Here is a 288,358-nt window from a genome sequence, read left to right as displayed (position 1 = left end):
ACAGACTATCACAATACTACATACTGAGATTCAGTGAACAGGTGTGTATGAGCTCCATCCTTGATGAAAACAACTAGAAAATAACTTCCTTATTTAATTGATAACTTATCAGTAAGGCTTTAAAATTTCAGCAGTTTTTGTTTCAGAGGAAATCAAGAAGAATTTCTGGGAATTATTTAGAAAAAAACACAGACAATAAGCTTTCCCCTGTTGTTTTTTCCCCCTACTGTTTTGATTACATAGTCAAAGAAGAATAATTTAATGAGATATTGATTTTTCTTACATTTCTGATGTAATTCCTTCTCATTTCTTTCTCCAATAAGATGGTTGCGCTCCTCTTGGAGAAGTTTGTGTATAGTAGCTCATCGAAAAGATTACACTTGGTTGGTGGTCAGTGTTAGGTGGGGAGAGCAGAAGGTAGAAAGAGGAAGGCAAAGAAGAAGTAACATAAGAAAAATGAGAAAGATTCCCAAGTCTGAGTAAGGAACAGAATTAGATGAAGCAAAATACAGGTATCTTGTAGCCCATCAAAGACAGCGATAAGGAAGTCAGTCTCAGGACCAAAGGAAATGGCTACATGCATAATCCAGGTGAGCTAGACTCTGGTCCCAGGATTCAGAAAGTCTGTAAAGACATCTATGCCAGAATAATGGAAACAGAGTTGCTGAATTGTGTGAGACCACAGGGTTTAGAGAGTAAGGATATTATCAGTGAGATACACTAAATATGAAAGAGCTCTTGCCTTGCTTATTAGTAATCACACCCTCATGAACTCTTATGTAATCCCAAGGTATGAGAGTGCTTCAGCCTCTACCCCGACTAATAAAGGACTATGGCATTACCTAAGCACTTGGGTTTGGCAAGTAAGACTCAGGATGTCTTCACATGTTTATATGATCATAAATTAGCTTTCCAGATTTTTTCTTATTATTTCTTATGTTTCATTGATTGGTAAACACCTCAGATAGTCACCATGGTTCTGTTGAAACCCAGATTTCTTCTTGCTCATACTTTATCAACCAGTTTTCTACAATTTTAAGAGTTCCAATTCCAATACACACACACACACACACACACACACACACACACACACAGCCTCTACAGCTTTTGTCCTAATGAGACTGCACATGGACTATGTGGATTCATTTCCCTTCAAAGTAATGGAAGCTGACAATTATAGGCCAGTTTATGTATTTGCAGTGGTGCACTGTCAACAACTTTAAAGTCAGTGCAGGGCCTACAAAGGATTTCTTCCTTGTACTAGCACTTCCTTGTTTAAGAAACCAAAAAAAAATCATTTTTATAACATTAATAGTATTACTCTCTTTAAAAGATTTATTTATTTGAAAGTGAGAGAGTAAGGAGGGAGAGGAATAGAGGGAGAGAGAGAGAATCTCAAGCAGACTTCCCACCAAGTGGGGAGCTGGAAGCTGGGCTCGATATCACCTCCTTGAGATCATGACCCTGAGATCATGACCTGAGCCAAAATCAAGAGTTGGACTCCTAACTAACTGAGCCGCCAGCCCCCACAGTGTTGCTACTTTCAAAAAGAATCTCTTGGTAGAGTATAGTAGACACACAGAAGTCAGAGGAGGATACTTAAAGCATACCACTATGGAAAACCATTAATTCACAAAGACAGTGAAAGAGAAAGAGAAAAATAGGGAACTACAAAACAACCAGAAAGCAATAAAATAGCATTAAGTCCTTTTCTATCAATTATTACTTTAAATGCAAATGGATTAAATTCTCCTATCAAAAGGCAGAGAGTGACGGAATGGATACAAAAACAAGACTCAGTTGTGTGCTGCCTACCAGAGACTCACTTCAGTTTAAGAACACACAGGTTTAAAGTGAAGTGGGGAGAGGAGATAGTCCATGAAATGGAAACCAAAAGAGAGCAGGGGTAGCTATCCTTGCATCAGACAAAATCAACCTAACAAATTATAATTAAAAGAAAAATTATACAGTGAGTTCAGAGAGTTGATCAATAGTACAAAGCACAAATAATAAAATTAAATGTATTCATCTTAGAAGAGTAAGTAAAGTTCATATATGGAAGGATTATTGGTAGATTTTTATAAGAAAAATGTGCCTTTGTAAGTTATTTCTTAATGCAATGAAAGGTAACTAATCATTTACCCACCGACCTATTTTCAGTATTGAAAAAATTCCCCCTTTAATATATCAATGTATAATGAAAAGACAGCAAAGAGAGAGAGTGTGAGGACACAGGTTCCACAGTCAGCCAAATCTCTGGGGCTGAATTACCCCGTGGCCATTTACTAGCCATAAGTCACTGGGCAAATTGCCTTCCTCTGTAATTCTCTTTCTTCATCTGTAAAGTGGAATAACAATGGTATCTCCCTCATCATGTGAGCATTAAGCAACTTAACATATGTAATTCAAGGAGAATGACTGGCACATAGGAAACCCACATAAACACAAGCTGTTATTATTTTGAATGATTTGTTGGCACTGCAGGAACTACACCTGTGACGTGCTTTACTTAGGGTGCAACATAGATGAAAGAAATACTAGGCAATATTACACCCATTACAGGGCAGACTCCCAGGTCCTTCTCTTCCTCCAGAGTAATAGAATTATTTGCTTACATGGCTCCTAGACATTTTCAAGTTTCAGCTTCCCAGTTGCTTCCCAGCTTTGTGTTGATTAACCACCATCAACCTACCCTACCCTAACACATTCATTTGCAGTTCTGGGTACTGTGGCCTAGCATATTTAGAATTGTTAATGTATTAACCATAGTAATTCACAGTATGTTATTTCTTTATTTGTAAGCCACTCTTCTATAACAGTGGAGCATATACTCAGTGATAAGTTGTCACTTATTCTTACTGCTCATTTTCTAAATAAATGTGTTTATAATAAAGACTTTAAAAAAGAAAAGAAAAAAGTAACCTTAGAAAGTCAATGTAAAAAATTAAAAAAAAAAAAAAAAAAGAAAGTCAATGTAAAATGAGGCTGTGATCCTGTGTCAGTGTCAGAATGGATGATCTTGACCCTTGGATTCCAGATGGATTGTTAAAAAAAAAAAAAAAAACCCTGCCAATTATTCTCTAATTTCATACTGTGCACTCCATCTGTTAGCTCACTTGCTTTGGTTAGGGGTTGCTTGTCTGGCTTATTTTCTACCACTTTATAGAGATAAAACTCAACTGACATATACACATATCATGTGTAAGCATATGTATTTAGAATGTATTTTAGAAGAATTCAAGGACTGATTATAAGGAAGGAAAATAAGTCATTTAAAAAATAAAATATTATTAAAATCTAACTTACCAAGTCAAGGAAATATTAAACAATAACAACAACAACAACAACAAAAACAACCAGACTGACCAACCAGAGCTAAATTTTTGGAGGAGATATTTAGTGCTTATTTATTAATTTAACATCTAGGTTAGAATTCACATCCAGAGCATTAATGCATTTTAGTTTGAAAGCTACTGAATTTATAATAAAAGCTCTTAATGAACACAGTCAAAAAAAGACACCAGAAACAGCATGTGGAGTTACTAAGGCAGTCAGATTTCGGTTTAAAACTCTAATTTGGTGAGTCACCTGTGTTTCATTGGAAATTATGTTATATGACAAAACTCACTGTTTCAAGAGCTTAAAGGAAATATTTACAAATTCTTTCTTAATACTATAAAATATTAAAATATAGTTCCTGAGTGGCTCAGTCGATTAAGCACCAGACTCTTGATTTTGGCTCAGGTCATGATCTCAGCATTGTGAGACTGAGCCCTGCATTGGGGTTCCACACTCCGTGGGATGCTCTCTCTCCCTCTGTCTCTGCCCCCTTTTCTCTCTCCTTCTCAAAATAAATAAAATATTTTCAAACATTTTAAAATAATGAAACACAGGATATATGCTTGCATGCTAGACAGTGACATCTTTAATTTCCTGTATCCTCACATTACCTCACACATTATCCTCACATTACCTGGCACATAGGAACTTCCCCATTAATATATGCTGAACTAGTGAACTTCCCCATTAATATATGCTGAACTAGTGATCTTAAGCAGAAACAAGAAGTTAAATAAGTGATGTTCACTATGACAATGCATGAAACATAGGGTAGCAGAGTAAAGGGAAACATAGTTATTCATGCACTTTACTATTTATTTTAGCAATGTCTACAAGATTCTGGACCCAATTCACATTCTGCTCTTTCATCAGATATGTGTTTGAAATACAGACAGTGAGAATTAGAACATTAGAATATGAACACAATTCAAAAGCATAAGTTGCATATTCTAATGTTACCATTGTTGAATGTATTTTAAAGGACTCCTGAAAAACAGCACCCATAGGGCTTCAGTTGCTGCTACTTTTTCTCCCATCTCCTCAAACATCCCTCTTCCAGTGTCAATCTTCAGCTTGCACATGATTAGTGAGTCATTCAAAGTGCAAAATCTGTTTTATTGGAAAGGGGAAATCTTCAGGCATAAAATATGTTCAGAAAGGAAATCTTTTCATATAAAATATAACCAAACCAGGAGAGTGACAGGTATAGTGGGGACACAGGCACTAGCTAGGCTTTGTCCACTACTGGAATCAAGCAGTGGCATTTACAACAGACAGAGGTTAATAATGAGAGGAGAAGACAGTAAGGAAGATAAAATGTTTGACTGGGAGCTAGTATGTTGGCTCAGGTCCAAGGATTCTTATCTGAACTCTACAGGGCTGCAAGCAGAGAGGTCTCTCTTCACCCTGGAATAAATTGCTTTGCTGCCCAAGTAAAAATGTGCCCCAAGTACTGATGAACTACAAGGCTTTGGTGCCTAGAGGATGTGTTGGGAGGCAACACCCTTGCCAACGATTTCAGTGATTTCCTGGAGAATACTAGCTGCGGTGGTAGTCATCAGTGGACCACAACTGATTTTATTAGCTGTGATCAGGAATTAGAACTAGCATGGAGGAGCATAGAGGATTCTGTGGTAATAGAAATACTCTTCATGAGCCCAAAAGAAATATATCCAAGGACTCCCAGAAACAACACAGTAAGAAATTGAGAACTTTTCATCAACAACAGGCAAATTGAGGTAAAAATTGGTGACATATTTGTTACCATAAAATAAATGGAAGTTTAGGGATGTAGCCAGAGGACAAGCTAAAAACCTGAGGCCAAATGGTCTTTGCTAAAGAGTTTTCCAATTATGGCTTGAGAAAAAAATAAGCAAAGGAAAACAGTCAGACATTAACTTATGGTAATATGCCATGAAAAATGATGAGAGAACTTAAAGCACTAAAATACTCAGAACTCAACAACATATCTTACTTAAATGTTATCAGAAAACTTCAAATTTAAAAATAAAGAGAAAATAAGGAGCAAGAAAACAATTAAAATTGTATTAATCCTCAGATTTGTTTCCATCAAGGCATAGCTGGGGTTATAGCTGAGAAACCCCACATGCGATTCCAGCATATAACATATCAAATAAAGAATTTGAGTACCTAAAATGTTTAATTTTCTCTGAAACATGACAGGGGCTGCTTTCTTTGTATCTTGAATAGATTCTTCATGACACTCTGTTGGACTAAGTGGATAATCATGAATCGTTCCTCTCTGGATAATCTAGGACTTGGGTATAGCAAGCAGTAATGGTTTGTATGACGATAAATGGAATGAACCTCCAGGTACTGGTACAATGTACAGTCAGAACTTCTGAGGTTCATTTAGTCTAGTAAATTTTAGGGTCCAGAAGTCTTTACTTAAAATTCTCTATATTTCCTTCAGACCTCAATGGATTTTAAAACATGTCATCACTGATTCACTTCCTCCTGCCACACATTGTGCTGTTGAGTATAACCATTAAGCACTCATTCCCCCATTTAGATGTGACATTCTCCATATTACATTTTTTAATTTAAAAATAAATAAATTGGTGCTTGCCCATCCCCTGGCAAGCACCGATCTCCTTCTACTTCCATATCTTCAGAATCTCCTATTCTGAAATGTCCTAGAGTTGCAATCGAACAATATGTAGACTTTAAAGATGGGCTTCTTTTATTTAGTAATATGCATTTATTTAGTATATTTAGTAATATTTAGTAATATGCATATTTAGTAATATGCATATTTAGTATATTTAGTAATATTTAGTAATATGCATATTTAGTAATATGCATCTCCTTATTTAGTAATATGCATTTATTTAGTATATTTAGTAATATTTAGTAATATGCATATTTAGTAATATGCATATTTAGTATATTTAGTAATATTTAGTAATATGCATATTTAGTAATATGCATCTCCTTCTACTTCCATATCTTCAGAATCTCCTATTCTGAAATGTCCTAGAGTTGGAATCGAACAATATGTAGACTTTAAAGATGGGCTTCTTTTATTTAGTAATATGCATTTAAGTTTCTTTCATGTCTTTTCATGGTTTGATAGCTCGTTTCTTTCTAACACTAGATGCTATTCCATTGTCTGGATGTAACATAGTTTATTCTCCATTCACCAGCTGAAGGACATGCTGGTTGCTTCCAAGTTTTGACAATTATGAAAAAGCTACTGTATACATCCATGTGCAGTTTTTGGGTGAACATAAGTTTTTAGCTTTTTGGGATAAATAGTAAGGAACACAATCGCTAGTTCATATGGTAAGAGCATGTTAAGTTTTGTAAGAAACTGCCAAACTCTATTTCAAAGGGGACATTCTGCATTTCTACCAGCAATGAATGAGAGTTCTTAATTCTCTACATTCCCATCAGTCTTTTGGATTATATAGATTCTAATAGGTGAGTTGTGGTATTTCATTGTTGTTTTAGTTTGCAATTTCCTAATGACATATGATGTGGAACACCTTCTCATATGCTTATATGCCATCTGTATATCTTCTTTGTTGAGGCATCTGTTCAGATCTTCTGCCCACCTTTAATTATGTTGTTTATTAACTTACTGTTGAGTTTTAAGAGTTTTTCATATATTTTGGATAGCCATCCTTTATCCAACAATGCTTTAAAAAAATATCATCTCCTAGTCTGTATTTGTCTCTGTAATAGTTTCATCTCATCTTTAGAATCACCCCACAGTCCCTTTTTATAATCAAGTTTATTTTGGAAATAGGCTCAACAAAAACAAAAGTGATAAAAACAGTGTCTCCTAATGAACCACTTTTCTCCTCTCACGCACAGAGAGAGTGACTTCCCACGTACTTTCAAATATCCCATGCCTGACGTTAAATCTCTCAGCTTCTGTAAGGCCACTTATTAAATTATAATTTCTTTGTATTTTAGGTTATCCTCCATCACTCTCCTGGGGAATTCTAGTTTCTTGAAAACCAACCTTTCTCCAAGAAGGGCATGGTTCAGAAAGGAACTGCAAATACTATGTGTTTGCTATTGAACTGAGGCCATGCAAAATGGCAGAAAGAACACGGACTATGAATTTGGGAGAATGAGCTCATTCTCACTTCTGCACTTACTGGCAGGAGGATTCTTGGGCAAAGCTCTCAACATCTTTATATCCCTATTTCCTTACTCAAATAGGAATTCAAATAGCTTCTATGCCCACTTCAAATTGCAAGGCACAAATATGTGCCTATCCTACAAGTTATAAAATGCCATAAAATTTTAATTATGATTATTATTAATACATAATAATGTGTCCCTAAAAACATTTTCTAGGCCAGATGCTTTTGCATTATAACCCCTCTCCCCAATATGTAGGATTTCTTCTGTCATGTTTGTTGGCCTGTGACTGGCAAGCAATTACAGTGAGTAATTCCATTTTAGGAGAAGATAATAAAACGTGATATCGTAACTACCCACAGAGCTTCAAAAGTATTTATGTTTCCTCTAATAACCTGGTGTGATGCTGTTAATCTTGAGAAAGGCTGCCTGGCAGGTGCTGGGGAGCTGAATCTTCATATTCTCTCAATGTTTGCTGACTCTTCCACAGGGAAGAATCCAAGCCATTAAAATGCAATGGCTTTGCTCTATTTTTAATTACATTTAGTTTATTAGAGGAACAATCAGATGCATAATACTGGGAACAGACTTCCCCTATTATCTGAATGAAGGCCTAGAACATTTTATCATTTACAAAATGGGTCACGGGGAGCCATTCCTTTACCTCTCTTCGCTAAGAGATGCTAAAACACAATTTAAAGGAGTAAGAGAAATGCATCACTTCCACAGGGACCTAATTCTTCATTGATGATTTTCACTTTCATCCAGTTAACCTCTTTGCACTAAAGCTCATCATCACACTGGCCAGGTAAATATAAGGATGGAACCTCCCAACTTGTCTCTTTTAGATCAAGTACAGAGTTTCCATAAAATAAACTATAAATCTGTAATACATAATATTTCCTTTAGAAGAACTCTACAGGTGTTAAGGTATCAATAAACATAATTCTCACAGTTCTGAAAAACCGGATTGTGTTCCTTGGTTGACCAAATCAATCCAATTCCTTTCAATACATGGCATTATAAAAGCTGTAATTGCATGCATTATTATGTGTGAATAGAATTTAAGAATGCCTTCCATTTTATGTATAAAGAAAGGTATATACTATAGAAAAAGGACAATATACTCCCCACATTTATTATAAAGTTGTTTTCTAACCCCCTTTGTGAACTTAGGCTGTATTTTTGGCAAGTGACCATTATTATTAATCACCTCAAACAGCCAGAATATGGCAGGGTGTGAAATGTAGATTGTCTTTTTTTTCTCTCTTTCTGTTTTGAGAGTGGGATTGTGTTATAGTTTCCAAACATTGCGTAGGACTATTTCAACGTTGGAAGCACAGATGCAAACAGAGCAAATGATTAAAGAAAGTACCAAAGAACAGAGCCAAGTAGGAAATGCTTGATTTAAAAGTACCAAACATTAAAGTTATGTGTTTATTTTGTTTCATTAAATTTAATGTTACTCTAGTAGACATTCTGGTTACTCTTTAATCCCCAGAAATTCCTATTTAAAAAATAGTCAATGACCACCCTAAGAAATTGAGTTGCACTAGAAAAGGGGGAAAAATCACTACTTATGAAGGATTTACTCCTATTTTTCCAACTTCAGAAAAATGAAAAAAAATTACTGAATATGCTCAGATTTTTGGTTTAACTCTGATTTCCTCTAGATTTTGTAGAAATATTCTGGTTTTGTTTACTTTATCTTCTTCCAATCTTTAAGAACAGAATGACAACAAATGAGGGGAAATTGAGGTAAGTAGAGAGACATATGTAAAAAAAAAAACAAAAACAAAACCATTTACCATATATTTTAATTAGTCAAAAGCAATTAATAAATATTCCTGTAAATTCCATTAACACATTCAATGAATATGTATATAGTATCTACTGTATACAAGACAATGTCATCCACTGGAGATAAAGTAGGGAGAAAATAGAGTCCCGCTAGCTGTGGAGCTTATAGACTCATGGGGGGGGGGGGAACAGAAATTAATTACATTTTGATAAATGTTATAAAAATAAATTAAAAAGCTAATGAAATTAAGATTCATCAGGAAAGTTATAATTAAACTAAGATTTGTAGAATAAGTATATTGCCCATGTGAAGAAAAGGTTCTGGGAAATGGGTTCTAGAAACACAGACTAACCTGTGTGAAAGCCCTGAGGGGATAAAGCACATGGCATCCTGACTAGAAGAAGGCAATGTGTCTACAGCTTAGGGGTGAGTGGCACCAGATGAGGCTGGAGAGGTAGGCAGCGACTGATCACATGGCTCTATGGGCTATATGAAGTATTTGGGACTTCATAAAGACAATGAAAGGCCATTAAAAGTCTCTAGGCAAAAGAATGACCAAATTAGATTTTATAAAGATTACCGTGGTTTCATGATGAGATATAGAGGGAGAAGCAGAGTTGTTACATAGTAACAACTATTAGTGAATTACAGCAAAATTCCCCCACTGTGCAAGTATCAAGTGATAATTTCATGAAGATATATCATCTTTGATATAATTTTCCAAGACTTCTGCTACCTATAGGAAGTAACAGCGGCTTGGAAAAGGCTGTTCAGTGAAAATGGAGATAAGCACACAGAATAGAAATATATTAATAAAACTGGGAAACAAGACTTAACAGCTATTTAAAGAGGGGTGAAAGGATAGGAAAAGTAAAAAATAGTCCAGCTTTCATATTCAGGGCTTAAGTGCCGTTTGATAATTCTGGAATAAGAGGTAGTTGGGGGAATTTGTGTGTTTTGCCCTGTGGTTAACATAAAGAAGAAAAAAAAAAGAAGAAGATGACAGGTCCTGGCCCTCACAAAATTAGTTTAAATGCCTGAATCCAAGTTCTAATAACAAAATAGACTGTTTAAAGGTAAATGCTACAATACTGAGTTTATGGATCATTCAAACCCTGAATGAGCTGAAGGAGTTAGAAAAGGAATATTATGGAAATTACATCTCTTGAGCTGTGTCTCAATGAAATGACTTTGGAATTGAGTGAAGGGCAGTGGAGAGTTACATGTAATTGGAGTACAGGATTCCTACAGAACAGAAGGGGTTATAAGAATGAAGGGTCTTGACAATTCTGGATGGCCTTGAAAGCCAGAAATAGAAGCTCAGACTTGATATAATAGATATTATGAAATGATAGTAGTAGGAAATTTGATGTTCCTGCTGATAGTAGTTAAGTGATAAGCTGGAATTGACTGGCAGATCAAATTGAAGGCAAAGAATGTAGACAGTATGGCTGTGTCAGAATTCTAGGCATTAATCAACACATTTCCGGTCCACAGAAATATTAGTGGAAATGAACAGGGAAGGTAATTATTTTAAAAAAATATATTGTTGGGATCCCTGGGTGGCTCAGCGGTTTAGCGCCTGACTTGGCCCAGGGTGTGATCCTGGAGTCCTGGGATGGAGTTCCACATCGGGCTCCCTGCAGGGAGCCTGCTTCTCCCTCTGCCTGTGTCTCTGCCTCTCTCTCTCTCTCTCTCTCTCTGCCTTTCATGAATAAATAAATTCAAAAATCTTTAAAAATAAAAAATACATTGTTAAATACTTCAAATGAACAGATACCAATACAAAAGTAATATAATGAGCTTCTATGCACCTACTACCCCAGCTTTATCAAATCTTACTAATATTTTTTATTTGCTTATGATCTTTTTTCCAAAATTTTTCAAAGAATATATACAACTGATATTCCATTTGCCTTTCTCAAGAGACTACTATTGTAGTTTTATCAATTCCATGAATCGATGTATATTTTAATGCATAAAGTTTTTGTACTTTATACAATTGGCAAAAAAAAGTATATATTATTCTGTAACTTATTCTTTTCCCCAAAAACTATACATTTGAAATTTAACCATGTCAATAGGTGATGCTTTTTCTTTTTAAACACTGTATAGTTAGTTTTGTGCTACAACTATCATATGATTTAGATTTACATTCTTCATTGATAGTCAATTTGGGATGTTTTTAGTTTGGGCTATTAAAAACAATGCTCCAACATTCTTGCATCTCATTTCACATAGGTTTTGATGCATTTTCTTTATGGATGTACCAAGAAGTAGAATTTGTTCATGGTATGGTAAGCATCTCCACATTTATTAGCTATTATTGACTTAATCTCCAAAATTGTGGTTTCTATTTCTACCAACTGCATTACATATGTATTAGTGGATACATCCACTAACTTCTTTTCATAATTATTAGGGTATAGGCCTAATTTCCTTATTTGGCTTCCCCATATAGAAATTGTGATTAAATGCACATCTATTTTCTTTATAGTTCGCACTTTTCTTTATTTCATTTGAGAAATTCTATATTATTTAGAGATCTTCAATTAAATTTAGCTGTTCATATTTAGCACCGTAATCTACCTGAAAGTCATGTTGATGTGTGGTGTGAGAGAGACATGTGATTTTTTTTTCTAGTTTCCCATCACTATGTATAATGCAATTTACCACTTCCCCTATTTTTGTAATGCTAAACCATCATACATTAAATCATTTTATATGTGTGGCTCTATTTGCAGATCCTTTTATTTTGTGCCATTGGTGTATTTTTCCTAATTCCACAGTTCTAATTATTGTAGTTCTATAGTATGCCTGGATATCTGCTGGACCAACTCTTCCTATTTTACTTTTTAAAACTGCTATCTCTTCCACCTATTTCTTCTAATACATGAATTTCAAAGGTGGCATTTCTAATTCTGTCAAAAAACATTGGTTATTGCAGTTATATTAAATTTCTATGCCAATTTAAGGAAAACTGGTATTTAATGATACTGATATTTTTCAATTCAAATACAGATCGAAGTTTCTTCATGTAAATATGTCTTTATGGCCTTGTCATTATTTTGTAATTTTGTCACCAGAGGTTTGACCATTTTTAGTCAGGCTTATTCCTGGGAAACACGACTTTAATTGCTATTGAGAATTGAAGTTTTACTCTCTATACTTTCCAATTAGTTTTGTCTCTGTATTATAAGGTTTTTGTATATTGAGTTTGTATCCTGAAACCTAAATCTTAAAAACTTATTAGAAAGTATCAACTCTAATAAATTCTAAGAGTGTGAAGATTATTTTGAATATTCTATGAAAATAATCATATTACCTACAAATAAGAATAGTTATATCTCTTCGAACTTTCTTTCCTCACAAGTATTTGTATTGTGAATATAACAAAAATAATTTCTGTATTTAATAGTTCATTCCTATGTGTTTATTTTATTGTGATTACTACACATTGGGCTCATTTCTACTACCTCACTTTGTATTTTCTTTTTTTTTTCCTTAATCTTAGTTTCTCTTAAATGGGTTTAAAAAATTTTAACACCAAGAAAATGTTTTAATTAAACTACAGAAGCAATGATTATGTAAGCAGAAAGATACACCATGTTATAAGTACTTACAAAGTTAGAAACCATTTGTTTCCTTAATCTTTTCCATATTTTTAGTTCATACATGAAGATGATCAGATTTACCATTGAGGGGGAGTGTAGAATAAAAGGTGTATTTATCACCACCTAGAGGTACTCACTGTGTGCTCCATTATTTTTATGCAAGACCCAGGTGACTGGAAGTACAGTTGTCGGGCATTTTAATAAACTGGACAGCCATTTGTTTTTGCACAAGGCATCTTAACACAGGAGCAATCAGGAAAAACAGGAGACAACTAAGCACTCTGCACTGCAAAATTCAAATTAACAACTAACCAGCTTTACTCATCTGCTACACAACTGTGTCCCATGCACAAAAATACACAAGAGAAGAGATTAGAATTGTGTCTGGCAAACAGTCCTTTCACAAAATCAAGGCTTTTCACCTGAAATGTCTTTATACAAGTTTGGATTCAGATCACCATTTATATCTGCATTTATATCTATACCATTATATCTATATACAAACAGATTTACACCAACTTTTGTAGGTTTTTACTTTTAAGAAATGAAGGCATGGTTGAGTCAATCTCTTGACAGCTTTAGGCTGTGTGTAATGACTGCACGTATTTCCTTAAAAGTCAAGGAGGCCACAAATTAGGTTACCAATCTTTTAAATTTCAAACAAAACAAGGCAGCACTATATAAACTAAAGGAAAATTTAACTCAAATAGCCAAGCCAATAATGAAACCTGAAGTCATTCACTTCACTATATTACAAGAAATTTGAATAACAGGAACAAAATGGCACATAAAATGAAGTTTGCCCCTGAGACAAAGCTTAAAACAAGTAAAAAGTTAGGCAAAATATCACAAAACAACCTTTCCAATAGCCAGTGGCTTGTTCCAAGTACTCTTCTGATGGATTGAGTATGTGGTCCCTTACCTCAAGCCTTTTGGTAGTTATGTTGCTTGTTGACATATTATTTGCTTAAGAGAACACCACTCCTTCCTCCCCGGGAGACTTGGTAGGACTCTGGATCGTGACTTGGACTTGAATTCCCTCTTGGCCATGAGTGGAGGAGTCCTGGACCAGGTTGCTAGCAAGATGTGGAGACAGACAAGGACCTGGATGTGGATGTTCATACCGATCCAGACTTGGTGGTTGACCTCAATGATGAGCCACGGTGTGGTGTGAGTCTGGCAAGGAGGCCAAAGTGTGTCTCTGCACAAATGGTTTAAAATTTTAGTATTATTATTTATCCTTCTATGGTAGGTAGACTTCAAGACGACCTTCAGTGATCCTACCTTCCATATTCATGCCTAATTTATGTAATCACTTCCCCTTGATTCTTCTCTAATGAGCAGAACACAACAGAAGTAATATATGTCACTTTCAAGAACAGCTTACCAAAAAAGATTGTGGCTTCTGTCTTAGAAGTGCTCTCTCATTCTTTTTTTTTTTTTTTGGAATGCTCACTTTGTCACTTTGGGAAACCCAAGTGTCATGTGGTGAGGTGAGGCAGCCCTGTGGAGAGGTCCAGGTAAGTTTGAAAGATCTTCTGAAACTACTAATGGCCATGTGAGTGACCTTAGAGACAAATAAGATTCATCAGAGATAGGGACAAACAGACAAGAAAGTAGAAACATTGGCATGAAAATAGTTGAAATAGTAATGATCTTTGGATTTGCACTAGGTAGGAAGAAAAATGATGACAGAGTATTTCAGATAAATATGGAACTGGAATCTAAAAGACTCTTTGAAGAGACTGGGAGGTACCAAGTGAACAAGAATAATAAAAGCAATCCATGTATGAGAAAAGGTTTAAAGATGGGAAAGCAAATAAGTTTAAAAAGAACTTTAAAACCAAGGAAGGATCTTGCTGCAGAGCAAAGTTATGGATGTGAAATGCAATACTGGGCACATGGATCAAAAAGCTGACATAGTCAAAAGTATTTTGCTCTTTAAACTGAAGACTTTATGCAAATGCAGAAGATCTATTGAGTTTTGAGTTTTGTGATAACTGAAAAGATAACAAAATGCTTTGCTTATTTTTTTTCTTACTTTTTAAACCCAAATTACTTCCACAAAATTTTGAAGTAGATAAGGAAGTTTATGACTAATTTATATTTGTTCTTAATGAAAATGATTATGTTCTTAATTTGTTTTTTAGAAAAGAGTTTATAGAAATTAGGGACTATAAAAAGTGTGTGTGGATGTGTGTACACTTGTATACACAAAATTTTTTTGAAATAAAAATTTGTGTTCTTTTTGAAAGGAATCATAATAAGCCAAATAATTATTTCTTGAAACATAACATTGCAATCTAATGAGAGGTTTCATTGCTACTAAAGTCAGCTTATGAAAAAATGGTTCTGACAGAGAAAAACAGTAATTCCTAAATTAGAATCTTTCATAAACCATTTTAAACCAATCGTTTCAATTAAAACCTTCAGTTCTCATTTAAATCATCAGTTTTCATAAGCAAATGCAATGTTTTGCTCTTGTGGTATTCTTTTTTAATTTAGCCCATCCACTGTTTCCCTGATAGGTTTGAATTCAATCAATTGTTGTTTTTATAATAACACAAGTTCTCATAGCATAACACCTTTCTTATACTGAAGAAAAAATTTGTCAAAATAGAAAAATGACATTCTAGTTCATAAATTTCATCACTTTTTATTTAAATAACTATATATTGGGTGTGTGGATGTGGGTGCATGTATGAACATTTTGCATTATTTCCATTGTCGAAAAAGATCACATTATATATTCTAAATAAAACAGACTAGCACCTATCACGTTAACAGTAATAGTCTTCAGCTTAGTAGCAGAATAAACTATATGATATCATGAAAATCAGCTGACAACTCCCTCATAGCGAAAATAATTGTGCTGACTGAAAAATCTGGAATGTAATATTCCTGACAAAAAAGCTGGCATTCTGGGATTCTTCGTGTCCTTGGGTAAGTCAAATGACCTTCTGTATTCACAAGACATTAGGAATTTTTTAATATAGCATAAAATCCTAACAGTAGTTATAGTTTTGCTATTTTTACAATTTCTATTTTTCACTGCATATGTGTAACATGGTAGATTATGTGATATGCGATTTATTTTTATCCCAAGATATTTCTTTCCTTGTTACTCAATCACCTTATAATCCTTTTGGCAGGGCCCAGCATTACGTGTACAAATTGGGAGTAACACACAAACTATTCTTTTAACTGGGTGATAGTTGGTAAAATTGACTTTGAATATCAGAGTGCCATAAGCACAAGAATTTTTGTTTTATTTACTGATACATCTCTGAAACCTAAAATAATGGCTGGCAAGTAGTGGATGCTCAAAAGATATTTACTGAATGAGTTGTTGGATAGAAGATAGTTGGCTTGTGGCTGGTACTAAGTCGTTATTCTTCTCAGATCTCCAATCATTCCAAGGCTATACTATTAAATGTGTTTAAGTGGTGTCTCAAAAAAACATTAAAACTCTCTAAAACTCCAGCTTTGAATACCAACGTAATAGTGCAGCCTATGTGTGACAAACTATATGGAAGTTTGTCATGTTTATGTTGTGAGAGGGGAACTGTGTTGTCATTTGTTATACAAGGAAAACGGTGTCCTCTCCTACTCCAAAAGGCTCTGTCTAGCACCGCAGTTTAACATAATGGTAAGAATACTTCATTGTTAGCCTCAGTCAGGACTCCTTAGGGAAGCGGGGAATATTTTAAATTGTGTATTTATAATCACTTAGCCAAAAGCAAGCACAGAAAATGTGTTAATTTACAATGAAAGTTGACCTAGATTATTTGTGTTTAAATATGTAAAATGAAAAAAGAAAATGTAAAATGAAGGCACTAACATGGAGTTTCATAACCTATAAAAATTCTCACTTAAGCACTTCTCAGGTAATTTAGTCTTAGAGCCTTTAATTTACATATTTAAACTAAAATATAAAAAAATTTACATTACTAAATTAAAATGTAAAAATTTTGGAATACAGAAGGAACTCAGGAACACTTAGTGTTTACTAGGTATAGGGCGCTCTATGCATCTGATTATCTATCTACCTCTCAGTCATCTCTGTAGCTTTCCATCATCTATGTAGAAACAGAGAGAAGGACTGAGACAGAGATACAGAGACAGGGAAAGACACCACACCTAAGTGTATTTTTCAAAGGTCAAAACAGCTTTCTTTTGACCACTCTAGCTAATCTAATGGAGTAAGCATTCAGAGATGAAATGAAAATCATACCTGTTCACTTACAAACAGTTCACTGGTGACAGAGAGTGACTATAGAATTAGATGCATCTCCGAATGTTTACTTCCTCAATCAAAGGTCCAAACATTTTAGAAAGGGCAAACATAGCAGAGGCTTGGAGAAAAAGCTCAAAGAATTCAAAAATTTAATGAAACTTTAAAGAAGCCATCAATTTGACTACAGACTAAAATGAAATTCAATGACAACAAAGACAGAGAAGATTGAGGAAAGAGACAATTAGAAATGGGAAGAAGAGCAAAACTCAGTGAGCCTAATCAAATACGAGTCCCAGATGTGAGTAATCAACACACCGTAATCAGCCTGGAACGACATTGCATAGGAAATGTGTTACAACTGCAGCACAGCGGGGCTGGACTCTTCTGGAGCAGACTTTACCTCGTCTGTTGCTAATACCCCTTCAGAGTCAAAAGAAGATCATTCCTGGAAGCTGAGTCCTTTCCATAATGCTGCAGGAGTAGTGGACACAGACCCCAGTCAGAATCTGCTTACCCTTCCTGAGAACTGTATAGAGTCACAGACAACTCTACATCACCCTTTTAAGAATTTGATTTAGCTTCACTTTGCATTATACCTGAAAATGAGAATATTTGTTGTGATTATATTAAATAAATGCATATGAATAATTAAATTAAATATGTTATTAGTAAATGCCAGTTTTTTAAAGTAAATAATGTTTTCCTAAAGCGATACTGTAAGCATGAACATTGAAGATCTTAACTGAGTTGCCATAGTGCAACTATTGAAAAGGCATAGTAGCCTTGACAAATGTTGCTTAGTAACTGACCTTAAGTTATTAGTCTCATCAATTCCACAGAAAAAGATCAATTACTATGTCGTAAGGCCAAGGAAATAAGGAGCCATCTTCTTGAAGTTCAACCTTAAGATTCTATGACACAACGACGTCACCCCTAAGAATATAGCTTAAGGAAATAATCAATGAAGCAAGCAAATGTGAACAGATAAACATTCCAATGTTGCTTATAGAGAAAAAAATTGAAACAAAATACAGTTCCTCTAACCAAAAGAAATGTGATAAAATAAGCTGTACGTCCACATTATGGATGTAGCCATTAAAACAAAACTTTTGAAAATCGTTAATGACATGGGAAAATACTCACATATAAGGTTTAATGAAAAGTTTATTATACAAAGTCAATAGGATATAACAATAGTCTGTTAAAAACATATGTATGTGCAATAAAATGTAATGCATATGCAATAAAAAGCTTAAATTTTTTTGAAAATGTAATGTTCCTTTTTTTTTCTAGGAGTCTACTTTAGTTTCATGAATATAAAATAAGTCCCAGTTGTTACCTTGGAGAAATGTGTGAAGACAATATTTACCTGACTGTGAATGTTAAGTAAATTAAGTATATTTTTAAGCAGTTGTGTCTCTAAATGCTTTTTTGTTTCTCTAGTAAGTGTCATAGCTGTTAAAAGATTTAGAATATTCAATACCTGGATATTCTGTTTATTTTCCTGGAAGGAAATGTGTGTTTGCATGTATGCACCTATGTGCATATGTGCACATATTTTTTTTTTTCTTCTTTTTTTTTTTTTTTTTTAAATTTTATTTATTTATGATAGTCACAGAGAGAGAGAGAGAGAGAGAGGCAGAGACATAGGCAGAGGGAGAAGCAGGCTCCATGCACCGGGAGCCCGACGTGGGATTCAATCCTGGGTCTCCAGGATTGCGCCCTGGGCCAAAGGCAGGCGCTAAACCGCTGCGCCACCCAGGGATCCCTTTTTTTTTTTTTTTTTTTAATTTTATTTTGTGCACATATTTTTGTTTAAACAGTTGCTCATGGAAAATCTGGAATTGAGATTTGGAAAACCAGAGGAATAATGTAGAGATATCCAGGAATGACCACTTCATGTAGGATATAAGACTAACCAAAGGGATCCCAGTGGACTGCTGGGCTCTATAAATATTCAGTTTTGTCTAAGACTATATATCTCAATGTGTACTAGTGTTACATGAGATAATTGGACTGTTCTGTGTGGTCAGAGAATTGGGACCCAACTAGGTCTACAAGAGGAGGTCCTCTGAAAGGGGTTTCTTATCTACATTATATATCCTCTTATGGCAAATCCTAGCATAAGACATTAGAGTTAAAGGTAAACCTAAGGCAATGGGAAGGAATTTCTTTTGCTTTTTGAGAGAATCTCTGGATTTTGAACAGTCCTGCAGAGGGACAATCTTTTATAAGAAGGGGAATTGCATGGAGTAGCAAACAGGAGCAGGGCATAGAGGTTTCCTTGGTTTTAAGTTTGCAGACCCCAAGAGTAGCCTAATCTGATAGAACTTTATAAGTTGTTCTCTATATTTTACTTCCTGGCATGTATCTTGACCCTAAGTAGAATTTTGTAATCTGTGAAGTCACTACAGAGCTATAGGGAATTAAGAAAAGAGTCTTCCTGTTCTTGGGCTCAGAAGGCAAATAATAAATACCCTCCCCTCTTTCAAAGCCAGCGATGGCAGCAGAAGAGCCAGATAAAAGGAGGGGACTTTAGGCAGTTGTACAGGTTTCCAGTCTAACAGGCCCCAATGCTGTTCTGGGGCCAGAGCTACATCACTTGAAATAATGTGTACAGTCACCTCCCCAAGCAGTGCTGAGCTATTTAGAAATGATCACCAGGAACCAAATCCCTGGCCTTCTTAGAGTGTCCAATCCCAGGACTCCTGGAGCTGTAGAAGTATAATGATTGTCCTGCTGAGTGCAGGACAGATTTGCAGAAAAAGTTGTGCAGAAAGACTAAAATTAGGGCTTAAACCACTGTAATTCCTGGTGAAAGTTACTGACTTTCATCCCAGATCAATTCCCTGAGGGCAGAGATTTGGGGATTTTGTTCATTGTTAGGCCCCTAGTGACTAAGACCATGCGTTGTACATACCTAGCATTGATTATTATTTATTGAACATATGATCTCACTTTAAAAAAAAAATATATATATATATATATATATTTATTTTAGAGAGAGAGGGCACACAAGCGGGAGGGGCAGAGGGAGGAGAGAGAATTTGAAGCAGACTCCCCTCTGAGCAGGAGGCCTGACTCTTGCTCAATCCCATGGCCCTAAGATCACAATCCGAGCCAAAACCAAGAGTCAGACCTGAACCAACTGCACCATGGAAGCTCCAAAAGTGACCTCATTTTTTACACATGTGCTACAAGGTGTGCTTAGACATTAGGGCTTAATATATGAGTGAATATATATATATATATTTTTTGCATGCATATATACATATGTACTACACATATCTCTGCACAGATACTACAAGGAAATTTACTAAAATATCAGCAGTGTTTATCCCTGGTTCAAGATAATATAGGTCATGATTTTTATTTTTTCATATTTTTCTTTGTTCATAAATTCCTTACCTAGTTATAATCAAAGAATGCTACTAAAAGAAATATAATTTGGGGCACCTGGGTGGCTCAGCGGTTGAGGGTCTACCTTCAGCTTCAGGTGCAATCCCGGGATCCCGGGATCCCGGGATCAAGTCCCACATCGAGATCCCTGCACAGAGCCTGCTTCTCCCTCTGCCTGTGTCTCTGCCTTTCTCTCCCTCTCTGTGTCTCTCATGAATAAATAAATAAAATCTTTAAAAAAAAATAAAAGAAATATAATTCAAAATCCACAGAAATATATTGTAACAATATGAATTAAACAAAAACATTTAACACATAACAAATTATAATTACAAATGTGTTATGCTTAAAACCTGCTATCCCAAACCCTGTTCCATGTTTCATAAACACGGGTCTTTTACATGTATGACTACCGAGCTCCATATCAGAAAGGAGCATTGTAAAAGGGTTTAAAAACTGATGGGAATAAAGAGCATCTACTATTTCCCCTTACCCTGCAGAGTGGAAGTTAAAAACAAATAATGGCCAAAGTATCCTCGCTTGCATTTAAACCCCTATAAATGATGCATTTGCTCCCTACACCCCAGACAGCAATTAAATAGGCATTGATAAGTATGCCTTTGCTTTTCCTTCATTCTAAAATAACCAACCACAACCCTAAGGGACATATTCCATTTATCACCTTACTAACACTTTGAGCCAGAAATAATTTTATAATATTTGTTTGAACATAATTTTATCTTCCTAAATGGAATCTGTGTATTTTTGCTCTGATACTTTATTTGTGAATGCAAAATTTTCCAAACCTTCTTCATAAATTCTCTCCTCATTGTACTGATCAAAAAAGACCTTCTACAGGGAAGAACAAAGAGATCTATGCAGATTGGCCATTTTAATGAAAAGGCCTTTTATTCCCTTATCTAATTCTGCTTTGATATCTTTCACAAATAAGTTAAAGGCCAACAAAATGTCAAAAGGAAGGAGGACAAATGCCTCCTAGGTTTAATGGCTGTTTCCCCTCCCTCCAGACATGCATCTTTTGTAGGAAGGCAGGCGTATGTTCTCTGAGGAGTGCAGAGAAACTGAGCAAACATCAAGGTTGCTTCCATGGGTCTTCATTATAAACTAGTCTGTGATGTATCAGAAAAGGTATTCAGCATTGTGATTTCTATAGCCCCTACATCCTGAATTTTTTAACTGGAAGAACTTCCTGGAGGCTCCCCAAACTACTGCTACTAGGAGTGACTTCTCAAAGATCCCCAAGACTTTCCCCTAAACTAAGCAAGCTTAACTTACACCTCTCTTATTAAGAATCATTGTTTCAGAAACAAAATTGAAAGAAGACAGGTAAATCTCCCAACTCAAAATTCTTCCAGTAGAAGTCTATTTCTCTGTGTGTATTCATAGAACAAATACACACTGAATGCCCACTCCATGCAAGGCACTGGATTTTCAGTGGTTGACAAGGGAGTTGAGACTTATATTCTCATGTTGCATCCATTCTAAGGGAAAGAATAGAGAACAAAAGTAAACAAACAACTGCTAAAGATAAATACAGACTGGAATTGGGGCCCTTGTAGGACACAAACAAACACTCCAGCAGGGAGGGAGAGGGCAGTAGGGACATGGTTGATCAGTCAAGGCAGCTCTAAGGGGTGGGCTTCACTCAAGTGCAGGCTAGTCGGTGTAGAAGAGTCCAGGAGGAAAGCACTAGTGGTGAGATCATTTAGAGATGAACAAATTATTCTTTTAAAATTCTACTGAAAAATGTGCTTTATATAGTTTGGATACTAACCTTTTATCACATATGTCATTCACGGATATCTTCTCCCATTCTGTAGGTTTCCTTTCAGTTTTGTTGATCATTTCCTTTGCTCGGCAGAAGCTTTTATTTTGGTGAAATCCCAGTAGTTTCTTTTTGCTTTTGTTTCCCGGGCCTCAAGAGACCTATCTAGAAAGAAGTTGCTACAGCTGATGTCAGAGGTTACTGTCTTTGTTCTCTTTTAGGATTTTTATGATTTCAGGTCTCACATTTAGGCCTTTAATCCATTTTGAATTTGCGTTTGTGTATGGTGTAGTGCAAGATAGTGATCCAGTTTCATTCTTTCCCATGTTGCTGTCCACGTTTCTCAACATCACTTGTTGAAGAGACGATCTCTTTCCCATTGGATATTCTTTTGTGCTTTGTCAAAAATTAATTGACCATATATTTATGGGTTCATTCTTGTTTTCTGTTCTGTTCCGTTGATCTATGTGCCTATTTTTGTGCCAGTACTATAATGTTTTGATCACTACAGTTTTGCAATATAACTTGGAAATCCAGAATTGTGATGCTCCGGCTTTGATTTTCTTTGTCAAGGTTGTTTTGGCTACCTGGGGTCTTTTGTAGTTCCATACAAATTTTAGTATTGTTTGTTCTAGTTCTGTGAAAAATGCTGCTGGTATTTTTATAGGGAATGCATCAAATAAGTAGATTGCTTTGGGTAGTATAGATATTGTAACCATATTTGTCCTTCTAATCCATGAGCATCAATTTCTTTCATCAATGTTTTATAGTTTTCAGAGTACAGGTCTTTCACCTCTTTGGCTAGGTTTATTCCTAGGTATCTTACTATTTTTGGTACAATTATACATGGGATGGATTCCTTAGTTTCTCTTTTCACTGCTTCATGATTAGTATGTAGAAAGGCAATATTTTGTACGTTGATTTTGTATCCTGAGACTTTACTGGATTCATTTACCAGTTCTAGAGGTTTTTTGATAGAGTCTTTTGGGTATCATGCCATCTGCAAATAGTGAAAGTTTTACCTGTTCCTTACTTATTTAGATACCTTTTATTTATTTTTGTTGTCTGATGGCTGTGACTAGGACTTCCAGTACAATGTTAAATAACAGTGGTGAAAGTGGACATCTCTGTCTTGTTCCTGCCTGTAGAGGAAAAGCTCTCAGTTTTTCCCCATTGAGATGAAATTAGCTGGCTTTTTAAAATATATGCCCTTTATCGTGTTGAGGTATGTTCCCTCTAAACCTACTTTGTTGATGGTTTTTATCATGAATGGATGTTGTACTTTGTCAAATGCCTTTTCTGCATCTATTGAAATGATCATATGGTTCTTATCTTTTTTATTAATGTGTATATCATATTGATTGGTTTGTGAATAGTGAAACACCTTTGCAGTCCAGGAATATATAAATAAATTATAAAACTCAACACCCAAAAAAACAAATAATCCAATTAAAAATGTGCAGAAGACATGAACAGACATTTTTCCAAAGACATACAGAAAGCCAATAGACACATGAAAAGATGCTCAACGTCACTGTTCACCAGGGAAATACAATGAGATATCACCTCATACCTGTCAGAATGGCTAAAGTCAACAACACAAGGAATAACAAGTGTTGACAAGAATGTGGAGAAAAGGGAACCCTGTTGTACTATTAGTGGGAATGTAAACTGTTACAGCTATTCTGGAAAACAATATGGAGTTTCCTCTAAAACTTAAAAATAAAACTATCCCATGATCCAACAATTGCACTACTAGATATTTACCCAAAGAATACAAAAACACTAATTCAAAGGGTATATGCACCCCAATGTTTATTTTTTTTTTTATTTTTTTAATTTTTTTTTTTATTTTTTATTTTATTTATGATAGTCTTAGAGAGAGAGAGAGAGAGAGGCAGAGACACAGGCGGAAGGAGAAGCAGGCTCCATGCACCGGGAGCCCGACGTGGGATTCGATCCCGGGTCTCCAGGATCGCGCCCTGGGCCAAAGGCAGGCGCCAAACCGCTGCGCCACCCAGGGATCCCCACCCCAATGTTGATAGTAGCAGTTTAGATCTCCAAGAGCCAAAAATATGGATATATCCCAAGTGTCCATTGACTAATGAATGAAGAAGATGTGGCATATACATACTATGGAATATTACTCGATATAATAAGAATGAAAAAAGAATGAAATCTTGCCATTTGTAATGACATAGATGGAACTCAAGAGGGTTATTACTAAGTGAAATAAGCCAGTTAGAGAAAGAAAAATACCAATACCATATGATTTCACTCATAATGTAGAATTTAAGAAAGAACAAGCAAAGGGAAAAAGAGAGAGGCAAACCAAGAAACAGACTCTTAACTATAGAAAACAAAATGTTGGTTACAAGAGGAGAGGTGAGTGGGGAAATGGTTAAATAGGTGATGGGGATTAAGGAGTACACTTGTGATGAGCACTAGGTGTCATATGGAAGGGCTGAATCACTGTATTGTACAACTAAAACTAATATTACACTGCATGTTAACTAGCTAGAATTTAAATAAAACTAAATAAATAAATAAATAAATAAATAAATAAATAAATAAATAAATAAAGCTTAAATATCATACATTAAATTCATCTGTAAGTAGGCATGGATTTAGTCTGTGTATTTTCATAACAGCTCTCTGTAGGAACTTTCAGGAGAGATCTTCTAGGATAGCAGGAGCCTGAAGGAGTAATTGAAGTTGACTTACAAGTTTGTATCACTCTGCACCCTCCTAAAAGGTGCAGAACCAGTGTGATATGTATCTTCCTTCAGTTTTCAAAAAGGATATGGTCATGTCTTCAAAACCAGGGATAAGAAGACCTTCCACAAACTGGGTCTGCATCACTGAGACATCCTGGTATACCCAGAGCAGTTTTATTTGCAATCTGTATCAGAACACCCTGATAGGCCTGTAAAAGATTGAAGTCCTGGGTCATACTCTTATATACTTGAATTCTTTGAGTTTTAGTGTGGATCCTGGAATTTGCCTTCATGTATGATTCTGGTGCATATAGTCTTAAGACCATACCTTGAGAAAAACTCAAAATCTCTTCTCTTCAGCAATATGGCCTAGAATTTTGCTAAGACTTGACATCATCAGTGGTTTAGCCTAAAATTGAGGTTGGTACAGCACACTTGGCCCTACCCTGTCCCAAAGCCACTGCTAATGCACACGTATTTTTGTAAGTGTTAGAAAAACTTTCTCCCACCTGGCCAGGGGTTTACAGAAAGGCTCTTTACTCCAGCCAAGATAGATCTGAACCAGGGTGTACCTTTGGCTAGAAGAAAATAGGCTTTAAGTTGTATGGGCCCTCTGGGGTAAATTGGGGTTTCAACAGAGGCTGCTGAACTACAGGTTGCAGTCCTTTCATTATCCAAGGGAAAAATGTACATCAGAAACAAGAATGCCAAATTAATTTACATTCAAGACAAAATTAATCACTTGTAAAAATTTTTGTCTTTTACTTTTGAGGGACTATTGCTAGTTTTACTGGTTTTGTGTTGCCAATCATGTTGCTATTTCATAAGACAGTGTTATTTATTATTTATTTATTTATTTATTTATTTATTTATTTATTTATTTTTAAGTGTTTTTTTTTTTTCTTTTTTTTTAATTTATGGTAGTCACACACACAGAGAGAGAGAGAGAGGCAGAGACACAGGCAGAGGGAGAAGCAGGCTCCATGCACCGGGAGCCCGACATGGGATTCGATCCCGGGTCTGCAGGATCGCGCCCTGGGCCAAAGGCAGGCACCAAACCGCTGCGCCACCCAGGGATCCCAAGACAGTGTTATTTATTTTTTAATTTTGTAAATATATTTTTTAAAGATTTTATTTATTTATTAATAAGAGACATAGAGAGAGGCAGAGAGACAGGCAGAAGGAGAAGCAGGCTCCATACAAGGAACTCGATGCAGACTCAAACCCGGGAATCTGGGATCACACCCTGAGCCAAAGGCAGATGCTCAACCACTGCGCCACCCAGGGATCCCAAGACAGTGTTATTTATTTTTTAATTTTGTAAATATATTTTTAAAGATTTTATTTATTTATTAATGAGAGACATAGAGAGAAGCAGACACACAGGCAGAAGGAGAAGCAGGCTCCATACAAGGAACTCGATGCAGACTCAAACCCAGGAATCTGGGATCACACCCTGAGCCAAAGGCAGATGCTCAACCACTGAGCCACCCAGGCATTCCTGAGACAGTGTAATTAATATCATATGAGAGCTACACTTTAGAGATTCTGTATATTCTAGATGGATTTTTTTAAAAGATTTTATTTATTTATCCACAAGAGACACACAGAGAGAGGCAGAGACATAGGCAGAGGGAGAAGCAGGCTCCCTGTGGGGAGCCCAATGTGGGACTCAATCCCCAGACCCTGGGATCACACCCTGAGCCAAAGGCAGACACTCTACCACTGAGCCACCAAAGTGCCCTATTCTAGATGTTTTACTAACTTGAATCCAAACACTCAACTCTTTCTTAATTTCTTTTACTGGTTCTCTCTCCACTTGCCAACCTCAAATTCTTTAGGCTTCAATCCAAATTCCTTTTCTCTTATCTCTGTGGTATTTTTTTCCCCACGGGTAAGCCATCCATCTATTAATTCCATGACTACAGGCACTATCATTATCTGATGACTTAGAGATTCATAACTCACAATCTGGTATGTATTTGACACCTCTTAGATGTTGAATGCATCAAGACCAACACGTCCAAAAGCAAATTAATGAAATCTCTTTTTCAAATCCACACGCAATCTCTATGCCCAATCAATCAAAATCAAAATCTAGATCATATTCTTGTTTTTTTCCCATCTGTCTCTCTACATCCTATAGGGCTAAATGGTAAAGGAGAAATCACATATGTGTTTATAACAAAGGAAACCTAATGCAAAAAATTGGTCATGCAGGTAATAGAAAAGCTGAAAAGCTAAAAAGAAATTGGTGATGCAACTCAAAGATCCAAGGAGGGATGCAGTATCACTGGGGACTAAAGGCTAGGAGCTTCTGGCAGAAGATGGAGACAAAGAGGGCCAGTCCGGAGTGAGCTGGAATCATAACCACAATGGTACACCTGTGGAAATGTTCTCTTCCTTCCAGTCTCCAGTGAGTGCCTGGGTCAGTGTAAGCCATATATAGCAAGGAACAGTCTGAAATGCAGAACAGAAAGGAAGAAAGATGAGCAATGGATTTGAGGGAACACTACCAATATAAATGTTCCTAAAATCTACCTATAACCTTCATCCAAGCCATCTATATTATTCCTGCAGGCTCCGAACATGTTCCTATCTAATTTGTGATCCATAAAGTAGCCAGAGGTATTATTTTTATATATAAATTGGATCTGTTTCAATTACAACTGTCCACCTTCCTGTCTTACCTATCTTAAAGCACATCAATGACTCCCTATTCACCTCAAGTTGCAAACACTTACCAAGGCCTGTATGACTACCTAATCTAGGCTCTCTCTATCTTTCCAAATTCATCTCTGACCACTACCCATCTCACCCAATCTACTACAGAGATGCTAGCCTCTCTTTAGTTTCTGGAACATATCAAGTTCTTTTCATCCTTAAAGCTTTAGAAGTCTTGCCACTGCTCTGTTATTGATTGGCTGCCTTCTTCTCATCTTTCAAAGCTGACACAATGCCACCGCCTTAGATGGCCTGCCAAGATAACTGCATCTAAGTAGCACCTGCTCCTCCATCCTGTTACCTTCACAACTCTTTTCTCATACTTTTCTGTTTCTTTATTTGTCCCCATCTTCCACCATTGAGCTATAGGCACCATGAGATTAAGAGACCATACATCTCAGTTTCCATTATATACTCAGAATATAGCAGAATATTTGGATCACCATTCAAAATGATTATTGAATAAAGGAATGAATGTATGAATTTAGGGAGACTTGAAGAATAACTGGAAACTAAGTATATTACTTAAGAGAAAGAAAGTGCCAACATGAAATAAAAGAAAAAAAAATCTGCCCAGATGTGTAGCATTTGTATTTTCCTAAATAATAATTATTATTTTAGTACATGACAATTACAGTACTAAGGATATTAAGTATATCATAAATACTATGAAAGGAAAAGTTTCCTGGCTGTGTTACAAAAATTCAATAATCATTTGTACTTTCAGTGGCATAATGAGTCATTATTTTTTTGTACTTTTAATAGAGTAAGTTTTTTGAAGATTTTGATTCAGTAGGACTGAAGTGGATTTGAGATTTTGTATTTTTAACAAGCTAGGTTGTGATCAAAATTCACTAGCTACTGGTCCAGGGACCACATTTTGAGTAGTAAGAGAGCTATCAGGTTGATGAATTGGATTTACATGGATATTTTCCAAGTCCACACCTTTTAGCTTTTCTGCATTCTGAGCTGGAAGGTAGAAAGAAACCACAAAATCAATAAGATGAAATGTTCAATTAGTCTAACCAGTCTCCTGGCCACATTTGTTCATCTGAAATTATGGTCTCAACCTCTATTTACTTTATAACAGCATTTTCTAACAGATTTTGTAGTTCAAATTCCCATCATTAAAGCATTAACTAACTCATGTTTGAGGACTAACAATTAATGTACAAATCAATAATGCTAACCTTCATTTGTATAGTGCTTTACAGCTTTCACAGAACTTGCAGGTACATTATTATGTTTAATCCTCACAGCAATACAAGATGCAGCCAAGGCAAGAATCATTAACTTTATACTATAGAAAAGAAGTTGATGTAGAGAGACATTAACTGTGATAATAATCAGTAATATGTTCATAACTTTAAGTTTATAAATCACTTTAATATGCATTAGCTCATTTGATTTGCATAATGATCCTCAAAATTAGATAAATATCTGCACTTGGTTATTGGTCATACACAGCTACAATGTCCCAAAATGGTTTTGTTGTTTTTTTTCTTTTTCATATCAGTTTATTGTATCTGTCTCTTTGGCTACCTTTACGAGAAGGTAAAGATTCCCATTTTATATTACGGGAATCTGAAAATTCGGATTTGACTCCTTCCTCTATCATTCACTCCTTGTGAAACCTTGTGCAAGTGACTTGACTACTCTGAGGCCAGGTGATCTTCTCTGTAAATTGGAAGAAATAATAACTTCTATTGGAGAGAACCACATTTCTCTTTCCTAAGGTTTACCACCAGCTGATATATACTCTACTCCCTAGGAAGGAAGTTTTTGAAGCAACACCTTGGAATTATCTGTCTCTATACTCATCCCTGCAGGAGGTAGAAATTGATTTATCTGATTAGACAGATAGGAAGAGTCTGACACCATTGGTCACAGCCTTCTACTGGGAAGGGTTAAGTCATTAAAGTAACTTCCCATCTGTTGTCTACGATATCCTGCGTGCAGAACTAAAGAATTCTCTTCCTGTATCCATGCACTAATGCTCCTGATCTGGTCTGAGGGTTTTCTTCTAGAAGCAGATTTAGAGGCCCAAGTCGGTCAAAATTTAGAATCTGGAGATTCTCTGGGTTCAGAGTGCAGGAGAGACAGTTTCTCTCATGCAGCTGGCAAGGTGTCTTTTCTGAGCATTTTATCTACTTGCAGGTGGGGAATGTGGTTCAAATTCAGCAGGTAAAGTACTATACCAACAAGCCCATGTGTATTTGCATCATCCAATTTTGCTTTCCAATCGAAAAGCTGTTATTTTAATCCCTGTGAGACACCCCTATTGAGTTCTCAATTGGTTTAGTGCTTAGACAGGAAAGAGCATGTAATTAATTATCATTTTTCAGAGAAAATCCAACTATACTTTGAAGAGCTCTTATGAGAGCTAAAGATATATTGTGTTACATTATACATAACACCCAATTAAAGGAGCTACCATTGTTAGTATTCCCATCTTAGCTCGTTTTAATGGGAATACATTTGCATGCCAATACAAATAAGTGAGAAGGTAAAAAATAAAGGGAAGAGAGGCTATATGAGAAAGAAATATTTCATTATTTATGATGATGTGTCTATTCTTAATTCTAGTTTAACAAATCAGCAGAAAAAATTTTTGAATATTATCTTTAACTGTGTTGAACAGTTTAGGATTGAGAAGCTCAAACAAGTGATTTTCCCAAGGCCATATACTTGGTAAGTATCAAGGCTAAGACTTAAAGCAATATATTTTTTTTAATTCATATGTGTGCTTTTTTCATTTGTGACTCATTGCCTCTTAATTTCAATAATCTTATTATTTCCACTGATATAAAAAATAACCAAAGTATAATGCATAAACAAAAAAGTATATATTCCCCAAAGTATATAAAAACAAAAAAGTATATATTCCCCAGTTATGTGCTTTGAGATCTTACTATTCATCAGATTCCATTTATGGGGGACACCTGGATGGCTCAGTGGTTGAGTGTCTGCCTTCAGCTTGGGGCATGATCCCTGGAGTTCCAGGATTGATCCCACTTCGGGCTCCTGCATGGAGCCTTCTTCTCCTCCCTCTGCCTGTGTCTCTGCCACTCTCTGTGTCTCTCATGAATAAATAAATAAAATCTTAAAAAAAAAAAGAAAAAATTGTATTTATGGGTACCATGATTTTTTTCTTTTTTATATATTTAGTTGTTCAAAGTTTCTTTTATTTTATAAATTACCCGCAAACTTTACTGTTTAATACAACAATTATTATCTATATTTGCATTTATAAATTTCATCATGAGTCAGAAATTAAATAAAAGGAGAAAAGCAATAAGAATTATAACACAGGCTCAGGCCCAGAAAATTGATAAACTTGTAAGACATCCCCTAATGTGAGGGCCATCTGCTTTCAAAAATAAGTAAGAAAGCAAGGAAGCAAGCAAACAAACAAACACAAAAAAACACAAAACAATGGGAGGACCATCAACCATTAGTCTGATGAATGTCTCTGGAGAAGTGACCAAATATACACCAGGAGCACATTGGTTCTGGATCATAATAAGGATAGAAAGGTTCTACTGACTCAGAAATTCCACTGAGATCACACAACTGATAATTAAAATTAAAAACCTAAACATTTGAGAGAAAAAGAAAAAAAGGCCAAATATCTTTCCTCACTAAAATCTAGATAAAGAAAAAAGGAACTTTGAAAATGGACCACAAGATTCATGAAAAAAAGTAATTTGTAATAAAACTGTCCAGGAACATGCAAGATGTATACATTGAGTTTACATGTTATCTTTCATTTCACTTGGCATTTCACTCATTTGTGAGTATTTATACAGAAGAGTGTAATATTAGATCAAAATGTAGATTTTCAATACCCTGTTACATTGAACACAGACTTAATAAACATTCAGAATTTAAATGATCTGTTAAATTCCTGACACATCTATCTGAGGTGAATCTTGAAATGAATAAAGAGGAAAGAGATAAATATTCCCTTAGAGTAGTATGATTATTTTCCAAAGGATTTTATCAAACTGCTCCATGATTAGGTCAGTAAATGTCTTATTTAGTTCCTTATTCTAATCAATTTAATACAATTTAGGAAATGTATGTTAAGCACACACAGGATAAACAAAGATGAGCAGTTGATTCTTGAGGCCACCTACATTTTAAAATGGGAATTGGATCCTATAGCAATTTACTACAATCTAGATACTGATAGCATAATGGAGGTATAAAGTATAATAAAATCAACCAGGAGGAGGCATAGAGAAGGGGGTATTACACAGCACAATTAAATAACATGAACACAATTAGGCAGACACAATTCTCAAATGCTAGACTTTCTTTGCCTGGATTACCCATTGAATCACATGGTCTCATTCCTTAAAAAAGTTCAAATCACAAAATCCAGTGGTATGATCTAAACTTGGGTGGAAGTTGAGGTGCTTCCTGGAATAACTAACACGCAATGTGTCACATAGAGGTTACTTGCTGCTAGCTGGCTACTGCTACTGTTGATGTCACTGATAGATTACTTGTATTGCAAATGTTTATAATTGTAAGTCACAGATTATCAAAAAATAATAAATGAATGTTCACAATGACTTATGGAAAAAGGTAACACACAAATAAGAAACCAAGAGAAGAAAAATCTGTTAATCACATGGGATGACCTAGGAAATAGAGCAGAAAGGCATCAATGTCATGAAAAGCATAAAGCAAAGTAACGTGCTAGCTTCTGCGCAAGCATTTTCATTAAAACATGCCAGGTCTGGAAAATAGTGAGGAAATTGTTATTTTTAGGGTGCAGAGAGCATATTCTCAGGTCGTAGAAAGTGGTGTGAATGCAGTGGGCTTCATTGGAAAAATCCATTACATTATACAAAAAGCAGAAGCCAGGGGAGTAAAAGCTTTCCATATTTAAGAAAAAGAAGAAAAAGAACAAAGAAAGAATGAAAGAAAGAGAAAAAGAATCCTCATTTCCCCAGACTTACTTGCATTTATTCACTAAAATATAATGCAAACATGAGTAATATTCATTACTCAAATCTTGAGTAATGAAATCCTCCATATCTTTCTTTTCAAAATAAAAGTCGTAATATACTCACTTTAGAAACAAACGTAAGACATGTTATTTTAAAATCCTACAATAAATTCAGAAAAATGAACTCTAATAAGAGGTTGAACGTAAGAAAAAATATTTTAAAATAAAAAGAATATTAATTCAAGGAGATAGTGACTTTAAATTTTCATGTTCTATGATATGCAAAATATAACACATTATTTGAGGTAGAATGAGCAGGTATTTTTTTTTTAGTAAGTGAAAGAAATTTAAAATTTTGAGTGTCTTCTCTTTCTGGTAATATTCCTGTGAAAACAAGTTGGGAAGCTGTGCAAAATTAAATTTAAAAGAAAAAAAGAAACATCCGAAGGCATCAAAAAGCTACGAAAACACTCAGGGCTTGAGGGCCCAGGCTCCCTGAGAAAAGGAAAGGCCATTGAAATGAGTTCAATATTTGGTGGTGTGCTTTACCTCATGGAAACTGCTGATTGATAAAGAGCATAAACCCAAGAGGCTAAAAAACTGGAGCATAGATTAGGGACAGAGAGCCCGGGAACCTGAGGCAAGTTTTTGGCAGTCTTAAAGGGATATGCAGACAAATCCTGCAGTTTGGTGCTTTTAAAACAACCCAGGTTTGAGGCCAAAATACTGGGCAGATGGAAAGTGCAATAAATGAGCCTGATATTCTGCAGCTATTTTCCCCTTGAGGCATTTGACAATTTATAAATAGCACAGAACAAGAAGCTAAGAACTGAGCAGTGATGTCTAAGAACCAGGGAATATAGAATTAGCTCTCCAAAGTCTTACCAAGCATGGGTCACAAAAATGAAATCTAGGTCCCCCAAAGAAAGAGCATCCCTAAAGAGCATCCCTGAAACCTTAAACTTTAAGTTTTGTTTTTGAAAGGAAGAGAGTACTAATCAGGACCTCATATTATTTGTAGAATTTTCATACACAGATCAATTATTCATACAAATACAGCAGGTGATTTTTGGCAAAAATTGACACATCAAGCTAACACTTACATGAAAATAGAGTGAGCCAAAATAATGATCTAATCTTAAAAATAAAAGTTGGATGATTTATACAACCAGCTCTCAAGATTTATCATTTAACTATAGTAATTCAAAGTGGTTAATTATAGACAAAGAGGCCAATGGAATGGAAGAGAGAATTCAGAAGCAAACTATCTGAATCTATTTAGACACTTGATATATAACAAAAGGAGCCTTGCAGTGCCGTGTGGATAGGATGCTCTTTTCATAAATGGTGCTGAGTCAATTGAATATATATATGGAGAAAATATGACCATTATCAATACCTCATATAACACAAGGTAATTCCCAATGGATTTTTGATTAAAATATAAAGGGAATACTGTAAAGTCTCTTGAAAATAGGGATCCCTGGGTGGCGCAGTGGTTTAGCGCCTGCTTTTGGCCCAGGGTGTGATCCTGGAGACCCGGGATCGAATCCCACGTCGGGCTCCCGGTGCGTGGAGCCTGCTTCTCCCTCTGCCGGTGTCTCTGCCTCTCTCTCTCTCTCTCTCTCTCTGTGACTATCATAAATAAATAAAAATTAAAAAAAAAAAAAAAAAGAAAATAACACAAGAGAATATCTTCATGGCCTTGGGATATAAAAGTGATCGTAAGCAGGACACATGCACACACATACATACAAAAGCACTAAACACAAAGGAAAATGGATACTTTGGAATGCATTAAAATTAAGAATTTATGTACATCAAGAAATACCAGTAGAGAATATGAAAGGAAGCCACTGAGTGGGAGAAAACATTTGAATACATTTAAATAGGCAAAAGCCTCATATCAAGAATATTTCAGGGGCACACTGAGGGTGGCTCAGTGGTTGAGCTTCTGCCTTTGGCTCAGGGCCTGATCCCAGGGTCCTGTGATGGAGTCCCACATGGGGCTCCCCATGGGGAGCCTGCTTCTCCTTCTCCCTATGTCTCTGCCTCTTTCTCTGTGTCTCTCATCAATAAATAAATAAAATCTTTTAAAAAAAGAATATTTCAGAAGAAGGTAGACAACCCAATTTAAAAAAAATAGACAAGAATCTTAAAGAGGCACTTTGTAAAATAACCAGTAAACATCTGAACATCTGTGTTTGCAACCACAATAATAATCAGGAAAACGTAAAGTAGAATAACAATGAAATACCACCACCTACTAACTAGAAGAACTGACAACATCAAGTGTTTGTAAAAATGTAAGGAAACGGGAATTCACAAACACTGCCTAAGAAGTACAAAATGATACAGTAACTTTGGAGTGTACCAGTATCTACCAATGCTAAATGCTAAATAAGCCCTATCACGCAGCGGTTCAAAATTTAACAGAAATACATACATATATTCACCAAACCACAAATACAAGAGTGCTTATAACAACATTATTAATAGCCCCAGACTGGAAACGATCCAAATGTTCATCAACAGTAGGATGAATAAGTAAACTGTATTACTTTTACACAAGGCAACAGTACACAATGAAAATGAATAAATTACAACTCCATACAAAAACATGGATAAATCCCATCAACATTATGTTGAGCAAAAGAAATAAGGTACAGAAGAGGACGTATTTCTTAATTCCATGAAGTTCAGAAACAAGGCCTTCAGGCAGGGTTCCATCATAGGTGATGCGTGGGTAGAAGACTCAGGATGTATTAACCTTAAATCACGACTGATTGTGTCTATATGTATATATATATTGCATTTAAATTTTTTAATTCCAGCATGATTAGCATATAGTGGTAGTTTCAGTGATTGTGTCTTTTAAAAGCAGTGTCTTGGAGCATAAAGTGCCAAGGAAGCAAATACCAAATTTGTATACCCCCAGCGAAGAAGGTATGAAACTAATTCTGGTTCTAAAATGAGATTCATGTTGTAGGGCAGAGCCTGGGATCTGGTCAAGTAAAGGTTAGCAGGAATCACCAGAATTGGAGGGCACACCTAGAAATTTATTCGTAAACGATCTGGGCCTGAATGATGCCTCAGCATCTGAGGGATGGGAGGGGAATTTAAAGAGAACCTACCAACCAGAAGTCACAGGTGTTCTTGACAGGAGCACGGAGTGTGTGTATGAAAGAGAGGCAATACCAAAGAGATGGGCCAGGATACTTTCCTATAATACTGAACACTGTTTCCTTCCCCCAAATCTCCCAGCTGTCAGCTCCATTGGTCTTTTCATTTTCTTTTCTTCCTTTCTTTTCTTTACTTCCTTTTTAATTTTTTTTTTTTTGTCTTTTCATTTTCAATAGAAGTCCATGTGGCAAAGCAAAAGCAGACTTCCCTGAGACAACTTATCTTCCTATGTTGGGGAAAGCCTAAGCCATTGAGGAGATTGTGTTTCGTGTCCAGAGAAGACAGAGGAAGGGAGAGGAAGGGGAAAGAATAGAGTTTCTGTAGCCCAAAAAAAAGATGAAATATTTATAGATTCTTTCTCTACTCCGTCTCAGTGTCCTGGGCAGATGGCTGGGGTGAAATAGCTGCTTTTATACCTCAAGATGTTGGATTCCTGAGCCTCGGTACATTAAAACAGCAGAGCTATGTGATCTCAAGGGGACCTATGTATTGTAAATAGCAATATATCTGAATATCTTAGTGTCTGTATATTGCTTCAGTAGCTTCAACTGTGAAAAATGCAGAGCTCACTCAGTCACAGGAGAAAGGAAAGGAAGTTGTACTGTTGCACTATACCTAGAAAACTATTCAGTATCACCTATGGCACAGGCATCTCTCTATGAGGCAATGACCCTGGCCAATAGGCATGCATGCGTATCAGCCATAAATAACCAGCACAGCCAAGACGGTGTTCCAGCTGAATCTCAGCCCTAGGCATGTGTTTTACAAATACACGATTTCTTTTATTATATGGGAAAATAGAAATGTGTTCCAGTAAACATTTTATTCTTTCAAATAAACTTTAACTCTCATCTGTATATATCTTGTGGTTCATTATACAGGTGAATAAGACCTAGGTTCTTAATGATCTCAAGTGAAATAAGTGTCAGGCTATTTCATTCTGAGGAACATCTTCTAAAATAATATTCCAGGGGCGCCTGGATGGCTCAGTCACTTAAGCATCCAACTCTTTATTTCAGCTCAGATCATGATCTCAGGGTTGTGACAATGAGCACCCTGCTATAGGCTCCATCCTGGGCATAGAGCCTGCTTAAGATGCTCTCTCTCTCTCTCCCCCTCTGCCCGCCCCTCCCCCCCACTTCCGCCCTCCCTTCACCTCCCCCCTCATGCACTCTCTTTCTCTCTCAATAAATAAATAAATAAATAAATAAATAAATAATATTCCATTAAAAAATGTATCAGAAATGTTCTGATTAAGACACACTGAGTTTTGGAGTTCCCAATATGGTTTTCATCAGTAGACTAAGTCAGTTTCATAGCCTTGAGGCCAAGATAGTAAGACTACATACTACTCACACTGTGGACCATAGATCAATTATTTCATCATGCAGAATATCAGCCTTACTGCTCCTTTGCCCTCCCACCACCCCCATAACATACTCATTAAATTTGAAAAGCCCTGGTCTAAACAATGACATGAGGTTGGCCTACTTAAAGGAATGTGTGATTTAGTCGCTATGCTCATCAACTATTCCAGGTTTCAACTCAATATGAGGAGTTTAATTCAGTCCCTTGTAAGTGCATTACAAGTCTTCCACAAAGTCCAATTCCACTTTGTCCCATGACAAAGTCCAGTTCACTGGAGTGAAGCAACATCATGAGACGGAAGACTCACCAGCACACAGCCTCATTGGCTAAAAACTTGCATAAGCTTCAAGGACTCAGATTACCAATGACAAAAGACAGGACATATAGTGGGTTTGTATTAATAACATGAAGGTAGTTTTATGTCCCCCAAATTAATGCTTCCACAGACAGTTTGATCTAAAGATCAAACTAGGTGAATAGTACAACGAATTTTTAATCACTGCAAATATGAGTACCCAGGCTGTGACATACTTAGGGCCTTCATTTCTATGAATTCTAACGTCTACTTCCAACCCCTGTTTTCAAACTCTCTAGCACTTATAGAAAAGGAAGGAAAACACATATCCAAAGTAATGCTATTAGTGAGAAAGTCCAATAAAAATGTTTACAAATATAATTTTGGTAAAGGCTAATCAAATTGGCGGACATAATTCTGGAATATTTACAGTTTAATGTACAGATTTTGGCATTTTTTTGGGTATTAGAATCAGAGAAAATTGGGATTAGTTACACTAAAGAAGAAGGAAAATGTAACCCCCCCCCCCAAAAAAAAAAGAGGAAAACACAAAGAAAATCAAATCAGGGAAGTAACTAAATATATTAATCCTTTGGGAGCATACGGGGAGAAAATAAGAAATGGATTATTCTTTAATAACAGGAAGAAAGTAATACAAAATCATTTTAGCTCGATTTCCAAATAGTCACATTTCTAATGTTGAGGGGATATCCTATGGTACCTTCTCATTCTATATTTTGCCATCAAATTCAAAATATTAACAAAAATTATTTTGAGAGGGCACCTCAGTGGCTCAGTCAGTTAAGCATCTCCCTTTCGCTCAGGTCTTGATCCCAGTGTCCAGGGATCAAGCCCCACATCTGCATCCTGCTCCCTGTTCAGCAGAGAATCTGCTTCTCCTGCTCCCTCTGCCCTCCCACCACTCATACTCTGTCTCTCTCAAATAAATGAAATCTTTAAAAAAATATATTTTGAGATTATAAAGGAAATATTTTGTTTTTGGCAGCAACAGACACCAAACATATATTTGAATGTGGGACGTCTAGAAATATAAAAGATCTAGACTTTCCAAACCTCAGAGAGTGGAGTGGAATCTATTAGCTCTCCCTCTTCTTCCTCCTCAACCTCCTTCTGATGTTCTCACTTTTTGTCTACACCATTTTAACTGTCTTCTAGTTGATTGGTCGGCCACAACCACCATACTCCCACAGAACCACCTTACATGCATTTGCCAGAATAATTCTTATCTCAGTTATAATGGTCTTATTTTTCTGCTCAAAATAAATTAATAAGTAAAATATCTTTTATGGTTTAAGGAGACTCACATTTATTTCAATTTGCCTCTAAGTCCCTTGGTTTCTAAGCCAAAATTATGGCTAACATTAACCATTAGCATTTATCCATTGTTTACTCTGTGTGAGGCACTATGCTCAGTACTTCATATGCATTATACCATGCATTGCACTCTAGGACCCAGTGAGGTTTTCTGGAGAATTATCACAGGGAGATTATGGAAAACATATGTCCATGATGGAGAAGTTGCTTTCACTTGGGCTGCTGAATGATTGCATAAAGCAGAGCCTGCTTATACCTTGTTATATGAGTGAAAGAAAACTTCTATTTTATTTCAGTCATTACATTTTTGCATCTATTTGTTTCAGCTTATTAGCATTCCCTAACTAATACAGACAGGTATCTTTCATTATTCCCTTTTATTAGAGAGGAGGAAATGGAGTCTGAAAGAAGTAAGAGAATTAGCTCACTGTTTCACAGAGAGTTGGTGGTAGTATTCAGATTGACTGGAAGTTGACTAAGTCTGGAGCAACTGTTCTGAACCACTGCATTGCAGGGCTCCAAAGTTATAAGGTTCCCTAAAGAGTCCAATCTCTTGTCTGACCTTCATGACTCCACATTATTTAATCCTAATCTCACTCTGCAGCATTATTATTTTCCTGGCTTTTTGCCGTTAGCATTCTCCACCTGCAATGCCTCTTCTGTCATTGAAATACTACCAGTTTCTTAAGGATCTTCTCAATGCTGCTACCTCACTGACTGACCTGGCACCCTAGGCAGCCCTGTCATCATCTGCCTCTTAACTATTTTAGACTACGTGATGATCTGCCTTGCTTAGAATTTATTTCAAATGACCATCACCCTATTGATTATGAAGGATTTTATAAAGATTTTATTTATTTATTTATTTGAGAAAAAAAAAAGAGCATGCCCAGGGGGAGGGGCAGAGATAGAGGGACAAGTAGATGCCTCACTGAGCATGGAACCTGATGTGGAGCTTGATCTCACAACCTTGAGATCATGACCTGAGCAGAAACCAAGAGTCAGATGCTTAACCAACTGAGTCACGCAGGTGCCCCATGAAGGATTTTTCTTTTCATTTCTTCTCTATGAAAGGTAATCCTATGTTCAATCCACAGACATTTCCTTTTTTTTTTTTTTTTTTAAATTTCGGAGCTACGATTTTGTTCAAGGGGCAAGGAGCCCACTCCAGAAAAAGAAAAATGCTAAAGGCACAATAATCTTCTAAACCAGCTACAGTTACTCTTTGCCCTCTTGCAGCTTTTCACCCTCCCAGATTTCCTTACAGCTAAGAATCACCAGGGGACATGGTTCTGATTAAAGAAGAATAAGGGAAAATCTGCTAGGAAAGCAGACTTGTTTCTTCCAGGGAGGACTTTCTCCTTTATCCTTTCTCCTTAAAAAGAGAGAGAGGGGCACCTGGGTGGTCTAGTCAGTTAAGCGTCTGCCTTCGGTTCAGGTCATGATCTCAGGGTTCTGCGATCCAGAGCTTTGGGTGGTGCCCTCTGGTCAGTGGGGAGCCTGCTTCTCCCTCTCCCTCTGCTCCTCCCCTGCTTATGCTTTACTGTGCACTGTCAAATAAATAAATAAAATCTTCTTTAAAAATAACAAAATATAAAATAAAGAGAGAGAGAGATCAAGGAAGTTAGTATGTTCTCTCCTTTGTGATTTGGGGCCAGATGTGTGATGATGTGGTATTTCTAGTTGTAGAAACAGAATGTCCAGGCTAAGGACTGCAATCCACAATTCTTCGGTTAGTAGGACAGAAATATGAAAAGGGCCTGATCCTTTTTTTTTTAAGATTTTATTTATTTATTCATGAATGAGAGAGAGAGAGAGAGAGATTGAGAGAGAGAGAGAGGAACAGACACAGGCAGATGGAGAAGCAGGCTCCATGCAGGGAGCCTGACATGGGACTCGATTCCAGGTCTCCAGGATCATGCCCTGGGCTGAAGGCAGCCCTAAACCGCTGAGCCACCCAGGCTACCCAGGCCAGATCCTTTGTAACATTCTTGAGCTCTCACATCAATTCAAAGATTCCCTACTCATGCACTCTTATTATGCGAAGTAACTGAATATCTTTATGAGCCACTCCTAGCCATTGAAGGCTAAAATCATTCCTGATACAAAAATCACACTTGAAACAGTGACTGACTATGGTCACAAGACTGACCATATTCCGGTTCTCCCCCTTCGAAGTTCATAGCCGAATTATATTTCCTCACCTATTTGCAGTTAGTCACATGGTCATGAAACTTGCGTTGGTTTCCAAAATGTGAGCAGAAGGCAACAGTTTACCTCCAGTGGAAACTTAAAGAAGCATCATATACACGGGGCACTTGGGTATATGACTCTTAACTTCAGCTCTGGTCATGATCTTATGATGGTGGGATTGAACTCTGTGATGGGCTTCATGCTAAGTGCACAGTCTGCTTGTTCTTCTCCCTCTGCTCCTCCCTTTGATTGCTTTCTCTCTCTCTCTCTCTCTCTTTCTCTCCCTTCTCTTGAATAAACAAACAAATAGCTTTTTTTTAAAAAAAAAAAAAAAAAAGAAGCCTAATATACCACTCACTCTGAGTGATTTTCTTCTGCCCCCGTGGTTATGTGCCTGCATGTAAATTGAGTTTCAATTCACTTAAGTTACTGAATAACTATGGTGAGCAGAGCTCCTGTATTGACCCATGTTCGAAATGTAGATAAGCAAGCCACAAACTCTTGGCTTATTAAGCCACTGGGATTTTATAGTTGTTTTATGTGTAACAAATACTTAGCCTGTCTTGGCTCATTTTGACATAATAAAAGCAATGGTCACAGGGTGGTGACACAAGCTTCCTTACTCCAGGATCTGTTGTAGTGATTTCATTAAAACACGTTAAAACTTAGACACACTGAAACATAGGATCAACAAGAACAATTTAAGGAATTATGCAGTACAATATTCTTGTGCATGTTAAGATATATTGTTAATATCATTTCAATTCAGACTGTTAAGGGAAGTAGGGAATTAATATTTATTGAATGCCTACTAGCCATAATATAATAAAATATAAAGATTCAAGAACATAATGAATATTGTTCCAAACATAAAAAAAAATGATGGTTTTGGTTTGGTTTCACTGAAATAATCTCTGAGTGAAAAAATTTTAAATGAAAATTCAGGTTAAAGTTCCCAGAAATGTTATGAAATATTAAGTAATCCTAAATAAAGACCACTGACCTTTCTTATCACTATGGAAGGATGCCAATCAAGTTTTGAACCTTGATATAATTAGTAATTATACTAACAAAAATTTAAGAAGTCTTAATTATGTTGTAGTGATCACTAGCCCCAAAGAATTTAAGTGTAGATTTCATCACTGTAAAAAGAGATTTAATTTCAAAATCAAAAAGACTAATTTTATATTAAATTGTATTAACTAGTATGTGCATCACACAAGCCTTTGAAAATTTCAAATTTTCAATATCTTTGGAATTAAATGACAACAATTTTTCAGAAAAAAAAAATCAACATAAGAAGTTAGAACCCAGTTGTGATGTTTAATTTTATGCATCTGCTTGCTAGGTTAGGGTGCCCAAATGTTTGGTCAAACATGTCTAGGAAGAAAATTTTAAAATGGTGATTAATATTTAAGTCAGTATAGTTAGAATAAAGCAGATTATCCTCTATAATATGGATGGGTCTCATCCATTAGTTGTAGGCCTTAAAAGAAAAAGACTGAGGTCTCTGGGAGTAAGAAAGATTCTGTTCCATTCTGTCTTAAGACTTTCCCTGGCTCTCCAGGCTACATGCTTGCCCTACAGAGTTTGGATTTGCCAACCACCACAATCACATAAGCCAGTTCCTGAAAATAAATCAATCTCTCTCTGTCTCTTTGTCTCTTTTTCTCACCTTGCCCCCTCTCATATATATAATTGGTTCTGTTTCTCTGAAGATCCCTAATACATCAGTCATTGTAAATTTGCTGTCGTATGTCTTCAAAAGTCCCAGTGGCTAAAAAATATGCCAGCCAAAATTAGTAGCTATATAAAATAGAACCTTGGTAACACAGCCCACAAAATATGAATTAGGCCTATGTCTGAAATCTCAGTGTTGTAAGGATGCTAGGTTATAAGGTTTATATATACATAAAGACATCCACAACCAGAACTCCTCAGCATGTAAAACTTGCATAAAATCTTCCAGCAGACTCCTAGATCATGTTACCCAATTTGATGACCAAGTAAGGCATCACTCGCAAATCTGTTATAGGTAATTTATAAGCACTAAACCAAAGGTTTAAAGAGATGAATAAAAGAGACATCATGATATATTAAAGCCTGCACTTTCTCTTCACAGCAGAGAAAGCATCAAACTGAAAAGATTTCCGTTACACCATAGATTAGTTCCTGGAATGACACTGCTGGAAAATGTTATTTTTAACATTACTATCATTTAGAAACCATATTGTTATGTGCCTGGGCATATAAAAGGCGTTCTCCCAGGATTCAGTGACAGAGAGAGAGGGGAGGAAGATTTTCATGTAAATGCATGTTCAAAGTCAATCATTTCCTTTGAGATTTTGTTCCAGCAACATAAATATTACTTTTGTGAGTTTAGTGCTGCTTGGTAGAAAGAGCAAAGGCTTTCAAATCAATAGCCCTGAGTGTGAATCTCTGTCCTAAATATTTGGTCAATTTAAAACCATGAGAAACTACTGCACGTCTCTGTTCCTCAATTTCTTCATCTATGAAATTAGATGAGAGATGTATTTTTCTTGAAAGTTTAAGTAAATTAATTAGTTAATATGCAAGAAAGCAGAATCCATGAAAGATGCAGATATTGAGTAGAATGTTGAATTAAATCCCAGGATAGTGTCATGTATGGAGAAGTAACAAATACTAGGTTTCTTGAAAAACATTTAAATTTTCTTTAGAGATAAACTAAAATGAAATTATGATAGAAAAATATAGCTCATTCATATCATAAATAAAGTTTTACATTTTATGATACAAAGGAAAGGAGAATCAGATGAGATTTGGTGACTGAGATTTGGAAAATCTTGAATTGTCAAGAAAATTATCTTAGCTGAAACTGATAACGTACTGAACAGGGTGGTGATGTTACAAGAAGGTACATGGCGAAATCTCAGAGCAAAAGGCAGATACCCGAAAAATAAACACAGAAGCTCATACCCTAGTAGAACAGTCTGGAGAGTTTTCTGACCTTAAAAATATGAGACCTGAATATTCTGGTCTTTAGTGGTTACTTGACTAAGCTTGTATAAGAACACTCCACAGAGAATATGAATACTCGTGCTTCAAAAGTAGGCTTAATGTGGGTGCTATCTTTGAATCAAAATTATTTAGCAAACTTAGCTAGGTAACTGGAATATAATTAAGAAAATTACCACATCACCCTATCCCAGGCATATCTCTTTGGAGGCCTTTGGTACAAGTATCAACACACTGCGTAAAAAAAAAATAACAGTTTATTTAAAAAGAAGCAGAAAAAGTATATATAAGTTCTAACTCTGTAAGTATAGCAAAAACACAATCATTGAATCATCTAGTTATCTTATGGTTCATCGGCACTCCTATCCCAGGATCTCTGGGAATTAGATCCATTTTAGAGAGAATAGCAGAAGGAATTAAGGCTCAAGGTAAAATACGCATTGCTAAGCAGAAAATGGCTTTAATCAACAAGTCAAGCAAAGAAAATAGTTACTAAAATAGCAGAGACTGTTCTAAACATTGGAGAGAGAGCTCTAACAAATAAGATTCAAAGGAAAAACAAAAACAGAAAAACAGAAGTAACTTTTTCTCATAGAAACAACCAAGAAAATGAAGATGTTGGGCTGAATCTTTTCCAGAGGTGGGTTTATACCATGAGGGCTAACTGTCCCTCACACTCAGAAGCTCCAACCCAGTTAATAGTCCTCAGTGAGAACTACCAACTAAGGAGGCAATGATAATAATGATAACGATAATAGTGTATCTTTATTAAGCATGTATGATATGTCGGGACTCAGCAAAGCACTTCCCATGCATTGCATCCATTAATCCCCAGAAACCCAAAAGGGTAACTCCTGTTACTATTCCTCTTCACAGGATTCTGTCTTGAGAGTAATACAGGTCTCACAGCAATGTAGTAGACTTGGGACTGTACTCCTAGTTTTTCAGCTTTTGTCTTTTAATTTCAAATCCTATATTCATAGCACTATGTAATCACTAAATCATCTCTTGGTTCAGAGAAACTATATAATGAGCGTGAAAAAAACTCTCTTGGAGAGCTTTAGCATTCTTCTTTTTGTTGATAAAAAACGATTCCACATTAAAGCAGCATTATGACATTTTCCTCCTACCATTAAATAACTGTCTGGCAAAGAATAGCCTAGGACACTTTAGTTTAATTTGTTCATGTTAACCACATGCATATTATCGTCCCTCTTAGAAATTGTTGATGTCTTCATCAAACCATTTTTCAAATCACAGCAGAATTTGGACAAACTTGACAGAACTCACTAGAACATTGACTACATTCATACACAGAAACTACAACTACGTATGAATTTAGATACATAGTAGAAATATATATGCATATACACATTTTTAGAGAATACAAGCTATGAAAGTTGAGTAAGCTCAATCTTAGCTCATTTTGTTGGTATTTGTCCACTGTAATGGAGCTGCTTCTTCCTCACCATTTTCTTGCAGGCAGATAGAGGCCACTTCTCCCCACTGCTCCTGACAGTGATGCTTTCTCCGAATGTCTTGTTCTACACATAAATAATTATCTAGAGAGTACAAATAGCAATTCTGTGAACTCAAATTAAAAAGGCCTCACCCTGCTATAGTCAAAATATTGCAGAACATATTAGAGAGAAGCAAAGCCTTCTGCAAAAATCAATTCTCAGTTGTCAGAGTCTGTATTTTGTGCAAATTTATAAGCAAAATCTAAGATCTGATAATAGGTTTATAAAGCAAAAACTCAGTGAAATAAGACTACACAATAAAGAACAATGGATCCCAATTGTAGCAAGGCCATTCCCTCAGTCACACTGATTAAGGGTTACAATTAGTTCCTTGGAGCAGGGGAATAGGAGACTACTTGGATATCCTTTACAACTTATTATATAGGTCACTACCTCAGTAAATGCAATGTTGTTCTTATACACAGTGTGGCCATTCTCAAGCAATCCTACTGTCCTCCTTATAAAGCCTATGGAGACAAAGAACAATGCTACATTTGATTAAACAGGCTGTTAAATCAGGCAGAAATACGTCTGTGCTACAGAGTGGGCACAAGTTAGTTAGTACTAACTTAGTACAAGACACTTCTAGAAGGCAGGCTAGTTGTGTCACAAGACAAAAGCTACTTGTGAGAGATAAACATATGTCAAGTACTTTTTACCTAAAGACTAGAAACCTTCATTTTTGCCTTTAAAAAATCTATGAACCTCCTAAAGTCAATTATATATGCCAATTGTAGGTGTATGTGCATTTTTCCATAAAGAAATTCCCTGGCTTTTATAATTCTCTGGGAGGAAACTGTGACCTCCCAAATAAGGTTAAGAACTACCAAACTATAGTTTTATACATAAGAAAGCATATATGTACCACTTTAAAAGGCAACACTGAAAAGCAAAGAGCCTCTCATTTACCGTCTTGTGTAAAGAAAAAAGAACATGGTAAAATAACTATTCATTGTGGGGGGAAAGCAAGAAGAGAAATACTCCAAGAGTAAAGAATCATAAAGAAAAACATATTTCCGGTAACAATGTCCAGAGCCCAAATTATATTATTCTTAGATTTTTTTCTGATTTAAAAAAATATATACATTTAAAGGGAAATAAGTCACCTAAATTGCAAAGGCAACAGGGAGAAATAATGGTGGGCTTATATTTGTTGCAACATATTTTTATTTTAAAGTTTTATTATAATATAGTTTTCTTTCAAAGCATATGAGTGAATAGATTTACATCTCTTAATTATTTTTTTTAGGAAAGATAGAGAAGTGATGGCTGATTAAACCATTTAGCAAACATAGTAGACAGGTCAAAGAATAAAAATGAGCTCACCTCAAAATTTAAAAAAGAGAATGAAAGGAAGAAAAAAAAAGAACTGAATAAGATTAGGCATTTAAATTGCAGTGTTTAAATATAATCAGACCTAACTTGGCCCCTCTCCCAGAGTTCATAAACGCACACCAAGGAGTTCTCCAGGGAGAGATATAGTCAAATTGTGTCTTCCTTTAATGACCCATTTAAATGGCCAGCCCTGTCCTACCTGCTCTCAATTTTTTTCTGTTAATACCATTCACCTTTCCTTTAAGTATTTGACCGTTTGCCTGTGTCTGAAGTGTTTATTAGAGCAACTTGAACCAAAGCAAAATAGATTCTACAATGTCTCAGGTTTGCAAATAAAAAAACTTTGACTATAATCTTAAGATCAGCCACTCTTTGCCCATTTCAGTCCAGTTAAACCTAAGTCCCCATTCTATTTGATATAACTATGAATGTAACTATGATGTAACTATGGAACAAAGAGAGAAAAACTAAAAATATGAGGAAGTATCACTTACAAGAATTTAACTGGAAAAACGAGTCTTCTTGATGATTAGATTTTTTTCTTTTAAATAATTAAGCACTGCATAAGGGAAAAAATCTAAATGAAGATTTAAATCCCAGTCCAGACTTCTAGTTTCAGCTCCCTCTTGTAAAGAGCTTGGAAGTTATCATTCATCCTACAAAAACAAAACAAAACAAAAACAAAAAGAACAGTGTCTTTGCTTGGACCTGTCAGGGAACTGAGTTCTCAGTGAAAACCTGAAATCTGGAACCACAATTGAGAGCTGAGATCTGCTAACCTGGAGGAGAAACTGCTGAGAGCCATAGACTATAGACAAATTAAATGATAATTCTCACAAATTGTTGAAGGCTGAACATACTAGATTGAAAGTGAGGAACTCCTGGGAGCCCAGAGGCTTAGAAGGAATCCCACATTTTCATGAGTTTTATCTCCAGGGACCTCACAAATTTCTCATAATAAAGATTTTTAAAAGATTCCCTTATGGCTTTGTAAGGGTAGGGAAATTGTGATCATTGTGAAATAAGCCTAAAGGATTCTCCATAACACAGACCTATTCTCCAAAGAAAAAGATTTTATCAGAGTCTTAATCTAGCTATAGAAAGGGCAGTTCTGGGGATCCCTGGGTGGCTCAGAGGTTTGGTGCCTGCCTTTGGCCCAGGGTGTGATCCTGGAGTCCTGGAATAGAGTCCCACATTGAGCTCCCTTCATGGATCCTGCTTCTTCTTCTGCCTGTGTCCCTGCCCCCCTCCCCTCTCCCCACCTCTCTCTCTTTCTGTGTCTCTCATGAATAAATGAATTTTTTTTAAAGGGCAGTTCTCCTTCCATATCGGCCTTAACTGAACTTCTTGTCTCATCTAAGTGGAGGGAAGGAGAATCTATACCTCTAGAAACAATTAAAAGTCACAGTCTAGATACACAGATTCACTAAAAACAAAATTACAGAACATTTATCCTCCCCATCCCTTATCTCCACAGATCGACAGGGTTTGAGTAAGTAGATTGCAGTTAGAAGAGCTGCAAACCAGAGACTCTCTTTGAAGAGGAATACTTGGGGAAACCCAAATTCAAAAAAGAAAGCAAAAACAAGCACATTAAAAGCTGACACCTACTGCTGCAGGAAACATTTTAAAAAGCCCAACCCCTAGTCAGATGAGCATAAAGCTTCACATTAAAGCCCTCCTTACCTCAATGCTTATTACATAATACAATGTGCCTGGTTTCCCGCAACAACAACAAAAATTACAAGATATTAAAAAAAATAGGAAAAAAATGTGAGGAGACAATGACAAAGATGTTGGAATCATCACACAGGAAGTTTAAAATAACTACAATTAATGGGCTAAGGGCTCTCTAAGAGAATAAATGGACAATATGTAAGAATAAATAGATAACATAAGGGAAAAGATGGAAATTCTAACACAATTTAAGGGAAATGCTAGAGACCCAAAATACTTTAGTAAAAGTAAAGAATACTTTTGATGGGCTCAGCAGTAGACAGGACATGGCTAAGAAAAGAATCACTAGAGACCTCTAAAACTGAAATGCAAGGAGAAAAACAAATGAAAACAAAAGAAAATTACAAAACTGCTATGGAAAATTTTCAAAATGTATTAACATGAAAGTAATTAAACTATCAGAAATAAAGAGAAAACAAAACTGAAGAATTATTTGAAATAATAACGTCTAAGAACTCTAAATGTAATGACAGACACTAAGCCATGAATTCATGTGAAACACCCCAAGCAGAATAAAAACAAACAAAATAAAACAAAACAAACACTACGCCTGAACATATTTTTTTAAATTTTTATTTATTAATGATAGTCACACACAGAGAGAGAGAGAACGGGGCAGAGACATAGGCAGAGGGAGAAGCAGGCTCCATGCACCAGGAGCCTGACGTGGGACTCGATCCTGGGTCTCCAGGATCGCGCCCTGCGCCAAAGGCAGCCTCTAAACCGCTGCACCACCCAAGGATCCCACGCCTAAACATATTAAATTTAAACTTAAGAAAACCCAACCAAAGAGAAAATCCTGAAAGATGGCAAAGGGGAACAAAAGAATGCCTTAGCTCTATAGGAACAAAGATGAGAATTACAGCAGATTCCTTAGAAACCATGCAAGGAAGAAGAGAGTGGAGTGAAATATTTCAAGTGTTAAAAAAACACAGACATAGAATTCCATACCTGGTATAATTATGCTTAAAATGGGAAGCAGATATAAAAACTCAAGACAAAAACTGAGGGAATTCATTGCCAGTATAAATATCCATCAAAATGTTAAATGGATTTCTTCAAGGGGAAGGAAAATAATATAGATCAGAAACTCAGATCTATGTAAAGAAAGGAGGAGTTATAGAAAAGGAAAAATTAAATAAAATATTTTATTTTTCTTATTCTTAGTTGATCTAAAAGAAGGCTTTGTTTAAAAATAGGAATTATAGCATATGAATATGTAAAATGAATGACAGTAATGTCATATGGAATGTGAGGGAATACACTATGATAAAAAACCTGTATAACACATCAAGCGTGTAATTTAAGGTGATCTTAATCCCACAGATGATGAATTCTGAACAACCACCATAGATTAACGTATGGACTGAAGCTGAAGCCAAGAACTTCTATGACTATTTTCTTCATTCCATCCCCATTCCTCAAAACACCCACCCGTTTCCCCTAAGTAACACTAAATTTCCTACTTTGGCTTATGGCAGGACACAAGATTGCATTCTTCAATTATATGAGATGGGTTCTTGAGATTTTATATATATAATACATATATTATATATGTAATATAATACATATCCCATAGGACAGGAGATGGTGCTTAGATTATAAAATGTTACAATTACCAAGAAATTACATGAATTTTCTGACATAGTTGTGTTAGAGTTGTGCTCTGATTTTTTCCTATTAACACATTTAACTGGAAAATTGGAGATGTCAGGTATTTGAGACTAGATTAATATAACTCTGAGGGTTCTGATGTATTCCTACCTTTTCCAAGGGAAATGACTCAGGCTACATTTGTTGGCAGAAACCAGAGAACAATCAAGCACCTGCCTGTACAGGATTTCTCTGGCTGAGAATAAGCACAAGAAAGCAAGGAAGAAACAATAAATGAACTCATTTCTTTCAAGGAGAAGAGATTGTATTTTGGAAGTTAATATGGTTTCGACAATAAGAGAAGAAAAATTTTGTGGTTTGGATCTTTATTTCCCTTTTAGGAATTAATAATGAAAAGAGGATTTAAGACCTTTACTTTGTAGTTATACTTTTTAACATAATACTTCTGTAATGCTCTTTATAAGACCTTCTCTGATAATCTCAGACAATATAACAGGCCATAGTTTGAGATGAGAAACAAAATAGTGAGTGAGTCTTCAACATGATATAGGGTATACTTTGTGTTAATATTAGTTATTCTAAGCTGCTAACTCAAGCATTTAGGAGATAACATCTGAACTCTTCATTTCTCTAGTGTCACTTGGATTGTGGCTCTGCCCAGCTAGCTTCACTGAAACTTCAAATACATTTTTTTTAAGATTTTGTTTATTTATTCATGAGAGACACACACAGAGAGAGAGAGGCAGGGACACAGACAGAGGGAGAAGCAGGCTCCATGCAAGGAGCCTGATGTGGGACTCGATCCTGGGACTCCTGGATCGCGCCCTGGGCAGAAGGCAGGTGCTCAACTGCTGAGCCACCCAGGCGTCCCTGAAACTTCAAATACACTTAATGGATATTAAGAAATAAATATGGATAAGAAAGAAAGAAAGAAAGAAAGAAAGAAAGAAAGAAAGAAAGAAAGAAAGAAAGAAAAAGAAATGTGGATAAATGTAACCGACACAATGACACGTTCTTTCCATGGCGATGAGGGGAACCTTAAGGTTTGGCATAACCTCACCACAACGTAAAATAGTCTAAAGGCAATAAATCTACAGTATTGGGTTTTTCTGTCCTGGCAGATTTCTCACTTCATTAAGAACTGCTATGAGAATTAAGAAATGAGCTGAGAGCTGCATCTTATTACCTGAACATGCATTACTTGATCTTACGTTGGGCATGAGTCACTAGATAATGTTTTTAAAGATTTCATTTATTTATTTGAGAGAGAGGGAATGTATGAGCAGCAGGAAGCAGGGGCAGAGAGGGGACAGGGAGAGGGAGAAGCAGATTCCCTGCTGAGCAGGGAGCCTGATATGGGACTTGATCCCAGGACCCTGGGATCATGGCCTGAGCCACCCAGGCACCCTCACTAGATCATTTTGATGGTAAAGATAAAGTAGAATTAATTTCAGCCAGGTTTCAGGTATCATATCCTTACCAGTTCTCAAACCTGGACCGTTTGAGTGAGTCTAGTTCATAGATATACAGAACATCTGTAAATACAACACCAAGTTTCACAGATGCTGGAATAAGGCCTATCTGGAACTCTGTTAATATCGTCTGCCAACAGAGGCAGCTCATCCTTGGATCTTCAGAATCTTAGCAATTTTGTCCAGGAAGCCAACAGAAAGCACAAAAAAATAAGGCAATGGAAGGAGGAACAAAAATCTCTCATCACCCTTCCTATGAGGAGAATACACTAAGCTGGTTTACTGCCTTGACTCTCAGCTGTAATTCACAAAACTTCAGATCATAATCAATTAAGAAAAAGGAGGAAATTATGTACGTGCATGAGGGAGAGAGAGATACTGTACTATATAATGGTGCGTGTACTATGTAATCTGTGTGTGTGTGCACATGTCCATACAGCTCACATAACTAGGAAACACTCCCATCCCCTTTCACTAAGAGAGCCAGGGACTGCGCGAAAACTGATTTAATTACACCCCCACCCTGCCCCATCAAATTATGTGCTCTGAACCTTTTGGATTTGGAGTCACTGGTGATTTGGAAAGCAAAGCAGATTTGTGCTCTAGTCAAATGGAGTTCAGTTTACCAGAAAGTTCTGTGTTGAGTCACAGACACCTGTCTAATAATAAAATGGTACGTTTTTCCCCATTTGCCATGCTACCTTATAGATAGGGTGAACATAGGTCCCAGTTTTCAAAAGGCAGACCTAGTTTTCCCAGCTCAATCAATTATTAACAGTATCCTTTTCACACACAAGTATTCCACTTTGAGTGAAAAAAAAAATGCTACGATCAACTTCCTTATAGTTGGTTCTCTTTTTCCATAAATTGAGTTACTATATCAAAATGGGTTTTGGACTATACTGGGTATTCCACTGAACCCTGACCAAATTGAAAATGCATAAGCAAATACATAAGAGTTGTTTTAGTCCTCCCACATTTGGGGTGGTTTGTTACAAATCAATAACAAAACATCAAAACCTAAACTGCATTCTCAACATTAGCCAATCTTCTTCCATGATGATTTTTTTGGAAAAGAACTAGCCCTCCGTCTGAAACACTTCCTTATATATGAACGCTTCTTTCCAGGTGTAAAGAGTCCTCACAGCTGTGCTGGCCTTATCATGCTGTGTGGGATACCTTTTCTTGTTTCACACTCAGCATGTGCTCTTTTGTTCTGTTTACAGTATGTGCATCATAGAACACCTGGCTCTTCATGGCTGTATCTGCCGTCCACGGGGTGAGGACAGGGTTCCTTATACTCCGGCATGAGAATAATGCTTGTGGAAACACACTGACAATGGGGCATTGATGCCCACCTCTTAAAGCTGGTTTTGTTCCATCTCTTCTCTTTACTCATCCAGTGCTTGACTCTACTGTTTTCTTCAGTGATTCAGGTACCAAGATGCAATGGTCAGAAGTATTTGGACATCTGTTCCTGGTGGTTGGCAGAGAGATGATCTTTGTTATCCCCCAGAGAGATGACATTTTTACAAATACCAATCCTTCTCCTGGGATTGGTGACCAGTGTAAGGTACTCTGCTCAAGAATGATAGGTGGCATGATGCCTTTATATCCTCTGAGGTTTCATTTTTATCTTCTGAGGGTTCTTTTCACTCAAGTCCTTGTACCCTACAGAGTACCCTAGAGAAAATTCCTTCTCCTTGAATGTCTAACACCTTCTTTGCTCCAAAGATTAGATGAGAGACTAATGAATTTATAGTTAACCTTGGGAATAATAAAGCTCTTATTTCAGGTTACATTTATATTACCTCTGTTAGTTAATAACACAGTAAAAAATAACCAACACATTTCATGTGTCTTTGACTATCTTTATACAATGAAGAAGGTGTAAGAATTAACCTATCTCCTGTAACACTTTGGCAATACTGAGAATGTGTTCAAAGTTTTCTTTCCCCAATAGCCAGGAATTTTTGCGTAAGTTATTCAGATAATTTATCAGATAATTCTTTATGAGAATAATTTTTAATCCTATTTGGTGTAATTTAGAAAAGAATTAAGTACTAATAAGGTAGAAAGTATGGAATTTAGACAACTGTAATCCCAAAGAATTAAAGTGATATGAAAGAAGATTTATGAGAGTAGATTACAGGAAGAATATATTTTATCTGGGAAAAGAGACCATCCTCCAGGTAAATTAATAATAATTATTACACACATGATAGATTATGATATGCAAGATGTTGACCAGCTGTTCCTTATTTCCACTGAGTACTGACTATGAGGAAATGTATTTTAAAACACAGCAGAATTTTAAGAACAATAGGAGCAGAACTGTGCTATGCATCCCCTTTTAAAATGTAGAGTGACTATTAACATTTAAAAGTGTAATTATAAGGATTATAAAGCTTCCTTTCTCAAAAGATGTGTTATGAATCTAAACCGAGACTAAGTCTAATGTCTGGCCAATAGATTCCTTCACAAGGAGTATTGACCTTCTCATGTTAGAGTTGATTTTTTCTGTTTTTGTTTTTGTTTTTCCCGAAAGAATAAACATACTATGGTTTACAATGAAAAATAATGTGATTTACTTAAATGTCCAACTTTTTGAGATGCCTTATTCTCCTTGAATGTTCCATTTTTATTATCACATCGTCACATTTCATTTATTTGTGTCCACCTGCCTTTTTTTATATGTAGCTGGAGGGAAATACCCTACAAAGTCACACTGAGCCCTATTTCATTTGCCACATTGCCTGGTTTACCTTTTTATTCTCCTGGTAGCCCTGCTTTCCCTCCAATCCAGTCATACTGACCTTTGCTATGCCGAGAATTTGGCAGCACTGGTTGCTCCTTCTGCCTAAAACCCCCCTCATGCATTGCATATGCTAGCCTTCTTTCTTTCAGAGTTTGCTAACGTGTTACCTTCTCATGAGGTGATTCCTGACAACCTTATTTTATTCTGAAGTTGACCCTCTCCATCACAATGCCTGGGCACTCTCTAGTCTCCTTTCTCTATATTTCCTGCTCTTTTTTTTTTTTTTACAACATTCATTGCCTTCTAAAATATAATGTTTTTATTTATCACGTTTACTATCTATTGTCTGATTTTTTTTTTTCCCCACTAGAGTGCAATGTAATCTCCATACATTTAGGAACTTTTATTTGTTTTGTTTGTTGAAACATAGATATGCCAAGTGCCTAAAGTAGTGCTTGGCGCTCATTATATATTCATTGAATGAATTAATAAATAAATGAACATAAAAGATAGATCCAACTGAATATTTGCCCAAATTGAGTCACGGAGTATTTGATTATATAGAACTCCTGATTATATGTATAAATGTCTTATCTGCTGTTAAGCCGCAGGGATTTTTTCAAGTACAATGAATTATAGGCATAAAAAGTAGATGCACATATACACGTATAGAAACACACAAAACTGATGTTTAGGATCAAAAGACAATGACAGGCCTTGCTGATGGATGTTTTATAGAGACTTTCAACCCCAATTACCTAGAATTTTATGTTAGCCTTGATATCTCATGTTATATTTACTAGTTCTTGGTACTATTAACTATTTCTTTTTTAAAAATTCTATTTATGTATTTGACAAAGCAAGCATGAGCAGGGGTGGAGGAGCAAGGGGCAGAGGAACAATCAGGCTCCCTGCTGAGCAGGCAGCTGGGCCTGGGACTTGATCTCAGGACCTTAGGGATCATGATCTGAGCTAAGGCAGACATAACTGACTGAGCCACCCAGGCACTCTAGTTCCTGATTCTATTATTCTCAACTCAGATATCATGATTGCTAATTGGCAAGTCAAGGAGGGATAAAAATAATTTTAAACTTAGAACTATTGAGTCAAAGGGAAAAAAAAAAGATTATAAGTGTGTCACATAGAAACAATGCTAAATCAACCACTGCTTACCTTTGCACCTAGTCTTAAGCCATGCTATTCTTTAAGCTGCACTATTTAACTGAAATTTTCTATAAACCAAGAACTAAACTAAATGCTTTACAATTATGATCTCTGATCCTCCACTATTCATTCTAAAATACATATTGTTATCTTATTCTACAGAAGAAGAAAAAAAGATTCCAATAGGTTAGTTAAATTCTTCAAACTCACATAGCTAAAACATAAAAAAAAAAAAAAAAAAAAAAAACCTGGATTCAAGTCAAGTTGTGTGGGTTAAGACCCACGTTCCTTCTATTACAGTAGGCTGCCTCCCTCACTTTGATTGTTTTTGCATTAAGAGCAGGGACATTACTATAGATCATCAGTTCAATAGTAATTTGGCTTCCTGGCAGTCACCATGAGACCATGAGAGTGAACTGGGGGATGTGGGGGAAAAAACTCCAAAAATCCTCAGACCCCTTTGCCCCCCCCCCCCACCACATCATGAGTTTTGAGGAGACTCCAGGTCAAAGAATCAAATCAGTGCCTCCTTGACTCTGTCCGCTCTGCATGTTGACCTTTCAGGCAGATTAATCAATACTACAAGCCAAAATCCAGAGCCAACCATGAGGCACATGCTAGGAAAGTTTGGTGGGTCAAGCTTCTGGGTACCAGCATAGTTACTGATTTTTAGCTCTACCTGGAAAGCATTTTGGTTTTTGTTTGCTTTATTTTCTGACAACTTAACAATATGTACTCATTGGGTTTATAGGGACATTTTGAAGTCCTATAAAAACTACCAAAATATTACATGCATTCTCTACACACAAGTATTAATGTGAGTTTTTTGTGTTTTCTTTCCTTTAACTCTCTCATCTTCTCTTCTTCACACACCACTCTTGCCTTTCCTGTACCTAACTAACACTCACTGATGGAACCCTAGTCCCAGAGAGTGAAGGCCTCCTAAGTAAATTTAATTAATCATTCATTTGTGTGCTGCTAATTTCCTATCTTGGAATGTTTGAGGCACAATAAAGAATAAAAGCCAATAGTGCTTGAACTTAACATAGAATCCATCAAAGTAATCAAATAGAATTTATTTTAAAGAAACCACCATCACATCTACTTATGAATTAAGAGAGTACGTGGTATCTACTGTTAAGAAGTTTATTACACTGTGGATTGTGGGTCTTCCATCCAGCTGGGTGATGGCAGAGAAGTCACTTCACCTAACCTCATCTATAAATATAATAGTAGTAATTATAAAATAATGGAAATTACAATATACCTTTCAATGTTGTAGAGTTGTAGCAATGGATAGATGAGCTCACACATTTGAAAATGTACAGCAGAGACATTTAATTCCATCTAAACATCATATTCTTCCTATATTTCCCTGCTCCCTCGCAGCTTGGCAGGACCATGTGACTATTAATTGCCACTGATTTATCAGAAGTATAATGAATCATGTCCAGACCAAATCATTTTAAGGAGTTTGACACCACTAGTGTTTTCCCATCAGTGAAAGTGGAGGCTTTGTTTTAGGATGGCAGAGGGATGAGATAGGAACAACTAAATCACTGAGTCTTCATTTCCATTGCATGGAAGACCTATAACAAAGTTTTCATGTGGGAGAAACAAACTCTTATTTGTTCAACTACTAAGAATTTCAGTTTATTTTTCATTAGTGTAATATAACCTTCCTTAAAAGAATAGTAGTCTGATACAGGGAAATATTGTAGACACTTGATAAATCTTCACCTTAAACAAATTTCATGAATACTTCATTCTAATAGGCAGTTTGAGATTGGATGCTACATTGCACAGTAAAAACCACAATTGGGAAATTAGCAGAGAGGGGTCAGAGGTGTGATTAATGCTGGATGGGATTTCATGAGGTAGAGCAGACAGTAGACAGCTATTTATACAGACAAGGAAGATTACATGAGTGAGGGCAGGATGGACTGGGATGAGCACAGTAAGTTGGTTGTGAGATTTGTATGCTTGGAACAGATAATGTGAGTTGTAGAATATTACAAAATCATGAGATTAAAAAAAACATGAGATAATAAACACGCTTAAAGGCTGGGCAGAATTTAGACTTCATTCAAAAGCCAATGGAAATGCCAAAAAAGATTGGGTCTGTGACAAAAGTAGTGATTAAGGAAAATGCCTTGGCTTTAGCATTCGTAAAATATTAGTCCAGAGAGTGGTTCTCAGCTGTGGCCACACAGTTGAATCACATGGAGGACTTTGAAATGTTGCCTAGGTCTCTCCCCTAATTCCTGATTTAATTGGTGAGTCTGGGCATCAGTGGGGCTTTCAAAACTAAACAACTGATATTAATTGTTCTAAATTGCAACAAGTATTATGATAACTGGAAATCAGAAGGTCTTATCCTCTAGAAGGCCAGTTAGGGAGATGATATACAACAGCCTTTCAGGTGTGATGACATACAAAAAAAAAAAAAAAATCTGCTTATTTTACTCAGGCATTGAGGTGGAAGGTATGAAGAGGAAGTGATAGTCTGGATCTTCCTTTGCTATTTTTAATTCTTCTCCCAACATCAGAGCAAGAACAAACTATATTGGTGCACTTCTATCCTTTTCCCCATTTTTGTTTTCAAAAAACCGTACTCTGCAAAAACAGGGTCTGCAGCATAAGGAGTGAAGTAGGACCATACATATTTCTCTCTGTATTCCATTTCATTCACCAACTCCACACTTTAAGCTCTAGATTTAACCTTCATATTAAAGAGGGAAAGGTTGAGTAATTTGTTTCAGTTACTTGTAAAAGAGTTATCCAAACTTCCAAGTGCTTTTACCAGGCTTCCAGCTTCCTACACTTTAATTCATTTTCTAACTCCATAACATACTAAAAATAAGCTGAATGGGTCCAATCACAAATCATATATACAAATTATAATGTACCAATATAGTAGTGATCTCATCCATTTATTACATATCTTCCTATTCCCGACTCCCTTTCTCAGACTCCCAGCAGGCATCCAAACACAGAGAAAATCCCAGAATATAGACAAATATTTGAGGCTGAGCAAGCTTAGAAACAACAACCCACCAGTCAGCTTTTCCAAAACATCTGAATTCAGCACAATGAAATATTTCCTCACCAGAAACTTTCATGATGGTGGCGATCAATTTTTTGAAAGGTTAACATAACTCCCTTTAGCTTCTTAACAAAATTATCCCAGTCATCAGAAGTTGTGAAAGCCAGAGACTCCAGTGTGTTCAGCTTCATGATTTGGTAGAAAATCTCTCATATTTAACAAGAATTGAGTGTCTCTTACATGATCACACTTATTTATTTGTCCCACGCACTAGTGTGTTGGTGTGTTTATCAAGGAGAGCTTTTTGTTTTATTCTTTCTGGTTTGTTGGCTTCAAAACACTATCTGGCCCCATAGGAAACCATTTCGATCTAAAGAAGCCACTCTCCAAAGAGCATGGAGCTCCTGCAATATTTATGAAATCTAAAACCTCTCTTCTTGATCTTTTTAATAAAGATCCTAGAGGAAGGTGTTGAGGCTAATAAAGAGAGAAGGGAGAAGAAAAAGCAGCTTGTAAGGGAGTCTAACAGTACACTCTCCGCAGACTGCTAAAATGTAAACAGAGAGGTGATCAATGACGGACTCTGTTTCTAAATTAGGTCTTAAAATGCATATTAATGAATGCTTTTTGGAAAAGTATATTACACTGAGAATGACACTTGGGCAAATAGAAGCTACTTTAATTTTAGATTCAGCCTCCCACTCACCCGAGTTTCCTGACTAGGAAATACTTGCCTACTTAGTAGGTAGAGTTGTATGGTGCATTTTTTTAAGTAATCTGGAAAGAGGATTAAAAAAAAAAAAAGAAGAAAGAAAGAAAGAAAACTTCCCGAACATAAACAGGTCAAATGTGGCTCTCAACTCATCCCCGAAGGGTCTCTTAGAAAGATTCACAGCTGTTCAGTTTTATAGGGCCACCTGCCATACTGATGAAAGGGATGGGATCGCTTTGAATAGCAAGGGAAAAAAGCCAACCTCCTGGAAATGAGCATGAAAAACTGAAAAGATTAGGATTCAGTGTCTCGATTCTATGAAACAACTGTGCAACGTAAAGCATATTCATGAGTCCAAGAAGAAACAAAATTAGAACTGGTCTAATTCAAATGGAATATTCTTCTGAGGGCAGTAGCACAGTGAAACCCCATCTTTCCTTTATTAAGTAAGTGGCTAGATGAATGTGATGGAGCATAAATTAAAAGTCAGGAGAATTTTAAGGGATGAGGCTGGTGAGCTGGTCAGAGGCTAGGTCATGCAGAGGGTTGCCAATCTTGAATATTATGCAGGCTGATGGCTCTCAGACTTCATAAAAACAGTCAGTTCCAAAAACATCCATCCTTGCCCCCATGTCATATGGCACTATAATACATAAAAAATATAAAAATGGAACTACTCTGGTTAAGAATGCAAGAATAGAGTACAGATGTGGTGAAAATCCAGGAGCTGGACTTTTAATAAAATGTAAACTCCCCACCAAACCCCACCATCACCACATGGACCCAGAGACATTTCCAATGAACCTTAAGGCTTTCAGAGAACCATTTTGAAAATTGCTCACATAAACAATGAAGGGTACCTGAAAGTTTTAAGCAAAAGATGAGCATGTCCCAATTATGATTTAGATGTTGAACATCATTCTGATATGGGTAAAGAAGATGGATTTGAGTTTGTGAGCTGGAAGGCAGGGCAAGAGTTGGGAGACTATTGCAGTTGTCTAGAAAAAGAAGGCAAATGGCCCAAACTGGGACAGAGGTCATGATAATGACATGTAGAGGTCATATGAGAAGGCCTGGTGATTAATTAGACATGTGAAATTCAGGGTAAAGAGGATTCAAGAATATACATTATGTTGGTTCCAAGCACTGCACCTGGGTAGAGGTGTAGAGAATGCTAAATGCTAGTGGAACAAATATTTATTTGTGGGGTAGGGATAAATTTAGTTTTAGTTATTTTCTTTTCTTTTTTTTTTTAAATTAATTTTTATTGGTGTTCAATTTACCAACATACAGAAAAACACCCAGTGCTCATCCCGTCAAGTGTCCACCTCAGTGCCTGTCACCCATTCCCCTCCAACACCCGCCCTCCTCCCCTTCCACCACCCCTAGTTCGTTTCCCCGAGTTAGGAGTCTTTATGTTCTGTCTCCCTTCCTGATATTTCCCAACATTTCTTCTCCCTTCCTTTATATTCCCTTTCACTATTATTCATATTCCCCAAATGAATGAGAACATACACTGTTTGTCCTTCTCCGATTGACTTATTTCACTCAGCATAATACCCTCCAGTTCCATCCACGTTGAAGCAAATGGTGGGTATTTGTCGTTTCTAATGGCTGAGTAATATTCCATTGTATACATAAACCACATCTTCTTTATCCATTCATCTTTCGATGGACACCGAGGCTCCTTCCACAGTTTGGCTGTTGTGGCCATTGCTGATAGAAACATCGGGGTGCAGGTGTCCCGACGTTTTATTGCATCTGAATCTTTGGGGTAAATTCCCAACAGTGCAATTGCTGGGTCGTAGGGCAGGTCTACTTTTAACTCTTTGAGGAACCTCCACACAGTTTTCCAGAGTGGCTGCACCAGTTCACATTCCCACCAACAGTGTAAGAGGGTTCCCTTTTCTCCGCATCCTCTCCAACATTTGTTGTTTCCTGCCTTGTTAATTTTCCCCATTCTCACTGGTGTGAGGTGGTATCTCATTGTGGTTTTGATTTGTATTTCCCTGATGGCAAGTTTTAGTTATTTTCAAGTTGGGGTGCTTGAGAGGTTCAGTCAGCAATCACATGATTCTGAGTCTTGAAAGACAACTCTAGTTTGGATGTTTATATTTAGTGCCATTAACATATATATAGAATTAAAATTATAGCAAAGCAGTAGACAGAAAAGAAGAATCTATCTAAATTTGAACTCTATGGACCAATATTTAAGGAATAGGTAATACAAAAAAGGTGTGTGTATCAGAAAACATACAGTATGAGAAATAAGAACAAGGAGGATATCAAGAAAACTACCAAAAGTTTTTAAGAAAGCGATCAGCATTGTTAAATGCAACAAAGTAGTCCACAAAGACAGAAAAAAGAAAATACTTCTTTTGGGTTTAGCATTTGAGAAGTCCTTTGAAGGGCTGCCTCAGTTGGTTAAGCCTCCGACTCTTGATTTGGGCTCAAGTCATGATCTCAGGGTTGTAAGATCAGGTGCCCTCCCCCAGCCCCGACTCCATGCTCCACCAGGAGTCTGCTTGAACTTCTTTCTCTCCATCTCCCTCCACCCTTTCCCCCATCTCTCTCTCTCTCTCTCTCTCTCTCTCTCTCTCTCTCTCTCTCTCTCTCTCTCAAAAATAAATAAATAAAGATTCAAAAAAAGTTGTTTGGGACCATAACAAAAAAGTCAGGAATTGGGTTACAGTAGTTGACAAGTGAATGAAAGGTTTAAAAGGAACCAGTGACTCCTATAGAGAGGGAAAGAGGGGAAAAAACAACAACAACAACAACAACTGGACAATGGAAGAGGATTTATAAGATGAGTAGTGTAGCATGCAAACAATGTCTGGCAAACAATAGGTATGCAATCAATACTGAAGGAATAAATGACTGAATGACTACCAGAACAAATGAATGAAATAAATGTAAAGAATAGGTAACAGGATAAAATTAAGGAAACATAACACATCTATAATGATTATATTTCTTTTACATTCCTCAAGCTGCCTCGAATCTTTTTGGTAATTGAATGACAAATTAATGATTTAATCAATCAGGAATCCTTGTAGGATTCAAATTTGCCATGAGTCTTGCCATGTTTCCTTATCCTTGGACTTATACTGAAAGGGTGAGAAAGGAAGGGAATTGAGCTAACATTTATTCATGCAGAGTACTTCGCTGCATTATTGCATTTGATCTTTGAAGAATCCTGTGAGGCAAGTATTATTATTTCATCATCTTACAAATGAGGAAACTGAAGGTCAGAGGGGTTAAGTGATTTGCCTGAGGTCTTACATCATTATTTATATGGCACTATTCTCAGCTATCAAAATCAGCTACTATAAATAGTGTATAAAGGATGAAAATAGGTCTGTGAGTGCAATTTAAAAACCATTCTGACTGGAGAAATTGAGTGGCAACGGAATGTGTTTAGAAAAACAGCATGGGAAGCAGGAAATACTTGAAACACTGAAGAACGTAGAGGATGAGAATGTAGGTTTTGGAATCAGATTGTCTATGGTCTATGACGTTGGGCAAGTTATTTTTCCTTTTCATGCGCCAATGTCCTTATCTGATGAATGGGGATTAGAATCTATCTTCCCTAATGCATGATATAATGTATACAAAATACTTGGTACAGTGCCTGCCACATGGTAAATAATTAGTGAAAGTTATTTTTCATCCTTGGTACCATTATCTTTTATTAGATTGACCTAAAAGAGGAAAATCATAAATGTGATATTCCCTTTAAAAAGTATTCAGAGATTGTATATTCAAAAAGTACAAAAGGTAATGCTACAAAATTCTGTCTTAGAATATGGTCCATTTGGAAGGGCTCCAGCAGTCTCATGGGTGAAAGATATATGTGGGCTGCCAAAGAATATGAGAGTCAGACCAGATTTTTCCAAGATCTATGCCTGAAACTCATTAAAAAACAAACAAAATTTTCCCTATTCACATTATAGAGATTGTGGAAGAAAACATCCTTGAGCTCTGCAGCTGAATGATAAGGTGACTTGATTTGAAACCGTGAATACTCATAATACACAACATGTAGCCATGCTAACAGGACAATGCTGCTTCTGAAAGATCTACCCTGCTGTGGGTTGAATCAGCCGTCTCATCTTAGAAAACATTCCTCTTCTGACCTGAAAACTCCAAGAAAGAGAAGGCAATTCTATTTCTCTGGGTGCTCTAAAGGACAACTGTCCTTGAGAAGTGATATTAGCACACCACCCACTCTAATGTTAACCACTGAATCATCTACTCTGACCATGATGTGCGGATGCCTTGATGCAGCCACCCATCTTTGGAGAAATCTAGTCCCAGGAAGGAACTTACAACTATGAAGTGATACTTCCCTCTTAACATTAACGGTGCTGGCTAAATGAATTATGGGAGGATATATATATAATTCTAAAGTCAAATCCACATGAAAACAAAAATGAGATTCTGGAGAAAATCAGGATGACAAAGTAAAGTTATTTATGGAGCATGGAAGCTTGACCTTTGAGTGGCAAAGTCGGCAGAGACCATGTCCTGTAATGGAAACAAATTCCTTAAAGGGTACCTATGGGAGTCCAATAGTACATAAAAGTAAAATATAGCTGAGGGCTAGAAATGATGAAAAGATGACCTGTGGTCTCTGAGCATAGCTTCAGTCTAAGGAAACATTTTATTAGATTGGGATAAAAAGAACAGCAAACGATTTTCTCTGCCTCACTTCTGTTCCCACTACCTCTGAGTGTAAATATCACCTATGGACAATGAAAAGAAATACTACAGAGAAGCATAACTGCTTGGAAGAGTATGAAGAAATTTGGAGTAAAACTAGAATAAAGAGAGATATAAATGCAGTTTATCCCTAGACACAACTCTGAGAGGAAATATATTATCATGTGTAAGAGCTTAGACACTATCATCAAACTCTCTGGGACTGAATCCTAACAGGTGTTAGCAGTGTACAGTTTTTGGTGAGTCATTTCATTCCTCTCAGCCTCAGTTTTTATTTTTTTTATTTATTTTTTATTTTTTTATATTTTTTTTTTAGCCTCAGTTTTTTAATCTGTAAAATGAGGATTACATTGGCACCTGTGTCATCGTGTGATAAAGAAAAATGCTTTTTTTTTCTTCCTTACCTCTGAGTTCTTTGAGGGCTCAAACTATTTCCTTGGAATCATCTTACATACCTAATTCCTAATAGTGTCTAGTGCATAGTAGAAAATAAAACATTTGTTGGATAAAATATGGAATAAATTATTCCTTGAATGCAACTGCTGAATTACATAAGAATTTTCCTAAGACGCACCCAAATTCATGTTTTACTTAAGGCCAAACAGAATCAAGGGTAGTTTACATGATCCTTAGCTTGCATTTCTGAAAGATTATTCAATAAAAGGCATAAACACTGTAATCAAATTTTGGTAAGCCATAAAAGATGGGCATCGAAAAGAACTATTTATTAAAAATAGTTTAACACAAAAAAAGTCTAATGGACATTCGAAAATCACATTGCTCCTTAGTGTTATTAGCTATATAAAATTAGGCTGTCAAGTGCTGCTTTATGAATAGTCAGTAAGGAAGAAAAAGAAATCACAAGGGACAAATCACTGTCATTCACAGAAGACTACCTGGCAGTCTAAGAATTAAGTTCACTCTTCAGGGCATGCTATCCTCAGCTGTTATAAATATGCCAGAATGCTTCTGTCAGCAGGCTTAATAAAGAGGCCGCCTCCACCAATATGGTGCTTGTAAGGTGCAGTCTGTTACTCAGAGGGAAAGGGAACAAAGACATTTTGTTTCCAATTATTGTCACTTTGCCTTTTAGCTCAACTGAGCGATTTCATGACCAGTAAGACAGACAGGATTCTGAACAGTGGAGTAACTAAACAAAATCCCTCTAATTAAATGACACTTGGCAAGGGCAGAGGACACCCAGAGTCTAGTTTAGAGCAAGTTGTCTCTACATGAAGTCAGTAGCTCAGCGTTTGGGGGTTAGGAAAGACTTCTACATTTCCAGACTACTTCCACTCGCTCATTCTGAACTACTTTTAGGCCTTTAACTATGCATGAATTTTTCTCAGGGGCTCACTGCTTATTAATCCTTACAATATGTCATGAAATAAAGAGTGGTCTTTGATACAACCATAGTCTTTTACAAGTGGTGTACAACTGAAGTTCCCTAATCTATTTTTCTGCCTGCTTTCCTAACCAAATACTATTAACCTACATCCCTGGCGTTATTGATATTTTCAAGTTTACATATTTAGCCTACAAGTTGCCAGAGGTCAGAAAGTGGTTTATAGACTGTATTTAGGAAAATCCCAAGATTTTCAAGTTATGGTAATGGCAGACCGATGTGATTGTAGTAGAGCCAATCTGCAGCTATCCTTAAGGTCCTAGTTCTAAAGTCATAGAAACTTCTCAAACTCTGAGATCTAAGAAGCCCTAGGGACCAGGGTAGGAAATGAATAGCAGTACGTGGCCAAGGGGCCTACCTGGACCACTGCACACATGAAGAGAACATATTTGTACAACACAGAACACAAAATATCAATGATTACATTCTTAACAGTCATATCTGGCTGTTGTTCTAGAATCTTTCAAGAGGAATCATAGAACTATTTCCTACCATAGGAGTCATAAATCCCTGGGGGCCCCTGTGGAATAATTAAAGGTCTTCAAATCCAAACATAAAGGCAACCTTGTTAGTAGAATGAATAAAATATCTTTTGTACATAAATGTACTTTCAAATGTATACTGACACTAAGAAATACACAAATTCATTTAAAATATTTCCTGAAATCATAGTATCTATTGATTGTTATAGTTTTGTATTGTTGACTGAATCTAAAAGTTGAACTGACAGCCAGATTGTGAAGAACTATAAAAAAAATGTTGATAATCAAGTGAGTTCCCCTCATTCTTAAGAGTTTAGAAGCAATTTCAAAGAGAAAACAATAAACTTGACATCTATGAAAATTGAGGGAGTGGGGAGTGTTTCAGCTACTGAATTTTCAACTCAAAGAAGAGATTTGGAATTACCGAAACTTATTCCAAGTGCACTAAAACCTATCGCCTCCATACAGTACCAACATTCTGCTGTAAGACACATAATAATGTGCTTTCTGATTAGCACTTTGATATTTTTAGCCTTATTCTTCCTTTATGTGACAGCGAGATCTAACACTAAATTTGCTGATCTTCTATCGCAGCATAAGTTTTATGAGACTTTCAGTATGCCATTACTCTTGCTTATTCATTCTTTTCCTCGCTCACCTTCTATCTGTAGAGTCCTTAGTCATAGATGGGTGGCTTATGCTGACATACTGAGATTTTTTTTAACATTTATCTTGTGATAGGTGAAGTGGTCTACACATTTTAATATCTGAATATATCCTCCATGTCCAATTCAATTCCCCAAGCAATATAGAAGGTGCAATCTAAACATTTCAAGTAGGAGTGAATAATTTACATAGAGAAATAGTTCTTGCTAATAGCATCTAAAATGATTTATATTTTACTCATTAAGACATAAGATAGAAAGCTTTCTCTACTAATGACCTTCACATTATGACATGGATCATATGGAACTTAGAAATGTAATTATGAACTATAAATCCTCTAAAGGCAAAAGTGTTAGTCCTTTTTTTTCATATTATGTTGTTTCATTACCATCTAACACAATAATTGGCATATTGTAGATGTTTGCTGTTTTTGAATGGATAAATAAATGAATGGATACATCAGTGAATTGTATTAGCGATTTAATAACAGAACAAACTCACTTTGCCCTGAAATGATTAGCTCAGTAGTGGAAATAAGGTATAGCTTGGGATAGAAGAGAAGGGGCTTTAGAATCTATACTTCTGTCACCTCTTCCCCAAAGTCATTTCAAACAAACATGAGCTCTAAATTGAAATGATTTGTTATCTTTCTATGCGTACCTTGGCAGATTGGTCAACTGCCACATTCTTCTAAGAAGATTACCTCAATTCAAGTTTGTTTTATAAGGAAATTCTAGAGTTGTGATTCAGCAATTAGCTGAATCCATAAATTGTTCTTCATTTCATTTGCCTCCCAAAAATTTTGTTAAAATTTCCAAAATTCCATGAAGTCTGCCATAGCATTACCTTTCTCAATTACTCTGAATCACTAGAATACAAGCTCCACAAGGACAGGCTCTTCGCTCAGTTTGTTTAATAATGTATTCCAATACAGTATTGGAATTCCTTGTTACCTGATTTTGCACCTTATGGTCCAAATTATGTTCTCCTTACTCAAAACTCATTTACAAAAACAAACAAACAAAAAGACAAAAAAAAAACCATCTATAATCAATACAGTGGAGACATTTAGTTATTAATTGGACTCCTACTTAGACACTGCTTCAACAGTAAAACACTATAAGACTACCATTGGGTAGACAGAACAGGAAAGTGCCAAAGCAAGAAGGTAAAATAGTTGTCCCTATCCACATCAGCAGTTACACTTTAGAAAGTACTTCTCCATACCCCACCTTATTTAATAATCTTCATAACTGCTTTTTTAGAGTCAGAAATATCTTATTTTCTCAATATTCAGGAAAAGAGACTGAGGCTCAGAGAGACTGACTTCCCTAGGAACACATCGTTAATAAAAATTTGACCAAGTTCTTATTCATTCCCCCTTGAAAATTTGCTTTCTATCTAGCACTTTGGGTCCATGCATTCCACAGAGTTATTATAAACTTAGGAAATGAAGAAAAAAACAACAAATGCTAAACATAGGCAAGGCTATGTCTCACACTTGCCCCATTAGATTGCTGCGCAGGAGCTGTAATAATGAAACTGATGAGTGAAATGAAAGACTAAAGAACGAGTCTTAATCCCAGAGAAACAAGCCCTCCAGTGGAACAAATCTATATGCAATAAAAATTGGAAAACTGTGCAGAAGACAGAGAAGTCTGTAAAGGCACAGGTGGACAACCTTTCAAAGTGAAAGAGATAATTGTAATTCTGCAGGGACACACACCCTCCAGACCATGTGGCAGCTGCTTTCCAGACCTCTGTCACACTCTTCTCTGCATGCCCCTGAAGTCAGTGGGGGGAAGGAGGGCTTCTTTTCCTTTCTCACTAATCATCCTTGACATCCAGTTGGCACACCCATCAGAGACAGTCTATTTGTGGCTTTCTAGGTCAGCATGGCACTGTGCGAGGAGAGTGTCAGTATTTATAGGTAGCCTAAGGTCGTAATTAGAGTTCCTTTGCATTGTTTGGGGAGCTCTGGGATGCTTGCCCTGGGACTCCATTTGCAGATGTGTTCCCATGTCCTTTGAGGGAGGCAGATTCAATCTGAAGCTAAAGAAACTTATGCTGTAGGACCCCTCATCTGCACGAGCTTCTTCCAAGGCCTTGGGAAAAGGTCCTAGTAATATCTGCACATACTCATGTATTTTGCAAATTTTATAAAAATCATATTATTCTAGCCTATCTACCCCTCTTTATATTTCCCCTTCTGTCTGGTGGCATTAGAGTAGCTACTGGCACTTTGTGGAACTGGCCAAAGGTGGATTAAATTGGAAATACATTAATTTGGGTTTATAAAATACATTTGTGTAGTTTACAGTCACTTTCCTCTACAGTTAAGTTACCGCTAACAAGGTTGTTCGGCTAGTGAGTGTCAGGGATGGAACTTAAACTGACCTTTGTCTGACTCCAATGCTAATGAATTTAGCACTACGCTATATGGCCCTTCATATGCTTAGTGATCCATCCATAGACATTTGATTCCTTAGCCTAAAAGGAGGAGTAGAGAGCTTCAGCTACTTGCCAACACCTGACAGATCACATTTCTTTACCTGACCCTGACACACTTGTCTAGCCTTATTCCTGACTGCTCCCTCATTGCACACATAGTTAAGTATGCCACACGATTCCCTATAGTCTATTCACATGTCTTCTTGCACATGCTTTTTCCTTAGCCTGAAATAGCCAGACCCAATAATATTTTTACAGATACTTATTAAGTTCTGATTGACTTAACTTACAGTACTGACATTGACAAATAAAAACAAATCATAATATGCCACTACTCTGAGGATACCATTGGCAACTGCTTAATGAGAGTTATAAAATTCAACAGTATCTAAGAATACTCACAGTACATAGAAATTTGTAATGCCCTGATATCTTACAATTCCAATGAGAAACTTTTTCCTACTTCTAACAACTCCAAAAACTTACATGACAAAACCAATAGCTAAAAAGATGAAAAGAACTTTGCCATGGTGTCAAAATTAAATATAGTTTTTTTATGAACACTGGTAAAGAAAAGGCTTAATCGTGTTTGTCTTTTCTCTGTAGAAAATGGTATTGCAAAGTTGTTGTCAAAGATTGTACAGCTAAAATGCAGGATGAAAGGTATTACGGAGGTGTGCTGAGCATTTAATTAACAAAAAATCACACGCTATTTTTCTGGATCTGGTGGTGTTTGTAGCATTTGTTCCTTTTTCAGAATTCATGCTTTGCTGTGATATTTTTTTTCATTCTACATAAAATATTTATTTTGTTTTGGTAATTTTATATTATCTTTTCTTAAAGAAGAACCCCAAGCTTCAGGCCTCACAAAGCCTGTGTTGGATTTTGTTGGAGGGGGACTTAAAGAAGTCACACATATTAATGATGTGTCTAAAGGTCTGAATTTAGATGCTGTCAGGACAACACAAGGGGTCTCCCTGGCAGGATAGAGAGAAGAAACTCATTTAGAGCTAAAGGAATATATTAATGGAGTTAAGGGGCCATAAAGGAAGCCCTGGGGGGTCAGGAATGTGACACTCCATGATGTTGCACGAATTTGTTTCCTTAGACCATGACAAACAATACAGAGAGCATTCTTGGTAAAGTTGCTCTCAATGGATTTGGATTTTGGTGGTGCCGATGCTGGATAGTTCACTGGGGAGAAGGTTCTGTTCATTCCCTAGAAAAATTGGAGGAAGGGCCCAGAATATAGCTTTAGGGGGTTTAGGCTTGTTGAAACCAGGATTATCTGAAGCCTACACTGGCCAGCCAGTGGTGACAAAGGGATCAAGAAGCATTCTACTGAAGAAGCTGTTGAGCTCATAGGATGCTAAGCACAGGATGACACCTAATGTACAGAGCAGGAATTCTCAGTGGGAACCATGTCTCAGGGGTGGTTTGGAAATGTGTAGAGAGAGATATTTTTAGTTGTTTCAATGATTGTGAAGCACTGAGGGTTTATTGGTTGGGGATCGATCCTAGATGGTCTTCAATGTGCAAAATGGTCAAGCCTAATAAGGAATAAGGACTAGTGTATTTTATGCTCTGCACTTGGTTTCAAATGTGCTTCTGCATATTAATGTCAAATGGGTGATAATCCTATTTGTAAGTATTTGAGTCTTTTTATATAAATGTGATGTATTTTTGTATGGTTCTAATATAAATTGGACTTTACACCATGTAAATAATGGAAATTTGTTTATAATTTCCCCACCGTTTGTTCATCTCTTTCAAATATCGTGGCCCTCTTGGCAAAGGAACATATGTCACCTCCATTATCAATACATAGTACCTAAGTCATTTTGTATTTGCAGTTGCATTTACAAAATTGTACCCATATGCAGAAATATACGTACATTTCACTGACTTCAAATTGTCAAATGTAAACCAAAGTTTTTTTTTTATAAGTCTTAAAAACCTATCCACTATAAATATGTGCAAGTTCTTGTTTCCTTATATATTCTATTGCGGTGGTTCCTGAACATGTTTGTAGTGTCAAAGAGTAATTCCGAGATGTTTACATAGTTATTCTGCTTGCTAGAAATTGGTTTCTCAAATATGAGAGAGTACGCTTGTAGGCTGAATAAAGTAATAAAGGCAAAAAAAATAATTTATAAGAGGAGGGAGGCTCTAGCCTGGCAACAGTGAATCTTGTGTGTACAGATTTTTGGTTTAGCCTGTTGGCTGGACACTAACATGGAAGCATTTGGACTTTAAAGAGGACAAGTAGGATATTGAAAAAAGACAATTTCAGTGATTACGGATTCTCTAGAAGACCTTGAGAGTTCTAGACATAAGCTTTCATGTCAGCTGTCTGTGTTAGGTCCCCTGGGTTAGGTCTGCCCCATATCCTTCATTAGAGTTTTTAAATAGTGATGTATACAATATTTTATTTTAAATTACCTTACCTTTCTTTTATATTGCTCTAGGGATATAATTAAGCTTTTAGGAATTAGGTAAATAGGTGTTATGTTAGCTATGACTTTTATATCAGGAGAATAAAGAGTGTTCCAAAATGTTCACTATGAAAAAAGGAATTGAGTCTGATAGATCTGAGGACTAGGAGCACAGAGCCAAGCAACAGGACAATCTCATGCCCAGAACCCTTTGGCTTGGACTCTTTCTTGTCCATATAGGTCTCCCACAGGTGGAAAGAGGTACCTAGCAGAGTGTCTCCCGTATGAGAGAAATTCAACTCATGTTTAACATGTAGATGGATGAACTTAAAATAAAATTAGGTTTTACAATCCTCACATCCTGGAAGGAAAGTAGAGTCTTTCATTTTGTTTGTTTCTTCTCAGTAAATGATCCACTGAATAGAAAAGGTGATTTGGGAATTTTTCAGTTTCAAAGAAATTATAGATAAAAAGCAAGGGAAAGGTACTCAAGATTTCCCCTCAGAAACCCTTTAGATTTGGCCTGAGGAAACTCAATGGAGCATCTTTTAAAAATCGATAATTTTAAATTTTACTAGAAATAAAAACAGGAGTAGAATCATAAGCCATGAATTCTCTCTGACTTCTAATAACAAAAACAGCTAGGCCATGTTGGATATGTTTGCTGCCAAAAAAAACTTATGGCTTTATAAAATAAATGGCCAAATCAATGTGGATATTTTATTATTCCAGAGAAGGTGTTTCACAAATTGGGGTGCAGACATATCAGCAATTCACTCTATTACTATTAATTGTTACCATGATTTTTCTCAAAATCATGGAGACTGCCATGGTCTCTCGCTACATAGTCATCAATTGGAGTGGTGTTCTAATGGTTAAAAGGCTTACTAGCACAGCTCCTAAAGGAATTCTTATTTCCCAAATCTCCTGTCCATACTCACATCTACCCATACCTGTGTTAATGAGATGGTCATCTTAAACTTTAAAAAAAAAATTATTTATTTATGCATGAGAGACACAGAGAGAGAGAGAGAGAGAGAGAGAGAGGGGAGAGAGGGAGAGGCAGAGAATAGGCAGAGAGAGAAACAGTCCCCATGCAGAGAGCCCAATGTGGGACTGGACTCTGGGACTCCAGGATCACGCCCTGAGCTGAAGGCAGATGCTCAACCACTGAGCCACCCAGGAGTCCCCATCTTAAACTTTCTACCAACACTATAAATAAACCTATGTCCCAGTGAATATTTCATCTTTGGTTTTTCCCCAGCATCTAACTTATGCCTCTATTGCAACAAATCTCAAAACCCGTTTTTCTCCCAGACTCAGCCTCTCTTGCCAACTCTTGGCTTCCTTCTTACTGGCGCTCTGCTTCCCTCTGTAATTCACTAGTAGTTCTGGTGATAGGTATGGATGGATAGAAAAGACTTAGCAAAAGTCATTATATCTCTAGAGGTCCTACAAGTTTCTCAGCATTATCGTGTTCAGATATATCATAGGATGGCATGCCAATGATTTCACTCCTTTATTTGCTTAGTCACTGTTGGCTGAGTGTTTGTGTCGTGCCTTAGGTATTGAAGGTGGCTTAAAGTCCAATACCCTATCACCTGGTCCCAAGGTGAACACAGTCCCATTGTGGGGACAGCTATTTCTGTCACTAGTCAGCCTGCTGCCAAGGGGGCAAATACCACATTGTGTCTCAGACGGGGCTCTTTCGTAGAATAATGAATTCCCATGAAAATCATCAATAATTAAGAGCCACTAAAAACTCTCTTCAGCCTTTTGAAAGTTAATGAAAACAACAGGGAATTTAAAAACTGGGCAATTTTAAAAATCTCCTCTGTCTCTTCATTAAGACATTGTTAAGCGAAATTCATGACTAGAAATCCTAAACCTCCTTTCTGGAATGCAAACTGTGGTGGTAATGGCTTTAGAACTACAACCACATGAGAAAACACGTTAGGCACTAATGTGTATGCAAGCAGAGCGTCAACAAAATACTCAGTTTCATAAAAAGCAGAACATAATTTCTACGCTGCTTTTCATTCGTATGTTTGCAGGACTTTTTCTTTAGCCTAAACATGGTAACCCTGCTTAATGATAACCACACAGGATGCTACTCACTGCTTACAAAAGAATTAAAATAAAATAAATGCACTGAGTTGGATCATTTGACTTCCGAGTGCTTCTACCACCAATCTTGCCTTTCCAGCAGCAGCTGGAGAGAAGCAGGAACAACACCATGCTTCAGTTCAGCTTTACTTTACAGCCTGACTGACTCCAGATGCTAGGATTACTCTGGAAATGTAATTAGTTTCAATTAACTAACATCTGGCCAAACATAAACATATTTGGGATTCAGGTAAAGAAAAGCACATTCCTACTGAGCAAGCTTGTTTACTAAACAGTCTGAAATAAAGGTTAAGAAATCCTATTTGGGTTCATTGAGAAAGAACTATTTCTATTAGAAATGGCTTTTAAAACATACTCTGAGATATTCTCCATCTTCAGGTTTCTGGATTAACCTCCAATATAATTACAAGAGCTGAAATTGGTTTATGTAATACCCGGTCAAATTCTATCCCATCTGAAATCTCTGCATCAATTTCAGCCAAGAATTCATCTATTTCAAGGAAAAATTTGAATCTGTTTTCAACATGACAAAAGAAGCATCTCCTTGGAATTGGCTGTAATAGGATTTGAATTGCACCTCCATGGGGTAATGTGTATGAGGGAAGAATTTGGCTCTGCGATAGCTCTAAGTAGTTCTTTACATGGGAGCTGTACATAACAATATCGATGATAAATCTCTAGTTTGATGTGCAGCATGTAGAGCTCAAACCAAACACTGCCAAGCTTAGTGGGAATAAAAGTCATGTTTCATTAGAGAAATTTTTCTGCACATGTGCTTATGAGGCCATAATCACTACACACTTCTATTCAAATTTGAGACTTTAGAAAACACACACTTGCCAATGGCTTCAACATTGTCAACATAGACAGAAGACTTCAATCTGTGGCTATAAAGTGGTAAATAACTCATGTCCTGGAAGACCTAAGTGGGAAAACACTTGGTTTCTTGCTCATTTCCATGTTTGTAATATTCATAAAATTACCTTTAATCACCATCCAAAATAAAGAATCAAATAAGAAAGCATGTCCAACCATAGGAGATTGAAAAATTGATGAAAGCCTCAAGCTCTCTACTAAATAAATGTTTTTAAAGCACTTTGGCATTCTACCCTCCTGTACCAGAAAGAGTTAGACTAACTGAAGGTATCACATTTTACTTCCTGAAAATAGCTTTTTCACTTTATCTATTCTATGTATAGAAGAAAATTATCATCAATAACAAATTTGAATCCACTCCATCAATTCGCATCATTGTCCTATTCCTTGCAGCTTCATTCAGCTAATGCAGATCGTACACATGGAATAAACAACCAATTAAGGAACACATGCAATAGTGACAAGGTACGGTGTTAAGTTACAAAAACCAACTTCAAATTTACTTACTACACGTTTTCTTAGCATTACTTATCTCTCTCTAATTCATAGCCAAAATTCAATCTACATTTCCTCTCTTCATTTTCTCATCACTCTCTCATCCTCAAACCATGCTTTACTTTCATGCCTTTACTGAGAAAACAAATAATTCTCAATGCTTTTCTTAACATTTTTGCTGTGACAAGTTGAACAATGACTCTTCCCTCCATTTGGAAACATTCTGAACCTACCAGGCTCTTGCTTCTACTCCCAGGTCCACACCCATTCCTTTCCTGCCTGCTGGCCCTCCATCCTCTATATTGTCCTTAAATGTTGGTGTTGCCTTGGGTGTTCTCATCCTATGCAGTCTCCATGGATGATCCCATTTATTACTTCAACCACCCTCTCTGTGCTGACAGCTAATAAATCTATGCCTTTAGCCCATACTGTCTTTCCAAGACCCATAATTATATTTCTAACTGCGTACCACTTACTAAGTCATAGGTGTTGTCTAGATATATCAAACTCATTCTATCCAAAATAAACCTTCTTAACTCTCTTCTTTATGAGCTAGCTCCTCCTACTGAATTCCCAATGTAATTCACCCTATCATCATCTACATAATTTCCCAAACCAGAACATGAGTTTCATCCTAATTTCCTGTCTTTCTGACTATTACTAGTGCTTCAGATTGGGCCCTTATCTGCTCTCATCTGGATAAGTATAACAACTTTATATCAGCCTCATTGCTTTGAGATATGACCTCCCCACCTTGAACTCCAGGCCTTGAGTAGTCATGTTTCATCGTTTAAATGCAAATCTAATATCACTGTCTTGATTAAAGGCTATAAATGGCAACTAAATGTCAATTTTTCAAGAGTTGTATACCATGAATTGTGATATGTTAGATTTATTTATTTTTTGTCAACTTGGTTACACTAGGAACTGTTTCCTATAGAGTTTCAGGTTAGAATTGACCAAAAGTGAGATTGCAAGAGACTTGGGAGGTAAAAGTGAAACAACTGCCATTACCTTGTGATAATCATTGTTTAGAGAGGATGAGACAATGCATATGTGCTGGAAAGTTCCACTTCGGTCTCTTTCCATTCTACTTCCAGTTTTTCTTCCTGATTACCAACCATTCTAAGTGACAGAGGCTTCAAGCCAATGAGCAGATTCTACACTACAAACTCACAGAGGTGATAGTTACCAAGATTAACAAATGTCCATAGAACTTTATGCAATTCTAACATTGTGTAAGGTCTAATTCTTGTGATAAATTCCTAATTTCCTAATACTCCCTGAGGCCTGACTGACACCTCTGACACACAATCCCCACATACAATACTGCTGTAGCTATCCTCTAAACATACCCTGATCATAAGTATTTATGCCCATGCTCTTCCCTTGTCCACTATTTATCTGCCCAGACTAGTCTCCCCATGTCTCCTTAACTATTTTTTTTATCAGTTTCAGGTTTCAATCCATCATCACCTTTTATAGGAAGGATTTCCCCACTATGCACATAATAACTGACATTATTATATTAATCACTATATCGTATAATTACTAATTGATCTAGTTTTCCTAATTACTAAATTATCTCATTTATCTCCTGGTACCTTTCCTAGATTGTGAGATTTCTGAAGGTAGGGACAATGTTTATGTAGTACCTTCAAACCCTGACACAGAACTTATTGATGAGATCTAAAATAGTAGCCAGATAGGAAACCACTCCAGCCAACCAAATCATCTGACATATGGAATGAAACTCTTCATATGTAAAGATATTTTGCAGAGTTCAAAACTCAAGTTCAGCGCCCAAAAGACTGGCATTCCTCCTTCATTTCATTTTACAACCTGCTTAAAACTCTCCAGCCATACTTCATCCTCTACAGCAATGGTTTTCAAACTGGATTCCTGAAATTCTGAGATTTCCTTGGAGTTATTTCAATGGTCCCCATGGGGGAGGAGGAGGAATTAATAAACCCTAGATTGGTCCAAAAAAACAAACAAACAAACAAACTAAAAGATGTTCTTTGTTTAACATTGGTTAAAAATCACTGGTCTACAGAATAATGTCAAAACTCCTTAGGAAAGCTAGTCCAGATCTCCATGAACTATCCCTGACCTAACTCTATAGATTCTTCTCTTGCCATCTCCTCTATAGCTTTACATTCTAGTAGTTTGCAACATAGAGCATGATTCATGCTGATTCTGCTTTGGTTCATGCTACTGCCTTTGCCTGGAAGGTTCCACCCACTTCTTACCTAACTCACTTCACTCTTATGTCTAAAATAAGCTCAGACATGACATCATCATCTCCAGGAAGCCTTTTCTTTCTTTTTTTTTTTTTTTTCAGGAAGCCTTTTCCGAAACCACAGGATAAGGTGGGTTTTCATCCTCTCCACTCTTGTGGTACCCAAAATACACCTCTGTTGGAAGATAGCATTGTACTTACTGACATTATCTTCCTAACTGTCTCTTCCACATAGGACTGTGAGTGTTGCGAGATATGCTTATAGTGATTAGTCCAGCCAGTAACATAGTGAGTGTTCAATAAATCACTGTTGAATAAAACCCTCCCACATATAAAGATCATAATTCATCAAAATATTTTAGATTAAGGAGGAAAAAGATCAAAGGAAATGAAAGGTAATTCAGTTTATTTAGAATGTGCTACTTAATTTCCATACATAGCCTATATGAGCCTCACAAGAACTCTATGACAGTGATATTATTGTTTCCATATTACAGTTAAGAAATCGCAGCTCACAGAAGTTAGGTAAATCATATGGAGCTATCTAGGAAGAGAATGAAAAGGATTTGATTTCAGGGTTGCATGACTCCGTAGCTGAAGTCCTTATGAAATACTACATGTGTGATAATTAATTTTATGTGTCAACCTGACCAGCTAAGGGATGCCCTGATAGCGGGTAAAACATTATTTCTCTGTGTATCGGTGAGGGTGTCTCCAGAAAAGACTAGGATGTGAAGCACTAGATTGAATGAAAAAGGCTGAGCTAACCAGTTGGGTGGGTATCACCCAATCCCTTAAGAGCCTACATGTGGAGGAAGAACAGATTTGCTGTCTTAGTTGAGCTGGACTTTAAATTTCTCCTGCCTTTGGACATTAATGCTCTTGGTTCTCAGGCCTTTGGACTCAGACTGGGACTTTTACCCTTGACTTTCCTGGCTCTCAGGCCTTCAGATTTGGGCTAGAACTACATCACCCATTTTTCTGAGCCTTCAGCTTACAGATGGCAGATTGTCGAACTTCTCAACCTCCAGATCACAAGAGCCCATCTCTCACAACAAATTTCTCTCTGTCTATCTACCTATGTGTATATCTTATTGGTTCTGTTTCTCTGAAGATCTCCGGTTAGTATAACATACAAATAACATATGTTAATGCATATTAAAATGTGACACTGAAGAAAACTGACCAAGAGAGTGTGTCTTTTCTACCAGAGTCCCCCATAATACTTAAAATCTTTCCCAAATTTTAAATAAATTTGGCAACCAAGATTTTAAAATAAAACTTTCCTTGCGAAGAACAGCAGTCTATTCTTAAGAATAAGCCACTTGCTCAGTCAATTGAATAAACATTTATTTAGCACCAACTAAATGCAAGTCACTGCATATAGTCCTAATGGAGATATAAAACGAGAAAGGCATGGTCCTTGCCCTTCAGGAACTCATAATCTAAAAATATACATTAACAACTCTGAATGGAGGCAGATGGTGATAAGTGCTATAATAGAAGCACTTACAACGTGCCAAGGAAGCATAAAGCAGGGAGAGATTAATTCCAACTATGGAGTAATAAAACACCTTGGTAAATGTATCTTTCACTATACACCAAGAAAGTCTTTTATGACCCAAGCGAAAGGATGCATTTCTTTGTGAAATACCAGAGCTTATTCAAGAAACTAATAGACACGGCTTTTGTTAGCAAGAATAGGATTTAACAACAATAGAAGCAGCCCTACCTATGTGTGTTTCCCATAGCAATCGGAGGAAACCCAGGGGCCTATTTATTTAAAGGGCTCTCAGTCTGTTTGGAAGAGACTGTACGTGGTTCTGCCTACAAATCCATGTCCATTCATAGCATTTCTTTTCAGTTCACTTGTGTGCTTAAAGTGAGACTCTGAATAGTCAATCTTGACAGAGGAAATGTAGATTTCAGAGGATACAGCTCAGGCCTAAACCAACGAAGGATGAAGGAAACAATTTTTTTTTTCTTTTTTAGTAAGAAGCATCTACAGCCACTTACCTAGTTGAAGCTTTGATTCAGAGGACTTAAATGACTGTGACTGAGGCCAACAATGCTAAATGACTTCCTCGATGTGCCAAGTAGATTTATTAGGTGCTGGTACCACTGTATCAGACAAAAGTCATTAGACTAGAATTAAAAGCAAAAGCACAGACAATTCATATGATTCTATCATTAAAGGATCAATGTATCAAATTTGCTCTGTTGTTCACAGATGGATAGTATGCTGCATCGACAAAGAAAAATATAGATCATTCACACTAATAGTATTTTAGAATAAAGCAATTTTTACTGTAATGTAAAAATACACATAGGGTTTATTTTACATAAATCTCTTTGTAAAAATTAGCCATTTTCTTAAGATATATCCATGAGAAAAAAATGTAAACTAATGGGAGGTCAATGTGTTGTTATTTTTAAAAGCTGTGTCCCTGGCAGGATATTCAGGTCATATAAGAGAGAACAGGAAGGATTTGCCATAAGCCAATGGGCCAATGAAAAGTTCTGCTTTTGTAAAATCTTGAGTTTGCTTTAGAGAAAATGAAAAATTGATGAGGAAGTACCCATGACCTTACTACCACCTTGTTTCTTTGAGCCCTATCTCTTCCATTTAGTTCATGTCTCTGGTGTTCTCCATCTTTCATTCTCCAATATCAAGTTCCCCACTAGCTTCAAAGATGAAAAGCTTCCCCTTGTCTTCGGGGGAAAAAATCCTTTGCTATCAATATATTCTTCTACTACAAAATATATATATTGGGCAGCCCACGTGGCTCAGCGGTTTAGTGCCACCTTCAGTCCAAGGATGGGAGACACAGGATCGAGTCCCACATCGGGCTCCCTGCATGGATCCTGTTTCTCCCTCTGCCTCTCTCTCTCTCTCTCTCTCTCTCTCTCTCTCTCTGTGTGTCTCTTATGAGTAAATAAATAAAATCTTTAAAGAAAAATATATATATATATATTTTGTCTTTTTCTTTGATTGGAACTAGCCGATTTCTAATACTTTTTCATGCTTTTACTTTTTTTAATCAGTGTTTTACTTCTTAATATGTTTAATTTGACCTTTGTCTCAGCTATTGCTGTTCTGTTAAAGCATTCTCAATAATTAGCAATTATACCCTCCAACCTGATAACCTTGCCTTTGTCCTTCTTAGCAAGGTGATCTTTCTCTTTTCAACTCCTGACATCCCCTTCCTTATGAAGAGGGTTCAGTTAGCATGACTCTGGGCTTTGATCTGATACTGTGGAGATGATGCAACTTATCTGACTCATAAATTTGGGAAGGAAAACTAGGCCTATTGAGCTAACCTCCAGCTGCTTCTTACTGGTGGTGAATCTGCCTGCAGAGAGCTTGGGTTATACATTCAGGTACCCACGTCAGCCTATCCAGATATAGAGTTGACTGTGATCAGATCAGAAAATTGGATTATTTTAGGATCCTGTTGGGAGGTCCATTGGCTCAGCAGTAGTAAAGCTGTTATTTTTCATCCTTTGTTCTTTGTCTTATTTGTTGTTTCAACACCTAGATTTAGAAGAAAACCCCCTATGATACTTTCTCCTCCCGTGGCTTCTGATACATACTTCATCTCCCACCTTTCCAATGGTTCCTTTTTTGTGGTTCTTTTATTAGGTTTTGATATTTCCTTTTTTTTCTCTTCACAAACATTTTACATTGAATGTCCTACTTCTCTCTTCATCTTTTTTCTCTCCCTTGCACACACATCTCACACATACATATATACACATACATACATATGTACTCATACATACACAAAAACACACACATATATATATTCTCATTACACTCATAAAGGAAGCTCAAATGTTTTCCTTGTATTGAATAAATCTTCAGACTGCTCCTCACTGATATTCATGTTTTGTGATTAAAACTTACCATTAAAACCAGGCATTCTGCGTCAAAAAATGGAGTGATCTTAAGCATCTGTAATTTAATTCTCTGTATCCAAGCACTTGCTAATAACTGACTTTGCACAATTATTAACTTTCAGAGCTTTGTTTATGTATTCTCAAATCATTATCAATAAATTTCTTAAGTGCTTATGGAAAATCTATGTGCCAGCCACAATAATAGATGAAAAAACAAGTAAGTATGAAACAGACATGGATTCTATTACCAAGGAACTTACATTTTAGAAGAGGAAAGACAAATATTAAACATCCATAATTACAAAATGTGACAAGTGGCATGGGAGGGGGAAGTGCTATTATAAAAAATAGCAAAGGAACTGGTATACACTGTTAGATGAGGAGATGCCTCACTGGGGAAATGATATTTGATATGAAAACTGAAGAATTGGTTGGAGTATACGTGATAGAAGGGAATTATAGTTCTTAGAATGAGATCATAGACATTTGTTTTATTGTGCTTCATAAGTGACATACATGTAGCATATATTCAATTTCAAGCTATAAAAGTTACAAAATAAAAAGAAGCTTTATATATAAGCTTTTCATAGAATTATGGGATAGATAACATTTATCAAAAGTGTAAGGTTGCATTTGTACGAACACATATACACACATGCACATACATGATTCTTATAGGAACCTCGTAAGTTTAACAAGCAGCTAGAGTCAAATCAATCAAAGGCTCTTAGTATCCAGCTTTAAAAAATCTGAATCTTTCCCAACTGAGAAGCTTTAAAATGGACTTGCCACAAGAGATGCAACATATATGGCTCTGATCACCTTATAGCAACTCCTTTGAAAATGGATTTATAGTAAGAAATTGACTCCAAATTCATTGGTTCCCAATCCTATTGCCCCCAAAGTGAAAATTATGAAGATGATGAAGACAATTGCAATCTCACGAGGCAGAGCATGAGCGCTGTATTCAGATAAGCCTAAAATTATACCTCAGGTATGAGTTCTCTCTCCTCATAAAACAGAACTCTAAATTTAAAGAGATGTTTATAGTATTCTGAATGCAACCTCTAGACAATATGCTTATTATATCCCAGAATAGCACATCCTAACTTTCCACGTCATCTGGCAGGTGTACAGCCATGAAGTCATGGGGGAATGTCTCACAGTTGCTACATGTAGCATTTTATGTCTTACAGCAGCAGCTTAATTATTCATATCATTATCATTGTTTTTCTGCAAGACTTTTGTTTTAAATTTAAATTATGAAGGCTTCTGACAAATGATAAAATTATTGTATTAAAACTAGTGCAAAAGGCTTAATGACATTTGTTGAAGTTTAAATGAAGATTCAGAGAATGTGTATAAAATAGTCAATGAGATAAATATCAAACTTCATTTTTAGCTCAATATATATTTTGTGAATTTAGCTTTCTAATGAACATGTGCAATTGTTCATAGACATGAAACAAATAGTAGCTGCAGTTCTCATATTGATTAAATTGCTACTTCTAAATTTTTTAGCCAATAGTGATTTTGGTTGCCATTTAGGTGATTTCCAAGGTTATGTGCATAGGAACCATCTTAGACACTGGAGAAGAACAGCCAGATTTCCATCTAGATGTCACATCCCTCAGTAGCTCAGACTAGAGCTTTGTCCTAAAGGGACTGGTGCTCAGAAAGTATGGCTCATTTCCCATAACACTAGTTAAGGTTTCAAATACACAGTTAAGAGTGAAAAATGAATAAACAAATTGGACCTGCCAGAGCCTGCATCACCAGTCAGAGAAGCAGAGAAGGAGAACAAAGAAAAAAAAATGAAGGAAAACTAATGTGGCCTTGTCCCATTCCAGAGCAATGCTCACAGTTTAGGAAAAATCTTTTTGCTTCCATTTACCCACCATGAAGACTGATCGTTATAGTTATGGTAGTGAGGGGAGACACACACAAGTGCAAGCAATCTGAAAGTAAAGTGCTGCCACAAAGCATCCCTCAGCTCACTCTGCTCTCCTCCAAGGCAAGACTGCATAGAGATTGCTGACAATGTCACATGCTAAATTCATTTTGTGCTTTGGTGGGCCTGATTTGTTCTTCTGGTAGAGACAGAAATTCACTAGGGACACACATGAGACTGTCACACTCATTCCATTTTGCACTAAAACAGATTGGAATGCCAAAGGTGGTAAGGTGGGGGTTGCACAAAGGAGTAGTTGCAGGATCGTGCAGCCTCCTTTCTTGGTTGAATCGTGGGACATGGCCAAGGCAGGCATCCTTCCCAGATCTTACTGGGGAGACATCCTCAACAAACACTACCAAATGGGAAGAGAAGGGAAGGGAAGGGAAGGGAAGGGAAGGGAAGGGAAGGGAAGGGAAGGGAAGGGAAGGGAAGGGAAGGGAAGGGAAGGGAAGGGAAGGGGAGGGGAGGGGAGGGGAGGGGAGGGAAGGGGATAGGAAGGGGAGGGAAGGGAAGGGAAGGGAAGGGAAGGGAAGGGAAGGGAAGGGAAGGGAAGGGAAGGGAAGGGAAAGGAAAAAAGGAAGGAGGGAAGGAAGGAAGCAAGCAAGCAAGGCCACTACAAATCTTTCAAATAGAGATTTAAAATGCTTTTGGGACTTCAGGCTGTTACTTTAAGCAACACCATCCCACCGGGCAGATGAATATAGATTTTGATTCCTCCATGTCTATCTAACACCTCTTCATAAAATACCCTCCTTCGCTTCACCCCCAAGCATCCCCACAAAGAGCAATTAAACCCCATTACCCTTCGGCAGGGCCACTCAGGCACAAGGGACACTGACAGCCTGTGAAGCTGTCATCAGATAATCACTATCAAGGTAGCTCAGTTCCCGTCAAGAGCAGCCAACAGAATTCAGCCTGGAGCCCAGAAAGCGGCTCTAGCACTCTCAGGAATCCCACCCACTCTGAGAAGCCGGACTCCTGGGTTTTCCCTGATGATTAGTGTTACTGCAGGGAAGTCTTCTGGGACGTCCCTTAGGGGAAGGAAGCCACCTGCCTCATCATCTCTCCACCGTATTAGCCTCCACCAGAACGGGAGTCCTCCCAGGACCCTGGAGGGAATCAGAGTATTACTGTCATTTACATATCATTAAAGAAAACCCAGGGCAAACCACTAGAGGAAGAATGAGTCATGAATGTCTCATCAGTCCTTCTTTTCTCTGGGTACCCCTTGGTCTGAGAGCCCAGTTTAGGGACCCCCATAGTATAGTATGTTCTGCTCAGTGTTCCTTCTCAACCACCAACTTTGCAAGGTGTGAGGACAGTCTTCATAAGTCATGTCAGCCTGTTAACCTTTAGAATATTGGCATTTTCCAGTCTTGCAGGTAAATGAATCTTATAAGAAGTGCAGGTAGACAATCCCCAGTGTGCAGCTCAGAGAGCAGCATTTGAAGGCTTCCAGCCTGGCTCAGAAAGGGCAGCGCCTCTGGCTTCCCTCAGCACACCTTTCAACGGGCAACCGACAGGAAAAACTTACAGTTTTGCCTTTTTTCCTCACCTCAGAGAAGCACACAGAGAAGTAAGTGGATCAATGGGGTGTCGTCAACGAATATTCACTGAATGCTTGATGTGTCTAAGTCTTCCCTAGAAGAAGGAAAAGGGGAGCAATGGAGGAAATCTTCCCACAAAAGTAAGGAGGGAAAGGGAAAAAAAATAAAAGCAAAAACATACTTGTTCACATATTTATATTTAATGAAGTCTCTGGCCTTTATATGAGCAATAAATTAATTTTATGAACTCACGGCTTATAAACATTTAGAGAAAAAAACTGTAAGGTAAACATTATCCAGCTTGTAGGCTAAAGAGCTGAAATGGACCCTAGAGATTATCTTGATTAACCTTTTCCATTTACCACTAAGGGAAAAAACAGCTCCAGGACGGAGGTGGCTGAGAACACAGATGGGGGAACACAGACCAACCACTTCTCCAGCTAACGAATAATAAGTGGATTGGCGCAGAATTAACCAGAAAGTTCGTATCAGACAAAGAATTGGAATGTCACTGGATTCCCAAGCCTTTTTGTTTTCCTCTATTTTTAGATCTAAGTTATTTAGCTTATTTATGCAGATAAAGAGTCAGAGAACCACTAAAGTAGTAAAACACTTATTCATAGACAACAAAAAGACATTTGAAAAAGAAGTAATAAATAGGCACAATAAAATCTGACTAATTCAAAATGCAGGGAAGACAGGTAAGGGGAACTGACTCATTTGGGTAAAAAGTATTTTTATATGCTTTATACACAGGGTTACAGCTAATGACTTTGTCTTATACAGCTACTTCCAGATTAACTTTAATGAAAATAAGTGTTATATTGTATGTGGACGTGCCTTCTAGAAGGGTATGTGATAGGGATGCTATTTTGAAACACTTCCAGGTACTTCTTATCTCGTTTTCATACAGATTTTCCCTCCTCCTTAAGCTTTGTATCGTTAGGGGTAGGCCAAGAGACTGTTGGCTAAAAGGAGAAAGAAGAAAGATGCAGTTTGGTCTACCTGAAAGGAATAAAAACTAGGGAGAAAAAAACCTTTGGAGAGAGTGGCTATCTATGTTTTGGAGGAAAGGATGGTGGAGCCTGGAGAGGAAAAGAAGGGCCAGATCAAGGGGCGAGATGGAACTGTTTTCACTTTCTTCAGCTCAGAGTATAGAGAGGGGAGGTGGTAGGGGATGAAATGCTAAGGGGGAGACAGAGCACAGGTAAGGTTGGGAGGATCCGAACTCAGAGACCAGCCCCCACTGCTCTCACACGAACCAGGGGAAACTCCATCTCAGGGAAGTGTATTGTGCTTTGGGCACAATACCGCATCCCACATGGTGTGAGAGTCTCTCCGGATCGTAGCTGTGGCTGAGCAGGTGCCTGAGTGCAGTGTCGCTGAGCCGTGAGCACTGCAGGTGAACAGGTACAAAAGCATGAAGGACTTTGTGTGTGTGTGTGTGTGTGTGTGTCTGGGGGATGAGCATGCACTGGGGCTCATAGGCAGTGAGAGAACTAACAGACTGGAGTAAACCCTGAGTAAAGACAAGGTGGGCATCCACAGAAGCTTCTGAAACTCACCCAAATCCCTCTGTTCAGATGTTTCTCTATATCTCCCTTTGTTTTTTGTTTTGTTTTTTAAGATTTTATTTATTCCTGAGAGACACAGAGAGAGAGAGAGAGAGAGAGAGAGAGGCAGAGACACAGGCAGAGGGAGAGGCAGGCTCCATGCAGGGAGCCTAACATGGGACTCGATCCCGGGTCTCCAGGATCACACCCTGGGCAGCGCTAAACCACTGAGCCACCTGGGCTGCCCCTAGACCTCCCCTTGTTTAACAGAAAGTTGGCTCTGCCTTAAGGGTCTAAGTGGTGGTGTCTTCCCTTCCACATTCTTCACACCACTGTCTTTGGAGGTGGGATAGGTGTTCTTGTTCCTCCAATCCCCTTAGAAACCCATTCCATCCCACACACCACCCATGTACACTTCCTTATCACAGCGATCCACGCACTCCTCTAAGTGGCAGGATCACTCCTTTTTAGTTCAGGAAACATCAGACGCTGGTTCATTGACATTCTCACAAATGCACTTGGGTCGTAACTGGTATTTCCATTTCCACGTTGTTACATAAGAAAGCTTCCAATATGCTTGCCTCTTAATTCCTTGACTTGTTCCTTGATTTACTTGTCACTGACCTGTTCTACATCTTCCATTGTTCCTGCAAATACTAATATACTAGAAGTATATTAACATTTTATTTTTAAGGTTTTATTTATTTATTCATGAGAGACAGAGGGAGAGAGAGGCAGAGACACAGGCAGAGGGAGAAGCAGGCAGGGAGCCCGATGAGGGATTCAATCCTAGGACCCCGGGATCATGCCATGAGCTGAAGGCAGACACTCAACCACTGAGCCACCCATGTCCCTTCACTTTTTTTTTTAATTATTTATGATGGTCAGAGAGAGAGAGAGAGAGAGAGAGAGAGAGAAACAGAGAGGCAGAGACACAGGCAGAGGGAGAAGCAGGCTCCATGCACCGGGAGCCCAACGTGGGATTCGATCCCGGGTCTCCAGGATCACGCCCTGGGCCAAAGGCAGGCGCCAAACCGCTGCGCCACCCAGGGATCCCCTTTGACTTTTTATTTTTATTCTCACTATCCTGTCAGCTTGTTGTGTATCTGCCTCACCTCCAAGTAGCCCGCACATTTCAGATGGTGCTTCCAGGGGTGGAGACAGGGAAAGTCCTGATTCATTGAGCCAAACTGCACTTCCTGGGCCACAGTGATTGGTTCAGAAATGGGAACATGATCTATAAGGCTCAATAAATACAAGGAATTGTTTGTGGAGAAAGTATCTTTCTTGATTATCTGAGAGAACCACCTGAAGGAGCTCTTAATTCTTTTTCTGGACAACGTGGCATAAAGATTTACCATCTGGAACTGCTATGGCCAGTTCTGCTATGACGCTATACATTGCTATACACTGATTTCAGCTCAGGTCATGATCTCAGAGTGGTGAGACGGAGCCCTATGTCAGGCTCTGCACTGGGCATGGAGCCTACTTAACATTCTCTCTCTCCCCCTTACCCTCTACCCCTCCCCTATCCCTCCCATGCTATCTCTTGCTCTTCTCTCTTCTAAAATAACAAACAAATAAACAGTTTATGATCACCTGAAAACTTAACTGTGTTGACCACCTGAGGGTTCGTTTTATTATAGCCACTGGCTTTATCCTCACCAGTAAACCCTTGTAAGCCCTGGTAAAAAGTCTGAATTCTATTATTCATGTAAGAGGGGAAAGCCATAGGAAGGTTTAAAACAAACAAACAAAAAAACAAACATGTTTTGACTAAAAATTGAGGCCCTAATATAAATAGGCCCTAATATAAACAAATGCATTCTGAAAGGCAGTATTCACATAAAATAATCATCACGTTCACTCTATGATTTCTTTACGTACTATGGGTCCTCTTATATTTATGTTTGTTTTTTCCTGATAAACACTTAAGGCAATAATTGATTCAGAAACACAACAAAGGCAACTTTCAGGTATTCTTTATTTTCAGATATCACTCAAATAATTGTATTGTTCTGACTTTTTATTCAAAATAGATCTCCATGTTCTATTATTCCTACTTGGGCCATCTTTATGGATGTACAATCTATGCAGTCACACAGGCCACAGGCTGGACAGGTCCCATGCTTGGCCTAAGGCTCTTTTGTAGCTATTTTCAAATTCTTAGTAATATTTGAATGAGAAAATCCATATTTTTCCTTTGCCCTGGGCCCCACAAATTATGCAGCCAATCCCACTCCTACTTAGTCACTACTGTGCATATTGGCATATGTACACACACGCACACTTTTACTCCATTGCACGCCCTACTTCAATAATAAAAATAGCTAAGGCTCAATAGGTTTATTCCTATTATGCACTAGATATAGTACTTAACACTTTTTTTTTTTTTTAGATGATAGTCACAGAGAGAGAGAGAGAGAGAGAGAGGCAGAGACACAGGCAGAGGCTCCATGCACCGGGAGCCCGATGTGGGATTCGATCCCAGGTCTCCAGGATCATGCCCTGGGCCAAAGGCAGGCGCTAAACCGCTGCACCACCCAGGGATCCCCAGTACTTAACACTTTATATACACTGTCTTTTTTAATTTTTATAACAACCTTATAGGGAAAGACTTTTAGTATCCCTATTTATAGGTAAGACAAGGAGAGATTAAGTAAATTTTACCCAAATGTGCCCAACTTTTAAGAGACTGACCCAGGACTTGAATTAAAAGATTCTAACATAAAAAAAATATTTATTTATTTGAGAGAGAGCAAGAGAGACAGAGCACAAGCAGGGTGAGGAGCAGAGGGAGAAGCAGACTCCTCACTGAGCAGGGAACCTGATGCGGGTTTCAATTCCAGGGCTCTGTTATCGTGACCTGAGCCAAAGGCAGACGCTTAACTGACTGAGCCACGCATGCACCCAAAGATTCTAAATTTCAACTGCTGGGTTGCAGTACAGATATTTTTTTAAGTAGACTGCAAATTCTGTGTGTAAAAAAGTAAAGGGAAATAATACATTCTATCTAATTCTGCTTTCTGGTAGAAATTAGCATCACTATTTTGGATCAGAGCCATATAAGGTAGTCCATATGAGTATTAAAAGCCACTGATAATAATGACCTTTCTTGAGTAAAACATATGGATATGGGCCTTCAGTAAAAGAAACAAATTTATTTTAAATTATGCTCTACTAATATTCTGCAAGGCAGCTATGGAAACTAAAATACATGCACAATATTCCCCTTAATCTCCTTAAATATCAAATTTTGACTCATCCAGTTGTTTAACATTCATAACATAATGTTATAGGAGTTACGGATGAATTATTAATCAGAATCTGAAAAAAATTTATAATTACATATTTATAAAAGTAATCCCTATCTTTGGTTCTACACTTACTGAGAAGAAAAGGCAGCTGAATCTCAGCTCGAAGGAGCCAGCTGCCAGCTCTTTTCATTGCAGCACGAAACAATTACAGATGTGATGCCTTTTAAATATGCTTAAAATGCAAATTTAAAAAAAAATCAGTATTCCTAAAAACTAAGCTGAGAAGTATTAATAAACTCTAGTGTTACTAATACCAACTGGTTAGTAAGAAACAAAGACCACTTACCCATTTAAAAAAAAACAAAAGAGGTTAATTTCTGTGAACGTCTCAGGTTGACTTCACTTAACGTAGTGTACATTTTTTTCCTCATTTTAGACACTGAGACAAGACAAACCACTCCCCAGTTAGAGACAAATGGGCTTTTGCCCCTGCTTTGTCACATTCTATTCTAGGATGGATGTTCCTTTCAAACCACCACTTCATCTCCTCCTTACTTTCAGAAGATGAACCACACTTATTCTGGTAATAACTCATTTCAGTTCCCACTTTAATAATATAAAGATCCCAATGAGTTTCATTTTCCTACACTATTACATGGGAACAAAAAAATTTTCATTGCATTTGTCTTCAAACTATTCATGTTTCTTATAGTCAAATTTGTCCTCTTTGGGGATTATTTCTTTTAAATTTTGATCATATTTTCTCATTCACAATAAATCACATCAAAATGATTTTCAGCTTCTCTAATATGCTTCCATGACATTAATCTCCCCCTTGTTTGAATCACTTGGCAAATGAATCCTATCCTCCCAAAATACTTTCAGAAGCAGTTTTTTTTTTTTTTTTTTAAGGGAGAGAGTCAGGGGAGGGGCAGAAGGACAAGGAGAGAGAGAGAATCTTAAGCAGGCTCCACACCCAGCAAGGAACCTGACACAGGGCTTGATCTCACAACACTGAGATCATGACCTGAGCTGAAATCAAGAGTTTGATGTTTAAGTGACTGAGCCACCCAGGTGACCCTCAGAAGCACCTTTTTTTTTTTTTTTAAGACTTCCCTACTCCGATCCTTTCCTAACACTGTGGGAACCTGATGCCTCTCATAAGTTTCCTTTATTATAGCTCTGGCTAAACCATATTGTGTAATATTTGCATGTTTTCCCATGTCTTTGATCTCCATTCCAAAAAGAATTTTCCCTCTATCCTTCTCAGTTATTGGCTGAGATCCCTGTAATAAAACACAGATTAATAAAGAAAAACAGAAGTTTATTACCATGTGTACCTCATGTATACATAGGAGATGCTCAGGGAAAAATGAGTAACCCAATGATGTGACTTTAGAATTCAGGTTTAAATATCATACTAAAAATGGGAAAAGAGGCCTTAAAAGAGAAATGTAGGTCTCTTCAGGCTACATGAGTTTTGAGAAAAATGAATGGTTCTCTCAAAGAATAGATGGGAGGTGTGAGAGTTGGTGACAGCGTGTGCCTGGGTATGGTGTTGACTTCTATTTTCCTCTCATGTGACAAGAGCCAATCTTCCTTGGTTGATGAAACTCCTGGGGAGTGACAGTTGAGTTCCTTTTGGAGGATGTGTCTTTAGTAGTTAAGGAGAGTTCAGAGAAGGCTTCTCCTTGCATTTGCTGTTTTTCAAGTGCCTACAGCTCAAAATCATCAGTATGCCCAAGTGGCATATTTGTGGGCCGCATCTCCTGAATTCCTGTAGTCATATTCTGGGGCAGCATAGTCTGTTGCCCCTCACTTCCTATCACAATCTAACATGGTAATAAATGTTTATTGTATGAGTGTTGAAGAAAATATAAATTTCAGGGAATTTGGGGTAGTGATTATTAGCATCAGTGTGTGAGGGACTCTATCATTGTACAATGGACTGAAACGTGGCAGTGTTAGTACACACTGTGTTTGATGAAGAAACTCCTAATGATTATCAGAAGATTCCTACCATGACTGAGCAACATTTCCAGCCTTTGTTCTGGTTGCACATGCCACTGGTGTCACTCAGCTGGGGCTAGAGCTACTGGGGCTCCTGGGCCAAGTTTATACTCAGTTTTTGAGAAAACGTCTTTTTAACAGTTTGTCTTCTGAGCCCTTGCTTCATTTTACAAAGGAGAGATGCTAGAAAAATATGCCAAAAAAGTTATCTCCGAAATAAGTTGGTTTTGTTGCGTGGTATTTGATTACTATAGCTTGGATCTTAGGTCTCTCCTCGGAATAATTTAAGGTAGTTTATAAACTGTTTACTTACAACACCAACCATCTTACAAAACCACGACCTGATGATTCCTTTAGGAAAGAATCATTCCTGAAACCTGGCACATATCCTTCATCCCTGCAAAATCACCATGATAAACCTTTGTTCTTCAAAATGTTCCTTGTATAACAGCATGCAGATCGTCCTCATGCTCTAAGCTTTACCTGGGCCATCTACAAGTGTTGAGAATTTATAGATTTACTACCAGAGTTTTAAAATGGTGTGTTTTTTGGTAACAAATAATTTTATTGACCTGTAATTTTCAGAGTTTCAAATGTATATGTGCAATAATAACATAAGGTTCAGATATATAGTGAACTCTGAGTAAAATAATAATACTTGATAAGAATGGTAAGTGTGAAATTTTTATTTTTTTTCCTTACATTTTCACAATAACTGAATGACACCTAAGTTGGCTGGCATTGTCATTCTGCATCTCCTATAAGAATATTTGTCCACTTCCTTTCAAGATTCTTTTCTCATAGTAGTCTTCTTCTTACTAAGTTTTATACAAAGCTAAATTTCTGGGGTTTTGCATATGATATCATGCAATTTGTTTTTGCATATTATATTATGCAAAAAGTGCCCGAATATTGGTTTGGAGAATACGGGGAAAATATAGGCTACAAAGCATTCTTGAAATTCTCTCTTTGAGATGTGCAGGAGGAGGCTTCTCAAACAGAAAAGTCAGCACCCTTCAGAAAAGGTGAAATTGGGACAGAGTTATATAAACTTTCCATCAGAAGAGCTACACTATATATATATATATATACACTATATACACTATAGTGTATATATATATACACTATATATATATATATATATATATATATCCACCCCATATATATTAAAAGGAAAAGAAAGAAGTGGCTCCAGATATAAGCCTCAAAACTAAAGTTTCAAGGACATATATTTTCAATTGCAGGTGCTAGTTTTCTATTTAAACTGCTTCTCCTATGGGCAGCTATATGTTCTGAAATGAATACCAACAGGGGTTGATTTATTTAATGACAGGTAATGATTACCTGCAATGCCAAGAGGACAGCTCGGGTGGTATAAATTTGGAGAAATATATAAACACAAAACACTAAATATTCAGATGAAATCTACTACTACTTTGGAAGCACAGATTAATAAAAGAAAACAGAAGTTTATTACCATGTGTACCTCATTCGAACAAGCTGAATATTTAAAAAAAACACTTTTCATTAGCAAAAGAATTATTTCTCTTTCATATTCATTTAAAATTTGGAACATCCTGTAATTATTGTTAAGTATTCTGACTGGTGAAATGTGTTGACAAATCAGTACATCCACTTTATTTAAGTGACCTAATAATCTGTCATTTGTATTTTACAAAACGGAAAGAGAATTTAACATCCCACCAGTTTAACCATGAATCCAGATTCTTTTATGTGCCAGTAATTTTGATAATATTTGCTCATAGAAAACAAATATAAAGCTTGTCCTTGCAGGATCTATAAACTCATTTATATGAATAATCACCAACAGATTATGACTGTGATGTAGCTTCACAAATCCGTGGGGTGTAAAACTGAACAGAGAAATTAAATAAATCACAATAGCCCAATTCAAACTAAGCAAATTGCTCTTCTTACATTAAATTGCACAAGGTCATTTGACTCACCCTGAGTTTGCCCGAATTACCCAAGTAGTAACTACTAAATTCCTTGCCTTCTTTTAGCAAAATTAGCTACAGCAGTGGCCACTCTTGAGCCATCCATTTGACTTTGCCTTAACACGGTCCCTTAACAAAACTGCAGAATGACCCAATCTGGCAAACTCACCAGGGGAGGAAAGACAGCCTATTGACAGCTCCTGCTGGAGGAGTGGTTTATGTTTCATATCTGTTAACAACACACAGCTGTAACTTCCAATATTCTTGCCAGACCTCATGTTCTAAGTTTCTAGTTATAAAAACAGAATTTTTGTAACCCCAAGAATACCTATGAATACAATCCAATTCTAGATGGCTGGTATTTTGGACTCAAAGAAAAAGATGAATGTGATTTCTATATATCATGCTATGGTTCAAAGTTAGAGCTCTGAACCCTTTGGGGTTTCTCCCATCACTCACCACATGCTATAGTTAAGGAAAAGGATTAGCCAAGAGTAACTTTTATACCATAAAGGTCTATTTCTGAAAGCTTGTTCATCTTTTGCCGCTTACACTTTTCCAACACGATACAACTCCTAGCAATAAAGTTGGAGCCTCTCTTCTATTGAAGAACCGATCACCCAGAAATCAGAATATATTGCAGCTCTACCTCATTTAAGTCTCTTGAGAATTTTGCTAAACATGAAATTTTTAGTTACTTTTACTTTCTAGCTCAACCATTTTTAGTTTGAGAAAGAGAGTGGGCAAGGAGGGAAAGGGCAGAGAAAGAGAGAGAGAGAGAATCTCAACCCCAGGCCCCATGCTCAGTGCAGAGCCCAATGTGAGGTTTGATCTTAGGACCCTGAAATCATGACCTGAACGGAAGTGAAGAGTTGCTTGTTTAACCAACTGAGCCACCCAAGTGCCCCTCAGTTTGAGCTTTTAATGATTACTGATCAGATTTTTTAAAATTCTAAGACTGATCCAAAGCTTATTTTTCTTTTCCAAGGTCACTTTCAAATTCTACATTCTGACTTAAGATTCCTAATAACTTCTTCAAATAGATTGGCTTCTCCACAAGGTTTATTCATCCTGTTGTGAACAGTCATATCAAACAATCTCATTTGTCAATTTATAGTAACTAGCGTCACCAAATTTCAGGAAGTGCCTACTTTAGCCCAAGGAGTTGCTACCACAACTAAATAAAGCAATGCTAAATTGGCCAGCATAGATGCGAAAAGTGGATTTGCCTGGTTGTTAACAAGTACAGACAAGCTCAAGCCCCCAGAAAGTAAAAAATATTACTTAAAAAATAAAAATTCAACAAAACCATAATAGTAATTGATTTAATCAGAAAACTACATTTAACTCTTTTTTAATTCATTGATTCAAGAATTCATTCATTCAGCAAATATTTACTGCACAAATATTTACTTTGTATCATTTTATAGGTGTTAAAAAGACAGAGAAAAACAAGTCACAACCTTTGCCTTTTAAGAATTTATATCCTAGCCTAAAAAGACAGAATAAACTGACTAAATAAATAAAATATAAACTATGTCAGTTGATAATCAGTGCTATGGCAAAAATAAAGCAAGGAAGTGGAATACAGCATGTGGGGTCAAGAAGTAAAAGGGGCAAGAAGGGATGAGGAAAATAGTATGGAAAGGACCCACTGAAAAGGGGGCAGTGATCATATATTAAAAAGAGATGAAGGAACAAGCCACATGAATTTCCAGGAAGAGAGGGCAGATATGTATCTGGATCGAGGGAGCCAGAGCAAGATTAGATGGAGATAAGGAATAGGCCACAAAGATAAGGGCAGGTGGGGAGGAGGAGCATGAGGTCCCACATTCCCAGGGTCTGGCCATCCACGGGAGGCACTCTCAGTGAGGTGGGGCACCACTGAGGGGTTCTGAGTCGAGGAACAACATGATCTGCCTTAGGTGTCATGATGACTGCTGCTGGGATGAGAAAAGATTTAGAAGGACAAGAGCAGAACAGAGGAGCCTTCTTACTGTCCAGGACTGGCAGGCGGAACTTTTCATCCATCCTTTTCTAATGAGAACTCTCAGCATCTGTTTCCTCATGTGGCAAAAACAAGTGTACCTGTCGTGTCTTCTGAAGGGAAACTCCTCTGCAAGTACCATGGCAACTTCCTGTATGTTAAGAGTCATTCTATCAGTACAACCAAGGCTCCCTGTGGGCCTAAATGCTTTGAGAGAGCTCCTTAATTGCGTTTAATTAAAGAGCATGTAAACAATCTTAATTTGAGATGTCTATGTGAGGTTGGATTTTAATTATTTAATATTAAATTTAAAAACCCTCCCCTATAAGTGGAATTTTTTCTCATAGGGAAAATGGATGTAGCTACATTCTCTGGATTAGACATATGGTGAGGTAGTTTTATAACCACGAAAATATAAGCAATTTAAATCTGACACATGCTTAGAATTCTATAATATTGGTATTAAATATTATATACCTTAAAATTCATAATTATAGAAGAGAAAAATGCAAATATCTGTATTTCAGGAAGGTTTCTTTAATCTACAAATCACCAGAGGATTCCATAAAATGAAAGCTCCCATAGTGAATTATTAATATATTGATGTCAACATTTTTATAGAAATGTAGTTATACTTTAAAGACTGAGATTTCCAACCTGGGTTATTTGGGCTCATTACTAAGTTCCTGAAGTCTATAATCCCTGAAATCAAAGGCAGAATTCTGTGTTTATGTATGTGTGTGTATAATATGGATTTTTCTGGAGTGATCATAGATCTCACCAGAGGTTCAAGGAGGGCTTTTACCCAACAAATTTAAGAACTACGGTTCAGTGAGTATGAAGAGAAGATTGTAGTAGCAAGAAAAATAAGAGTTTAAGGAGATATTTTAGTATTTAATCTGAGAGACATTTTAGGGTCTTCTAAGTGCAGAGTACATGTAATTCTCACAAAAGGATCTAACTCTTCTAAAATTTATGTTCTCTAAAAGATAAATAAAAAGTACATAAAACAATTCAGGGAAAAGACAGGGAAGTGAACTGAGCAATGATCAGAAACCCAATCATACTAAGTAAAAAGGAATGTAGTACAAGGAATCAGGAGACCTGCAGAGGCAGGCCCCAAGTGCCAAAAGTACACCCAGCTGGAACTAGAACTGAGAGATCTCTTGTTTTCTTTCTCTTTTACTCTACAATATATCTAGATCTATTTTTTGGCTGTCAACTAGCTCCAACAAGCTGATCATTTTTGCTCTTCCAAACATTGGGTTATGATTGGCTTTTGGATCATCATGATGTTGACGCTGAATTCCCAATTCAGCAAGCTTCTAAGTCTCCAAGCTTAAATCAGATCCAGCTTCTGTTTCTTTTAAGAATATGTCAGTTCTTTAAAGAAAGAGAATCTGATACTCTCAGCTTGGGTTCTGAATCCATCTGTGCTCCAAGAGGTAGCATTATCTGGTATAAGCCTGACCATAGGGGCTGCTACTTTTTTCCTCTGGAAAACCCTGACTAATACAGATTTTATTATTGAAAGCAGTTCTAGAGAAACAGAATCTTGTTTTGTTTTTAAATATTTTATTTATTTATTCATGAGAGACACAGAGAGAGAGAGAGAGGCAGAGACACAGGCAGGGGAGAAGCAGGCTCCCCACAAGGGGCCTGATGTGGGACTCGTTCCCGAACCCTGGGATCATGCCCTGAGCTGAATTCAGGCAGACACTCAACCACTGAGCCACTCAGGCATCTTAAGAATCTTAAGAATGAATTTTCTTTCTTTAAAAAAAATTTTATTTATTTATTCATAAGTGACAGAGAGAGAGAGAGAAAGAGAGAGGCAGAGACACAGGTAGAGGGAGAAGCAGGCTTCATGCAGGGAGCCTGATGTGGGACTCGATCCCGGGTCTCCAGGATCACGCCCTAAGCTGAAGGCACTAAACCGCTGAGCCACCTGGATTGCCCAAGAATGAGTTTTCTAAATATGTTCTGGGGTTCCTGGAATTGCTATTCTGATTAGATTTGGAAAAATTATTCTATTTCCAGTAGCAAAAATAGCACTGATAGTTCATAGTGTGATGTGGCAACAAAGAAACAGAAAATATCACCATTGGATATTCCTGATGAAATACTTACAAGAAGCAGGTTCTAAGTGACCATGTATTTGATCACTTAGAAGATTTTTGCCAAACCAATGAGTATTATGAGGTTGGCTGGTTGCTCCTAACTGTGCTGGACGAACTGGTGAGAGAAAAGGATGAGCTCAGGGATTCAAATTCCCTGCTAGGGTACTCTATAAATGACCTGCAAATTTCTAGGCCTACCCTTATCTCCTATAGCTGCAGGACTGAGGTCACTGAAAACTAAACCCAGAATCCCATTCTTTGAATGGCTGAATTACAACACAAATTGAATTCCTAATGTCAGAGGGTTTCAATGCTGTTTAAGTGAGGGCATGGACTGGAAAGAAATGGGGTCCTGAAAATTACCCTGGAAACGGACGGGAAGATCCTGATGAAGGTGAAGACATTTGAAGCCCTAAATTTTATTGAGGTTTCTTTGCCGGTAAAAGTGGTCATTTGAACCCCCCCCCCATTTGAGGCAATTTACCCTACTTTGCCTAAGGAAACTGAAATGGCCTCCCCCAAGGAATTGTCTTGTGAGATACTCCAAGTTCTCCTCAGGAGGCTTGCCCACCACTCCTCTTTCCTTCTAACTCTAAGCTAAACCCAGGTCCCAGCAGGCCCAACAAAGTTACATGTAAATCACGACCCATGAGGACGTGAGCTACACTCTAAAAGAACTATGTGATGTTTCCAATGTACATAAAACAGAAATCTGGGGAGTGTGTGTGACAATGGATATTAATGGTGTGAGATGGCAGTGCAACATAGAGTTGCATCAGGCCAAATTTATTGATACAGGCCTATAAAGTAGAGATTCTGAATTTAACATTACCATTTGGTGGATGAGAAATAATTCTAACAGTTTGTCGGGACACTTTGGTTGGCTGAAACATGGACCCAAAGGTGGCCTACAATAACTAAAATGATATGTCAAAATTGCCATGGTATGTTATAGAGGAAGGGATCCAAAGGCTTAGTGAGATTTGAATGTTAGAGTAGATTTAGCATTTAAGACCTAATCCTAATAAATAGAAACTAATAAAAACATAGCCTGTAAGGCTACTAATAAACCTATTTTGGTAGACAGTTGGAGACAGGAGGAAGGAGAAAGATGTCATATGATAACCACAAAAAATTTTAAGGTTAATGTTCTATGCTGCAGTGTGGAAGATTGAGGTTTGGTTTGTCTTACCTTCTGTTCTTGTTACATATAATAAAGGAAACTAGAGGGAACCCTGGGTGGTGCAGCGGTTTAGCGCCTGCCTTTGGCCCAGGGCGCGATCCTGGAGACGCGGGATCGAGTCCCACGTCGGGCTCCCGGTGCATGGAGCCTGCTTCTCCCTCTGCCTGTGTCTCTGCCTCTCTCTCTCTCTGTGTGTGACTATCATAAATAATAAATAAAAATTTAAAAAAATTAAAAAATAAAGGAAACTAGAACAAGAAAATCACAATTTTAGAAAAGATCAACTTCTTATGATATAGTTTTTCTCCCAACCTACTGTTCTCACCTTTGATCTACACAGTAAGCTTTGAAGAATAGAAAAGAAAGTGTTCTCACTTGAAAGTTTAAGATCATAGATCTTCTTTCCTTACTCTGATTATAAATTTGTTGGGAAAAACCCATCATAGACTCTTGACTCTGTCCCCGTCTCTGCGAAACTAAGATGCAGTAGTACTTTTTCTGACCAGTATTCTCCCAGAATATGACATCATTAAATGTCGTATTTAATACTGTTTGTTATAAAAACAACAATAAAGGGGGGGGCATGTTAAGTTACTGGCAAGATCTTTATCTCCACCAAGCAAAGATCAAATAGACGTGTAATTGATATTTTTCTGACTACAAAAGTAAATATATATTGGCAAACATGTAATTGCCACTTTATAAGATACAGAAGTAAACCACAATGTACCAGTATATGTAGACAATGTATAACTAAGTCCAAGATAAACAAAAAGGAATTCATGTGTTTCTACTCTTTCTAAAATTGTATTATGTATCTAGTATTTACTAAATATATGCTACTAAATATTTCTGAAAAAAAAATGTAACTTTATGTAACAGTAAATACAGTTAGATGCTTACTTTTTGGGATCTCATTTCTTCATTGTCTTCTAGTATTTACAGATATGAACACACATAACCAAGACTCCTAGGGTTTTGCTAAAACATCCAAATAATTTCTTAAAATTGTTCCTGATCTGTATGGAACATATTTTATGTTATCAGTATTATTGTATATGTTCAATAAAAATAAAGAAAAGAGAATTTTAAGTGAGATGACTTGGACATTTGAAATGGAGGTTAAATATGCTTTCACTTAAGATCAAATGCCTACGGGCAGCCCCTGCAGCCTGGGTGTGATCCTGGAGACCTGGGATGGAGTCCCACATGGGGCTCCCTGCATGGAGCCTGCTTCTCCCTCTCCCTCTCCCTCTGCCTCTCCTCTGCTCTCTCTGTGTGTTTATGAATAAATAAATAAAATCTTTAAAAAAAAAAAGATCAAATGCCTACAATGAGTAGGCAGTGAAGTGAGCAAGAATAAAGAAATATAGAAGATACAGAATGTTAATATGGGGAATATGGTCCATTTGAAGTGGGACAAAGTCTCTGCATTCTGGTTTAAATTTGCCATTTGGGAAGTGAGGCTAATAAACATTGCCAGACACCTTGAATTTTCAACAAAGCCAGAAATCCAAATTTCATGTTATTTTAAAGTATCAGTAATGTACTTTTTAACATTCAAAGCTGGTGTGCAGTGTCTAGATGGGTAGGTGTTGGGAACCTGGATATGCCCCAGCTTCAGACCTCTGGCCACTTGCTTGCAATTTCTTGGTCAAACAACACTTAAAATTAATTTCCTATCATACAGCTTCCTTAACTAATGGGAACAGAGTGCTGCATATCTCAGGCCCTCAAACATAAAATTGTGAGCTACGATTCAGTTTCTGAAAGCTAATTCAGAAAATAAATCCAATTCCTGTTGTAAAATTATGCAAACTAATTGAGCAATATTACCTTACATGTGCAATAGGATTGGGGTGGGCTTATTTCAATTAGGCAAACATGCAGTGCTCTGACAGGCAGAACAATTTCTAAGAAAAATATCAGGGAAAACCCTATATAAGCAATTTGGTTATGATCACAAACTGTTTCAAATCAACATCATCAATCTGTTTTAAATAAGCAATAAACAACTAATTAAAACTAGAATCATAACAGATTCAACAGTTAAAATTCTTGCTGCCAAACCAGCTATTTTTTATCTAGAAATAAATCTTCAGTTGACATACACATAAGTTATAGCTTCTAGGCTTCTATGCACCTGCCTCCTTTTTAGTAAGGAAAAAAAAAATCAGCTTAATTTTTTTTTCATAAATACAACAAATACAAGATGCAATCCAGTCAAAAGTCCCATCGACTTGCTAGCTTGGAAATACTTAGAGGCTTGACTAAGTGAAGTCAGTCGGCTGTATTGTTCATTCCTGTACCGTGCCTGTCACTGTCCTTGATATTCATTGTTTCACTCTGGAAATGAAAAGTCTACTCTCACAGGGAGGCTGGCATGACTGTTAACTGTATTTAAAGCAAAGTTTAAATATGCAAAGGAATGAACCTTTTCCCCAAGTGCAACATTTCCAAGGCTTCTGAAAATGCCTTCCTGCTTCTAAACTTCCACACAAGGGTGTGTGGGTGGCTCAGTTGGTTAAGCAACTGCCTTCTGCTCAGGTCATGATTCCAGGGTCTTGGTATCAGTCCTGATCAGGCTTCCTGCTCAGGGGGGAGCCTGATTCTCTCCTGCTTGTCCTTCTCCTTCTGCCTCCTACTCCTCTTGCTTGTGCTCTTTCTCTTTCTCTGTCAAATAAATAAATAAAAGCTTTAAAAAATAATAAAGTTCCAGATGAGCCCCTAATACCTAATGTTTTTTTATACTGATGGAACTAGTATTTATCAATTTAGTTAGTTTTTTTTTTTGAAGTATAAATGATACGCAATGTTACATTAGTTTCAGGTATACAATACAGTGATTAGATATCTAATCTTGGTAAGCACATAGCCCTATGCTTATATCTTTGGCCCATACCTCAACTACAGCATTATTATGGCATTTATTTTAAGTCTTGTCCTGTTTTTAAACAATTTGTGTATGTGTTTTCCTTCACTGATTAGTACCAGGTACATGGAAAGCAATATGGTCCTATTTTTTATTGTTTGTCCACAGAAGACCAACATGTCATAGGGCCTTACATAGAATAGTATATACTCAAAAGATATTTACAAATTAATTGAAATACAAGGACTTGGAGATTTAGATATGAAAGTCAACCATCCTTTCACTGGTACTTTTGTTTTTGATTGGTACCAACAACTGGTGGCAGGTACCAACCAATAATTTTTTAAGATATAGATCACATTGTTGTTGAACTATATAGAAGAGCTTTTGAGTTTTCCAGTTGCCAGCAGAAGATGTCTTTTAGGAATATGAGGATCAGACATATACGTACATTTACCCTTTTTTTTTAAAGATTCTATTTATTTATTCATGAGACACACACACACAAACAGAGGCAGAGACATAGGCAGAGGGAGAAGCAGGCTCCCTGCAGGGAGCCCGATGTGGGACTCAATCCCAGAACTCCAGGATCACGCCCTGAGCCAAAGGCAGAGGCTCAACCACTGAGCCACCCAGGCGTCCCTACACTTACCCTTTAAATGGAGTATAGAAAGTGATATGACAAGAGCAATTACAGGATTATATGAAAAATCTCTGTTTCTCCCTTTGCTCAAATACAAATCCCTCAAGATACTGATCATGTCGGTCTCTTCACACTTGCAAAACTAAACACAAGACTTAACATTTAAGAGATGCTCAATAACTATTGACTATCTATTAATATATAACAATGAAAATTCAATTGGAATAAAGATGGCATCACCACTCTCATGATCATACCCAATAAAACATATAGTAAAGGAACTTCTAGGTAGCCAAGATAATGGTAGCTGCCTAAACCCAAACCTCCCCACATGTCCTCCAAAAATTATACAGATCAACAAATAAAACAAATGAAACCACACAAATTCTATATTTTCAACAAAAGTGGAAGACAGAAAACATAACTTCAGATTATCTAAAAGTAGAAAAATAAATATCAATTTCCATCAGAACTATTTCTTAAGCCCCCATCACAATCTTTTGTAGAGAGTTAGTGAGATTTAGAAAGATAATCCAAAAGAGAAAAGACGGGATTCAGATAAAACATACTCTCACAGAGAATTTTAAAATACCAAAAAGAAACAAAACAAAGCAACAAAGAGGCATACTGCACAGAGTAGTGAACAATGACTTAAAAATTTACATAAAGAGGGATCCCTGGGTGGCGCAGCGGTTTGGCGCCTGCCTTTGGCCCAGGGCGCGATCCTGGAGACCCGGGATCGAATCCCACATCAGGCTCCCAGTGCATGGAGCCTGCTTCTCCCTCCGCCTGTGTCTCTGCCTCTCTCTCTCTCTGTGACTATCATAAATAAATAAAAAATTAAAAAAAAAAAAAATTTACATAAAGAGTGATGTCCTCAAAAATGGCAAAGTAGTTAGCTCCAAGGGCCCATCTCTCCCCAGAATTATTGAAAATAGAAGCATAATTATAAGAAACAACTCGGTAAGAATTCTGAAAAAAGTCAAAAGTTCTCAAAACCTACCGAACACTTAATCAAGAAAAATACAACTTAAAAAAGGTAAGAAAACTTTGCAACATTTTTATTTTCTCTTGCCTCACCCGCCTTCACAGCTCAGTGGTAGTCTTGAGACACAGCCCACACTCACAGTGGGAGACCTTGCTCCTGGTTTCTGGAGGGAACAGAACAGATCTTATCTCAAAGAATTGTGTTTGTCTGTTCTAACCTACCTGAGTAGCTGAAGAAGGCATTTGCTTTTGTTTTGTCTAACTCAGAATGTGCTTAAGAAAGAAAAGCATTGATACAGAAGGCTTCCCAGTAAACACTGTAAGCAAATGAGCAAAAGGGCCAACACTAGACATGTGGAAAGCATGGGGCAAGAACCTGGGGAGAAAGTTCTAGAGACAGAGTTCCTTTGGGAAATAAGGGCATTCAAAAGCACATGTGTGTAAACTGGAAAATTTTCAAAGCTCTGTTCATATGCAGGGCAAAAATGCTTGCTCAGAAAAGACTTGAGAAGACCCTAAGCTTTCAACCTCTAGGTATCCTTAAGGCTCAGGTTGAGCACCAAGTTAATGCTAAGGCAAAGTGGCAAATGACCTGACCCAGTATCGAAGGACATCCAATCTGCAAAGATTGAGAGAGTTTTATTTTCCTTTCTTTTTTTTTCTTTCTTTAATTTTCTTATCTCTTTGCCTTTAAGTAAATCTCAGTCAAAACATTAGCTGAATATATGCTAAAAGAACAGAAAAACAGACTTCAGAGCTCACATATGCCAAAAAAAAAAAATACAGACTTTAAAAAATTAGATTAGAAAAGTCACTTAAAAAGTAAATATGTACATCCCACACACAACAAGCAACATAAACCCTAAGGAGGGAGAGAACCTGATTTCTGCAGGTACCACATGATTATACCCAAATATCAAGCTTTCAACCAAAAAAGTAGAAAACATGCAAAGAAACAAAACTGTGGCTGATACACAGAAGAAGGTTATAAAACCTATCTTTGAGGAAGCAAAATAAGAAGGAAAATAATATTGTCTTTGTTCATAGGGAATATTTTCATCTATGTAGAAAATCCAAAGAATTGACAAAATACTCCTAAAATTAGTAAGTAATTCTTGGAAAGATGCAAGATTCAATGTTAACATGCAAGAGTTGACTAATTTCCAGCAATAAACAAGTAGAATTTAAAATTAAAACAATAATACAATTTACATTAGCACCAAAAAATGAAATACTTAGGTGTAAGTCTAACAAAATATGTATAAGTTCTATTTGACAAAAATAACAAAACCGTGATGAATAAAATCAAAGAACTAAATAAATGGAGAGATATTCCCTGTTCACAGATATAACAACTCAATATTGTCAAGATGTTAGTTCTTTTCCATTTGAAATACCGATTTAACATATTCATAATAAAAAATAACCCAGCAAGGTATTTTGTAGATACTGACAAACTTAGTCTCAAGTTTATATAAAAATGCTATAGTCCCAGAATAGCCAACAGAATATCAAAGAAAAAGGACAAAGTAGAGGAACCTCAAGATTCCAAAACTTACCATAAAGCTAAAGTAATTGACTTTGGTATTGGTAAAAGAATAAATAAATAGATCAATGAAACTTAAGAGTCCAGAAATACACCATATAAAGAATCAACTGATCCTTTGACAAAAGACCAAAGGCAATACAATGTAGCAAAGAGAGTCTTTTCAGCAAATAATGCTGAACAACTGGGCATTACTTACAAAAAAAAAAAAAAAGAATCTAGACACAAACTTTTCATACTTCACAAAATTAACTCAAAATGGGTCAGAGATTTAAATGTAAAATGCAAAACTATAAAACTCCTAGAAGGTAGCATAGGAGAAAACCTAATGACCCCAGTTATGGAGAGGAATATTTAGATGTAACACCAAAAATATAGTTCATGAAAGAAATGATTGATAAGCTAGACTATTAAAATTAAAAACTTCTGTTCTGTGAAAGATAATGTCAAGAGAAGGAAGACATAAGTCCAGACTGGCAGAAAATATTATAAAGCATGTAATCTGACAAAGAACTGTTAGCTAAAATACAAAGAAATAGAAAAAAGCAATAAGAAAAGGAACAACCCAATTAAAAAATGGCTGAAAGACCTGAACAGACATTTTACCAAAGAAGATATACAGGTGGCAGGGAAGTATATGAAAAGATGCTTAGTATCATATAGTCTTAGGGAATTGCAAATTAAAACAACAATGAAATACCATTACATGCTCAGGATGGCCAAAACCAGAAACACTGACAACCCTATATCTTGGCAAATGTGTGGAGCAATGGGAACTCTCACTCATTACTAGTGGGGATGCAAGTGGTACAGTCATTTTGGAAGACAGTTTGCCAGTTTCTTACAAAATTAAATATATGCTTACCCTGTGATCCAGCAATCATTTGTATTAACCCATATGGTTGAAAATCTACGTCCATACAAAACCTGGACACTGAGGTTTATGGCAGCTTTATTTATAATGGTCAAAAGTTAGAAGCAATGCAGATGTATGTCAGTAGGTATGTTAATAAATAAAGTGATACATCCAGATAATGGAATACTATTCAGCACTAAAGAAATGAATAATCAAACCGTGAAAAGACATGGAAGTGAAAGAGAGAAATCTGAAAAGGTTTCATACTGTATGATTTCAAATATATACCTTCTGGAAAAGGCAAAGCCATGGAGACACTAAAATGATCAATAGTTGCCAAGAGTCAGGGGGAGGGTTGAATAGAGCATAGAGGATTTTTAGGGCAGTGAAAGTATCCTGTATGATACTATGATGGTAGATATATGCTATTATGCATTTTTCAGAGTCCATAGAATACACAATATCAGGAGTGAACCCTATGTAAACTGTGGACTGTGGGTGGTAATAATGTGTCAAGGTAGGTTCATGATCATAACAAATGTACTACTCTCACATGTAAGACCTTGACAGTAGGACCAGGAATAAATGGGGCTTCTGTGCTTTCTGTTCAGTTTGACTGGGGACCCACAACAGTCCTAAAATAGTCTATTTCTTTTTAAATGTGGTGGCAAGAGAGGAATAATAATACATAAAAGTTTTATGTTCTGAAGAGTAGAAATAATGCAACTAAAAGTCAGTGGAACAAGTAGATATAAAATGGAAATATAATAAGACAATTAATTGTTATATGGCAATAAGAAGCAGCAAAAATATATTATTAAAAGCTGACAAAAAGACATTAGAAGGTTAAATTTAAAAAGCGGAGAAACAGGGCATAAAAATGTATAATTCATAAAGGTAAACACTAGAAAAATGGTATAACCTTATATATAAAAGTATACTTCTTTTTAAAAAGTTGAGTTTAAAATATTGATATCCAAGCCCAATTCAAGACAAAAAGTGAGAATAATAAAAAAGAACAATTTGTTCTCAATTGCTAAAAATCACAATAAAGTTGAAACAGCAGTGACTATATATCAAACAACACAGTGACCACGGCTCAGAAGTAGGAACTGCAGAAGATGCTAGAGACATACACTAATAGAAGATTTTAACATACTGCTTTTTTAAAATTTATTTATTATTTATTTATTTATTTATTTATTTATTTATTTATTTATTTTAGAGAAAGAAGAGAGTCAAGAGAGGGGCAAAGAGAATCTCAAGCAGACTCTGAACTGAATGTGGAACCCAACATGAGGCTCTTTTTGACAATGCTGAGATCATGACCTGAGTTGAAATCAAGAGTCAGATGCTTAACTGACTGAGCCTCCCAAGCACCCCTAACATACTACTTTTAATTTAAGTACAAGTTAAGAACAAAAAAGAAAGCATTAATATAGAAAATGTAAACAATATAATCAATAATATAGATTGTGTATATATTTGTGTGTATCTAAACTTTATGCCTTCACAGCAAAGAAAAAATCTTTCTTAACAACACAGGAAATATTCACAAAATTGCATTATATTTGTTGCTATAAAGAAAGCACCAATGAATTCCATAAACTAGAAATACTACAAACGATACTCTGCTCTAAACAAAATGGAACCAGAAATTAATAACAAAAGTTTTATAGTCCTTTTTATATAGAAATTTACAAAAAAAACTATTGAGCAACTCCTGCATGAAAAGCAAAAAACAAACCAAAATGATAGAATTTCTCAAAAGTAATAATAATGGCAATTTTATGTATCATAACCTCTGGGCTATACTGAAAACAGTAATCAGTTGAAAATTCATAAACTGAAAAACTCATGTCAATTAAAATAGAAAAATAAACTAAATGAATTAAATTCTCCAATTAAAGGCAAGAAAACAACAATAAAATAAACCAAAGAAAACCCACAGGAAGGAAATAATAAAAAGGAAAAATTAATGAGTGAAAATAGTACTGTTCAATAGAATTTTCACATGTCTTCACATATGAAAAGTAATAAAAAGCTATTAAAAGGAGCAAACTACTGATACAGGCAATAATGTGGATGAATGTCAAAAACATTAGGTTGCCTGAAAGAAGCCAGACATAAAATAAAAGGGAATTCTACTCTATAGATGTAAATAGATTACTTTTTGCCTTGGGTTTGAGGATGAGGCTAGAGACCTACTGCAGATGCATGAGGAAATTTTTTGGAGTAATGGAACTGTTCCCTAATCTGATGGTATGGTGGTTGTGTGGGTATTTATACTTGTCAGAACTCATTGAATTGCACTCTAAAAATGAATGCATTTATATATGTTAATTATGCCTCAACTTGATTTAATAAAAGAATCAATGTATCTATGCTAATACAAATATAATAAACAAAGAGAGGTGAAGTAGACCTCTTCCTTACAGTAGACTCCAAATGACAAATATAGCAACAATGATTAAGTTACGAAATGAACATAAGCCTCTATTACAGTGAGTTAAATACGCGAGAATCATCACTGGATGCTAAAACTCATGGTTGAAATTTGGTTGATGAAAAGCAGACTATTTATACAGTCCTAAAGTATCTTCTAGGAAATTACTTAGTAAATACTAAAAGGACCAAAAAAACCCCACATTTTCTAATGGAGAAACAATGCAAACTCCACTTTAAACTGGTGATCAAAGTTAGCATCACTAGTAATGGGACAAACCAACATCATATGCCTCCTGATATGGTGGCACTGAAGACATATCACACCTGTCACACACCTATTTAGATCTTATGAAAATAGCAAACATTAAAAAAGATAATAGATATCTGTTTTCAGAAACATTAATTGCCTAAATCCAAAGGGTTGGTATAAAAACTAACATAAAGCATTGAAGCATATTAAAGTACCAGTTTAATAAAGATGGAATTAATACGCTGTCTTCCTCACCAGAAACACGTATTCCTCGTTGCTCTAAAGACCTTTACATTCTTCATATACTGAATCTAGTCATGTGGGAATATCAGACAAATTTATTGAGCTCGGTTCTACAAAATACCTAGCTTCTACTCTTTAGAAATAAAAAGGTCATGAAAGAAAAATACTGAAAACTGTTCCAGATTAAAGAGATATGTCAACCAATTTTAATGTGTGTTTCTGGATCCTAGATCAGATAAGACATATGCACACATATTCATAAACATATATTCAGCGATATGTTACATTTAAGACAAGTGGTAAAATTTTTATGAAGTCAATAGATTCAATAATATTATACCAATATAACATTCTTGAGTTTGGTCATTGTTCTCTGGTATACCAGAGTGTTCTTGTCATTAGGTAATAGACATTAAAGTATTTTAGGTTAAGGTGGCATCATATCTGTAACATATGATCAAGCAGCTCAGAAAAAATAATTGTGTGTGTATGCGTGTTTGTGTAGATATCTATGTACTTGGAGAAGGATAAAGCAAATGTGGTAAATGTTAGCAATTGAGGGGTCTGTATAAGGAGTAAATGAGAGTTGTTTATTCTCACAATTGTTCTATAAGTTTGAAATTATTTCAAAATCAAAAGTGACAAAAAAATTTTAAAAACATACCTTAAATATGTAGTAATAAATGGTACAATACTCGGCTGGAGAATATGGATATGCAGGAGGTTGTAAGAACGGCCTATTCTAATAAACCCATTTCCTTGGTTGGAAGTAAGGAAAAAAACGTAATTAGAATGGACCCTTCTCTACTGCCTACTGATCTCTGTGATTCACTGAAATACAATGTTCTAGCATTTCAAGGCAGCACCTGACCTCTTCTCTCTTCCTTATTCATCTCTTCTGAAGCCATGTTTCAATATTGTCTCATGAGATTCTCTTGAGGTTTGGGTCTTGAGGTAAGACTCAAGAAGTCTTGAGGTACTTCTTTCTACCTCAGTATGATTGAACCCTCATCAATTCATGGTAAAATACAGGTTCATGAAATCTCTAAGCAGAGAAGCCTCTATATTTAAGAAAATTGATTCCTAGATAAGCATCTCGATTTGAGGTACTACAAGTGAATAATTTATACTGTTATTTCAGTAGGATATGCTGAATTTCTGATATAAACTTATAGAATTATAATAAAATGCCAATATTAAAATATATAACAGGTATATGTTTTTAATATTAACTGCCTAAAACCAAACCAATGGTTATAAAAACTGATAATATGCTACATATTATAGTAGTAGTTTAATAAAGAGACAATTAATACATGTCTTTCTTAACAGTTACATTTGCTAATAGCCTGAGGATCTTTAAATTGTGCTCAAAAATGATCATCATCTGTCTCAAAAATTTCATTGTCAATTTGATTTTCATGAATGTCTCTAAAATTAAGTTGGATGATGAGTTCTGGGAGAGGGGAAGATTTTATCACTGCTATTTCTTCTTCAATAACTTCTTACTTTATAGACAATTAAATACTTGAAGCAAGCAATAGCATCTCCATTAATAATTTCAGCTAACTGTTGTGGAAATTCTTCAATGCATCTATTTGTAGCTTCTCCCTAGACTTTGACAATCTTAGAAATTCTGACTGGAATAGTCACAAATACTCATTCTCACAATAACTGCTTATTACTACACAAAGCAAAAGACTGCTTTGTTGGAAGATGGAGATTCAGCTAGCCTAACCATGCATCCGTGGAAAGTTACGTTTTCCATATAATTACTTGACTCATCAAGTTATCTTATCACCATTTATTTAATTGATCAGAACCAGTTAACTTCATTGGACATAAGTTTAGTTCCCACCTTCACCACTTTCATTGGCAGTTGTAAATACAAGCTATGAGTATCACTGGAGAGGGTTTCAGAACCAGTAGTGCAGCAGTCACCTGCTCTGACCTACTGCCAATTATCAATGGTAGGAAAAGAAAGCTGACTTCAAAAATTATCATGCATTAAGAAAAAAATATTGCAATAGATAACCAATGCACCAATATGATTAGTATTTATTGGTTCTCTTTTTACATATAGTTTTTAGAACAGCTGGATGCTACTAGGGCTTTAAAAAAAATGAGATGCAGTGCACATGATACATTTCAAACAGACTCAGCACCTTCACAAGACTATATAATCATCAATAATTTTCTAATAATACGGGCACCTGGGTGGCTCAGTTGGTTGAGCTACAGACTTTTGCTTTTGGCTGGGGTCATGATCTCATGGTCTTGGGATTTGAGCCTTGGGCCAGTTCTACTCTCTGCAGGGAGCCTACTTGAGATTCTTTCTCTCTCCCCTTCCCAGACTCATGTTGTTTCTCTCTCTCTCTCTTTCTAAAATAAATTAATAAATCTTTAAAAAAATAAAATGTATTTACAAAATAATAATTTTCCAATAATAAAGTATCTTGAGTTTGTATCAAAATAATGTAAGAGAGAAAGTAGATAAGTGAAAGTCTAGCTCTGAGTTATCCCCACAGGGAGCCTGCATCTCCTTTTGCCTGTGTCTCTGCCTTTCTCTGTGTCTCCCATAAATAAATAAATAAATAAATAAATAAATAAATAAATAAAAACAACAACAACAACAAAAATACTTGTATTGGTATTTAACTCATGACTGTGATCCTGACTGAGGTCTCTCTGTAGTCTCCCAGGCCTGCCTCAACACATTTTTACTGTCAGGAATCATGTGGTAGAGGCAGAAAAATCTTCCCTCTTTCCTTCTAGGTTCTTTGGCTGGCCTAATAATTAAACTGACATAAGACAGATTAACAGGAGAAGAACAAATTTAATTTTATATGTATAGGAGTTCCATAAAAATAGGATACAAAAACATGACTAGGGCAGAAAGTTTTTATACCTTTTAGATAAAGAAAACAATAAATTTGTGAAGAACTGACAAGACAAAGGGGTTTGGGTTTGAGGTAGTAAAATGGTAAAGAAGATACAAGTTTGTTTTTACAGGCTTCTCGTCCCTAGCTTCCCCATCTCTGGTTATAAGGATGCCTTCCACCCTCCTGGTACAGGGAGGGTACATTTTACATGGAAGATTTAGCTCCTGCTTTCAAGGGGATGAATGTGAATCAGAGTGTCCTTCTGACACCAGCCAGCTCTCAAAGTTATGTTAATTCAAAATAATCAATATGCAAAGCAGTATCTTCTGGGGTGGCATATACTCCTCCCCTTTAATGCCAATAGATAATAGTCAATGGTTTGCTACTAGTGCCAAGATAAAGCTGAGCATTTAACTTACAGTAGAAACTTCTAGGAGATGGGGATTGTGAGCAAAGAATTAAGTACTTCCGAGGTCAACACAGACGAAATTCCAAAGTGTTTACAAGTGGCAATGGTCAAGAGCATGAATTCAGACTGCCTAATTTCAAAATCTGCCTCAATCTGTTACTTGTCATGTAGCCCTTGGGCTAGTTCTCTGACCTCCCTGAGGCCCAGTTTCTTTATCTCCATAATGAGACTATCAGTGCATCCAAGGGCTATTGTTTATTATAGGAGTTAAATCCCATATAACTGGATTTTACTTTTTTAGATTTTCTTTTCTTCCTTTTTTCTAACCACAAAAGCAGTAACAGAGTAAGAAGGGAGAATAATAATAATATAGAAGAAATAATGTATCAGTGAAGGGTTTAGGCTCCTCAAAATTTACAAATACCTGGTTTTAAAACCTGGCTCTGATACTTAGTATCGACCGGATGCTGGGCACATTTACTTCATCTCAGTCTCCTAATCTGAATAATATACATACATAAAACACAGTTAGTGGGAACTATGGACATAGTGAATATTCAACAGAAAGTTCAAAAAATATATCTTACTTTTAGAAAGTTTACATGCCAAACAAGTAATCGAACATAGTATGAAATCAATATGCTATAAAAAAAAATAAGTACTGAAGAATTGATTATAAAACATTTTGCCAAATGATTTGCAATGATGGTAGCACAAGTTAACAGCCACTTAACTAAAATTCTTGGGCCCCATTTCAGAACTCAGAATTATTCAGATTCTAAAAAGATAATATACAGCAAAGTCTGCATATTTCATACCTCCAGTGAGGTCTGAGGCAGCACCCCATAATTAAATATATTAATTTTCTGTAGCGCTTTAAAAATATTATAAGTCGTCTCAGCTCAGTTGAGGTCAGAGTTTGCAGCCAGATAACTTGAAAGAAAGCTTTTAGTTTTCTGAGATTTAGAATTTCAGAATTGTAAATAGGGAACCAGGGATCTGTATTTGCATACCTAACTAATAGAACTGGGCATACAGAGAATTCTTTATGTACCTGTTAACTGGGTGATTGCCTGATATGAGAAAATTTTCATCAAAACATTCTTGTCTCTTCAAAGAGTCAAATTTGCACATCACCTACATAAAGTTCAGTGAGTCCGCTATGAACTCAGCTTTTCTAGACAAAAAAGATCTGGTGGGACTGTGAAATGGGGCTACTGGTTCCCCAGCAGGTTGCCTCATTAGGAGATCTGTAACAGTTTCTATGTCTGGATTGGGTTCTTGTTAGGATATTCAGTAGTTTTGCTTCAGTTCTTCCCAGATTCTCAAAAATACAAAGGAACGTAGAAGTAAAAAGGGTTTCATTAAAAAGAAGGAAGAAAGGGGAGAGGGGAAGGAGGTAAAAGAAAAAAGGTGTCATCTAACCAGATTTATTGGGACTTTTGCAATTCAGAATTTACTCTCATGATAATGAGTATTTTATAAACTCTTTGTCTTAATGGTTATCTATGATTCTTTTTAATGTTATGAATATAATCCAAAACTGTGTAAACTTTATGTTTTTCAAGAAACATATTAAAATAATTCTTTAGATGTCACTGGTATGAAGTCTTCAGTAAATGTTTGTTTTAAACAAAACACCCATAAATAAATATACTTTGTTGCTCTGTTTTTTCTGAATTTCCCCTAATTACTTAACTCTCCATATATTTAATTAAAACGAGTAATGAGTAGAATGCTTTGATTGTCTGGGTGAAACATTTCATAATTATGCTGACCATTATTATTAATAATTACAACAGTAATTCAGTATAAGTTAATTTATAATGTATTAAATCAATGAGAAAAACCACATACTGATCCTGCAAAAATGTTATTTATAATCAATTGTAATTCCCTTGTCAGCAAATTTACTTTTATATTTGGCATACACACATCAAACGCTATGGATATTTGAAGCCCAGAAGCCCAAAATTAAAATGCTATAGTCCAACAGGACTTTTAAAAAGTGAGAATTATTTCTATTCATAAATGGATAATATCTCATCATTATCTAAAATCCTATATTCTAATTTGGCCAAAGTCACTTTAAGAAAAATAATCAATGGTCAAAAGCAAAAAAATAAAAATAAAAAATAATAAAAATAACCAATGAAGAAAGATAAATATTGAGGAAAATGTTATTTTTCAAATACTGAAGAACTTTCCAGATGCCACGTAATACTCCAGTCAATCCATCTATGTGGAATTTTTACTATTACCTTCCAGGGTAAATCAGAGCCAAGGAAGACCAGTAAATTTGAAACTTGACTCTTCTCTAATTGATATCTTAAAGATTCATCAGATGGATTCAAGTACTTTAAAAATAACAACAAAGCTGCTTTGTTTCCAAAGCCTCATGGTTTACCCACCACATCCCATAAGAGTGATTACTAGGAACCATGTTCCATTCCTTTAAATAGGTTTCTCCAGAGCAAAGTTTCAAACTCCGTGACAGAAAAGCATGCTACTACCACTACTCTGACCAGGCTGCAAAGCGCTTCTTTATCATGCTTAAAGCTGAGAAACAAAGCTTATCTTTTTCCAAACCAAAATAAATCACTCAACGTCCAGCGTGATGCTAACTACAAAAGATTTTACAAAAGAAGTCAAGGGCCTCTTTGGGTTTGCTGAAGGAAAGGAAGCAACATTTAGTTCTTGTGAGTGCCAATTGCAAAAGATTAATGAATCGACAGACTAACTGGAGAGGGAGTAAATCAACACAGAAACCAGTAGCCCAGATGTCAAAACACAGAGCAAATAGGCCATTTATTGTGATGTTTATGGAGGATTTTCTCAGGGAAGGTTACAAAGTGCTGTGCCTGCAAATACAAGAGGTACAGAAACTCTTCCACTTGCCTACAGGGAGGGTCTGTGTTCCTGCTGGATGCAAGTAAAAGCATCGTCCTTATGAGCTTGCTCATTTCCTTAGAGGAAGTGAGGCAGTGGCTGGAGAATGTCTTCTCTCTACTCTCGCTTATGGGAGCAGATGAACAGATCTTAGACTGCACAAAAATCAATCAATCAATCAATCAGGGAAATTTAGGGGAGAGGGACCAGGAGGAATTCTAGAAGCTGAAACAGAATGAATCTCATATAAACCATCTTAAAGTGAAGGGAGGACATGAGAAGAAAATTTGCATCTCTGTTTATCAAAGATTCAGAGTTTTACAGAAATGTTAATAAAGTCACAGGATCATATCTTCTATTGAACATAAAGAGGAACTTCTAGCAGGCAAGACTCTCTATTTCATGCATATAGGTGAAACCCTTTTGAGGGAAAGAAAGAAGGCTATATTCATACCAGTCATTATGAACCACCATTGTTGGCCCTGCTAACTAACCATCATTACCAGTGATCAATGTTGTTCTGCAGAGACAGAAAAAAAAAAAAAAAAAAAGACTGCAAACTCTTACATAACACACAACCTATGTTCCTCTATCTCAGGAGAATGAAAAATACCTCCAAAAGAAATTTGTATTGGCACCTTAATGCAAGAGTATTTAATGTCAGGTCCACAAACACTACTCAGGAAAGCTAAAATTCCAACCCCACTCCCTGCCACACACATAGTGTACTTTGTTAATCTGTGTGCATTGTTCTGAGAATCTATAGTTTTGCATCAAATTCTCAAATGATCCATAAAGGGTTAATCACCACCAATGTAATATCCTACCCATATGGCCAGGAGATAGAACATAATGAAAGGAAGAGAAAGCAGTGACCATCCATTTAACTAACCCAAGAAAAGAGCTGGTTTCATGGAACTTGTGTCTGTGTGTGCGTGCGTGTGCGTGTGTGTGTGTGTGTGTGTGCATGTGTGTTGGAAGAAAGAAAAAAGAACTGAGGTAGAGTCAAAAACATCTTTGTATTATATTGTCAGTATTAATAATCACAATTCTTATTAGTTTTATATCAGAGTAAAGAATTTCAGCGAGTAAAAGGAAGAATGTCAGAGAACAGAATGAGAACATGTTAAGTAGGGTTTTTGCTGATTCATCAAAATGTCTTTAAATAGAAATTTGAAGGAAAGAGAGAAAATTGTTTTATAAGTCTATAAGCAGATACCAGGGGAGTCATCAGAAGAAAAATTGAAAGACCAAGCTGTGGTGACACAGAGTTGTGCAAATGTCCTCCAAATGTCATTGCTTTACATAAATTAAATAATTACTAAGGAGCTCATATTTTGCTCCTTTTTCATTCAAGTGATGTACAATAAGCTAAATTACTCAAAATCAACGTTTTTCTATGAAATGTTCATGTGAGATTCTTCTGTAGGGTAAGTAGACAATAACCTTGCATTGATAAACTTACTGGGATTTAAACCAGTTTACAAAAAAAATTGTATGATATTCATATGAGAAAGAAAGCTTGATTTTATCTTCTAAAAGAAGAAAACTAGATTTCAACATGGGAAGAGTAGGAATACACAGTATCAGAGATAACTGAAGTCAAATACGATATGGATGAGAAGATAATTAATTTCCTTTTGGAAAAATAAAATCTAGGAGACAGAAAGAACTTGTAGATGAGGTTAGTTAATCATTTTTTGAATCTTCGAATTATAGAAACATCCAAAAGAGTATTACAATACTGAACACTAATCAAAAATCTTGATTTTCAGAAAGAAGAAATTATCGAATTCTGTATATACCGACTGTTGACACTGGCATTGTTCCCTAGCCAAAGTTCAGAACTTATTAGACAAATGGGTTATGAATACATAGAAAAGAAAGAAAGTTGGGTTACTAATGGCCTTTGCGGGTTCACCGGGAAGTGACACTGATGTGAACAGTCCTCCTTGTGACAGAGCTTGCTAGTGCCCACTTGGGGACTTCAAATCTTCAAGCAGACTTTGAAATTTTCTGATCTTATTTCTTATCAATGAATGTAAGTGAATGCCTAAACATTTCAGAAGAAAAATGTCTGACTGCCTTGGAAGGATTAAGAGCAGTTATGATAGTTAAAAGATTGAAAAGCATAGACTAAAACAGCATGAACCTGGAAATAACATAAACAAGACAGAACTGTTTGCAAGCTCAGTGTGATCCCTGCGGGACAGGTAGCTGTCAAAACAAGCAAACAAGGATATAAATGCATTTTAGGTTACATAAATAATTTAATAAGCGAGAGAACAACGGATACTCAAGAAACAGATATGATTAGTAAAAAGAATGCATTGGGCATGACAATGGAATCTTTTTCACGCTCTGCCTTACGGGGCTAAGCTGGAAGTATAGATGCAATGACCCACTAAGTTCCTTGGTTCTGTGACCCTTAAACTTTCATACTTGGGGCTACATAACCCAGAGATCTGGACTCTGAGGCAGAGATTGTGAAATAAGCAGCCCAGAGTAAGACAGTAAGAATGATAGGGATGTTGGCAAACCAGGGGGCAAATGCCTCTTTCATGGGGACAGATCCATTCTGTTCCAGTCTGTTGTCAGGCAACAAAAGAGGCCCAGGTGGTCAGATCTTCCAGTTGCTCAGCAGAGCCAGAAATCTACTTTTTTTTTTTTTAAATATGCAATCTACTGATTTCTTAAAATATTGGCAATTAATTTAATATTTAAAAAATAACCAGGATCAGGCCCTGGGCTGAAGGTGGCGCTACACCACTGTGCCACCTGGGCTGCCCATTATCTTTATTTTTTAAGTTATTATTTAAAGTTCAGTTAGTTCTAACATATAGTGCAATAACATTAGTGCTACTCTGAACTTATTCTTGAGCTCATGTTCTCTCACTGTTTCTTGAGACAAACCTCTGATATATCCCGCTCTACCAACCCAATTCCTATCTTGGTTTCCTGCATGGTCTCAGATCCTATGGAGCTGGCCTACCTCTTGCTCTTAACTCTGCTTAACGTCTTTCCAGAGACCGTGGAACTTCACTGAACCTAAATTTCTGAGGCTGTTGTCCACCATAGGGTCTGTTCTATGGCCCACAGACATTCCTTTCACTTCTGGGCTGGCACAGTTGCATATTGGTACCAAATAATGGCCTACCCACTTATTCTAATACCTGGGATATGGATTAGGGTCACTTGGTAACGTTGGTCAAGTTGTGCAAGGTGCACCATTCATGTCACCATTTCCATTTGTAATTTATTTTAACAATTTATTGGCAGAAGGGAGTAAAATGTCATGTGGTGGGTACATCTCTTTCCAATTCACACAAAGCCATCAATAGTAGGGAAGTCCACATCCCTACTATTGCAAACCCTATTGCCTCATAGATTTTATTGTAAAGTATGTTAAAGATGGATTAGCAATAATTATCAGAAATAAATTCAAACTGGCTTGAGCAATTTAAATATATATATATATATATATATATATATATATATATATATATAAATATGTCAGGAAATTTCAGAAGGAATACAGAATATGATAAAACAATCTAACTATACTGTAAATACATGAAACCCTGTCGCTGAAAAGACTGGGAGAGAAGGTGCTGACCCAAGTAACTTTAGAAATGAGCAGTCTATAAGACTAAAAGCAAAATAAACTGTACATAGGGACTTTACTCTAGTTTATAAATTATTTCCCATTGGGGATACAAATTAACCATTCTGATACTAAAATGAATGTTTAATTGAACAATTAAATAAATGGATAGCAGATGGGAGAGCCAAATTTTTCACTATTAAAATAGAACATTATAGGTAACCAAAGGAAAGAAGATAGAATGACCCATGTAGTAATGGATTTAGAGGTGGACACGTTAGTATAAATTCATATTCAGCTTAATATAGATACAGATGGTTTCATACAGAAATATTTGTAGAAATGATAATGTATGCCGAATAGTATATACATATGTTTTCCTTCTTTGACAGCTGAAAGGGCCTGGAAGCAGTGATATTCCATTAGTAATGGACACATCTCATACACAGATCTTGGTTTCTAATACTATTTCCCCCAAAACTGAACTAGGGTTTCTCAGAGAAATGGCTGATTCTAGGACTAGGGCAGGAAATGTGCAACATGAATCTAAAACATCTTGTAGTACCAGAAAGCACAAAAGTGGTTTAAATAAATAAATAAATAGGAAGAAAGGCAGAAAGAAAGAAAGAAAGAAAGAAAGAAAGAAAGAAAGAAAGAAAAGTAAAAAATACTACAATACAATTTTGTCAAAAGGACACAGAAGCCAACTGAAAGAGCTCCTATTGACCATATCTGGAACAATTTGAGCTTCTAAATAAATAAGTTATATTGGATCACAAACTACATATAAAATAAATATCCATCAGCCCACATTATATGAATAATTGATAAAGAGATCAATGAGAGAGAAGAGAAAAATACTCCATGCAGAAGAATCCCATTATTTATGCACATACTCAGCTCTAAAATAAGTAGAATGCCCCATTCTTTAAGTGTGGGCTACGCATAGTGACTTCTTTCTAAAGATGATAGTATAGAAAGGAGTAACCTTGCAGTAAGAAAGCTGATAAATATTACCTCAGTCAGCTGATTAGGGCCAATGTTAGTATGATGCACCTTTGATACAATGTGATAAAATGGCAATTTATTGATGGTATTTACCCTTTATATGAGGTGATAAAATGGTAGTTTACATCTCTAGTCTTGCTGTTAAAAATGCATAAGCTCAGTTTAATGATGATGAAAACAGTAGGACATTAGAATTATGAGACAGTCTAAGAAATGCTTGATTAGTACCCTCCAACAACAGTCAAGGTCATCGAAAGCAAAGATAGTCTGAGAAGAAGCCAGGAGGAGCCTAAGGAGACACTACAGTCAAATGCAATGTGACATCCCAGAGGAGATCCTCGAACAGAAAAAACACCTTAGGCAAAACCTAAGGGAATCTGAATAAACTGTTGACTTTAGTTAATAGCAATCTACCAATATTGCTTCATTATCCGTAATAAATGTATCATTATTAATAATTGGGCAAAATGAATGTGAGATATGCAATGGCTCTCCATACTTTGTATATCGTGTGTGTGTGAATCTAAAACTATTCCAAACTAAAATTTTTATTTAAAAAAACAAACACATGATTCTAAGAATAAGATTCTTTATTCTAAGAATAAAGGAATAAATTACCAAAGGCAAGGGAGACATTTGAACATTCAGACCTCAAGAAAAGCATGAAGAAGTAGAGCTAAGTGGACTGCAGTATAGGAGCTTTTGACTCCATCTAGTTTACTACCAGTAACATAATTCAGCCTCTGCCTTTCTCTTGTCAGAATTCCTAATCCTCAGAAAAGGAAACTTGTTCAGTGTGCATAGATCAGATAACCAACCTAGACTTAAGTGGCTATAGCTCAGAGAGTAGTATTAATGACATGCCTTCATTCGGTATATGTAAATGGATCGTAGAAATAGGGAATGTATGGTTCAGTTATCCAAGAGTCCATTCTTCAGGGAGGCCTGAAAGGAGGCTATACAAACAGAACTGGGCTGAGCTATACCCCCAGATGGAAGGATAAATGAAACCAATCAGCATTTTAATTCTACTTTACCATTTTGGTTGGCATATCACTTAAGGTTCAGGTTAAGTGATATAAGAAAAAAAAATTTTTTTAAACTACCCATTTAACAAAATGTAAGTTTATTTTTCTGACACATAACAATCCAAATGTGATTGATTAGTCCAAATCTGGTGGGTGGCCCTGCCCCTCAACACTTAGCTTTCAACTCTAGACCCAAGGTAGTTTATTTTTTTTGCCACCATTTCCTAGCTGGTGTGGAAGGGTTAAAAAGAATAGAGAGCAAGAAGCTAGAAACAGGGGAGGAGGAGGAAGAGCAGGAGGAGGAAGACGAGAGGAGGAAGAGAATTGCACATATTATTTCTATTCATTCCCTACCTCACCCTCACTCCCTACTAAAACATTCATTCTACCTATTACAGGCCATGCCTAACTGCCAAAGAAGGCTAGGCTGTACAGTCTTTAGTCATATGCCATATACCAGCTAAAACTTACAGAATTCAATTACAGAAAGAAAAAAAGGGGGGGGAATACTGGGGGGTCATTAGTTATCTTTACCACAGGCAATAATCAAACTTCTACTCCCATGTATAATGTTTTCCACATTGATTAATTCACCTTACTAGTATTTTATGAATCTCTACCACTTTTGTTTAAAACATATACAGTGAAAAACTCCATTTTATTCTAATACTTTTATAGGCTTTATGATTAGCCTATTACTATATAGTTTGAGTTGGGATGATTTAATATACATTATTGCAATCTGTGGCTACAGGTTATAGGTAAATGCCACAGGTATTGGGGCTGCTCCCCAAAGATGGCACTTAAGAAACTTCTGGAAGCATGAGTCAATTCATTGTCTTATTACTTGGGCCAGTTTGAACTAGGCTTTCTGTTACTTGTAAGATAATTCATATTGATGAATAATTTTTACATCTATCTTATCAATGGCTTCTGGACCTTAAGAAGGACAGTATGCCTTTGAGCAGCATCTTGTCAGGGATCCCTAAATCAACATAGGACTGTCAAGTCCTGGTTGGCTGGTGTGCCTGAGAATTTGAAGGGCTCATGAGGAAGTAGAAGACACCTGGAAAAGAACCCCATGAGAAATAACTCTGACATAAAGACAAAGTTTGCATTTGTTCAATAAAGACAAAGTTTGCATTTGTTCACTTGCTCTTTTGACTTTGCTTATCTTCTATGCCTTCACTGTTCATATTGGAATGGGTGCTGTGATGATGATCAGAAAGTTAAACCATGAAAGGATTATTACAAATGATCGTACATGATATATAGTGAGATTTGTTCTATGAAAACTTGTGCAAGTTTACTCCTTTGCATTATGCTTTGAAATGCTATCACATACTCTCTTGATGCCAACATTAACCCTAAAGTCAGTAGATCCTCCTAAGATTTCCAAGACAGTCTGTTCCATGTCTACTGTCTGTGACCTGGGGGTGAGAGGGGGACAGAATGAATAGAGTTTCAAGTCAATGTGTCAGTCAAAAAATAAAATCAAATAAACAAAGAAACAACAAAAATATACAGAAGGTCAGAAAGAAAGGGGTGGGGAAGAAAAGGAAAAAGTCAAGCCAGAATACCTGGCTGAACCTGACTACACCTTGTTTTAATTCAAGTGAAGTGAAAGTGTGGTTGATTCCTGGTAACATTTAATTCTTACTCTCTTTCATGAGACTGGACTGCTAGTTTCCATAAGGATAAAGACCACAATTTTACATTTCTATTAAGCATCAACTCCCGACTTGACAGCACTGCTGAGCTTCCACATTCCTCACACAAAAATTACTTGTTGATGAATGTACTTTAGTTCAGAAAATCTAAAATTGAATATTTCTTCTATCAGAAAGACTACCTGATGACTTATTTTACCCCCCCCCCCACCTACTTTTCAAACATTTGTGGGCTATAGTTGAGATGCATCCAATAGAAAACCAGCGCTTGTAATTGCAAGATCCACCTGAATGAGAAAAATTAAAAACAAAAGCACTAATTAAATTTAATTCGGTTAGACAGAATAGACTGATCATCCTGCTTCATTTACTGAATTATTTGAGCTTGAGGAAATGGTAACTCATTAAGCATTTCGCATAGTACTTCAGTAATAGCTAACAGATACTATTCCCTCCATATCATGATTATAACAGAAAAAAAAAGATAAAATAAAAAGAACTGAGGTAGAACTTAAACTTGAAACAAAATTTCATGAAGATTAAGAAAAAAGACCAAACGTCACTTACAAACAGGCATTAAGGACCTTAGAGTGATACATTCTTCCTCTCTTCAACATCTAGAGAATTTTGTACTTAGCATGGGGGAATAGTTATAGAAAAGACTAACATGTGGCTTTTTTTTCCCCTCAGATGAGATTTATATACTCATCATGGAGGTTCTCTCCAGAGTTTGGTAGTTTGGTAGAGAGGTCAAACTTAACTACATAGTCCAGTAGTTTCCATCATCATTGTGTGTATGTGTATGTATCTGCATATAACTATATATATGTATATATATATATACTGTCTGTGACATGGCGGTAGGAGGGGGACAGAATGAATAGACTTTCAAGTCAATGTGTCAGTCAAAAATTAAAATCAAATAAAAAACAAAGAAACAACAAAAATATACAGAAGGTCAGAAAGAAAGGGGTAGGGAGGAAAAGGAAAAAAACCAAGCCAAAATGCCTGGCTGAACCTGACTACGCCTTGTTTTAATTCAAGTGAAGTGAGAGTGTAATCAATTCCTGGCAACATTTATATAATATATATATATATAAATGTTGCCAGGAATGGATATATATACACACACATATATGCGTGTATATATATATATATATATATATGCATTTTTGGGGTACAAGTAACAAAAGACAACTCTGGCTACATTAAGAAAAATGTGGAAACAAAAATATATCAGAAGTGTCCTAAAATCAAATGAAAAGCTAAGAAAATATCTAGTGTAGAAATTGGCAGGAACCAGAGCTGTTCTGCAGCCCACAGAGCAGCTCTCTTCACAAAAGAATGAACCCCAGCTATGTTCTGTCTTTATGTCACTCACATCAACATTAAAATTCTAGGGTGAAAAAAATAAAAATAAAAAATAAAAAATAAAAAATAAAATAAAAATAAAATAAAAATAAAATAAATAAAATAAATAAAAAAATAAAATAAAATAAAATAATAAAATAAAATAAAATAAAATAAAATAAAATAAAATAAAATAAAATAAAATAAAATAAAATAAAATTCTAGGGTGAAAAATCCCGTGAACCTAGCTTAGTCCCATTAGAAGGGCCAGGAAACCCTGAGGAAAATTATGCTGAGATATATATACAGTGAGAACACAAGTAATCCCCTCCACCTCCAAAATTTGAGATCCTATTACTAAAACAATGAATGTCAGGTCATTTTAAAATGACGGATATCCACAGCAACCACTAAGGTCTGAATCAATCCCTAATTCCAAAATGGTGGTTGGCGTAGCAATGATCATAAAATCCAAGTTGGATCAACCAGGGTTCTTCACAGGGACTTCATGTATCTAAATCTGCTTCCTTGGGGGTTGTTAGTATAAATGATGCAAGTATAGAACCGTCACAGCCTCTTAACTTCTCCTACCACATGGAAAGACTTTCTACAGAAAGGAGGACAGTCCACAGAGGGAAACAAAAAGGTAGCAAGAAAAGGAGAGTAGAAGAAACTGAAAAATATCTTACATCAAGTGAGTTTCTGACACTGACATGACTGTAGACTTACCAGCTCTTTACAGTTCCCATTTGTGGTGGGAGGAGGGGGTGTTAGGATTAAAGTACTTTGAGTTGAATTTCTGCCACTTATTCCCATAAGAAACCTAACTAATAAACCACTTTATAAAACAGCTATTCCCAAACACTAATCATTTCAGGCATCCCCTCTACTCATAACCCTCCTAGTTTTTGTAGATGTTCTTACTAAGTTATAGCAGAAAAAGAAAAAAAAATTGTCTATCATGTGAAACCTCCAATTTTTTGGACCATCCTAATACTAACATGTGCTCAAATCTACTCTATCCACTATTACTCTTACCCTCTTTGTTACAACCTTAAGGGGAAAAATTGCCAACCTTCTTTCCCAAACTAATGTTCAACCTTTTCTTGCATTCATTTGCTCGATAAACATACATTGTGCATTTGCTAGTATCTGGGAAGACCTGATAGAAAAGAGACATGTTAGAGGTAGGAGGTAAGGAAATAGGAAGCAAGAATATTCACAACACAGAAATCCAGTCTAGAGGACATAGAGAAAGCAGCCACGTGGTGATCTCTCTGGGTGCTCCGCGAAGACAGGCCATAGAGGGATAAGGGCTAAAGCAGAGAAATATGTCAGGAGGGCATTTCTGGAAACCACTGGAGAAATCATGTTGCTTAGACAAGAATGAATGTGGTAGAAAACATTTTGAAGAAAGGGTTAACAAGTTTGGTCAATGGATTAGAGAGGTAAAGGAGAGGAAACTAGAATGACACCAACATTTTTTGGCCTGAGCAAACAAGGAAAATGGAGATAGAACTAACTGGGCTGGAAAAGACAAGAAGAGAAACAGTTTCTAGAAGAAATCAAGGATGTCATTCATGGCCACGGTATAATAAAGATGAAAATGAGACACTCAAATAGAGATACCATGTAGGCAGCTGGACATAGAAATCAGTATTAAGAGGAGTGGTCAGAACTGAAGATATAAATTTGGAATGTATTAGCATACATACATCATTTCAAGATATTTTGCTATGTGAGGTCACACATAGAATGAGTACAAATAGCAGAATGAGTACAAATAGCAAAGAAGTCTCAGAACTCTGAGGTACTTTTAGAGATTGGAAAGGAGGATCTAGCAAAGGAAATAGAGATGGAAGAGCTGCCAGTGAGAGATCCAAGGAGTATCCGAAATAGGTGAGAATATGTTTCTAGGAAGAAGGAGGAATCAAATGCTGCGGAACACTTGATTTTCAAGCTTAAGGTTGAAAAATGTTTCAACAATTCCATTCTATCATTATTCCATGTCCCCCTGGCCTTATCCTTATCCTCCAGTGTAGCCCTCCCATCTGACAACAACTGGTCCCCTCCTAGCAACCAGGAAAGTAGCCCTTTTTAGTTTTAGCATCTCTTCCTAAAGATGGGGTAACTAAATCACATTTAATATGTATCAGGGGGCAATGGTTTAATAGTGCAAGAGATAGCAGATGCAAAGAAAAACAGTCTTGAAAAGCAATTACCTTGGACATAAAATTATAAGTTGTTTAAATCAGGTGAAAAATTTTGCAATCGTTTATGCTTTTCTAATTTTCCTCTACAACTCACTGCAGCAGCATTATACATAGCTCAGGGATTACCCTAATTTAGGAGCTTCAGTTCTTCCTGTTTTGAAGGTAATTCTGATTGATGGTATTAATATTATAATATTGCATCAGAAAAGCTATCAAATATTCATTTTTAAGTATTTGTAACCCCAATTTTCATTACATGGAATGACAATAAAGATCGCCTAGGACAATACTGGCAATTCTACAAATAAATTCCAAAATCTATCTAAAGTTGTGCTGATTTAACTTGCAAAGCAGAGACCAGGTCATCATGTCAGTTAAAATGGTTCTTAAAGTGTGGTCCTTGGACCAGAAGCAGTGGTGTCACCTGGGAACCTGTTAGGAATTCCCAGATTCCAACTCAAATCTACTGAACCACACACTCGGGGTAGGGACCAGCAACTGCTGTTTTTTTACAAGCTCCTCAGGTCATTACAATGTACAGAAAAGTCTGAGAAGCACAGAGTTAAATACCGGAATGGGGGAGGGCAAGGGACCTAGAGGAGGAGGACTAGAAGGGGTGAGAGAAGGAGAGGAGGAAGAGAAGGGGACTAGACAGAGGGAAAGCAAGAAATATGGCAATTAAGGGGGAAACGCTAAATAGCATCCTAGGTATCCTAAGATGTAATAAGCAATTCAGTGTCTACCAATGAGAAGGGCATAATAATTATCTCACAGTAGTGCTGTAAGACTAGAGAAAATTAAATTAAAACACTTTTCCGGGTGCCCTGGCACCTATATTGGTAACATCTGTATAAAATGACCGGCCACCACCAAAGAGCTCACTATGAAATTTGCTCAACCACAGCCACAATCTTAACCTTCATTGTCCACTATTATTAATAACTATTCTCATTTGTTTTCTTCAAGGCAAGTACTTCCTGGGAGTCCTAGTCTTCATCTAATTTGCCTTTTGACTTATTTTAACTCTGCTTTCCTTCTAGACACTCCATGCATTTCTCAAACCTTCCCCACGCCCACCCACCCCTTACTGTCTATAGTCTAACTCATCCAACTGACTTCCAATTACCAGAAAAAGTTACAAAGGCACAGTTGAGGAGTGGTGAGACTCAAGACTGCTACCGTGTCAGGTTCACCAGTGAGACACAATCTTGGCAAAGAATGATAGAGGAGATTGATACTTGTTCAAGCTGAGACAGGAACACGTTCCGTTTCAAAGAGAGCCAGAGAGAAGAGGAGCCAAATTGTCTTTTTTTTTTTTTTTTTTTTTTTTTGGTATCGTTTGACTTCCTTATGGAGACTTGAAGATTTCCTGGAGTTTTATTACCAACAGAAAACACCTGAGAGGCCAACTAATTCCAAAGATTCAGCTCTTCTTCCTTGTTTAATAAAAACCATAAAATCCAGCTGGCTAGGAAATTTAAAGATAAAGAAACAACTAATTAAACTTAATTGGGTCAGTCTGGGCAGGCTGATTACCCTGCTTGGCCTCAGGAGAATCTGATCTTGGATTCACTGAGCACAACTTGGCAAAGGAAAGCCTGAAGTCAAGACAGGTGCTATATTTTTGTCTGACTAGAGATGTAATTTTTAGTGAGAAACAAGAAAAAGAGGTTAAAAAAGGAAACAGTATACTGGGGTATGGCACAATCAACCACAAACAAGTCATTCCAGACCCATTTTATTTTCTCAGAGTGGAGCAGAGGGAATTATTATAATAATAAGACAACAGGCTTATAGGAGGCCCTGGATTTCCTTTTCCTGAATTAACCAAATATATTTTATCGGGTTTTCTTTGCAAGTTCTTGCTTGCTTGCAATACAGAAGAGAAACTGAAAAGAATGAGACATACAATGAATTGAGTACATGGATGAAGGCCCAGTCGGTTTGAGGAATCCAAATCACAATGTGCCATGAAGAAGAGTGCTGATCCCTAGAACTTGAGGACAATCTTACCAACACACATATGATAATCATTTATTCTTAAACCCTTTATTTTGAATGTAATAATAGTTAATCTGGCTAATATTAGCTTGGATTACATCAAGATAAAAATGGCTTTGCACACAGAAACTATTTTTCTTCCTAGGAAATGACTTTAGAATTTCAGTCCTATACCTTATAAAAGGTATTTCAAAAAAATTTAAATAAATAAATAGTATTTCAGTCCTTTCACCTTATAATAGGACTCAAAGAATTAATTGAATTTTCTTCAAGGATGTATAAACCCCATGCTTCTGAAAGTGATCTGTGGAACATCTGCATTTAATCCATTAGAATCATGGGTTAAAAATACAGATTTTTAGGGCCCAACCCCCTAGTAAATCAGAATCCATGGTAGTAGGTCCAGGGACAATATGTTCTCAAAAAAATGCTTCCCTGAGGGTGCCTGGGTGACTCAGTTGGTTAAGCATCTGCCTTCTGCTCACGTCATAATCTCAGGGTCCTGGGATCCAGCCCCATAGAGGGCTCCCAGCTCAGCCTACTTGTCCCTCTCCCTCTGCCCCTTCCCCCTGCTCCAGTTTTCTCTTTCTCTCTCACTGTCTTTCATAAATAAAATCTTAAATATACATACATATATACACACACACACACACACACACACACACACACATATATATATAATGCTTTCCAGGTGGCCCTCAGTAACCCTTAAACATGAGAAATATACTTTCATTGTCTTGGTGAATAACATAGTAGTTAAGAGTTTGACTGCCAGGGATCCCTGGGTGGCTCAATGGTTTAGCACCTCCCTTCAGCCTGGGGTGTGATGCTGGAGACCCGGGATCAAGTCCCACATCAGGGTCCCAGTGTGGAGCCTGCTTCTCCCTCTGCCTGTGTCTCTGCCTCTCTCTGTGTGTCTCCCATGAATAAATAAATAAAATCTTAAAAAAATAAAAGAGTTTGACTGCCAGCTCCATCATGCCAAATGATGGTGTGACTTACCTTAAGCAAGTCATGTTACCTTTTGTTGGTGCTTTGTTACTTAAATGAAGATAATAAGAGTACCTATCCCAAAATGTTGTTGCAAAGATTAGCACATGGAAAGTATTAAGTACAGTACCTCACTAAATAAACCTTCCCTCCAGCTCTTATTAACAGTAATATTACCTAGATAAAAATAGCAAGTCATTTAAAAAAGTGGAGTCTCAATGAAATCCATGTGGTGACCTGTTGTACTATTGCATTTTTGCCATTTTTACATATTTATGCTAAATTTTCTTCATTAAAAGCTAATTTTTTAAGTTTTTGAAACTCCTGGCTCAGTCAGTAGAGCACATGACTCTTAATCTCAGGGTTGTGAATTTGACCCCCACATTGGGGAAGTCTACTCAAAATTTAAAAAAAAAAAGGTTTTGAAACTTCTTTTTTTGTCTTTTACCATATTTCTAATACTGTTAATCTCTTGAAAGAAGGAGAATAAATAAGCAGACAAGGAAATTTTTTATCACACAAGGATGAAACAAGAGACTTAACCTTTATGAAGTGTCTACTATATGGCAGCAATGTTTACATATGACCATAGGGAGAACTATGTATAAATTTATGACCTTTAATTACCCAGAATAATGGCTGATGACCCAAAGCAAGAAAAACCTCTCAGACATTAGTCACAACTGTCAAAAATGGATTAAATCAGTTATGTATTTTGTGATATATATTTCTCATGACTCTGAGACATGTAGAGTAAATTTTTCATTAAGAAAAGAAGTAAAGGGTGCCTGGGTGGTGCAGTTGGTTGAGTTTCTGCCTCTTGGTTTCAGATCAGGTCCTGATCTCAGGGTCGTGAAATTGAGCTCTACCTCTGGCTCCACACTCATCACAGAATCTGCTTGAGATTCTCTCTCCCTCTATCTCTACCTCCAGAAGTGTCTCTCTCAAGTAAATAAATATTAAAAAAAAAAAAAAGAAGCAGAAGAAGAAAAGACGTAAAACACAGGAAGATAATGAGTTCCATATCATACAAAGGCCACATCCAATTATCTGTGCTTCATCCGCCACAGTTTTATGCTATTCCTACAGATTGATATGCATGATCTCATTTAATTCTCAAGAAATTGTACAAGAAAGGTATCATTCCTTTTCACATGTAAAGAAAATAAGGTTAACGGGATTAAGTAATTTACCCATGGTGACACACCTCATTCAACAGGTGGCTGCCTGCTTCTGGCTCCAGAGTCCTGCTTTTCATCCCTCCACCTGAGTAATAGATACAAAGGAGCCTGCTGAGTGCCCAGAACTGAACCAGCCTCTGAGGACACATGCCCTCATGGAGCTTTCAGTCTAGTAAAGAAGGTAGAAAATAAATACATTCTGATCAGCATCGTAAGAGTTATGGCCCAAAGGAGGCATAAGAAGTTCTAAGAGCATGTAACAGGGAGACTAATTTTACTCTGAGGTTAAAGAAAGGACTTCTCAAGGAAGGGGCATTTAATGTGAGATGAACAATGAGTAGGATCAATAAGGGAAAGGGAGAGTACCTATAGTGAAGGAAGCAGCAGGCATGAAAAATCTGAAGCAAGAATGAGTCAGATACTTTGAAGAAAAATGATATCCAGGAAGGCTGGAGCTGATGGGGCTGGAAGGGAGGGCTGGAAAGGAACCAAGGGAGAAATAATGGGAAGACTTATAGGTCATGTAAGGTTTGGAGAATTTATCCTAAAAGATAAAAACAAACAAAAGAAATTAAGCAGATGAAAGATGCAGGCAAATGTTCTGACTTGAGAGGCTCTCCACATCAATGACTGGCACAGACGTACTAGCTGGAGTTAGCAGTTTTCAGCCTCTACTCAACATGCTTTTGAGCAGCAGATCCATAGCTCTCTTCAAGCTATACTCCTGCCAATTCAACGAATGCACCACAAATACAATAAGTACTATAAATACTCTGCAATTTCTACTAAACTATAGCTCCAAGTACCACCTCTTATCTTGATCTCAAGATGTACATCAGCTGTTCCTCTTGGCTTATTGTCTGCAGCTGTGTAATAACAACACCCCAAGCACCCATTAGAGTCAATTTTATTGGTAACTTCTGCTTACTTAGGACAACCATCATTAATCAGCTTCTGGGAATCAAAGCCAACCTTAGCCTCTGTGCTGACATATCCTTGCAGTCCAGTGAGTACTAGAACCACAAGGAAAGACGGAGAAACAGCCTTTTTGTGTCATGTTGATAAGTCACTGGCTGCTTTAATAGATTTTTGTAGGAATCACTGCTGACTATGGAATGAAACTCATCATGTTAATCTTGAGTAATGCCATAGTCTTGAATGTTCTTCACACCTTCTAAACTTTCTTTTTTAGCATTTCATTAACTGATTCACTAGGGATTAAAAATAGGTGTTTGAGTAAACAACTGAGCTGATTTTATTCCTCTTTTGATTTGCTACTAAACTATAAACAAGATTACAAAAGTCTGTCTTTTCATTCCCTGGCTATTCCTGTTGTTCTTTTTTAGCTTATGTATAGGCATCTGTCTCCTAAAATCTTCACCTGGGCTAACCCAGTCCTGCCTCTGCTTTTAAAGATTTAGTTTAGAACTAAAAGTTTCCAAGGATGTACCCTACTCCTTGGAGGCTGAAGCCACAGAATATAAAGTAGAAATGGAAAATAAATAATGTATATTGTAATTTGATGTTGTGATTCCCATCAGAGCCTACAGAGCAAATATATAAAGGTCAGGGCACTGCCCTGAGAGAAGAGATTTTGCATCAGGGACGTTTGGAAGGATGATGTTCAGCAGACCCTCCTCCGTGAACTGATTGTTCAACTAGTAACCTACCACAGACTATTCTAAAATTAAGTAAAAACTTTGTGTACTGATGATACGGGAGAGCTTGGTTCTTGTCTCACGGGTTCAGAGGATGAATCTCGTGGACAAAGCAGAGCGAAGGTTGCCACTGAGGGCTTTGTAGGGTTGGTCTTTTATGGAAAGCCAACCAGGGAACCTAAATCTTTTAATATATCTATTGAGATCACCATTGAAATAAGTACTAGTGATAACATCTTTAATGGCTTACTTCCTTCTTAGGGTCCAGTAATTCTTTGCTGGTTACAAGTAATTGATATAATAAGACCCCACCTCTGGCACCTGGGACAGGATGGTCTGGCTTATTCATCTCTGGTTTCCTTTCATCTCCACATTTTTGAGATTTTTGTGGGCCTGATTCTGTGGCCCCCTACCTAGCCCTGCCTAGCCCCATTTGTCCCTAACTCACTGGCATTCCTATAAAATATTCCTAGTATAGAAAGGTTTGGTGGACACACCCTAAAGTCATGCCCTTGTATAACTGCCTCCTCTTGAAGAGGGTGGAACCTGCTAGTTCTTCTAAATGATGGATTATGGCAAAAGAGCTAGGATGTAATGCCTTTGATTAAGTTACTTTATATAGCAAAGGTGATGCAATGTCACTCCCATGGATATGTTACATATTTTAAGACTGATTTAGAAGACTTAGAGAAATTCTCCTGCTGGAGGTGAAGTAAGCAACCATGTTGTGAGGGAGTGAAAAGGAAGCTCCCATAGCAAGGAACTGTGGGAGGCACGCAGACCCCAGACAACGGTGAGCAAGGAAATGGTGCCCTCAGTTCCATAGCTACAAGGAGATAAACTCTGTCAACAACTGGAGGGAGTTTAGAAGCAGAACTTTCCTTAGTCACTAAAGCTCTGATGAAAATATAGTCTGGCTAATACCTTGACTGCTGATTGTTTGAGACACTGAGCAGAAACCCCAGCTAATATGTGTCTTCTGCCCTCCAGAAGCTGTGAGATAATAGCTGGTGTATTCATTTTTTTTTCCTTTTCCTTCAATACTTTTTAGTGACATTCCATTATCTTCTGCAATTGGGTTTCTGTGGCAAAAAGTATAACATAAAACTGTCTTGTAGGTGATTTGCTCTTGTTCTTTGTGTATTTGTTAGAATTCTCTTTTTGACTTAACTGAATTGACATATGTACAAGTTACACATTCTTCTCAGGAGAGTATGGAGAGAGATAACATCTGAAGTAGCAACACTAGGAGCTCTGTTGACCGTATTGATACAGGAAATGTTGGGGTTCGGAGCCTATGACCATGAAAGAATCCTTGAGACATCTTTGGCACCAAAAGGTGGTTTATTAAAGCACGGGAACAGGACCCATGGACAGAAAAAGCTGCCCTAGGGTTGTGAGAAGTGGCCCATTATATACTTTGGAGCTGGGGGAATTAAAGAGAAAGGGAGGTTTCCAAAAGGACTTTCATATGCTAGAGAATACTCACAGGACCTTGGAGCTCTAGCTATTATCAAACTAAAGTTGTTTTTCCCTCTAGCAAAGCATTAACATTAAGACAGTTGGGAGTTTCCTGGAGAAATGTTATACTCTGCCTGCCTCAAGTATTTGTCAGTGGGCTGCAGGTTATAAGGAAATTTAATTTTATCTGCATTTCCTTCTGCCTTTGTTCCCCACATCACCATCACCAGTGAAACAACCATAACTGGTGAAAATTATTGAAAAAATAAATTAAGTCCCCGGATATTGTCCTATGGGCATATAGAAAATGGAAAAACATTTATTTAAGACTATCTGTGCAATCTTCATAAGAACAGTGAGTCTGTGGCATTTTGAGCCTTTACTGCCTTTCCCCCAGCTCACTGTGATCATAGCTCTATTCCAGGCAGGTGCAGCCAAGAACACAGGGATCTCTTCCCCAGCAACTTGTCAGGGGTCACACAGATATAAGAAAGGCATTAGGGTTCGAAGCCGACAGCCAAGAAAGAATTCTTGAGATGTCTTTGATGCAAAAAGGTAGTTTTATTAAAGCAGAGGGACAGGAACCCTGGGCAGAAAGAGCTGCAGTGGGGGCATGAGGGGTGGTCCATTATATACTTTTAAGTTGGGAGGGGGGGTTAGGGAGGTCATAAGTCTCTAAGGATTTTTGGAAGCAAGGCATCCAGGACCTTGAAGGGGTAGCTATTGTTGGGAAAAAGTCATTTATTAGTCTAACAAAACCTTAGTCATGAGACCCCTGAGATGTATATCCATGGGCCATATGCTTGGGGGATGATCGCCAACACGTATCTTGGGGGTTTAGAGATAAAGAAAATTTCCGAAGTAATTTTTATATGTTAAGTAGACTTACAGGATCCTGGGTTTGAGGGGGTCAGGCTAAGATTACCTTTTGCTCTTAGCAGAGTATCAGCACTGGGACAGATGAGTCCCCAGAGGAAGGTCACTCTGCCTGTTTCAAGGACTTGTCAATGGGCTGCAGGTAGTAAGGAAATTTAGTAAGTTTTCTTCTGCCTCTGTTTCCCACATCAGCACGCACTTGGCAGGGCACAAACCACTAGGACTCATCCTACAGCTCTGCATTGCAGAAGCTCTATTCCAGACAAGAGTGACTGAGCAATCCAGGCCTTCCCAAACTTAGAATACTGGCTCCCGATTGCCTGTCTCTGGTCACTTCCAGCTTGGATAGAGTTTCTATGCTGGGAGAGGCAAGCCAAGATCAAAAGTTAATGCCCCACTCGTGTAGGGATGTCACTTCTAGGGAAGTGGGTCACTTTCCTTACTCTGAGGTCTAGAGCAGTGGCCCAGAGGTTTTGGTCGCAAGCAACTAAAAGAAGGCTGATAACTCCAACAAGCTAAACCACAGACCAGGTAGGAGTTGAACAAAAAAGACCAGGGAAGAGAGAGCTAGAAAGATTTCTTTTGGGGTCAGGACAAACCTCAAAGGCTAGCTTCAAAGACAATCCCTGCTGAGACCAAAATTTAATTGGATTAGACTGGAGATAATATGCCCCAGGACATTGTTGAAAACAATAGAACAATCAGCCAGCAATTAGAGGCAGCCGGCAGCTGGATATGATACCAAGGAGGCAAACAGTTTAACTGAGATCAGAGAAAAAGACTAAGAGAACCCTGCTAATGCCACTGTCATTCCAGGGTGACTCTGTGTGGTGCCAAAGGCGGCATCCTCTGAGGCAGGGTAGAGTGGGGGACACAGATTTCACGGTAATAATCCAGCCAAGCAACCAAAAATGTAAACAAACATCAACAATCACAGCAAGCCCTGGAGGAGGCCCACCAGTATCCAGGGTCGGAACCCATATAGGAAGCTGGTGGAAATGCAAAGCTTCTTTGGAAAACAGGTGATTCCTCCCAAGGTTAATTATACAGCTACCGTATGACCTGGCAACTGTACTGCTAGGTGGAAGCCCCTCCTCCCCAAAAAGAAAAGACCCACCCACACGCAAAAATCAATAAACAAATGTTCAAAGCACTATTCATAATAATTTAAAAAATGGAAACAACCCACCTTGTTAGACCAGGCACCCCTTCAGGCAACACTCCATAGTAAGTGGGATTAGGACCAGATAGGCCCAAGATGGTGATGCCATGACCAGAACCCCTGACCACATACAAAAGAAAAAGGCAGAAAGTCTGCTCCCTTCCCCAAGTAATGAAAATCCCCCAGCTCACCTGCTGGTAAAAGGACATGATGCGGGAGAGCTAGGGTCTGGTCTCACGGAGTCAAAGAACAAATCTTGCAGACAAAGAAGAGTGAACAAAGTGATAGAAGTTTATTAAGCAAGGATACAGAAGAAGATCTTCAGGAGTGAGAAGGGTCCTGACAGGGTTGCCACTGGGGGCGTGTAGAGTTGGTCCTTTTTTGGAAGCCAACCAGGGAACCTAAGTCCTTTTAACTTCTCTACTGATAGCACCATTAAGGACTACTGGTAACACCTTCAATGGCTTACTTCGTTTCTAGGGTCCAGGAATTCTTCATTGGTCACAAGTAGCTGTTATAACAAGACCCCATCTCTGACACTTAGGACAGGATGGTCTGGCTTCTTTCTTTATCTCTGGTTTCCTTTCATCTCCACATTTTTGGAATTTTGTGAGCCTGATCCTGTAGCCGTCTACCTCTCTCTCCCTATCTAGCCCCACCTGTCCCTTACTCAGATAGAAACCTAAATAAACCCAGGGACTCTGCTTTCTCTCACCCTTGAGCTCACCCACTCTCACATCTTCAGAGTGTGCTTTTGCTCTAATAAACCTTCCCACTTCTGTCGCTCGTCTGCTACGTTGGGTGTCTGTCCTTGAATTCCTTCTGGAGAGGAGATTAAGAATCTTCAGTGAGCTCTTTGGAATGGGCTGGGTTGAGAGTCCATGGTCTCCCAGTTCCCCTGGAAACAAAATGTCCATCAACCAGTAAATGGATAAATAAAATGTGGTATATTCATATAACCAAATATGACAACAATAAGGAAAAACTGATACCTGCTATAACATGAATGAGCCTTGAAAACATGCTCAGTGAACGTCTGCCTTCGGTTCAGGGTGTGATCCCGGGGTCTAGGATCAAGTCTCACATCCAGCTCCTTGCATGGATGCAAGCTCCTTGCATGCTTCTTCCTCTGCCTATGTCTCTGCCTCACTCTCTGTGTCTCTCATGAATGAATGAATGAATGAATGAATGAATAAAATCTTAAAAAAAAAAGAAAAGAAAAGAAAACATGCTAGTGAAATAAGCAAACCACAAAAGACCACCTTTTGTCCCAAGATACAGAAAGTAGTGGCTGCCCAAAGAGGGGGACATTGGGAAGAAATGGAAAGTAAAAACTAAGAGTTGTGGGGTTTCTTTTTGAGGTCATTAAGATGTTCTAAAATTGATTGTGGTGATGACTGCACTACTCTTGAACATACTGGGCAATTGACGATTTAAATGGATGAAATGTGTGGTAGGCAAATTATAACAATATAATGGTATTTTTAAAAAACCGGCAATGCCAACCATTTACCTAAATCATCGGACTAACAGAATATTTACACTACAGATTTTATCTAAAGTTTTGTATTTGCCCGAGAATTTTTAGAACATTTCTTTAGTTGTGTGGTAGAGAGAGGGGAGAATTTTTAATTAGTTGGCCTCTGCAGATTTTTCTTTTCAATAATAAAGTATATGTTGCTATAAATGAACACAGAGCCAGGATCTGAGAGGTTTAATATTGCTTAGTAATACGGAGTTTGCCTCCAAAGATTCTGAGGCTTAGTAAATAGAATTCATATTGTGCCTTCTGTTCCCAAATCAATGGTTTAGTTCATTATTATTAGCGATTCTATTCAGGCATACAAAGTGCTTCTATGCTGTGTTTTTAGTTAAGAAGAGCCAACCTTTAAAATTAGGCTTATTCCCTACTCAAAATCCTTGTACCTGCAATTTTAGTTCACTACACATCTATGCTTTTAAAGAAGCAGCATATATATTTAGCAGCATTTATATTTAAGACATTAGAATATATCTTTTGGTACTGAAACATAACTCTTTATTAAAGCAAGTAAATATAAGTAATGCTGCTCAATAAAACATAATTCTTCTAGAGAAAAATTTCTTCAAGAAATAAAGACCTAGGATATATTTCTTCGTAACTACTTTAAAGGAAAAAACAACAACAACAACAACAACAACAAAAAACGAAAAACCTCTAGTCATCTCCCTTTTAACACACGTACACATCTCAGTGTGGTTAAAAATCTCCCCAGAAGTTTATTCTCAACCACCTTCAGCATTTGACTGTCCAAGATTCTGTTACCTTCTCTGTTACCAGCCACAGACTATTAATCAGAGTGTTCACATTAATTACGAAAAAAAGTTGGTTCACCTCTGTTACCTACTTGTATTTAGAACATCTGCATCCTCCTCCGCATGTAGCAGAAGAGAGAAGCCTCTTGTCCTTTCCTTACATCCGCCACATGGTCATAGTCATCCTGAGAACCTGCCTTCACAGGCAGCAGGTCTGTCCTTTCTCTTACTCTTTTTAACTTTCTCCCTGCAGTTATTAGACTCCTAAACTGGAGCCAGATATAACTTAATTGACATATATCTTTTTACATTTTGAGAATAACTCCAGGTAGCCTCCATCAAAAAAAAATGTAAAAACTATTCTAAAGCACTGATAATCTCTAAATGATCATAATATTGTAAGAACAACTTAAACAAGACTTTTAAATGGAAATAGTGCTCGTCGAGTTTGGCAGAATGAGGAACCTTATTGGGCATTAGTAAGAAGCCTGCATTTAGCCAACCACATCTGATTCAGGAATCAGGCCCTCTTCAAGTTCCTGGCAGCAGCAATAAATTGATGGCAAGAATGGATCATTAAATTCTGGTAATTAGTGGGATATTATTCCGTCTATCAAATTTGAAGTATAATTGATTAATCCCTTAACTTTGAGATATGTCACATCAATTTATTTTGCTTGTCTCAATAGCAATCTTGCCATGTTCTTAACACAGTTATTCCAAAATAATAGATCAAGCAATCAATATGTATTTACAAGTGCCATAAAGAGGTGGAGCTCTTATGGTAGGCTTTACAGGGGCTACAAGGAAAGATAAAATCTCTTTTGTCACCAACGTACTTAAATATTAGATAACTAGGAACTAAATACATGATAGATTCTTTTTTAAGCAAAAGAGAAAGAGGATAAGATGTAATAAGTACGCCAAAAGAGTGGTTTGAATCTCTTTAAAACAATGACCATCATTATTCCATCATTGTCATACACTGGGTTTATGACATTTAGTGCTTGCATTGGCTGCCCAAAGCCTTCATTATACTTGGTGGTAGAAATAAAAATATTCTTATATTCTTTGATATAAGATGAAAACTACAAAACATCCCAGTTTCTTTCTTTTTTTTTTTCTTAAGAGTGATTGGTTGGTTTACTTGAGTGGGGGAGGGGGCATGATAGAGGGGTTGCAGAGGGAGAGGGAGAGGGAGAAAACAGATTCGCCACTGAGTGCCTAGGCTGGGAGCCCAGGAATAGGGATTGGGTCTCCATGTGAGGCTCAATCCCAGGACCCCAAGATCATGACTTGAGCCAAGTCAGATGATCCACTGAAGCACCTATGTGCCCTCCAAACAGCCTAATTTCTAATGACAAAGGTAGTTTTGTTTTGACTTGCCATTAAAAAATACTGGCCTTTAACTTATTCATGTAAAAATTTCTTAAAGCATTTTAATCAAATTATTAGTTTCTGCATTAGACTGTCATTTTTATTAGTGAATATTCTAATGACCATAGTATAGATACATTTTTAAAAAGTTTAATCTGCTAAACCAACTAATATACAAACTGTAGAGTTGCCAATACTTCACATATCCAGGAAGCAGAACAGTGACAGTTTGGAAGTTTAAAAATAAATATTAGGCAAAGCGTTTACTGTATTTTCATGGCTCAGTTATTTTCATTTTCGTTGCTCTTTTAGAAACAGGAAACTTTTCATACCACATTATATAATTAATGATGGATGTGTGACCCTGTGTACATTTTAGTCCACTGTGATCTCTGGCTACATAAATAATTTATATCAAGGAAACTGCTCATACACAGGAAAAGGAAGCACTGACCTGGAGCTCCTTTATCGGTTTCATCTCTAGTAGGTGTCATATCATAATTCCTTCTTCCATCTCCTTTTAAATTTGATTAAACAAAGAGCAAATATGTTACTGCTGTGCAAGGGTGACACACTCATTAATCACAATACAATTTACAATTATGAGCTACATTTGTTTATTATACTAAGATAATAGATGCCATATGAGTAACTAATCTGATAATAATATTCTATTAAAAGAATTCAACATTGCATTATAAATCTACACTACAAAGAGAATTCAAAGTGATTGGAGAGTTATTTTGTTCCAAAATAGGAGATGTCAGATGTCAGCTATTGTCGTAAGATGGTCCATACAAAATACATAAGGCGCCAATTCCATTGGGAAGATACCTATAGGTAAACACAGAAAAGAAATCTTTTCTTTTATCCTGTAGCATTTTAATTTTGGTTATAAAAGCTGTGGTGTAAAGAGTACATGAAGTCTAAGGGTTATTAAAGCGATATGTTTTATGATATGTGCACAAAGATAAAAGTAACTACCAATGTCTGACTTGTAACTCGTGCTGATAGTTAGGAATTTGCTCTTGCTCATGAATTCATGTTTCTTGTAGATAACAAGGTGCCCTGGGGAAAAGGGCCCTGGGAAGAAAAGGGTAGTGGCCTTTACTGGGAGTGTGCAGAGTGCTTCACTCTATCAACACTCCTCCTTCCTCTGGAGCCTGTCTCTGACAGCTCCCGAAGCTGAGCACTAACACAAGAATTGAAGCAGGTGGATGGTGGGAGGTGATACAGACACCGTTGCATTCTGGAAACAATACAAGTCACTTTGAATCATGACTCTGCCATTTCCTTACTCTATGGCCCTGGGTAGATGACAACCTCTTGAGTTTCAAGTTCCTCATATGTAAAATAAATGGAACATTTTCCATCATCAAGATAAAATGGTATATTGCCCATAATTATCTGGTAAGTCAGAGGTGTCTGATTAATTAAGCTAGTATTTATTTAGAACAATCAAGGTCTACCACATGACAGACACTATGCCGGGAGGCAGAACAGCTTAGGGTGACCGAATGTCCTGGTCTGTCCAAGGATTTTCCTGGTTCTAGCAAAGAAAAATACCACATCCCAGAAATTCCTCCACCACAGGCAAACCAGGACAGTGAGTCATCCTACCAGAACATTCCATCTAACAGACTATATCGAGACCCCAGCAAGTATATGACCACAGTGTGAAACTAGTTTCAGAGAGGAGTCAGAAGGGAAAGCAGAAATACCAGCCCTCATCTGGAATTGAAGTGAGCATGAGAATATAGAAGATTCTAAAGGGGCTGGTAAGAGGATGAAGAACTGGATGACAAACAGGGGGTGCTGGGGAATCAGGTGAGTTTACAGATGACAGAGCCAAATGAGAATCCTTGAAGCTCTAACCAGGAAACTTTCCATCATCTGTGACCTATAGGGAAACATCCAATGGTGAACAGAGGTGTAAAGGAAGCCAAGCGAGTGTAGAGGTTACCACACCATGTGGAGAGGAGCCAAAACATAAAACACTATGCTACAGAGGATCTGTGGACAAAGCCTGAGTAGACCACAGACTTGAAGCATCACATAGTCTTAGATGATCATACCTCCATAGTCCCTCCACCTAGTAGTGAAGACACTACAACTCCAGACATCACCCTCAGCCTCCCACTCCTGAGCCATTGCTCCCAATATACACACCTCCGGTCTTCTTTCCTTGCCCAGAGTCTTATCCCAATACTGCTCCAAGCTTTCTGCCTCTAGTGCTTCCTCCCATGCCTGCCCTGCCAACCAAACCTTCCCATAGCCTCCAGATCCCATTATTTTGGATGGGAACTCTCATCAGCTTCTATCTACTTCATCAGCATTCCTCTTGTTTATCCTCTTCCCTCCATTTCGTTGCTGTTTAGGTCACACCTGCATTGCTGTTTTAAATTGGATGGCAGTCTAACTAGTCTCTCTGCCCCTTTTCACCTTTTGCTAATGTAGCCACCAAAGCTGGCAAAGCTGACAGTGTCCAAAACTTCCAGAGAAAGTTCTGAAATGAACATCTGATCTGACCATATCCATTCCTTGCTTTAAAATCATTCCCTTCAAAGTATTTTCTACTTTCTCTTTTGATTTCTTCTTTGATCCAATAAGTAGTCAAGAGTGCGTCGGTTAAATTCTACGTATTGGTGAATTTTCCAGTTAAATTTGCTAAGAGGGTAGATCTTATGGTAAATGTTCTTATCACACACACATACTACTACTACTACTACTACTAATACTACTAATAATAATAAAAGGGAAGTGTTGAATAGGCATATGGCATAAATTGTGGTGATAGTTTCATAGGAGTGTACTTAACTCCAAATACATCAAGTGGTATATATTAGTAATTTCACGCACAAAGTAATTGAACTTGGAAACAAAATTTTTTTCAATTCTGAGTTTAGAATCACACTAAAGGAAAATTCAAAGAAAGGATTTTAGATCAAAAGAATATGATTTGGGCACCCTGGGTGGCTCAGCAGTTTAGCGCTGCCTTCAGCCCTGGGTCTGATCCTAGAGAACCGGGATCCAGTCCCATGTTGGGATCCCTGCATGGAGCCTGCTTCTCCCTCTGCCTGTGTCTCTGCCTCTCTCTCTCTCTCTCTCTTATCTCTCATGAATAAATAAATACAATCTTTAAAGATATATATTTTTTAAAAGAATATGATTTTACATTAAAAATAGAGATATGCAAAAAATAATGATAATTTAAAATATTGGTAAATGGGCTGAATTAATGTCAAAAAAATCATTCAACTGTCCCCCAAAGTGTTCAGGATGAAGACTGAAGTTCTTGGTTTGGTTTACAAGCCAAACTATCATGGCCTTATTCTCCCATGCTAGTTCCATGTTTCCCAAAGTATGTGCTATGGAGCACCATTTCTGTGTTCTGAAGGTGTTGTACTAAAACAATTTATTTGGTACAATAAGTTTGCTATCTAGAAAAATTCAATAGTATAGGATTTCTTAAAATGATACTATGATTATTTCTTTATAAATCTCCAGAAGAACAACATAATTTATTTTACTGCCCCAAATTAACTGAATCTGAAAACATTTTTTTTTTTTTTGTAATGCTAGCAGGACTAACGTTCTCCAAAAGATATTTTGTAAAGTGTTGTTCTAACTTCACCTCCTGCTATCCCCTACCCACAGTAGCCTTTACCCAGTGCGTATGGACCTCCTGGAAATCATTACACTCCTAACACCCTCTCATCTTTGCAGGTGATCCCTCCTCTTCCTGAAATGTTCTGCTTTCATTCTTTCTCCTAGCTAATTTAAATGGCATTTTCAAGACTAAGTTCAAATGTGCCTTCATAGGCTCCCTTCATCTGGTATAGATGCCCTTCTCCAAACTCCCAGGGCATCCAGTTCTTTCCACTTAGCACTCTGTATTTTACAGGAGAGAGGCCTTCTTACTTACTTTGGTTCCTTCAGGAGTAGTACAGTAACCGACATACACTAGATGTCTGCCAATTGTTGAGTAAATGGATTGTTGAGGTTGATAGAGAAGAAATCATTGAACCAAAATTTAATAGGGGAAATTGGACCAGTAGTATAGCAACCGCCTGTCTGCAAAATTAATAAGAAGAAACAAAGCTGTCTTTCTGGAATGCTCTAAGTACAGGAAAATGAACTGTGTGACCTCTGGGGTCTTCTACTTGCCTTTGGAGTCTGTGAAGTTCTGGGAGAATAATACATATCTCTATGAGTTTGATCTGGCCCTTTCAAATAGATTTATTATTCTTTATTTAAATAATTTATGACTTACCCTTCCAGCAGAATATCAATAGGAAAAACAAATCTGATCTTAGATTTCTTAATGTCTCCAAGTTAGAATGGCATTCAAATTCAATGAGATTAAAAGAACTTGGATAAAAATTATTAGGGATTTCTCCCCAGACTTAACTGTTACTTGCACGGTCTGTCTTTTTCATGTCTATTTTGACTTTCCAAATCCTCTTACAGAGATTTTAAATTATCCTTTCTTGACTTGTTTAGTGAAAACATTTGAATCTACAGAGAAAATCTGCTGCATTTATAACCATCTTTTTTTACCCCTGTCAGATTTTTTTTCCTTATTCTTTTATGACTTCCTTTTTTCACTAATCTACTCTTGCCAGGGATTCTGACAGCTGAAATATGTGATTAGTGCTATTTTATATCTCAACGTATGGATTTAAATTTAGTTACAGTGGTTCTGGTTGAAGTTTTGATTTGTCAAAATATTTTGGTTTTAAATGAAAGCTACCCACATACACCTTTTATAAAAACAGTTCTTACACAAAAAGATTTATGGTACTCTTCCTTCTTAGCGATTCTGAATAGGTCACCTAGAGCAGCTGAAAACTACCAGCTTTATTTCATTCTTTGTACTTTGGTTTTGGATATACACAGTAAAAATTTTCATGCATACCAATACGTAAGACTCAAATAAAGGAGTTAGCTTGCCTCCTGGAAAACATTGTCTGCTAACTTTCCTGTCTCCACTTCCTACTCGTGCTTCAATATATGCAACTATGGCTTAATAGTTCACTGCCTTATGAAAACCTTCTTTTAAATGTTTTTTTTTTAACCTTTGTGACATTCTTCAGCATTGTTTGAGAAACAGGGAAAGAGAAGGTAGTTCAAATACTGATACAAATAAGAAAAAAGAATTTTGGAATGTTGGAACTTGGTCTCTAATTACAAAAAAAGAAAAGAAGTCTTCACAGACTCCATATATTAACCCTTTTACCTATGTCCTACAAAGGTAGTTTGTTGCTCTTTCTAAGGAGTAGTATTACATGAATACCAGCAAAACCAGAAATTTCTAAGTCTCATTTGTTATAGAAACAGGGTATTATAAAATATACTGCCTTAGAAGTAACTTGTTTCTGGTCTAAACACATATTTATACACATAAATTGAATATTTGAGGAGTTAACACATTTTTTAAAGTTTTGATGTGACTATTAAGAAAACAGCCTCTTAAAATCAAGCTTAGAACATCATGTATTCCTTGAAGGAAGTCTGTGTTCTGTATTTCTTTAACTTGGTGCTAACCACACAGCTAGGCACATGATAGTATTTAGAAAGCACTTTAAATTGAATTTCAAGTACAGAACTGTAGCAAATGACTGTATAATCAACAAAAGGCAGACTTTAATTTCTTACATCAAAATCCACCCTGTTGGCCTTTATAATCATGGGGAAATTTTACATAAGAGAGTAAAATCACTTTAGATGGTACAACTACCACAAGAGTTTCTCAGTTAAGCAACAAAGGGGGTTTGCTCCACAGAGATAAAACTAGCTTCCCTGTGGTCAGGTAATTCTTTGTGCCAGACTTTGTGCCAGGGTCATCCGTTTCATCTTTCTCTTTCAGATGCTTTAAAGTACCAGAGAAATATAATGCAATGGGGCACATATATGGTTTCCAAATTCATCAAGGACCTCAAGATTGCCTGGCTTGTTTTCCAACTCTCCATGGTGCTCTTCTTAAGTCTTCTGTATTCTCCCTACATCCTGACTTTTCTCAATCCTCTGCAATTTTAGTGGACAATCCTCTCTCTGAGTTTGCTATAATCAATAAATTAGAATCATAAATAAATTAAAATAAACTAGATCCATCGTAAGGAAACTTGTACGACTCATCACCAAACACACAGACCTACTCACATAGGGGTCCAGATTCACCTCTTTCTCTACTTTGAAAATGGAAGAAATATCCTTCCTCCTAAAAAGGGCCTTATCTGACACTTTCTCACAATTCTGTGGCTACAGGTTGTCCCTGGCCTCTCTACTGAATATTTCTTTCTACTAGATCCTATCCTTTAGCATTTAAATATACTTTAATCATCCCTTTGCAAAATTAAGAAGAAAAACAGTCCTTGGATCCCATGTTCTTCCAAGCTGTTCTTCTATCCCTTTTCTCCTTCACCCTCATAAACAGTCCTGTATCTTTCCTGTCTCTATTTGCTATGGACTCTCAAGCCATTCCAGTATGGCTTTTGCCATACCACCAAGGAAAGCACATTTCAATACAGCCAATATATTTTGTAACTCAAAAAAAAGTTTTGATTCTTCATTTTACAAGACTACTTAACAGTATTTGACATAAATGGCCTCACTCTCCTCTTTAAAATATTCTCTTCCTTGAATTCTGTGAGCTCAGATTCTCCTGGGTTTCCTTTTACTTTCTTAAGACCAGCCCATCTCAATTTCCCTTGTGAACCATTCTCCTCTCCCCAACTTTTTTCTTTCTTTATAAAGCCGTTATCTTTACATAATTTCTACACCCAATGTGGGTCTTGGACTTACAACCCTGAGATCAAGAGTCACATGCTCTACAGATTGAGCCAACCAGGTGTCCCTCCTCTCCCCAACTTTTAAATGCACATGCCTGGGGGAATCTCAGGTTCTTCAGAATACTTCTCACTTTGCACTCCATTCCTAGCCAATCTCATGCACTCCTACAGTTTTACTTGCCTTCTATATGATAATACCCAAAATTATGTCTTCAACTCAAACATTTCTTTCTAAGCCTCAGATTATCTATTCTACTGCTTAACAGAGATCTCCACTTGCATATGTCACCTGAACCTCAATATGCTAAACTAAACATAAGATTTTATTCCCAAACCTGTTCCTCATTTAATATTGTTTGTATAACCTGGGCATTATGTCATTTACCTTACAGGGAGAAGGTGGGACAGTCAGAGACAGGAAACATTCTCACCAGGAGGTTAATTTTTCCCTGCCAACAAAATGTACATAATTGCTGGTAATGGGAGAGAGAACAGTTGTAAAATGTGGCTGTCAAGGACACATACACAAATCCCAAATTCCAAATAAGTTTCTAACTTCAGAGTCAAGGACTGAGGAATGGTATACTTAGTCTATCTTCCCCAAGCACCATGGAGCACATCACATGCATACTCTTAGAGCCATATCCCTACAGCTGCATAAGTAACACAACTCCTCCAACCCTTCCCCCTTTCAGAGGCATCAGCCCCTTTTAGGTATACTGTTCACTCCCAAAGTCCCAATATCCTCTTAGGCCACATCCTCTAACATGGTTAAGTCATTCCCTGTTTCACCCATTTCCACTTGTAGATGAAGAAAGAAAAATTTAGATCACAAAGTAGGAGGACCTAGAGAAGATTCCATCAACTTATTTACACCCTGAGAGAAAAACATTCAAAGTTTTAGGACATGTTTTACTATTGAGTTTATAATCTTATTGACTTATCTTCTTATTGAATAAAAACCTACCAATTTCACATTATAAAAGTCACCACTATTTTCTTAAATATGAGAGGCATGAGACTCAAGAAAAACGTATGATAAAGACAAACCCATTGTTATGAAACCATTCTCTGAGCCAATGGAATCAACATTCACAAAGTTGTTTATGCCAGAAATATGAAAAACATCCATATCTCTAATTCACTCATCATGTCCAATCAACTAGTCCTGCTAAATCTGCTATATAATTTTAAAATTCTCAAACTTCTCACCCCCAAATACAAGCCATTATCATCTATAATCTGTAATACTTCAATAGCCTCCCCAAAGCTTCTTCATGTCCAATAGCATGTTCTTGCAAAACGTTGCCATACTATAGTCAGAATAATAAGTTAATTCATTTCTTCCCCCTCATCCTTTTGGAAATCACTCAATACAATAGGAAACAATACCCCCAAATTTACTTTTAATGAACATTCACAGACACCCCTAAAAAATGAGGAAAGCTGTCAAGTGCAATAAAGATAAAACAAACATGTATGAATCCATCAAAAAAGGGAACCTGTGGCTACTTATCCCATGCAAATTTCGGTGTGTGTTGTCTAAAATATCCCGCTAATTTAAAATAGATCACAAGCACTCAAATTCAAAACCAACATTGCTCACCAGCCTATATTATGTTTGCTTTTACAGATACATTCTATACCTATTCCAATCTGCTCTCTCCTTCAGTCAGCTGACTTTGATGGACAGATTAACCAGATGCTTTTGTCTTCACTTCCCCCGTTGGATGTGGCCAATGGAAAATACTTCAGGAGATGACAAGGTGGCAGAAAGTTATGGATGGGGTATTTATTCTGTTAGTTCTCTCCTCACTGAGCCACAAGTTGGCAGTGCTTTATTCTTTTACCAAAAACACAGCTCCTGTTGGGAAACCAGCTTTTACATCTATAGTCTCTCTCTCTCTCTCTCTCTCTCTCTCTCTCTCTCTTTCTCTCTCATCTCTCCATCCATCTATCTCTATCTCTGTGTGTCTCTGTGTGTGTGTGTGTGTGTGTGTGTGTGTGTTTCTTTCCATAATACTTCATTTCATATTCCCTCCTGCCCTTGGAAATCCTGGCTCCATCATTGTTAGCCATATAGTACTTCATCATCTCTTAGGGTTTCTCTTAACTATGACTATATCCTTGTTAAACTATTAAATTCTCCTCAATTATTGCATTTAACTGGGCCACTTGATTGGAGTACTAACTGATGCATATTGTTTAGAATAATATGAAAAGAGTAAATGGACTGGGGGCTTGTCTTTCTCTAGAATAAATTTTGTACAACAGAATACAAACACACAGACATGCATGCCATCTTTGTAGAAAGTAGTCTGCAGGTGAGTCTAAAGAGAGTCTGATTTCTAGTCATTTTTGATAACTGAAAAGCCAATAGATTATGTGGGAACAGGAGGGCAAATAAAGGCTAAACAACCCACATATAAATTAATTACTGCCAATTCTAATATTGCCCAGACACCTCCTCACATAGGCTTTGTGCAAATAGCTGACTCAAATGTGATTTGTCACCTCAATCAAAACCATATTATAACATTTTTTAGAGGATACAGACAGAATGATTTAAAAATAGTTTTAGGAAAAAAGAATAGAAAAAACAAATGGCAGGCCAAGAACACAATAACTAGAAAAAATATTGCCACCAAACAGATAAAAATCTTGGCCAGGCATATTGCCATGAATTCAAAATAACCAAGTGAATTAATCAAAGAGTTCAAAGAAAAATTATAAGAACTCAGAAAAAGAAATGCAGTAAGACAACAGAGCGAGATGAAACATAATCTTGCAGAGCTCATAAAAGAAGTAAGAAAGAATCACAAAAATGAAACATATCAGAGAAGCAACAAAAAGGAGACAAGACTGTTAAAACACACTAAGTGATGTGAAGGAGAGGGTTAGGGAAAATAATTAAAGTGAATTGGAAATGATAGGAATAATAATTGGGAAAAGAAGAGAAAGAAGCATATAACACCGATCCCCTCAAATTTCGTATACAGAATGTAACATACATTTTTTAAATAGTAAATCAAATAAGGAAAATATATTTCTCTAAAGAGGTAAAAAAAATATATATAACCAAAGAAAAATAATGTAATCCGTGGAAATCATTTCATAGAGAGTAGAGGATGAAAAGAAGGAAATCTGTACTAATTTCACTACTGCTCTGAAAATAAAATGATATAGGTCATTAGATCATAAACTCAGAACTACACAACACAAAAAGAGAAGAGTTTCAAAGAGAGAACTATAGGTAAAATAAAATATATATATTTTCATATTTTTACTTGACTTAAAAGTCAAGTGTTTAAAGTAATAATGGCAACAATGTGTTGGGTGCTTAGGAATAACAACAGTGTCATAAAGGATGGGAGAAGGATTTGGGAATACCCTGTTGTAATGTTGTAAGTTACCTGAACTAATGAGTACTATCATGTTACTTGGAGGCGGATTTAGATTTATTGAAACTGTATTTGGCAAACTCTAAGGCAACAAGTAAAAAAGAAAATGTATAAAAGAAATGAAATTAATGTGCTAAGAAAGAAGGGAGACAAAATGGAATCACATAGAATGCTCAATTAAAACAGGAGAAGGCAAAAAGGAAACAAATGAAATGAATGATAAATAGTAATAACTAATAAAAAGTAAGTAAATAAATAAATAAAACTTTGTTAAACTAAATGTTTATCAAAATATGCAATTAAAATTCTGAAGTAAAGCCAACTGTAGAATGGGAGAAATTTGCAACACACCAACACATATTCACCTATATTTAACAAAGGGCTCAGATCCAGAATATACAAAGCACTCCTATAAATCAGTTTTAAAAAAAGGAAGATGATCCAATAAAAAATAGATTTCAAAAAAATAGATAAAAGATGTGGACAGTTTACAGTAAAGGATGTCCAGATGACCAATAAACACTTTCAGTTTGATTAGTCATCACAGAAATGCAAATGTAAATCATATTGCAATGAAGAAGAGCCAAAATACAAAAAAGAAAAACAAAGACAAAAAAAAAATAAGTTTTGGTGAGGGCATGGAGTAAATGAAAGTCATTTACTGCTAGCAGTAATGTATTGGTAAAATGACTTAAAAAAAACTGGCAGCATGTACCAAAAAAAGCTTAAGCATATTAACTCTCTAACTCAGCAATTCTTTCAGATAAATGCCCAACATAAATAAGCGTGTATATTCACCAAAAGACGTGGACGAGGGTCTTCAAAGCAGCATTCAGAACAGCCAAAACCCAGCAACAATGCCAATGCCCAACGGTAGTAGAATAGATAAATAGGATAAATAAGAAATGACATATTCACACAATAGATTGTGATTTACCTATGGTAGTAAGCTACAGCTGCACACAGTGTAGATGAATATTATAACCATATCCTTGAAGCGAAAAAGCAATCGTAAAAGAGTATATGTGTATGATTCTGTTTATATAAAATCAAAAGCAGCTGTAATTAATCTACAGTGTTAGGAGACAATAGTAGCTCCTCTTGTGAGGAGGTAGAGACTGGAAGGCACTTCTAGGGAGCTGGTTATGACCGTCTCTTGGTCTGGATGATGATTACATGGATGTGTTTACCTTGTGAAAATTTGTCAAGCTGCATATTTATCATAGTACACTTTTCTGTATATATATTATACTTCAAAAACAAAGTTACTGAAGCAGACTTTTAAATCAAGATAAACCTTCTTTTTCTTTTTGAAGATTTTATGTATTTATTCATGAGAGACACAGAGAGATAGGCAGAGACATAAGCTGAGGGAGAAGCAGGCTTCCTGCAGGGAGCCCAATGTGGGACTTGATCCCGGGACTCCAGAATCACACCCTGGGCCGAAGGCAGGCGCTAAACCACTGAGCCACCCAGACGGCCCTAAAGTAAACTTTCTATAGAAAAACTATACATCAAGAATCAGTTGAATTGGTTTTTTATGTTTCACAATACATACAAATACTGAATCATCATGCTGCATACCTGAAACTAATATAAATAAATCAATTATATCTCAATTAAAAAAAGACGTATGTGGGAGATAATAAAAGTTGAAGAATAATGAAAACATTTATTAAATTTATTTAATCACATATTAACATTTATTAAATCATATAAAAAGTTATAATAATTTAAAAATCAAAGTTATAATAATTGAAAATATGGCCAGTATAAACTGGCCACTGTCTGTTTTCCCCTCCTGATCCATGAGTTGCCTTTTTCTACCCTGCTCTGTGCTCTTAGGAGATGGAAACTGTGGATTTATCATCAGGCGGGCTTCTGGGTGGGTTCAACAATGGTTGGCCCTAGAGACTGGAGGAACAAAGGATAAAAGTCAAGTAATTATTCCCTTAGCTCAGCTCCTTCTGTGCAGGGGGCGGTAATTTTGGAAGAAGCTGCATTCTTTGACCACACAGCTCCTTTTGGTCCAGCCATTTATTTCTATAGTGGAAAGCCTCCCTGGATTATGGCAACAGTGTTCCCTCTCTTACCTCCTCAGGTTTAGGGGATAAAAGGCTGCCCATTGTTTCTACTCATTGTGGGCTTTACCCTCCTTTGTGGGTTCCCTTAAATTTGTCCACTCCTCTGTAAATAGACCCTTTGGTAATCTCTTCAAATAAACTTTGGTGTATATCATCTATTTCCTACAGGAGCCCCAATTGATACATACTATCAATATGAATAGAAAGATAACTTTCATGAATAGATAATTAGAATAGATAAAGAAGTCCAGAAACTTACAGAAAATTTTGCATATGATAAATGTAGCAAGCATATTAGTTGGGAAATAGGAATTATTAAATGCATAGTGTTAGGGTATCTAGATACTTTTCTAGAAAAAAATGAAGGCTAGATACCTTCCTCACTCGTAAATCTCCAATTGGATCAAACATATAAATAATGAAATCCATGAAACTGATAAACACTATAATAAAATAAGAGCTTTTCATTAAGTAGTATGTTCAGATAGGCAAAATATTTTACATGTACAAATAACCCTTATCATCTATGAATTTGAAAACTTAAAAATAGACTGCTCTTTCTTAACAGAGAAATAAATAAAAATCTACCACAGATAAAAGTGAAACAACAAAGTCAAAATGGGAAAAATTATTGAAATGTAAATAATATAAAAAAGCCTAATTTCTTATAATGTCAAAAGTAAAGCTTCTGCAAGTTAATTTTTTAAATGACAATAAGACATGAAATTGCTCATCACAAAGGGAAATATTCATATAAATATTTTTATGAAGAAGTAAAATCTCTTTCTCTACCCCTTAATTTGGTTTTGGTCATGCAATTGGTTTGACCAATGAGATACTAGCATAAATATGATGTATGCTGAGGCTTAAAACGTGCTTACACAGTGGAGCTTCTCCTTTAGAACATTTGAACATCATCAATACTTTCTTATTGTGGGAAACCTATTAAGCACAAATTTTTCTAACTTTTTGTTGCTTTGATAGGTATGGTTCTACAATGTGAAGATGATCACACTAATTTTTCTCATTTGTTGAGGTTTTACAAACAATTTTATTCCTTCATTGAGCCATATAACATATTAAGCCCTTTGTTCATTTATTAATTCAGTAAAGGTCTATTGTATATCCCTTTTGTAGCAGGCACTATTCTGGATGCTGTGGAGAACATATATAAATTCATAAGGACTTAAAATTTTATGGGGTCTATATTATGAAACAATTACAACATACTATGTCAGTATTTGATCAAAGGCTAAACTAACCAATGGACTTTAAGAACCACCTTAGTTAGAAAAGAGTAGGCACTTGGAGGATATGCAGATAAAGGATCCTGAGCAATCGAAGATGTTGTTTTAAACATCTTAAAAGGGACACCTGGGTGGCTCAGCTGTTGAGCACTTGCCTTCGGCCCAGGGTGTAATCCTGGAGTCCCAGGATCGAGTCCCACATCAGGCTCCCTGCAAGGAGCCTGCTTCTCTCTCTCTGCCTGTGTCTCTGCCTCTCCCTCTCTGTGTCTCTCATGAATAAATAAATAAAATCTTTTAAAAAAATAAACATCTTAAAAGAGTATCGTGGGATATAGTGGATTAAATTCTCAAAATTATTTGTAGATATAAAGCTAGATTTTTATGCTTGTCCCTTAAAGTAGGTCACTACTCTGATAATCTAGCTTTATTTTTTTTTTTATTTATTCAATTAAGAAATATTTAAAGTGTTTATTGAGCACTTGCTATGTCCTGGACACCCTTCCAGACACTGGAGATAGATTGATGAATGAGACAGATAAGGTCTCAGAGTTGATAAACTGGAAAATGGGCAATGAATGCACAAATCATGAAACTCATTTCAAATAGTGGTCAGTGTTGTGAAGATGATCAGCAAGGCTACATGATGAGGAGTAACTAGGAAGATGAGGAGGGCCTCTCTGAAAAATAATCATTGAGGCACATTTAAGTAACTATAAGGAACTAGTCTTGGCAAGATTAGGAGGAAAGATATTATAAGCATAGAGACATCAGTTGCAAGGTCAAGGAGGAGGAAATCATCTTGGTGAGTTGGAGAAATAACTAGGAAGCTCCAATGACAGAATCACAATGAATGAGAGGCAAAGGAGTTGAGTTGAAAGAAGTAGGCATGCAAATTTATGGTAAAACGTGGCTTTATTCTAAGTGCAAAGGGATAAAGGTTGTTTGATTTGAAGCATCTAGAAAAATGGGTAACTGAAATCCTCATTGAGCTTTATTTCTTGTCAAACAATTTTAAGAAATTGAGGATTTAATCCACTATATCCCACAGTATCCCTTTAAAGGGTTTATAAGAAATGTTTATCTTGCATATTTATACACAAAAGCACAACTTGTGTGCTTTGACCTCGGGTCACATATCTCTTTTACTCTATCTCATTTCTTTTTTTTTTTTTTTTTTTTTTTTTTTTTATTTATTTATGATAGTCACAGAGAGAGAGAGGCAGAGACATAGGCAGAGGGAGAAGCAGGCTCCATGCACCGGGAGCCTGATGTGGGATTCGATCCCGGGTCTCCAGGATTGCGCCCTGGGCCAAAGGCAAGCGCCAAACCACTGCGCCACCCAGGGATCCCCTACTCTATCTCATTTCTATCCCTGGCTGACAAGAAGCAGAGGACTAAATCTGAGACTGATCTCCAAAAACCAGGCAGAAATTGATGGTTTATTTTGGAGTCCTGAACCTACTGTTAGAGTCATTGCATAATATCATTTTTGTCATCTTATTTTATCTTATTTTACCTTATATTATTTTGTTATTATTGGTACTTTATACATTTCTATAACTTCTCTCAAATCCTATTTGGAATGAAACAAGTTGAAAAATATACATATAAAATATGCATGGCCATTCAATTTCTGTAGGCAGCCAAGCTCAGGATCCTTCATCTGTAAATCCTTCAAGTGCCTACCCTACTCTAACTAAGGTGGTTCTTAAAGTCCATTGGTTATAGTTTAGCCTTTGATCAAATACTGGCATAGTATGTTCCAGTTGTTTCATAATATAGGTCCTATAGGATTATAAGTCCTTATGAATTTATATATGTTCTCCACAGCTTCTGGAATAGTGCCTGCCACAAAGGGGTATGTAATACACCTTTACTAAATGAATAAATGAACAAAGGGCTTAATATGTTATATGGCTCAATGAAGGAATAAAATTGCTTTTAAGGGACCCCTGGGTGGCTCAGTGTTTGAGCGTCTGCCTTTGGCTCAGGTCGTGACCCCAGGGTCCTGGGATCAAGTTCTATATCAGAATCTCCGCCAGGAGTCTGCTTCTCCCTCTATGTCTCTGCCTCTTTCTCTCTCTGTGTCTCTCATGAGTAAATATATAAAATCTTCAAAAATAAATAAAATAAAATTGTTTTTAAAACCTCAAAGAATGAGCAAAATTAGTGTAATCATCTTCATATTCTATAACCATACCTATCAAAGCAACAAAAAATTAGAAAAATTTGTGTCTAATAGGTTTCCCATAAGAAGAAAGAAAGTATCGATGATGTTCAAATACATAAATATTAAGAGACCAGCCTATGTCATGCTTTCAGGGTACAGAATTTTACTAGACACAGATTCGTCAACTATGCAGTGCTTTTGTATTGATTCTAAAGTGCTTTTTGGATGAACTTTGAAAGCCATTTGCTGAGTGTGGGATTCTGCAGGCTTGGGGTTGTCAATAAATGTGTTTTGCTGTAATTAATAACTATATGTTCTTGCACCTGTGGGGAAGATGAAGTAGCTTTCTCATTTCACATTCAGCAATAAACACGAGCAACTGTCTGCATGATTCCTCTTTTGATTCCAGCTGCCAACAGCTTGGAATGCTTTGAGTCCAGCTAACTCTACATTCCCTCATTAGCTGGTGTCCCCATTTATTTTTCTGACTAAATGGGTAGAGAAGTCATTTTGTTTAGCTCATTCGAATCTGTTGAGAAAGATACCAGCAAATCAACACCTGTCACTTTTCAGTAAATCCTAAGAGGAACTGGGGCTTTGTAGCAGATTTGCCTTGGCAGGAAATAAAATGCTCGAGGATTGCAGTAAATGACTGGATTCTATGAAACTGCCATCTCTTCTCTTAAAGTAGGGAATGAGCATCAGTCTATTATGGATGTCATTAATCCAAATCACTTATAAAACAATAAAATTTAATTATGGATTCTTAAAAACTGAGAACCCACCAATTATTGTTAATAGGCTTTTTCTTGATCATAGCTAGTGAGTTAAATTTATGGAGGCTATTTCTCCAACAGTTAACTTTTTTAAAATATCATTTTATTTTTAGCTAAGTAGCTTTGGTATAGCACTGCTTTATAGTGGCAGATCAAATATATCCATTGATTTGAGTGCAGTTCCTGTATTTGGAAAACAATTAGTTAAGAACTAAATTCCTGAATGGGTCTCAATATAATTGACATGCTCTACACCTTTGAGACTTTCTATCTTTATTATCTATTAAGAAAAGTATCTCAACTCTTCTCTGAACAGCTGGCTATCTGTCTTTACATTGATTTTCAGGTACCTCTGTGCTTGAGAGCACAAACATGGCAAAACATTTCAAAATTCATTCTGATTTTGTCAGATCCTGGAGTAGGTCAACTGTTGCTTGCGAGTGAAATCTTCATCCCTTGAAATGGTATTAAAGGATGTCATGGATTTAATGATGCTTCTATCCAAGAGTTAAGCTGTTCCTAGAAATCAGCAGTCTATTCTTAAAAAGTAATTATAAGAATGAATATTTATTGAATTTTTGCTCTGTGCCAGGTACTTTTGTATAGCAGTCTACGTGGATTATCTTATTTACCCCTCACTACAGTTCTATAAAGTAGGTACTATTACATTCTCCTCTTTACCATTGAGAAAGCTGAAGCACAAGTCTAAACAGCTTGCCCAAGGTCATACAGCAAGTCAGCGGTAGAGACAGACTTCAAACCCAAGAAATCTAGATTTTAATTGTTACACACACCAGTACTCTCACCTGACTAGAGGGGGGAAGACGGCGTACACATACGTATGCTGTCATTTATTTAAAGCCTATCTTGCGCTTCCCATTGCAAAGCACCATGATCAGTACCATAAAATCCCATAGTTACGGAGAGTATATGTAGGTGCCTCCTTAGTAGATCATATTCAGAGTAATAGTTCTTGCCAAGCAGACATCGTCTTCTCCTAGTCCTAGCCAAGCAGTGTCTCCGAACTTCTGCCTATCTTTTTGAAGACTCATCCAAATAGATCTTTCTAGCAAAGATTCTCTGTTTTGCTTTTGAGTCAGTCAAAATAACTATTATCACAGACCTTGACCCCAGGTGACTTTAAAGTACTACCTAGCCTTCAACAGCAAAATATTATTTTGCACTGTGGGAGACCTAGATACATTTTCAAATAAGAAAATGTTCATACACTGCTGATGAGATTTGCCCTGTGAATGATGTCTACAGCTGTGGTGGTAACTGCACACATAAATCTTCAGGGTCTCAGATCAGTTGAAAATATTTGCAAATTATCTATTTGGAGTTAGGGGTGTGTGATTAATTAAATATGGCTGTAAATTCTTTGCTACTCTTTCAGTTGAGGAATGGAGTCTAATTTCTTCCTCCGGGAATCTGAGCTGCTCTTAGTGTTGTATTTGACCAATTCTGATGCAGAGGAAGTGACATCCTGAGAATTCCAAGGATAGGTCATACAGAGACTTGCAGCTTCCAGTTAGGTCTTTCACAATCCTTACTCTAGGGAAAGCCAACTGCCATGTAGGGAGTTCAACTGCCCTGACACCACCACATTAGAGACACTAAAGGTAGACAATCTGGTCAACAGTTTCAGTCTCCCAGGCACTCACTCTTCTTTCCCAAGGCACTGTACATGTGAGTAAAGCCATTTTGGACCTTCAAAACCACCCCATCTACCAGTTGAGTACACAAAATGACCTGACCAATACCACAAAAGCAGAGGAATCATACAGCCAAATCTGGTCCAGATGTCTAACCTACATAATTACGAGATATAACAAAATAGTGTTTTAACCCACTATGCTTTGGGCACAGTTTGTTATGCAGCATTGGATAACCATGAAAGTGTATGATACGTGGCTCTGCCACAAGGCAATCAAGCTTAACATTCTGATTCTATCATCACGTAATCCTAAAATCCTTGGCTTAAAACATTCATTTCACATTTATAAGAAGATTTCACTGCCACACCAGGATCCAGCTAAATAAGCAAGGACCTCTCACTCCCCCTTGTAACTGGCTCCTCAGAGTACACTTCCAGGGTATTCAGGAATGAGTCCATGCAAGTTGGCAGCTCTCTCAGCAGACTTCTTTATCCTCTGGGTCCACTGAAAGGCACCAATTCCCACAGATTTGGTTTTATCTCATGGTTTCATGAACATGCTCACAAGGATCCCCAAATCAGCTCATGCGACTAAATAGGTTTTCAGACAACCTCCAGTTCTTCTCTGTTTGTCCATTCCACCTGCCCTCTGTCTTAATTCCTTTGATCTCTTCTTGTTCTCTCTCCTGCAGCTCCATCTCCTCAGATGCACTGCTTCTCCCTACCTCCTCCTTCACCTGTATATGACCTTGAGCTATAAAAGATAACATAATTCAAATGCTAGCATAGCACAGGTTAGAGAATAAGTGCTCAAAATATGTTCACTGTGATTAATATATTACAATTATCTTTCAGCTTAAAATAGTAGTGGCCCTGCCAGGCAACTCATGCCAATAAACACCTGTCTAACTACCAGCTTCAACATCCTGTCGCCTCTTCCCATAAAAATCTACATTCCATTCAGGCTCATTCAGGTCCATTCATCAATCCATTCTTTATTCTGCAGTCAATGTGAGTTTTCCAAAAATGCAAAAGTATGTCACTTTCTAACTTAAAACACTTCAACAGCTTCCTGTTATCCTTAGTCAAGTATTCAAATCCCTTAATATGGCTTACAGGGCTCTTATGATTTAGTCTGTGCTATTTTCCTACCCTCACCATCAAGCCTGGACTCACTGCTCCAGTCAGACTTAGCTTCCTTCAATTCTTCAAATGTACTGTTTTCTTTGCCTCTGGATCTTCATGCACATTGTTGCCACTGAGCTATACACTGTGGAATGCACCACACTTCTTCACCTAGTAGATTCTTATGTATCCCTCGGGTTTCAGATTAGATATTACCTCCTCATGGAAGCCTGCCCTTACCTGCCCCACACATGTGTTTATATGGCCCCTAAACTTCCCTTTCTACAGCATTAATCAGGCTCTATTATAATTTTTTTAAAACTCTCTGCATTCACCACTAAACTGTAAGCTTCACAAGTCCAAAACTTTTTTTTAAAGATTTATGTATTTATTTATTCATGAGAGACACAGAGAGAGAGAGAGAGGCAGAGACACAGGCAGAGGGAGAGGCAGGCTCCCTGTGAGGAGACTGATGTGGGACTTGATCCCAGGAACCTGAGTATCATGACCTGAGCTGAAGGCAGATGCTCAACCACTGAGCCACCCAGGTCTCCAAAACTGTTCAATTTTGTTTAACATAGCTACTCAAAACTACTTGTGAAATTAATGAAGTTTGACACAAAGAGGCTAAAGAGAAGTGATACAGAAATATTATATGCAAGCACACTCCTAAATTAAAATATCTATTTTCAACCCAAAAAAATGGATTTCCATGAATATTCTGTGTGCAATATTCTATGATAGGAAGTTAAAAAGAACTAAAAGGAAGAGTAAGTGACAATGAACAAACAACCATAGAGAAAGAATAAATGAAGTCACAGATAAATATAACTTTTGGAGCCAATAAATGTCTATTTAACATCATGGGCATGGAGATATATACAAACTTTCATAAGATTACTAAAACAAGTAGGATTGAAGATAATTATATTGATCTGTGATAGTCTTGAAGAGAAAGTAGATTGAAGATTTGGGAAATTAACGCTGATAGGAGTTTCCTTTACAAACTGCTCCAGCCTCCTATATACATGAAGAGTGAAGTTAAACTGGAGGCCAGTGGATACTGGTCATAGTCCGGTAGCCAAGAGAGGAAACAGGAACCCCTAACTAAATCAAGAGGTGACAGGACCACAATTATTCTGAGCAAAAATTTCGTACCACTATTACTTTTTTGGATCAAAATATTGTGGATTCAGTAGTTTTCAATGTATACTATCATTTAGGTTCCAGAAATACAAGTCAGTAAGACAATATCTCTCTACCTCCTGGACACTCTACCTTCTGCAGCATAGAGACTCATGATTAGCTCTCAGCTCTAGGTTCAGATTAAAGAAAAAGATGTTGAGATGATCTGGAAATACTTATAATGGAGTAACCTCACTGATTAAACCAACACTGCCATATGGACATTAGTACATACCGACATTTAGCTACTATATGTAACCCAAAAACTGGTGTGGTTCATGTACTTCTGAGAGTATCTGTTTAAAACTGGCCTTCCAAGGAGATTAGTATGGTAAAACTCAGAGATGGAGTAAGTCAGGGACCATTCCCTGATGGTTCAGACTACAAAATACCATCTGGTGGCATTTCCCATTTCCATGGGAAATTCAGATCCACAGACTTCAACAAAACCAGGCATTAGAGTTGGCAAGTTACTTCAGAAGCAAACGGGACCTCACACTGTACCCCAAGGCAGGTAATACAATTGGCCAAGGTAATTTTTTGTTCCGGAGGCCTCCAATGTTGGGGAGGGTCAATTCAGTGTTGCTTTGTCTTATTCTACAATAAGATACAATAAATAATGAGCCCAATTTAACATCAAATACTTATGCCTCGTGATTTAAAAAAAAAATCTCTAAAATCTCCTACTCATTCATATTTTAACTGCAACATCACTATCTTTCCCCTGAGGCACCCTATATATTTTAATTATGAGTCGGAAAGAAAGTATATCAAACCTGGCAAATAATATGACATTATGTCCTCGTTTTAATTAGAAAACATTTTTTAAAACAGGATCCATATGTAAATCCTCTTGAATGGAGAGATTAAAATAAATGTTACAATCTAATTAAATTATTTCATATAAATTTAATTTGCAGCTTTCTATGTGGAAATTTGTAAAGAGTTATGAAAAACACTCAGCAGAAAATTTCAGTTATGCTAAAGACCTCAAAGTCCTGCCATATTTCACCCTTCAGGATCTTGCATAGGGAGGTAGAAAGGAGACTATGAAAGAATTGCCAAATGCCCTTAAGTTTCAGAAAGGAGAATATGGTCATCTAGACATTGGCCATTAGAATGTTTCTTTGTTAATAAAATACATACATTTTTCAAGTTATTTCTCTTCTTAGTAACATGTTTTGAGTTTGTTGGATTTCTCTCCTTTCTGCATGTTGATGTCTTGTCTGTCTTCATTTTGGCTGCCAACGGCAACAAGCTTTGTATGGGAAATTGTCATTTGGAGACACAGCATCTTTGACTTTTTTGTGAGACTGCTGGTGTTGCTTCCTTTGATGAACAAAAGCACTTCTCTGGGGTTTGTGGGGTTCTTCTAAGGAAGGCCTTAAAGAAATAAGGCTGGTAGTTTCAGGAGAGAGAAATGGACCTTTAATGCAGAAAAGCCTATTTTTTGTTCTGGTCAACAATCAATAGTTTTCTTTGTGGATACAAGTCCTTTATAAAATGAAAGTTGTCAAGACTCAAAAAATGATCTTTAAGCAACAAGAAGCATGCACAAATGGTGCTAATTTTGACTTGCTGAGGGTTCCCTCCTCCCCCCCTTATTGCATTGATCTCAACAGCTGTAGATACTTAAACTCTCTTTCTGGAAACCTTGCACCCTACATTATGTGCAAGAGAAAAAGTAGGGACGATTATTACCAATTTTTCACAGAGCCCTGGGAGCCACTCAGGAGGAGGAGAGAATAGACATTCTTCTTCTTGTCACGTTACCTTCACACTCACCAGTTGCCCCAGCTTCTCATAAAATAGCACAGTAATATTCATCAGGAAAAATGGAATTTTTATGTATAAGAACAAAGGGAAAAGAAACAGTAAGAGAAAGAAGGGAAAGAAAGTTGAGCTAGTCTTTTTCAAGCTAAGGGTGCCTCAAATGATAGGTAATGAAAGGTCTTTGTGGATTTGATTGGGTGTGTGTGAGCATTTATGGCACCTGTGCCTGCGGGGGGCAGCACCAGCAGTCATGTGGTAATACTGGTGTGTAATTACAGAGCACTTAACTGCATTCAGCCATGGTTTGTTTCTCTGATAATTTCCACTTTCATTGTTCAAGAGGCTGTGGACACTGTGGAAGCTGAGGTTCAAGTACCTGCAGCTGTTGAGATAAATGAATGTTGTAGCTGTTTTTTTAAAAGTTTCCAGTAGGAATGCTGTTTAAGAGGGAAGTTTGACAGAAGTACAGTTAACATATTCTACTTACCTTTCCAAAGCCATAAAATCCTAAATCTATAAATGGATCATTCTTTATTCCTCTTCTTCATTTCACAAGCCGTCTGAGCTCCTTTTCTCCCCACCCGGTAGCACTGGTCTTCCTTGCATGCTATTAAATTCTCAGTATGGAAAAAGCTACTTCGATTTTCTATTCAGCTCCACAGACACAGGCCCTATGTTGTCTGTCTGCACTTGTGATATATAACAGAGTCAGACATTTAAAAAACGCATTAACCTGTTTATATGAAAGAATAAAAATGTTCCAAAAGCACAAAACCTTGCCAAATCTGAACACAAATCTGCTTCCATTTCCTTGTATTTCCCTCTGCCAACCAGAGATCCTGAATGCACTGTTTATTTGTGTTTAAAGTATTAAGTTCGAAACATTGGAAAACAGAAAGGTAATCATATCAGTACAAGGGAGAGGGTATGTATCTTGTCTTCTGTTGTCCAGAGACCCTTTATTTCACCAACAAAAAATATGGGCTTCATTTAGGAACAATGCTGCTTGATTCATTATTACTCTTCTCATTTTCCTGTATTTTAAATAGTCTTTTCAAATTAATAAAAAAAATTAAGAACCTTCATTAAATTCCCACAATACAAAAACTTAACTATTGCTTCAAATGTTTAGTAGTTTCAGCAAGCAATATTGTCTCAAACTATGAGTTACATTTCTAAATTGGTCACTTGCAGCCTGATTCCTTTTGGTTGAAGTGTATTTTTTCTCTTCCCTGTGTACATGTGTTTAAATAGACGGATGATGATAATGCTGGGTGGATGGGTAGATAGATAGATGATAGATTAGATAGATGATAGATAGATAGATAGATAGATAGATAGATAGATAGATAGATAATAGATAGATAGATAGATAGATAGATGATAGATAGATGATACAAAGATGATAAAGTAATAATAGAGGTGCCTGGCTGGCTCAGTCAGCAAAGCTTACAACTCTTGACCTCAGGGTCATGAGTTCAAACCCCATATTGGATGGAGAACTTACTTTAAAAAAAATTAAGAGAGAAAAAGTAAATGGGGTAAAATATTACTAATAGGTAAATCTGAGTAAAGAAGAGTACAATTTTTATTTTTGCAATTTTTTAAGTCCAAAATTACTTACAAAGTCTTAAAAATTTACATGTGGCTCAAACATATACAACCAAGAATCTGGCCCCGACTTCTGCCCCTTGCCCTTTTCTCCACAGATACCCTGAGTTTGTCATATAAATTACTTGTAATTTCCTCCAGTGGATGCCTTAAACCATTAGTCTCCCTAAGGAACTATGACACACTGTTCAAGACAATACATGAGGCCATCTCCCCCAGAAAAGTCTTTCCCTGATCTCTGTAGGCAAGTTAAATCTTTCTTCTTTGTGAGAAATGTATTTTTTTACAAGTTTGTCTTCATTATAAGACATTAAAAAAGTGAGACGCCTGGGTGGCTCAGTGGTTGAGCATCTGCCTTTGGTTCAGGGCATGATCCTGGAGTCCTGGGATCCAGTCCCCACATCAGGCTCCCTGCAGGGGAGCGCTTTTAAAAGACATATAGAAAGTGAGACTGCATTTTGTGCGACTTTGGTCATATTACTTAATTTTTACTTGCAATACGGAGATGACAGCACATACTCATAGGAATATTAGGGGATTAAGTGGGTTAAATCATGTAAAATGCTTAGAATGGCCTGAGTTATTATGGTGATGTGATAGTGATAAGTGGCACAGTGTCAGAAAAGTACTAGAATGACAGGAGGGATCACGGATCCTACACTAACCAGGAGGGGACTGGATCTTACACTAACCAGAATCTCACTAGATATTTTCAGGTGAATGAATGAATGGATGCCCAGGGAGTACATTACTATAATATTAAAGGGACGAAACAATGAAGGTTTCAACCACTGTGGTAACAAGGAGAGAAGGAGAAAATGAATTTGCAAAGCTTTCATGGAGGTCTATATCAACTGGTGATCCCTTGATTAATCACTGTGGGGTGAGAGGGGAGGCATACAACTATTAAGCCATCATTATCTTAGGACCTTCACAAAGCCCCATTTTAGGTGGTATTTCTGGAATATGGTTATCACTGGGACCTAAATTAGCACTATCTCCACCAGGCGATATGGATCAGCCTTTGATGGGGTTTAAGTACGTCTCTCTGTGTTGTGTGAGACATTTGTTTAAAAGTTTATTATATATATGTAGCAATCCTTAGTGTGTGGTTGTATATATTTGAAAAAGTTTAGATCAAAGATAATATATAACCATATAACAATGTGATAAATTTTTTATTTATTTTTTTATTTTTATTTTTTTGTGATAAATTTTTTAATGAGACTTATACACAAGGTGAGGGAACAAGGAAAAAAAAAGGAAAAATATAACAGCTTGGGTGTTCCTTTTACTATTAATTTGCCCATTCATATCCTATATGACTTTGTATAGAAAAAGAAAAGAGACATAATCCTGGCCTAAAACTGTGTTTCATCAGAGAAGCGAACTGATTTTATTAAATCAGTTAAATCAATGTTAAAAAAATAATAAAATAAATGCAAGAATACAAACATACTGCCTCGTAATAGTATTTTATTTAAAAGTTTACAATTAGAGCACTTGTAATAACACAAAAAGTTTAAAAAGGACACAGTTTGCCCTGCAGGAAGGACTTTTCTTGTACGCAGAAGGAATGGGGGCCTTGTGCTTAAAATGTGTAGATTTCATAGTGCAGCGTGGGGCTCAGTAGATCAACAGAATCTATCATCTGAAGGGAATGGACATAACTTCCAAGTTATTCCAAATTTGGCAGGGGGTGGGGAGTCAGGGGTGGGGAGAGAGGGCATCAGTCTGAAGATTTCACTTGGCTCAGGTTAAAATCCAAAGGAAAATGAGAGCAGAAAACCACCTCAGTGGTATCTACCATCTGCTGACATACTCAAAAACACAAGACTGCAAACCAGCGTGCTTTAAGGAAATCCATACTTTAAAGACCTCTGTCACTTCTCAAATTCAGTACTGTGAAAAGGGATAGCGATATCCCTGGATGGGCCAGATAATGGAGAATAATTATCAAAAAGATACATTACACAAACATCATGACGAAGGGGTTCATAAATTAAATCTGTATTTCATTTTAACAAATTTCTATACTCTTCTTCCTTGTTGAAAATGTCCTGAGTGCGGCAGATGCTATTTAAAAGCAATGACAATAGTGTCTTGAAAGTATGTATAGTAATAGTTCAGAAGATAGAATAGCAACGTTTTCTACCTCGATCATTGTTAATCAGCACCATAAAATGTTAGCTGCAAAAAAGCACGTAGGTAAGCTTAGCCCACCAAAAATAAGGCATTAGAACACAGATGAATTCTCATGAAGGACAAGTTATTTAGGGAGGAGTTTATGGAAGGTTTGTAAAAAGGGGCTGACAATAATTTGTGAAAGGAAAGAATATTAAGGCATAACCAAGTAAACTGAAATAGTTTGGGATCAATATTTGTCTGTATGGAAGATGGCTGGGATTCAGTTCTTTCAGATACAGTGTGGCTTGGGTTGATTTCGGAGAGAGCTGAGTGTCTATGTCTCTATGCCATTTTCCCAGCACTGTACTGCCTGTAGTGGAAAAGACTCTTGGAGTCCACATTGCGAGATTTCTGCACAGCTTCAGCAAAAAGTTTGGTCACCTGAAAACAAAAGGGAAGGAATCTTAGCCAACCACATGACGCAAAAATGAATATTTAAGGAAGCTGGAGCAAACAATTTCCAAAGGGACATGTGATGAAAGACACAAAAGGATTTATTTTTTCGGGACTTTCTCCTATATCTCAGACCTTACCATAATAAATTTATCCTGCTCCCCAAGTCTCCAAGGGATTAAAACAAATTTAGGGTGAAAAAGCACGATGGGTAGAAAGTTAATGAGTCTTGAAGTACGGATCTTCTTGGTGGTAAATTTGATACATCATGTCCAAGTCGGGCTAAACATACCTCATGTGATCATTTTCTGTGAATTGGACAAGCAATTCCATGATACCTGGTTCCTCAATTATCATTAACCTGTTGCTCTTATGTGGTGCCTTTCATTTAGAAACAATGGAATAAAAGTTTGTATCTTTATTCCATGTCACACCACACTTTTTATTTAAAAGATAATTGTATGGCTAATGAGAGAGCATGGCTCTCCATGGCTTTTGATTATCTCAATTGCTTGATCACCAACTGTCTCCATTAGGCCATGACCCACCATAATAGCACCATTATTTTAGATTCTATTTAAAAATTCTTCTGCATTCTGAATGTTACAAGAAGGGGAGAAGAGGGATGTGCATACATTGATGAGCACTCTTAAGGGAGGTGCAGAAATAAGAACCTGCACGTAGCTATATTTGAGGAAACAAATATACCTGGAAATTGGTGAGGAGAGGAACCCCACTGTCAACAGCTGTCCTCCGAATCACATAATTATCGTGGACAAACTTAGTGTTGTTATTGGGGAGGTTAATCACCAGGTCAATGCTGCCATCTCTCATCAATCTGGAAGAATAATCAAAATAAACAAAAGTTTGTAGGTGGCCCTATATATTTTATAATTAGTTTTTAAAATACTAATGTGATTATTCTGTTACACCATTCAAGTCAGTGTCATACTGAGTCGACCACCACCTACCCTCCTCTATGCCTAAAGAGGTGTTCAAATTACACTCATTTGGGGGTTACAATTTTTTATTGTGTTCTTGAAAGAATTCTGGTGAGAGTCTAACTGATTAAATGGAAAGGGCTTTCTTTCTCAAATGCTGTCTATCTATGGAAGAATTGGCAATTTGAAAGGCATTTACTTGTTTTACAAGGAGATTTTTTCCTCCAATATTGAAGTCCATTCTACCCCCATACGCCCAACTCCCGGATGAACTTTACCTCACTGCCTGCTTCCTGGTGCCTCTCAGATAACAGTAGGAAAACACAAGTCATCTGATTTTGAATTAAACCACTTCACATTCTGTTGTGGGACTGCTACATGCACTAGGAGACACTTAAATGTCCAAAGCATGAAGTAATGCTAATAACTGTTTTTACAAAGTCCTAACCAAGTGCTTATAGCATCATTGGAAGTCTATTAAGGGCTGAACGATTTGCCCATCTTTTAAAAATTTGCTAATGAGTTATAGGTTGCCTTCTTGAGAGCCCTAAAAAATGGTAGCTATATCCTGGAATAACTAAGAATTATCTCATATACCTATGCCGCGTACATCTATAAGTGTGGATGTAATGGAGTTCCTAAAGACTCACGTAATGCATGAAAATAACATGTCTTACCAAATCTCATGACGACATAGCCTAAGGTATATAGCAACCAACCTGATCAGAGAACAGTAAGTTAGGCAGTTCAATGGATGGTGCTATCCTATCACTCATCACAGCCTCCTGCATATAGCAAGTGCTCAATAAGTTGGGCTGATTTATTGTTGCACAACCTTGGAGAAATGCCGCTAGCCAATCTTATACCTGATATACACATCTGTATATAATATAACTTTGATGTAAAATATAAAGTGCTGCATTACGTTCTCCACGTCTCTGATTCTCATCACTGAGATCTCGGTGTCCATCAAGGAAAGCCACCTAACTAGAAAATATTTTGAAAGATGCTACATATCACCATGCACACAAATATGTTATAGTTAACAGCAAAATCACAAGAATGAAACTGAGATCCACAGATTTATTCATCTGAAATGGCTAAGAGGACTTTTAGAAGAATTGCAATAGGGTAAGGTGAAATATTTTCATCATATTGGCTCCCAAAGTTAATCCTCTAGCTGTGGGAGGATAGAAGTGTGCCCAGTTCTTACTTTCTGATGGAAGAGAGGCTGGGATTCTGGCCTTCCTGAGACGGCCATGCCACTGGGGTGGCAGGAACATTGTTGGCATTGAGCCAGTCTGACGTGGCTTCCGTGGCAAAAAGCTGCATTTAAAAGGGAAAAGTCAGTTACTATATCACAGGAAAGGCTTTCGCGGAGCAAAGAAGCCTATTGGGATCACATGTCATTTAAAACATAAAAGTAGAAGAAAGTGGTGTATATGAGAAACAATAATGCCATGAATAGAGATTTGGACTTGCTGTCTTGAGTCACGGACACTGAGGATGTTTAAAATATTCTAAGGAACAATTTAATAACCTCAATTGGTTATTCAGTTGGTTATCGAATATTGAAATAACCTCAATTGGTTATTACAATTTGGTTACTACAAAACCAAATAAGCTTTTGTAGAGGAAGAAACAAAGAATGATTCACAGCTGAGGATTCATCATCATCAGATCAATAAAGCCCCATGACCACAGGCCCACTCTGAGCCTTGGGAATCATTTTATTTTACTGAACCAGGCTTTGTGTAGAAGTATTCATGGCAAAAAAAAAAGTGTTGCCTATAACCGCAGCAGCTGAAGACTGTGACTTCGTATCGAAACAAGAAAAGGAAAAAGGAAAAATATATGGGAAATGCATTGAACCTTGTTCCCAATTCTGCGTAAACGAAACTCTCTAAGTTTGTAGCTGCCAACTTCTGTGGAGTTTATGGTACCTTTGTTATAACTTAAAACTGGTCTTTCTAATAATTTTATTCTATTGAAGTTTTGAAACTATCAAGTTAGTTAAACCTTTCAAGTTGAAAGGATATATTTTGAGCTATTTCATTCCTTAAGAATCATTAATATTCTCTTTCGTGAATAGATTTCAATGCTTATAGAAAAAGACTTGAAAGAAATTAATATCACATACCTTGAAGCCTTCATTGTGTAATTGTTCAGCCACACCAAGGAATCTGGGACGGAATGATTGCTGAAATTAAAAGAATTTAACAAAATTCACTTTCTAGGTATACTGCAATATGGTACTCTCTGACGCCATCATGGAAGACGATGCCATACGTACATTGCCAGGTGCTTTATAGTCAAAGGTTCAAAGGTGGCAAGTCCGATCCTTTAATCCTCCTATAGTGAGTAGGAGTTCTACTTACTTCCCGATATAGATAAGATGACATCCACACTGTCTTGCTCGCTACAGTCTGACTTTTCACCTTGCTCTCAAATTCCTCCACTCCCTACTTAATCCACTCTGTCTGCAGATTAAGATCCACTCAGTCCTATGTGGATCTTTCCCCTAGTGAGGGAGAATTTAAAGACCTGGGTTAGGAGATCAAAACCAGGGCAGCCTTGCTGACCAGTCCGCCTGTTCAACCAGTTCTAATTGCTGAATTCTAACTGGTCCTGCTCTTAGGTAACTGGGCCCTGTCCTAGCAGCTTGTGCACACCTCCCTGCAAGAAGTCAACCATTTGGGACTCAATTTTGCGTTACCTCTAAAGAAAAGAGTGAAAAAGAATGGGCTCTAGAGTCACTAAGCTGCATTTCAGATCCTGGTTTTTCTATTCATTTTTAGCGTGTTCTTAGAAAAGTTAATGTCTTTGAGTCCCCATTTCTTCATTTTTAAAACAGCAGTGAACAAAGTAGTGTATCTATTTTGGGGGGCTCTACAATAAGCTGTGTGAACTTGAGCAACTTACTTAACCTCTCTGTTGCACTTTCCTCACCTGTTAAATGGGAATAATAACAGTGTCTTTGTTATAGGGTCCTTGTGAGTATTCAGTGAATTGATTTATAACTGTCAGTATGGGAACTTAGCACAATTACTTGTCCATTGATAGCTCTCATTAAGTATTAATTATTATTATTAAAATGTTTATTTTGAAGACTAAACAAGGACTAGATTCCTGCCCCTGCACCCTAGTTCCCAAGCCTGGATTCCCTACTGGCCATCAAACTTCAAATACAAGCCAACTTCCTCCACACATATACCTTACTTCCAAACAGGCTTCTCTCATGTTCCATCTCACTGTTCAGATATTTTCTTAGAACCCATTGCTGTGAACTTCCTAGAGCCTCAGCTGGACCCATCTGGTTTACAAGTCCTATTTTCTGTGACTCCTGCACATTGTCACCAGAGTTCCACCATTCTGGAACTTACCTCCTTTTTGTGACCACAAGCCAATATTTGCAAGACCAGTGATCAGGGTGAAAGAAAAAAAAAAAAAGCTAAGTGGCCTACCCAGAACTCCCTACCTTGACCTCATTAACTTGAATGTTTGAGAACTGAGCTAAACAGAATATAAACATCATACACAGTTAAAAACATATCTATTTTGCCTTACATGAGAACATTTTGGCTGCTTTCTATAATGTTTATAGATGAAATAATTTGGTTACTTCAGTAAATGTTTTATAATCTACTTAGAAACCATACTGGTAATGGCTAAAAAAAAAAAAAAATCAAGGAGATGATCTTATTTCAGAGTCTCTGAGAAACTAAGAATTGCGATAACAAAACACATCAAGATCCTTGTACAATTTTGATAATGTTCAGCCCATAAAACCTCCTAATATTTACTTGCAGAGGCTTTCTGAGAACAGATCTAAATCCTAGGGAAAGACTCCAAAGACTATGTTCAAATATAAAATTCTTTCAGATTCAGTCCCTCTCAATCCCAGAACTGCAGTTTTATGAGAGGAAACTATTGGCAAATAGAAAAGATAAATGCAACTGGATGAATCTCAGCTAAGGCAAGCTCAGGGGTTATTCATGGACAGTCTTCTAGAGTACAAATTGTAACCGTGCCCAGGATAGTAGCTTTCCATTCCTGCTTGGACCAACAGGAAGAAATGGTCCTGATGTGCAAGAAGCTCAAGGCTAGACATAAAAAAAGGAAACGAATAAGTACGAAATCAGAGTAATGCAGTGACATTAGGGCAATTTAATGAGGCATATGGCAGTCTCTTTAAGAATAGGTTAAATAGAAGAAAAGGATAATCACTTTTCAAGTTTGATTCTTCTTGGAAAGCAAGGGGCTGAATTAGATGGCATCTTAGGTTTTCTTCATATTTTGTAGGGTTCCTTAAAATATAGTAAATATACATGAAATATTCTAAATGAACTTCTGAATTTTGTCAAATTTCCCTGATTTGGAACATTACATTGTGACCTCCTGCTGAACACAGGACAGACTTGAGTAAGTGCTAGAGCACATTAGAAGAATCAATATAAAATTGTCCAACAGCTTATTTGTTAACTGATACATTAATTGTGTATTAAACAAACTATTCTCAATTTCTTAAATTTTCCCCTAGCAAAATGTAATAAATAAGATATGGCCAGGTGATAACATAACACTGAAACCATTTTCTAAAATATCATTTCAAAAAAATAAAATAAAATAAAATAAAATAAAATAAAATAAAATAAAATAAAATATCATTTCAGGAGCATCTGGCTGGCAAAGTTGGTCAAGCACCCAACTCTTGGTTTCGGCTCATGTCATGATCTCAGGGTCGTGGGATCGAGCCCCGCATTGGGCTCCATGCTCAGAGCAGAGTCTGGCTGAGACTCTCTCTCTCTCTCTCTCTCTCTCTCTCCCCCCCCCCCGCCCCTCCCCTCCACTCTCTAAAATAAATCTTTTAAAAATATATCATTTCACAAGTACAGTGGTTCTCAAAATGTGGTTCCCAGAGAAACCAGCATCACCTGGGAATTTATTTAAACTATAAAAGTTTGGGCCCTACCTCAGATCTCTGGAGTCAGGAACTCTGAGGATGAATCCCAGTAATCTGCATTTTAATAAACCCTCCAGGTGATTCTGATGCACACTTAAGTTTAAGGGTAGGAGGGAAGAGGGAATAGGGGAACAATCCTTCACTCATCTTATAATTTAAGGTGAAGATGCATTCACCTTGGCCAAAGTCACAATGAAAAATGTTAAGGAAGGAGTACCAGAATGTAATTTTTTTTCTTTGCTATTTTAAAGTAAAATAAGTCAGCAAGTCCTCTAAGACCCGCAGACACCAGTCAGAACCTCATTATGGAGCTGTTTCAATGCTGTCCCCCAAGTGGAAAAGATAAATATCCGACATGACAGTATTGGCAGTTCCCAGCCAGGGAACCACTCTGCCTTCTGGTCTGGGGTGTTGGCTTTCATAGCCACATTATAAACTTCTATCAAACATGTATTGAACACTTGTGACACATAAAACAGCCTCTCTACAAAAAGAAATTACAGCTGTCAGCTTGCATCTGAGTAGCCCCAGATTTAATAGCTGATTGAAAATACCTGGGTAAGAAACCATTTGTTACTAAAGGTGAAAAGTACAAGCTGATTTATTTCCTGGAAAATGTTTATAAGAAGGAAAGTCCTTTAAAAATGAAAAAATATATATATATTTCCTCCAATTATCACTTTCACATTAATCCAACTTCTGGCTCCAGAACAGAAAGCCAAGTTAATACTGTGTGGTGCCTGTGGACTCTATAGGGACGTCTGCATCGACAACTCTATGGTTGTTCCTAATAATTCTGTATTGAAGATAAAAGGTTATTCATGTCACTTGGAGTTGTCTTTTTCAAATAAAATGCTTGCTTTGTGTTTCCGAGCAATGCTGAAGCGCAGATGTCAGGATGGTGCTCGCCACTCCACAAACATCACTGAATAGCCCAATCAGAGGGGAAAAAACAGTGAGTGCTCTTGATCTACTCTAGAGTAAATCATTTATTGTTAAAGGGTGTTCCAGAAAACTTCAAAACAAGGCAGATTGCCTACTCATAGCAACTAAAAATAAATCCTGATGGGATGAAAGGAAGCTGGAAATATTGCAGGAAAATCAAAGATGATTTTGTTGCCATAAAATCTACATTATGCCTTTCTTATGTTAGGATGTGAGCCTATAGAAAGCCTCGTGTTAAGAGACTTAGTGCATGTAATAGTTGACAAGAATCCTTTGACAAAAATCTAAATCTTGATTTTTCCCCAAGTTCTCGTTATACACAATTGATGTTATGACTATTTCAAATTCCTTGGGTAATTTGTCCCATAGGATTTAACTTTGGGAGGGCAGAAGCAGAGGCGCTGTGTATAAAGGAATAGGATGGGAAAGAGAAGAGAAATAAGAGGCTAGGAAGACTGCAGTATCACAAATTAGCATGTGTGCCCCCCCCCACACACACACACACTATTTACTAAATGCTGAGAAGTGGCTGATACTTGCTAGTAAGAAATTACTATTATAAATATGTGTTAAACTATCAAAAATAAGAAAAAAAATGTTTCCTGGCTCAGGGTCACTTTTACCTCTCTCTCCATAATTTCTCTTTTCTCCCAATCTTCTCTTGCAACCTATTGTGAACATTAATGAGTGAAGGTATCTTCAATTAAATCCTCATGTTCATAGCGGGAAGCTGGGTCAAGGTGGGGAGATAAAACGAAAAGGCCTTTCCCTCAAATAAATGGGACAGGTACTATCTTCCTCACTTCTCCATGAAGGAATAATAAAGCAAATTAACTGCAGTGGTGCTGGCTACTGGTGCTCTTCTCCGAGTTAAGTCTCTACAGCATCAGGCTAAATGAATGATTATCTTAAGTCAAAATGTAGTTGTGGATTTCTTTCTTAGAACTTCACTCGATAACTCAACTGGATGTGTTCCTTCGTATTTACTGGCCCTAATGCCCATTTTTCTGTCAGCAGTATTTTTTTTAGGTCCTTCTAAGTTCTGACTTATATATTTGAACAAGTCCATATGAATTATTCTGACCATGCAGAATCACATTAAATAGAATGATTTCCAAAAAATACAATGCATACTGAATGTGGAAACTTAATTACTTTGTTCACAGTTTCTATGAAGCTTGGGTAAAAGGCGGAGGTTAGATTTGGTCCCATGCTATCTAAGACACCCAGTGATATTTCTAGCCATTAATGCTCTGGTTAGTATATCCTGTCATATTGTTCAGTTAAATTTATGACGTTACATTTTTAAAAATCACTCTCAATGAAAATCCCCCAGATGGTAACAGAAAGGCTGTACATGAACTGCTGCCACTGGCAGCTCTTCCTTGCCGCCCACATAGAGTAGGTCAGAGAGTGACTCTTACCTATCTCCCACTGATCAATTTTACCAATTTACCGCTACAAATACTGTATTAAATACAACTTTACAGGGATCCCTGGGTGGCACAGAGGTTTAGCGCCTGCCTTTGGCCCAGGGCGCGATCCTGGAAACCCGGGATCGAATCCCACGTCGGGCTCCCGGTGCATGGAGCCTGCTTCTCCCTCTGCCTGTGTCTCTGCCTCTCTCTCTCTCTCTCTCTTTCTCTCTGTGACTATCATAAATAAATAAATAAATTTAAAAAAAAATACAACTTTACAATAAACGTTTCTTTAAATATGCTTTTAAAACTCTTTAATTAAAATAGATACATATCTAAAGCCCTAACATTGTGCACTTGCAAGAAAAAAGTTCTTTGGGCAGAAGAACCTCATTCCTTTAAGAAAATTCTTTTTACCCTACAAAACCCTCTTTTTTTTCACCTATAAAGCAAAAAATTCTGTTCACTGATGCCAAAGTCATACAAATATTTTATAGGGATCGAATTAATTTTTGCTTAATATTTCCCTGCGGCACTAGAACCAAACAAGGCACAATTTTATACATCACTGCCTCTTAAACTGGTATTTTAAAATGTTAGCACTATTATGATTAGTTGTGAAGACGGGGACTAAGGGCATGGTCTCCTCTGAATGCCCCCAGGTCTCACATTAAACTTTAAGCCATCACTGGAAGTTGGGCAAATACTCTCATACTTGTGACTTAATAATACTTAATACTCATTTATAACATGATGAGTCTCTCATATGGTGTGATGTGTCTCCAACCTGCCATTAAGCTTGACGATTGCAAGTCATCTTGTTAGCCTCTGCTCTAACTGTTCTCCATCTCCCTTTTGGCACCTTTATAAAGCAGAATTCCAAGTTGATCTTTGCAGAAACTTCTCCAGAGCCACTACCGATCTAGTCTCCAGAGTCTAATTTGCTGTTATTAAGACACCCTAATGAGATGGTATCTACAATAATCACCCACTGGCTTGAGAATACCTGGTACTGCTCTAATTATATTTTTATTGATTTTTTTGTAACCATGCAGGGTTTGGGCTTATTAAAAGTACAGCAGGGGTGACCATCTATTGTTTTTATAGGACCCAAGAATTCCTAACCTTAAATGTAAGTGAATGACCAGGTGGGAAGCATTTAGTATTTTTCAGGAAAATTTATAAACCGAACAGTCTGTACATTCTTGCAATAATTATTCCAAGGAGTAATCAAAGTTTCTTGGCTATCATTTTGCCCTGAGATTTCTATTTGATTTGCAAAAATATACCAATAATGGCCTTTTCATTGTATAAAGATATTGTCTTCTAATTATTTCACCTGGCTTTGACTTAGAAGACTTACCAAATAATAACATTCAAGAACCTCCCCAGTATATTGTGGGCTCTGCTAACTTTCTAAAGCCCACTAAGCTACTTCCCTTCAAGAACTTTCAATCGGTCATAGAGTGAGAAAAATCCCTCAAATAATGTCCATGTCTTCTTCGGCTTTGGATCTTTGACATTTACAAATGGTCCTTGACTTAAAAAGGTCCAACTTTGCAATAGTGAAAGCAATATACATTTGGTACCAACCATACTTTGAATTTTGATCTTTTCCCGGGCTAGCAAGTAGCAGTATAGGACACTCTCTGGTGATGTGGGCAGCAGCAGCTCCTAGTCAGCCACACAACAATGAGGATAACTAACCCATACACCTAACAACCATTCTGCTTTTCACTTTTAATAGAGTATTCAACAAACTACATGAGATATGCAATCCTTTATTACAAACAGGCTTGTGTTAGATGATCTTGCCCCATTGTAGACTCACATAAAGTGTTCTGGGAACACTTAAGGTAAACCACACTAAGCCATAATGCTCGGGAGGGTCAGTATATTAAACTCATTTTTGACTTTCTGACATTTTCAATTTATGATGGGTTTATTGAGACATGACCCCACCATAAGTTGTGGATGATCTATAGCAGAAATTGAAATGTGAATGAATGACTATAAGGAAGAAAGGAATAGAGGTCAGGAAGGGGGGATCCCTGGGTGGCGCAGCGGTTCGGCGCCTGCCTTTGGCCCAGGGCGCGATCCTGGAGACCCGGGATCGAATCCCACATCGGGCTCCCGGTGCATGGAGCCTGCTTCTCCCTCTGCCTGTGTCTCTGCCTCTCTCTCTCTCTCTCTGTGACTATCATAAATAAATAATAATTAAAAAAAAGAGGTCAGGAAGGGATAACATAGCTTCAGCTTGGGATGTGTTGCGCTTGAGACATCCAGAAAGGGGTATCCAGAAGATAGTTGAAAATAGGGGATGACCAAGAATGAAGATTTAAAAGTGACAGTTATGGATAGGACAGTGAATACTACAGTCATGAGATGGCAGAGGAGAAAGTCAAGAAATAGAGACAGAGAGAAGGAAGAGGTGAGACTCCCAATTTACGGAAAGCTAAGGATGAAGAACGAAGAGCAGAACATATAGAAAAGATAGAACCAAGGCATAGAAGAGATTCCTGTTTAAGGCATCCTAAGTCCTTTTCAGAACAAATACCCTTTTTACTAGAGACTTTTTCTTTCTGTTAATTTTATTTAGGCACTTATTTGTATTGATTGCTGCAATGGAAAAAGGCAAAACGCAGGGAACATATAGAGAACAAGTGTCCATTTTTTCTATTAGTTGCTGTTTTCTTTAGTGGACTTAAGATCTCTCCTCTTTTATTCCACAATTAAGGTCCTTTCCCAGCCACTCCTAGCATGTGCCCAAGGGCATGCACACAACCACACACCACTTACCTGGATTCCAATCAGGATGCCCTTCTGGGGTATCTTAAACCCTGTAGAAAGCATTGCCTTTAGGAAAGCTGTATGAATGCCTTCACCAAAGCAAGCCACCTGTTTAGAATAAATTAAAAAATAAAATAAAAGGAAAGCAAATCCTAGTCAACAGCTCTTACCAATAAATAAATACAAATGGAAAACACTTTACTCGTAGACCCCTTTGCTAGATTTTATTGACTTGCCCAAAGACCATGCAGTCTGAATTCCAGAATTAAAAAGCTTGCCAGGGCAGATGTATCTTATGTTTTTAATTAAGCATAATGAATGAATAAGCAATTCTTTCTCTCTCCAACAACACTCCATGGAGTAACATAACTGGATTCTACTGTGAGTTATTTGGATACAAATCATAGTGCCTGGTCCATAATGTGGTAAGTTACCAAATGTTAATATGACTTAATGTTTAAATAACGGAATATATTATGTATGCAATGCCACAGTGCATGAATTCATGGGTCAGTAGCACAAATGCATAACTGCTGATCAGTTGGTTAGGAGTCATTTCATACGGCTTATGAGAAAGCCTTCTGAGAAATTCAATAAATCCAGGAAAATCTCAAAGGACCTTTTTTTAAAAAAAAATAATTTTCATAAAATGAACCGAAACACCCTGCTACTAGTTCTAAATACCACCGCCAGATGTAAACAAACAAGCAAACAAAACAAAACAAAACAAAAATCCAAACTAATGTATAATGTCAGGATACACAGAAGTTTCATCTCGGGTAATTGTGCTGCTATATGACTACAAGTCAAAAATGGCCACCATAACGGTAGAACAAGTGGTATATTTGAGCATGATGGGAATAGATCTGGCCATACAGATCATCATTTGGCACAGGTACAGAACCACCATTATAGTAAATAATACTGATGGCTAAATTCATTCTTTAAGCAAATGACTCCCTTATTGTAAAAGGGATGTTCTCATAACTGTGACCTTCAGCCAACCCCCAGTCCATGTTGCTTTTCCCTCTACAGCGAACACTATCTTTGGCCAATTACTGGCCAACTAGCCTAAGTCATGTCACCCTCAGTTAATGAAACCCAAATTCTATTGACAGGACCAGGCAATTTCATCATAAAAGCAGACACAACAATACGCAGGTTTCAGCAAAATACATAAAGAACAGTCAGGTTTCTACAAAATACATAGAAACCAGTCCGATATTCAAGTAAGCTTTGGACTAACATTCCCACCTTGCCACTAAGAGAATAAAATACCCCTTACCTAGATCAAGAGGTAAAGGTTAATTTAATCCCTCAACAAGCCATTTGAACACTGAAAATGTCTCTTTGAAGCATGACTAAGATCTCACTAAGCTAGAATTATTATTCTGATTTCAGTTATGAAATCAGGCCTTGTAGCATCACACCCAGTGACACCTGGAAGTATGACTCTAATAATGGAAGAAGAATTATCTCTATATTTCTCAAATAGATAAGAACAAAGGTGAGCTGAGCTTCTAATTCTTTCATATTTTCATAGTTCAGCAACTCCAATAATGTATGTCTGGAAGCAGAATGGACAGAGGCACTGAAAATAAGTTTCCCACACTACAGAAAGCAGCACAAAGAAAAACATCTCTCCCTGATCTGAATCCTGGATCTGCTGTAAACACGCCTGCTACCCAGTGACCATGGGATCCAGATGAACCTGAAGAGTATCTCCTTAAACAGCGGAGAACTGTAATGCAGGCCCCTCGTTTTAAAGCTGGGTTTTCTCACCTATTAAATTAAAAGCAGCAGCAAAGGAGCTAAGATAAGGCAATCTCCAGTCCAAATACAAACAAGATAGCCATTTATTCCTCACTGCCTGCCTTCCTGTCTCACTTGACTTCTCATCACAGATGTTGCTGGTAACCAGGCAACCACATAAACCATCACGTATTTATTGTAATTAAATATTTTCCCTTTTCAGGTGTTCCTTAATAGCAGGAGGAAACAATGATGCCTCACAGTCTGATGTTGCCACTCTGATGTGCACTGATGAGAATCTGAAGGTTGTATCTAGTAAGTCTGTCAAGGGCTAGGTGATTCATAAAATGCCCTGACACTGACATGTAGGGAACTTTCTAGAATCTGACAGCTCTCTACAAGAAACACAGTTCACATTCTTAAAGAAACCTTCAGCTGACAAGCATCCCAACACAAGTGAAGAGGGACATCCAGTGGCCAATTCCATTATAGGTTTTTAGATAGTCCCCAGGAGATTCAAGCTGCTTTGAAAGTTGTTTGGGGATTTTGCATTTATCTACCGATTCCACAATGTTTAGGTCCATGATCTTTCTAATGCTGTACAGTCATTCTACATACTGCTAGTAAAAATCCAATGATCTAATTTCATAGCAGCAAGCAGATGAGGAGGCTGGGGGTGGGAAGTGCCGTTATAGAAAGACCTTAAAATTTAAAACAGAAAGACCCAGGGGATATTTACTTAGACATCTAAAGAGATATTTGGAAGCTGTTCTCAATGTGTAATGTGGAAATGAATTAGGAACACATATATTCACAAGTTAAATATAAGTGAAAATTTAGACTCTGGTCCACAGAGGTCTAAGATTCTTCTTTAGTTCAAAATTCTTAAGCCCTTTCAGACCTACTCTGATAACAGAAGTTTCTGTCCCCCTTAATACTTAATAACTTACTTACTGTATTATACTCAGATCATAAAACCATAGATTTCAAAGTAGGTTTAATGAAAGTGTTCATCGGTCATTAACTAGTTACCTCTCCAGTGGAAGCCATCTCACATCGCAGAATGGGGTCAGCATCCCTCAACCGGGGCCAGGAAAACATTGGAGCCTGTCAGAAATAATGGGGAGGAAAAATATGTGAGAGAAAGGTATAAAAGGAATAGGAGAGGATAAATATATTTAGTGAACCATCTCTCACAGGATTCATTTAGGCTATGGTAGACACATAAAAAATCTCTTTGGTCCAAGCATCTGACTTGAAAAATAGCTTTAAAACCCTGTTCCAAGAATTTCTTGAGCTCTTAGCCAAAATCTTGGGTTAAATAATCACAAATTATTTCTGTAAATAGGGCCCCTGTGACCAGTCTAGGCCAGTGTTTCTAATCTGGCCTACACATATTCTTATTGGAGTGATTTCAAACAAAGTCTACTGGGCATTGGTCTCCCCAAACACTGAGTTCAAACACATTTTTTTCTTGGTAGGCCTTTGAAACATTCCTCTTCTTTTTCTGATCATTTGAACTTGCAACAGGCAACCATGCCAGAAATGTCTGTCTGTAAGCTGACTTCTGAGACATTAAACTGTTGTTGACACCTCTTAAAATGCTTTGAAAAACATTCTGCTTGGGAACACTTTTGCCCAGAACTTTCATGTGAACTAGAACATAGATAGGAGTGTTTCTTTTTCATTTATTTTATCAGTGCAATTCACTAAGAACCAAATCCTTATTTCTTGCGTCTCTATCCGTTTGTCTGGTGTGGACCATTCTTCCTTTGATTCTGGTACCCTCCTAAGTTATCCTGGGAGTTCTAGCTAGGGAACATTCTTAGTCAAGTTATTATACATTTCTGCACTCCATCTTTTCTGTACCCTCATCTCTGGACATCTACCCACCTCACTAGTCCTATGTTAAGAATGAGTATAAATAAGGAATTCTTTTTTAAAAAGTCAAGAATCATATACAATGGTAACTAGGAAGGAAGTAAACTGGAAGATACGGTGCATGTTGAAAAATGAATATCTATCCATCAATATTGTTTTTAGTTGGATATTGTTTCCTATACATATGTATGTGTGTATATTTCTGCGTCTATGAATTAAAAAACATGAATTGGAAATTTATATAGGGTATATCCAGTGGAAATATTTGTCAGAGCCTTCTACTTTTGGTCTCAAACAACAACAACAAAATCCTATGTATTTTTACCTATGAATAATTCTCACTGAAAACTTTAACAATTTATGCTGTATTATAGTCTCCAGGATTAAACTGCCACCCTTCCCTAATATAACAAGTGACATTCCATTGCAATGCACCACAAAACCCAAGTCATCCTAAATTATTAAGTTAAAAAGAATTAATAAATACTTTTTGATTTGTAGCTTCAACTTATTAAAGCTTCCACTGTAAAAGTCAGAAGTCAAGAGTCTCAGCTATAACACAGTTATGTTTGAGATCACTAGTACCTATAGGAATGGAAATCGTTTGAAGGCATCCAAAATATGTAAATGTTGCATAAATACATCACACAATATAAATTGATTCCGTTGTATGTTTTTTCTAAAATATTCAAACATATTTATATGGTATCTCACTAATCCTCATGCTAGCCCCGTGAAGTAGTTAAAGGTCATAAATATACATACTCTGTGCATGGACATACTGAGGCAGCTGGAGGAGCACAATGGTTTTATTATTAAGGTATTATGAGAAATATACATACATATTGGAAATTAGTGAGCAAATCTTAAACCTTTTTGGTCAACCCTCATAAAGATGCCATCAGTTTCATTACCTTCATGGCACCACCATGAATGGTAACTGCTATTTCAACTTTGCAAGTGGAAAAATTGTGCTGCTGAATAAAATAAGAATGAGGCAAGGTGGCCAAGGTAGGTTAGAATTTAACTGACACCACAGGGTAACACTTTTACAAGATCCAGGCATTCCTGATGTCTTGACATAATTCAAAAGGGGCGCAATTCAAGCCTTATCCTAACAAAGTATGTCCAGAATTTCTGTTTACCAACTAAACTGACACCACCATGGGTCAGCTGCATTAACATCGTTTATAATTTACTCAGCCAGTTGGTTTTGAAGTTATGTAATTCTAAATGATTTTTTGCTATTTTTGAAAGAGATGAAAATTCATATAAAGTTAACCTGTTATCTGTGTGCACTATTCAAAGGAAACATCAAAAATCTGTAGTCCAGCACTTTAGTTAAAAGTTTTATAAAGTAACTTTAAAAAAAAATGTTTTTAAATTTAGTTATTCATGCGAGACACAGAGAGAGAAAGAGAGGGGGGCAGAGACACAGGCAGAGGGAGAAGCAGGATCCATGCAGGGAGCCTGATGTGCAATCTCAGGCCTCCAGGATCATGCCCTGGGCTGAAGGTCGCGCTAAACTGCTAAATCACCGGGGCGGCCTTTTTTTTACTTTTTTAAAAAGTTTTTCTAAGTAAGCTCTACACCAAACATGGGGCTTGAACTCATGACCCCCAGATCAAGAGTCACATTCTCTACCACTGACTGAGCCAGCCAGGTACCCCTCAAAATTATTTTTGATGAAAAATTATTCCTTTAATTTCCTTGAAACTTAAAAAAAAATGGCTAATAGATTTTTTTTTAATGTTACCTTAATTGCAACATAGTCAGCAGGAATTATGGGATGGTCCAATGTGGGAAGAGGTTTCTCATCAATGCTCTCTCCAATCATCACCTTGGTGGCCACATCAATGAAGTCTACCCCCAGTGTCTTGGAAACAAAGGGGAAGGATCGAGAAGCTCTCAGGTTACACTCAATCACCTGGAGAGATAACAAAATCCAAAAAAAAAAAAAAAAAGACAAGAGATGGTGAGAGCCAAATGACAACATATTAATATCCTCCCTTTCCTGGGGGTCTAGCTGTTTTTCCCCAGGACTGGCTCTCTTGCTGTCGTCTTGCTTCCCCTCCCACTGCTTACACATTTGCTAACCAGTTTCTTATTAGTCAGTATTATTGAATTCTGACTTTTTTCCATCCATTTCCCACAATTTCATCCCCAAACACTGCTGATAGATCTTAATGCAGAACTCAGATAATGCCACATCCCTACTGAAAAACCTTCAGTGGGTTTCCACCGGCCATCAGATTAAAGTCTAGTCCTTGAAGGCTTTCTATTCTCTTGCCTCAATATGTCTATGTTATCTTATACCGTTTCCCTGATCCCAGTTTTACTTTCCAAGTTTATCTTCCACTATTTCCCTAGAAAAATGATCTTGCTAAACTGAACTGGTCATTAACTCCTAAAATGTGCCAAATTTTCTCTTAGATGTTCTATGTAAATACAATGTCCTCTCTCCCTTCCTTTCCTTGTCAAAATTCCAGTCATTCCTAAGACCCAGCTTAAAATTCAAAATCTCCCTTGAAATCCACCCCAAACCAGGTATATGGTACTCAAGTACATGTTCAGGCACACACGTGTGCGTGTATGTGTGTACACACACACACACACACACACAGACACACAGGCTAGCAGATATGCTCTCTCTGTTCTATGACTCCAATACGATGTATTTGTACATTCCGTCCAGCAGCTATTATACTCTAACGTATGTTATAGGTGTCTACAAAGTCATCTTCCCAGTCCTCACCAAATTGAATCTCTTTGAGAGCAAAGATTGTTGTGTATACATCTTTATTGCCACCATATGATTTCACATAGTAGATGCTGAACCAATACTAATTACTGATTGGTTACATTAAATAGACTCAATTAATTAAGACTACTTGATTTAACAATTTTTTGTATATGAATAGTATCTAAAACTTCAGTGTATACAATTTATGATTATTCAACATATTCAGATTACTTTATGATAGTCACTGTGTCCATCTGTACTATACCAGATGGCAGACAGTGATCGTCTTTCCAGTGGATCAGAGAGCTTTGCAGAACTATGACTGATATATTAGTGTCACCAAGGGCCTCTGCCTTCAAACAAGGCAGGCTTTCTATGCTGTACAACAACCTACCCTCAGACATGAACAGCTGTAGGAGTTTCAGCTGCTCTGTCTGTGCTCACAGACAAGATCACCAGAAAGACACAAATCAACATAACCGAACACAGCAGTGCTGTCCTCTCAAGCACCTTGACATTTCTTACCAAGACATCGTTTCCTTTGACAAGAAACTGGACGTTGAATGGGCCGGAGATGGCAAAAGCCTTTGCAATCTTTCGGGTAGCATCTTTCACCTAGATCAAAAGGACAATGATATAGTGCTAAAGAGCATACCTTGGTTAGAAAACACAAAGAAAACACCTATTACTCAGATTTATTTAATTTCTCTTTACAGAGAACTATACCTCCATAATAATAGCAGTCATAATGGCAATAATAATAATAATAATAATAATAGAAGCCACTAGTAGGCATCTACCAACAAAATAATAATATGTACTAAGTATTCAAAATAGACTAGCAAGGAAAAGAACAAATAATTTTACACAATTGCTTTTCTGCCAAACGTCCCTATCTATCTGCCTCTGTATATACTGGTTTTACTTTGAGGACTAAATGGAATTCTTTCAGTCTAGTTGCTTCAGCATCAGAAACTCCAGTCCAAACTTCCTGTCAGTCTCATGACCTACCTGCTGAGAAGAGCAGGCCCTGATATTACCTGGCACTGCAAAGAGACCAGAAAGATTTCTTTGATGTGTTTTTCTGCTGCCCTGGACTCTACATGGGTAGATATTATTGTCAGAAAGAAATTATATTTCCTTGCAGGGAGGCTCTGCATGTCACATATACAAATCCTTATATCCAACCAGAGCCAGAAGGTATCCATGCAATGAGGGGCCACGGACAGCAAGAAACCAGAGCTCCTCATTCTTATTTTATAAGAGTGATTCAGCAACTTAACCGGTGGTAAAAGGCGGTAGAGTCCATGGCACATCAAACTCTGCAAGGTTTGGAAAAATCTGAGTTCTTGACATTATTTGTACTGATATGATAAACTAAAACACGCTTGAAATCCAGGGATGTTGTTCACTTAGGCAGCTGGTGTAATGATCTTCAGAATCCAGCCCAATGTCCAGTTAGCCAGACAGTCCTACCTAGATTCTGATGGCAGGATATTGGTAAGGCTCACCAAAAAAGCCAAGCCTGACCTAACATACCTAAAGAGTAAAGGAACATTAACATGAATTATTTAAGATGATGGTCTCTGAGGCCACCTAGCAGCGCATATTGAGTACTGAGGCATCATTCTCGGGAAGATCTTTAAAGCAATGGCTCCAAAGAAGAGGTTGAAAGCAACACATTAGGATGTGCTGGTTTGAGATGAGGGTAAGGGTGAGAGTGAAAACTATAGGTTCCAGAAGGTTCCTATGTGACTGCTGCACACCTGCTTCTAATTGAGAAGCATAGCTTTAAATGCAGCTCACTTGAGTGGCTCCCAAACATTAGAATCATCTGCAGCAGTGTTCTTCAAAGGGGGGGGGGGGTCCCCAGACCAACACCAATAACAACAGAATCACTGGGGGACTTGTTAAAAATACAAATTTGAGGGCGCTGCTTAGAATTACTAAATCAGAAGCTGGGGATAGAGTCCAGCAATCTGTATATTAGCAAGTTCCCTAGGTTGTTATGGCAACCTGAGGTTCCATACTGAGGTTCAAGAACCACCATGCTCGCATACAGCCAAGTGGGCTCAAAAGGGCAGGAAGGAAATCGTTATCTCTAAAATACCCAGCAGACGCAGAGCAAGAAAGTTCGCTTCATACTTACATATCACCTGAGCTATGACCTACATCGGTACCTAGTTAAAAAATACATATATTTTTTGCTTTTTCCCCTTTCACTTTTATTGATAAATGATGACCTTTTCAATGGCTCCTTGGCTGATGGTTTGTGTGGGCAGCATCAGAGTAGCATCTCCTGAGTGAACCCCTGCATCTTCCACATGTTCAGAAATGGCATGGGAGATAACCTGGCCAAAAGAAGATTTTAGAAATAGTTGTCAGGCACCTACTTCAATGAAGCTACTGCTTCCCTGTCCTGTCTCTTTCCCTGCCCCAATTCTAACCGATGCCTGGAACGCTGTCAAGTTACTTTGTGCAGTCCTTGATGAGGGGAGTACAAAGAGCTGTGCAGGCGTGTAGACTTCACCATCTACCTGTGCAGTGACAGACTGCCTCTGGGGCAGCGGACAGTGGCTGCACTGACCACCCTCCTCCATTGATTAGAATGGAGACAAATCATAGGAAAAGAGAACAACTGAACTATGTTGACTTTTAGGAATGAATAGGAAACTAAAGCATTTGGGAGACACCAGAGCAATCTTTATCTTTTCCTTCCAGGTTAGGTTTTAGACACTGGAAAAGAAAAGTTTGGAGGGGATAATGCCTAGCAAGGGGTATGGATAACTTAGGTGGACCAGAGAGAAGACTTAAGATCCAGAGCAAGAAATTTTTTAATTGAAATTTGAGAAAGAAAGGAAGCAAGAAAAAAAAAAAGAAAGGAAGGAAGCAAGAATAACATATCTTTCTCTTCTCTTACAGGTAAGGAAACGAAGGCAAGATAAGAAGAAATAACCCAAGTGCATGTGACTACTGTATGGCCAAGTCGGATTTGAAACCCTTACCTGTCACATTCCAAAGTTTATGGTCTCAATCATCATAACCTGAATGTTAACAGTATGTGTGTCGTTGGGAAATAAAAAGCTCACAGTGGGGGAGAATAATTGGGTAACCGTAAAAGACTTAAACAAATTACAGAGATGATTTGTTTATCAGATTTATAAATGGCTTAAAGCAGAGTGACATTTGAGTCTCCTGCTGTCACTTATGAGCTCTGTGACCTGGGCAAGGTATTTTATCTATCCAGCCGTGGTTTCTGGTAAGGCAGTACTAACAATGGTATCTTTGTTTGTAAGGATACAAGAGAACACATACCCAATGTCTGACCCAATATTTAGTGCATAGTAAATTTTCAAATTTGTCTAGGAATGGGGAGGCAATACTCCCACTGAGCTCTGAAAAAAAATCATAATATAGTTGAAGTACTATGTCCATTTCTGAGTGTGACTATTTAAAAATTATGTGAATAACCTGGAACATTTCCAAAAGAAGGAGTCCAGCATGATAAGCAATGTTGATTTCTGAGAGAAGCTTAGATTAAGAGCATATCCTAGCAAGCTGGAGCCAAATCAGGCCAACGGACAGGCATTATATAAAAAAACCCACAAATGTCTCTAGGCCAGTCTTACATTCTCCACTTTGACATCGGTATGATCACATCCCTCTCATTTTATACCTCAGTCTCAAATACTTAAAATGTTGAAAAGGAAGAAAGATTAAACATATGCTCTACAATTCTGGAGGCCAGAAGGTGAGGAATGAAAAAATTCTAGGGAAACAGACTTTATTTCAAAAGAAGGAATAAATGAGATATCCATATATATATGACATCTTTCAACCTGACAACTTTCTGTGCTGTCTGTAACCAAAGTTGCTAAACAGAAAACAGGTGACAACTTTCTGGGCATGAAAATTCTCATCCTTCAGGATGTGGGGTTGAAATAAGTGATTTCTAAGGGTACTTAAACTCAGGATGATATGACTCTAGTAAAAAGTCATCACTGCTGTGTGTGTGTGTGTGTGTGTGTGTGTGTGTACAGATATAAAGACTACTTTGAACTATTAATCTGGAAGCCAAAAAGCTAAAAAGATTAAACATTTTCAGTAGTGTTTTAAAGTATCTACCAAGTAGAAAATGAAGGACGATTTTTAAAATTTTTCATTAAAGCAAATAAAATGACATGGACTCTCTAAAACATAACTTCTTATATTTCAAGATAAATCATAAATGCCTTATTAGTACAACTAGCAAACTAAAGGAAAGTACTCTTCACATTTTCATTTTTCCCTGAAGTTGGAAGCATTTGTTGTACTAGCAATACAAGATGTGATGTGGTGAGCTAATTTTATGTTATTATCCTTATCCACCCTACTCTGTTTAGTTTTGTCTTTATTAATGCAATAAAAAGGTGGAGGCTGGGAAATCAAGAGAGGAGAAAAACTAGGGATTCAATTAGGAACTTCAGAAAGAAAAGTATTGGATGTTTTTATAATACCCATTGAAACATAAAAGGAAACCCACAGACAAAAGAAAATGAGAGAGAAAACTCTATTCAAAAAGAATGATGAGTACAGGACGATAATTAATTTTGAATATCATCAAAGAGAAATTCTAACAGTATGAAACACAGGATATATGATGCCCATGACACATCAACTAAATTGTCAGTGAATTTGAAAATTTCTTTGCACTGAGCAACTCATCCACTATTTTTAGAGACCCGTTTTATAGAAATCATGACCTTTAATCTGTGTTGTTTCAAAGAACAATGACAAAAAAGAAACTTGATGGGATGGCAGGGATCTGGGATATGGTGATAAAGCACTTACTCTTCCATCTTTGCCAACAGCATCCATTTCTACTTCCCGGGCCCCTTCGATAAATTTTGTCAGCACCACTGGGTGTTCCTGTCATCAAGGAAAACACAAGGGCAGACATTGTGTGTACAGTGTCAAGTAAAAATTGTATATTTAAGTAAATCCCAGGGTAATACTTGTAAAGATCTTAATGCTAAACACACTACACAGACTCATTAGCCATTTTTTTCTTTCATTTGGTAAAAACAAGGTCATTCTCTACTTTCCATGAGGCAGAAGGTCTTTCTTCAATTGTGAGTACTCCGCCAATTGAACATCAGTGCTGAAATTTCAAATATAGACATTTCAGTGAGTGAGAGGAAAGAGGGGGCTACGGAGAGGGCCGAATGGGGGGGGTCCCTTTATCTGTTCCCAGAGTCATGACCATCTCTATTTTATTTGTTTACAATTGTATATTTTTCTTGGTTCAAGTTCTTTTTCTCTTCTTACATTCATCTTTCCAAGCACTGCAATTTCCTAAATCAGTTCTCTCCAGGAGATTGTGAAAGAATTTAGGGGGAGAATCTCATTTTGTTCCAGTTTGGTTAGGTCAAAGATGGAATCCATTATTTGGAGCTGACATGCCTTAATCCACTTCTAAAGCATGGTGTTTGCGTGCCTCTCTTCCCCAAATGCACTCCACCGTCTCTCCTTAGCTCCTTCTTTCAAATGTCAACTCATGCTTCAAGGCCTGGCTTAAATGCTACCTCCTCCCCTAAGCCTTCTCCAAACATCTCCTTTTCTGAACAAGTCCCTCTTGGCCACTATCATGGAGTTCATCTCATGCATATGTGTTCAATTTAATATATCTTATCTCCTTTAATAGAATCCTTGAAGTAGAAAGGAATTTTGTGGAAAATTCAAAAGAACCAATATCTTCTGCCATAAATAAGCTTCTCTCTTCTATTAAATGTGACAAATTTCCATACTTTCTTTTCTTCAAAAGCCCATTGGACATGCAACTGTTTATTAGTCAAGAAAAAAAAAGATTCCATCTCTGTTCCATCTTTAAATATTTGATGCTTACTGCAGCAGGCTTACTGGAGCTGTACTGAGACCTCTATGGGATTTTTCCCCTATATTCTGATGATAATAGCATAACTTCAAAAAAAAAAGATAAAGTTTACCAGCTGTCTTAGCTTCTCTAGCCAACTCTGAGACAGAGATCCTTGTTCAAGTGATTTATAAAGAGAGTCAGAAAAACAGGATGGGGCAGCAGGAAAAAGCTAGTACATCCATGGTCTCAGTGGAAATTGGACTTGGCCTTACCCTACAGGAGGCTCTGGAGGGTGAATTGCAACACAGAGGAAGTCCCACTTGGAGGCAAAGGTCAATTGCTATCTAGCATTTTAAGGGTGGTGAGAGATCTTGCCTCCTTGTTGACAAAGCTTCCATATGACTGAGAATAGTTACTCAGAGAAGAGGCACAAGCTGGTAAGTGTCGTCAGCCATCACTACAGTTAGGGACAGGTGCTTCCACAGGTAAAGGGATCTGAGTGGGGCAATGACACAGCATCTACCATGTTGGGCATTTGAACAAATCTCTAAAATAGTCCTGGCTATAATGAGAAAGAAGATTTCTTAATAAATTTCAATCTTTCTGCAGCATCATAAATTGTTGACCTTCTGAAAACACTTTCTTCCTTTGATATCTATAAACTACCTTTTCCTTCTTTGTTAGGCTCCTTTATGGTTCTATTTTCTCTATTTAGCCCTTACATGTGTATCCCTCTTGTCTCTCTTAGTCATTCCTCTTCCTCTATGCTCTCTTCTTGATGATCACTTCCATTCTCAAATCTTTGACTAAACCAATACACTACTTAATTCCAAAATTATATGTACATCTCTAGAGCTAGCCATGACCTTGTATAACCCACTGCCTTTGAAGCATCTCCACTTGGATTCCTCACAGGCACCTTAAAGCAAAGGTCAAAAATAAAGTATATGATTTCCTTCCCTAAAATTTCTCCTTCTCCAGTATTCCCGATTTTAATAAGTGGTACCACCATCCATCCAGCTGTCCAAGGCAGCAGCACAGGAGTCATCCTTTTCAGATACTCTTTTACCTTCTACCTCCATGCACTCCCTAATTGCCTTCTATGAACATTCTCAATACTTCTAGAATATGTGTACTTAGCTTTTATCTTTACCATCTTTACTCTGCTCCAAGGTGCTGTCATCTCTACCCTGAGCTCTGGCAAGAGCCCCTAACCTTTTTCCATGAATGCAGTCTGGCCCCAAACTCATTATAATGGACATAGTTCTCTTTATCTGTTCCCTGCCTACTCTATCTACTCCTCCCCCATGCGCAGTGTGCTAGCCACATACTAAATACTTTATCAGTTTCTAGAAACTCCATGCTATCTGTCAGCTTTGAACCTTTACCTGTGCTGTCCTTTCTTCCTACTCACACCCACAATGTAAACCTTTCAACCAGTTAATTCTAAATCAACCATTTTAAATTAATTTTAAAAAGCCCTTCTTTAGGGGTGCATTCCAATGCATGTACACTCACCCTCAGCATTCTGTGCTTTCTTATTGCAATGCTCATTATATTTTATTGTAATTATTTGAAGCCTGATGTCCCTAGTAAAGAGAGTCCTCTGTGACAGCAGACTGTATCTCTCTTTGTATGAGTGTGGCCCCTGATACTGAGAACAATGCCATTATATAGCAGGTGCTAAACATGAGTGAATACATAAATAGATGAATGATTGATGGGAGTTGATTTTATTCTAGATTCACCGAATGGGGTATACCAGATTTTGCTATAGTTTGAAGGGGAGAATTGAATCAGAATGCACTCAGTCAGGACATCCCCATTATAAACCTTTGGTCCAGTAGGGATTCTTTCTATATGCTAGCAGAAAAAATAGTTTTAAAACTATTCTATGAGTAGAGGCCCTGTGAGATGCAGTGTCCTAGGCAGAAAAGAGAGGAGACCTGCCTCCTCATTTACATGAGCCCAGCTGGGTCTAACTACTGGCTTCTCAAAAGGAAGAAGACAGTGTCTTGCTCCAGTGCACATTAATGAAAACAGGCCCACTGGAGAGATTCCCTCCTCAGCTATCTGACTTTCATACAGAAGTGAATTCAAAATCTACTTGGTTTTCTTTTTTTGCATTCTTTGTCTTTCTCACCCTCTATCTTTATCTACTCTCTTCACTGACCTGATGTCCTTGGGAGTAACCACCATACAGAAGGGATGTCTGGATTCATGAGCAGGAACAGTCCATGCTCTTTCTTTGAACTGCTTCTGACTTCACTCTTCAGCTCCCTCCAATTCCACTTGCCTAACATCAAACTCCTCTCTATGAATTGCTCTCTCTCTCTCTCTCTCTCTCTCTCTCTTAAAAAAAAACCCAACACGCTTTTGAAAGCTTTTAAAAGGAAAACATTACTTTCATCCTTTACAGTACAAGGTCTACAGATCAATAGCCCCACTGGGTAAATCTTAAATGGATCACACTGAGGCTATAAGGGAGAAAGTAAAAACTGAGGGCAAGGGAGGAAGGCAGTTGAATCACCAAAAAATTATAAACATTTTTATTAATTGATAAATGGAATGTCCAAAATGAAAAAAAAAATCAATAGGTGAGCAAAGGAGTTTACTATTAAAATTGCAGGGCTGACTAAGGCAAAGTTTCTCCAAGTGTGAGAATTGAAAACCAGGAAAGCTCTCACTGATACATGATTAGCTTGGTTAGGTAGTCCTTGAGGCTGGGAACCCAGGGATAACTTGATCAGCATCTAAGTTATGAACAGACAAAGATGCTTATCCAGTCTCACTCACTCCTGGAGTCTAAAACCAGATAAATGTTGTGATCAGTATGCACTGGTCTTCTTCTTCCACTAACCCTAAGGATCTAAACACAATTAAATGCATTTGACTTTTCTTATCCCCACATATAGGAGACTACTGGGTGGTGAAAAAAAAGGGAAAACCATCTTAACATGGTGTGAAAAGAAAGACATATGAAATAAAGTATAAATTAACAAAAGTAAAAGTCACCAAGAAGAAATCAGACACTACCTGAGACACTCTAGTGGCCTCCTCTAGGAATTTTTTCATTTCATCCTCAGAGAATACCACGTTCATGGCTGACCCACTGGAAAGGAGAGAAGGACAGGTAAGTTTCTTTCACGACTTTGGGAACAAAGAATGCTAGACTTGATTGCTTCTCAGAACAGTTCCAGGCAATCTCTAGTTTCAGTCTGGACTAAGAAGATGCTTTTTCCCAAATTGAGTCATTACTCCATTTAATCACCAGAATAATCAACCAAAGTAAAGAGTCACCCAAGTTGGGGGGGAGAGCTGTGATAATGTCCAAAGAGAACCATGTAGCTGTAGAAATAGCGGTATCCCTAAGTATCCTTTCTGATTTGATGTTTTCACTCTGCTGGTTCCACGTAATTCTTAAACCTTTACAAGATTCATCCCAGGATCTAGCTATTCCTTTTTGTTTTTGGTATTGTTAAAGATTTATCTATTTATTTGAGAGAGAGAGAAAGAGGGAGAGAGCATGCAGGGACGGGCAGAGGGAGAGACTCAAGCAGACTCCATGCCGAGTCTGGAGCCTGACACAGGGCTCTGTCTCATAAGCCTGAGATCTTGACCTGAGCCAAAACCAAGAGTCGGATGCTTTACCAACTCAGCCACCCAGGCACCCTAGGATCTAGCTAACTTTACCCTGTTTCTTCAGAGGTCATTGACAATGGCTGATCTTAACCCACAGGTCTATTGCCAAAAAAGGTCATTCTACTACCAACCAGGTTACAAAAGAATAAAATTTTTAGTAACATTTGCAAATATAATGTACAGTATCTGGCTGAAAGGAATTCAACTGTGCCCTTCTTACTAATTATGTGAGAAAGAATGCTGATGTCAATTTATGCTGAATTTTGGTATTTTCAAAGTGTAATAGGAAGAGAAGAAAGATGGAGGAAAGAGGAAGGAAAAATATGGAAGAAAAACACTACTTTCCAGTTCTTTTTAAAAAGTAGCATTTTCTTGGGGTGCCTAGGTGGCTCAGTGGTTGAGCATTTGCCTTTGGCTCAGATAGTGATCTCAGGGTCCTGGGATTGAGTCCAGCATCGAGCTCCCCACAGGGAACCTGCTTCTCCCTCTGCCTATGTCTCTGCCTCTCATGAATAAATAAATAAAATATATATTTTTTTAAAGTAGCATTTTCTTTACCTTTTCTACTCTATTGCAAATTTTTGCACAAAGAGCTTTTAATTTCCATCTACTCAAGACAGGAAGGCTAAGGCAATAACATTGATAATTCACAGGATAGAAATCTGTCCTAAAGAGACAGATTGCAGAGATGAGAAAGGAAGCACAATACTCCAAGCTGCTTTCTGCAACCCTCCCCTAAATGTCTGAGTGTTGCTTAAATTAACTTACATTAATACCACAAAAAAGTATTATTTGACTGAGATTTACACAAAATGTCATTTAAATAAAAAGAAAAGCTTTCCACCTCATTTCAAATTTTTCATTATTTTAAAGGATCCCATCTCAAATTCCATTTACACTTTCAAATTGTGCACAGCAAATTGTGTTTCTCTTATTATCCCCTGTTCAGTGAAGTCGGTCCTTACATGTGGTAACATCTGAAGAGAGTAAGTGATAATTCACAACTTCTCTTTTGATGATAGAACTTCGTTTCAAAGTTTAATATAAAAGATCCTCACTGTCCCTGTCCCTCACCATTACAATTCATCTCCAAAAAAAAAAAAAAAAATGTGATCTCAAAACTCAAAAATTCAAACTAGAGGCCCCATCAGAAGGTGCTGACAATAGTCAGAGATAAGCTGCCAAGTCTGTTGACGAGAAAACAGGTACTGGGGAGAAAAATCCCAAGTTTGATTTGTTTTGGTTTATGCTTTTGGGTTTTTTTTAATTGTTCTCTTCTCTGATGTAAAACTATCCTCCCTCAGTCTGGCAAGGAGATGCCCTCCGCTATGCTTCTAAGATGTAGGACTGTAGACTTATTGCCACCCTCTGACAGAAAAGCAGTACGTTGAAGGACCACGCTTACATCCTCTATCTGTCATGTTGACTTGGGGTTTGTGGATGGATTTAGAAGTTACTACACAACAAAGCCAAATGCTATTAGCATACAGCACATAGTTCTGCATCTCCTAATTTTGAAATCATTACTTTGGGAAAACAACATATTACCTCAAAACATAGGAAGGTCTCAACAAGCAGGGGTAGCCCACGGAGCTTGCAAATTCCAGAGCTTCATTCTAATGAATGGAAACAACAACAAAAAGGTGCATGAATAGTTTAAAATACTCAATAGAACTGCAGAAAGGCATCTTTAGGACAAAATGGTAACACAATTCTTTCCACCCTTCCTCCCAAAAGACGCCATTAAAATGTAAGTTGGACATTGAAATACATAAAATTCCTGGTTTCTAATTGTAAATATCAATCAAGCTCAAAACTAGTTTGAATGTTTTTCATTGTCCGAATCTTAATGAGAATATTCTCACCAATTTATAACGAGCATTCAACTGCAGTCATGGAAATATACCAACTTTAAAGTAAAGTCACCAGGCACAAGAGCCTTCTCTCTGCTCTGCTGTTAGCATCTGCAGTTGTTAACATTCAGGTTACAACTCTTCAAAAGCGACCATTAAAAACAGATTTGTGTTTCTCTCCTTACCAAAGTGTTAACAGCTTTCCAGGGTGCCTGAGCCACCTTCAGCTCATCCAAGACAGCTGAGAAGATGGAGCGATCCTCAGCCCTGTCGATCTGCAGAGGGCTTGTGCCCATGATCTTGACACCATTCTTGTACAGAGGGACTGCCAGGTTGTTTGGAATCTGACCCCCAACGGAGATGATGCAGCCACCACATGCCTGGAAAAAACAGCCACGACATTGGCCACTGAGGTCACATGATGAATGAACCATTGCCTTCGTTTCCATACTGAAAATGTTTAACGTGTTGGGAGCGTTTCATTTCTCCCATCAATGGAGAGTGTTAAATGATGTCACAAGGAGATAAATAAACTTAATTCTTTCCAGGCACTTACAAAAAATCTGTGTGAGACTTCCATAAGACTACATATCATCACCGTGTCAGACTTTCACACAACCGCACATGAATGTGTGACATTTACGTGCATGACAATTAGAGAAAGGAAATAAAGACAATTAATATTTTTGCCACGAACTCTACTACCATCAAGTGCTCCTTGGACTACTGTTGTAATTTCCTAAAGGGACAAAGATCTCCCCTTCTAACGCTCACCTCTCCTGTTCCTTCTACCCCAGCCCTTCATATTCAGATTAATCATCCTACAAAATTGTTTCACCAATACTCCTATACTTGAGTTCTCCAGTTTCCTTATGCCTGAAGGACAAAGTGTAGTCTCATGACCATCAATGTTAAATGAAGAGTCTCCAGCCTTATCTGTCACCATTCTCAACACCAAGAAGATCTCCTGCTCGGGTATCCCCAACTATGTGCATGCCTGTTGGCAAGATCTCTACCCTCATTAACCTTCCCGTGCCTTTGCTGCCTCTCTTTTTTTCCCCTCTCCCTTATCTAAACTCCACCATCCCTACACAAAAGTCCAGTCTCAATCCTACCTCCCATTTTTACCTCCTTTCTCCTTTACAGCTACCTTAGCACTTGTCTACAATATCCAATAACTGATCCTCATTCTTGTTTCCTTACTATTTGCCTTAAAAGCAGTGTCTGAATCCTTAACCTTAATCTCCTATTAATAGTCAAAACTTCCAGATTTAAAAAAAAAAAAGAAGTTCCTTCCCATCTTAATTCCCTCTGTGAAACTCCTTCTGATGTTCAGTCTTCATGTCTGTACAATTAGAATAATAATATCGGTCTGTTTCACAAGGTCACTATATAAGTTAAATAAGAAAAAAAACATTAAAAACCTTACACACTGTAAGTGCATAAATAAGACATTATTATTAATATTAGAAAATATTATTATATCTGATAGGCCATTGATCTTGAAATAATTTGTATTTGCCTTAATAACCTACTAATGCATATCAGAAGTGCTGAAGTAATAGATATGTACCAAATATATTTTATCATCATTTGAAATAATTCTGAAATAGTCTTAAAAGGGATAAAGCTAATTTCTCTTTGATGAGAGAAATTATAGTACTGCCTAAGCAAACACCCTACAATTGAGTGCTTAAATGCACTGTAAACAGTATGGAAAACAATAATCCACAGCTCTGCATATTTATAAGTGCACCTACACTCCATTTATCATTTTTTATGTTCAATATACATCTCTGCAAAACCGTTAAGAAGATTTACTCTTTGTGCTGTAATAATGGTTTTATTTGCTTATTATTTTTAGTTTATTAGCAGAGTTAATATTTTAGAGGCTTAAAAACTAATTTTTCAATTAAATGCATATAAAAATTTCTTATGTAAAACCCTTCAAAGTAATTTCTAAAAGAGGAGTATTAAAAGAGAAGTATGAACCCATAAGTAAAAATAGGGGTCCATTGCACTAAATAGGAGCTCAAAGTTGAGTGAAAAGCCTTTGATTAATAAATACACTAACACTTTTTGAAATGCTCTATGAAATTGATTTTTATTTTTCAACAAATTAGCAACTTTCAAAACAGTAATAGCATAAGAAGCTACTATTCATTAAGAATATTACTATTTGCCCTAGACCATCTGTTTTGACCTTTACCATATCCCTCTGAAGCAGTTATTACTCTCCCCATTTTACAGCTAAAGAAACTGAGGCTTAGTGAAGATGAAAATGACTTGCCCATGTTTCTTACCTAGCAAATGCAAAGCCAGTTCTAGAACTCCGTTCTACACACTATAAAGCAGCTATGTTTAACTAATAAACCAAATATTTGAATCTCAAGCTATTTCTATTTTTCTGTTTGGTTTCAAAGGTGATTAATGTTAGAGGACACAAGGAGAGCTATTTCTAAAACATTCTTTTTGAAAAGTAGTAGAAAAACTTCCTCTGCAAAATCCCATTCTCATCATTGACTACATGTACAAATAAAGATCATCACTGGAAACACAAATACATCTACAGGATGTTTTAGAGTAATGGTTGAAGGTGTAGTCGTAGGTTTTGTCCTCACAGCAAAAGGAAGTCAGTACAAGAGAACATATTTGTAGGATGAAGTTAATATAGGACAGCTTTGTAAAAGAATTTCATCTCAAATTGGCCCCAACTCCAAGCACAGAACTAGCAAGGACTTAGGAAAAAGAACTTGGTATCCCACATGCATAAATTATCATTATTATCATAATCACTTAAGCCTAAATAGTTTTAAATAACTCACTGACATAAAATATCCTAAAATTCAGATTTGTTTCACTGATTTCTAAATACTATAGACTGAAGATAATTCCATCAGGGTCCCAAAGTTCCATTGATCTTACCTGGATTTGTTTGTATCTTTTTACTCAGTTTAGTTTCCTTTTTTAAAAAAAAAAAAACTTGGTATCACTAAGCTGTAGGTAACACCACACAAGAATATTTCTGAAACGGTATTCAAATGCAATCACACCACAAATGTAGTTTTAGTACTTTGGTTTGTCCTTATTTTTGTGGGCAAATTATGGACAGAATGCAAGGGAGAAAATTTATTTTACTGATATAAATAGCATTTAATTCATTGAAAGATGGCCCAGATTTTTGTAATTTTGTGTATTATCTCTAACTTACAAAACTCTACTCTTTGTACATCTGTCTTTGAGTCTTTGAGACTGATTTATTATCTTTACCATGCCTTATTATCTTAGTAGTTCACATTTTTGTAAAACACTTTAATTTTCAACACTTCAGGTAGACCCTTAAGATTATATTTAACTATAGTTAAATCAAATGCTAGGAATGAAATTCAATTCTAGTTTAGAGTCATACATTCTTTAATGGGTTTTGTCTATCATTAATGAATGTTTGTCATTCATTCATTTAACTCAAATTGTGTTACAGAGTGCCACTGTATACATATATATATACATATAGCATTAGGTATTGAAAATAGAACAATTATATCATTAATCAGAGTACATTTTAAGGGGTATGATCCAGTAAATTATTCATTGTAAAAGCAAGAAAAATTAAGGATTCCAACCAGATAGGGACATCATGAGGTGTCAGGTATATTGCCTGGCATTCTTAGACTCAATCTGGTTTTTAATGAACAAATTAAAAAAATAATAATAAATGGGTCTTATCTGGGACTGAGATATAGAAGAAAATTAATGTTCATTTACATAACTTTTCAAACCATGACTCTCCAAAGAAAAAAAGGAGAATGTGAAGTTAAGACAGGAACTGTGAGTCTTTTTTTCTTTTTTAAAGGTTTATTTATTTATATAGAAAGAGACCATGCAAGCAAGTGGGGCAAGTGGCAGAGAGAGAGGGAGAGGGAGAGAGAGAGAGAGAGAATTCCAAGCAGGCTCCCCACTGAGCACAGAGCCAACCCAGGGCTCCATCTCCAGACCCTGAGATCATGACCAGAGCCAAAATCAAGAGTTGGCCACTTAAATAACTGAGCCACCAGGCAACCCAGGACCTGTGTGATTCTTATTCATTATTGTAGCCTGTAAAGATTATTGCATAATTCATCCCTAGAAAATAGATTTAATAATAGATCTAATAAAAGAGAAGCACAGTGTTGCAACTTCTATAATAATGTCATAATTTTCAACTCATATATCTCAAAATAACTTGAGAATATCTCTCCCTTTTAAGAAGCACCCTAAGCAAAATTGTGAACTAGACAAAATATCATCTGTCAAAGCCTCGTAGATAGCAGTCACCACTTCTCATTTTCTTGACTCAACACCAAAATTAAGGGGAAAAAAATCACAATGCAAGTTTCTTCTCAAGGAGTAAGAATCCATGAATGCAATCACAAGGAATAAATGACTTAAGTTTTCTAATGATTGCTCTTTGTAAAGTATAAAAAATGTCTGCAGCCAAAAGAATATATCACTGTAACATTTTCTATTAAAAAAATTAACAAGCAGGAAGGAGAGTTTAGCACAAGGGTTCCTTCTGGGGTGCCTGAGTGCCTTAGTCTGCTAAGCATTTGCCTTTGGTTTAGGTCGTGTCCCAGGGTTCTGGGATTGACCTCTGGGTCAGGCTCCCTGCTCAGCGGGGAACTGGCTTCTTCCTCTCCTCCTTGTTCATGCTCTCTTTTTCTATCTTGCCTCTCTCAAATATATAAATAAAATCTTTTAAAAAAGTAATAAGGATCCCCTTCACTCCATCTTAGATCAAGACTTCTTTTTTTTTTGTTTTTTTAGTAGGCTGCATACCTAACATGAAGCTTGAGATCAAGAGTGAATGCTCTATTAACCAACACAGTCTGCTTTACTCACACAGCATGTCACTTTTCTGACTCCCCCTTACATTTTCTTTAGAGGTGCATCCTTGTTGCCATGGAAATAGCATTGTTCCTGAACTAGACCAAGAGACCTAGACCGGGAGAGTCATCATACTTTCTATCAACCTATGTAGCTATGTAGCCTATTGCCCTTCTAAAGTGACTCAGATGTGTGTTTTTGAATAAGTTTAGATGTCTTCCAATTTTCTGCAGATTTACTACTGAATGTTTCAGTGCCTTTAGCATCACCCAAAGATGGATTATGGCAGTCTCCTGGAGGTTGTGAGGGATACACAACATCCTCATAGAAGGAAATGTACATACATGTGTGTATGATATGTGTATATGTTAAAATAACATTTCCGGTGAGATAGTCTAACAAACACATCAATGGAATATTGTTCTTAAATTCTCCAATATAACATTTAAAAATATCTTAAATTGTAGCACTATAAATGCCAATTAACTTCAAAGAGGGGCCAATTTATTTTTTACCATCATACTGAACTCAGTTATTATGAAAGGATCTCATTAATATCCATGTATAACCATATCCAAAGGCAGTTGTAGAAGTTTTTAATCTTTCCTTAAACCATTTCAAGGGGAAATAATTAATTATGTGTAAAATGCCCGCTGTAATTCTTGTAATCCTTGTTAATATTTTTTAAACAACTATGTAATTTTTCATATATTTATGTTATGGGTCCCAGTTCTATTCTAATGTCTTAAAGGTTTTATGGCTCTCTATCCTGCTAAGCCTGGTATTCAAAAGGTACTCAAGAAATATTTGTAGAATGCATTTGGTTTGAAATGAATCTTAAAAAATTATTAGAAAAATCATGTCAAAAAGGGAAATAAAAAGTGCGTATATTCTATCTAATGGTTTAATTTCATTATATTAAAAGATAAGTGGGCCAGTCCCAAATGGACAACTATAATGATATATCCATACTAAATTTGTCTATTTTTCTTCAGTGGAATAAAATCATCACATGTTCTAGCACTGAACTCTACAATGTGATTTCAGCCACAAATCTCATTATCTTCACAGTGCCTTCACGGAGCACATATATACAATCATCTGGTTCATTAACAACAACAACAACAACAAAGATGAAACAGAAGTTAAGAAACTTGAGCAACTCAATGAATTGTAAATTCAAAACTTGAATTTAAGTACTATGTCCCTAATTCAGTATTTTTTTTGTAAGTGGTCATATTTCATACATAGGGATGATTCTCCATAGTAGCAAATTAACTGTAAACACATCAAAGGACACAACCCCTAGATATCACTCTGAAATCTTCCAGTAGTTATTTTTTTAACTGTACGATATTTTAACTTGTTCTATAGACATATAGTAACCTGTGATCATAGGAATTCACAGTGAAGATATTCTCAATAATATTAGAGTACTGGTAGACGAATAACTGTCAGAAAAAGCTGTAGAAGTACTGATATCAGTCAGAAGGAACTCATCAATCTTAAACTGAAGACTAATGGCTTCATCTGATGGCACAAAAAATTAGCTGGTCATTTGTGAACAACTGATTCTCTCCTCTGGGGACCATTCATTATTAAACTGCAACAACAAGTGAACTACAGAGATGAGGTTTATTGTATGTCTAGATGATCAATTAAATCATTCTGCAAAGTATTTTGGGGGATTGTCTTGTATAGTTAATCTGTGTCTAGCACAAGTTACCAAGAAGAGTTTTCAATCTTGTTGGAATGCTTAAAAAAAAAAAAATAATAATCACTCTGTGCCAGGACCTCAAGACTCTAAGGCTGGGATAATTTTTTTAGAGTTTCACTACAAATTTAGACAGTGGAAGACACTGGCAGCTCTTTCTCCTAAGGGGAATTACAACATTAATATATATAAATATATATATATATATATATATATATATATATATATATATATATATTGCACCTATAAAGTATGCACTGCATATATTTTTCTTCTTTTTCCCCCTTTTTTTCTTTCTTTCTTTTTTTTTTTTTCTCTCTTTTTACCTCCTGATGGTAGATGTCTAGGATCCTCTCCAAAGACAACTCTTCAAAGTACAGTTTGTCACACTCATCAAAGTCTGTGCTCACGGTCTCAGGGTTGCAATTCACCACCACTGTCTTCTTGCCTAGCTGACGCAGTGTGCGGATGCTGGAGACAGCACACCAATCAAATTCTACACTGCTGCCTGCAGAGAGGGTGAGATTGGGAAAGGGGTGGAGAAATGAAGTTACAACACAGAGAGCAGCAGAAAGATATTGCCAGTCAGTCCAGGCGAAGGAAGCTAATGCCCTCTCATTGCAATTTTTAAAACTCTAAAATGTAAATTTCAGATCCATTATGCACACTATATTAATAGTAGGAAAAACAGAGGCTAATTACACAACAATGATATGTTGGCTTGTTTTATATGCTAAGTTCTGCAATTGGTAATCTCCATATTTAAAACATTCAAATTCAAAGTTAATGGGAGTTAATGTAATGATTTAAAAAAAAAACCATTTTTGGAAAAGAACTCAAAGTGAACATACTGGCCTCAGTACACAAAAATAGCTCAGCTAGTGATCAGAATACTTGAGTTCTTGTTTTAGTTATTCCACTTACTCTGCTGTCTGAGGTCTAAACCCAATGATCCTTGAAGTGCCTTGGAGCTCTGACATATCTTGATTGATTGGAAAATCCTGTCCTTTCCAAGCATATCCTTTTAGCTTGGCAAGGCCACCCCATACAGAGTGAGTGACCTTCTAAAAAGTAATTTGAAGTACAATAATGGCCTAAATACCTCAAAATATCAACTCTACTGGGATGCCACAGAACTGAAAGTTCTGGGATTTGTATTAATCCTTTGCATTAGGATTTTGTCTCCAAAAAATTCTTATCAGAACAATAATTACTCAAAGATAGTAGCATGCTAATTTTCACTATCAATTAAGTATAGACTTGATTATCAGCCTAGCTAGTCTTCCCTGGGTCCTAAGGTAATGCAGAACTGTTACATGAATTAGGTAAAATTTGAATAGGAAGGAAGATAGGCCTAGAGAAGAAAGCAGTAGACCACTTAGCCATGAGATAACTAAAGTGGTAAAGATATAAACACTTACAACCTACTTCAATATTTGACCAAAGATTGCTGAAGTAGCATATCCTGAAGCACTTGGTTAATTGTAAAACCTAAAATAAACTATGTTTAAAGTAACAGAGTAAAAAAAAACTAATAAATAAATAAATAAATAAATAAATAAAGTAACAGAGTAAGACTACATACATTTTAAATTCTGTATTTCATCATTTCCATACTAGAATAACTTGTGAGACTAGATGTTAAATATACTCGTTCAGAAATATCATTGTCAAAAAAAAAAGAAATATCATTGTCTGTTTACTATATACTTTGTAAATGTAAGTTATTATTATATTGTTATTAAATGTCTAATTTTAAGTGACTGGGTGAGGTGTAACAATTTGTGGTGATAATATTTTAATTAAATCATATAATGCTCTGTCTATGCACAAATGATACAAGCTCTTTGTGTTTGATCCTAACAGAAGTCATATATTTATAGATCTCATCTACAAATGTAATTTCTGGTTGATATATGAAGTTCTTGAGCAAATACAGATCTTTATGTAAAACTGCCAGATGAGAAAATGCCAAAGTGTAATTCATTCCCCAATCTCAGTGAGAGGCTCAATTTAGTTCATGAGGATGAAAACATAAAAGGGGGACACAGTGAAATGGGAGAAGGAGTTAGATTGGAGACCTGCATTTGAGTCCCATTTCGACCATTTAATAGCCATATCAACTGGGGCTTTACCTCTCTGAATCCCAATTTCTTAATTTGCAAAATATTTCTTCTAACAGCATCGGTTTTATATCATTCTTGGAATAATAGAGTGAACGTGTATGAAAAGTACTATATAAACTGTAAAGTCCTATGTAAATATAAGTTACCACTTTACCAATGTGATATGGACCACAGCCCAACACCATCATGCCATGGTCATCAAAATTGATATCATGCTCCTGAGGAGAAGGGAAAATAAAAAAAGACACAAAAGTTATTGTGTGCTCTTCTTCAACCAAATTAAACTCTTTGTCCCATCACTGAGTCTGCCTTTCTCATCCTTCCTCTTATTGACGTGTATCCCCTACTAGTCTCTGAGAACCCGTAAGTATAAATTTATTCATAAAAAAATAAGTTCAGTATCTTTTTAATTAAATAGCCATGAGAACACACCATAATTGTATGTTCATGTAGCTGGTATCCTTATCATATATTCACTTGTTTGATTTCACCATCTTAAGGCAGTTCTGAAAAGACCGAGTATAGGAAGAGATGATCACATCTGACCCACACGATGTATTTTTAATACCAACATTAACAGATAAGCAAAACCACAAAACTTCTATTCCCCCATGTGGACCATTCACTAAATCTAGGGCCTTGTGCATCCAGCAATTTGGCAGTGCCCACCTGACCATTGTAGGTGACATACAGGTAGTTTGTTACTGATGGGTACTCTGCAGCCAGTGTATCAATCTGCAAGAGAAAAAAAAATGAATAAATTGGGATTTTATTCCCTTTGTTGTATTTTTTTTTCAAGAATAAAGTAAAAATTGTGCTGCAGTCCTTTAATGCCTCTTACTGTCAAAGACAATGAAACGGTGGGTACAATTCAATTATTTTCTAATTCTGAAAATGAGATTGTGTGGAGAAACAATGATATGACCTAGTTATCACCTGAGCAATAAAGAACAGTACACACATCCCAGAGCATCACTGATGGATTACAGCAGTACTTCTCATGTCCATAGCAAAATGGTCATATAGTCAACTGGTTACCTGGAAGGTTTACCCAGACAGCTGTCTGAAGCAGCTCAGAGCAGAGCAAAATGACCTGTATGCAAGAAAGTCTTTGGTTTGCAAATTCAGGCATAGGATTTAAGTTACCTATGGTACAGAGCAATAGGATGACACAAATACCTTAAAGCCTGGGGAAGAGGGGAAGGGGACAAGGTCTCATTGAACATATTTGGAAAAAGTAAATCAATTCAGTTCTCAAAGGCCAGGAGCTCAGCTTAGTGAGCAAGAATTCAGGGCCAACAGGGCAAGCGAGTGTAAGGCAGGTGAGAAGGAAGGAAGATAATTGCTGAACAGAATATATTCAGCATCAAGCCTGAGACCAAAGGGTATGTGTGTGCCCCCTGAGCACGTGGAGAAAAGTCAATGATTTTAAAGGACAAAAACCAGCTGGTGGTACTTTAAGCCAAGGCATCCCTCTACATTTCCTCTACTAAAGCCCAAAAAGAAAAAAAAAAAAATCACAACGCTACACCAATGAAAGTTCTTGTGTGATTGTCATGCATACTAGATGAGCTCATTATGCCCAACCCTATCACAATGAATACTAAATGAACCATAATGATGGGGCACTTAAAATAAAGTATTACCCTGTAAAAAGTTAGTGCCAAAAGAGATAACCATTCTTTTCAAGAGGTCAGCCACCATGCTAGAGTATTTCAAGTCCTCCTATTACACTGAGGATTTACCTTATCGCAGATATATTTGCACATGGGTCAAAAAAGTAAAGGAGAGGTCATTTTGATTTTTTTTTTCATTTGAGCAGAGAAAACCATGTACTCACGTTTACCTTTATGTCCCAGCGCCCCTTCAACCTTTCCCTTTAAAGCTGAAATCAATCCTATGCTGAATAAAATTTGTGGCATCGTGTGGCCATCGATGGGAGCAGTAGAATCACTTTTGAATTCCACCCCTCTTTGTATTGGTAATGGCTCTACATGTTGGTGCCTCTGTTTACCCCTGTGAGGAAAGGGAAATTCCTTTACCTGTTTAACCCAAGGGTGGATGTTTTTCTTTAACCTCAGCTCCCTCGTCTGGGCCTCAGTCAGCCCAAGGCATTTTGAAATCTGCTTGTCTGAGAACCCAATCTCCTTTGCCTTTTTCAGGGTTTCTTCTGTAATGGATTCACTAGGATTTAATGAAAAAGAGAGATTCAACTTTAGAACAAACACAGTGAGGACCAGTGAATTCTTCAATTTCAAAAACACCAAAGACTCCTTATTTTCCATCTTCAGCATGTTTAGATCTCCTATCTTTTAAAGATGCACAAATAAATAGCCCACTAAATCTTCCAGCCTCTATGAAATCTTTTCGTATTTTCAACGTTGACCAAATTGGTTTTCTACTTTCACACCCATGGCACCTTCTCCTCTCCTTATTTCCTGAAAAATGGCTTCTGTGTTTACTATCTTAATGAATTTCCTCTTTCAAAATAATCATGGACTAAATTAAATATTATAAGATCTTACTAAATCTAGGAAACTTTCCTCAAGTTTCTTCTCTTCAACTTGTCAACGTATGACCTGCTTGATGTTATTCTTTAAAGATACCTTCCTCTGGCTCTGGTAAGTTGTTTCTCTCTCTACTTTATAATTCACAAAAATTATTTATTGTTTTTTCCCCCCTCCAAGGCTCTCTCTTTTGTTCCCAGATTTAAGACTAAAGATTTAAGACTAAAGGTCTGGCTATCTTCTCTCTCCCTCTAGATTTAACCACTGTCATTGGTTCAAGCAACATAATTAGTCAATAATTCCCAAATCTGGGCAGCCCGGGTGGCCCAGCGGTTTAGTGCCACCTTCGGCCCAGGGTGTGATCGTGGAGACCCGAGATTGAGTCCCACGTCGGGCTCCCTGCATGGAGCCTGCTTCTCCCTCTGCCTGTGTCTCTACCTCTCTCTCTCTCTCTCTGTATCTCTCATGAATAAATAAATAAATCTTTTTTAAAAAATTCCCAAATCTGTAGCTTCTTCTCTAATGTCTGACCTATGCTCTAGTCTTTATTTATAGGATCTTCAGGATCACCTTCACCTGGGCATCCCAACATTGTATCTGACTGGGTATCCTCTGCATAAACTGCTTTTTTTTTTTTTTTTTGCATAAACTGCTTCTATTTACTAATATCACATATCTGTCTATGTTGACAAGATAGTTCTCTGTGATTATTTCCCACCCACAGTGTGGACTGTATTTGTGTTGTTTCTCTCACCTGTAATGCTGTGACATTCCTATTACCTACCCGACTGCTCTCCAACTCCCAGTTACTCTTTATAGGTCAACTAGAGCCAAGTTTCATCCATGAAGATTACTCAGTCTGCCCTCACACATAGACCTTCCAAGGCTCTTCACTGACTCATTTTCTTGGAGCCAGGAGTATAATTGGAACTATACTGCTGAGCATGTCAATATTGCCAATATTTGTAATGTTTCTTAGCTTTTATTGACCAGCCTGACTTTTCCTGCTAGATTCATGTGCCACGATGACAAAGATCACATTTGGCTCATTTACTAGATCATTCCCAAAGATTAGCAGGCTAGCCCACAGACAACACTCAATAAATATTTATTAAATGAATAAGGGAAACTGGAATTCCATAGCTTTAATAGAAAAAAACAAGTTATTAAAATCAGCTTGTAACTAGAATTCAAAATGTACAAAGAAATAATTTGTAAAGAGCCAAGGTACAGAAGAATAAAGTATTTCTGTAAAAGTATATCTAACCAAATATTTCAAGCTATAGTCAATACAATAAAATTCAACTATAACAGTTTGATAGTCAATACCATGAAATTTAAATATAACAGTATGTTCTCAGAAGATCTAACAATAAATAAAACATTTTTAATTGAAATTCTAATAGAATGTAGTTGAATCTGTTACATTTTGTTCATCCTGTTCTTCAATCTTCTTTAATTAATTCATATTCTGAGTTTAGAAAAGAAAGAATCAATCTGGTATATTTAATAGCCATGTCTCTGGATTTTGGATACCAGTATTAGTTTGGATTTTTACAGCTATGTCTCTTCTTAGTCAATTTGCTTTTCTTATGGCACTTAAATTTCCTCTGCTCTCAAGTTAACTCATTATTTCTTCCCAATAAATTTAATGTCTCTTTTTTCTATTCTTATTTTGATTTTTTAATCTTCTCAAGTATTTGATAAACATTCTCCCAGAGCAACACATTTTCCTGTCAAATTCTTGAACATAATCTGATTATTAAGTATTATCTGTCACTTGCTATGTGTGCCAAGTACTGTGCTTCATGCTCTAGAATTACACTGTCCAAAATGTCAGCAACTAGCCACATGTGACTATTTAAATTTGAATGTTAATTAATGAAAAATTTTTAAAATTAAATTTGACTCACAATTGCACTAGCCATATTTCACGTGTTCAATAGCCATACGTGGCCAATGGTTACTGTTGCTATATTAGATGGTGCAGATTAAAGAATACTTTATCATCACAGAAATTTCTACCTGGGAGTGCTGCCCATGAAGATACAAAACAATATTTGAGACAACGGAATGATAGAGAGTGATTCAAAACATTTTACAGAGAGATAAGCTATGTGGTGCAATGTGAGGTCAGAGAAAAGAGATAACAATGAGAGTGGATGTAGTTGAGAAATACTATGGCAGTAGAGAGATGAGAACAGAATCATAAAGAAAGTTCGGCTTTATATGGACGAAGGAGTTGACAGATGTACTACAGGCAAGGGCAACTGCATCTGCAATAATTTGAGACCACAATGGGCATGGCAGGGATAGACCCTTTCTGTTTTTATCTTATTTATTTTCTTTCTGTATTACCTATTTTAATGATGGAGAGATAAAATATCGAATCTCTATATTCAGGGAGATCAGAGTACATTAGGAGGCAAATAAATAGCCATAGATTTGCCTGCACTGTGAAAATTCATGCAAGAGAAGACTGTGGCTCAGGGGAAATGCTCCCAGCTGCCACGGGAAGTCTGGAAAGGCCTTACCCAAGAGATGACTGCTGAGCTCCTGAGGGCTTTTGAAACACCCAAGTTTCTAACGTTTACCTTTAGTCTTTCAAAAAAGAAAAATTTTGAGACAAAAGCAGAAGAAGAATTTGTTTGTTGCTACTTGTTTTGGAAACGTATACTTTCACTTTTCTTGCCAAAATTATGTTTCTAAATCAATTGCTCATTTGTTTATATGCAAGTGTGCATTAACCCTCAAAGTGGAAGTGCTTGATAAATAAGCTATTTTTCTAAATTAGAACTATGCATGATGTTCTTTTTAAATAAATATATTTAATGTGCGTTTTATGAAAGACAAATCATATTACGTTCACCTGCATGCTGAAAGACTACACATTTTCCCTATGATCTGTAATTTTGTTAAAAACATAAGTATGAAGCTTGAGTTAGGTGGAGAAATACTGCACATATAACATTAAGCCAATTCTTACCCTTAGATTTTTCTAACTACTTGCTAGGACATTTTCCCATAATTGTGCAATAGCAGTAAAAGAAAAAAGCAGAAATAAACAGATCTTCAGTAGGACATTTCTTTATTATTGCAATAACTATCTGAGGCAAGACCCATATTATGTTCCTTTGTCATAGCCGAACTAACTTACATGACTAAATCCTAATCCTGAATAGCAGCAATCCAGACACACTTAGGAAACATACCTTGAAAAAAGCCATCACACCTGTTATTACAACAATGAACTAGCAAAAATGCAAGTTCTTCAAGTCCAAAGATAACCAGAAGTAATCATATATTTATCTTTAAGCTCTTTTGGTCATGTTTCTCTACTTGTTTTTTTTTTTTCCTTGCCTTGAACAATTTTTTTTTCTTTTTATAAGGAATATCAGTCAATTCTTCAAAGGTTGCTACATTGCTTTAAATGAAAATTATAGATAATGGTATTAAGCAAACAAACAAAAAGAAACCATTTAGATTCCTCACATTTCTATTAGGGTTGAAATAAATTTGCATTTGTTTTGTCCACATTCAGCAATGCAGTCTTTTCTATTGCTGAAATATGCATAATTCCTCCTATTATTTTCCACCAAAAGAGTCCAATAGAGCATTTAAAGACATCTTCAGCAAATATGCAAAGTCTTCCTCCGCCACTCACCAAATAAAATTGGACTCTTACCAACAAGCAAATAAAAAAGAAAGAAAAAGGAAGACTGACTGATAGACTTGGTCTCATGCATAAAAAAGAGTAAAGTGAATTAATTCTGTGCTGATTTTTGGTGGCAAAAATCAGCTATCTGTCACTAAGACTAACTCAATCATTACTGCTCCCCATAGCATCCCCACCCCAGAGAGTTTTCGTTATTTAAAGGGGACGCCTGAGAAGGAGCAACAGGAACACAGAATAATGAATCACAAATGAGAGACTTTCAGGAGGGGGCTGAAAAACTATTTCCCCATAGGCACCTCCTCAATTCATATCAGGTGATATTTCCAAAACAGATGTAACAAGCCAGATTTGCAGAGTGCATGTTTTGAGCTCACAAGCTGGTTCCTAGAATATTTTCTTGGTGAGCCAAAACAGCTTTTTAACTTTTGCTCAATATTCAAATAGCTAGATCAATATCACAATGTGACATTTTTATAAACATCTTGAAAATCAGGATGTATTAAATTGGACTGGCATGTGAATATAATCATGTTCATCTATTTTAATATGAATGCAAATATTGGGTAGGTATGATCAAAGAATTTCAAAGTGATGTATCTTCTACAGTATTTTATTTATAATCTCTCTGGTTATTAATTTCCACTCTGTAGGCATGTTCATGAAATAGTGGAAAGCATTTCAGTCTTCCTCACTGACAAAATACATGTTAATTCTGACCCAGCACCATAATTACAAAGACATGGATAAGTTAGATCCCTCCCTACATTCAGTGCTATTTTAATTCTGTGGGGTACCCCGACCTCCAAGACAAGAAGCAAGTTGCCTTCTCTCTTTATTTCTCTCATCCACTCTCTCTACTGTTTTTGCATAACATGAAGCTGGCTGGCATGTCACTACATAGGGAAGAAAATTGACTTTATTCCCTACGTGTTCTGATACAGTTTTATTTTGAGTCCCATTATAATAAAATAAAAGAAGAGACAGTTTGAAGACACGATCCATTAGCTTTGGGCCAGTGATTTAGATAAGGTTAAACCTCTTCAGAGTCAAATGCAAGATGAATAATCTTAAGTGAACATAAAGCTCATTTAACAATGTAGAGATTCAGGTACATGCTCCTCCTCATCTTTATCTGCCCACATTGGGCTGTCCTCCATTTTTTCTGCTAAAAAGAACTTCCATCAGAGGGAGACTTTTTTTTTTTTTTTTTTAACAAAATCAAGTTGGATGAAAGCTTCTTTTAGGGACAGGGATGTAATTTTTTTATTTTTCCAAAGGAAAATAAAAACCTTAATTTGGAACAAACTCAAATAGAATAATTATTAAAGAAATATAAGTGCTGAATTGTAATTCAAAACTGCCTTTGGAAGCCTCAGTAGGGAATGCTCCATTTATATTGTATTGTAAATCAAAGGAGCATTATACCAAGCAAGAATGTGATCAGCTGAATGGAGCATATTGCCCAAAGAGCACACAGTTTTAAAATATGTACAATAAATTCTCCTCCTGTGATTCAGTATGTATCTGTGCGTACTAGTATGTGTCTGTTGATCTTCACTGCATCCTCCAAAACAGGCCTATATCATATACATGATTTTCTCTCCCCACCTCCTTTCAGAGTTCAAGGGCAAACTCTGCAAAGGTTACACTTCTATCGTGGCATAAAAGGATCTAAACAGTAACACAAAGAAGCACCAAGTAGCTGTGATGCTGGCCTTTTCATGATCTTCAGCTCCTCTCTACTTAGCAGCACAAAATGACAGGTCTGAAATTTTGGGGAGGGAGGAAAAACACCTTCAAAACAGACCATCAGACTTTTACACACTCTGCCATAATCTTTTAACAGTTAGACAGCATGGCTCAGCTTCTACAGCGGGAAGTCTCTCGTGTGTTCTCTGGTTTTATAAACAATACGAGCCTTTCTCCTGTCTCTCTCCGACTTCCAGTGTAGATTTGGTGGTTGTTGTTGTTTAAAATTCTATCCTGTCATCTCTGAAACTTCCTCCACTCACACTTAGTCTTCAATAATAAATGATAAAAGGAAATGGAATAAATTCCCCTTAATGAGGAAATTTTCACCTGGCATAGAGGAGCCGGGGAAATCTATTAACTGGAGGAGCGCCTGCAGCATCGCAATTACCAGGGGAGCCAGCACACTTCACACAGTCCTCTCTTCCACTTGACTGGCTTTTATCTGATCCACCAACTCACAAGTAATACTAAACAAATTTCCCTCCAGATTGCACAATCTCTAATGTGAAAATGAGCACTGCACTTGGCCTACAATTATGGGATGGGCTTATGATTTTACTATTATCTTCTTTTTAAAAATCCCCTAAAAGGCAGAAGCTGAGAAAAACACTAGGACCTGATGCTCAGTAGTGACCCCTGCTTTAATAAGCACAGAGAACCGAGGAAGATGCATGTTCTCTGCCCCGAGACACCCCATCAGCCCTCTCCCCTGACTTTTGCAAGGCTTCACAGATTATTTTTGGCATGTCACAGGTTCAAGACCATGCCACAATCCCAATAATGCAATCAGGGGAAAAGTTATTTGTCTTCTCATCTTTTCTTTCAAGGAGATAGGTGGCTACCCTTTTCCTCAAGAGAAATACAAAAGACATTCTTCAAAAGCAGCAGTTGAGTTTAGAAAAGCAAAGGATGAAACCTAGGCAATTGGGTAAATACCACCATTTTCTCTTCATCTCTCAAAGCGCGATGCTTTGTTACTATACAGCAGTGAGGTCTTTGGAGGAATTGAAGAACACCTTGATCTTTACCTCTCATCTACAGGACAAACAGTACCCCAGATCCAAGGTCCATGTGAAAGCACATCAGCATGAAAATTATATATTAGGATATAGGTCCACTTAGCGCTATTGTGATAATATGCTACAATATTACAAGTATTGATTTTCAAGGGATGATAACTGAAAGGCTACTAAAGACTACTAAAAACAGAATCAAAGAGGAAAAGCTTATGAGCAATTGATACTGTAGACATTTTTAAGTAGGGAATTCTTAGTTTATGAATTTTACCTTCATTTTTTTTACCAATCTTTATTTGATTCCAATAATCCAGAAATATTGTATTACTTTCAATCTGGTAAGACCACTTATATACTACTGATTATAATATCATGATTACATTCTATGAATACCAAGTAATGATAATGGAGAAAATGACCTAGTAGAGGTTAATTGTAATTTCTGAACTATAATAAATCACATTTTGTATCTCAGCGATTCCTGGTTGAAAAGGCTGTGGCTCTTGGGGCACCTGGGTGGCTCAGCCAGCTAAGCATCTGCCTTTGGCTCAGGTCATGATCCCAGGATTCTGGGATCGAGCCTCACGTCGGGCTCCCTGCTCACAGGGAGTCTGCTTATCCCTTTCCTCCCTGCTCTCTCTCTCTCAAATAAATAAATAAAATCTTAAAAAAAAAAAAAGAAAAGAAAAGAAAATGCTGTGACTCTCTTTTTCTCTGCCATGGGTTTGGTAATGATGAAAAACAAACAGAAGTCACCCTGTCACAGTAGTAAGTCCTGTCTATTAGTGTATAAGAAAGTGTTCCGTCACATTCAAAAGAGCATGTTTCTACTGATTAGTACAGCTTTCACCTGATCAGATCGAACTAAAGGGCAAAGTGCATACTATAGAATACTGCTTCTCTTACTTCTGATCAATACATTTACTTATAATTTTAAATCCGTTCAATAGATCCTTCCCCAATAATTAAGATGTATTCAGTAAGCTAACGCCTGGTTTTTCCCATAAATATAGGTTTCTTATATGTCCAGAATTTAAATTTTAAATTTAAAAATAAATGCTATGTAAGGCCTTAGTAGAAAATTGAGATTAAATGAGCATTCTTTGATGTTTTAAAATCTGTTATTTCCCAAATAAACTTATCTGGAAGTCCTGTATTTTAAAACCTCTCCATTATCTTTGTTTAAAGAAAACCGTGTTTTCACAGAGTAGTTTTCTACCTATCAGATGTGTTGTTCCAAGCAACAAAAGTATAACTTTCAATATAGAACTTTCTTTGACTTCTAGAAACCATTACTCAGAATCTTATTAAAATAAATTCCTGAACTGAAGTCTATCCACCAATAACCGCTACATAGATTTTTTCATGCCAAATGGAACATATGTAAGGAATAATTTTTAACCAATTTTTTTAGTTCTTGAATGAGCAAATGTAAGCCTTTCCTAAAGGGGAGTAAAATTGAAAGTCATTTCTAGGAGGATGTCGAAAAATTCTAGTTTTAAATGCCTGATGACATGTCACCTTAGATCTATGTTAATTTGAGGACTACTTCCTCCAAGGAAACAAAAAATCTTTATCACTGAGTGTTTTTCAGAAGAAGACATAAAAAGAAACATGAGCACCCATGGATGGCAAAAATTCTCATTTACTTCACATTAATGACTATATACTCAAGAGCAAATAGAGTAGCTCTCCCTTCAAGTTGCCTAAAGCAAAGGATGGTCAATTAAATCAGCCCATCGGCTAAAGAGTAGGTGGTGGGATAGGGTTTGAGGCAATATTTGTAATATCACCATAGCTATGTTAATACCGATTGCATTATTATCATTATATTTAATTGACAAATAGTGCCTGACTGCCCATTCCAACCATAGGGAAATATCACTGGCCAAATCTAGAGTCAGGCACCAACTCTGCTGGGAAAAAAGGAATCACATCAATCAGATAAAATGGTAGACATGAGAAGTGTGCGGCACAATACCAAACCAGTAATAAATGCTTCCTAAATGGGGGATAAGGGGATAAGGAAGAAAGGGAAGACCTGGCACAAGAGAGGAGAAAGAGAAACAGAAGGGGGAGAAGCAAAGGCAAAGTTATTCAGAACAGAACTGGTACGTCATCTCAAATGGGCCCCTGCACCTCAGCATTCCTCAGACCTTTCCCCCCTCTGGAACATTCCTGCGGCTATACCTTGAGGTAATGAGGCCCAAGGTACTCTGTACTCTCTACAAATTACAACTGATCTTCTGGACAGCATATGCACACAAGCATTTTCAACACTTGTTGGGAAGCATGGCCTAAGTTACCTTATGCTCCTCAGGAAGGAAATCATGCACCTCACCTCCATGGGCTGACTCAGAGCCTCTATGCCTCCATAGAAACGTTTCAGGTATGAATGAACAGGTCAAAAAATTCTGGGGGTCAGTGAGTGATTATCCAGCTTCTGTTAACTACAGCTGAGGCAGACTGTTTTGTATAAATGTAATTTCCATTGTACACTTCAGGAAAACTTTACCAGCTTGCATTAACATGGAGGATAGATATTTGCATCTTATTTAAAGAAAAAAATATGTATGTGTGTGTATGCGTGGATGTAGACGGTCTTCTATTTGAAAGATGGCAAAATGTAAAAGGAAAACCCTTATCCCAGCTCTCCATATCCTTGAGAATTTTGTTTACATCTTTTAAAGGTGACCTGCCATGACTTTCTCCCTGCCAGGTCCCTGTGTTTCCTCCCCAAGAGTTCTAGAGAAGGGCACATCTCTTACAATGCTTCTGCTCTAAGTGAGGTCAACAATTCAGGCAGGAAAACACACAGCTCACAACTTGACAGCTAAGGAGGAACTGATCTCCAGCTGTCTGATTTAAAAGTCATATCTCTAAAAAGAAGCTTTTGAAAAGGGTTAGTGACTAGAACCGCAGGCAGAAGCCCTGGGCTAGATTCCTTGCTTTCCTCTGACTGCTGTGACATACAGTCTGACACACACACCTCAACGTGACTCAGTTTCACCATCTACAAAAATAGAAGAGTAATATTTTCCACCTCTACTATGGCAGAAATTCACCTTAAGGTCACCAGAGAAATATGGATCTCTGTATCATAAATAATATAAGTATATATTTTTTGCCTCCAACTTCCTCACTTGGTTAATTAAAATAGAACCTTCGAACAGTTGTAAATACTTTTGAATATTTCTCACAAGAACTTTCAAGAAAATTTGCAAGTTTGAAAAATTGGATAGTTTTTTTGTTTTTAATCAGAAATAGAAAGAATTTTGGCTTGTTGTCCACAGGCAGTAGAGATTTTATAATGTACATATAGGTATTATATTGCTTCCAGTGTGTATAAATCTCCATTTGATAATATAAAACAATTAGATAAACCCCCTTTTATTAGAGAACATCTTATTCAAAGTTTTCCTACCTAATCAGTAGATATATAGCCACTTAAAAAAATGAAAATGTAAAGATAGTGATTTACAGTGTCTTCCAACATAGTGAGTTTATATCTTGGATATATATTTTTCGGGTAATCATTTTGTGGGTCTCTTGAAGCAACCAGGAATTATAAATGCATTTTTTTCCTACTCTAATTTCCCTTCTTTGCCATGACTAAGAAATTCTGATTTTCATTTTCTACTGAGAATATATCTTTATGTAATGGACATACTATCACACAAATATTTCTGAATGTTTGCTTGATGGAAGACACTGTGCCAATGCCCAAGAAAATATATGTTCAATAAAGAATTGGAAGCCATTCTTATCTGTTTCAGAGCTGATGCTATGCTTTAGCATAGCGAACTTTATTCTGTATTCACACAAATTGGCAAAAGCTCTTAAGACTTATAATTAAAGTCTATTAAGACATTATGATATTTGGAATTTGCCCTAAGGAATTTACAATTTAATTGGAGGATGGTACCAACATGCATCAAATAATTACAGAACACTGAAATGAAACTATGTGGTTCCAACTACTACCTACATTGAACAATAGGTAGATAATATCCACTTTAATTTCTGTTCATAGACTTAATTTCTTTACAGTAAGATTCTCACTTTTATGAAACATAGCAGAAATATAACAAAATAAGAGCAAACACGATTCGTTGCTTCCTAAGTAAAATTCATCCATTTACCAGCTTCCTTTCTTCTTGCATATTCAGTCCTTACAGTCTAGCTCCTGTTCCTTCCTCCCCTGATCATCACATTTGGTGGACTTGCTCAATTCTCTCCCTCTCTACTCTCCCTAAATCATGCAATGATGCTGAAAGTGTCTTTCTATTTTATGTATTCTGTTTTGGAAATCTCTCTTTCCTTGGTTCCCCTGGCACTGGGATATATCGAAGGATATTTTTAGGGATATATTCAAGGGATATATGCTGTCCTTGGATTCCGCAAATCCTGACCTTAAATCCTGGATCCAACATGCACTACCTCTGGAACTTTGAAAAGTTTACTTAAACATCTGAGTCATTGTTTTATTTATAAAATATGCACGCTTTCTAAGAACTCTTAAATTAACATTTATGTGAGATAATATATGCAGAGGTCTTAGAGCTTTTGTTTTTAACCTCCATTTAACTTTCCTGGCTTTGTGTTCCGGCCTCTATTTGGTCTGTTAAGAGTATCTATCTTCTGTATAGACACTTGCGTATATTTAATCTTCAAAAATAGATTATAAATCCAATGAAGGCAGGTGAATGACTAACAATTATCCATCGACAAATGGCATTGAACCTAGAACCATGCCTTGCGCATAGCAGGTACTCAATAAATATTAATGATTGTATAGATGAACAAATATCATGTGGTCCAATGAGAGTCCCTAATAAAGAGAAATGCCATCAAGTAAATACATAACTCATCATGCTGAAATCAGAGATATTGACATAGGGATAATCTGTTAATTCTTGACTATTAATAGAGACATGCAAATTATGAGTATATGTTATTTTAAGTCAATTGAGATTTTGAACTATCAAATATTTAAGAATCAATACACAAAAATATATAATCCATTTTACGAATTATCTAAGTATCACTCTGTACATTTTGAGTAAAACATTTATCTTGCCCATGCTAGAATCAAGTTCTCTCTTACACTTTCAAAATGCGCATTTGTAAACACTATTTAAATAGTGAATTCAAAGAAGAGTCTCAGAACATTAAATATTTGATGTAAGCTTTTATATTCTATCTGATTCAATAAATTATTAGTTAAAAAAATTAATGGAGGTCTATTAAATCTATGGCATTACCTAAAATATTTTATTACATGGAACATAAATTAAAAATAAAATGTATTTTTGTCATTAGTTCACAGAGGCACAGTAATACTCCTCTTTCAAATAGAAAAAAATAACTTTTTCATGTAAGCTTCAATTTTTGGTACTCTTGAAGAGGTTTATTAGATAAGTGGTTTAGGGTATGAAAACTAAAGCCATAAAATGATAATATGTAGTAACTGATAAAATTGTTCTTCCCTGGACTTAATTATTTTGCAGGTAATATGTTATATATTCATCTTAGTTGCATGGCTTCCCAGTAAAATATGAATGGAGTTTGTTTTCTTGTGTCGTTGTTTTTTTTTAACTAGAGTGAAACTGAGACTCAGAAATATCGTGAGTTGGCAGTGAGGTCAGAGGACATATAACCCATTGTCTGTGAATCAAATCAATGGGCTCCACTAAAGCATCCAACCATCAACATTCCATCATTCATATATTAAACAACTAATGGTATCACAAAAATATCTCTATAGTAGAGTATCATCAAAATTATAACATGCAATTATATGTTATATATAAGGAAATATATATATATATCTTTCCCTAAATTATTTCTATATTGAATACCCTTTAAGACTAAAGTTTTTCATTATTAGAGGTTTTCTCTTTCAGAAAGTATAAATTATTATTAGAAAGCAAAGTACAGACATTTTTCTGTCTTATATCTAAGTTTTAACAACTTTTAGAAGACACTTTTCCCCAAAAAAAAACTTTAATCAAATATAAGCACAAAATGTTCTTGTCTGGTTTTGCCATGCCTCATGAGCAAGTTAAATAAAAAGTCAATAGAAACTAACATGTGTAGGAGAGGACATTCAAAGGGAGTGTTCCAGCTAAGGTGACACCTGCATTATTACATCTGCCAGAAGTTTGTGGCTGCAGGGAAATGGCCAACTTTACTGAGCTCAATTTAGCACTTGAATGCCCAAGTGGAACTCACCGGATTTGCCCTAGATTGTTTTCCTAAGCAATAGGCACACCTATGATTTTTCAGCACTCACCAATGGACACAGTTTATCATATTGAACATAGCGATGTTCAGATGAAAATTGGGCCCTTCAAAAGTGTACTTTACTTTTTCACTACATTGAATATAGCAGTAAGTGGCAGTGAAGGAGGAAGTTAGAATATCATCAGAATTAAAATAGTAAAAAAAAAATGAAGCCTATAGAATATTGGACAAAAGCAATTTCTGAATAATTTGTACGTTAATTCACAGTAAATTAAATTTATATCAACAATTAATAGAGAAATAGATCCAAATCTTAGCCTCCTATGTGTTCGTGGTATAAACTATATGGTAACAGTCATATCCCTTATTTTTAAATAGCTAAATTGGACGAAAACAGATTCCTTTTGAAATGCCAATCAGTAATAGCTAAAGCCTCCAAAAAATAAAACAAGGAAATAAATTAAAAAGACACAGGTAGAAAATAAACAGATGCTCAAAGCTGGTAATTAGCAGCCTCGCGGTTCTTTTTCTTGCCTATTCATGCTGTCATTTTTTAAGTATCATTGTTGTCTTTCAATCTAAAATCTAAATTGGTTGCTAATCCAACCTAATATTGTAAATAAAAATGTTTGGGGTGTAATGTCCTGAAATAGTCTCTGCTCATAAACCAGCTTTATTATAGTTGACTTCCTTCCTCACTTATAGCAAAAGGGGTTCAACTGAGAGATCCTTATACCTGTGCTTGTCTATTAATGAGTAACATAGTTGAAAACTTTATGTGTGCTAGATCTCTGGTGATGGGACTGATATCCCTTTGTTGATTACCATTACTATATTGAAAGTGTCTACTATATATAACCTTATTTCCCTCAGATGTTATTTAATTCACCTTCCCACATCCTTCACCATACATGTATACAACTATATGTGTGAATACATATATACATATAGCACAGGGGTAAAATATCAAATATCCTAAGCTCTGGAGTCCTGTTCAGGTTTGATCTTACATCTGTCATTTATTAGTATGTAATAGCAAAGAAGTTGCTAAATATCTCAGCGCCTTAGCTTGCATCTATAAAATCAAGATAATACTAATTTCTTTAGGTTGTGGTAAAAATTAAATAATAGACTTAGAACAGTGACTGATATGTAGTCAATAAATTTTGTGATTATTATCTCATACTTGGCAGTCATTCAGAGTTGTTTGATTGAATTAAAATTCAGGTTTCTGTATTAAAAGATATCATTCTAAATCCATTCTTTTGTTACCTTAGGGAATCAGCTATATCAGGAGAACCCAGCTGATGAAGACATTTGACATTTGATTTATTTGATTTATGGTACTTGTACTTTTGCCCTCCGGGTCAGATTTATTTGCATGATCAAAATTGAATCTATCTATATGCTAATGGAGAAAAGGATTACAGGTGAGGTTTTTGTAATTTTTAATAGATCAAAATAAGCATATTTTTTCTTATAGTGAGTATTTATGAAAATTCTATATGGGAGGAGCATTATGTGTGAAAGAGTTGGTGTTGGTAAGATGAAGGAGTATGGGGAAAATAGACATTAAAATGTGGGAAGCTCAGTTGTGAAAGCCAATGGGTAGAGTTTATGCAAACGTTTTAGCTTCATTAAAAATTCTGACAGACTCAACTTTTCTTAAACTTCTTGCAAAGTGATCCAGTAATGTGAAGTCAATAGATTAAACATCTCAATCCCAGTGCATACGCATAACAAGCATTGGAATCCTACACATCACATTGAGTAAAGAGAAACTTTTCAAAACTTAAAGAAATTCACTGTAAAATATGTTATCACTCTAGGTCGATTAATGCTACTACACCAGCTTATAAATTTGGGGAACTGCCTAGAACCATCAACTTTCCTAGCATGCCCTTGGGCAGCAATAAACAATTTAAGAGGAAAAGGAGAGAGTCAGTGAACTCAAGTGGGGAAGAGAAATTTTTTGTTGAAGCTGTCTGAATAATGGTTATCACCTGAGTTGGTAAGAATGGCTATCGCTCTGGAAGTCTCCCGAGGGCTACCATTGCTATGCTCATGTATTGGAGATGGCAAACTGAGCTCTGATGGGAGCAAGCACTTGCAGACAGGATGCTGAGTCAATTATTCTAACACTGGTCTAATGTCTCATTGCCCTGAACTAGGACAGGCTTTCATATATCATCCTCAGCATGACACATGTTCATCTCCACCCTTCAAGAAAAAGAATTTCTGTGATTTTCACTTTCTCACAGACATGGAAAACTCATCAGTTATTTCCATAATGCCAACTTCATTACAAACATTGTTTTGTTTTCCCCACTCCAATCTATGGATATTTACATATATACTAAATACATAGGTATATTCCCTTTAGGAGTCAAATTCTGAACTTCATCTTAGAGGACTATATGTAAATATAAGTCATAGACTGGCCATCAATATGAATGATATTCTCATTTTCTCTAGTGAACATGTTTATTGGATTTTTAGGAGAATTTTAGCATGATTAACAACTGTAGAGTAGGAATTTTTGTTCATTAGCATAATGGAATATTATTGATCTTTGGGTAAGAATAGCATTTGTATTATTTGCTATCATTGCTTCTTTAAAAAAAATAGGTCTGGTATTAAAATCAGTGACAGTACATCATAAAGAAAATTAAGAAAGTTAAGTGACTCTGAAAAACAGTCTTTAAATGTATATATCTGAAATCCCAAAATACTTTTCATTATGAAAAGTAGTATTTTCATTTTCAGGGGGAAAATCTTGTGCGCTCATCATGTGCTAGGTGTCCTTTACATTCATACTGTTTAAGCTTTACAACAAAACTATAAAGCAAACATTAGCAGAAAGAATATAAGGCCAGAGAAGTAAGGGAGGTGACCGGCCCATGATTCCACAGTGGGGAACCAGACTAGCTCCGTAGCCTGCACTCTTTCCAACACACAGGAAAAGAATCAAGTGAAACTTGGTTCACTCTAGCATAGTGAAACTCTAGCATTCTATACTTAGTTCGCTCTCTAAGTTTCTCCTCTTCTCCCAGCTGAGATCCCCATCGCCTACTTTCCCAGGGACTTTTATGAGGAAAGTGCAAAGGGATCTGGGCACATTGGCACCAGAGATATGTTGAAGCAAGAGAATTTGGGGACCACCTCAAATCACACCAAATAAGTAGGTACTTTCTGGGCCTACATTGAAAACCAGCCTTTCCAAATGCTAAAACAGTTGATATTTTGAAACAAAGTTAACCACAGATAAATGTAATGCAAACTGGCAATGCATAATTCAGCTATATAATGCCAACTGCTAATAAAGAGTTATTATTACTGTTGGAGGAGTATCTGCCTCAATAATTAAGCCTCCTTGGAAAAAGAAAAAAAAAAGCCTCCTTGGATATTTAGAGGCTGAGGAATATGTTAATATGACATCATAATCCAGGGTAATGGTGAAGATAACCAAAATAGAATAACAAAACTCAAGTCCTACACACTTAAATCTATCAGCTGTGACGTCCCCTCAACTTCATATCTTTACGCACCATACAATGATTTAGACAGGTAGCTTCAGCAGCCATCTATTCCTTCTTTTTTTTAATTTAACACCTCTAAACAATAATCATTATCAAATTGTATGTGTACATCTGGGACACTCAAAAGAAAAAAAAAACAGAAAGAATTAAACAGTAAAGTATCATTCAGAAAATAATGAGTTCAGGGTTTAGGTTTACTAACACCATAGATCACCTGTTGAGTTCTTGAAACAAAAGATAACTTTAAAGTATAATTTTTTAAACTCTTAAATTATTAAAAGTTTTATAAATGTTGGTCATTATGAAAAATACAAAATACCTCTATTTACAAATATGCTGATGCCAGAAAATAGAAACTAAAAATGTTAAATTATCAGTGAATAAATGTAACAGCATGTGGAAGTCAGAAAGATATTATAAGTGATTTGTTAACAGTAAGTGGGTCTAATCCTCCAAGGACCTTTTTCACCATCAATATACACTTGCTTAGTTAGAATCTCAACCTGCTTTCTGGTTGTAACAAAACTATTCAATTAAAACATAGAATTTGGGGATCCCTGGGTGGCTCAGTGGTTTAGCACTGCCTTCAGCCCAGGTCATGATCCTGGAGTCCCAGGATCAAGTCCCACATCGGGCTCCCTGCGTGAATCCTGCTTCTTCCTCTGTCTGTGTCTCTGCTTCTCTGTGTGTATGTGTGTGTCTCTCATGAATAAATAAGTAAAATATTTTTAAAAACATAGAATTTGCCCCCAAATCAGAATGTATATCAAGTGAAAATCTAAATCACAAAAACATCTGCTATTTTTCACCCCAGTTCTCTCCTACTGCTACTATTGGCATACTGCAAGTTTCTAGCACCCTCATGTGGTTTAATTGGAGTGGTTTCATAGGCATCCAAAAGCAGTTGTCTGAAACTGGAAACAGTAGGACAGACTATAATTCAACATGGAAGTTCTGCTGGCCTCATAAACCAAAAAAAGGAAACCTCAAGTCAGCAAATTCTAAGATGAATGTATAGGCTCAATTCTTAACGTTATTTGCTATCTCCTGTTCATTTTATGTGATCACTAGAAAGGATGACTTGTAAGCAACCACAGCTAGTTTCATTTTTGGCAAATTGGAATCCCCCATTTTCAAAACCAAGCATTTGTTGTGGGCAACTGTTCAATAGATGAAAAAGAATCTCATTTTGCTCAAAGAAAAGCAAATGTTATTATTGCTCAGTCTGTGTGCATCTTGATTAGGTAAACATAGTAATCCAATTATATGTCACAGACGTAGGCTTTGAGAACTTCCACTGTCTTCAACAACATTTTATGTGATTAATATCTTTACATTTTCTCCAATCATTTGGCAATAATTTACACAGACAAAACATTTTCGTCTCTAAACATGCACCTGGGCTTGTAGGTGAGACTTCTTTCCAATAATCATGCATTTCAGAACCTTCTTAAAGGGGAGAAGATAAAGAGGATTATACTCTCTCCCCTAGATTGGTAATAAATGTTCCTCTTATCAAAGATCCATGTTTAGAACCTATCTGTGATTTTATAAGCCTGAGGTGCCCCAACACATGGTCTTCTCATGAAAAATAAAAAAGTGGATTTTAAAGCACTGACATTATCAGAATATTCTGAACATTAAATGAAATTTTAAAAATAATTGGCCATGAAGGAGATAAAATGTAAATTAGTGAGAGGTAAAGAATCTATTAACAGAAACTTGAATGTGGCTTATTTGTATGCTGAACTGGAAGTCCCAATGTTAAAAATATCAGTAGAATGCAAGAGGAATACATTTGCTCATCACTATACCAGCAATATGTAGGTTGATATTAAGAGAGAAAAACTGACTTCAGAACTTAGAAATATTATAGAAAATAGAAATATTATTTATTTGACTATTGATTGATAGAGTTTTGATTTAGGCAAGTTAAATAGCACATGAATTCATAGATGTACACCAATTTTTATGACTTCAAAAGACCTAATAAAAAATCTCACTATGTTTGACAGCAATGGTGCAAGACGGTTAAAAATATCAAGGGATGCCTCTCAAAATGTAAGCAACTAAAACTACCATTTCTTGTGGCTGTGGCTACTGCTTACTTACCTTGGCACTATTTCCTTCGTTGAATCAGAATTTTGGCCAAATGCGTAAGGGTAAGAGGAAGACAAAAGCTGCAGAGAAGGTATCTGGGATGAATCAGAGGAACACTGCCTTACCTGTTGAGCCCTTTCAGTGTCTTTTCCATTTTTAAAATGTCCCGCATCTTATACAAAAACCACTTGTCAATGGATGTGAGCTGCATAATCTCATCAAGGGACATGTTGTCTTCCAAGGCCTGCCAAAAGGAGATGAGATGGTTTCTTTGGCAAACATTTTATAAATGTCTTATTTGGTTGAAAATGAAAACATATAGCAGCCATTCATTCCTCTCCACAGTATTCAGAGAGCCTGGGGCTAGAGACAGAATGGAACTGATATCATATCATTGATGTCCCTCCCCATAAACCTACCAATGCTGCCAACTATATCCACAAATGGCATACCAAGGAGGTGGCTAGAGTTAATCAGAGTAGTGTGTGCTCAGAAAAATCCCCCTAACAGGCTCTGCTTCCCTGCTTTTTATATAACCATGTTCCCAATTATGTCCTAAACTTGGTACATCTCTTTGGAATTGAAGATTATCTCTTGAAACTAGAGTTAAGGCAAATTGGTAGGGAAATCTAGAATCAATATAATGATTATTTAACTTGTATTTTGGATAATTACTCTTTGGATAAATACCACACTTTTATTACCTCATTCCACACTCCCACAAACCAGTTTGTGAGAATTTATGGATCAAATCTGGCTTAGAGTTATTTCTTTAGAATATTTCCTCAGAGAGGACTTCAAACAATTATTTTGAAGTTGGTTACTATGACTTTTGTGCTAAGACAGGCACTTTACAAAATCCTAATATATTCCAAAACAGTGTAGTAATAACTTCTGTTCTGATAGGCAGCTCAGCTTTTTCCTCAAGCTTACTTTAGCAATTTCTCAGAAGTAAAATTACAGCTATGGGTCATTAAGCTGAGTAAAAAAAGGCAATGGAAAGAGGAGATAAACACTCAAAACCCAAACCTTGATATTCAAAAGATGTTCACCCTTCTTCTTTACTATCTTTAGATATATATTTGTACTGCATGAAAATTGATAATCAGATAATACTTCAAGACCACATATTCTAGAGATGGCACATTGTATTTTTAAATCCCATTAAGAAATGTGGGTAACTAGTAATTCCGCTACTCTATTTCAACCCAAGGAGATTAATTTTCTTTAAACTTTCACTGATTTTAGCACCAGAGAGACAATGACTGTGTCGAGAGGCAGCACAGCTTATAATTCTGTTGACTAACATAAAATGACATCTAACGAGAATACTCAAAGGCATATTCATTTTATAAGTCTATTTATGTTTCTTTTGTTTAATTCTCCCTATATATAGCCAGGTTTCCAAGGACTTAATATTCTGTCTCATTTTCCAAGTGATTAAAGGCACCATTCGCTGTTGGCCATCAATACTGTGAGGGGGATAGAACCTTAAGTTAGTGAGACTTTTGACAGACCAGAGGAAGTTTTCATACAATCACAACACTCATCACCCTGCCTGTGGCAGAGGACCTAAAATCCTGGAATCCTTATTTCATTATGACGAAGAACAACTACAGTCACAGCCACAGTGTCCAAGCCAAAGCCAGATCCTGCCCATCTTCCGACTTCTATCTTCAAGCACTGCAGCTTTGCCATGTCACACAGCTATAGTGAAGTTCATAATGACTCAAACAAGTTTGAGGTTACTCTAATGTTTCCCAAATCAAGAATAATGCCCTGTGTTCTTCCCAGATCAAAAGAGGTGATGATCCAGTCATCCTGAAATAAGACTGCAGCAAAAATCAGGCCTCAGAGCAACTTGCCCTTTTGTAAGAACCATGAAAGCAAGTGAAGATTTACTCACTCCTTTCATTCCTTTTCCCCTTCAGCCTTCCACAGCCCTTACTCTCTTTGTCAAAATCACCAAGTTCCTGGTTGCTGGGGAAATGAACAGTAATGATGACCTCTAACAAACAGAAACCAGTTCCTTCTGCTGGCATTCTGACAGACAATAATTTATACCCCAGACCCTGCACATCTTGCTCGTACATAGGGTGCTCTGTGCAAGAAAGAACCTCCACACAGTTGCCCCTGAATTCTCATCCTTTATAAGTCTGTTAGAAAAGAATGAGAGCTTTGCTTGAGTTTTACAGCCTCGCTGGGAACTTGAAAATACTTCCCTTTTTCATCCTCCTCAAAATGGCAGAAGTATGATAACTAGGCTAAAGGAAAAAATCCACTTCCTGCCCTTTGTCTGCACCCCCAAAAAATCATATGTACATCTACACATATGAATATGGTAGAGTGCTTTTTTAAACAAAGGCCTGAAATAAGAACAATATAGAAGGTGAAGCGGCTCTCTGAAATACACTCTCTTCACTACTATCACCCCCCTCCCCATTGAAAAATGTTAATTCTCTATTACCTTGAAACTCAATATTGAGAAATGTCCATCAAAAGACACTAGCATCTGCCAGAATTTCAATGGAACTTAATATCCTGCATTTAGAAACCATAAAGGTGAGGAGAGTATACATTATATGCAACGAAGGAAACATTCCCTCCCCTTCTCCCCTCTCAGCAGGACAGACTCTCAATATACGGACATGAAAGCTGCAGTGAGTTCAAAATCATTCACAGCATTTTTCTGTTGCTACAAAGGCAAATTACAAAGACAGAGTTCCTCTTTAAAGAAGAATTCATATTTTCATCAACTCATCCCACATGCATGCACGCACATATAAAATGGTCAGCAGGGTTTTGTAGCTCCAGTGTGGTTTGATACTGTTGGCAGATTAATGCCTAAGCTTCCTTAAATGTCAAAAAGCCATTCAGGGATTTCTGACCAGACAGGTCCCAGCTGCCCAAGTCACCTTTTATAAAATCAGATGAGCTGAAACTTCAAAACCCTACACATAGTAAACATGAAAGGAGATTAATATGGCATTTAATTTGCATAAAAGGGAGCTAGGGGGTAGAAGTGAGAAAGGTGGGGCTTTATTGTTCTAAAAGTTAAGATCAATAAAAAAAATCACACAGAAAGGCCTGTAATCATGGAAGATCTTTATAGCCCTTGTTGTTTAAACATAGAAAAAGAAGCAAATAAAGATTCTAAAGTCTGAGGTAGCATATACTAAATGATACTATTTTATGCATCTTCTCTTCTAAAATACAATTTATGTATTTTCAAGGAACAAGTAATGAGAGTGATAGGAACTGGCAAGTCAATATGATGAAACCTACTTAAGAGTATTATTGATAGGATATAGAGTAAAAGGAAGGAACATTTTATCTACGTGATCATCCTTTAAACTGCAATGTGTCCTCAAGTCTAGGCTTAAATAAAATTTTAAAAAGGCAGATCAATTATAGAATCAATTATAGAATTGATCAATTATAGAAAAATCTGGAAAAAGCCACAGAAGTCTCCAGTATTATACTACCAAAGAGAATTGGATTCTTTCCCAAAATCCCTGAATTCATGACCACTTTGTGTTTCAGTTTTACTTTGAAGTCCAGGTTGGCTGTACTCTGAAGAAAATAGTTGCTCTGGGCCCCTTATCACATATTACCTTGGCAATGGCATAGATGCGGGTGCTGGATGGGTCAGCCAGCTCTCTTCTGAGATCTATGTTGGATGGCCATTCTTTGTTCATTGGGAGGCGGGAGGTGAAACCATCTATAGATGGGTGGCACATTCTTAAGGCTTTCTGCAAACTCTCCTCAAAGGTACGACCAATAGCCATGACCTGCAATGCACATTTAAGAACTTGTATTTAAAGAAAGCGTCTCTATATTATGAATTTGAAACACACCTAGAAATGGAATATTTTTCAGAAAAGACTTAGGAACAAAGCATATAAGCAAGTATACTGCTCAAATTTAGGTGTTGCTACGTTTTTTTTTTCTCTCTCTCTCTCTCCTTTTCTCCATGGTTTTGATATAATGAGTCTTTAACAATATTAGGTCAGTTTTTTATCACATAGGGAATTTAGTTTTATTTGCTGAGACTGATGAGGAAATTGTCTGCACCTGCTCTGGACCATAATATTAAACTGAGGAATATGTGGAAGGAGCATATAGACCCTTCCTTAATAAAATCTTGCTTTTATACAGATGTTCTTTAGAATGGAAAACAAATGAAGGGAAGCCAGACATACATTAACACAAAAACAGAACTATTTCTAAACGGGTTATCAGTCACAATCCAAGACAGGTTGGCTTTCTTTATAACCAAGTATTAATATTAATAAAACCTTCAGAATCAGAATGAATACTGACAGATTCAGATTCTGAATGTAGGTGGAGTCTGAATTCCCCATGACAAATTCAATGTGTCTTCCCACAGTCTTTATAGCTGATTGTACACTAATCAATTAGAAAGACCATGTGGTGATTTGGTTTGGACAAGTTACAAGTCAGAACTAAACTTAAATTGCCTTCAAGCCTAACCGGTTATTTTCAGTGGATAAACACTGTCTTTGAATCTTTCCACGGAATAATAGATTGCTATGCATTTTTGGTCTTCAATTTAAAATAATAACAGTGGTAATGCTGCCTTCAGTAAATTTCCATGATTCCTTAAATAGACCCAAATTCCCATTCATGTCAGTTTCGTAAACCTTCATGTCAATTGTGTGACGAGATACATATTCAAAAATCGCTAAAGCCAAACAGATAACCTTTCATGCGGCCCCAAATTTAATTAGAAGTAGGGAAGATTCTCAAGAGCAGAGATAAATAAAATGTTAGTCCAATTCAGATAGGCAACCGGCAAGGCATACTGGTACTTGAAGGATTACACAATATGGTCATAGACTTGCTTGCCCAAGCATGAGAGAGACTGCCAGAAATAAAATATTTTATAGTACTATCAAATTAGGAAAACATTTCTAGAATATTTAATACAATTTTAAAGTATTATATATTTTTAATTGGCCATAAAATAACTAGTTCTATAAGTAACTCACCATAAATTTTAATTATTTTTAAGCACACTATACATAATGGTATACGGAATATAATCCATAAAAGAAAAAACATATCTTATAATAATTAAGGAGTACATAACTGTGTTCAGTCAAAATTTGTGGTTTTTAATATTTTATATTATTAAAATTCACCTTAATTAAGTGAAAATCTCATCATTTTTCAATGGAATAACTGACATAGCCCTACCCCTATTCCCTGACCCTATTCTTCTACATTCTCAAAGCACCTGTATATAAACACTTTTTTTTTTTTAAGATTTAAGTTATTTAATTTATTTATTCACAAGAGACACAGAGAGAGGCAGAGACACAAGCAGAGTCCTGCGGTACCTGATCCCAGGACTCCGGGGTCATCACCTGAGCCAAAGGCAGATGCTCAACCATTGAGCCAACCCAGGCACCCCATAAATACTGTATTTTAACTTTCTTTCTTTATTTTTTTTAAAGATTTTATTTATTTATTCATGAGAGACACACAGAGAGAGACAGAGACATAGGCAGAGGGAGAAGCAGGCTCCTCGCAGGGAGCCTGATGTGGGATTCGATCCCAGGTCTCCAGGATCACGCCATGGGCCAAAGGCAGGTGCTAAACCACCGAGCCACCCAGGGATGCCCTGTATTTTAACTTTCACCTCAGTTGAATTCATTTTATATTTGGTTCCATTTATGTATTCTGAACTTACCAACTGCAGATAATGCGTAACAAACATCTACATCTTATTCACTGTTTTATTCTCCCAGCATCTTGCATGGAGTAAGAACTCGGGAAATGCTTCCTAACTTGAATTAAATGTCTGATGGGAAATATTCACTGACAACAAAAATCCCTTAGATAATAAGCCCTAAATGAAAACATTACAGAAATTATCTCATATTCTTTGGTCTATAAATTTTACTGTGAGCAATGTGAAAAGGGATACTTCCCACAAAATAAACCAAATAACAGTTGTTTATTTGGCAGAAAAACTACCAACCAGACTTTCCATGGCATTTGAGTTTTAATTCTATTGTATACCTTGAAGCATGATGGAAAAAAAGGAGATTTAAAGCAGCTATGAAGGACTACCAGGTTTGGTTTTTGTTTTTGTTTCACAACTAGTAGGACATTTTAATTTAAAAAGGTCAAATTTTCCTTATCTTTTGTTACTTTAAAATTTTACATTCATATCTTGGAAACTAGGGAAACCAACATAGTAATAATTCTCCCTTTCATGCATGAATATGATCAGTAAAATGTCTTTTTTTTTTCTTCTTCTTTCCTCCTGCATTGCTGATAGATTTAGGCTGCACTTTCTGCAGTGGCTAGTCTGAGGATAGGCTATAATCTGTAACATAGGACAAATAAAAGCCAATATAGAACAATATGTCATAAATAGTTCTTTGCTCTGTAATCTAACCAGCTTCGATATCTAGGCATAGACCAAGAGCTCCTACGTTGGCCATATATAGACAGGGATGAGATAAAATAAAATAGATAATAGATCAATTAATTGATAGGGATGGAGATTCACGCTTACTGCTGTTAATTAAAAATCCTACTCATAAACAATGACAACAACTGGCAAAATACATTTATTGGAGATTCCTTATGAATCTAAAAGACATTACTGAGTATTTACATGTAGTAACCCTAAACCTTATAAAAATCCCACAAGGTAGATATGATCATCTCTAATTTTCAGATGGAAAACCTGAAGACCAGTGTCTTGCATGAGTGTCTTTAATAAGAGGAACAAGAGTAAAATCCAAGCTCATGTGGTTCCAAGGCTCATCTTCTCTCCATTTATGCCAAGACAACTGGATGCAAGAAGAAGTAAACCCATTGGTGGGGGAGGGAAGAGAGTGACCATTAGAGACTGGGGTCTGAATTCCTTTCTTTCCTTCTGCACAGAGGAGCACCGCATCTTTGAAAGATGGAATAATCAAACGCTAATTTTATTTTCAAATAGTATAAAAAGGACATTATGAAAAATCTAAGGTCCTAAAAGCTTAGACCATTTCAGAATAATGAAAGAGGGCTTCATAGCCCATTTTGCTCTTCTCAGTTTCAAACTTTAGAGCTAGATGGCACATGAGAGAAGATCTTCTAGTCTAGCCCCTTTCTTTTAGAGATGTAGAAAGTGAGGTCCAATGACGGTAAAGTCACAATTTGTGTGAATAGATTAAAATTGAATTCTTAACCTTAGTTCAGTCGTCTTTTCTGTATACCATTTTATATCATGTTATTTTCTAGATTTGTTTATAAAACACATTATAATTCAGTTATATATGAGAATATGGTTTTCATATATGCAAATATATTCTACATCCACATATATGGCCTCTCCTTTAATTTTTTTAAAGATTGTATTTATTTATTCATGAGAGACACCAGAGAGAGGCAGAGACACAGGACAAGGGAGAAGCAGGCTCCCCACAAGGAGCCTGATGTGGGACTCAATCCCGGACCCCGGGATCACACCCTGAGCCAAACAAAGGCAAAGCCTCAATTGCTGACCCACCCAAGTGTCCCAGGCATCTCCTTTTAAATAGAAGCTTTTAAGATCCATGAAATGGTCATGTAACAAATGTCTTATGTTAACAGTCAGAGAAATGTTGAAACACCAAGGAGGAAATAACATTCCCATATGTCCTCCAATCAAGAACCCAGTATCCAGGCAACCTTAAGATTTTCAAGGATGTTAAAGATTTGACAAAATAACTGAGAACAAGAATAAATAGGGGAATAAACCAAGGACTCACCTCTCCCACACTTTTCATAGAGCTGCCAATTCGGCTAGACGTTCCATGGAAACGATCAAGATCCCAGCGAGGAATCTTGGTAACCATGTAATCCAGACTAGGTTCAAAGCAGGCTGATGTCTTCCCTGATACAACATTCTTGATTTCTGGAAGTGGGATTCCTAGGGCAATCTTTGCAGCAATGAATGCCAGTGGGTAGCTATAAAGGAGGAGATACTTTTTTTTTCTTTCAGCAATGAGCATTAAAAACAGCCCAAAACATAAAGTGGTCTTTCTTAGAAATTCTGGTATTATTACATATCAGGGTATAAAACACATCTGGTTCTCCGTTCTGTATGAAGATTTAATAGCCACTTATAAAATAACATGAGTGATGATAAAATAGAGAGGCATGGATCATGAAAGAATTCACTCTCTATGCCTGACATTCAGTGCTACAACTGCCAACCTTCACCTCTTTAATGGGGATTAATGACTGAATCAATGACTTCCTTGATAAACTGCTCACTTGTGTAGAGCCTCCACAAAGATGAGAATCTGCAATATATTCTTTTGAAAATATATATATAAGCATCTGCACTTAGGAAGACCATGAAGTTAGCTGGTACTGCAGGGCATGCAATGGTCAGAAAACATTGCAAGCGTGGGTCCTTGCTTTTTCTCCAAATTATTTTCGAGCTTGAGACTCCTTACAAAACTAACACTCTAGGAACTTGACTGGATAGTTTTGGTAATTATATTTGAGAAAATAATGCATGGAACTGTAGAATTACATGTGAGTCTTTTAATACTTCTCCCCCATCTGACAGATGAGGAAACTGATTGAGACAGTAAGTGATGCGTCAAAAGTCAATAGGAGAATTGGAAAGAGAGCTCAGGTCTCCTGACTCTTGCTTAGGGCAACATTTCACTGCCACTCCATGCAGTACCACATAGCTGTATTAAACAAAAAAATCCTTACAGGCAATTATTCTGCTCATTTAAATGCCACGTAATTTAAATGCCATATGCTTAGTATATTAATAGAAACAAAAGGTACTAGTTAATGTTCCCTCCAATTATGCTTGCTAGCAGTTTTTAAATGACCTGCAAATTCATTCATCTGGTTGCAACATTTATCAGTAGAAAAACCCTACAATGTTTGGTCCTGTGGAGTTTGGCTAAAATAAAATAATTTACTAAATGCTTGAATCAAGTCAACTATACAATTTGCCTGTCATTTACTATGTACCTGAAGAAACCAGTTGAGGACTGAAATTGAGAATTAGCTTTCACTTTTTAACAGTATCTGCAAAGTGCAATTAGGAAGCAGATTTTTTTTTTTTTTTTTTTGCAGCCTGCTTTGACCACCCAGATTTTGATTAGTTTATGATTAGCCAGCAAACAAAGCCAGCTAGCAATATCATTTGCCTCAATCTGGCAGCAAGCTCATTAATAACCATGTCCTTAGGGTCCTAAATGATTTGCAGCCAGCATACAGAAATGGGGACTATAGCTTGTAAATGCAGCTCAGTCTTCCACTAGCTGTCAGTTTTCCAAAACTATCTGTAAAGAATCTGCAAACACATGGCCAATCAGTCTGATCTTACCCAGTGGCCTTTGAGGCCAGGGCAGAGCTTCGGGACAATCTGGCATTCACTTCGATGATGCAATATTCCATTGAGGTAGGATGAAGGGCAAACTGAATGTTGCATTCACCCACAATGCCCAAGTGGCGAACAACATTGATTGAAGTACGTCTCAACATCTGAAACTCCGCATTGGACAGGGTCTGGGCAGGGGCCACGACAACTGAATCACCTGTACATCCAAGCAACACTTGTCATTTGGTAGCATATCTAAATAACTCATTTTAGTGACTCGACTGATTTGTGCGATACATGACACAGATTAGTCTAAGGGTTTGTTGGGAAAATAACTGTCTTAAGGCGATACGTATAAGGCACATCAGAAACTGATTCTTGTTTGGTCTGTACTACTCTGACACGTTACTGACAAAAACCCCTCTACACTTTCCCAGGTTCACCTAGCTATCAAGGCCTCAGTCATCTACTTACCAGATCGACACTAACTTCTTCAATTTCCCTGCTCTTCATTTCAAAATCTCTCTCTCTGTGTCAAGTTCTCCCTTCTACAAACTCTGATCTCCTCTTCACCCAGACTGGTTCATCCCTCTGCTTTCCACATCTCATCCTTTCCCATTGTCTTACTCCTCTCTAATTACTTCCCTATGTCTTCAATCTCTTAATCTTTAGTCACCATTCCTTCTGCCTACAAACATGCTCAGATTTCTACTGGCTCAAGAAGCTCCTCCTCAGTCACAAGAACATCTCTCTTATTCTTTACATGACTACACTTCTTGAAAGTTTCCCATTTCTGCGTATTCCTTATTGCCATATAATTCTTTTCAATATGGCTCCCATAACCAACTTTGCATGGAAATTGTCCTCTTGAACCTCCAAAAACCCACGTGAAAATCCTAATTCTTGACCTTTCGCATCATTTGATTTGGCCAAAACCAAAGCTGTTTTACAAAATATTTTCTTGTATTGGCTTACTTGGTAGTGTACCATTCTGGTTTTCTTCCTATCACTTCTCTCTTCATCTTCAACACTAACCCTTCCTCTTACTCCTGTCCTGTAAATCTAAACAGTTCCCAAGTTCAGTCCTTGACCCTACCGTCTTTCTTTCTATGCCCATGCCCTTGAATACTTAGCCTATGCTTCCAGTTTCAATTATGTCCTTCACACCAATGACTCCCAATGACTTTGTATCAGCATCTTTATTTGTATTCTCTTTTCTTGAATTCTAGCTCCCTATTACCAACCCTCTTCTTGAGAATTCCACCCATGCCTCAAACTTAGCATTTCTAAATCCTAAGTCATCATTTTTTCCCTCTTATCTAATTAGTTTCTCTTTCTAAAAAAACTTATTTTAGGGAGACAGAACATGAGAGACTCCTAACTCTGGGAAACGAACTAGGGGTGGTGGAAGTGGAGGAGGGTGGGGGGTGGGGTGACTGGGTGGCAGGCACTTAGGGGGGCACTTGACAGGATGAGCACTGGGTGTTATTCTGTATGTTGGCAAATTGAACACCAATAAAAAAATTTATTATTAAAAATAAGTAAATAAATAAAATTTGCCAAAAAAACTTATTTTACCTGTTTCTATTACTTGTGGCTCTTTTTTCATTCACTTGGTAACTAATACTCATCCTCTCATTTAAGCCTTCTTAACCTCATTTCTTTTCAACACCAAGTCTTACAGATTTTACCATCACTCATTGTTTACATTTGACCTCTTCCTCAAATAAAATCAAGATAATACCTGCCTTACTTCACAGGGTTTTTGTGAAGATCAAAATGAATGTGAGGTTATTTTCAATACTGTGATATACTATTTTCTGTGAAACTTTATCACTAGTCTATCAGCTAAGAATAGTAATTTAAAGAAAATAACTTAATAAAGACTGCGATGCATCATCAGAAGCATGAACTGAAGGCATTACTATAATTCCCGAAGATTCTTTGCCTACCTGTATGAACACCCATGGCATCAACATTTTCCATGTTACAGACAGTGACACAATTGTCATCAGCATCTCGGACCACTTCATATTCTATTTCTTTCCACCCTGTCACTGATCTCTCCACCAGAATCTGGTTGGTCATTGCAAAGGCCTGGAAATTGGTGACAAAAGACATCAAAGAGTAAGGAAAAGCACTGGTTTAAACATGGATATTTGGCAAAATGCCCTGTCCTAAATCCTGGTCAGTATCGAAGTCTGAAGCCCACCCTGCATCCTCCTCTATGCTCCAGAAGGCACAATGTGTCAGAAAATCAGTGAGGTACTAGGAATAGCATCCTGCAGTGAATATGCTTGATTTACATTATTGAGGCTTGCCATTCAAAGTGCTGATATGACATTAAATCAAACTAATTTAGGAAAAAGAGAAAATAATTGAGCAATCAGGCAGAGGGAAATGGAATTATTTCAGCAGCAAGGCTTCTGTGAAACTAGAAAATGTGATAAGTGCGAATAAATATGGAAAAATAAGTCTAAAGACTCCAGTTTTCTCTAAAATAGCTGAGAGTGCTTTGTACAGTGACATACACAATAAAAGTCAGTTGATGTTGATGAGGAGAAGAAAGGAGATAATGATGGTTGTAAACAGTTAGCCAAGATGGCACGAGAAACTTGAGAATTAGAAGAATCATATGCAACTATTATTATGGTTAATCACCGCCTAAGTGCTTAAATACCCTGAGTCATATATCATGTATGCCTGATTAAACAGATATGAATTAGTATAATTATCATTTCATATTTATGAGTACCCACTGGTGTGTAGAATACTGAACCAAAAATATGAAAGAGGCGGTCTCTGACCTTAGGACCTTGAGTGGCTGAAAATCCAACACAGAAAAGTCCCCCTTTGTCTCAGGATATTTTTGATTTGCAATGGCAGTGAGAAGGAAGAAAAAGCAACGGAGGAAAGTACTTTGATTTTTTTTTCAAATTATTAGCAGGCAGTGTAATGAAATAATGTTAGTTGAGTGTTGTTGTTGTTGTTTTTTTTTAATGTGTCTCAACACTATCTTTTTAACCTCAGTCAACACTACAGGCTCTCCCATGTGCAACTGAAAATGTAACACATTTGTCCCCACAGCTGCCTATGATGAGGTTTTCAAAGTAGTTAGAAAACTCTGTAGCCAGCATTAACAATTTAATAATGATTCATTTGTCATTAGGATTGCATGCTAAAAGAGGAAATCTAGGAAACAAAGGATACGGATTGGGGAAAGTTTTCTGCATTCTAATGGATTCAGCTGGATGTTCTGACACAAGGACAATTGAGATCAAATTTACCTGTTGCCTCAACTTCCTTCTTTCAAGATTTCATGATTTCAAGATTTTATACAAAAGACAAACTCTGAGACCTAGATGAGTAAATGCAACTTCTAAGGGTGCTAAATATAATTTCAAGAGAATAAGGTGTGGTTTAGGAATTAATGATGAGTAATTATTATCAAGGGAAAAGCTAGGTTTTTGATTAAAAAAAATTTTCAATGCCCTATTGATTATCTTAGAGGAATTTAAATAATTAAGAACTATTCCATTTCAAATTTTTTCATTGTAAATCTTTTTAGACAATTCAGTATTCAGAATTTTTTATATGGTAAAAGTATATCTTTAATAGAGAATAATTATACATTATCAGGGAGTAATAATGAGACTATTAGTATTAAAAATATTTAATATACTAGAGGAAAAAATGCCTCTATAAATATGTCTTTTCTTTAAATATATGATTCATAATTCCAGAATGGAAGCAAGAATTATTTATATTGATATATTTGATATATTTTCCCCTTTTTTTTTTTTTTGGTTTGTTTTGGCAACTTTAGAAATTCTAACACCAAGTCATTGACGTGTAAGTTTGTCATTATAGATCTTAAAATACAATTAATTTTATTTATCTGTTCTCAAAATCCTATGTCAACAATTCAAGGACCACATTTTGTTTCACTCTACAACTAATGACAGATGCAAGCTGTGCTTGGTATTTACTCAGCACTCCACAAAGTAGCCCTTATAATAATTCTGTTAGATTCACTTCTACAACCACCACCTAAGGTGCATGGGCCTCTTAGCTACACACACCTTCATTCATTCAGCTAGCAATTACTGATTCCCCACATCATCAGGCATTGTTCTATTCTGTGAGAAGAAAGAGTGAGTAAAATCCTCTGCTTTCATGGAGCATGTTTTCTTTGATAATGTCTAATTTATTTTCTGGAACATATCTTAATTTTCTCTTTAATACTTAAGAAAGGACCTCTTCAGTGATATGTTAAAGCAATTTTGATAGAACATAGATTTTGAACACTCAAATCTCATTTTTGCTTATATGAGTGAGTGGCAGTTGGAAGAGAGCTCACTCATTTATGACACTAAGAGGTTTATACTGTATATAGTTTAAACACCTGAATTGGGGGTAAAGCCAAACTACTCAATGTATTTTGTTTTCATTTTAGATGTCATCCATGTCAAATTATTTCCAAAAATAATAGAAAATGGGGCATTTTATTCATTTTTTTAATCACTGAAATATTTTTTAGCACAATGGCTGTTTTGGAACAGATTTTGAAGGAAAGGGAGATGAAACTGAATTGAGTTTATAGCACTGAAATCAAGTAGTACAATCATTTGTATCATCAACTGACCATCATCAATTAGAATGATCACCAGTGGAGTGACCACCAGTTTTTCTAGGGCCATTTGGGTTAATGTTGTGTTCCAATGTAAATAGCTGCACTGCATTTCCCTTCCAAAGGTACTGTCTTTTGGACAACACTTTTAGAAAACACGACAGTGGTTTAAAACAAAGAAAAGGTTCATTTCTCATCTACATAACTTTCTGTAACTAAAAGGGTATATCAAATCTGTTTTCTCGGTTGTTAAGAATTTGGTCTGTGAAAATACATACCTTTGTGCCAAGGTCCACTAAGGTCTCCCTAGTGGGACAGATTCCTGAGCCTAACCCCCCCAGGGCATAGGCCGAACGGATCATCACTGGGTAGCCAATGGTGTCTGCTGCTTTCAGAGCATCCTCAATCTATCAGAAAGAAAAACTCAAAAGTTTTAAAAGCTGACCACACTAGCAGAAAAGACCATACCAAGAGAGTCTAGCAATTCAGGTAAAAACACGTGCTGTTTTACAAATTTTAAGTAAAATTCTAGGATTTTTTTTAATACACAGTAAAGGCTGTCCTTTATCTTCTTGTTGTAAGTTTTATTTTGCCATATAGAAGATGAAACAATGGCCAAAACTAAAATAATCATCGTGAATTTGAGAATGGGAGCCATATTGAATTTTTGAAATCAATTTAAAAGTCTTCATCTCTTAATGATACAAGGTTTTCTACTGCTGAAACGAACTTCATATTACTGCAATAGGCTATTAGGAATACTATATAGAAAGAGAGTTTTCATTTTTCAAGTTCAGACAGAGAATAGTCCCAGAAGCTTGGAATTTTTTTTTTTAACTTACAGAATACAACATATGGTGGCTATATTTTTCTGTCATGGAATATTATTACACTACCAATGGGAATGTAATTACACCTTTCCCATATGCCTGTTTCTCATCCTGAGGAAGCAAGGACATAATTAAATCTGGCAATGAAAGAATAAATGTATGGCAGGAGCTTTCCAAATGTTCAGCAGAGCTATCCTGGGACTCTTCCTGACTGACAGCTCTGCAACATAGTATGTACTTGAGAGCATTCTTTTCTGAAACATATATAGCCCATTTTAGTCATCCCAGTAGTAGTTGGGATCTGCCTTTTTTTGCAGTGGGAAAATTGCACCAAAAGCTGCCTCCAGAACCCCTGCTTCATTGACTATATGTCTGAAATCAGGAATAAAGTCAGGGACCAAAACAGATATATAGCAAGTCAACTTTATTATAGTACCTTGGAATAGCCTATCTATAGGAACAGGCTACAGCTGAAAAAATATTAGCAAAAATATGAGAGAATCTTTTCTATCTAAACATCTAAGCCACAAGTTTCTCAGTCATGAATCTGATTTATTAAATTCAAATGGCTTTATCTAGATGATTTCATGTTTAACTGTTTATTCCATTCTAGCAAGAAAAGTTCAATCCAATCATCTCCCATTCGCAGGTCATCTGCACATACAACATAAGTGACCGATCCCAGAAAGCAAAGATCACTTTGGCATTGTAAGTTGGCGTGGTTCTTTGTATGAATTCAGGAGATGTGCTATTCAGTGGCACTTGAACCACTGATAAATCATTTTGTCTCTGGGCTTTTGCTTTCCTTTTCATAAAATATCAATACCTATCCTAAACATTTCAGCATGAAATGCTGCAATTAAAACACAAAGTCTCTGAGGTACTAACACATTTCTGGAAGAAAATACAGGTAAATAATTAAAAAAAAAAAAGAAAAGAAAACACAGGTAAATATGATAATTTACCTATTATTTTTAGGCATGACAAATCACTTCGCCCTACAATATAAGACAAATAATGCCCTTGTTTCTCCAGAACAAAGATTCCTTACCGTTTCCACTGCAAAGCTTGGAGCAATCTTTTCATTAATTTCATTTAGTTTGTCTGAGAACAGCTGCCTGTCTTCTGTGGCCATTATGGATTCAACTGAGGTCCCCAGGACTTTCACCCCATACTCCTTGAGTACACCTCTCTTGAATAGTTCCACTCCTGCAGAAGAACCAGATATAATCATTTTTTTAAATCTCAAATTCCTATGTCTTTTTTAAACAGATACCTGAAATGCAATTTTTTAAATTTTAAAATTAACTCCAAAAAGCCACCACAGTCCAAAATAGAATTGTGGGGATCCCTGGGTGGCGCAGCGGTTTGGTGCCTGCCTTTGGCCCAGGGCGCGATCCTGGAGAACCGGGATTGAGTCCCACATCTGGCTCCCGGTGCATGGAGCCTGCTTCTCCCTCTGCCTGTGTCTCTGCCTCTCTCTCTCTCTCTCTCTCTCTCTCTGTGACTATCATAAATAAATAAAAATTAAAAAAATTAAAAAAAAATAGAATTGTGCTTAAGATTTAAAAAAAATTAAAAGAGAAATTTTGAAGATATTCTATTAAAATATGTTGCTGGTGATATTATTACTTATGCTACCATCTTCTCCAAATGATTTTTATTATCCTCATTAATAAAAATTGTAGGATACAGTGAACCTCTCTAGATTTTAATATATTTTCTTTCCTTCTAAGGTCCATTCCTATAATGAGATCCTCTTATTTAAATAATCCCACTGAGGTGGGTATCTACCTGGGTTCAAAATCATCAAAATAATGTTTCCATTAACATGCCATCTGACTTTGGCTAAGACTTTTATATTTGATACATAAATTATTTCACCAACTGATTACCCTGACTAGCTAATGAGATTCTCATTCATGATCTAGTTCCAAAGATGTGAAGCCATGTAAAAAGCACAGAATATTGGGTTCAGCAGGTGCATGAAGGGATGGTAGAGAGACTTACCTATGTTATCATGAAAATATATGTGAAACCCAAATGCCATGGGGCCAACATGTAAGAGCACAAAGCATTTAATCAACGATAATTCTCATTTTTTATTTATAATCGTTCTCAGGGTTTCACTGGTAACAGGGAAAGGCAGTATGCTGAAATGGAGCAGAGAGATCTCACCAGGCCACCCCAGAGCATGAAAGTCAAAGGTTTCTTTTTGTACCTCAGCTGTTTTGTGAACTAAACCAGTAATATTTATCATATGACATTGTCAGGTGTCTGTTTGCTAACTGCTTCCTCGCATATGAAAAAAAGCTCTTATGAACACACAGAGCATGATTGTTAGATAGAGCCAAACCAGAAATATCACACATGAGTGCATGGGCCACAACTCTGCAATTAAACTTAAAAGAACTCACCACAGTTCAGAGCTGTCTGGCCACCCATGCCTAGAATTAAGCCATCTGGCCGTTCTGCCTTGATGACCTCTGTGACAAACTGAGGAGTGATGGGGAGAAAGTAGACAGTGTCTGCTTGCTTTAAGCCCACCTCGTTGGTTTGCACGGATGCGATATTTGGGTTCATCAGGACAGTTTTGACATTTTCCTCCTGAAAGAAACAAAAGGATCCAGAATCTGAACCTATAGTCTAAAGGAGAAAATGACCATATTCAAATGAAGGGTTTGAACTGGGTGACAAAATTTTAGGTTATTTTGTGGGCTGTAGAGATCAGTAATACGGCTAGTGAATGGAATGGAAATGAAAGGAAGACAAACATTTAGTGAGAGGAAGTAAAAAAGTTGCTTGAAAATAAAATTCCAAAAAGAACTGGCTACCTCATGAGGTTCACCTTGAAGTGCTTGCTAGAGGTTATCAAGCAAAACTGGAGTCACTGTCTATAGAATTTGACTGGAAGTCTACGAACACTACTGAACATTCTAGCTCAATTGATTGTAAAAGACTAAAATATTTTAAAAACTTAAAAATTAGTAAAATATAAAGTGGAAACAGGGGCAACATCAAAGAAGCTTCCCTTTCCAATGTTTGTCAGAGACCAACATGAAGTGTACACTTAAAATGCAAGATGATGTATTTCCTTGCTGGAAGCACTGAGAACCTTCTGCTGGATTCCGTCTTTTCAGATTTTCATGCTTAACGTAGTGCTTTAACAAAGAGCATTATACAACTCTTTATACATATTATATTAAAAGAAAATGACCATATGGCAAAAAAAAATGTCTGTGTGTCTATGTGTGTGTATAAGGATATTTATAGGTCTATCTTATTTCTGACATCTGGAGAGACCTCAAAAATAATTCTTCGTGTAGGCTATGAAGAATAATAGCTCTACAAACTAGGATGAGGGTGACACTTAGCAAAATAATTATTATAAAATATGGCCATATGGCTCTTATTATTTTACCTATTACCACATCAATTTTGAACTCTTCTAAAACATCAACAAAATATTCAGAGTATAGAAACCATCTTTGAAAGCCCTACATGTTCTGGGGGGAGGATCTGAATAAAATATTAAATATATTTCATATTACTTTAAATTCAAATAGTGCCTTAAAACTTATAATGCACTTTTTTATTAATTTATTTGATGTTTATACCAAGGCTACAAGAGAAATCTCTACCTCACCGATGAAAAAATTGACATTCAATTAGGTTAAATGACTTGCCAAAGATCCTCTAACTGATAAATGGCAAAATTAGGACTCTAATCCAAGTCTTATGATTCAAGTATTATGCCCTTTCCTCAATATGAGTCATCTCTGAATATTTTAAGAAATTATTTTTTAAAAAGTATCATTCAGAAATTTTTGAATAAATACATACAGATAAGCAAATGCATTTAAAATATAGGCTGATATTGAAATAATTAAGCCTAAATAGAGAACACATCTTCAATAGAAGTTACAGGAGGTCTCACTACCAAAGAAGACACCAACAGACTTAAGTATATTTGTATTTCCCTGAATGTGTTATACAATGAATATGGTTATTTTTGTAAATCAAATTATATAGGTAACAATTCCACAAATGACTGTGAAGAATGTCCATATATTTTAAAACTTAGAAATAATTTCCAACTATTCTAATAAATTATTTTTCTAATATAGTTCTGGCTATAATATATGCAGCATCTGATTATTCTTAAATATTTAGTCCATAAATTCATTTCAACTAACTTCCTAATTAATCACAGTACTATAACTAATAATTCCTATTCTTCAGTTAAAATATATAACTTCACCTAATGGAAATGAAGTACATAAAAATACAAGCTGTGAAAATATTAATTCTTTATAAAACTACCAAATAGAATAAAAAAACATGTGCCTCTTAAATGTATTTATAAACTCTGAACACACTTACATTGCATTCTAACCAATCTTAAGCATTGAACATCCTCTAACTATATAAAGAGAAATCAAATCATAATACACTGAAGTAAAGTATTCCTTGAAAGTGTGCACGAAAAATATATGTGCTTGTGTGTGTGCACCTATGCGTGTATAGAGAAGAGTATTAAAAAATAAAAACAAATGGGAAGAAAAGAAACGTAATTGAAAGCTGCTATTCCATTTTTTTTCAACAGACATTTGTCAGGTGAAAATCTATGTATATAGCATAGAAATAAAACAAAAAGAAAAATTCCGGCCAAATGTTTTCCTGCCTTTGTTGTCCTAGTCTCCTGTCTTCTTTGTGTTGCTTTCTCCTAGGCAAGTCTCTGGAGAATGGCTTTGCGCTGCAAAGCCAGAGGCAAGGTCACAGAAGAGCTCACATAAACTGGACAACTGATTAGCACCAAAATGGGGATCATTCAAGGAAATAAGGACAGCAAAGAGAAGCCAAGTTAGCTCTTTAATAGAAATACCTTGTATGTACAATGAAGTTTTTCTAAAGGTTTGTTTTACTATGATACAGGGTTGGGGAGATATTAAGAGACTTTGAAGAAACAGGGTGGGGGGTTGTTCTTTCCCACGTGAGTATCAAATCCTCTTTTCCACGTGAAAACCCACCTAATCGTTCTGGTCAGTCATCCAGCCCAAGTCACAGATGAGAAATTGAGTCCCAGAGGGACAGATAACAACTTCTAAAGCTTGGACAAAAGACATATGTTGCCTTTGCTACCTCAACTGGATCTTTCCATTTTAACCACAGAGATGCCTGAAGCATACTCTAGAACATTTATCTTAGAGCACTAAGGATAGGCAAATCTCCTCTTTCACACAAAAGACAAGTATATTTTACTTGTCTCACTGCCTGCAAAGAAATGAGGAATATCTGTAAACGTGGCTTTCTATGTTTTCAGTATAAATAGGTAGTGACAGATAATTTTGGAGACCACTCTAAAGTTCTTGATTTGCAAATTGCAAAAAAATTTTGCGAAAGTTAAAAGTTCTGCCTGTGATCAAAGTTTCTTTAATATAAGATGTGCAAGAAATAGTTGAGAAAATCAATTATGACTTTGAAAAGAGGTAGTGTCATAAATCTAAATTATAAAATACTAATTAGACTCATTAAAGGAGTATATTAATTCTTACAAAGATCTCTCACCTTCATGGCTTTTACAGCTTGTGATCCTGAGTAATCAAATTCTCCTGCCTGACCAATGGACAGCCCCCCCGATCCTAGGATAAGGACCTTGGAAACCTGTAAGCAATAAGAAAATGACATTGCTCTGATTAGTAAGAGGGGAAAATCAGCAATTTCCAGAAAGGGAAGTCCTAACTACATCGTTTAGATGATTTAAAGTACAACGTTTCAAAAAATACATAATATGTGAGGGAAAAGACTAACAATTTAAAAAGTCTCTAATTTCCAAAGTTCATGAAGTGTTTTTCACCTAAGTAAAAAACTTTGAGAAGAGGTCTACATCTTATTTAAAGATATATAAATATCAAAAAAATTATGTAAATATATATGTGAATACCTACATCTATGTGTGTGTATATATATGATTAGAATCTCCCTAAAATGTAAGTGTATTACATTCAATATTTCATAGTTTTCTTCTGAACAAAGCAAGACTCTGGGCCAAATGAAAACAGAGAAGGCAAGGGACTTGAGTGAACTTTCATATTCACCCTTTCACCTTTATAGTTCGTGCCAGAAATACTTACAGAAAATGAAATAAGAAAAAGCTCATATCTAGGCAACTGAAATTCTACAGGTTGTATGTATGATTCCAAGCAAATAACGATACTGCTTATTTTTTACGCACCAGTGCCAAACCCTTCAGAGAAAAAGGGCCACTGCAAAAGACAAGAACTTGGGAAACTTGGTTTGCCTCAACAAGTATTTATTGGATGCCTACTACATGCAAAGGTATTATCTTTTTTCTCATCATTAACAAAAGAAAAACATCTGAAACCTCAGTTGATATCCTGAGAAAAAGTGCTATATAGTAAGTACATAGCTTCTTTGGCTACCAAGAACCCACAATTTGATTCCATACTGAGTGGGTTGATTACCTCCAATTTTTCCATCTCAGGAAAAAAAAGGCTGCATGGAAATCCTTAAAACTGAGCATCCAACTCAAATTATCATTTCATGTAAACATATAATTCAATTACTTCTATTTGTAAAAAGAGTTGATATATACACACACACACACACACACACACACACACATATATATACTTGAAAATACATATACATTCTTCTGAATTTTATATAATAATGATTTGGTTATATGTGTGGTTTAACTATGAAGGAAATGGATAGAAACCTTATATCAATCTATACATTTACACAAATAAGGACTCAAGTTTGCGCTATAGTACTCCTTATCCATTTGCTCCTTTTAAATAAAATAATATTATTCTATTCATGCTTTTGAATAATAATCTTCTAGCTGAAACAAAAAAGGTTATATTGTTTCTAATGATTCTATAACCTGAACTGTATCTCAAGCATATATAAGGCTATAGTTATTAAGTGATAGAACATATCAAATTCTAAACTAAAAGCTTATTCTTTATTAAATTATTTTGTTACAAATATTCTAGAACAAGCAAACTGCAAAAGATATGATTTTAAATCAAAACATGAAAATCCCAATGAACACCATCAAGAACAGACCAAATAGCTAGATGCTAAAATAATGGGTAATTACAAGATTACCAATCATTTTTATAAACATTATAATGGCTAACATCATTAATTTAAAAAAAATTATCATATGATGGAGAAAATCAAAAATACATAAACCAAAAGAAGCCCACATATACTAACCTCAACTCGAGATGCAACTAGTGCTGGCTTTGGTAGAACCGATGTAATCGTGGTGCCTTTACCTTTCTTTATCAGTGAGAAAAAAGAATCAAATAGGTACTAGAAAAAAAATAGAATCAACTAGTTAGAAAATTCATAAGCTGATAGATAAAATACATATATGCCCAGTTAAATTTGATCTTCAATTAAGTAACAATTTTTTAGGATAAGTATTCATATGCAATGTTTGTTTTTTGTTTTTCTGCCCAAATTGGCAAAACTAAGTATTTACTACTCTAAGAATTATATCAAATAAACATTTCTAATTGTTCACTTCAAATTCTTTCAAAAGAAAGTTTTCAGTAGACAGTGAACATTTCAGATCATGCTTTGTGAGAATGTCAAGTTTTCATTGCCTTAATTATGAGTTATTTTCTTCTAAATGGTTTCTTCTAAATAAAACTCTAGTAATACAAAAGAAATTAAAGCTATACTACTTATGTATCCTAAAGTTAGAAATAACTGGATTTTGAAAATTTCTATCAGCTCTAAAAATATCTCCAAAGCTTATTCTTAAACTTTACCAATGAATTTACTTCTGTTGTTTCACGAGACATGATAAACTTCAACAAAGATATTCATTTTGCAACTATCTGGCAGTCCAAAAAAAGGGATTGAGTGCTACTTCATATTGCATGTCTTAATTTCAGTGTTCCTAATCTGAAGTACCAATATGGGCAAAATATTTTTAAATAAAAAAAATAGTATTCAGCATGCATTAGGCCATAAATGTATGTAACCAAATTTTCTTTTTTTTAAATAATCTTTAAAAGGTTTTATTTATTTATTAGAGAGAGAGAGCAGAGAAACAGAGAGAGAGAGCACTAGGGGGGGGTGAGGTGCAGAGGGAGAGGAAGAGACAGGATCCCCGCTGAGCAGGGAGGTCCATGGGGAGCTCCATCCCGGGACTCTGGGATCATGACCTGAGCCAAAGGCAGACGCTTAACCAGCTGAGCCACCCAGGCACCCCCCAAAATTTTCTTTACGTGTTTCATCATGGGTAAGTACTGCTATACCGATTGGGCTATTAAGAATCATTATTTCCTAAAAATATTTTAAAATGAACAAAACATCTACATCTACAAAGGCAATTCAGGGATGAGGAAGTAGAATTTACAGAAGGAAAATTCTGATTCTCCTCATTTTGCCCAGGTGTCTTCTCTGGGGGTATCCTCTGACAGAGAAGAACTATAGTTCTTAGTACTGGAGGCCGTACGGTGTGAGAGAAGAAGCCACACTCGACTTTCCAGACATTTCTGTGTTGCCACAAGCTCTTGTTTGAAAGGAGGATCTTGAGCTCTGAACCAAAAGCTCACACAAGAAATACAAATATTTAAATTAAAAACAAAACTCCTCTAAGCATTCCTTATGGTTCTTTTCTTAAGCCATCTGACTCACATACACGTGTGTGCATCCCCTCTCCCCTCCCGCACACCCCTGCCCTTCTTCCTTCTCCTGCTGCTGTTTATTCTCCCTTCCTGGCTACACAACCAGTTGCCATAGGGATTTTTGTGAAGTCACAGATGGGGGATTAAAATTTCATTTCAGTTATGAGAACAAGAGAGCAAGAGGGAATTCATTTGCATAGTACAACAATTGTAAATTTCAGAACTAAATATATTAGACTGATAACGATTTAAATAAAAATAGCATTGCATCAGGTTTCTTAAGGGCTTTTCCACTTTAAATTTTAAAAAAGACAGAAACTTCCTCCATGATATTCATGGGGAAATTTTAATGCAATATACATGTGTTATCAAAGCACTCCTCTTGAAATATGTTCTGTACCCAAGATCGTCTGGGGTGATTATTTTTGTTTCTCAAGTTTCTGCATAAATACATTTCTGATTTAAAAAAAAAAAATAAGAGTATAATAGGCCTCATTTTGTGACATACCTCAGTGTCTGTTGGGCCTGGGCTGACTTCTGGGTGGAACTGTACACCAAAGAAGGGTTTGCTCTCATGCATAATCCCCTAGAGGAATAGGAAATAGAAAGAAATTCCTTCTGTAACAATGAATGTCAACCAGGGCTATGTATTATTCAGTGGACAATAAAGTTCAAATAGAAAAAAAAACCTGAGTTAAATGCTTATGGACATTCTAACAGCTGACAGTCATAATAAAAATAGGCCAACAAAGACTCAACAAATGTGGTCCCCTTAATAAAACAACTCATTTGGTCTTTAGCCTTTGAGCCCCCCTCCTCCTGCCCCAGGCTCTTTTCAAAATAAACTCAAATCCTCTTCTTATCTCCAATGCCTAAATTACTTCTCCAAGGGTCTTCTCAAAGGCTACTTCAGAGCCAAGTGAGTCTCAGAGACCAACATAGACTAGGCCCAAACAGACCTCCACCACTAGAATGAATGTGTTAAGATGATCACTGATTAACCACTCAAAGAGTGGATCTTAATGAGCCAACTGATGAGAGAATAAGACAGAAATGACTTTTTAAAAACCAGTGGACTATGGGAAATAACCTATAAAAAGAGTTCTTACACACACACACACACACACACACACACACCCCAAAAAAGTCCACATAAACAAGATGTCTATACAGCAGAGTATGAAAAGCCCTGCATTACCCATTGCCAACTGAACAGGTTTATTGAGAGCACTTACCTCATTGGTTTGATCATTGACATTCACAAAAAGTGGTTTCCAGCCAGCAGGAAGGGTGTTGTCCAGGGCATAGCCATGATTCTGAGCAGTAATGAAAGCCTGTCTATTTGTGATATTCAAAACTGGCTGATTCTGCCCTCTGGAGAGAAAAGGAGAAAAAGAATAGGAAACAGAAAAAGTGAAGAAAAGAATATAAATGCATTCATTGTAAAATAGTGAATGAGGAAAACCTATTAAAATATGAAAATTTCAATTGCTTAGTGGAAATTATTCTGTGAGAAAAGCCATAGACTGTTAATGCCAATAATTTTAGCAACAGAAATCAATTCAGGAAGCTTTACTGTGTGTTAAATACCAGGTCAACTTCTACCATCAATAAAAAGGAGAACTGTGCTCAGAACAAATAGTTAAGAGTTGCTCACTGGCTTAACAGACAAATACAAGTAATTTATGTTAAGGGAGATATGTAATTTTAAAGCCAGAGAAGAGTTTTTGGTAAATAATAAAGAGACAACTACTCTGTCCTGAATCATTTTGAATTCCACTTTCTGTGGAGGGTAGGCCATGGCGGAGGGCACCATGTTGAATAAATTGGCATTTATGTGGGGTAAGGAAGTAAAATGGAGAGGATCTGAAGACTTCCCGGTGGTTAAGTCACACTAGTCTTACAATGTTATCAGTGCTCTGATACCAAGTTTGGAAACAAGAACAGTTTCCCTTGGAATATCATTTGATTGAACATAATAATCTCAATTTATGCCAAGGAAGGAAAATAAACTACAGCAATGTCATTGTTAGAGAAGGCTGCCTTTCAAAAATGCAATAGAAGTGGTATCAGGTAACCAAACAACTGTGAACTATGTAATAATATGGTTATCTGTTTTTTCTGAAGAAAATGGCATGTAAGTTCTCTAGGGCTTTTGTGTTAATTACCATTAGTAGTATTTCAGAGCTAGTTTGACCTGTAAAAAGACATATAACAGTCTTACCTGTTGGCCATGGACATCTTGTAGGTTTTGGCACCAGCAGCCAGTCCTGTTATTAAATTTCCTGTACTGATTCCAAACAATGGCTCCTTGCGATCACTCTCCAAAATCTAAATCAGGGAAAATTTTTATTAACCAGAAGTACAGTTCCAAAAAAAATGCTGCCTCTAAAGGAATAAAAATGAAGCATCTCTTTTTTTCTTAATTAACAAGGTAAAGAGAAGAGTCATTGAATAAAAAGTTAGACTATAAATAAGAATACGACTGACAAATGTGTAGCAGTAGAATTTGAAAAATGTACCTCATATTCAAACTAAACAAAACTTAATATTTATCCTCAGAAACTTGAAGGTGTTATAGGTCCCAAGATCATGGTGAGAAACATGAACTGTCATTTTACAATTGTACAGAAGGCATATATGGAGATGGACTCTAGCTCTCTTAACTCAAGGACACAATCTCAGTTACTTTGCCTGAATAAAGGTTATTTTTCCTCTGGTGCTCTCTCCTCACTGGTTCCTCTCATATAATAGCTGACACTGCCCCAGAGGTCACAGATAGGAGCACTAAAGAACATCTGAATACCTAAAATGTATTACCACCTTTTCAGCAGCATGGAGCAGACTTCCTCTACCTCACACACAGATACACACTACCCCCAGGTTTACTGCACCTTTTTGACATTCTGGATTAGTGGTTGAGCAAGAGCAGGGTTTCCGGGTCCTCCGGCAATTAAAAGCCCATCATACTCCATCTTGGTGAAATCATGATTCCAGGGAACTAAATGCACTTCAGCTCCTCGCTGGAAAAGAGAGGCAAAAATGATCAATTTAATAATATTTTTCTTTGCCAAAGGGTAATTTTGCCTAGACTATCTCTTGACTAACCTCTCCCTAAGGTGGAGGGAAGAATAGTACATGATTCAAACAGAGAATGCTGAGGAAAATGTCTTTGGTGGCTCACTGTGTTTTGTGTGATGTATACAAAGCCAATGGTCAATAGAAAGTGGAGAAAAAAATACCACTAAACTTTTGATCCTGAGAAAATAGATAACACATTTTCCCTACTTCAAGAGGTTTCGGAGCCTAAAGATTTCCTGACTGGGAACCCAGGAATATAGGTTATTTTCACTACCTGTGGTAGAGAGAGTGACCAAAAAAAAAAAAAAAAAAGATAAATCTATTTTCTGCAAATTTTTAGTTGGTCCACCTCCCACCTTTTTTAGTTTTGCTTTTTAAAAAATCTGACCAAATTTCATCAGCCTTCTTTCCTAGGGTTTCCTCATATTACTTGTAGTATTTATACCTCTGAGAGAATAATTAGAACTTTTGTATATAGAAGTCAGTAGGAAGATATCTTTGATGGTTTCCCTGGAAGCATTTCCTAAGACAAGGATTTGAGGGAAAGAAGTATATTTGGAAGGGTTTCTAAGAAGTACCAACAGAAAGTGACACTGTGAAGCACCCCATGAAGTGTGCGTTACCAAGCCCTGTGGACAACTAGAGCTTCAGTCCACTGGGGAGCTCTGAGAGCCGGTGTTGACTATCCACCCTCAAGATAGCTCAGTCATGGGACAAAGAAGTTCGGATATCTACACGCTGACCTTCTCTAGTCATTGGGTTGGAATTGCTCTGGGACCATTAATTGTGTGGTATTTCCTACTTCCCAACAGGCTCCAACCATCTAAAGAGAGGCTGCAGGCAATGAAGTAGAGACGTTTCAAGTGGTGGTTGGGCAAAATGCCTTATAATGGTAAAATGAGAAGGAGATATATATAGGCCATTGAGAGCATCTGCTACTGAAGAGTCCATGCAAATTTTAGTTAATAAAATTGACCAGAATATGAAATCATGATTTGGATATTGGTGATATTCTCAAACAAAGCAAAGGTGATTTGAAGGATTCCTCTACACTCACACTATGTTGGTGTTATGCAAATGTCTGTGTGTGTGTGTGTGTGTGTGCATGTTGTGTATGCATGAGTGTTTGAGACCGAGGGAGAGAGACAAACACAGTCTTTGACCTCTGAGACAGCATCAGCAGAAACAGAGAGACACAGATAGAGAGGGAGAGATGGAGAGGTGGGAGGAGGAAAAATCGTAACAAAACAATATTCAAGAAAAAATTATAATAATGGTGACACCCTCCTGAAGGATTTTTAAGGTTTGACTTTAATTGGTTGTCTAAAAGTTTATATCAATCCACATGAAAATTTGTACTGTATCAGGCCATGATCCCTGTAAACAGCTGGCACATAATAAACAGAGTCCAGTAGAGGAATTCTCCAACTGACTGGTCATCTCTAAACCCAAAGAAAGTCAACATGGCATATCTCAGAATGTCAGTCAATATGTGGTAAGAATAGCCATCATTCTTCTCTGTGTTTGTGGCCTTTAAAGATTTTTTTAAAAAAATATATAGTCTACATCTCTAATTTTAACAGGGATACATGTGTTATTTTGTAGATCAAAGACAACTAGAGAGCAGATCCCCCGACATTCCAAGGGAACACACAAATCTTCTCTGAAACAGGGAAAGGAGATCAGTTTAACATGAAAGATCAATATTACGAATCCTCAAAAAATTACAAATCCTCACCTTTCAGACGGAACAGATTACTTACCTTTACTAGTAGTCGAATTACATTGTTTTTAATCCCACAGTCTACAGCTACCACCTTCGTGGGGTTTCCTTTGCCATACACCTTGACATCCTGCCATTTGAACAAGCAGACAGTGAGAGGGAAGTACCAGCCAGGAGCAACACACCAATATCATAAACACATCTGAGGATGCTTTGCACTTCTATTGGCAACAGATTGATTGCTAACTACTAGGGAGTGACTGGCTGTTAACAATCAATTTATAAGGCACAGCGAGTGCCACAAACTGTATCTTTTTTTTTTTTATGAGGGAAATGATACTTTGCTGTTTTATACAAAATGTTGATTACAGTAATAACAATGATCCCTAAGAAATTAGTTGCTTCCATAGTTAACAATAATCTCTCCCATGTTTTACCTCATTAACAACCAGTGGCAATGGAATTTTCAAGTATTATTGCCTGATTCAGCGCTAGACAGATGTGGTAATAGATACATCATGCTTTAAATACCACTTGATCCTCAACTTGCAATAAAGTTTGGATGGGCCAGAGCTGTTGCGCATTAGGCTTATGCAGTGGAGCTCATGGATAAAATCAGTATGAGAGGCAGAGGATTGCTAAACTAGTGTAGACCACTGGTCTCTTTAGGTTATGCAATCATTTACATTTAAATGGTAGACTTCATAAAAAGATCCCTGAGCATATCATAATCATTACCTACATCTTAAGCACTGCTTGGAGCTAGATCCATTTTCACAGGCATTTACCCAAGAAGCAGTTCCCCAAAGTCATAAAAGGAGAAATAATAGAAATGGAGAGAAAGCCTAAAGGGCTGGGTGCCCACACTGACTATGGCTTTGAGAGTTACCTAGTATATCCTGTATTTAGGATGATTTCAATGTTTCCAAAAGGTTTTAGAGGAAAGTTGCAACCTGGATATTTGAAAGAGATTTTACTTTAACTGAAATGTCTACCCGCCACTTTCCGCAAACTCTATAGAATGGGAAATCATAATCCTTAAATTGCACTTGAAATACATCTATTTATCTATCTATCTATCTATCATCTATCTATCCATAAAATTTGTCACATTTTTCCCCTGTTAACTATTCTAGAGAAAAAAAATGTCCCATTCCTTCCATGATCTGGGGAAATTATTGCTGAGCTGATCCATAAGTGCTACAGATCAGCTCTCTCATCAAATAATCTGAAAAAGTATAGATTTATTTTTAACCTTAGGCTTCTACTACAAAAGAAAGCAATATTACCATCTAGTTGTAGCTACATCAAATTGCAATTACAAGACAGTGAATTAAGTTATCAACCATATCCAAACAAAACTCAGAGAAGAAATATAATCTGATACAAACACTCATTTTATCACAGCTACAGTGAAATTATTTAATTGCACTAGCATTAAGAAACAGAGTCAGTTTTCACCATTGCAATCGCTCTCTTGATTTGATATAGACAAAAATACAGAGAGGCTCCTTGTTGCTGGTCCCCACACAAAGTACATTATATACTCCCCATACAGAATGGCAAGTTTTAAGCAAGACCCCACGGACGCATGAATATATGAATGTGCATTATGAGTCTTGAAGAGAGGAATGTATTATGCACTGTTTTTAACCTTATGACTACAGAATTTATTTTAAGGTGAATTTCTCTAGGTCAGTGTTCCTCACATGTGGAAAAGGCCACAGTAGATCTCCAAGGTAGTTTTCAATTCTAAAAGGAAAAATCACCCTTTTTCATGCTGTGTCTTCAACTAAATCACTTTACAGGGGAATGTATAGAAACAAAAACAAAGAAAGTTTCATGCCATTTGAATGGACATATTTTAGAATTAAAAACAAGGGAATATTGCATATGACATATTCAGGTTCTAAATATATAAACAATTACATGTCTAATTTAAAATTCACTGTCTTGGGGCGCCAGGTGGCTCAGCGGTTTGGTGGCTGCCTTTGGCCCAGGGTGTGATCCTGGAGTCCCAGAATGGAGTCCCACATCAGGCTCCCTGCATGGAGCCTGCTTCTCCCTCTACCTGTGTCTCTGCCTCTCTCTGTGTCTCTCGTGAATAAATAAATAAAATCTTTTTAAAAATTTTAAAAAAAATAAATAAAATTCACTGTCTTTAGCAACTCCTATTTCTTATGCTTCACCATCCTGTGAATGCATGTTTGTGCCCAACGTCAGCATCAAGGTTAGGACTGATCCTCAGGGACCCATAATCATGGTCCCCCTTTCCATGTAAATAGGCATAGGAATGGGAATATCAGATAATATCAATGTATGTTTTCACTGAGGCTGACATGCTATTAATTAGGTGATTTTTCAGTCTCTTAATAACATTTTCTTAAGGAAAGGCCCTGGTGCACCAAAGTTCTCACAGCACGAATTCTTCATAAGATGCTGTTCTCTAGAGTCATTCTGAATGATGCTACATTGCAGCAAGTAAAAGTTACTAACTTTAAATGCACTGATTTGGGGCAGCCCGGATGGCTTATGTCGGGCTCCCTGCATGCAGCCTGCTTCTGTCTCTGCCTCTCTCTCTCTCTCTCTCTCTCTATCTCTCTCTCTGTCATAAATAAAAAAATAAATAAAATCTTTAAACAAATTAAAAAAATAAATGCATCGATTTGTAATATATATTTTAGCAGCTATGAGATCCTCGCCCCCTCAACGTGGGTGCTTCAGGAAGATGACCTCAGCCTACGTGAAGATTTTGATATTCTAAGAAATAAAAATACAAAAAAAAAATGAAGAGAAATCTCTCACCTTGGTTGAAACCTCAGCAATCAAATTCTGCTTATTTGGATCCACAAAATCCACCGACTGACCTTCAAATTCAATCTTCCCAAGCATGGTACCCTATCAAAAACAAAATTAGACAGTTAAAAAGGGAGCCATAGTTAAGGTAGTGACAGGATCCATCCACGGGGATTGAAATGGCTTCTCCAAGATCTAAATGTCTCTATAACTACTCATAAACCTCAGCAGAAGTCTCTCATCTTCCCAACCAGGAAAGACGAAGCAATTTGCACAATATGTTTCGAGAAACACCCTGGGAAGTACAATTTATTTATTTATTTGTTTGTTTGTTTATTTATTTATTTATTTATTTTTAGGGTGGAAACTGGCACCTAGAGTAAGCAAATTCAAAAGGCATCAGAATTCAGGTGTCCGACTGAGTTCCAGGCTGGTGCAAATTAGAGCATTTAGGGTACCTCTTCCCTCTGTGCATGTGCCCTAAAGATAGTTCACTGGGGACATGGATGAGACAATCTATTGAGAAGAAAATAAGAAATCTAAAAGTTGTAGAAATTTGAAAAGAAGGAGAATTAAGTAAATTAGGGTAGTAAAATTCATTTACAAAGTGATGTGAAAATGCTCTATAAGTCACAACCTTTGAGAAGTGGAGTTGAAAATATTTGCTGCTTTGAATATGTTCAATGCCCTGTTGTCCCTAAGGCCCTGAATTTTAAAGAATGTTTAGACCTCTGTGAGGTTTTCACAAATTAGCCTTGCTAGCCTGAACACAGCAAATGTTTTATTATTAGATATGTCATAAGAGTTACTTATTTGCTAGTAGGCCTAGCTTTATCTATTTAACAAAAATAGCATATTGCATTTAGTAACCAAGACTTTACCAGGTGGGGTTGGGGAAAGTCAAGATAATTCATTGATTTGCCGTGGTCCAAGGAAATCACTGCATTGAAGGGAAGAGAAAGAAGCCTTTATTTCCTTCTGAAATGTATCCCTTAAGGAAAGGAGCAGTCACCTGGGAATGAGTAAGGGTGGAAAATACCAGCATGTCATTCTCTTTGGTATCTCAGGAAAATTATGGAGGAGGAAGTAAAATCATAGGTGGAGTGGAAGGACTGTGTAAGCTCTCAATGTCTTCCTTCCAGTCATGGGTGTGTGGCTGTGCCTTCTTCAAAAAGCTGTTTTCAGAAAGTTCTTCTTTCTCTTTACGGAGATCCTATGTGTCAATGTGCATTCTAATAAGGAGTCTACAATAGATTTTCTTGAAGAGTCTATTTCACTTTGAAATAGTATTATTTCTTTTTTTCCTTTTTTTATGTAATAAAATTCAATGGAAAACTTTAGTGGTATTTGGGGAATTAAGTTAGCATTAGTGAGGTAATTTTCTTTCTGGTCTGGGATATGAAGGTTTTGTGTAGGGAAAAAAATAGTGCCCTCCTTTTCCAACTAGAAGAAGCAAGCAGATGATGATGACATATTCTCAAAAGGAGGGGTCAGATGGTTCAGCAATCAGATATGCAAGCAAAAAATAAAATTACCTTTTATCATCTCGGTCATTGGTACAGTCTTACGAAAGACTATATAACTGAAGTAACGTTTGCAGGGCTCATTGGACACACCCATGAAATATAACTCATTAATTTTACAGATTACTCTTCCAAGACTAAACAAATAACAGCACCAATGCTGCACACTTCCTTGTTTGCCTTTTTCAGCAGGTCACTATTAAATTGAGGCAAAATCGTTATGCACCTGGTTACCTTCTCCACTGGTCTCACTAACCCTGTCACTTGAGCAGAATTATAAAGGCCTCGACTCACTGGGACAGTGAACACACAGTGGGCGCTAAATAACCTGCTGCCAAGTGAATTAATCTCGAGTCCATTTGGCAACAAGCATCCCAATCAAGTATTCAGTCTTGAAAATACATCAGAAATAGTAAAACAAGATGACAGAGGCCCAAATGACAGAAATTGGTCCAATTTTTTCTCTCATATCATTGGATTCCTCAAGCACTGAGAAAAAATAGAAAATATATTATATTTTTTAATTTATAAAGAGCGAGCATCATAAATATACTATATACGATATATATCAGGAATATATATATAGATCGATATCCATATCTATCTATCTATCTATCTATCTATCTATCTATCTATCTATCTATCTATGTAGAGAGAGAGAGAAAAACATAGAATTGGCTAAAGATGATGATCATACCTTATCCCGAATTATTTTAGTCAGCATTCTTGTATCCACTCCATAAATTGCAGGGACCTATAAGAAAAAAAATTTGTAGTGACAGTGAAATTGGAGGAAATTAGATCCAGCATATTGTTTTCAAGTTATAAACTTAGCATCATCTATCTTCTTGAGCAGTAAATAATTTCCCTGCTCCTTCTTTTCTCTGACCCAGGGTGACTGTGTTGTCAGAACACGGTAAATTGCTGTTCCAGTTGGGAACAGGACTCTTAATACCCAGGCCCTTCCTCAGAATAAAAAATGAGAAATTCGGAACATCAATCTTCTGCTACAGTGTTGTTTCTTTTTACAACAGGATGTTAAATAGGTAATGTTACATATTTATATATATTATAATATATAATTATATATTAAATGTATTTATATATATAAATAATGGAATTTGTGAACTTCATAAGCAATGAAATATAAATAATATGCAAATCCACATTTTAAGCCAAATGTTCTGGCTACCTATGAGACACTCAACTCATTTTTCTGAAGGTGCTTATTAAGTAGTCAGGTTGTAATGAGATTTGGCCATCCTATTAGGAAATCAGGCAATACCACCATGTTTTCTTTTCTTTGAGTGGTTGGATAGAGACAAATGTGGTAAAATAAAAGGGCAATGAGTTAGGAAGCAGCAAAACAGGTTCTAATGTTTTTGCTTCCCATTTATTTGAGTGATGTTTGAGCAACGTGTTCTTCCTCACTGTACACAGAAAGAGGTGAACTAGTTACTTAGACCCTCTTCTACTCTATGTGTCTGTGATCATGAAAGAAGTTTCAAAGCACATTTTAAAAACAAACTAACAAGTCATGGATTAAGTTTATACTCAAACCATTGGTTCTGACACAGAGCAGCTGTAATATCAGTTGCCTGATGACACAAAGGAAACATTAAGCAGAGGGTCTCCTAAATGACCGTTACAAAAATTAGCTGTCTCAGGAATGGAGGTGAATTCAGATAATGGTTGAGAATGAAAGAGCAATGATTCAGAGGATGATATAGATGCCTTCTTCTCCCTCTTTAAGATTTAGAAAGAATGAAACCCAGGAAGCCAACATCAAGATTTCTTGATTTGTCAGAAAGGAGGCAACATTTAGGTAGATGTTCATTGTGTGGCAGAGCTTCTCAGAATAATACTCTATCAGTTATAGATCCCACAGTAATTCAACAAAAAACAGCTATAGCAACACTGGAGATGAAGCCAAAAATATATCAGGTCTCTTAACTTTAAGTACATCTGATATTGAAACCAGGAGAATCCTCTTATTTGATTAGAAAATAATACTTAAACTAAGGAAAGTATAAGACAAGGTTTTATAACCCTTTTCAATTACTACTTCAAATAAGATTATATCAAATTATATGTCATAGAGTCGTAATGTTTGAGCAGAAAGAAATAGCAATCTATTTATCCCATAAGAGTTAAAGATTTAGGAAGTATGGTATGATTACACACGATCTGCACAAAATCACACAGATAGTTAACGGTAAAGCCGATACTAGAACCCATGACGCAAGTTGTTATGTCGCAATCCTGGATATAAGGGGATGGGAAAATTAAGTGGCTCAAGAAAATAAGAGATTCTAAAACATTCTCTAGGTCCTTTGCCCAAAAAGAAATGCTACCAAGCCTGTGTGAGTGCCACGTAGTGGATTAAACCAAAAACACATGGCCCTTGGTGTTTAGAAGAGAATTAGTTCAGACAGGTCAGCCTGCATATTTCTCACCTTTTCTTCCTGTAGCCACTGCCCGAGACTCTTGGTAGCCAGCCAGTGGTGGTAGTCATCACTATAATTCAGCACCAGCAAACCTGCAACCTGGAAAGACAGGGAATTGTTTTGAAGGGGTGACCACAAAATACTATCCAACTCTTGTGACTTGTCTTACGAGTCTGTTTGCAATTTTTTAAAAAACGTTTATTATATCCACAGATACAAGGCTTAAAATTATGGAGACATGAAAAAAAATGATCAACATTCTTCTCTTAAAATACATCATTATTAAATAAATAAGTAAATAAATAAATACATAAATAAATAAATAAAATACATCATTATTACCTTAATTACCACGTCGAGGAATAGTCTACCCCATTTGCCAAATTCTATGACTAAACTAGGCTCCCATCTCAGCACCTTGGTACTTTTTCTCCGTGGCATTTAACAATAATCTAATTAATAATTACTTTAATGTACATGAAGAATAAATAATTTTTCATCTTCATTTAAAGGAGACTGAGATATATGGGGAAAATGGTGAGAAATAGAATTAAGCTAAATGATCAGTCCAAGCCATTCAAAAATAGAGTGGGGAAAAAAAAAAGAAAAAGAAAAATAGAGTGATGAATTTGGAGTATACATTTTTTTATTGTTTCTATGGTCCACATTCCTAATATTATCCAAATTTATTTTGATTAGGAAATCTTAATGTGTTTACTTTTAGACTGGCACATAGCTATCTTTTATTCATCCCCTAAGTAGGATAAGATTAAAAGGCAAATAGTTGATACAGAGTTGATTACCAAAGACCTTTTAAAACATAATTCATCACCATTTCTTGTAGCATAGTTGTCATTTAGACTTATAGCAACATCTTTCCAAATTAGCCAAGTTTCATCCAAGGCATTAAGAACAAATGCAAAGTGCCATGAAAAATGAGATTCAAAATAATATCATGTTAAAAATTATTCTCGTATACATAAGGTTGAGAACACAAGTTTAATGGTTTGTACTACAGTATTGAGGAGAAACTTTGACCACCTTAAATTCTTAAAAATAAATCAACTACCCCCCCAACTGAGACTTTTTATTAATTTTTTAAAGTAGGCTTCATTCCCAACGTGGGGTTCAAACTCACAACCCTGAGATCAAGAGTCTCATGCTCTAGCAACTGAACCAGCTAAGTGCCCTGAATTGAGACTTTTTAAATAGTCATCACTGGCACTACCTTAATTCCATCAGACTCCAAATATTTGCTAAGTCCCAGTTCATCCAGTGCAGTAGTGTCAGGGGCTCCACCATTCCCAATAATGGGATTGGCCATGGTGAGAATCTGTCCCTTGTAGGCAGGGTCAGTAAGAGCTTCCGGGTACCTGAGTAAAGATGCCAAAAAATTAAGAACAAAAAAATGTATGTAAGTACAAAACTACAATCCACATACGTACTCTTAATTATTGAACTCTTGACAATCAGAGAACATGAGATTAAAATCCTATAAGGATGCCTCTAGATTTTACAAATCTAAAGAAATGTTATGGTAGAGTGTGAAAAGCTATCCCATCATACGACTGGTATGAAGAGACAAACTGATTTTTTGAAAAAGCTTTTTCATTTGAGTATAGTTGACACACAATGTTACCCGCCTTCCCTCTGGCAACCATCAGTTTGTTCTCTGTATCTGTGGGTCTGATTCTGCTTTTAAGATAAACTGACTCATAAGTACTCAGTACTAAGGCACATAATTTTCATTCTCTCTACTGCTTCAACTCTTTAATTCCTTAAAAATTTCCTTCATGGGTCTTCACTTTGAAAAAAACTGTTCTATTTAAAGTTTGAAGGTATCCTGAAGTTTCTCCTTACCTACCAGACATGAATCCAAACTGATATTTACTATTAAGGGCTGCCAGTTTCACCAAAATATTAATTGTTAAAAATGTTTAAGTTACTTTTTTAAAATGTCTTTTAGGAAACTGAAGAGTATCCTGATTACATCTCTGGTAAGTCACTGGCATCACCAGTGACTTCATGGGTATCTATGTTTATTAAAATTCATTGAACATTTAAAAGGACTGAGTTCAGGGATCCCTGGGTGGCGCAGCGGTTTAGCGCCTGCCTTTGACCCAGGGCGCGATCCTGGAGACCCGGGATGGAATCCCACATGGGGCTCCCGGTGCATGGAGCCTGCTTCTCCCTCAGCCTATGTCTCTGCCTCTCTCTCTCTCTCTCTCTGTGACTATCATAAAAAAAAAAGGACTGAGTTCATCTCTGGGCTAGAATTACCCAATAACCTAAAGGTTGTAGGTTTTTATTTTAAAGTCTGGAAAAGGGGAAAAACAAGAATACATATATTCTAGGAAAGAATTGCTCAATATACTTGATTGTTAAAATAGATTTAGAAAGAGGTATATAGGTTTGAGAATGATTATCAACTTAGAAAAAAAATCAATCCCACAAGAATTGACCTGAAGCACTTCTGACTTCTAAATCAAAAGATTCCAAATAACTATTTAAAGTACTAATGTGGCATTGGGGAGGAATGCATTAGGTCTTTATTTTAAAGTTAAAGACACATATAGTCTCAATTTTATGATATATATATATATATATATGTATATATATATGCATGTATATCACTCTTATTCTTAATATTAAGAAACATTATTCCAGTAAATACCAGCAGTTATCTGTAGCTGTTCTCTGGGCTGAATACAATGCAAATGCGGTTCCCCCCACCCCTGTACTCACTCACTGCCCCCCTCACTTTTTCACTTTCTGCAGAAAGAGTTAAACCAAATTTTTCTTGTGGATTAGTACTACTGAAAACGAATTCAGGTGCTGAGGGGGACAGAATCAACAACCTTGAAACCAATAAAGTTCAACTCAGGCAGTAGTCACCATAAATTCTTCAACCCCATCCAGACAAACTCCTCCCAGAACTACCTTTGTCAACAAAACACTTAGTCTTTCAGCTCAGCAACCCCTGAGGTGACTAGAGTGCTGTAATATTTATCCACACCTCCATCAGCTAATTTCTCAGATGCCTCTCACCTGTCAGGAACTGATAATTTTTTAACCAAGGCTTACACACAATATAAATGCATTTCTTGAAGATGAAAAACAAAATAACCCCTTTAATTATCAACCACCTTGCTGAGTGAGCCACACAATGAATGAAAGCAACAATTCTCAATGGAAAATAGGGTCTGTGGACTAATCTTATTAATGGATGCCTTTTCTACTTCAAAAACATCTTTAATTAATTTAATTTTACTTCCCTTTCTTCTTTCTCTCCATAAAAGAACCGGTCGTTCCCTTTAAACATATGCTTACAATACTCTCTCTGGTAAATGAATAAATACTGCTTGTCCTAGAGAACTGCAGTGTTAGAAGCAAATTAATCCATCAGGTCCTGTTTGACTTTTGTGATGTGACAAGATTTATTACCCATAATCTATCACAGGGAAGAAAACTCTAGTGCCCTCCATCATTCTGATCTATATTAAACAGTTGTTTGTTGGCAGGTATATTAACACAGCTAGTAATTAGTGCTGTCGAAAAGCTTAAATAATTGCCTGGTGAAGCAAAACTTTGCAAACAGCCTTCATACGCTGTAATTTAATGTTCTCACCAGTGGAACTTTTTTAAAACCCACCTAATATTCTTCATTTCAAACAGAGAGTCGAGAGTTTATGGAAGAATGTGTGTTAATAATATAATGGAAGTTTGGTCAGTCGATAACTTGGATATCAGTTAACCCAATGTCTCCTTGTCTTTATAAGGTTAACTGAATTTTCCTAAAGGATTTCTCAAATACTCCAAGGAAGTTTAGTCCATTGAATCTCTAAAGGAAACCTCTTGAAATCACCCAGCCAAATTTTTTAAAGGACTCAGCTTGTTTGTTTTTTTAATCTCAGCTACAAATTGCTATCTAATACAGCTCCTTCATTTTTAGATGTGGAAACTAGGATTCAGAAAGTTTAAGTGATTTTTCTCAATATTGCAGAATCTATTGTCATTGAAAGTTGATCAGAACTTTAGTCTTCTGGTTCCCAATGAACAGACATTTGTTGGTTGATTAGAACAGCTGTGTGATTTCTGTGGCAGCTCTTATCTTTGTTGCCACACATCTATTAGCAAATCTTAAACACTGAGTTGAGTCTCAATTGATAAATTTTGAAAATATTAGATCTCTGAACCTGTAAGACAATAAATGTATCTGTTATTTCACCTTTCTTACTATAGTGCGAAATTACACAGAATACCTAAGAACTTTCTTAGCTCCTTATAGTAGTTCATAGTAGACGGGTAAGGTGGATTTTTAACTGTGTTAAAGGAATGGCAGCAGTGTGCTACCCATCCTTTTCCTTGCTCTGGTTTTTACCTGACTCAGATCTATACCTTCCCTCGCAGAAGCCATTTAGTAATCTCATATAACCTGTGTCCTTGGACTCGAGGTTTCTAGGATTAATTTTATTCTTTATTTTCAGGGGAATACCAGTGTTTGTGTTCTTTCATTTTACCGCAGCAGGGAAGAGTTTGTGTGTATGCTGGAATGGACCACATGCAAGCACAGAGCAACGTCAGGAGAATATGTAGTCTTATTATGATGTGATGATTTCAACTTCCCACTGTGAGTCAGGTCATCTAGTTATTCCTCTACACAGAGGAAGAGTAAAACCTTGGAGCACGAGCATTACTCACCCTGCCAGGCCCGTGTTAAAAACCACTTCACCAGCAACAGAGGATGGATGGCCGAAGGAGTAACCTTTCATCTTAGTTCCATCTTCCAGGACAATGTGTGCTGTCTGCGCCTAAAGAAACAGATCCATGAATCTTAGCTGAATACAAAACATGAGGCACAACTAGTTGAGAAATATCCAAAGATATGATACCCACACTTTTTAAATAAATGTACACCATAGTTGATGAAACCATACTGCCTCTATTTGGAGTTGCTCCCCTGTTCCTTGTCACTTTTCTTCAAACGTATGGCTCTAGTCACTGGCAGCTGTTTTGTTTTGCTTGAAAAAAGAACTGAAGCATGTTGATACACTGTCTATTCTAAGTCTACTTGTAGAATTATTGACAATCCAGAAATACTTCTCTTGAGCTGAAATGTTAAGTCTATCTTTTTCCCCTTACTATTCCAGAGCGTGGCCCGCGTCTTGCTTTAAGGGAAGTTCATGAGTTTGCAAAAACATTGTGTATTGTACCATAGAGCTCATCATCACTCTGAGGTTTAGAGCTAGAAGGAATCTTAAAGATTATCCATCACATTGTGTCCCGGAGACCTGGTGTAGAGAGGCAGCCCATGGGACAACTCCATCACACAAGAGGTCTCCAGAACACAACGTGATGGATAATCTTTAAGATTCCTTCTAGCTTAAACCTCAAAGAGATGGTGAGCTCTATGGTCATAGAGGAGCCAAAACTTTGTCCCTCTATTAATACTGATACAAAAGGAAGCACTAGGAAACATCTAAAAAGAGATCACATTATATTTTTTTAGTAGAGTTAATGGTATCTATGTCTGGTTCTCTCTTTAGAGTATAAGGCATTCTGAATTTGATTACTTCACCATACTAATCTTTGAACCAGCCTCTGAAAAATCCATGACTAAGAAGAGGGGCAATGAGAGAAACTTATCTTAGAAGCAGACATCAGCTGCTCTTCAAAAATACTCTAAATTCTACTGTTGAAACAAATTAGGTCAAATCTCAATATCCATAAAATTCAGGGAAGGGAGAAATTTGTTAAGCCACATTCTGAGAGGCAAAATGTAGACTCTGTAAGAAACTACAGGGCAAAATAAGTGGAATATGGTTTTACAAAAATATAAAGAAAAATATTTCTGCAAGAATTGAGGAAATTTGGTTAATTTTTGGTGTAATTTTTTTAAGATTGAAGATGGCACTGTGCTTATATTTAAGAGTCCCTTTTTAAAAAAAAGATATACGGCAAAGTTTTTAAGAATAAAATAATATGATATATGAGATTTCCTTTAAAATATTCAAGGGCTAGGGCAAATGTATAGACATATAAATAAATTTGGCCATGAGCTGAAATTGTTGAAGTAAGGGAGATCAGGGTGCTGTTCTCTCGCTGTTCTCTCTGAGAAGATTAAGTGCATCCATTAAAGAGAAACAGGAATTCTCTACTTTCTTTCCCTTACAGTTTTAGGACCAGACTCATAGTGTCTAATCCTTTTGTACCCTACCATCCACCCCCACTTCCACCACACACACACACACACACACACACACACACACACGTTGGCATACAGCAGAAGCTCAGTAAGTGATTTCTAGACCTTTGTTACTACTCTCTTTTAGTTTAGCAACAGGCAGTCAGCTTTTCTAGTGTTAAAATGGGAAAACCTGACTATTTTTCTCTAGTAGTCTTCTCCATAGAAATACAATGCCTTTTTTTAGGTATAAAGTACACAAATCTCTTGGCATTCGAACGATTGCTCTTTAATGTATAAAGCAGTGTTTGATCATCTTTAAACCAATATACTCTATGCCTAAATATTGTTTATAGTAGGTATGCACACACATGAACTTATATTTACATGCAAAATAATTTAGTATATCCTATTAAAATTGATATGTTGAAGATACTCCTCTCAACAGGAGAATTCATTTTTTTTAAATCAGAGGCACAATGCATGGATCTATTTCTGAGAAAGATTGGACAAAGTGCTATACTGCACTTCTCATATATGTTTCGGTGTGTGAGTGCATATGTGTGTGGCCATAGGCAGAGTGACCCGAAGGAATTTTGTTGGCTTATTAAATAATCTTTAAGATAAAGTTTCACTTTATGTATCACTTTGGAACTAGGGTTCAAGATCTCAAGCTTGATATTTTATCTTTGAATAATTATGGTTTATCTTCTCAGCAACTTTTTTTTTGAATTTAAGAAACAAAACATATAAACATAGGGGAAGGGAAGAAAAAATAAAATAAGATGAAAACAGAGGGAAGCAAACTATAAGAGACTCTAAACTATAGGGAACAAACTGAGAGTTGCTAGAGGAGAGATGAATAAGGGATGGGGTAATTGGGTGATGGGCATGGAGGAGGGCACATGATGGAATTAGCACTGGGAGTTGTATGCAACTGATGAATCAGTAAATTCTACCCCTGAAACTAATACTACACTCTATATTAACTAAATTGAATTTAAATTTTTTTAAAAGCTTTGGAATTACTCAGCATAAAGAAAAATAAGTAATTAATGTAATTTGAGTGGTGGCAAGGCTTCTACACAAGTTCTGAATTCTGCTTCTGTATACAGGAAATCAACTGTGCATGTCACTTCTTCTAATAGCATGATTTTCTTATTTTGCATTTTATTTTAACTTGCCAACTATTGTTTATTTACAATTCAAGACTGATGACTTGACTTATTACAATTCAAGACTTATTACAACTCAAGGTTGTTGATTTTGGAAAGTAAGAATAATAATGTTCAGTGTACTGCTAAAGATTATAAGCTAATCAAATGTCTATGGTGATGGTTCTCGGTAGGGGAATTTTTAATGGGAAAATTCCTTAGGTATCTCTGACATGTTTCACTAGGTGAAACTCTTTGGTCCAGTAATGAAAATTCACTGTCAAAAAGTATTTTCTACTAAAAGGACTATTTCCTGTTCTTGAGGAATTCATGTGTAACCTACATGTTTCACAAAATGGAAGGAGGGAAGAAAATATTTTCCTAAATAATATGTAACTTTGATAGAACTTAAAAATAACTGCAGTTAGTTGGCAAAATGGGCATGAACTACAAATGCAACTGTTCTCTATACACCAGTTTATCTCTCCTAGTCTAAGCCATACTTGCCTAAAATGTCATCTACTTCTTTATCTTTTTTTTTCCTTTTCTCATTTAAGAATTGCAAATTGATCTCTGGGTTAGACACCATCTAATTATTTTAAAGAAAGGTAAAAATTAACATAAGCAAATCCAATTCTTATTAGCTTGTTCCTACAATTCTACTTGCCATTTTTCTTTCTCTCTCCATGGGACTAGATTTCTACTTTGCTTTCAGCCTTTTAAAGATATATTTGAGGAGACATTTACTGTTGCCTGAAATAGTCCTGAGATTGTGTTCAATATGTCTTTTTGATCCTTTAATTTTATTTTTTGTTCTTTTTGGCAGCTTTTATAGATCTTCCAATGCTCTTTCCCACTACACATTATATTGTTACAAGGCTTCTGTTTATTGCCTATAGTACCCTTTATATTCCACTTAACTACATGGGCCTCTGATGAGTTTAAAATGATGAGTGCCAATTGACTTATCTATGAATTGATAGAGGAACTCTGAACAAAGAGCTATTATTTGGAATCCCCTCTGCTAGCTAATAGTTCCCCAAATGCTATTTCATTCCAATGAGTCCAAAAGAAATCACCTAGTTACTATTGTAAGATATTTCAGTAGCCTCATCCTAGTAGAAAGAGGTCCATAGCCTTAGGAATTAGATTGTAACATTAAGTGATAATTTAAGTGCCTACTGCCAGAGCACTTTAATACTTCAAATGCGGAAAGTACAAAGGAAACCTTAATGAAGAGAAGCCTATACACCTCTACGATGTCAGGGAAAGTAACCAAAGGATACATAAATATGAATTCTACTAAGTAAATGACCTTAGTAGACATGGTCATGACATGGCCCCTATGTGATTAATAAAAATTTATATGCCAATAAGACTGCTTAGACATTCAGGTAAAAAAAAATCACTGGGCACCTACAATGTGCCAAGTCCCATGCTAGGCTCTGGAGATACATGGACAAGTGTCCCTAGGCCCTCCATTTAGCAAAAGACCTAGATATCTGCATGAATGATAAAAAGAAGAAATCTCAAGAAGAATATCACTGAACGACCTGGGGATAACAAAGACAAAATTTCCTTGGCTTTGGGAGATGTGTCTTTAATAAAAGAATTCACCCTTTCTTTTCCATCCATGCTTTAAGTAATACAAATTAAAATTTTACAAAAGAAATTCATGTCAGATTATGAGTTTAAAGTCCAAAATTTAAAGACTCTTTCAGGGGGTGTCTGGGTGGCTCAGTCAGTTAAGTTTTGGTTTCAGTTCAGGTCATGATCTCATGAGATCAAGCCCCGTGTTGGGCTTTGTGCTCTGCAGAGCCTGCTGGAGATTCTCTCTCCCTCTCCCTAAAATAAAAGGGTTAGGGTTAGGGTTAGGGTTAGGGTTAGGGTTAAATAAAATCTTAAAAATAAATCTTAAAAATAAAAAAGACTCCTTCACATCTACTCAAATGTCATCCATTTTCTTGGCGAGAACTACCTTGACCCTCCTATTTAAAATAATTATATGCGCCCCAGTGCTCTATCTGCTAATATCTTCCCCAGTCCTTTATCTGCTTAGTCCACTCTTCCTTTATAGCAGTCATTGCCTCCTAATATATCATCCACTGCCTTATTTTTCAAACTTCAGGTGGGCTTAGTATTAGGTCGGCTTCCTTTGCTGGTGTACCTCCAGGGCCAACATCAGTGCCTGGCACAGAGTAGACAATTGTTCAATTCTTGTTGCAGGATTAAATATTCACTGAGTATTAATCTGAAGAAAATAACATAAGAATATACTGGAAATCATTACTATTTTAATAATTATTATTCAACTTTTAGTTTGTTCAAGATATGAATTTAAAAATAAGCAAATACTTGTTTCGAGTTGCCTTTCCATTATTCTTAACTAAGAATGCCTTTCTATAACATTTCTAATCTAGTCTCATAATGTGAAGATATTATGTTGGGAAAGAGATATGAGTGGCATTGAGGGAGACAAGGGTGAAGAAGGGAAAGATCAGTGGATGGTTAAACCAGCATATGCATATTGAGTCTGCTACATATAAGTGTAAAAATGTATGCAGATCTCAGACAAATATCATGATAATACAAAACAAAAGATCATTTATAACTATTTACTAGGCATTTCACATGAAAGAGGCTGACAGTGCTTGAATCACTTAACAAACTGTTTCATTCCCTATTTCACTTTGCAAATATAGTCAAAGAATGAGAAAGCTCTCCTTACCCAGTAAATTCTAAAATATAGAGGAATGGGAAGAAAATTCTGTTTTATTCTATTTAATTTTAGGATAATTTATGGAAATGAATCTTGAAGAAAAATTATTTTACATTTCTTATACTATTCTCAGGTATTAAAAATATGAATTTGCCATTGCAGATTCAAGTGAAAGGTCTAAAGTAAGATGAATTCAAAGGGATAAAAAGTTATTTTGCACCCTGAAAGCTCAGTCACCAAAATGAGTTGAGTAAACATGTATATATCCACCTTACTCAAACAGAAATTAGAGTCTAATTGGCTGCTGCCCATGTCTTTGTCAATCATTGCAGAGCAATAGAAGGAAGCATGCAATACATTCTAAAGTGGATCAACTCTGACCCCTGCTTGGTGGAATTGTGGAGGATTTTAGTTTCTCACTAGACATGGAGAACAACTATTCTCCAAAATGTGAATACACATATGAGCATTATTTGCAGATGGATACTTTGGATTTTTCCTTTGTTTTTCTCTTGTTGTTGTTAACTTGGGATAACAGTCTCAATTCTTTTTCACATGTCCTTACAGTTCATTTTACTTTTTCCCTTCTGGGTCTTTAGCTAATATTCCAATAACTTTTCTTAGTAAAACTTTCATGAAAATTAAATTGCATGTGTGACAGGATCCACTTAGCGCCTTAATTTTAATTGAGTACTCATTTTCATTATAGTGTAATTCTTCATCACTAATTAAATGCATATGAAATTATAAGAATATTCTTCAAATCTCAAAATCATAGCCAATAAAAAACTTAACTTTTAATCCACTATCTAATTTTAGATTTAAATGCCTCAAAGTCAAAGGACTAGTTAAATGTTGTTATTATTAGCTTTTATTCATAGTTACTCCACCAATTTGCAACAAAATGCTTAGAAAACAACCCAAACATGCATGGCCCACTAAAGGTAACCATGAAAGGAACCTTAGCAACAGAACAAGAAATGTCTATCTGGGAATCTCATTTCAATGAGATCAATCACATGGTGTTTGGCAAATGCTTAGGTCACAGATTTTAAAAGATAAAATAACTATGCATTGTAAATATATATTGACATGTAGGATAAGAACAAATATAATTTTCCATGTAACCAGGTGAGGAATTATTTTAAGTAAAGAGAAGGTAGATTTATGGAGGAAAAAAAGCAGATGCTTTAAGGGAAAAAAAAATCATAGACTATGGTCAATTACTTCTACCCGGGCCCCATCCATACCAATCCATATACAGCCCTATTTATTAGGGATCATTTAAAATTGTACTCTGTGGGGATCCCTGGGTGGCTCAGCGGTTTTGCACCTGCCTTTGGCCCAGGGCGCGATCCTGGAGAGCCGGGATCGAATCCCACATCGGGCTCCCGGTGCATGGAGCCTGCTTCTCCCTCTGCCTGTGTCTCTGCCTCTCTCTCTCTCTCTCTCTGTGACTATCATAAATAAATAAATTTTTTTAAAAAAAAAAGATGTTTGTTTAAAATAAAAGTTACTCCTTTAAAAAAATAAAAAATATTAAAAAATAAAATTGTACTCTGTGGATGGTAAGGAGAGGTAATATAAACGCAGTTGGTTTGGAGAGAGCAATGCTGACCGTCCCTCCCACCTTTCTCTCTCTCTCCCTATTCCCTTGCTGGTAAAATACGGATTTCATTGCTTTTTTCATTTGTTTTCTTTTTTGCTTAGTTTTGGTTTTGGATGTATAAATGTGATTAATTGCTGTATATGAAAGGTCAGCTCTACAGATGCCTTTGAAGACTTTGTCAGAAAAAATAAGCCTTGAAGAGCTATAATAACTCGGATATGCCCAAGTTCTCACCCTCATCCCTGCCATCTCTTCTTTCTACCTACCCAAATCCTACCACTTGTTAGAAATCCAAGTTTGATTATCTTTGTGCATTAACCAAGCAAGCAGAAGACTTATCCCTTCCAAAGTTAAGGCTAAACAAAAATTGACACTTGTTATTTACTGCCCCGTATCCAAGCATGTAGCTAATTTCTCCAACAAGACTATAGACAACACCAGACAACATCAAGGACAGAGAGCCTGCCTGTCTGTCCCACACAGGATCACCAGCACATAACAAAATGTCTGGCACATAGTGAGTGACTGGAGAAACCATTTTGTACCTCTCTGAATTCATACCTTGGACCATGAAGTTAACTTTCAGAGACTTTGGAAATGGTCTTTTAACCCCTGGTCCACAAGGAAGAAGTAAGAGGAATTATTGGTGGCTTTGGAAAATGGAACTGGGCAGGACTGGCTCAGCCTTTCTTAATCTCTTTCCAAAGAAACCTATTCTAAGTTGTACATCAAGGAGGGACAGCTGCAGTTGTATTCACCTGACTAAGGGAATAGAAGTTCCAAGAAGCCTATTTGGTTACATATCTAGGCCCTGCTTTCTAAGCAGCATTAACAGTAATAAAGCTGCTACTTAGACTGCTATCTGTTTGAATACTGTGTCTTATTTCTGTATTGATTCTACATAGAGAAATTGAAGAGAATGTATCATTAATTATCACCCTAAAATCTTACTAGTAGTATAAGATACTGATTTGTTGAATGGATGAATGAAAATGAATGAATGAATGAATGAATGAATGAATGAGTACTTGAATGAATGGCTATCAGGTGGCAAATTTGAATGACTGGCTATCAGGTGGCAAAGGTGCTACATAATTCTATTTTTTGTTTCTCTGGAACATAAATGGCTTAAAGAATGCATTCTTGCTTTGCTCCAGTCATATTTTAACTATTTCTTTTAGGTGCTGCTCACAAAGGTAAAAAGCAATGGACAATGTACAGCTGTCTTTAATAACATGTGATTTATTTCCTGGGAGACTAGTTAAGTGAATTAAGAACACCTGCTTTCACAGTATTTTTCTTCCATATTCTACCAACTAGAGATGTAAGTGGGTACAGCAATTCCTTTTTATAAAGCCATTACATCATAATTAAGCTTTATTCACACTTTAGTAAAATTACTTTAATAAGATAATCTACTAACTGTTTAGCAGAGTACTGCTAAATGATTAATGAATTTGGTAAGACAGAAAAAATGAAAGTATATACTATCTTCCACATCCCTCTTTTCCATTATTTCCTTTAACATTGAAAATTAGAAACTTTAATACTGAAAATAACAAACATTTATTTTTTCATTTTATACTTGATGTAAGTTTTTACCATATTGTGATCCTTACTTCCTTTGTCTTATTTTTAGTTGAACTTCTTTTATAAAATATGGATTTCTAGTTTAATATTTTTCTCATTGTCATTGGTTTTACAAATCTTTCAGATCCAAAGATAGTAAGTCTAACAGTAAGATGTTGGAGTTCCAGTGTCTCTCTTTTTGGCATCTTTTCCTAACATCCCCTGGGAGAACAACTTTCAAATCACATCTGGTTCCACAGGCTAGATAATAAAGTTATTTAAATAATTACTACTGTAATTAAAAATAATTCCACTGTTCATTGGAATGCAAAATGATGCAGCCATTATGGGAAACAGTATGGAGATCATTCAAAAAAAGTAAAACTGGACTACCATATAATCCAGCAATCCTACATTTGGATATTTACGCAAGGAATTGATCGGGATCTCAACGAGATGTTAGAACTTCATCTTCACTGAACACTATTCACAGTAATCAAGATATGGAAACAACCTAACTATCCATCAATAGATGGGTATATAAAGAAAATGTAGGATATACATACAGCGGAATATTACTTAGCTTTAAAAAAGGAAGGAAATTCCATTATATATGGCAACATGGGTGGACCTTGAGGACAGTATGCTAAGTGAAATAAGCCAGTCACAGAAGGACAAATATTGCATGATTCCACTTATAAAAGATATTTGAAATAGTCAAACTCATAGAATCAGAAAGAAGAAATGTGGTTGCCAGGGGCTAAGGGAAGGGGTAAAGGGAGTTACTAACCAACAGACATAAAGTCTCAAATGTTTAAGATGAATAAGTTCTAGTGTTCTGCTGTACAACATTATCCCTAAAAATTTACAGTTAAAAATTTGTTAAGAGGATGGGTCTCATGTTCTCTTACTTTTACTATACTCTTACTATGCTCTTATTATACTATATATTCTTACTATAATAAATCCTCTTACTATAATAAATACTATTTTATTTTTACTCTTACTGTAATACTCTTACTATACTATACTATAGTACTCTTATAATAATAAAGTAAAATAAAACTGTTCCACCGCATCATAGTATCTACTAATTCATAATGACTATTAGTAGCTCATAGGTAGTAATCTATTTACGTCTAGAATTAATTCCACATTACATTGGATTTTGTCACTACCCAAGAGAAAATCTCCATCATCATTTATTATTACCTCCCAATTGTTCCCCGTCTCCAATCTCTCCCTGCTTCTACCTATCCTATGCAGTGCAGTTAAAAGCTATCTTTCTTAAACACTTACCGCATAATACTAATCTTCAAATTCCCCAATTAACATTCCGAGTTCCATCATCTGGCCCATTTTCTTAGACCCCCCACCTTTCTAGACTTTTGTGCTTCCTTTTCCTGTCTACAACCTGGTTATCCTTCCTAGTCCTGCTCCTGATATTTCTTCAAAGATCCCCCAAGGCAGAATTAACAACTGATTTTCCTGTGATCTCATTGCATTTGTGTATACTGTTTGTATGTTACCTTTTGATTTAATTGAAATGACTCTTCTACTTTGCTAGTTCATGACTTCTGAGACAGAAAACCCAATGCCTAATTCGATTTTATATTCTCACAGAAATAGCCCACTGTTGCTCACACAGTAAGGCAGTCACTATATACTTGGTGAATGCACAGAAATATGGGTCATTATGTCATGTTAAGATGTTGTTCACATGCTGATATCATGGTTTTTAAAAACAATTCTCTAATGCCCACTGGCTACTGGGTTTTGTTGGCTTGTTTATTTTTACTTGTGAGCAAATACAGATGTCCCACATAGGTATAGTTCATGCTAAAAGATGGAAGATGAAAGTAAAGAGTGAGTTGGGACTGGATGTCAACCTTGTGTCATAAGCACCCCTAGGTTTCTACACTGACTAGGTTCATACAACTAATGTCTTCAGAAGAGCCTAGAAGATGATTTCTAATCTCTATCCTTTGGGCTTCCTAATAGGTTGCTTCCATTATCAGTACTAATTATTATCTTAACATCGACTTAAATCCAATCCTCCATCACTGGGGAAAAGGAATAAACTAGATGTAGCATACATTGCCCAATTATTCTCCTTTCTTTCTTTACTTTTCTTAAAGACATATTTATTTATTTTAGAGAAAGAGAAGTGGGGGAGGGGTATATGGAAAAGAAAAGGGAGAGAATCTCCAGTAGACTGTCCCCTGAGCGGGGTGCCTGACACAGGGTTCAATGTTACCACCCTGAGATCACGACCTGAGCTGAAACCAAGAGTTGGAGGCTTAACCGACTGAGCTACCCAGGTGCCCCTCTTCCCTTACTTTTCATCTAAAACGCTTGCCAAATTTTGCTATATGTCAGGGTCAATTCCATTTATTTTAATTCACTAACAGTCTCATAATATTACACTTCTATACCAAATCCTCAAATAGTTTACAACGAATAACCTATTTTTATTCCCCTCTGAAAAAAAAAAAACTGAGGCTGCCATATTTTTATTGATATTTTTGCTGAGATTTACATTTAGTGCTGGTATATATTTAACACATTAAATATTTTAACTAATTTTGAGAATAGTAACTAAAGATGACAAATATACTTCAATTTTTCTCTACTTGGCGTCCATATGTTAAAGCACCTCCTACTTTGTTTCCATTTTAATTCTGAAATAATCATTATGTTTGAAAAAAAATAAAACATAACATGTCTTAAGCATGCCTTATAGAAGTAGATTGACCCGTCACAGTCCTGTTTCCACCTTTTGGTATTGCTTTAATGAGACTCTGTTAAGGCATAAACCAGATGGCATATATAGTTATCTGTGCTTATTAAGGTCTATACGCAGTTGCACAGATAAATGTGTATATAGGTTTGAGTGATGAACGTCTACTCTTCTGAGAAAGGTATCTTATTTCAAATAAAATTATTAATTTATGTTGGAAAAATAAGATTTGGGAGCACTTTGGCCTCCCTGGGAACTTCACCCTGATCCCCTCCTTGAGGCCTCATTAATACCAATTAACATGACATGTTAGGCCCTGTTTTAAAGCTATTGATGGATTTTCTCTTCTAATCCTCATAAAAAACAATGAGGTAGGTAATGTTAAGATCTCCATTTTAAAGAAAAGCTAAGGTTTGGAGGAGTCGAGATCATTTCACTAGTAAATGAAAAGCAGTGACTTCTGACTGTCATCAGTATGGTTTACAATCCACAACCCTCTATTATTCTATCATTTCCCTCTGCTTGGAGCCAAGTAGAAAATTTCATTTTAAGATTATGTATTGCCTCTTTTTCTTTTTATAAGCCTACTTCTATTCCTTCCTTTTTTTAAAAATAGGGATAAAAAGCAGCACAATTACAAACTCACTTGAATTTATTAATAAGAGCTTTCTTTCAAAACTGCCATGGATAAACTGCAACATGCCCAGGTCAACCAAGAATCACCTAGCTTAAATCTATAAATTGTCAAAGTGAAATGCCAAGCCATTAGTTATATCCTGTAATCTTAGGAGAACCAGAAGGCTTTGAGAACTTTTCATACTGATTCCAAGCCCTTGAGAAGAGTAGCTGAAGCTTTCAAGACTATTAGGACCGTACATGCTATAAACCTGGAGATGCCCCTCTGGGTCCCCTTCATGAAGGACTCACTGTCCTGCTGCAAGGGGGGAGGCCTGGGGATAGTCACCAGTCATCAGTTCCTTCAGGGTCTACTTTAGCTCCAGAGAGCTGTCCTGCCATGAGCCCATGGAGGCCCAGCATGGAGAGCCTCATGCCCACACTGGCTACTGAACCAGGCAGGGAGATGAAAGCTCAGGTCCAACATAGGATACTCTGATGGAGTATCTGGAGCTCTCTGTCAGGTTGACCTATGCTTCACCAAGCCTGCACTACAGTTTACTTCTTCTCTGCCCGACTCTGTTTCCTCAAACTTCCCTCCACTAGAGTTGACCCCTAATAAACATCTGGCTCCCTAAACACCATTTCAGTATCTGCTTCTGGAGAACCTAACTCATGATAGATACTTAAGTCAAACAAGTCAATAAGAATTCAAAGGCTTTTTGGAGAATCTCAGGAAATAAAGTTTTGCTAATTATGGGAGTTCTAACCCAGAAACTACTAGATGCATATGGAACATGGCAGGACACCCGAAGGATTTCTTTTCTTCATGTATCCTTCAAACATTAAAAATTAGCCCAAACTTTGAGTGAATTTGACATCGTGCCTAAAGGTCAGTCAAAGTCCTTAGTCCAAAGCTCATGGTACCTCCAAGTTGCTCAATGTCTAGGGGTAGACATTCACTTTTAGGGGCCACTAAGCACAGGTTCAGTATGCAACTGCCTAAAATAAAATTCATACACATACACACATACATACACTTCCCTATACCTTCTAAAGGTCTCTTGATTGACCTTGAACCAATGTTTAAATTGTGTCTGCAATTAATAACATTATCTCCATTGTCATTGTCCATAACATTATACATTGTCACAATTGTATTTTTCTCCCATCCATGTAATTATGTTTACAAAAAATGCAAACAAACCCCTGCACCTCATGCCCACCCTGCCAAATAAGGCCAACAGTTTGTAGCCAATGTGGGTAGCAAGAAAAAGGCATCAAAACTAGTTCACGCTTATAGCTTGATTTCTCTTAGCCTGGAGCATACAGATACTGTGGATCTGGAAGCCAATTAGATTACAAAAAAAGTAATCAGAAACTGTGTGTTCTTGTGACTTTATATGATTTTGAGGGCTAAAGACTGAAATTAGCAGTTCCTATGTCCTAGTACTACTAAACATTACTTTTGTCTGCAAATTTAGAAGAGGAACACCCATAAGATAGTAGATTTTCCCACACATAATATTTAAGTAGGCTAAAGTGGAATTTTCCTATATATATGTAAATACTCCATTTTAACCTTTTATTTTTCAATTGTATTTTTTTCTAAGTTAAACTAAATCACATAAATTTCTACATGATCTGTATCCTTATGCTACTTTTTAAATGGAATTTTTAATAAACTGCACAATCAAAAAAAAATTTTTTAAATAAATAAATAAATAAACTGCATAATCTTTGGGTGCTGTCCATTCTAATATTTATAGAACGGAGATTCTTTCACAAAGTATAGGTAATTTCTGACAAAAACACATTTTTTTTTTTGTGAGGGAGCTTGCATATACGTAGAAATTCCAACAAATCCTCTATTTATTGGTTTGTCTGCCAAGGAGGTTGATATTGTTGTTTTACCATATCATAAATTTTTTTAATGATCTCAAAAATGTGATGCTATAAGCAAATCTGCCATTTCCCCTAAACATCTCATCTCTGTAGGGCTTCTGATTTTTTTCCCCAAAATTAAAATTCATTGTAAACCTACATTTATGAGTCTATTTTCATTTCCTGGTAAGATGACTGATTAGCTTTAGGCGACCACAAATAAATGACCAAAATTTTATACCTAATACTCTCAGTTTGAAATTAGGTTTAAAAGGGTAGATGATTCAAAGAACTTTCCAGGATAAGAACAATGCAGCAACTATTAATAGGAGTCACACAGCTAAATTCTCCTTCAAAAAGCTTTGAAAATGTGTCCCCGGTGCTATGCTCAACTGATTTAGAGGGCTTAGGCTTAGGAAGTAACAGTCAAAATTCAAGAATAATTTATAATTTAACCTATGAAAGTTTTAAAAGAGCCCAGTGTTCATTACTGTTTTTAGGCTTTTCCTTTGCATTCAGTATTATGTTATTAAAAGTCATCCACTCATTCCTTAATCATTCCACATCCCAGTATCACTCTGGGCTAACTTCGAAAATATTGGTCCTTTGAAGCAGTTTTCTTTGGATCCATTAGTTTGAGACAGTGGAAAGAAGTCAAAATAAGACTTTTCTAGCAGTCTAAAATTGCTATCAGTAAACACCTATCACATTAGATTTCTGCATATGTGAAGCTTACAGGACTATATGAGAAAGAAACAAATTGAAAATTGAAAGACAGCACGTTTTGTTTTAACACATGACAATATTTTGGTTGAAGTGGAAGAAATATGTCAACTACAAATAGCACTGCCCTAAAATATCCTATTTAGAGAATTGTTTATTAAATCAAGAACCCTTACTAATTCTTTGATTTAAACAATCTGTTCTCAAAATGCAAACAAAAAGGGAGAAAAAAGGTAATAAAAATATAAATAATCTATTTTATGTGGGGATAAAGTGTGGTATGTAAGTGGACTCTTGAGTAAGCAAAAACATTACAGCAGGAGAAGTGATTTAGAGCATTCTGAAACCAGGTTAAACATCAATGATGGCTTCAAGTATATAAGCACAGTAAGCAAAATGCCAAATTAAAAAATCCTAAGTGGTGTTTGGGCCTAATTAAAAGTCTAACCAGATTTGCTACGGGCATATTTCACTTGGTGTACCAAAACAGGCATCCATGTGTCTTTGTGTTAACTCTAGCACTTACACATCCATGAAATGGGGATAACTACATTGTTTCTTCCCCTGAGTGTGAGAATTTATCAGTAAGATGTTCTGGATGTAAAGCCCCAAACAAATTTATCAATAAGCTTCATAAAATATTTGAATATAAAACATTATAGTTGCAATAATCCCCTTGAGCTAGTAGTAGAAATGAAAATGATTTACTCTGGGAATCTGACTGTACTGCTGTTAAATCATTTGTCTACATAAATTATTTGTATATCAGAAAAAGTTGAAACCCCATGAGTTTATTTCCATTTTCACCAAGGCCTAAAGCCATATAACATCTTTGATTTCTGGCTTACCTGATGTTTCTTAGCTATTAGTTTACATCAATACTCATCCTTCCAAGAAATAAAATAAATCTGAACCAAGCTTTAGAAAGGAAGGAGCTTAAAGCCAGCATTTGTTTCAGTTATTATTGCACAGATAATATGGTAAAAATTAAAATATTAAGGCATTCTTTATTGGTAAATTAACCTTATTTTTCACGCTTGGAAACGTACTATCAAAATATGGATACTTAAAATTCAGAATTAAGGCACAATTTCTATGTGGCATTTTTAATGAGATCCTCTGTAGTTATAATGCCTAACACTTACAATTAAAAGTAGTGTAACAGCAGTAATCAATTAAGCCTTACAACATCCTAACTTAATATTAAGCTCTCTCTGCCTTTGGTTAAACATAAGCCATGCCATTGTTGAGGGGGAAAATCACAAGGTTAATTTACTTGAATACTTCTCTGTTCTGGACATTTGTAAACAAATGAGTCAGATCCATAAGTAATTTTTATTCTAGTTATGTTTCTCATTATGAATAAAATGTAGCATTTAGAAAAATTCCATTACAAAATAAATTCACAGAGGGTAGGTTTATTAACAAGTACCTTAATGAGCGTCTCCTATGTGGGAAAATTATTCTGAGAGGGATCTCCAATATTGTAAGCTAATTTTTATTTTATGGTAATAAATTAATATGGTTTTATTTAGTTCTACATCATAGATGAAACTTCTTTAGTAAAATTCTTAGTGATGCATTGACCCGATTGATTCATCTGTTAGAACTTCACGTTAGCCAGTAATCTCCCTGTGAAATATAAAAGACTGGCATATGGCATTTAGTAAGTTGACAACACAAGAAAAAGGAATAGAGGAGCCTTGAAAATATATTTATGAATTGAATTCATTTAGATCAGATGAAAAAAATCAAGTGGAAACTATTTGGTCACTAAGACTGAAGAGTCCAAAACACCAAGTCTGATGCTGGCTCGCGCAGCTTCCTTCACACCTCAGTCACCATGCATACCCTAGAAAATACTAGTCACATCAAGCATGTTTGGTCTTGCATAGCAAACTGCTGAAGCCTCTTTTTTTTTTTTTTTTTTTTTTTTTTACTGCTGAAGCCTTGAAGTGGGCTCTGGCATGACCATTGCTAAGAAATATTGAAAACTCTCTATTATATCCCCAGGCTTTGGTACAAGTCAGAAATGTGAAAAAGGTTTAATGAAGATGTGATGGCAAAGGAATGTTCTCCATTTCCACAAGAGTAGAACCTAAATTCACTTCCACACAATCAGTAATTCTGCTAAGCATGGTCAGGTGGACTCAAATCTCCATCAGCTAGAGAAGGAAGTAGAGGGCCAAGACTTGTCCCATTTCTATAGGCACTTCCTCTACCAGATTTCTTAGTTTCCTACATAGGATTGGAACTCAGATGAAGTGAGTGAGGTACGTTTTGGGCAACATGGATGGAGGCACACCATGGCCCTGCTTTACTGATGCACCTTTAGTGGCTCACTCGCCCTATGCTTATCTAGGTTCTGTTTGACTATCGTTTTTTTCAACAGTTTTTGGCAAGAAGCTCAAAATGACAAGGCACTCTTAATGACCAACAATGAGCCTATACTTTAGAAAGAATGGGGGGGGGATATAAAAAGTAGAGTACATAAACAAAAATGTTCAAAAAGGAGGCTACTTCCTAATTAAAGAAATGTCATCCATCCAAAATATACAAAGTTGTTAATCATCCAGACCAATTTTTCAACCACTCATTTGGGATTGAATTTTATTTTATTTTTATTTTTTAAAAACTGTATTTATTTATTCATGAGAGACACAGAAAGAGAGGCAGAGACACAGGCAGAGGGAGGAGAAGCAGTCTCCATGCAAGGACTGAATTTTAATCTTTTTTTTTTTTCAAAAATCTATAATATCATGGATGAAATCCAACCCTAAAAACATATCTATGTGTATTAAAGGTTTAATACAATAGCTATTTTTGAAAGTGTATGATAACCCTATCCCTACCCCCACCTCTAATACATACAAAGAAACTCCAATATAATAATGAACTCTATTTCCTGTGAATGTCTTTAAAGCTAGTACAATATAACTAAATGATTCTAATTGTATGAGTTTTTGTAGATGCCAATTTCTAGTCAAATGACAATAGCTCCTCAAGATTGAGCTAAATAGGTAGTTTCATGTTGGAAACAGAATATAAAAATCTTACAAAATGAAAACCATTCAAAGGGAATAATGACTCCTAGGGCTCAATTGTATCTGAAGTACCAGAGATAAGGACACTTGGACTGTTAGATTCTTGGCTTAATTGTAACACAGGTCACCATTTTGAAAAACAAGTGGATTACCGTGAGAAGCAGTACCTACTGAACCCTTTTATATTCATAAGGAACTTAACCTTTTCAATTTAATACCTTTGATTTCCAAATTCATTTGCAAGTAAAAATACAACTATTTCATCTTGGTGACTTCCCAGAACTTGTGATTCAGAATTTTTAAATTTATAAGTTTCTTGAAATCAGACACTATCCACTTACTACTCATTTATTTCCATTTATTATTCTTCCTGTATACTCCCAAGATAAAAGCATTAAAAAAGATATTAGGATATACATCCTGACTTTTGGAATTGAATTCAAAATAGTAGAGATCATTTGCTTCAGAGTTCTTGAGTTTAATTTGCTATAAGCAATATCTTCCTAGGTGTGTGTTTAATATTAAGGCAAAGGTGAAAAAAATCATCATTATATATATTTGAGAATTTTCATCAGATGTTTTGTCATTATAATAATTATAGTTCATGAAAAACATGAAGAAATTCTGATCTTTTCACTAAGTCTTTCTACTAAAATGTATTGGACAGAATTTTTTTTTAAGTATCCAGGCTTGGGGGCTCTGGGTGGCTCAGTTAAATGTCTCTTGGTTTCTACCCAGGTCATGATTTTGAAGTCGTGAGATAGAGAACCACATCAGGCTCTGCACTGAGCATGGAGTCGACTTTCGATTCTCTCTCTCCCCAACTGCCCCACCCCGCACTCCAACCCCCACCCGCTTGCACTCACTGTCCTTTTCTTTCTCTCTCTCTCCTAAAATAAATAAATAAAATCTTAAGTATCCAGGGTTTGCTTTTACAGTATTCTATAGATTTTTTTTTTATTTTATTTATTTATTTATTTGAGAGACAGCATGAGCAGGGAAGGGGCAGAGAAGGACAGGAAGAAGGACAGATTCGTGCTGAGCTGGGGAGCCCAGGACCCTGAGATCATAACCTGAGTCAAAGTCAGACATTTAACCAACTGAGCCACCCAAGCGCCCCAGTATTTTGTAGATTTTTAAGCACTGATTATATGTGATAATCACACAGCCCTTTGAGTAAGCCAAGAATTGTTTCTATGCTGCAGATGACAAAACCTAGTTTCAAAGAGAATATGTGACTTAACCAAGTTCAGAAATGCACAAGAAGGGTTAAAATCTGAATCTTTTTATTCCCCATCCAGTATGTTTTCTGCTACACAGCTACGATGGGCTGAATATAATATTGAGCACTGAACATGTTCTATGTTAATAGAAAGAGATCAAGATCTTTAAAACTTCCGTATGATATGGCCGTTGATCGTATTTATCCTTGATATCTAATTCCTTTGACTGTAAATCTAGTACCTTGAAATTCTTTCCTCGTCCCTATAAGAGAAATACAACTGTGTTGATTGGCAAGGTACACCTTGTAAATATTGGCCACAAATAAATACACAAGGGAGGGCCACATAAAAGTCCAAGTGCGTCACTGCTGTCGTCAAACCCACTCTGTCACCAGTGGGAGAAGAAAAGTGACCTCCAAAGCCACTAAAAAGGCAACTAATACATAGGGCAATGCTTATAGGTCTGCCCACAGGGTATCTTCTGCCATCTATTTACTAGCTATAAATAGCGATAATGCCAACTCTCACTGCCTTTCACTGACCATTATGGAACCACATCCTAATAATTTGTATGGCATGTCCATCTAAAAGAATAAAATTGGATATAACTTCTAAGGGAGTTGAGTTTTAAAAATGAAGGCAGGAATAAAAGCAGGTAGAGGACTGTTTCAAAATAAGTGAATAAAACACAAACCCCCTGAGACTGTTATATGGAATTTTAATCCACTATTGAGAAGTTCAAGAACTTCTATTTTTCATGCCTGGCTTTCCTCCAAAACTCTGGCCAGTGATGACTGAGTGTGAGTAATGACTTTTACATCATGAAACGGTGGCTTATTCCTCCTACAAATTTGTCACTCTTAGTTATGAACTTTGACAGACCTTTAAAACACTTATGCCACCGTGAGCTAGAAAAACCACTTTCACTGTAGTCTACCCACATAATTAAATCATTTTTGTTGTGGTTGTAGTCATAGGGAGCACTTATGGTCACGGAAAAGTGGCTTCTAATCTTGGTCACATCTCTGCCATTTTAAGTAGTCACTCGATTTCTGTGTTTCTGGTGTCTGATAGAGGTACACCTATCCCTACCTACCTATTTTTGTAAGAAGAAAAAGATATTCCCAGGGACACAACTTTGTAGTCTTAAAACGCACCTCTAACTGTAAGTGATAGTATTTTCATTACTATCTATTCTCTCTTCAGTAATATATGAGTACCCCTGAGATATTACTAACACTGAACTAAAACCAATATTCACTTTCAGAGTTTGTACCCAGTCAGTGCATCTTCGATGATAGTTTAGAACATATCTCCTTTCTGGCTGTCTTGTTGCAATTTAACTGAACACCCCCCCCCCAAAAAAAGGTTGTTTCTAGATTTCTTACTTTAAAATGGTAGTTTCTGATACTTTCTCCTGAGATCTTGTGTTATTTTTCTTTTCTCTCTCTCTCTCTCTCTCTCACTCTCTTCCTCCCCTCCTCACTCCTCACCTCTGTCTCTTTCTGTCTCCCTCTCTCTTCCTTTCTTTTGATGCATATTCTTTCCCCACCCTGTAACTGGAGGCCACAAAGATCAGGAGGCACAAAGATTAGTCCTACAGATGTCATTCTGGGCTAAAATCATGCTGAATCCTGACTTGAGTAATCTAAGCAATGGAAGCTGTGGAAGTATTTGGAGGATTTTCAGTCAACCCAGTGAGCATACAAAGCATTAGTAGAACACTCAAAACTATTAGAACCAATTTTTACATCAACATATAGAGGTTGTTTGGGTTTTTTTCTACTTCACTTTTTATAGCTCTTACTACTAAAGAAGCAATCTATTTCAAGCTACTGTGATTACTTAAACTTTATATTCACTAAAAATGTTTTTCATTGGCAAAGTTCCCATGGATAATTTCCAACTTCTCTGGTAATAAATGCCTTCATAAATTTATAGGAAGGAACAGAAGTTTCTACTGGAATTTCATAACTCAAGGTGGGAGTGGGGAAGGACACTTAATGTTCTCTTCCCAGACCTGCTCTTCAGTTAGAGATACATTCAGAGGGACAGAATTATCAGCTGTTAATTGCCTGAATGTCTTAATCTACAAAATAAAAATAATAAGTGTGGACCACCAAAGGAAGGGTTGAGAGGGAAAGGGAAAAAAAGCAAAGATGATGTCTACGTCACAGTCAGGAAATACTAGAATTATGTATTTTCTGTCCAAAATTTTTTCCTTAAAAAATGACATTCCCAAGAGAAAACTTTACAATGAGCTAGTAAAGAATAGCTCACAACATTACCTTCTGTGCTGTGGCTTATGAACATGTAAGCAACTTCATGTTTGAACCCTAACTGTGTGCACTAGTGATGGGGCACAGACAGACCCTGATAGCCTTTAAAAGTAACTATTTTTCTTTTTTTTTCTTTTTTCTTTTTTTAGTAACTATTTTTCTAAACAGAACACTTACATTTTATATATTCACAGGAATTGTGACCTTTCTTTACATTGGTTGAAAATTTCCATATTTTTACTCAAAGCAATAGAAAATGAACACTTATTAAACCAGTAGATTCAATATTAAAGCCAATACTAATCAAGTAGCTCTTCAGAACTATGTGCATATCTGTATCTGCTTCCTAAGTGACACCTCTGCTTCATGTTAAACTATACCCCATACAATTTTATCCAAAACAATAAATATGGCAATGTTACCTTGACTGAGAGGAGCCTGATGCCAGCTCTTGAAAATCTCCATTGATGGTGTGCAGTCACATTGGTAAAGCCAAAACCAGTCTTCAGGGCCTTCACCACTTTGCAAGCTGTCAAAATCCTCGTCATTTTGAAGATGTTGATTTGTGACTAAAATTAAATAAAATTATGTGTATTTATGAGAATTGGGTTAGGAGGTTTTTTAAATTAATGTGAAAGAAAGATGGGGGGTGCAGTCCAGTGTTTAAGGCTGACTGCACAGCAATCTTTGAATTTCCATTCATTCTGACATTAAATGTCTTTAGCCACAGCTCCTCCTTCTCTTAACCCCTCCTCCTGAGATAATGTCTGTAGATGTTCCATGGACATGTAATACAAATTGCAACACATCAAACACTGCCTTCTCCTGCTGAGATAATGCTAGTGTTGTAGAAAACCAGCCATCCATCAAAGGAACTGCTTATGCAGCTGAATAGAATGACCTAGACACAGTGGATAACCTTAGGAATCTCACCCTAAAGACTAGTAACTTTCTAATAATGCAAAAGATCAAAGGCTTTTATGTGTGTTTGACATCATGCCTAATTTGCCTCAAAGGAGATTTTGGATTCCCAAAGAAACCTGAGGAATTGCCATTTTCTGCTCAGAAAAAGACGATGCCAACCACAGATAGTAAAAATTACATCAAAATGAACTTTTATCCATAAATATAGATTGTTCTTTTTTAAGTTAATAAAGTAGCATATTACACTATTACTATTGCATTGATTTGTATTCCAAATTTTAAAGCAATCAGTAATATTAAGTAAAACACAACTGGAGCAAAGTAGCCTGTTTGTATCTCTCTCAAGAGTTAATAACGATTTATAAGAAGTGCAGGAAACAATAGCCAGCACTGACTTTCATGTAAGTACTACTGCTAAGTCAAGATTTTTTTTAGTTTTAAAATGTTATACATTTATAAAGTTCTTGAGCATTCGTGCTTCAACCAAGTCAAAATGGATTCGTGGCGCCCTTCAATCCTGTGTGTTTAATCAGGCAGGCAAAAGGTCTCATTGGCTTGTGGCAGCACTCATGGAAGTCGTGTGTCTGTGTAGATTAGAAACACTGGAGCATCATCCTTTGGTAGCCCTGGAAAGGAAGCTGAGAAATGAAAGCTCCTTCCTAAGGCTTCCCATAATAGAAAAGATGGCATAGAATGGCATAGAGATTGTAAACGTCATTTGTATAGAATGAGTGCTGGAACTGGGGGAGTGAGGGTGACTTAGTTTGCTTCTTTAAAAAGAAAAAAGTTTAAGCTCATGCTTCTGTCTTACTTAATGTATTTTGTATAAACATTCTCTGAAGCCAACGTACTTCATGGTTCCTGGTGAAAGTAAGCTGAAAAAAGTATCTCAGTCTAATGTATATAAGTAATTAATAAAATAAGTGATGTTATGGCAGGGTGTCCAAATGCAATGGAAAAATAAAGAAAGACAGAAAGAAAGGAAGAAAGAAAAAAAGGCCCCCTTGCTCATGTCCAGTAAAATTTACATACAGGATTATGTTATCCTGAACTATGTCATCCTGAAGGCTGCATAAGAGTTTACCAAGTAGATGAAAGGGGGAAAACACAAGGGGTGGCATGAGCAACAGCACAGACACATGAACATCATACGGCATATTGGGAGGGGGGAGTCTGAAATAGTCTGATAAAGCCTAGCTGCAGGTATGGGGTGAGGAAGTGAACAGGAACAGAAATATAGAAGACTTTGTGTGCCTTAAAATGGATGACCTATATTCATCAATACTATTCATGGTAGCCGTGGAAGTGTATTGAACAGAGATGACATTTGTGGGAAAGATCACAGAAAATGAATTCGAGGGCATTGAAACTGGTAGAGGTGGCAGTGAAACTGGTACTGCCAATTTAGAGTACAAAGAATTTAGAACAATATTTACTGGCTTAGTATAATTCTAAATCAGGTCTTGGTCTCACCCCTTGTAGGTGTGTGTGTGTCTTTCTCTGTCTCTGACTCTCTCTCTCTCTCTCTAGATTGATATATATTATACATGTATCAATCTCTCTATATATATATATCGATATCAATAGTGGGACTTACCTTTTCCTAATTAGAAAAATGACATATACTTATTATGGAAATTTTTAAATGCAAAATAGATTTAAATCATAGTCCCATTATGCAGAAGTACTCATGCAGTAAATGTTGTAGTATATTTTCTCGCTTCTTTCCCTGCACTTTGATTGAATTGGACAGTTGGAGTACTGAGGACTCCATCCAGAGTTTGAACAAGGAAAAGACAATAGTAAGTAGCTTCGTGACTATTTATAAGAGTTAACCAAAAGCATGATAAACTAGACATGGTTTTCCAGAGAGATGTCTATAACTTCAGGATATAATTCCATGACTGTAGAGTCTAAGGAAAAATGTAAGCCTGAGAGTTGTAATGGGATTTCATTTGGGTAACTGAAAGGCCCTGGATGTAGGCTCTGGTCCATGTTTCCAGTCCTCAAAAGGAAACAGGAAGGGCAGAAGATTTTTAAAAATTTTTAAGTGTTCTGAATTCGAGACTTAGAGAATTTATCCATCATGATTCTACAATCAACTTGGGAATTGGAAAGACCAATAAATCAAATGATGAGTACTTTCAGATTTGAGTGTTCAAGATATACAGAAATCTACAACCAAACTAAAAAAAAAAAAAAAAAAAAAGATTGCTAGTGAGAGAGTTTACATCAGGATAGATCAAAGGGGTGAGATGATAAGAGCTGATTGGTAGGAACATTAAAGCCAGAGATGAAATATTTAGTAGAAATATTATACTTTTATGAAAGACATTTCATCAAAGCATTTCAAAAGAAAGTATTTTTCAGGTTGAAATGATTTTTTTCCCTCTGATAGCATTTACATGGTCCTCCCCTCATATAAGCTATCTGCACACAACTGAGGATGCATGCATGTACACACAGGGCCCTGGGGAAATCTATGCATTTGAAATATATTTTATATGAGCCAGGATACAAATCCTCTAATCTTATAAGTCACTCATTCAAAAAAGAAAGATATTTTATATAAATTTACTCCTTTTCTATGGATATATTTATCATAGCTATTACTGTTTATAGCACTGGGCTACTTTCCCCTGCACAATCTCATACAGAAAATTAAGGATTATTAAAAACCAAGCATTTCTTTATTTTGTTGTATTTTGATTCCTGAACATTTTTATCAAATGCTGAGAAAGTATTTTATTTCTTCCATAAATTGGAATGCTGTGTGTGTGTGTGTGTGTGTGTGTGTGTGTGTGTGTGTGTGTGAATAAAGAAAAAAAGCAGGGCAGGGAGGGAGAGAGAGAAGTCTCCTTACCTAGTATAATTATTTATCATTTCTTAAGAGGAATGGAAGGATTCAGCCTTCCAAATCCCTAAGAGCATTTAATTTGATAAATTTAGTATTGAAAATGGTACTGTATCAAGTACTAAGTGATATTTATTTTCATTTAATATTTTTTAAAAATTTCAAATATGAAAATAGATGGTAATCCACTTCTCAAACATAAAATCTGTTACCATTTTAGTGTACCATCTTCTAGCATTCACCCCTATGTAAGTGTCATAGTTTTGAACCTGATCAGCTTGCATTAGGTTTTTGTGAGGTAAAATTATACTAAGAATATGTTTGATACCATTACATGTTCTTTTAAAATCTTTATAGAAAGA

At 36.6% G+C, this 288,358-nt stretch overlaps 1 protein-coding gene across 1 annotated transcript; it reads right to left on the bottom strand.

The window, feature by feature from the left end:
• Nucleotides 1-163,970: 163,970 nt before the first annotated feature.
• On the bottom strand, nt 163,971-284,914 carry CPS1 (carbamoyl-phosphate synthase 1). The gene is made up of 38 exons (XM_041737624.1): nt 284,641-284,914; nt 263,177-263,286; nt 259,704-259,848; nt 258,485-258,574; nt 256,726-256,782; nt 254,515-254,607; nt 251,750-251,839; nt 249,800-249,928; nt 249,130-249,236; nt 248,141-248,279; nt 247,414-247,491; nt 245,479-245,577; nt 243,799-243,894; nt 240,648-240,837; nt 239,282-239,439; nt 237,679-237,807; nt 234,723-234,867; nt 232,777-232,987; nt 231,188-231,386; nt 227,027-227,203; nt 223,538-223,656; nt 204,619-204,760; nt 203,246-203,311; nt 202,731-202,794; nt 200,777-200,958; nt 194,059-194,253; nt 193,569-193,636; nt 191,415-191,490; nt 187,355-187,432; nt 184,768-184,875; nt 183,050-183,139; nt 181,538-181,708; nt 178,933-179,007; nt 176,158-176,256; nt 168,173-168,232; nt 167,246-167,358; nt 165,800-165,929; nt 163,971-165,079 (listed from the first exon to the last, which is right to left on the bottom strand). The coding sequence occupies exons 1-38, from the start codon at nt 284,764-284,766 to the stop codon at nt 164,981-164,983; spliced, it is 4,503 nt and encodes a 1,500-aa protein (XP_041593558.1). The 5' UTR covers nt 284,767-284,914; the 3' UTR covers nt 163,971-164,980.
• Nucleotides 284,915-288,358: the final 3,444 nt, after the last annotated feature.

This window comes from Vulpes lagopus, chromosome 22, assembly GCF_018345385.1.
Source record: "Vulpes lagopus strain Blue_001 chromosome 22, ASM1834538v1, whole genome shotgun sequence".
Taxonomy (NCBI): domain Eukaryota; kingdom Metazoa; phylum Chordata; class Mammalia; order Carnivora; family Canidae; genus Vulpes; species Vulpes lagopus.
The sequence above is the reverse complement of the archived record's forward strand: the minus strand, read 5'-3'. Positions and strand labels throughout refer to the sequence as shown.

Bases quoted from the DNA above. Each gene is read 5' to 3' on its own strand.
- CPS1 (XM_041737624.1), bottom strand. From the start codon at position 284,766: ATGACGAGGATTTTGACAGCTTGCAAAGTGGTGAAGGCCCTGAAGACT. The intron at 243,895-245,478 runs GTTAGTATATGT...TATTGCTTACAG, and splicing joins TAGTTGCATCTCGAGTTGAG to GTTTCCAAGGTCCTTATCCT. The intron at 176,257-178,932 runs GTAACTAGTTAA...TATTCTAAACAG, and splicing joins AGATGGCTTCCACTGGAGAG to GTGGCTTGCTTTGGTGAAGG.